The 246,250-nt window shown below is 42.5% G+C and overlaps 6 protein-coding genes across 13 annotated transcripts; 3 read left to right on the forward strand and 3 right to left on the reverse strand.

Annotated features, from left to right (window-relative positions):
- Positions 1 to 10,490: 10,490 nt before the first annotated feature.
- Positions 10,491 to 35,192, forward strand: mtmr7b (myotubularin related protein 7b). Of its 2 annotated transcripts, none has more exons than XM_041983319.1 (14): positions 10,491 to 10,803; positions 11,485 to 11,610; positions 13,220 to 13,382; positions 13,486 to 13,643; positions 21,139 to 21,267; positions 21,346 to 21,480; positions 21,554 to 21,686; positions 23,198 to 23,307; positions 23,911 to 24,036; positions 25,285 to 25,334; positions 25,761 to 25,961; positions 29,581 to 29,715; positions 29,891 to 30,017; positions 33,881 to 35,192. In XM_041983319.1, the coding sequence occupies exons 1-14, from the start codon at positions 10,780 to 10,782 to the stop codon at positions 34,205 to 34,207; spliced, it is 1,944 nt and encodes a 647-aa protein (XP_041839253.1). In that variant the 5' UTR covers positions 10,491 to 10,779; the 3' UTR covers positions 34,208 to 35,192. The 2 variants fall into 2 exon arrangements, with proteins under 2 accessions (XP_041839253.1, XP_041839254.1); XM_041983320.1 differs by having other exon boundaries at positions 29,891 to 30,063; positions 33,881 to 34,089.
- A 3,367-nt stretch (positions 35,193 to 38,559) lies between these two features.
- On the reverse strand, positions 38,560 to 43,872 carry pmm2 (phosphomannomutase 2). Its single transcript, XM_041983355.1, has 8 exons — positions 43,591 to 43,872; positions 41,644 to 41,755; positions 41,491 to 41,567; positions 41,290 to 41,381; positions 41,093 to 41,192; positions 39,968 to 40,043; positions 39,668 to 39,783; positions 38,560 to 38,979 (listed from the first exon to the last, which is right to left on the reverse strand). Exons 1-8 carry the CDS (start codon positions 43,663 to 43,665, stop codon positions 38,875 to 38,877), a joined length of 753 nt encoding a protein of 250 aa, XP_041839289.1. The 5' UTR covers positions 43,666 to 43,872; the 3' UTR covers positions 38,560 to 38,874.
- A 3,925-nt stretch (positions 43,873 to 47,797) lies between these two features.
- Positions 47,798 to 50,182, forward strand: LOC121638510 (high mobility group protein B2-like). Of its 2 annotated transcripts, none has more exons than XM_041983356.1 (5): positions 47,798 to 47,918; positions 48,703 to 48,858; positions 49,010 to 49,158; positions 49,241 to 49,415; positions 49,502 to 50,182. In XM_041983356.1, exons 2-5 carry the CDS (start codon positions 48,712 to 48,714, stop codon positions 49,670 to 49,672), a joined length of 642 nt encoding a protein of 213 aa, XP_041839290.1. In that variant the 5' UTR covers positions 47,798 to 47,918; positions 48,703 to 48,711; the 3' UTR covers positions 49,673 to 50,182. The 2 variants fall into 2 exon arrangements, with proteins under 2 accessions (XP_041839290.1, XP_041839291.1); XM_041983357.1 differs by lacking the exon at positions 47,798 to 47,918 and adding an exon at positions 48,351 to 48,375.
- Positions 50,183 to 53,377: 3,195 nt separating this feature from the next.
- wdr17 (WD repeat domain 17) lies at positions 53,378 to 127,323 on the forward strand. 4 transcript variants are annotated; one of them, XM_041983299.1, is made up of 32 exons: positions 53,379 to 53,479; positions 57,014 to 57,142; positions 58,320 to 58,503; positions 58,585 to 58,815; positions 58,895 to 59,005; positions 60,489 to 60,629; positions 60,779 to 60,901; positions 66,928 to 67,115; positions 67,193 to 67,361; positions 82,174 to 82,265; positions 82,419 to 82,501; positions 82,585 to 82,671; positions 86,655 to 86,819; positions 87,033 to 87,148; positions 88,773 to 88,859; positions 89,336 to 89,485; positions 89,559 to 89,689; positions 92,571 to 92,696; positions 92,859 to 93,014; positions 94,868 to 94,932; positions 99,770 to 99,902; positions 99,979 to 100,067; positions 101,108 to 101,207; positions 101,284 to 101,423; positions 103,229 to 103,340; positions 103,415 to 103,556; positions 103,786 to 103,888; positions 104,002 to 104,103; positions 106,923 to 107,021; positions 125,504 to 125,571; positions 125,679 to 125,776; positions 126,847 to 127,323. In XM_041983299.1, exons 2-32 carry the CDS (start codon positions 57,020 to 57,022, stop codon positions 126,964 to 126,966), a joined length of 3,834 nt encoding a protein of 1,277 aa, XP_041839233.1. In that variant the 5' UTR covers positions 53,379 to 53,479; positions 57,014 to 57,019; the 3' UTR covers positions 126,967 to 127,323. The 4 variants fall into 4 exon arrangements, with proteins under 4 accessions (XP_041839237.1, XP_041839233.1, XP_041839234.1 ...); XM_041983300.1 differs by having other exon boundaries at positions 125,682 to 125,776; XM_041983301.1 differs by lacking the exon at positions 92,859 to 93,014.
- Positions 127,324 to 133,219: 5,896 nt separating this feature from the next.
- On the reverse strand, positions 133,220 to 153,319 carry hpgd (15-hydroxyprostaglandin dehydrogenase). Its single transcript, XM_041983354.1, has 7 exons — positions 153,096 to 153,319; positions 152,554 to 152,677; positions 146,335 to 146,441; positions 143,629 to 143,725; positions 135,920 to 135,996; positions 135,672 to 135,835; positions 133,220 to 134,209 (listed from the first exon to the last, which is right to left on the reverse strand). Exons 1-7 carry the CDS (start codon positions 153,186 to 153,188, stop codon positions 134,086 to 134,088), a joined length of 786 nt encoding a protein of 261 aa, XP_041839288.1. The 5' UTR covers positions 153,189 to 153,319; the 3' UTR covers positions 133,220 to 134,085.
- Positions 153,320 to 168,128: 14,809 nt separating this feature from the next.
- glra3 (glycine receptor, alpha 3) lies at positions 168,129 to 239,926 on the reverse strand. 3 transcript variants are annotated; one of them, XM_041983325.1, is made up of 11 exons: positions 239,602 to 239,629; positions 225,946 to 226,148; positions 213,362 to 213,492; positions 210,964 to 211,031; positions 190,788 to 191,011; positions 188,890 to 188,972; positions 183,343 to 183,480; positions 181,442 to 181,656; positions 176,739 to 176,888; positions 171,613 to 171,744; positions 168,129 to 168,873 (listed from the first exon to the last, which is right to left on the reverse strand). In XM_041983325.1, exons 3-11 carry the CDS (start codon positions 213,471 to 213,473, stop codon positions 168,544 to 168,546), a joined length of 1,452 nt encoding a protein of 483 aa, XP_041839259.1. In that variant the 5' UTR covers positions 213,474 to 213,492; positions 225,946 to 226,148; positions 239,602 to 239,629; the 3' UTR covers positions 168,129 to 168,543. The 3 variants fall into 3 exon arrangements, with proteins under 3 accessions (XP_041839259.1, XP_041839258.1, XP_041839260.1); XM_041983324.1 differs by lacking the exon at positions 225,946 to 226,148 and having other exon boundaries at positions 239,602 to 239,926; XM_041983326.1 differs by lacking the exons at positions 171,613 to 171,744; positions 225,946 to 226,148 and having other exon boundaries at positions 239,602 to 239,926.
- Between the last annotated feature and the right edge of the window lie 6,324 nt (positions 239,927 to 246,250).

Genomic DNA, 246,250 nt, shown 5'->3' on the forward strand with positions numbered 1-246,250 from the left:
TGACTCACAACAAGGTTTCTGTTTAGGTTTGCTGGCTGAACAGAATCCAGAATTATTTTACTAAATGATTTCTGTAATTTTATGAGCCGAAGACATCTGACGGTATATTGTCCAGAGAAGAAAACGGTTTGCACCGCGATGCATTCAACAAAACCACAGAAATGTTCTTTAATCACAAGAAAACCACGACTATCAGCCTAATGAAACCCCAAAGGAAAATAGGACCATTAACAGATAGTTACACACAGAGAAAAACTACTGATACTCAGAACATCATCATCTTTACACCTGTAATCATTTGGGAAAAGAAAATCTCTCTGATCACATTGCAGCTGCATAGAACTTGTGATGGTAGAAGTAATCATCATTTTCACATCATTATTTTTTCATTTTATTTAATAACATGTTAAAATGATCATTTTCATTTTGTTGGAGGAATCTGTGCCAAACCAAAATGTCTTTTAAAGTCTGTAGAATCTTATATGAAGGTCAGATAAACAATTCAGTGTAAAATATTATGACTTTGATGACATTTAAATGAATTCTTGTATCACTAGTGGCTTAAACTTTTCCATTGTCTCACTCCCCCCGATGTTCCCCTTTCTTTTCTTTGCTCCTGAAGTTCTGACTAAAGACATGACCACCATCAGCTCCTCTCAGCTGGATTTATTTGTTTGTTTGTTTGTTTGTTTGTTTACTGTGTACTGTCTTTGTCCTGCATCATCTGGCTGCCCAGATGAACCACTTCATGTGTCACACTGCCATCTAGAGGGCAAAAGAAGAAGCTTATATTTTGTGTATTTTTGCTGCTAATATAACAGTCTTATAACATCTTGGAGCAGTGTTGATGTGTCTTTTTACATGTTATATAATAAACTCCGTACACTTGAATTAAGTGGCTTAACTTAAAGCAAAAAATAAAGTTTTTATTAACATGAGTGATTGAGTAAAATAACTAAAATGGTTTAGTTTGTCAAACTTTTATGAGTAAGTCGTATTTTGCTGTAAGTGAATGAGGTTGTGGAATCTAACTTCATGTGATGATTTCCACTTGCTTTTATTTTCAGCACACCTGATGGTTTCCAGCTCACCTCACATCAAGCGATTAATACACTCAAAACAGTTGTTGCTTTTCAGCAGGAAGTTGGCGTGGACATGGGATGAACTGATGTCCCTGAACGCAACAAGAAGTTGGCGTGGACATGGGATGAACTGATGTCCCTGAACGCAGCAGGAAGTTGCCGTTAACTTGGGATGAACTAATGTACCTGGTCCATGGTCCGGACCACTGTAATGAGTGGTCCCTGCCACTAGGAGACATTTAAATCAGTGGTAGCTACATACTATACATTTCAGATATCAATATAAGAAAGGCTCATTTTATTATTATTTTTCTGCTTTTTTTTTTTTTTTTTACATTTTTAATGGAAGAACAAAATTAATCATGAATAAAAAGAAATTTGGTAAATTAATATGAAAAATGAAGTATTAGTATGAATTACCCTCTCACAGACACGTGAAATTTAAGTCATTCACACATTATACTGAAACCTCTTATACACTATACTGAAATTTCCTCTCACATAACATACTAAAATGCTCTCACATAATATACTAAAATGCTCTCACATAATATACTAAAATGCTCTCACATAATATACTAAAATGCAGCTCCCTGTCTCATCCTTGACTCAGTGTTTGATAAAGGAAGTTCTCAACCCTATGTTACTGTTATTTGAAGTCAAGGAAACACATTTTGAAATGATTGTACTCTATTCTACAGTCATTTAGCAGACACTTTTATCCAAAACGACTTACATTTGAGAGGAAGAACAACACAAGCAAGAATTCAAACAAGATGGACGTCATCATTAAGTGGTCGTCAGACTGCTGGAGTCCAGTTGGACCAGGTGCTGTCATGTAGTGCTAGAGGCAAAGCATATAATTTTATTTTCTTTTTAGTTTTAAATAGTTTTTGTAAGTCATTTTGTTTAAATACAAGATCACAATTTCATCAAACAATATCAACGTGGACATAAGTGCAGCAGCTTCTTCAGTACCTGGTTGAACCAAAGAGCTGGACAAATCTTTCTACCTCATTCTGAGTAGAAGAGTTAAGCTAAGTGTGGAAATGCTCCTTAAACAACTGAGTCTTTAGCTTGCTTTTAAAAGTGGATAAGGACTCTGCGGATCGGACGGAATTTGGTAGATGGTTCCACCACCGGGGAACAACAGAGGAGAAGAGTCTAGCTACTGATGTGGCGCCACCTTGTGGTGGGAGCACTAGGCGTCTTTCACTGGCAGAGCGTAACTGTGGAGAGGGAGTGTAGCTCTGGATTAAGGAGTGGAGGTAGAGGGAGTGTAGTTCTGGATTAAGGAGTGGAGGTAGAGGGAGTGTAGCTCTGGATTAAGGAGTGGAGGTAGAGGGAGTGTAACTCTGGATTAAGGAGTGGAGGTAGAGGGAGTGTAGCTCTGGATTAAGGAGTGGAGGTAGAGGGAGTGTAGCTCTGGATTAAGGAGTGGAGGTAGAGGGAGTGTAGCTCTGGATTAAGGAGTGGAGGTAGAGGGAGTGTAGCTCTGGATTAAGGAGTGGAGGTTGAGGGAGTGTAACTCTGGATTAAGGAGTGGAGGTAGAGGGAGTGTAACTCTGGATTAAGGAGTGGAGGTAGAGGGAGTGTAACTCTGGATTAAGGAGTGGAGGTAGAGGGAGTGTAGCTCTGGATTAAGGAGTGGAGGTAGAGGGAGTGTAGCTCTGGATTAAGGAGTGGAGGTTGAGGGAGTGTAGCTCTGGATTAAGGAGTGGAGGTAGAGGGAGTGTAGCTCTGGATTAAGGAGTGGAGGTAGAGGGAGTGTAGCTCTGGATTAAGGAGTGGAGGTAGAGGGAGTGTAACTCTGGATTAAGGAGTGGAGGTAGAGGGAGTGTAGCTCTGGATTAAGGAGTGGAGGTAGAGGGAGTGTAACTCTGGATTAAGGAGTGGAGGTAGAGGGAGTGTAGCTCTGGATTAAGGAGTGGAGGTAGAGGGAGTGTAACTCTGGATTAAGGAGTGGAGGTTGAGGGAGTGTAACTCTGGATTAAGGAGTGGAGGTAGAGGGAGTGTAGCTCTGGATTAAGGAGTGGAGGTAGAGGGAGTGTAACTCTGGATTAAGGAGTGGAGGTAGAGGGAGTGTAGCTCTGGATTAAGGAGTGGAGGTAGAGGGAGTGTAGCTCTGGATTAAGGAGTGGAGGTAGAGTGAGTGTAACTCTGGATTAAGGAGTGGAGGTAGAGGGAGTGTAGCTCTGGATTAAGGAGTGGAGGTAGAGGGAGTGTAACTCTGGATTAAGGAGTGGAGGTAGAGGGAGTGTAGCTCTGGATTAAGGAGTGGAGGTTGAGGGAGTGTAACTCTGGATTAAGGAGTGGAGGTTGAGGGAGTGTAACTCTGGATTAAGGAGTGGAGGTAGAGGGAGTGTAACTCTGGATTAAGGAGTGGAGGTAGAGGGAGTGTAGCTCTGGATTAAGGAGTGGAGGTAGAGGGAGTGTAGCTCTGGATTAAGGAGTGGAGGTAGAGGGAGTGTAGCTCTGGATTAAGGAGTGGAGGTTGAGGGAGTGTAACTCTGGATTAAGGCGTGGAGGTAGAGGGAGTGTAACTCTGGATTAAGGAGTGGAGGTAGACCGGAGCCGTTTGGGTTATTGTTTTGTAAGCCAGAAGCAGAGCTTTGAATCTGATGCGCTGCAACTGGAAGCCAGTTTTTATAAATAATTATAAATAAAATTATAAATAAAATCTATCCAGTATCAGACATTTTAAAATGTAGATCTAAGTTTAAGGTGAACCATGCTCTTTCTGTAAGGTTGCAATAGAATCCTTACAGCATTTTTTCCTGCACTCTGTCAAACCGTTTCTGGGTTGATATCAGAGGTGGCTGTCCCTAAAGATATACAATATTCCATCCTTTGGGCTTTTGACATTATGCCTACTTCATAGTTAACCTAAATCCAAATTTCTCTGATGTTATCAACATTTTTATTTTAATGGGAATATAGAGAAAAAACAAAGAACTGGGTTGGCTTATCCGGTGCATTCTATACATTTATATAGTGTACTTCCCTCACAAAAGATTATACATATTAGTAGTATTAATAAAGAAAAAATAAAATCTGCTGCACAATCGTTTAAATTGATTTACTGTTTTTAATGTTTGATTATGGCGATTTATATTTTAAATGTATTGCACTTTCATTTTTGTATTTTATTGTAATGCATCTAAGTGTCATGGCACGCGCTTTATTTTATAAATACAATGTCCCTGCCCAGGACCACTGTAATGAATGGTCCCTGCCACTAGTCAGTGGTCCGAACCACTGTCACGAGTGGTCCCTGCCACTAGTCAATGGTCCTGACCACTGTCATGAGTGGTCCCTGCCACTAGTCAGTGGTCCGGACCACTGTCACGAGTGGTCCCTGCTACTAGTCAGTGGTCCTGACCACTGTCATGAGTGGTCCCTGCCACTAGTCAGTGGTCTGGACCACTGTAATGAGTGGTCCCTGCCACTAGTCAGTGGACCGGACCACTGTCACGAGTGGTCCCTGCCACTAGTCAGTGGTCCTGACCACTGTCATGAGTGGTCCCTGCCACTAGTTAGTGGTCCGGACCACTGTCACGAGTGGTCCCTGCCACTAGTCAGTGGTCCTGACCACTGTCATGAGTGGTCCCTGCCACTAGTCAGTGGTCCTGACCACTGTCATGAGTGGTCCCTGCCACTAGTCAGTGGTCCGGACCACTGTCACGAGTGGTCCCTGCTACTAGTCAGTGGTCCTGACCACTGTCATGAGTGGTCCCTGCCACTAGTCAGTGGTCTGGACCACTGTAATGAGTGATCCCTGCCACTAGTCAGTGGTCCGGACCATTGTCACGAGTGGTCCCTGCCACTAGTCAATGGTCCTGACCACTGTCATGAGTGGTCCCTGCCACTAGTTAGTGGTCCGGACCACTGTCACGAGTGGTCCCTGCCACTAGTCAGTGGTCCTGACCACTGTCATGAGTGGTCCCTGCCACTAGTCAGTGGTCCGGACCACTGTCACGAGTGGTCCCTGCCACTAGTCAGTGGTCCTGACCACTGTCATGAGTGGTCCCTGCCACTAGTCAGTGGTCTGGACCACTGTCATGAGTGGTACCTGCCACTGGGTGGAAACTAAATGAGTGGTCCTTCTGTGGTCCTTATACTCATCACCACAGAGCTACTCAGTTCTGATTCAGTCGATGATTTTAATGCCCCAACCACCACCCATGGATTACTCAGCTTTTAAAAAAATGAATTACCATGTTTAATATTTCATTTTAGATGGTTCAAACTCATTTGCATTCCTTATCTTCTAGGCTGCACTTATGTTTTCTGGAACTGATTGACTGCAATTTAGGCCTATTATTTATTATGATGTTATTTTGTTTTAGTCATAGCAGCTTAGTCACCTGTTGTTAAATGGATAAACTGACTGTGTTTTCTTTCTGCCATTTGTGGGTGATTAAATGTGTTTCCTTGACTTTGGGTCTTACAGGCAATTCTGGTATAGTACACAAAATACACAAAAATACACAAAAAAGCACAATAAAATGAAGTAGATAAGTAGAAAAATAGAATAGATACACTTAAGGGCACTTGTGAGATGATAATATAATAATAGTAAAAGTGACAGTGTAATAATAACAGCCTATGATTGTAGCAGCAATGGTATATGATAATAATAATAATAATAATAATAATAATAATATACACATGTAATTTTTTTCCTATATATTTACCATGTTCAACGTATGCAAAGATACATAACTGCAATGTGATGGAAAAGGTGACAGATAGAATTAGACCAGGTGTGTAATAGTAGCGCTGACACAGGTAGAGGAGATGAAACGTATGATTGCAGAAGGTAGGAAGGAAGACTGAAGCTTTATCAGGGAGAAAAGTTTAGAATCTGCTGTTAGTCTGATGTGTTGATTATAATTATGGACTATCTTAGATTTAAACAATGTAGTAATAAATTTAAAAAAATGAAGTCCTCCAACTGCAATTTTTGTTAAACTTGGTTTCAGAAGAGAGTATTGCAAACCATTGTGTAAGACAATAAGCAAGAGTACAGGCATGGTTTGCAAACCTTAATGAATTCTATTTTAGGAAAATAAATAAATTTAGCGGAAAAATGTTGGTAAAATATTTCCATTTATGTTCAGAAAGTCCATTACAAAGACAATGCCCTTTTTATATCAATTCTGTTTAAATATTGGCTTCCTATTAATGGTTATCACTCTATTATTCCATAAAGTGGAAGCATGGGGAGAAAAGTTGTTATTTTAATGGTACCTACAAATGACTCAAAATCTAATTCTCTAATACTTCATTTTTCACGTTATTTGACCAAATGTAAAAAAAAAGGAAAAAGAATAATAAAATGAGCCTTTTTTTATATTGATATCTGAAATGTATAGTATGTAGCTACCACTGATTTAAATGTCTCCTAGTGGCAGGGACCACTCATTACAGTGGTCCGGACCACTGATGTAGTACCCCCTGGTGGCAGGGACCACTCATTACAGTGGTCCGGACCACTGATGTAGTACCCCCTGGTGGCAGGGACCACTCATTACAGTGGTCCGGACCACTGATGTAGTACCCCCTGGTGGCAGGGACCACTCATTACAGTGGTCCGGACCACTGATGTAGTACCCCCTGGTGGCAGGGACCACTCATTACAGTGGTCCGGACCACTGATGTAGCACCCCCTGGTGGCAGGGACCACTCATTACAGTGGTCCTGACCACTGATGTAGCACCCCCTGGTGGCAGGGACCACTCATTACAGTGGTCCGGACCACTGATGTAGCACCCCCTGGTGGCAGGGACCACTCATTACAGTGGTCTGGACCAGACCACTATTTCCGCAACAACCCCTACTGCAATAGGAAGTTGGCGTGGACATGGGATGAACTGATGTCCCTGAATGCAGCAGGAAGTTGGCATGGACGTGGTTTAGCTGAAATAAAGTCAGACCACCGACCTCTCTGCTACACTACAGCAGCTGACTGGATAACTGGTTTGAAACACTGGGATGAACTGGAGAGCAGTCACATGACAACAACATTCTTTATAGATCCTTTATCTTCATCATCGTTCTAACAGCTTAATTGTCTAGATCAGGGTTATTCAGTTCAGTCCTACGAGATCCGCAATCCAGCAGGTTTTACATGTGTCCCTGCTTCAACACACCTGCATCAAATTAATTATTCATTGTGCAGAACCTGATTGGCTGTTAGAGCCATTTAATTTGATCAGGTGTGCTGAAGAAAAAAGAAACCTAAAACTAAACTAGAGATCATAAGAGATGAGAGATGGATGGATGGATGGATGGATGGATGGATGGATGGATGATGGATGGATGGATGGATGATGGATGATGGATGATGGGTGGATGATGGATGGATGGATGGATGGATGGATGGATGGATGGATGGATGATGGATGGATGGATGGATGGATGGATGGATGGATGGATGATGGATGGATGGATGGATGGATGGATGGATGGATGATGGATGATGAATGGATGGATGATGGATGGATGGATGGATGGATGGATGATGGATGGATGGATGATGGATGATGGATGGATGGATGGATGGATGGATGGATGGATGATGGATGGATGATGGATGATGGATGGATGATGGATGATGGATGGATGGATGGATGGATGGATGATGGATGATGGATGGATGATGGATGGATGGATGATGGATGATGGATGATGGGTGGATGATGGATGGATGGATGGATGATGGATGGATGATGGATGGATGATGGATGATGGATGGATGATGGATGGAGGGATGGATGGATGATGGATGGAGGGATGGATGGATGGATGGATGGATGATGGATGGAGGGATGGGTGGATGGATGGATGGATGGATGGATGGATGGGTGGATGGATGGATGGATGGATGGATGGAGGGATGGATGGATGGATGGATGATGGATGGAGGGATGGAGGGATGGGTGGATGGATGGATGGATGGATGGATGGATGGATGGATGGATGGAGGGATGGATGGATGATGGATGGATGGATGGATGGATGGATGGATGGAGGGATGGATGGATGGATGGATGGATGGATGATGGATGGAGGGATGGGTGGATGGAGGGATGGATGGATGGATGGATGATGGATGGATGGATGGATGGATGGATGGATGGATGATGGATGGAGGGATGGATGGATGGATGGATGGATGGATGGATGGATGGATGATGGATGGATGGATGGATGATGGATGGAGGGATGGATGGATGGATGATGGATGGAGGGATGGGTGGATGAATGGATGGATGGATGGATGGATGGATGGATGGATGGATGGATGGATGGATGGATGATGGATGGAGGGATGGATGGATGGATGGATGGATGGATGGATGGATGGATGGATGATGGATGGATGGATGGATGATGGATGGAGGGATGGATGGATGGATGATGGATGGAGGGATGGGTGGATGGATGGATGGATGGGTGGATGGATGGATGGATGGATGGATGGATGGATGGATGGATGGATGGAGGGATGGATGGATGGATGATGGATGGAGGGATGGGTGGATGGAGGGATGGATGGATGGATGGATGGATGGATGGATGATGGATGGAGGGATGGATGGATGGATGGATGGATGGATGATGGATGGATGGATGGATGATGGATGGAGGGATGGATGGATGGATGATGGATGGAGGGATGGGTGGATGGATGGATGGATGGATGGATGGATGGATGGATGGATGGATGGATGGATGGATGGATGGACTGATTTTATTCTTTGTGCTTTTAGTCTTCTGTGCAGCGTTTTGGTCCTCTGGTTGTTTTTAAAGTGCTTCATACTTAAAGTTGGATAAGATTGGATTCAAAGACAGAAAGAAAGAAAAAAGAAAAAAATCGTATTAAAATTTGAATAATTCAGATTAATAAATCATTAACTGGCTTGTAAAAGACTTTTTTGTCGGGGTAAAGATGTCTTCTGACTTTATCTGGATAGAATCACATAGAGTAATAAATAAGATGATTAATTCTCCAGTTTTTCTGCTTTCATCCTCCCTGAAATCTTCTTCAGTTATAGTGTTTGGCTCTTATTCCTCTTTTTCAGGCTCCTGGTACATGTGTGTGTGTGTGTGTGTGTGTGTGTGTGTGTGTGTGTGTGTGTGTGTGTTAAGACACTGCATTACTAAACACTTCTCATGTAACTTCCACTTGCTCCTGTGTACAACACTCGTGACAGGAAACTGCAACCTGACAATGAAAACACTTCATGTACAGGCAGAAATAAGCAGGTCGATGTTTTAAAACTAAAGTTTTAAAACCAGTAGGAGAAGGAGGTGAAACCGGAGGTGAAACTGGAGGTGAACCAGTATCTGAGGGAGGTGAATTCAGTATGCGGATGGGATGAACTGGTAATGAATGCTGTGATGGAAGTAAAAATGGCTGCAGAACTTTATCAAGTTAACTTCCTGTTGAGATGCGACTTTGATCCATTAAAGCTGTTTTTAAACTTGTCATTTTGTCACAGGCAGGTTGGAAACATAATTTCCCTCCAGGTAACAAAGTCCTTTAGAGGAAATCCTCATACCCCAGAGCCTGGGAGGAAAAAGGAGTTTGGGCCGTTGTTCATTAAAAGATACTAATGGTGATATTTAAGTTGATGAGATTTTAAAAGCAGATTTCATTTAGACAGTTTCTGTTTGTATTGATTCCAGTGGCTCTATTAAATCTGGATAGAGGAACATTTTCATGTTCCTCAACACCTGTTTCCAGCTCTGTGTATTGACTGATACAACTTTATGGATCTTAAATACAAAACAAAATGTTAAGAGAACAAACTGTTTTTTCCTCTGTCAGAAAACAACATGTCATTTAGGATGTTCTCAGAGTAAAGTTAGAACCAGACTTTTCTCATTTCCTTTGAACGAGGTTCACTTTAAAATGATAAATATCTGAGTGCTGAACTTTTCAGGTTAAGGTTGGACAGTGATGAAAACACAGTCAGGAACATCTCTTCTACAGCTGCAGTGTTGTTAAATCCTTTTGGGACAAGATTTAGGAGGGGTCTTCAAATAAGGTTGGACCTGTATTTGATTAGAATGAAGTTAAACCAGGTGTTACTTGTCAAAACAAAGATGTTGAATTTTAGTGTGATAATTTTTAGATTATCTGGAAAACAAGTGAAGATTCCTCAAGGTTTCTCCAAACTTTCTGGCATTTAAGATTGATTTTAAACATTTCTATGCATCTGTTAAGGTATTGGAAAAAGAAATGCTTTAAGGCTTTCCGGAATATTAGCCCCACACATGTCATGACTTTCAAAATAAAATCGTATTCCTGATTAAACATGACTCTGCTTTGATTTCATAATCAGCTTTATTCTGACAGTCCTGACCGGATGTTCCACGTGTAACGTTTGCTAACGTGACAGGTTTGTAGGACGCAGTAACGCAGCCGTTATCAGCGTCGCTATCTGTCGGTGCGGGGACCGAGGCAGCGGTTTCACGGGAGGAATTACCGGCTTATAAACGTAGTTAAACCGCGTTGTGGGGGAAGATGGGGGCCGGAGAACATGGAGAATTTATCAGGGCAGCGCTGGAGCAGCAGCCGCGGACTCAGCAGATCCTTTGACGGCTTGAATCGGAGAATCTAACCATTGGCAAAGAAAACAGATCGGCCACTCGTTCTCCATCTCCACCATTTTGGTTGTCAGTGATGGAGCACATCCGGACGCCCAAGGTGAGAACATGAAGCGTTTCACCAGCCGCCGCTCGGCTCTTTCCGGCCGTGTCCGGTTCTCCTTCACGTCTCTTCCTCCGCCGCACGGTAATCTTTATTTATGCGACATCCAGAAATGGCCTCGGTTCTTTTGAAACTGGCAGAGAAAACGTCATCTGATGTCTGTGCATCTGGGCAGCGCGTGTGCGGGCAGGGAACCGCAGCTCATCGTCTTCATGACCTGTGGTACCCACCGAGGTTAGCAGGAAGCGGGGCGGAGGACTGTCCGATAATGGACTCAGCTGGCGAATCCCTCACATGCAACTACTGTATAAACAGCGCATGTTGCTTCTGGGATGCTCGTGCGCTCCTTCTACAACACACAGCCATTCATGTTTTCACAACTGATGCAGTCTGAGCAAATCTGTCCTGCTATGACGCAGCACTGTGCTGGTAACCTCCATTTTCCTCCCTCAGAGCTGCATTGTCTTCAGAAGCACATCATCATGATCCAGTTTTTGCTTGAAGTAGCAGTGTTGAGAGGGTCTGCTCAGATCTGTCAGACATGTTGTTACCAGCTCATTTTCCTGGTAAATAACCTGCTGAGTGTGTGTGCTGCTACGCGCTAACATTGCTTGTGTGTGTGTGTGTGTGTGTGTGTGTGTGTGTGTGTGTGTGTGTGTGTGTGTGTGCATCTCTCAGGTGGAAAATGTGGGACTCCTGGACTGGTCGTCAGGCCAGAGAAAAGCCAGCATCGGGACTCTCTACCTTTCTGCCACACACACCATCTTTGTGGAGAACAATCCCGAGACACGCAAGGAGACGTGGGTAAGCTAACACCTGACTCATGTTTGTGGAAAGGTCAGCCCCTTCAGAGACTCATAGGTGACTTATTTGACTGATTCTCAGTATTTTACGGGGACTACAGAAAGTACTCAGTATGAACTGTGATATGAGCATTGAGACAGCTGCCCTTTAAAACCCACTGGTTATCCATTCCAGTGTTTTCTAGACTGTAGGACAGGGTTCCACCCGGCAACGTCTAGATGCATCACGTCTCCAGCACACCTGAATCGACTGCAGGCCTCGGCAGAGCTGGAGGACCTGCAGATGAGGGAATTCAGCCGTTTGATTCAGGTGTGTTGGAGAAGGGATGCGCCGTCAACCTAAGCTCTCTGATTGGTGGAAAGTCTGACAGGAAGTGGCTTCATCATCATGTCCAGGTCTAAATAGAGGTCTCTTAGCAACATAGTAGTGATGGTGATGTTTTTATGATGAAATGTGATAAATGATGCTGTTATCATGGATCATTGTGGGTTCACCAGCTGGATTGTAAACCTCCTGGATGGGATAGAAATGCTGGAAAACTTCTGTAGATCAGCTAAAGGGTTAAATATCCATCACATTTACCCCACAGAGATACACACCACTGCTCCTGCTGATGGTAGAAGAGGTAGTTTTGAGGATCTAGCAGAGTTTTAAGGGTTAAAGACTTCACATGAAAAGTTATAAGGAACACATGAAAGAAAATGAGTCAAGTCATGTTTCCGTCTCCATTCAGCTGAACTCTTTACATTTTTAGACTCCTTTGAGGACGTTTTTGGCTTTTCAAAAGAAACTTGTGGTTAATGTTGAAACATGGGTATATTCTGTAATGGAGTTTTTGACTGATCACATGACCAGTCAGCTGTTTCCTCTCTGACACGAAGGAATAATGGCAGACGCAGAAAAGAGCTCCATGTTTCTGTCCCTCAGCTTTTTTCCGTTGCAGGTGGAGCCAGTCTCTCTTTTTATCGATTGATGTCACCATTCTAGATTTGTTTGATACGATTATTGTCAGAGAAATAATCACAATTTCACAGTTATCACATTATTTATGTTTAAATACTTTCCCCATCACTATAAATGTGTAAAATCACGTCATTCTAGGTCTGGAAGTTTTTTATTCGTTTAACGTAAGAAAATAACAGAAACAAAGTAAAATCCTTCTAAATCTCTGCTGTGTACAGAGTAAATAAATCCTACATTTTAACTCTGGATCTCTCTCATGGATTTTGCTGTTTGACATAAATAATCCTGGAACAGGAAATAAAGAAACTAGACCACATATCTGGAACTAAAACACTTGCTGCTACCGACCAGTAAAGACTGGCCAGTGAGAGACGTCCCGTCCAGTCACTGATGCTGGGATAAAATTTCACCGTGACCATCACCTGGTCAAGCCTGGGACAAAACTCGCCATCGTGTTTTCTGTTTTTGGTCCTTGAAATATTGTTGATTCATCATTGTTTATTCAGTGCTACGTTCATAAAGTTCATAAATTTGGCTAATCCTGCGATTAATTGTGAAATAAAGTAATCTTGACATCCCGACTCACAAGCATCTGTTGTTACAGTAAAACTGTGTGTGTGTGTGTGTGTGTGTGTGTGTGTTACAGCTGTTGCACAGCATGGTGGGCAGTGTGGAGAGGACTCCCAACCCACCCGCAGGAAGTCAGCTGATCCTGTGTTGTAAGGACTTCCGGGTCTTCCAGATCCTTTTCCCACACGAGAGAGACTGTTTGGACGTCCACGCCTCCTTGGTCCGCCTGTCCCGGCCTGGTGTGTGTGTGTGTGTGTGTGTGTGTGTGTGTGTGTGTGTCACGCTGTACATGTGTGTGTTCTCCATATAAAAGACTAATTCACAGTGTGTTTAATCTCCCAGAGAAGTACAGCGAGCTGTACTGTCTGTTCTTTAACCTCAACATGAACAAAGAGGAGCGAGAGGAGTCGTGGAGCTTCGTCGACCTCGTGGCCGACTACAAGAGGATGGGGGTCCCTAACAACCTGTGGGTCTCTACAGCCGCCAACAGCGAATACAGGGTCAGTCTGCATCTTTACATGGCATCAACACACACACGTAAACGTGTCAGTCCAACCAGATTCAGTCGTCTGAACTTATCAAATACCATGATAATGCAGTTCCAGTAACAGCTAGACTGGAACGGGCCTACCAGGACTCGTTCCACTACAGGCTCGACTGGAATGGGCCTACCGGGACTCCTTTCAGTACCGGCTCGACTGGAACGGGCCTACCGGGACTCGTTCCAGTACCGGCTCGACTGGAATGGGCCTACCGGGACTCGTTCCAGTACCAGCTAGACTGGAGCGGGCCTACCCGGACTCGTTCCAGTAACAGCTGGACTGGACCGGGCCTACCGGGACTCGTTCCAGTACCGGCTCGACTGGAACGGGCCTACCCGGACTCGTTCCAGTAACAGCTAGACTGGATCGGGCCTACCGGGACTCGTTCCAGTACCAGCTAGACTGGAGCGGGCCTACCCGGACTCGTTCCAGTAACAGCTAGACTGGATCGGGCCTACCGGGGCTCGTTCCAGTACCGGCTTGACTGGAACGGGTCTACCGGGACTCGTTCCAGGCCTACCGGGACTCGTTCCAGTACCGGCTCGACTGGAATGGGCCTACCAGGACTCGTTCCAGTAACAGCTAGACTGGATCGGGCCTACCGGGACTCGTTCCAGTACCGGCTCGACTGGAACGGGCCTACCCGGACTCGTTCCAGTAACAGCTAGACTGGATCGGGCCTACCGGGACTCGTTCCAGTACCAGCTAGACTGGAGCGGGCCTACCCGGACTCGTTCCAGTAACAGCTAGACTGGATCAGGCCTACCGGGGCTCGTTCCAGTACCGGCTTGACTGGAATGGGCCTACCAGGACTCGTTCCAGTGACAGCTATGCTGGAACAGGCCTACCGGGGAGGAGAAGACAAGGTCCTTCTTTAACTACATGAAGGGTTAACTTTTATCAGAGTCCTCTCCGATATGTTGTTGTGCAACTTTATATCAGATCAGTGAACGTGATTAAACTCGGATAAGATCTTTGACTTCCTGTCGGCAGTTCTGCTAGCGTGCTCTCCGTGTAGCAGCTCAGCACCTTCACATCACTGCAGCCACGTTTATGTTTGCTGAATATTTTTAGTTCAGTCATCAGAACATTTATGTTCAGTAACTTGAGACGCCAGATTTCTAATCCCTCAAAAATGTCAACTTTTACATTTTCTTCACAAACAGATACGAGTTAACGGTGAAATGCTGCACAGAAACTTGCAGACGTGTCTGCAGTCGTCATGACCGTCTGCCACGTTTTTATCTGCGCGTGCAGCATCAGAGGTTTTCAGCCAGTAAAGGTTTGATGCTTCACTGCACACGCTGCTAGATAGATGCATGTTTGTGAGAAAAACACAGATATCATAAGACATCTAAGAATCATGTAGCCCAGAGAAATCCGCTTGCAGGCCTGCAGTTAAAACCTTCAGCTGGTTGGCAGCGAAATAAATTCGTGGCTAAATAAACTGATTAAACACACCTCACTGTCTGTTATTCTGCTGGTCCTTCTGCGGATTGGTGATTCCAGCCGTCTGGTTTTGGACATTATGCTCAGACAACCAGCAGCACAGAACAATAAAACTGGAAGAACCCGCTGAGTTTTGGTGCTGTTCTTTCTCCACATCTCAACCTGCAAGTAAACCCGGGTTTTACGCCGCCTCTTATCAGAGTTCTGGTTGCAAGGCCGAGAGGAGCCTGAGTGACGCACCCGCTCAGCCACTTCTGTCCCAACAGAAAAACCCTGTTAGCTCTGCCAACAGGAGGCTAAAGGTTGTTCACCCGGCTTTACGAACGTGGGCGTGCTCAGGAGGCGGTATCACGTCTCAGCCCTGCAGACGCCCTGTTGGACAACTTCCAGCCCTCCAACCTGTAGCACGTGCTCTGAGGGGTGTGTTTAACAAATAATAAATAAACCAGGTTGCAGTACAGTGTGTGAGCAGGTTGTTTCTGCAGAGAACTGCAGATTTTAGACAAACATGAGAGTTTGAAAGGTGCAGTCATGCTTGTGTGAGCATCATTTCTTTTCCTGTAGGACTTCCTGTAATTTCTCAGAGGTGTAGCTGTGTCGTTTTCACCCAGTGTAGAGTTCAAAGTGCTTCAAGCAGACTTATAAACCGTTTACAGCCGTTTGACGTCCCAGCTCACAACATAATGATGCTCAAACTGGAATTTTTAAAGGGTTTAAAGTAGGGCTGGGCGATATGAACCAAATCTTATATCTCGTTATTTTTTACCTGAATCACGATATACGATATATATCTTGATATATAAATTTTTGTCGAATAACCACAGAAACAACTCTAATTTACAGCCTTCAGTGCTAAAAACAGTTTTATTGAGGATCAGCAGCACAGCTGACTGAAATTAAAGTACCTTTATATTAAATTAAATGCTCCTAAAACAAAATAAGTTAAAAATACTTTTCAATGACCATAACAAACATACAGCTGTTCAAAATGCAAAAGAAAAGATGCTTTTAACTCAGAACAAACTCTCGATTTAAACGATATTCCCTCCTTCTATATCGCGTCTGATAAAGTCTCGATATATTTGAAAATGTCGATGTATTGCCCAGCCCTAGTTTAAAGTCTGAAAAGATAAAGCTTGACTCAGATTTTAACAATGAACTGTTTTTAAAGTGATTTCGGACAATCGTATCTCTGTTCCCCTGCATGCTGGAGTTTCCAGCCTTTTTCGTCTTCCTAACATCATCTATCATCTGCCGGGAACACGGTGCGTCAGTTTTTCTTTAGGAAACCAAAGCAGCAAGTTTTCCAGCATTTACTGGTTGGACAACAGTAAAACACGATGAGTTTTGTTAGTATCTGTTCATGAAATAACTATTATAGTAGGCTTATGTAGTACCTTTCAGTCCTGCAACTTCCTGTGGCCTCAAAGGTTCAAACAAAGTGTGTAATGATCCTGCAGCTAAAAACTAGTCCCAGCCAATGAATATCAAGTTATTTAAAAGGTATTTATTCACCACAGGCAGGTGTTTTCCCTGGTTCTGTCTCGGTAAAGATGATTTCCTCTGAGCTGTAGTGTGCTGCTGAGTTGTGGTCTGACACAGTGTTATGTGGTAAAAGATCGACCACAGCGTTTCTCCCTCGGCTGTGTCTGTCAGGCAGACATCTGCTGCAGATGTTCAGCAGGGCTCTCTGACAGGCTTGTTCTGTTCCGGCTATTCTGATTACAAACAAATGTGTTTTTAAGGGAAATGACACGGATTACATGCATGTATGGCTGCAGTGTGTGGTTTTTAAAATGCTAAGACCTTTCAATACTTAACCACAACTAAACCTCAACTTAAACACAACCTAACTAGATCAGTGTATGCAGCCAGCAGGAACACTGCAGAGGCTGAATCATCACGCGTCCTCTTTTCGCTTTGTTTGTTCTTTCTAGTGTTTCTACTTAAATAGTTAAATGTTAACCCTTAAAACTCCAAGCCTATTTTAGTCTGTCTGTTTTTATTTTTTTCTGTCTATAAACCAGTATGTAGCAGCGTTTAATCCCAGTATAAACCAGTCTGTAGCAGCTTTTAATCCCAGTATAAACCAGTCTGTATCATCTTTTAATCCCAGTATAAACCAGTCTGTAGCTGCTTTTAAACCCAGTGTAAACCAGTCTGTAGCAGCTTTTAATCCCAGTGTAAACCAGTCTGTATCACCTTTTAATCCCAGTATAAACCAGTCTGTAGCTGCTTTTAATCCCAGTATAAACCAGTCTGTAGCAGCTTTTAATCCCAGTATAAACCAGTCTGTAGCAGCTTTTAATCCCAGTATAAACCAGTCTGTAGCTGCTTTTAATCCCAGTATAAACCAGTCTGTAGCAGCTTTTAATCCCAGTATAAACCAGTCTGTAGCAGCTTTTAATCCCAGTATAAACCAGTCTGTAGCAGCTTTTAATCCCAGTATAAACCAGTCTGTAGCTGCTTTTAATCCCAGTATAAACCAGTCTGTAGCAGCTTTTAATCCCAGTATAAACCAGTCTGTAGCAGCTTTTAATCCCAGTATAAACCAATCTGTAGAAGCTTTTAATCCCAATATAAACCAGTTTGTAGCAGCTCTTAATCCCAGTATAAACCAGTGTGTAGCAGCTTTTAATCCCCGTATAAACCAGTCTGTAACAACTTTTAATCCCAGTATAAACCAGTCTGTAGAAGCTTTTAATCCCAGTATAAACCAGTGTGTAGTAGTTTTTAATTCCAGTATAAACCAGTGTGTAGCAGCTTTTAACCCGAGTATAAACCAGTCTGTAGCAGCTTTTGATCCCAGTATAAACCAGTGTGTAGTAGTTTTTAATTCCAGTATAAACCAGTGTGTAGCAGCTTTTAATCCCAGTATAAACCAGTGTGTAGTAGTTTTTAATTCCAGTATAAACCAGTGTGTAGCAGCTTTTAATCCCAGTATAACCCAGTCTATAGCAGCTTTTAATCCCAGTATAAACCAGTCTGTAGCAGCTTTTAATCCCAGTATAAACCAGTCTGTAGCAGCTTTTAATCCCAGTATAAACCAGTCTGTAGCAGCTTTAATCCCAGTATAAACCAGTCTCTAACAGCTTTTAATCCCAGTATAAACCAGTCTGTAACAGCTTTTAATCCCAGTATAAACCAGTCTGTAACAGCTTTTAATCCCAGTATAAACCAGTCTGTAGCAGCTTTTAATCCCAGTATAAACCAGTCTGTAGCAGCTTTTAATCCCAGTATAAACCAGTCTGTAGCAGCTTTTAATCCCAGTATAAACCAGTCTGTAACAGCTTTTAATCCCAGTATAAACCAGTCTGTAGCAGCTTTTAATCCCAGTATAAACCAGTCTGTAGCAGCTTTTAATCCCAGTATAAACCAGTCTGTAACAGCTTTTAATCCCAGTATAAACCAGTCTGTAACAGCTTTTAATCCCAGTATAAACCAGTCTGTAACAGCTTTTAATCCCAGTATAACCCAGTCTGTAGCAGCTTTTAATCCCAGTATAAACCAGTCTGTAGCAGCTTTTAATCCCAGTATAAACCAGTCTGTAACAGCTTTTAATCCCAGTATAAACCAGTCTGTAGCAGCTTTTAATCCCAGTATAAACCAGTCTGTAGCAGCTTTTAATCCCAGTATAAACTAGTCTGTAACATCTTTTAATCCCAGTATAAACCAGTCTGTAGCAGCTTTTAATCCCAGTATAAACCAGTCTGTAGCAGCTTTTAATCCCAGTATAAACCAGTCTGTAACAGCTTTTAATCCCAGTATAAACCAGTCTGTAACAGCTTTTAATCCCAGTATAAACCAGTCTGTAACAGCTTTTAATCACAGTATAAACCAGTCTGTTGCAGCTTTTAATCCCAGTATAAACCAGTCTGTAGCAGCTTTTAATCCCAGTATAAACCAGTCTGTAGCAGCTTTTAATCCCAGTATAAACCAGTCTGTAACAGCTTTTAATCCCAGTATAAACCAGTCTGTAGCAGCTTTTAATCCCAGTATAAACCAGTCTGTAGCAGCTTTTAATCCCAGTATAAACCAGTCTGTAACAGTTTTTAATCCCAGTATAAACCAGTCTGTAGCAGCTTTTAATCCCAGTATAAACCAGTCTGTAACAGCTTTTAATCCCAGTATAAACCAGTCTGTAGCTGCTTTTAATCCCAGTATAAACCAGTGTGTAGCAGCTTTTAATCCCAGTATAAACCAGTGTGTAGCAGCTTTTAATCCCAGTATAAACCAGTCTGTAACAGCTTTTAATCCCAGTATAAACCAGTCTGTAGCAGCTTTTAATCCCAGTATAAACCAGTGTGTAACAGCTTTTAATCCCAGTATAAACCAGTCTGTAACAGCTTTTAATCCCAGTATAAACCAGTCTGTAGCAGCTTTTAATCCCAGTATAAACCAGTGTGTAGCAGCTTTTAATCCCAGTATAAACCAGTATGTAGCAGCTTTTAATCCCAGTATAAACCAGTCTGTAGCAGCTTTTAATCCCAGCATAAACCAGTCTGTAGCAGCTTTTAATCCCAGCATAAACCAGTCTGTAGCAGCTTTTAATCCCAGTATAAACCAGTCTGTAGCAGCTTTTAATCCCAGTATAAACCAGTCTGTAACAGCTTTTAATCCCAGTATAAACCAGTGTGTAGCAGCTTTTAATCCCAGTATAAACCAGTGTGTAGCATCTTTTAATCCCTGTATAAACCAGTCTGTAGCAGCTTTTAATCCCAGTATAAACCAGTCTGTAGCAGCTTTTAATCCCAGTATAAACCAGTCTGTAGCAGCTTTTAATCCCAGTATAAACCAGTCTGTAACAGCTTTTAATCCCAGTATAAACCAGTGTGTAGCAGCTTTTAATCCCAGTATAAACCAGTGTGTAGCATCTTTTAATCCCTGTATAAACCAGTCTGTAGCAGCTTTTAATCCCAGTATAAACCAGTCTGTAACAGCTTTTAATCCCAGTATAAACCAGTCTGTAACAGCTTTTAATCCCAGTATAAACCAGTGTGTAGCAGCTTTTAATCCCAGTATAAACCAGTCTGTAGCAGCTTTTAATCCCAGTATAAACCAGTCTGTAGCAGCTTTTAATCCCAGTATAAACCAGTGTGTAGCAGCTTTTAATCCCAGTATAAACCAGTGTGTAGCATCTTTTAATCCCTGTATAAACCAGTCTGTAGCAGCTTTTAATCCCAGTATAAACCAGTCTGTAGCAGCTTTTAATCCCATTATAAACCAGTCTGTAGCAGCTTTTAATCCCAGTATAAACCAGTCTGTAGCAGCTTTTAATCCCAGTATAAACCAGTCTGTAGCAGCTTTTAATCCCAGTATAAACCAGTCTGTAACAGCTTTTAATCCCAGTATAAACCAGTCTGTAACAGCTTTTAATCCCAGTATAAACCAGTGTGTAACAGCTTTTAATCCCAGTGTAATTTATTTTTCTTCTTTTCACACACACATAGAACTTTCTGCTCACTGGTTGATCTTTGGCTGCTCCTGATTGGACGTTACCATCAATCTAAGCTCTCTGATTGGTGGAAAGTCTGACAGGAAGTGGCTTCATCATCATGTCCAGGTCTAAATAGAGGTCTCTTAGCAACATAGTAGTGATGGTGATGTTTTTAGATGGTTTTAGAGCGGTAGGGAGGGGAACGTTGGGAGCAGAGAACATCACTGTGAGAAACTTCCTGTTTAGCCGTGAATGTTTTGCTAGCAACTCTCTCCGTCCTATGGCTAACTGCTCATCATCATGTAGTAACGGTCGCTACACCCACCGCTGCATACAGTTTGGTCATATACCCTCCTCCGGGATGGACATGATTCTCTCTGACATTCCTGATGATGGCATGTTGCTCCACAGATGGGAGATCTTCAGTGTAACTCTTGATTCGTTCCACAGGCTGTGGAAGTCAGGAAATCTGTGTTTTGTATCTTCACCGTTGCTATGATGTCGTCACGCAGCATGAGAACATTTATTTGTTGGTAAATGTGCCGTCCTGTGTTTGTGTGTATGTAGGTGTGTGAGACTTACCCCTCTGAGCTGTTTGTCCCTAAATCGGCCACGCCGGCCACCATCGTGGGCAGCTCCAGGTTCCGGAGCAGAGGACGCTTTCCTGCTCTCTCCTACTTTCACCAGGACACACTGGTAAGTGTCAGACACACACACACAGTTGCACAGGATGATGATGATGGTGATGATGATGAGTGTTTTGTTGCCCTGTAGGCGGCCGTGTGCCGGTGCAGTCAGCCGCTGTCGGGCTTCAGCGGCCGCTGTCAGGAGGACGAGATGATGCTGCAAGCTGTGATGAAGTCCAACCCCGGCAGTGAATTCATCTACGTGGTGGACACCCGGCCCAAGGTAACGCGTCAGCACACACACAGGCGGAGGTTCGGCCACAGTTTCTGATCTATGTGTGTGTGTGTGTGTCCAGCTGAACGCCATGGCCAACCGAGCTGCAGGTAAAGGCTACGAGAACGAGAACCACTACACCAACATCAAGCTGCAGTTCATCGGCATCGAGAACATCCACGTGATGCGGAGCAGCCAGCAGAAGATCATCGATGGTCGGTACAGGAAATGTGTGTGTGTGTGTTTTAGGGATGTAACGATTATTTAACTTTACAGTTAATCGTTAATAATAACTATAATACATCATAATGTGTACATATATATATCAGCCCGAGCGGGACGCTACTAGCAGGGTGCTACTAGCTACGTTGCTACTAGCAGGGTGCTACTAGCAGGGTGCTACTAGCAGAGTGCTACTAGCAGGTTGCTACTAGCTAGGTTGCTACTAGCAGGGTGCTACTAGCAGGTTGCTACTAGCTAGGTTGCTACTAGCAGGGTGCTACTAGCTAGGTTGCTACTAGCAGGGTGCTACTAGCAGGTTTCTACTAGCCGGTTGCTACTAGCTAGGTTGCTACTAGCAGGGTGCTACTAGCAGGGTGCTACTAGCAGGTTGCTACTAGCTAGGTTGCTACTAGCAGGGTGCTACTAGCTAGGTTGCTACTAGCAGGGTGCTACTAGCTAGGTTGCTACTACCTAGGTTGCTACTAGCAGGGTGCTACTAGCAGGGTGCTACTAGCTAGGTTGCTACCAGCAGGGTGCTACTAGCTAGGTTGCTACTAGCTAGGTTGCTACTAGCTAGGTTGCTACTAGCTAGGTTGCTACTAGCAGGGTGCTACTAGCTAGGTTGCTACTAGCTAGGTTGCTACTAGCAGGGTGCTACTAGCTAGGTTGCTACTAGCTAGGTTGCTACTAGCAGGGTGCTACTAGCAGGGTGCTACTAGCAGGTTGCTACTAGCTAGGTTGCTACTAGCAGGGTGCTACTAGCTAGGTTGCTACTAGCTAGGTTGCTACTAGCAGGTTGCTACTAGCTAGGTTGCTACTAGCAGGGTGCTACTAGCTAGGTTGCTACTAGCTAGGTTGCTACTAGCAGGGTGCTACTAGCAGGGTGCTACTAGCAGGGTGCTACGGCACTAAAAGTTTTCCCTTCTTTTTATTTTGGTTTTGGGTTGAAGAAGAAAGAGGAGGAGGTGTGACTGTGGAGGACTGCTCACCAGCCTGTAAAAGGTTGCAGAGAAAGGAGGAAACGTGATGCGTTGAACGTTACGTTAAACTGATGAGAAAAATGAACTAAATGCGTCTTTTGTGACGGATAGTTTCACGTTTTAAACATAATCGACCCAACATGAGTAGAAACAGCGTCTAGTTCCAGATATACGTCGGATTTATTTTCACTATTTAGTTTGATTTATGTCCCAAACCAACAACAGCTATTCTGCTGAAGGACAGAAGTCAGGGCTAGCTGGATGCTTTTCTGGGTTTATAATGTTCTACTTGGGTTGAAAAGAAATGTTCAAAACCAGTTTTATAAGGTGGTTTACAGGAAGAAGCCTCCCACGTCCAGACAGAGGACCTGCAGCCTTTTAATCTGAGAGAAATCCAGAGTTAATGTGTAATAATCGTAAAATCGTGAATATTTCTTAGACAATAATCGTACCAAGAAAATGTCTAATCATGACATCCCTAGTGTGTGTGTGTGTGTGTGTAACCTCCCTCCATCTCCTCACAGTGGGAGAGATGCGCTCTGCGTCCGTGACCGACTTCCTGTGGGGGCTGGAGGACTCTGGTTGGCTCAAACACATTAAAGCCATTCTGGACGCCGGAGTCTTCATCGCCAGGGTGTGTACACATTCACAGGGACACGAAACACACACACACAGCCGCCACATGTGAACATCACAGCTTCATGTGAGGATGATGAACGGATCTAATGACCCCACAGGGAAGATAAACTTCTGATTTATTAACACTAGAAACGTCAAAGGGGCCTTTTTTTTTTTTTACCCCTTCTGCATTTTCAACTTCATGTAAGCCCCATTCATCATCATCATCATCATCATTATCATCATCATCAGTTGTTTTTGTCATAGAGTGAAATTTGAGGTCTGTGATACTACATATGAGGATTATTATACCCAGAATCCACAAGGAGGGTCATTTTGACCCTGAAGAAAACATTTTAAAACACTTTGATTGGCCGTGGCCACTGGGTCAGCATTGCTAGGCAACCAGGTTGCGGTGGTAATAAATGAGAGACTGTCGGCTGTTTACGCTGCCTTGTCTGAACCCAAGAGCCCAAACTGAAACCTGGCTCTGGTCGCTGGAGATCCTGCTCTTTTAGAACCTTTAGAACCAAAGTAAACAGTCTGTTCTGGATTTTAAAAACCTCCAGCAGCTCGACAGCTTCCGTGTTTTTAACACAAACCGACTGTGTGTGTCCAGGCCGTGGCCGATGAAGGTGTCAGTGTTCTGGTTCACTGCTCGGACGGCTGGGACAGAACCGCCCAGGCCTGCTCTGTGGCCAGCATACTGCTGGCCCCGTTCTACAGGACCATCAGAGGACTCATGGTAACACACACACACACACACACACACACACACACACACAGAGTGTGTTACCTTTTCCTACAAACTGCTCATCCTGATATCTTTACCTCCTCTTCCTCTCGTTAGAGTTATCGTTAGAGCCGACATTATATCCGTGGCTAGCCGGTGCTTGAAATGTGGGTGAACGTGGGACCGAGGCGGTGCGGTTTGGTCGGTCAGCCTCTGTCCCAGTAGCTACAAAACAGCTGCGCATGTGCTGATTGTTTTATGAGCGTTTACTCTGCAACATGAACCACGTATTAACCCCTTCTGTCTGCCAGATTGAGGACTTTTTGTATTTGTAATGTCCTTTAGCTCCTTTTCCTATCTTTTGTCACCTTTTAACTTCTGTAAGCAGGGATGTGTTTGTTTCTCTAAAAGCTCGTTTTCAGTTTCATCCGTCATCAGTTACCTGTAATTTGGTCTGTTTTCAGGGAGCTTAGCTATCCATCCCTTGACGCAGCAAATGGAGCAATAACCACCAGAAACCACGGGGGCAGCGCTGAGCAGAACAGCTGACATGTGACCAGGGAGAGGACCAAACCAGAGAAGAAGAAGAGAATCAGGAAGGGAACAAAAAAGCAGAAGAAGAGGTCAACGAGGTCAACAACATGCCAGCTTTTGAATAAAAACATGTGTTTAGGGCGTGTTGGATGATGGGAAACAACGTTATAGCAACGCATTAGCGCTGCTAAACGGTGTCTAAAACTCCGAACTCAGCCCTGCCCCCTACTGGACGAACTGACTTAACAACCATGGCAACGTAAAACATGGATGGAAGCATGAGGACGGCGACGCATGACAGCATTTCAAAGGGACGTTATGTACGATAGATGGAGAGAAATACTGGACAGATTCCGGTGAAACTGGATCAGGTTTGAACACCGAAGTAAAACCAGAAACCAGACGCAGAAACTTATTGCGGCTCCATTGTTTACGTGCAGTGAAGAAGCAGCCAATCATTGAGCTGTATTTTCTTCTTCGTTCTTCTTGGTCAGCGGTCATTGCGGAGAATATCGCCCCCCAGCGAGCGGCTGCTGTGACTTTTTCAGGTGGTTTGTTTCGCTTGAGTCAAGCTCAGTGTGAAAACAAACCAAAGGAAGGTTTGAAAATCCTCGGCGTTCCCTGCCTATTCGAGCCGAGTCCTCTGGACTTTCCTGATGTAAAAGAGCCCGAAATGACTTCTTTCTCCTCACTTCCCGTTTTATTCTTCCTCCTCCTCTCTTCCAGGTGTTGATCGAGAGAGACTGGGTTTCCTTCGGACACAAGTTCTCCCACCGGTCAGTACCAGAACATGATCCCACACAGCAGTGGAACATGAATTTCAGCCTCTCGGAGGTAGAAAAACGTTTTAATTTCTGGAGGAAACTTGTTTCTGTGATTTATTGCTTCTCATTAGTTATGTCGTGTTCATTTTACAAAGTTATGCTATAGAAACATCTTTTCATCTAGTTCAGAGAAGCTAGCACTTTTTTTTAAACATTCATCCTTCAAATACAAAGACTTTCCTCATTCTGTTCACAATAATATCAGTAATCACTTGAAAGGGGAAATGAATGGAAAGCAGTCCTGAAAATGAAGTTAGCTCATGAATTTTGTTTTTGCTGCAGCCAAATTTAAAAGTTAGATGCACCAGTTCAACCAGTTCAACCAGTGCAGAAGGTCGGTCCAGAGCCCCGCCTCATGTGTCTGTCTCTCCTCCACAGGTACGCTCACCTGAACGGAGATCCCAAAGAGGTGTCTCCGGTTATCGACCAGTTCCTGGAGTGTGTGTGGCAGCTTTCGGAGCAGTTTCCATGTGCCTTCGAGTTCAACGAGAACTTCCTCATCGCCGTGCACACACACGTGTACTCCTGCCAGTACGGGACCTTCCTGGGAAACTGTGAGAAGGAACGCCGGGACCTGAGGTACGTAAGACCTCTCTGGTAGAGGCGACGACAGAAGGTCACATTAAAGATGGTTCAGGGTCTTAGTAAAGACATCTCAAGCCGGGTTTTATTCCCTCTGTCTTTCACACAGTTCTGTGTTCATGTCGATGGTTTCTCTTTACATAACAAAGTCCAGCGACATCAGAACAACACGCTCACGTGTTCATCTGCTTTACGAGGTGTTCATGGTTTAACAGGTAGACAAAAGAACATCACTTCTGTTTTCTTTAACGTTTTAGAGGCTGAAATGAACAGTTATTGCTTTTGTTAAAACACTGATTATAAATGTTTAAACCTCCATCAGATCTCCCCGAGCTCCACCTCCTCCACCACCAGGAGCGGTGGTGTGTAGCTCTGTGGGGTAAATGTGATGGATAGCTACCTCTTAAGATGATCTACAGAAGTTTTCCAGACATTTCTATCCCGTCCAGGAGGTTTACAATCCAGCCACTAAATGTAGTTTTATTCAGAGACTCTATCTGGTAAATCCACAATGATCCATGATAACAGCATTATTTATCACATTTCACCATAAAAACATCACCATCACTACTATGTTGCTAAGAGACCTCTATTTAGACCTGGACATGATGATGAAGCCACTTCCTGTCAGACTTTCCACCAATCAGAGAGCTTAGATTGACGGTAACGTCCAATCAGGAGCAGCCAAAGATCAACCAGTGAGCAGAAAGTTCTATGTGTGTGTGAAAAGAAGAAAAATAATGCTCCTCTATGGCTGGAATAAAGCCAAGAAGACGTTTCTGATGCACGGTGGTGCCACAAAGCAGCTGAGCTGGAGTTGGTTTAGTGAGGATAGCAGGTAAATAGTAGCAGGAATAACTGGAAATGAGGAAAAAGTGGAAACATGGAAATAGTTTCTGTTGTGTGTTTGTTTCAATAACAATATTTTTTCTCCTGAAAGACTTGAGAGAACGATGAGATGAGAAAAGGTTTGGTCACTGTTGATCTGTGTGTTATTTCTACAAAGTTCTGTTAGTAATAAATTCTGCTTTCTTCTTCTGGTCGACCTTTATGCTGCTACATCTATTCATACATTCATTTTACATCATTTTACCTCCCAGTCTGACAGCTGCTACACACTGGTTTATACTGGGATTAAAAGCTGCTACAGACTGGTTTATACTGGGATTAAAAGCTGTTACAGACTGGTTTATAGTGGGAATAAAAGCTGTTACACACTGGTTTATACTGGGATTAAAAGCTGTTACAGACTGGTTTATACTGGGATTAAAAGCTGTTACACACTGGTTTATACTGGGATTAAAAGCTGCTACAGACTGGTTTATAGTGGGAATAAAAGCTGCTACAGACTGGTTTATACTGGGATTAAAAGCTGCTACAGACTGGTTTATACTGGGATTAAAAGCTGTTACACACTGGTTTATACTGGGATTAAAAGCTGCTACAGACTGGTTTATACTGGGATTAAAAGCTGTTACACACTGGTTTATACTGGGATTAAAAGCTGTTACAGACTGGTTTATACTGGGATTAAAAGCTGCTACACACTGGTTTATACTGGGATTAAAAGCTGTTACACACTGGTTTATACTGGGATTAAAAGCTGCTACAGACTGGTTTATACTGGGATTAAAAGCTGTTACACACTGGTTTATACTGGGATTAAAAGCTGCTACAGACTGGTTTATACTGGGATTAAAAGCTGCTACAGACTGGTTTATACTGGGATTAAAAGCTGCTACAGACTGGTTTATACTGGGATTAAAAGCCGCTACAGACTGGTTTATACTGGGATTAAAAGCCGCTACAGACTGGTTTATACTGGGATTAAAATCTGCTACAGACTGGTTTATACTGGGATTAAAAGCTGTTACACACTGGTTTATACTGGGATTAAAAGCTGCTACAGACTGGTTTATACTGGGATTAAAAGCTGCTACAGACTGGTTTATACTGGGATTAAAAGCCGCTACAGACTGGTTTATACTGGGATTAAAAGCTGTTACAGACTGGTTTATACTGGGATTAAAAGCTGTTACACACTGGTTTATACTGGGATTAAAAGCTGCTACAGACTGGTTTATACTGGGATTAAAAGCTGCTACAGACTGGTTTATATTGGGATTAAAAGCTGCTACAGACTGGTTTATACTGGGATTAAAAGCTGTTACACACTGGTTTATACTGGGATTAAAAGCTGCTACAGACTGGTTTATACTGGGATTAAAAGCTGCTACAGACTGGTTTATATTGGGATTAAAAGCTGCTACAGACTGGTTTATACTGGGATTAAAAACTGTTACAGACTGGTTTATACTGGGATTAAAAGCTGCTACAGACTGGTTTATACTGGGATTAATAGCTGCTACAGACTGGTTTATACTGGGATTAAAAGCTGTTACAGACTGGTTTATACTGGGATTAAAAGCTGTTACACACTGGTTTATACTGGGATTAAAAGCTGCTACAGACTGGTTTATACTGGGATTAAAAGCTGCTACAGACTGGTTTATACTGGGATTAAAAGCCGCTACAGACTGGTTTATACTGGGATTAAAAGCTGTTACAGACTGGTTTATACTGGGATTAAAAGCTGTTACAGACTGGTTTATACTGGGATTAAAAGCTGTTACAGACTGGTTTATACTGGGATTAAAAGCTGCTACAGACTGGTTTATACAGGGATTAAAAGCTGCTACAGACTGGTTTATACTGGGATTAAAAGCTGTTACAGGCTGGTTTATACTGGGATTAAAAGCTGTTACAGACTGGTTTATACTGGGATTAAAAGCTGCTACAGACTGGTTTATACTGGGATTAAAAGCTGCTACAGGCTGGTTTATACTGGGATTAAAAGCTGCTACAGACTGGTTTATACTGGGATTAAAAGCTGCTACAGACTGGTTTATACTGGTATTAACAGCTGCTACAGACTGGTTTATACTGGGATTAAAAGCTGTTACAGACTGGTTTATACTGGGATTAAAAGCTGTTACAGACTGGTTTATACTGGGATTAAAAGCTGTTACAGACTGGTTTATACTGGGATTAAAAGCTGTTACAGACTGGTTTATACTGGGATAAAAAGCTGTTACAGACTGGTTTATACTGGGATTAAAAGCTGTTACAGACTGGTTTATACTGGGATTAAAAGCTGCTACAGACTGGTTTATACTGGGATTTAAAGCTGTTACAGACTGGTTTATACTGGGATTTAAAGCTGTTACAGACTGGTTTATACTGGGATTAAAAGCTGTTACAGACTGGTTTATACTGGGATTAAAAGCTGCTACAGACTGGTTTATACTGGGATTAAAAGGTGTTAGAGACTGGTTTATACTGGGATTAAAAGCTGCTACAGACTGGTTTATACTGGGATTAAAAGGTGTTAGAGACTGGTTTATACTGGGATTAAAAGCTGTTACAGACTGGCTTGGAGTTTTAAGGGTTAAACTGTCTCTAGTATGCATACTGTACCATCACCATCACAGATGGTTTTTCTAGTGAAAAATCTACAATGAGACACTTTTCGTGTTGTTACAACACAAAGAGAAGGAAGTTCCTGCAGGTTTTCTCAGACCGGTGTGTGTATTTGTGTGTGTGTGTGCGGTTGCAGGTTTCGTGAGCGCAGTCAGTCGGTGTGGCCTGAGCTGTGGAAGGAACGAGCCCAGTACACCAACCCACTGCACAACGCCGAGCTCAGCCAGAGCCAGGGCATCCTGAGACCCAACACCTCCCCCTACTGCTTCAAGTGAGTCACAGCAGTGTGTTTGCCGTCAGCTCAGGGCTGGAAAGGTCGGAGCCAACAGACGTTATGAGCAGAAATAAACCAGAATGATCCCGAATGACTGTTTTTATTTCATGTATATGAAATAAAAGGTGTGGAGAGAAGGAGAAATGTATTTGAAAAGGTTTATTTTCTGCAGAATGTGGAAGGGTCTCTACAACCACGCAGCCAAGTCCACGCTTCCTCGCCAGTCACCTGTCGACTACCTGTCTGCTGTGAGGGAGGAATCCCAGCAGCTGGAGGAGGAGCTGACCAACCACCAGGAGGTACCGCCCGGAGGACCCGCCCACCACCACCCGGGCTCCAGACAAGGCATACAACACACAAACACACCCCCCTCTGACCCCCACACACACTAAAGCTGGATTTATACCTGCGTGGCGTCAGCATGAGGTCGGCTACGGCATCACCACCATATGCTTGCATAGGTTCGCGTGGCTCGAAGCGCACCTCTACCAGACCTCACGTGCACCCTGACGTGCACCCTGCCTGCAGCGTGGTTACGTGGAAGTACTCCCTTGTGTCGGTCGGTTTGTGCTTAGGTGTTTCTGGATTTCTGGAGCTTCTTGCTGAATTTGTGTGGTTACAGCCGAAGAGCAACACAACAATTCTAAAGACACATTTCACCGGCGCCGGCTGGCCGACCCTACCGTACGCAGACGCCACGCCAGTATAAATCCAGCCTTCACCTCCCGCCTGCAGAGAAGCAGCCGTCCGTAGTTAAGAAAACGGTCATGGTGGTGTTTGTCCAGCAGGGGGCGCCATTACATTTTCTCTGATTTTCACCAGAAACTTTAATCCAGTGTGACTTTGTTCCATCTACAGAGAAAAGTAGAACTGTGTGTGTGTGTGTGTTAACCCTCTGGACTTATTGGCTGTTTTTGACTTCTTATAATTTTCCCCTTATATTTCAGTTTTAAACCGGTTTACCGCCTTGTTTGGTTTTTCATTTTGGCCTCCTGTATTAACACACCGGACCTAAAAATTACACCAAAAACATAAAACCCCTGTAGAAAAGAAGGAAGTTTTTTAGTGTGAAAAACACGTTAAAAAAAACATTTGCACAAATAGAAATATTTCATTTAAAAAACTAATGTACATATTCTTTACATCAAAATGCAGCAAATGTCTCCGGAGTTTTTGGTACAACTGTTTACAAAAAAATCCATTTTCACCATAAGATGCCTCATAAATTATTAAAAAAACAACAGAAAAAAAAAAAAAAAAAAAAAAACAGTTCCTGTCCAGGTAGAGACAGAGAGGACGTCATAGGCTGGACATGTCCATGGTGTATTAGTCCTCCTGTCCACCAGGAGGCAGCACTTCAATCTGCATTTGGTGAATTTTGGTCATCATCACTCCCACAGCTTCCTCCTCTTCCTCAGCAACCAGCTGCGTCACGTTGTCATATAATTTCTGAGGCTGATGTGAACTTTTTCCACCAATAGGAAAAGAGTTGGTATGGTGTGTGTTTTCCTTGCCTGAGAGCACTTTCCCTAGACTCAGCCATTTTTACCATTTCTTCTTGCACCATAGGCAGCAGTAATGTACGGGAAAGCATAAATCATTCCTCCGGTTTGACGTGGCTCATCAGCAGTTCCTACTCCAGCTTCTTTCTGCTACGTCATGTTAAATCGGTTGTGCAACTTGGTGCGTAGACTCCAGAGAGTTAAAGGCTCCGTCCGTTTCTACTGGAATCAACTCACTTTACTAAAATAACTGTTATAGTTTCTTTCTCTTTGGAATGAGTCATTTCTATCGACTTGCCATGGGTCCACATTAAACCCGTTTCCACCAACAGGTCCCTAACGGGACAGAAACTGGGAAGGTGCCAGATTATCTGATCCAACCCATCCTAGACTTTGTGACCCTTTTAGCCTCGTTTCCACCAACGGGTGCGGTTCTGGACGGGATGTTTGGGTGCAGACATGGTTTGTAAACTGTAATCTGGTTGCGTTTCCACAGCAACCATAACCTTACCTGAGAGGCGGAGTATCAGCCAGATAGCGATCGCCGCATGACTCCATCGCAGCATATCTCCATCGCAGCATGTCGCCATCGCAGCATGTCGCCATCGCCGCATGTCGCCATCGCAGCATGACGCCATCGCATCATGTCTCCATCGCAGCATGACGCCATCGCAGCATGTCTCCATCGCAGCATGTCGCCATCGCAGCATGTCGCCATCGCCGCATGTCGCCATCGCAGCATGACGCCATCGCATCATGTCTCCATCGCAGCATGACGCCATCGCAGCATGTCTCCATCGCAGCATGTCGCCATCGCAGCATGTCTCCATCGCAGCATGTCGCCATCGCAGCATGTCGCCATCGCAGCATGTCTCCATCGCAGCATGTCTCCATCGCAGCATGTCGCCATCGCAGCATGTCTCCATCGCAGCATGTCGCCATCGCAGCATGACGCCATCGCAGCATGTCGCCATCGCAGCATGTCGCCATCGCCGCATGACGCCATCGCAGCATGACGCCATCGCAGCATGTCGCCATCGCCGCATGACGCCATCGCCGCATGACGCCATCGCAGCATGACGCCATCGCAGCATGTCGCCATCGCCGCATGACGCCATCGCAGCATGTCGCCATCGCAGCATGTCGCCATCGCAGCATGACGCCATCGCAGCATGACGCCATCGCCGCATGACGCCATCGCAGCATGACGCCATCGCAGCATGTCGCCATCGCCGCATGACGCCATCGCAGCATGTCGCCATCGCAGCATGTCGCCATCGCAGCATGACGCCATCGCAGCATGACGCCATCGCAGCATGTCGCCATCGCCGCATGACGCCATCGCAGCATGTCGCCATCGCCGCATGACGCCATCGCAGCATGTCGCCATCGCCGCATGACTCCATCGCAGCATGTCGCCATCGCCGCATGACGCCATCGCCGCATGACGCCATCGCAGCTCCTTCCTTAGAGTAGAACCAGAACACTACTCAAACTATGGAGGAGGATGGAGGTCATCCACCAGTTTGCATTCAGCTTCTATGCTCCACATGTCTGGAACAAACTCCCAGAAAGCCTCAGATCAGTTGAAACACAGTTTATTTAGATCCAGGTTAAAGACCCACCTGTTCTCTGCTGCATGGACTAGTTTTTATTTACAGTCCAGATCTGGATCTGGTTCTTTCCCCACACTGGAAGTTTATTTCTTGCATTTTATGTATTTTATTTTAGCCTTTTCTTTCTGTTTTTGTTAATTTAATTAATTTTAATCTTTGTTTTTTAATGTACTCGTGTTGTTTTCTGCACCTGCTGGAATGTTTAATGTGAAGCACTTTGAATTGTCTTGTACGTGAAATGTGCTTTACAAATACATTTGCTTTGCCTTTCTTCTTGGCATTGCTTCATGACGCCATTTTAAACAAAGATTTAATCAACAAAAAGGTGTTGCTCTGAACAAGGAGCCGTTCCTGCTTTGTTTCTAAGCCAGGTCGCACTGGGGGCGACTTTTTTCCTCCACCAATCAGCAGATTGCAGTGTGTCAAACTCCACCACTGCAGGTCAGATTGGTTAGATTGGTACCCCAACGGAAGGGTCCCAACAAAGTAGGTTGGGTTGGATTTTAAGAAATTCTTCCCAGTTTTCACGTGTGGAAACAACTCTCAATAGGAACAAAGCAGGAGCAGCTCCATGTTTAAATATCCAGAAGATTTATTAGGCCACATGAGAGGAAAGAAGACAACCTGCTGGATGTCCACCTTTCTCCGCCTTTCGTTCTGGGTCGCTCGTCGCCTTCGTCCTTAGAATTCAAGGAAACACAAGAGATCAGGGTTTACCAAAGCATCCCGCCCTGACTCACACCTCCTGGGGAAACAGGGCTATATGAGGCATATTGTGCCACCATTTTACTACGGTGTCTCTGATTGGACAAACAACTCTCTGTGTGAATCTTTAAAAACTAGAGGACCGGCTCTGTTAGTGCAAGAGAACAGTTTGGGACCCATAACGCCTTAAAAGGCACCAAAAGGCCGCTGACGGCCACCATACATTTACCACTAGATGTCAGTAATTCTTACACACTGTACGTTTTAAGGTGTGTGGTTCTGGTTGGTGACTAGTCCTCTGGTGGTTGACATGTCTCACGTGTCTCGTTGTCTCTGCAGAGGATTGCAGCTCTGACAGGGACGCCAATCACATGGGAGAAGATCGAGGTTCCGAGGAGGAGAATTAGCCCCCTGCAGCAGGGACACAGCGGGCCGGACCCGCCCTCCACTCCTGCTGACCCAATCACCAGCCCCGCACATGAGAACACTCGCTCACGCTCCTCAGAACCAGCCAATCAGAAGGCTGGGACCCAGGACCACGCCCTCTCCGTGCAGCTGGACCCCGAGGATTTCTCCGTCTGCAGCGACCTGGAGTCGGGCGTGGCCGACCTCAGTAGCCGCTCGTCCAGCGGCGGGGATGACGGCAAGGACCCAGACCTGGAGTGAAGCTGTCTGTGCTGCTGCCTGACTGGAAGAAAGGGAATCTACAAGTATTTATTCAAACAGCTGAGAGACGGACGGACGGGCAGGTGCAGTTATCTTTAGTTTACTGGTAACGATGAACGACTGGTGAACGAGGGGGAACCTCAGCAACTTCTTCACTGTTTGACATGTGACGTTGATCTTTAATTTATTATTTGTTGCACTGGACCAGACCAGCTGCTTTGTTTTGTATATGTAAATGCTGTTTTTACTGTCTTTCTGAATGCACTAATTACCACAGTGAGACGGACAAAGAGGGCGTGGCCTGCAGGACGATGGGAGGTTGTTCAGGACAGGTTTCATCCAGTCTTCCAGACAGAAGCAGGTCGAGGTTCAGCCCCCTCATCAGATGGTAGCAGCCGACGTAGAATCACTTTACTTCACATGGAAATCTTTCCTGTTGCTCTTTGATCCGTGTGGACGAGACCCGGAAGCCGGAGGCAGAGCTGACTGGGACACCAGTATGGAGTCCCATCGTACCAGTTAAACTTTATACCAGTTAAACATTCATTTAAAATGTAAAAAGTATTTGTTTCCACTTCCATCTGGTTCCTTTCCCAGTTCTACATCCAGATTTTTACCGACTTCGGTCGTGTTTGTGTCTAAAATGACTCCAAGGAGCTGGTCCCACGTCGTCATGGAGACCAGGTTTCCAGAACGTCATGAAGCGGATCTTTTAAAGCAGGCAGACCGCGTCACTGCGTTTTATGGTTATGGATGTAATTTATGGTTATGGAGGGTAGATTTCAGTCTGACCCGGTTCTTCAGAAGCACGAAGACTCGGTGAAGGAGCGCGTTCGGTGGGGAACGACATCCTGAGCGCGTCCGGATCGCCGAGCAGCTTGACCTGATTCACACGACTCGTCTGAATTCTCGTCTTTCTTTAAAAAAGGCAGCTTAAAATGTGGAGAAGCCGATAAAGCCGAACACGCTGGGACAGATTCAACCTCGAAGAATAAAATCAACACAAACAAATGTGAATTTTTACAACAAAAGCTCGATATAAGTTCGATTTGTTTTAACTTTCTTATGTGTTTTTATGTTTTGTAAGACCAGATTATAAATTTTAATTTCCTCATCACGATGGAGACGAATCCTTCCGGTGAGGCTGTAACTGCAGCGCAGCAGCGTGGACACATGAAGCTTTTACTGAACCATGGAAACGGGTTGGGTTCTTACAAATAATAAATATTTATTAAACGCACGAACATCAGAATTCTGCACAAAACTTTTAAACTGACTAATCTTATAGTTTCTAGTTAAAATCTATTTAATTTGTGCAGAACATTTAAAAAGAAGCAAACAAAACATTCGTAAAACCAGATTTTCTCTCACACACCTGCAACGTTTCAGACGTTCCTCCGGGACGAGCAGCAGCAGGACGGGTGCTTTTAAAGCAACACACACTTCTGCTCCCCGTCAGGATGTAAACGAAGTTCCCCACCCAGTTCTCAGCCTCCTCTTCCTCCTAACTTGTGCTTTGTACCTTGTAACCTGTGGTGTTTGTACAGTAGGTGTGTGAGTGAGAGTGTGTGTGTGTCATGTATCCACTGATGTAAATGATCAATAAATACACTGTTAAAGGGAAGTGATGGCAGCTCTTCTTTTCTGACAGTCGCTGGAAGCGGCCATGCTTGAACCACAGCAACCAGCTGCACACGTTCTGCAAGCCTTGGTGCATCATCTCCACTACAAAGGACACCTTATTATATGCACGGATGTGGAGCCACTTCATTGGACAATAGTCTAACAGTACACCCCCACTCACTGTAGAATAAATTAATATAAAACATATATTTACAGAACTTTGTAATTACTGTGTTTGCCTCAGTGATGAACAGAAATGGAAAATAATGCCGCTGTTTGAATAAAATACATATGACAGTATTTTATAAACGTTTTTTACAGAATAGCTAAAGAATAAAAAGCTAAATAATATTAATAAATAAAAGCATGACTGTATGTCTATAAAAGCAAAATGAATGTGAATTTTTAAATCATGCATGAGAGGATCTTCGTTTAGTCCTCAGACTGGTTTACTGGTTTTGAAGTCAGCGTGAACACCATAAACTAGACGTATAAAAGCAACGCGTAAGGAAAGTTTAGTCAGCTTTATATTTTACAAAGAAAATAAACTATTTCTGTTAAATATCAAGCAGGTTCCTGCAGCAGCTAGTCAGAGTCATGATGAGAGGTTTATACAGATGATGAAACCAGGATTTAATCATTGTTTCTTAAGCAAACAAACTGCAGTTTGTGGACCTGAATTAATACATTTTTATTCTTAATTGATTAAAAACCTACAGATAAACCTCCTAACTAGTTCCACTGAGCCAGACCTTTTTAACCCTGGTGTGATAGATGAAGCAGGTGGTGGAAACCTTCCTCAGAGGTTTTCTCCATATTAACATGACAGCATCACACAGTTGCTGCAGGTTTGTCGGCTGCATCCATGATGAGAATCTCTCGTTCCACCACATCCCAAAGCTGCTCTACTGGACTGAGATCTGGTGGCTGTGGAGGCCGTTGGAGTCCAGTGAACTCATCGTCATGTTCTAGAAAGCAGGTGGAGATGATCTGAGCTTTGTGACATGGTGCATTATCCTGCTGGAAGTAGCATCAGAAGATGCTCCACTGTGGTCATAAAGGGATGGACATGGTCAGCAACAATACTCAGGTAGGCTGTGCTGGTTAAACCAGGACACGTTGGTACTAAGGGGCCCAAAATGGACCAAGAAAATCTCCCCCCACCATCACACCAGCAGCAGCCTGAAGCGTTGATCCAAGGCAGGATGGGTCCATGTTTTCATGATGTTTCCAGCAGATTCTGAGCCGAGCATCTGAATGTGGAGCTGAAATGGAGACTCATCTTTTCAGTAGAGACACAATCTTTTCAGACATTTTCAATATGTCACTGCTCCAGTCTGTAGTCCCCACATGCTTCAAGAAGACCATCATTGTCCCTGTCCCCAAGAGAACCAAAATCCTTTCCTGAATGACTACCGCCCAGCAGCCCTCACTTCCACCATCATGAAGCGCTTTGAGCGGTTAGTCTGATTAGTAAATCATTCATCGCTTCCTCCGTCCCGGACTCATTAGACCCTCTTCAGTTTGCCTACAGGCCCAACAAGGTCAACTGAAGATGCCATCGCCTTCACCCTCCACACTGCCCTTTCCCATCTGGACCAGATGGACAGAATGCTGTTTACTGACTGCAGCTCAGCCTTTAACACCACTGTGTCCTCCAAACTTGTCACCAAGCTCAGAGACCTCGGCTCAACAGCGCCCTCTGACTGGATCCTGAACTTCTTGACAGGGTGGTGAAAGTTGCTCAGTACATCACTGGGACGGTCCTGCCTTCCATGGAGGACCTCTACACCCAGCGGTGTAGGAGGAAGGCCCCCAGCCACCCCAGTCACTGTTTCATCTGCTACCGTCTGGCTGACGGTTTGGCAGCATTCAAGCCCGTCCCACCAGCTCAGGGACGGCTTCATACCGCAGGACATAAGACTTCTAAATGCTGTCAGCAGCAACAGCACCTTTAAATAACATCTTATTATTTATTTTACTGTACAACTTATTTTAGTATTCTAGCTTTTTGTGTTTGACTATTTTCATGTGGTTTATATTCTTTTTAGCTTTGTTAGGAGAACCTGGGATCTAAGAATTTCACTGCCAATGATTACTGATCTATTTGTTGTCCAATGACAATAAATTCATTCATCAGACCAGCAACGTTTCTCCATCTTCTATTGTCCAGTGTTGGTGAGTGTGTGTGAATTGTAGCCTCAGCTTCCTGTTCTTAGCTGACAGGAGGCACCCGGTGTGTCTTCTGCTGCTGTAATCCATCTGCTTCCAGGCTGGACGTGTTGTGTGTTCAGAGATATTCTGCAGGCCTTGGTTGGAACCAGTGCTGGTTTCTATCATCTCCACCCAGTATCTCCTCTGACTTATCTCCTACAACAGCTCTACAAGCTCCAGATGGAGAGAATTAGGCTGGAAAAATCTATTAATCCCTCCTCAAATTAAACTGAAGCTCAGTTTGAACTCCAGCTTTAATAAAGGGGTCCTAGGATTGTTTAATAAAGTGTTTTTCCAGAGAACTCAAACATCCAGACGAGAGTCGATGAGCTTCACAGTCCCACCATGATAAGAAAGAACGCAGCATTGATCCCTTTATTTCCTACAGTTCACATCTTCTACAGTAGAAATTTTCACTTTGTAACATGATCAGCCAGGATCATCATCACCTTCACCAGCTTCCTCCAGCACAAAATAACGAGCTCATGTTCAGGTTCTTCATTATCCATCACACTCCTCATGTCACGTGTGGCGTGGATTCATGGTCCCTGGTTGGTCAGACCGGATAGCGACCGGTCAGAGGAGAAAAAGATGAAAAAGTCTCCATCGCTCAAGCAGAGGAAGATGTGAGCCGCCGTCCGAGTCATTTAAAGACAGATGAACTCAGCAGGACGGACAGAGACATTTCAGAACATGAACAGATCCCAACAATCAGAAACACAAAAACCCACATGAATGAGACGTTCTCCTGCAGCTCTTCGCTCTCCTTCATCATGACGCTCTGCGCTCCTCCAGAGCAGACGCCTCCCATCAGTCCCAGAAAAGCAGCTTCAGGAGAAGAAGAGCTGCTGGCAGAGCCGCTGGGTGTCCTCAGGACACGTCACCTCATGGCCGACGGTCCGCGGGTCGCTGTAGATCTCGTAGTCGTTTCCTCCCTGAAACACCAGAAGCACAAACACTGAGATGAGCTCAACTTCCAAAGAAAACAGACGTTTTATCTTTCATGGAGTTCTGGATCTCCATGATCGCCATCAGACTCAGGCAGCGAGTGGAACTCATCAGGTCTGGACGTCCCACCACCCGCTGCTCCACCTCCATCTGCAGCAGACGGGTTTCTGGTCCAGCAGGAGGCCCAGGAAGCTCACGCTACCAGAACCCGGTGGTAGAAGTCAGACGGTAGAAACGTTCCCACCGAGATGCTTTCAGGAGAAATGTTCTGACCAGGACCGATCCGGTCTCATTCGCTTTGCTCCACCGACACGAGAAACAAGAACCTTCATTAATATTCTAATTTTATAAACTTTTTAAAAAATAATTATGTAAAATATTTCTTTATTTAAAAATCAGTCTTAAACTACAAATAACTGATTTTTAAATTTTACATTTACAAATGTTTTTATTTTTATTATAAATATGTATCAGATCATTTAGATATAATTAATCAAGTAACAAAGAATAAATAAAATGAAAAATATGTCATTACAAATACAAACAAACAGCAGACGGACAAAAGTCTGCCAATGATTCCTAATTTCCTCCTGACTGGTGGTTTCCTTCTATTGGTATTCCAGCACAGCTGGAGGTCACATGCGGCGATTAGCATCCGATCGTTAGCATACTCACAGGTTTGGTTTTGTCTCCAAAGAAGTGGATGGTGGAGTAGTGGTCCTTCTCTACGATGGCCAGACAGTACCTCTTGTCCCAGCCGTTGGGGAAGACGTCGAAGCTGATCTGGCCTCCTGCAGACCAACAAAGAAACAGCAGGACTGAAACCCTCAGTTTGACGGGCGTTCCTGATCGTCATGCCAGGTCCTCCCTGAGCCTCCAGGCTCCGGTCACACTTTACAAACCGCCCTGCCTCATCCCAGACATTATTTACAAAGTTTATTCATCCAAGAAGAGATCATGAATGCAGCGACTCACCTATTGAAAAAGACAATCCTTTCCCTCTGAATTCCTCCTTCAGCACAGAAACAAACTTTTCTCTGATTTTTTCTCTCTGAAAACAGAAAACCAGGAAATCTCAGCTGATGCAGAAAATCCTCCTGAAGGCAGCAGAACTGTTCTGGTCTATGGGGGTATTTTCCTGTCTTTAATCAACAGCGTAATTGTTTGCTTTGAGAGCAAGACTTCTGGTTTTCACGCTCAAATATCATCTAGCTCTCTCTTGAAAGGAAGGACGATATATTTGAAAGCAAGAGAGACTTTCTGAGTGTGAGAGCAGAGTTTTGAGAAAGAGAACGATGATATTTGAGCGTGAAAACCAGAAATTTTGCTCTCGAAGCAAACAATTACGCTGTTAATTAAAGACAGGAAAATACCCCATACATGTCTCCCAAACCAGTCTAAAGCTCCTCTTTTTTACCTGGATTTTATTTCCTTTTTATTTAATTTGTTATTAATACAAATGATATTTTAAAATGACTCATTTTTATTTATTTTTGTCTTATATTTTATGATTTTATTTTATTGTAGGTTCTCTCTTTTTCATATCATTTGAATTGATATTTTAGCTGCCAGATTAAACTTTCACCACAGACGCTTTTACCTCGTCTGCAAGGCTTTTTGCTCTTTTATCGTTTTAATTTAGATTTTTCACATGATTTTATAGTTTATCTTGATTTTTCACACCCTGTTAATTATGCCTTAACATGATTTTAATTGTCTCCATTTCTCTGTATACATGTTATTATGTGAAGCACATTTAACTGCTTTTTTGTATAAAAAATGCACCGTATAAATAAACTTTTACCTTGTTTTATGTACTTTTTAATGCTCCTTCTGCAGCCTGCTGTAAGCACTGAGGAATCTACAAAAAAACATGCCATCTCTGATTTTATGTTTTAATTTTTACTTTATTTACCTCATCTCTAGTTTTTCCTAACTGAGTTTAGTTTTATACTGAGGACTCAGATCAGAGGATTTCTGTGTTATGAAACAGTATGAAAAGTGCTGTATAAAGTCTGACTGACTGGTTCTCACCTTTTTGTTGCAATTTAACTTTTTAACTATTTATCTGCAGCTGGAAGTTCGACGAGTGGGACCCACCTGATCCAGCTCGTAGAACTCCTTCCTTTCTTCTTGTGTGCAGCTGCGTCCAATAGGTGAGATGTTCAACATGCCGTTACGAAACTCCACAAACGTCCCCCTGAGAAATGACACGCCTCCAGATAACTGAGATCATTTCTTTTTAAGTCTGTTTTCAGCGTCCCAGCTCACCTCCTCACCTCTAGTCAACAACTCACCTCTTCTTGGGGAGTTTGATCTTGGCCATGTAGTTGAGACAGAAGTTGATGAAATCCTGCAGCAGCTCTTCTCCCATGTGGGCCTGGATGGACTGACAGCAGCGAGCAGACAGGTCAACTTCCTGTGGCCTTTCACACGAGCTACGGACCACACATCGGGTAGGAAAATAGTCTGACAGGTAAAGAAAAGCTTGGACACACCTGAACCGAGTGCAGCTGTCCGTTCTTATAGGCCACCAGTCCGTTCTCAGCAAACACGTAGTCCACTTTCTGGATCACTGCACACAAACCAGCAGAAACACTGAGACGCTCATCCTGACACCACACGGGCGTCTTACTGCTCCGCTGGCTCACCGTCATCTCCCAGCTGCTCCTTGATCTTACTGAGGTCTGAACCTCCGACAACTCCGACTCGAACTCGAGTCCTCAACTTGTCCAGGAACTGTGCCATGTCTGGAGTCACACACTGAAAACACACACACACCGTGAGTCTAGTTTATTTGCAGACGTCACCATATGCTTCACAGGAGGGAAAACATTAAACAATGGACATGAAAACCAGTTTCTCTGAATTCGCTGTGCAGTGGCTGAACGTTAAGTTACACATTATGTCTGTTGCACAAGAACACACTCTTATTAAACCTCCATCTAAACATTGTGACCTCCACTGGTCACAATGTCCTCGTGTCCTTGCACAATCATTATGCAAACAATGACAGGACACACTTCTCAGATGGCACACACTAGTGGGCGATGCAATCATCCACAGTCCAGGACTGCTTGTCTTCAGTCAGCTGAGCTGCGGTGGATTACGTTCGGCTTTACTGGACGGAAATCCCATTTCCTTCAGTTCCCTCACAAACACGACTCCTCTTTCTCTCCATTTATTCTTCATTTCTTTGCAGGACATTTTAAAGTTTCAGTCATGTTGCTTTGAGTCTCCTGATGCGTTGACATCTTCCTTGGTCTAACAGTATGTTTTCTTTTTTGTTTTGACTTGTTCCGACTCAGCTGACAGGGAACAACCAACATCTTTCAAAAAAAGAGGGGCGCGGCCTTCCTGTGTGGAGTCTGCATGTTCTCCCCATGTATGTGTGGGTTCCCTCCGGGTTCTCCGGTTTCCTCCCACCATCCAAAGACATGCATGTTAGGTTAACTGGTCACTCTAAATTCTCCCTAGGAGTGAGTGTGAGTGATTGTCTCTCTGTTTTGGCCCTGCGATGGACTGGTTACCTGTCCAGGTGTACCCGCCTCTCACCTGCTAAATGCTGGGTTAGGCTCCCGCAACGAACAAAGCAGTACAGATAACGAATGAATAAATAATTTAGAAAAATGGTAAAAACCAAGCAACCTAATAATAAATAAATTATAATCATTATTAATATTAATCGATTCTATGTATTCATTTATTTAATATCCTAATATGTAAAACCTCACAAATGAAGAAGGATACTGAAAAGATAAAAGATGCTTGTCTTCAATGTTAAAAGCACAGTGTATAAGAATGACTGATTTCTTGTAATAAAAATAGGAATGGAAATTACTACAAATACTATGTACAGTTGTTAATGTACGGTATCCATCAGTGGCCAAAATTCTTCCAGACATAAACACGTTTCCATCTGCAAGAGGCTCCAGCGGCTTCAGGCGCAGCGATAACTGCAGTTTAGTGTCATGTATTTATTTTAAAGGACAATGCACAATAATTAACTACAGTTCTTCCAGTCGGACAGGATTTACAGGCGGGGCAGGTGATGCTAGCGAGATTGGAAGGGAAACGTTATTAGCATCAGCGTAGTTTGAGTCAACTGTTTGATTTCTGGCAGCGGAAGTTAGGTTTTTACGCTTTAAATGAAACATTAAGCCCAATATAAACGATCTAATCAAACAGTTGTTGTTATTAAGAATAAATATTTCAGCTAAAATAATGTAAATCTTTATAAACTACAAGTGTTTCCGTTCTTTTTCTTCCGTCAAGCACTTCCTGTCAGAATCAGACCATGACATTTTTATGGTCTAAGCTACGTTAACAAAATGACTAATTATTCCAGAGTGATAAATAGTCTATAAATGATCAATATTATATTTCTAATCATTCCACTAGTGACAGTATGACCGTAATGGTTAATCTTGAAGATGGAACCCCCCCCCCCCCAAACGGAGGATATTATTGTTCCGGATGAGTACTACAACGCCTACGTGGAGTCGGAAGTTGCTCCATCAGAAAATGCAGTCATATGTTTGCATGAATGAAGTTTAGTCTTGGAATTAATTTTACACACACAAGCATACATTCATTACCTGTCTCGCGGCCGTGAGCGTGCCATCGACATCAAAGAGGCAGAGCGTGCTCGTGTCCACAGCAGCTTCACTCATCTCGTTTCTCAGCTGTCACAAAAATGGGAGAAATGCTCCTTGTTGTGGACACACTCCTCTTCCGTGGTCGGTGTGTAACCGCTGCGTTTTCCGGTTCGCTCGCGGTACTTTTCCTCACCTCGGTCCAGTACAGCGGCAGAACTGTTCAGAACTACAACTCCAGCCCGAGAGAGCAGCTTCGTTCTTTCTGTCTCCACCAGACAAGAGAAACGAGGCGCATGTCGCCACCTGCTGGTCCGGAGGGCGAAGTCAAATTAAACTGACCCTCCTCCGCGTGCAAAGCTGTGTCACATGAGAGTGAATGGAACTTTGGGACTCTATTTAAAGCTGTTTACAGATGGAGCATGTAAGAGGGTCATGGGACTGCTCTCTGAGCGGCCTACAGTTGGTCTGTATCCCACCATTAGGTAAGAATTCCTAACAAATCGGTTTACAGATAATTTAATTCCACTGTCTCTCAGTTTCCCCCCCTTTTCAGTCATCCGTTTCCTCCAGTTCAGGAGGTATCTTGGTTTCAGAATCACTGTCTTTAGAGTCCCAGTTACTGGACACTAGCCATTCTTTCCTAAGAGTGGTTGAATATGACTAAACTATGCAACAGGTACCAAACAAATCTTGGCCTGATTGTGGCAAAATTCAAAATCTTCTAAACTCAGCCTTATGTCCACCACATATAGTACAAAGCTGCATTTTCTTTGAGCTTACCCGGCCCTTTAATGGCCACTGTGACCTAAATCAGACTGGATTATCATATTTTGGCAACATCTGGCCCATGTAACACACCAGTGCCACAAATGAGTCACGAGTGCCAAATTTAACCCAGATTTGGCCCACATTTGTCTATTATATTATATATTACCTATTATATGACTCCCTGGAAGTATTACTCTTTCCTTTTCATTTCAGTTTATCTGCTGATGACCACAGAGGATTGATCATTATTTGTAGAGTCAAAATGATTTTTTTGAGATGACTCGTGGATGTAACTTTCCAATGCAGCCCAGTATGTGGCAGATGTAGTGGAAGGGGAAATCTTTGTCTTGCAGTGTAGTAGTTACAGGTGATGTTGCTCAATTGACCAGTAAAAACTGATAGTTGCCTTGTTACTTATTAATTTACCCATTGAACAGGTAACCTTCACAACAAAATGATTTCAATCAGCTTTGGTATTTAATATTGTAATTAGGTTAATCTTTACTAAACATGGACAGGCTGCTTCAGCAAAGCAACTCAAAATGTATCGCAGCCTACGTGTTATTATACTTAAATAAATATGAAGCATAACTGTAGGTTATGTCAATGCAACACATTGACAATAATTTCACAATCCTCTAAAATCTGGATTTGCTTCATTCAAAGACCCACAATACAATCACTTATTGGTGCGTTCCTACCTTTAACGGGGGCGGCGTGGATCCGTGGGTAGAGTGGTCGTCTTGTAGTCTGAGGGTTGCCGGTTCGATCTTCTCGATCAGTGACAAAGACAAATACTGCAAGATCTTCTATCCTTGTCATCGTCATGTCAGTGAACTTGTCCAACTTAGCTACGCTGCTTTTACAGTCCACCCCGACAACTTAGCTACGCTGCTTTTACAGTCCACCCCGACAACTTAGCTACGCTGCTTTTACAGTCCACCCCGACAACTTAGCTACGCTGCTTTTACAGTCCACCCCAACAACTCACAAAGTTCTCGCCTGACCATGGAGTCAGACCATAGATAGATGCAGTCTATCCCAGTAGGCCGATCTCCTTTCAAGCCTGTTAATGAGCCATTTACTTCATTCAGGTGTTTTAAAGTAGGGTTTCCTCTAAAAAATCCAGAGTAGAGAGTCCTGAGGAGCTGGATTGAAAAACGCTGCTTTACACAACACAGTGAAATAACAATGAGTGTGTTCAGTCAGAGGCTTCTTCAGGTCTGCTGTAACACAGAAAAGTAGGTCATTCCTGCCAGTAGCCATCACTGTCTAGAACAAGACTGGGACTCTCCATTAATTACTTACTCTGTAATGACATTGATCATTTCACTGAGGAGATAAAGTATTTCTAATTTGATTTCTCTTCTCTTGATTTTGATTTTCTCTTAACAAGAGTTAAATACGGATGGAAATATGGCATGGATTTTGGTTGTAGGTCAAGTTTGTATTTAAGTTTTCTCTTTACTCCATCCACCTTAAATGTTTGTTCATCAAACTTCCTCCCCTGTCAGCAATCATTCAGACCTGGTATGAGCATGTTCTCTGGTGGAGCTGATCCTTCAGAACAGCTGTAAACCCACTCAGGACACCAGATGGTTACTGGTGTCCTGATGTCCGCTTCTCACACTGTAAACTTAACTAATATTTGTCTATTTATATGTGACAAGTTTCTCTGAATATCAGAAGTAAATTTCTCTTTGTACCGCCGAAGATCTGGATAGTATATTGGTGCATTTGATTTGACTCGGAGGTCAGAAGATAGATCTGGGAATTAGCAGCCATCTTTAATGGGTGAAGTCGGAGCTAATGAGTTCTCCCCGACTTTCCGAGTCAGATATCCGACTTCAGGGGGCTTTCTTGTTGCATTTCTGATTGGGAACTCGGAAAATTCAACTTATGAGTAGAAATCGAAAGCATCATATGGATCCTGACACCGCATTATGGGTTCTGAATAAGGGTTTAGATGTAGGGACAGATAGATGTTCATAACTAGAAAAAAAGCTTCAAACAAACAGAATTTTATATGGACCTACTGTTCTTAGGAGCACATATTTGCATTCACAGCTGTCCTGGTATATGAAGTTCTAGCTGCACACAGGAGCTTTTGATCTCTCTACACATAATCAGCTTCTGGTTGGTGGCCTGTGATGGTCACCAGAGGCTTTATCTATGTATTTTGGAGAGATTTTAGGGTGTGCTTTAAGTAAATTCCCTGTTTTCAGGCTATTTCCACATGGCGCCAAAGCTGGTTCAGATGTGAAAATGGTTGCAAAAACTAGGAGAAAGGCTTCACCAGCCCCATGAAACCGCTTTAGTACATACTATAAGGCTGAACTCATTGAATATTTAGAAGAAACCTTTCTCTGTGCACTGTTTCCTGTACTGCTACCAGCCACAAAGAATAACTTCACCTGCATGCTAAACACTAAATATCAGCACAAATGATAAAAAAATAAAACAATAAAAGTCTTATTTTCTCTTTGGCGATGTAAACCAAGTTGGGGATGCATTCACAGCGGTTAATTAGTGATAGATTAGCAAGAAATTATTTGTTCCAACAAAAGGGAGAAAGCTGTGCTGAGATTTTTCTTTTTTGACTACATCATCTTCATTTACCCGATCATCCTCGCCCCACTAAAACTGCTTACCATAAATTATCACATGGGAAAATATTGACAGCTTTGGTCACGGACACCAGATTACTGATTTGCACACAAGATAAGTTTTCTAAGATGTACCCATTGCTTTGTAGTAGCTGAATATATTGTACATGAAATCCTTTGCTATTAACTGATGAAGAAATGTCCAAATATTTCCCTTTCTGTAAAGGGGGACAAAAATATAGATACCTCGCTCTTTTATGGCATCATTGCTTTGTGTAAACAAAAATGTGCCACTATTTATCTACTAAGATAGCCTAATGTAACCAATATATGATTTATAGTCTATTAAAATACAAGTGGCAAACGTTTATATTAAGTTATGTGATTTTGCACTTATAAAAACGACCGCCATAGACTGTTTTTTAAAAGCGCTGAAGGAGCTACACCCGGAAGTGTAGATTTTATGTTATGTATTGATTTTTCTTATGAAGCAGTGACCTCTGCTCTAATAAGCGTTTTCATTTTTTTACTTTCTCCAAACAAAAAGCCTTATTCCGCTCGTCACAGTGCGGGTTTACGACTGTTTTGCCGCTGTCGGAAAACAAACGGTTAAACTGAACTGGTCGGACCTCTTTCTGCACAGACACGGATGACCATATTTTGACTGCGGCAAACAATGGACTCTTTTCGCGCCATTGGTTTAAAAGTCCAGCGCAACCAATCAGCGTGCAGCAGACGCACACAAACTTAGGAGTTCAAACGCACTAACGACAGCCAATCATAATGAATAATCTATGTCAAGTCCTGTGTTTAAATTTAAATGCTTGATTTCAACCAATCCGGTGAGGGCAGGGAGGAGTTGCGAATCAAGTTAGGTCAGCCTCGCAGACGCTGACAAAACAGTTGCGCGTTCTTCCTCATTCACTCGTTTACAGCTTGTGTTGCTGAGAACAGGTAAGCTGTCGATGTTTCCTCTTAGAAAATGCATATTTGTCCTTTTCGTCGCTCAAAACTGTTGCTGTTGATTTGTTAAATCTCTTACTGCGTGCCAATACGCAAGTTTCGTTTTTAAATAAGCTATATCGCTTTTAGGGAACTTTTAAGTGGTTTTCAGCGGTTGTGTTAAATCACAGCGTTTGCGAAATTATCTCCGAGAAGAGAACTGTTCTTATTAACATAAATAACAGCATGAAATAATGTATAGCTTGTAGTCTTCCGGTGCGGTTAAACGGGCTTTGTGGCCTGTTTGTGTGTGGCAAGTGAGTGCGCAACATGCAGCTGAAACGCCATTTGGTCTAGTAGCTTGGCGGCTACACAGCGGAAGCTCGCGCTTGTAAAGTTTGAATGAAGTCGGGGTTTCGTTCCGACCCACGCTCGGTACTGGCTGCGGTGGAGCTGAAGTCGGAACGGGGTCAGCGGTTGTGTGGAAACAGAAGCGTTTTGTTTTGAGATACTTTGTTGGGGAAGTTTTTGGCGCAGTTGGTTTAGGCGGGAAGGTACAAAATGGAGTCGTGTCTTTTTGTCCCAGAGAGGCAGAAATCCGATTAGAGTCTGAAAACACTCCGGGGCGTCTACTTGCCCTGTTTGTGCCACATTAGCGCGACACGACGGCCTATATTTGTTAGCTTCATGCTGTTTTATTTCAAAGTTTTCGTTTTGGTAGATTTGTAGTGAGTACCTGAGTTTGCTGGAGTTAAATGTAAACTTGCTAAAATTTATTTGGCCATTGTATCTTTAGATTGCAGCCATGACAAAAGACCCCAATAAGCCCAGAGGGAAGACCTCAGCTTATGCCTTCTTTGTGGCGACCTGCCGCGAGGAGCACAAGAAGAAGCACCCTGGGACCAGCGTCAACTTCGCGGAGTTCTCTAAGAAATGCTCCGAGAGATGGAAGGTGGGTCTCACTCCACAAATCCCCCCATTTAATGTCTGTATTAACAAATTAAAGTGTGTGGGGGAAGAGTGGTTTTAACTTTAAGGGTTTTTGTAATTATAGTCATTTTGGCAGTTTTAGCATTATAGCTTTTTTTTTTTCCTCCTTTAAGACCATGTCTGCTAAGGAAAAGGTTAAGTTTGATGAGATGGCCAAGAATGACAAGGTCCGATACGACCGAGAGATGAAGTCGTACGTCCCACCTAAAGGTGCCAAGAAGGGCAAGAAGAAGAAGGACCCCAACGCCCCCAAAAGGCCACCGTAAGTTGGAAAAATGTTTGCACTGTTTTTGTTGTAAGCCCTTTTTTTGGTTAAATTTTTATTTAATGTTTGTCTTCTCCAGATCTGCGTTCTTCGTCTTCTGCTCAGACCACCGCCCCCGCATCAAGGAGGAGAACCCCGGCATCTCCATCGGTGACATCGCCAAGAAGCTGGGTGAGCTGTGGGCCACGCAGAGCTCCAAGGACAAGGCTCCGTACGAGGCCAAGGCCGCCAAACTGAAGGAGAAATACGAGAAGGTATCTGCGCGTTGCTTACTGTCATGATGATGATGATTATGATGATGAGGAGGAGCAGCAGAATATTTAGATGTTTTCTTGTTCAGGACGTCGCTGCCTACAGAGCCAAGGGAGGTTCAGGAAAGAGCGACGCCGGGAAGAAGAGTGGTCCCGGCAGGCCCTCCGCAAAGAAGGCCGAGCCAGTTGATGATGATGACGACGATGAGGAGGATGACGATGAGGAGGATGACGACGATGAGGATGAGGATGATGACTAAGCAGTTTCTATGATAAAGGATGTGAAGTTTGTGATGCATTGTTCAGCTTAATTACTGTTTTGTTTTTGTTTTTTGTTTTTTTGTTTTTTTCTTCGAGTGGATGGTTGCAGCTCTAAAGTCTGCTGTCCCTGTTGGTCTGCCGGACCTGTACCCCTCTATCCAAACCCCCTCCAGTTCAGGGATTTAGTTTTATCTTAGGTTGCTTCTGTTGTGTTTGAGCCCGGGTTTGTTTCCATAGATCCATGTTGCTATTTAAAGGCAGATGAAATGGACTGAAGCTCCTGCGCGACGGCGGGATCAAGTCTTTTCTTATCGTTTCTGAAAGCACTGCTTCTGTTGCTGTTGTAGTGGTGCCGTTTCTTCACTGTCATTTTACTACAAGATTTATCTGTAGTTGGAATAAAATGTTGGCAGACATTTTTAATGTGGAACTTGAAAACTTGTAGATTTTCTTTGTTTTTTTTTTTTTTGTTTGTTTTTTTTTTTTAAATAAAAGTTTTTTGTATATTATCTGTACCGACTTGTGAATATTTGGCCAGTGACGTGTGTGTGTGTGTGTGTGTGTGTGTGTGATGTAAAACGGCACATCTCCATCTAAAGTTGTTTTTATGTTACACAAATTTAATTATTTCAGCTCTAGTAAACGATGAAACGGGAACTAGTTTTCTAAAAGGCTTTTCCAGTTCTGGTTCTGGACCAGTTCCAGAGGGACATAACTGAGCTCAGAATCCTTCAGGCAGGAAAAGCCTGACTCGGGAGTTGTCAACAGGCAACTTGGCAAAGAACCAGTTGAAACTGGATCTGTCTTTGGTGTCTTGTGAAAACCAGTAAGGACCAGACAGGAAACTGTATTTTACCTGCAAGGTGATTCCCAAAGAGCTGTTAGCGGGAAACTCGGCGTGGTGGAGGACGAAGAGCTGCAGCAGATGAACGCCGTCCCAGATGCATCGATGGGACTGCAAATGACAGGTTGGTTAAAGAGTGAAACTGGTGGAAGCTTCTCCCATCACAGATGGATGGGTTGTTTCCAGTTTGGTACGGGAGGTGTTGGTCATGATGGATGTCCAGGAGATGGGGCTGGTCCTCACCAGCCTGTCCCACCTCCCAATGGACCCCACCGTGGAAGATGGCTGAAACAGGAACAAATCCAGCAGACCTGAGAGATGCATCTGGACCTGGTCTCCATGGAAACATGGCTGTCAAGAATATTTACAGTTTCAAACACAAGGTTTGCAACTCAAAGTGTTTCCAGCAAAGAATAAAAACATGACGAATAAAACTGCTTCTAACGGCATGATTCTAAAAAGATTATCTTCTGAGGACCTGCAGGCTCAGAAATGACAAAGAAGACAAATACTTACAATAAAAACTTTTAAGAGCCTCAAAAACAAATGAAATCGCTATAAAATCCCTTAGGAAGCACACAGGAAGCAATGCAGAGACTTTATAAAACTGGGTTTCTGGTCTTCACAGAGTCGTTCTGAGAACATGGAAGCCGTCCTGCTACTGGTAAAATAAACACGAACCATCAGATTTAAAGTCATATTTATGAGACGCGGTCATTATTCTGAGATTAAACTTCATCGTTTTAAATTCATAATGATGAGATAGAAATGAATCTCATCTAATTATGAGACACTGTCAGTATTTTTAGTTTACAAGCGGTGGGAACGAGTTTCCAACATGTCAAAGATCAGTCCAAAGTCCCTGGACCTGGACCAGTTTACAAGTCTGCAGCACATCTGTCGTCTTCTTCCACCTTTCATCTGAAAACCACATCAGCACCGTCCCAGAGCCGCCTCACAACATGGCCGGCCCCTGGAACCCCGATCCTTCACCGCCTCAGCACCAAAAGGTCCGGTGGAGGGACAGAACCTCCCCAAAACCCGGCCCTCCAAAGGTCCGGTGGAGGGACAGAACCTCCCCAAAACCCGGCCCTCCAAAGGTCCGGTGGAGGGACAGAACCTCCCCAAAACCCGGCCCTCCAAAGGTCCGGTGGAGGGAAGGAACCTCCCCAAAACCCGGCCCTCCAAAGGTCCGGTGGAGGGAAGGAACCTCCCCAAAACCCGGCCCTCCAAAGGTCCGGTGGAGGGAAGGAACCTCCCCAAAACCCGGCCCTCCAAAGGTCCGGTGGAGGGAAGGAACCTTCCCGGAACCCGGCCCTCCACATTACTGAAGCAGGGGATCATCTGGACAGAGAACAGAATAAAAGGCAGAAACATCCAAAGAAGAGTTTTGGAAAGTCCTTCAAGGATCCTTGAAAACTCTCCTTGAAGATGGCTTAACCCCTTAACATCTGGATTTATTTGCAATTATGTAAAAACAAAATAAATACAGGAAAAAAGAAGATATACAATTTAAAATTAAATTAACAATATAAAATAATTAATAAAGAAAAATTATAAAGAAATATTGTAAAATAAACAGAAAATTATGAGTGAATAAAGGTAAATAAAATAATTAAGTAAAATAAATGAGTTGGATTAAAAAATAAAAAAAGACCAGAAGTGGTTTGTTGGAAATTGACACCATAAGGTGTCAATGACAGAAATTTTCTCTAAACCAATCCAACTTTATTTATAAAGAACCTCATAACAGCCACGTTGGACCAAAGTGCTGAACAGCAGAATAAATTCACAGTGAATAAAATGAACCGAAAGCATTTAGAAACAACGAAATCTAAGAAATAAAACAAGTTATTCTCAAGAGAATTAAAAACGAGATTAAAAACCAAAGAGGACGGAGCTTAAGGATGTAAAGTTGTTCCAAACAACTATTTATGGTAAAGATATAAATATAAGGATATGATAATAAATATATAATAGTAATGTAAATATCCACATGGGGGAATCTGGAAATACAGACCGAAAACTTTTGCACTGTTGTTTGTTACTGAGAAACGTTTTGTGTTTTTTCTAATTATGTTGCTTTTAAAAGATTTTATTCCATTTAATTAATGTAGTTGTTAGATGTTAGTTGTTAGTGTGCTGTCCGCGATCTCATGAGAACATCTGGCGTTTTTGTTTTAACTACACATGCGTGGATTTATCAGAAACTGGATGTTTTATGTGAAATATTTCGGTAAGACTAATTTTAACTCTTCCTCAGTTTGAACATGATTTCCTATGAATCTAAATTATAATTACTGAAAAATAAAAAAGTAAAACAGAAAAAAGAAACATGCCAGGAGGTGTTATTTCTATAATTTACAGACTGAGCTTCATCAGAACAAGAAAAATAAAGTTCTGTTAACATTTAAAGTGTAAACAACAACAACAAGGAGGTCTGGTTAAAAGTCCAGGTGACTGTAAATACCCAGATTTTACTCCATTTTAAAAGTGACCATTAAAATGACAAACAACAGTTTAGTGTTTAAAAATCCTGCATTTGTGGATTAAATGTTTAGCAAATATAATCAGTTTATACATGACTTCAAAGACTGTCATGAGTTTCTTTGGGTTTTAGTAAAACTGGGAGAGAAAGGTGCCCAAATTCCTTCATTCATTCCTTTTTTGGGCCAGTGAAGTGAAAGCATAGTTTTATTTTATTTTATTTTATTTTATTTTATTTTATTTTATTTTATTTTATTTTATTTTATTTTATTTCATTTTATTTTATTACAACACTACTTCCGGATCTTCGACTGACGCTCCAAGCAGCCAATAGCTGAAGAGAACGCGCCAACCTCTTGGACCAATCACCGCTGCCGTCTTAGCCCCGCCCCGCGCGGACGTTGGTGAGCTGCAGCAGGACACATTTCAGCACCTGGGAGCTGTCCGCTGCGCACGAGCCTGCTCGCGACTGAAGGTAAGAGAAAAAAAATGGAGACCCATCTGGCTGCAGGTTAGCATCAACACCACGGATCAGAAACCGACCGCAGGTGTGTCCGCGCGCCGCGATCCGCCGCCACGCGCGAGCACGTCAGCATCACGCAGGTGCCTCCGTAACGTTTCTGTTGGATTAGTTTGTGCTGCTGAAACCTGTTGATGGTCTGTACATGTTCCCGAGATGTGTGCGTGCGCGCGTCTGAGTGATTTGGTTTTCCTGCTGCTGTGTTTGGACCGTGAACGTCCCGGTTCCGGTGCTAATCTGCATGTGGGAATCTGTTCCTGACAGCAAACCTGACAGCAGCCGACACGCGCGTCACATGTAATGTCTCTGAGTGTCCCCCCCACAACATTTCACCGACAGCAGGTGACACGCCGGGCTGAGCGCGAGGACAGGAGGTCACTTCCACTCAGAACCGGGCCTTGTCCTCTCGCGGAGTCGGTTCGCTGCGTGTTTGTGTGTTGTGGGAACAAATTTAGTTTGAGTGGAGATTTGTCACGGCAGACATCTTGAAACACAACAAACCAGGAAAGGTTAAAACCATCAATAAAGAAGTGCCCCCCCCCCTCCAGGAGGGTTGGTTCCGGTTCTGATGGCTCACCTGATGGAACAGAACCATCCTTATATCTTAATCTGAGAAGGAAGAAGCCGACATCCAGTTTTACGTCTCAGACCTGCCTTCCAGGAAAAGTTGGTTCCTGCAAGTCGAGAGAGACTCTGGGAGGAAAGAGGAAAAACTAAAGTTCTACGTTTTTGTAGAAAGATCCTCCTTCCTGAAGACTTTGGGTGGACCCACAACTCCAAGAGCTGGCGTCATAGCAACCACAGAGTCGTGTCTCCACCAGAACCAGTCTGAGGGTCTGAGGAAGGACCAGATGAAGGTCATCTTACCCCCTAGTCAACTTTTAACAGAGCATGTATATGAAGAGAAGAAACCTTAAAAGTGAATAAAAGCATGACGAGTAAAAACGTACGTACGTATGTAAAAAGTGTAATATAGTAACAATAAATACAATTTATAAATGAATAAAGTACAGGAAGTAATTATAATATTATATATAGAGCATAATAAGTCAAATTTCTTCCACACCATTAACAGGTCTGCAGGTGTCCAGCTCTACAGGGTCCAGGTTGTCTCAGACCACAGCGTATATGGTCATTTTTCATTGATACAGATACCCAGGGCTGTTTCTACTTTCTAGCTATGTGGGGGCCCTGAGCAAGGGGCCCCTAGTTTTCCCAACTGTGATGGCAAAATGCCTGTTTCTCAAGGTGATCCACAGATATTTCATTTTATTACAGGTCACGAGCTAAACAGGCCATTCTCAGAGATAATCAGCAATAGAACCCATTTTTATTAATAGATGAGCAGTAACACACTTTTACTGATCATGATCCTAAAGTCATGTTATGAGTCAGTCAGGAGGGCTTTAACTTTTTATTTATTTATTTTTATTTTATTATCAGCAGTTAATGTGGATCATAGATTCACAAAGTTACCGGCCAATCAGAATTCTCAAAAACAAAAACAAAACAAAACAAAAAAAAACCAAAACACAGCTGACTGCATTTAACTATAAGATTTCTCGCTGAAAACTAACCGGTTACTAACCAGCCTGGTTTTTCCCCGCCCAACCAGACCTTGACAGATCCCTGATGAAAAAGGTTTCCTTGCAGACAAACTGGAGATGCTCTGTCCATCTTCGTCCTCGAGCCGTTCAGAGATGCTGGGACGTGTTTCTGAAAAGTCAAATCTGGATGTGAACTGACTGGTTTTGATCCTCCGTCGTCGCCTCATCTTGCAGTGATTTGAGCCATTTTCTGGACTCGAGCTGCTTCCTGTAGGCGTCTGTGAACTCATCCTGAGACAAGCTGAGCTAAGACTGAAACATGCTGCCTGCTTTCTGCTTGCCCTAATAAAAGCTTCTCTTTAGCAGAAGCATTTATATTATTTTATCATTAGAACCAAACATTCTCACAGAACCTCCAGATTTAAAACGGTGGTTCCACAAAGTTATTCCTGGTGCAGGTCCCATAAATGAGCCTTTGATGGTGCTGCTTGGGCTGTAGAGTCGGATAAAATACGTTTTCTGTGCTGTAGCAGGTTTTACTCACTGTACGGAGAGCTGGGAGTTCAGTCCGATCAGCGCTGGACTTTTCTTCCGCCATGTCTTTTCTTGTTTTGTTTGTTTGTTTTGCTGGAAACCCCAGGACAACGTTTACATCTTCACTGTGTGCAGTTCAAAGCTGTGGAACCGTGTGGGATTCTTTAGCATCCACTGTTACGAAGCTGCATTCAGGACATGCAATGAGAGTGTAAAGTTAGAGCGACCCGCATGGTTTATCTGACAGCCTGGAGCGTTTCTCCATCAAAGTTCAGTCACTGAGATCATCCTCCTGTTATCTGGTTAAAAAGAGAAGATGACAGATTTACATGTAAATCAGCCTATTTGCACCTTACAGGGCGAGGTCACGGGGCAACGGCTCAACCGGGCGTTGATGATCACCTTTGATGGCGAATCCACCTTCATGATGTTCACACAACCTGTTTTATTCATGCAAACCTTTATTCACACACATGTGGGTCTTTATTAAATTAAATTAAATTAAATTAAATTAAATTAAATTAAATTAAATTAAATTAAATTAAATTAAATTCCTGGAATTATTTACAATAAAATAAAGCAAAATTATTACAGTGAAAAGAAATAGACATGAATAAATGAAACTACAATTAGATTTAAAATAGAGTAACAATAAATAAATGACAATAAATAATCAATAAATAATGTAAAAATAAGTACATAAAAAGTAAATTAACATAATATATAAATTGATGAATTCCATTAAATTAAAGAAACAAAATAAAAAAATACAGAAACTGGATGGTTTCAAATTTGTTTGTTAATTTCAGAGTAAAAAACATAAAAACAAAACAAACTGTACCAACGTCTCCACTATTTGATTTAATTTAATTTAATTTAATTTAATTTAATTTAATTTAATTTAATTTAATTTCATTTCATTTCATTTTATTTTAATTTATTTTATTTTATTTTATTTTATTTTATTTTATTTTATTTTATTTTATTTTATTTTATTTTCATGAAATGTGCAAACAATGAATGCATTTAATAAATAGAGTAAATGTAAGGGACACAGAGGATTTCCAGGAGCACAGAAAAAAGTTTTGGAGATTTATTTGTGTCGAAGTTGCAGAGAAAGAAGCTGCATTTCCTGCAGGTGTGTGACGATCAATGTGAGGATATGTGTGTGTGAGGATGTGTGCCGCTCCTACTGATAAGTGTCAGCCAATCACGGCCCAGATTAAGTCAATCCTGCCGTTAATCACGTTGCCCTTTTCATCCTGTGGATGGACGCAGCAGAAACGTCTCCTGCAGGTGGAACTGTTAACACCTCACATTATCTGTATGGCAGCACAGCTGGACAGAAAACAGGAACATGTGACTGAAAACTCACGCAGGTGTGTCTGAACATGTTGTGTGTCTGCAGGTGAGGATGGCCAAAGTGAAGCAGGTGGGTCTGCTAGCAGCGGGCTGTCAGCCCTGGAATAAAGACGTGTGTGCAGCGAGTGGAGACCGCTTCGCCTACTGCGCTACTTTGGCCATATACATCTACCAGGTGACCATCTGTGTGTGTGTGTGTGTGTGTGTGTAGGGGGGGGGGGGGGGGTGCTGCTGGAGGTTGCTTATCAGCTCCACCTGTTCTACCTCCTGTTAACACGAATATCCAACCAGCCAATCACATGGCAGCATGTAACCATGGTGAAGGCAACCTGCTGAAGTTCAAACTGAGCATCAGAAGGAGGCAGAAAGGGGGTTTCCTTCTCTGAACCGGGCTGGTTGTTGGTCAGATGCCCGGCTCAGAATCTGCTGGAAACATTATGGTGTCATGGTGGGGGGAGATTTTCTTGGCCCACTTTGGGCTCCTTAGTACCACCGGGGCCTGGTTTAACCCTTAAAACTCCACCAGATCTCTTCTACCATCAGCAGCGTCTCAGGAGCGGTGGTGTGTAGCTCTGTGGGGTAAATGTGATGGATATTTAACCCTTAGATGATCTACGGAAGTTTTCCAGCATTTCTATCCCGTCCAGGAGGTTTACAATCCAGCCACTAAATGTAGTTTTATTCAGAGACTCTATCTGGTAAATCCACAATGATCCATGATAACAGCATTATTTACCACATTTCATCATAAAAACATCACCATCACTACTATGTTGCTAAGAGACCTCTATTTAGACCTGGACATGATGATGAAGCCACTTCCTGTCAGACTTTCCACCAATCAGAGAACTTAGATTGACGGTAACGTCCAATCAGGAGCAGCCAAAGATCAACCAGTGAGCAGAAAGTTCTATGTGTGTGTGAAAAGAAGAAAAATAATGCTCCTCTATGGCTGGAATAAAGCCAAGAAGACGTTTCTGATGCACGGTGGCGCCACAAAGCAGCTGAGCTGGAGTTGGTTTAGTGAGGATAGCAGGTAAATAGTAGAAGGAATAACTGGAAATGAGGAAAAAGTGGAAACATGGAAATAGTTTCCATGGACGTACAATCATGTCAATATGGAGCAAAAGGATTAACTTTATGTTTGTCTCTTCACTTCTTCCTGGAATGTATCACCATGGCAACCCCGCCTGCTTGTTATCTGATGGTTTTTCTTTCCCCTGCTGGTCTGATAAATTCAGTTTTTATTCTGGTTCTGATTCCAGACCCGAGAGCGTCTCAGATGTCATATTAGGTGAAAGGTTCAGCGTTTACCTGGATGACATCTGTTTTCGCTCTTCTTCCTGCTGCAGTTGGACCAGCAGTACAATGAATTCAAGTTGAGGTCCATCATGTCAGAGCACAAGAAGACCATCACAGCCATCAGCTGGTGTCCTGACAACCTGGATCTGTTTGCGTCTGCCTCTGCAGATAACCTGCTCATCATCTGGAACGTAGCAGAAAAAAAGGCCGTAGCCAGACTGGACAACACTAAAGGTGAGAGGATGCTCCCCAGCGGCGGGATTTACTCCGTTCTTCTGTCTACTGAGTGTCATGGCTTTCTCTCGTCTTCCTCAGGCGTCCCCGTGTCCGTCAGCTGGTGCTGGAACTCAGCTGATGGAGTGGCGTTCGTCTCCCAACGTGGTCCCCTTTACATCTGGGTCTATCGAGGTCCTGACCCGGGCATCACCGTGCATAAAGAAGCCCACTCCTTCCTCTCTGATATCTGTCTCTTCAGGTGGCATCCCACTAAGAAGGGCAAGCTGGTGTTTGGACACACGGATGGGAGTTTGTCTGTTTTTCAGCCAGGTACCGGCCCACATGTTCGCTCCCGAAGGTGACAGGTGTCACTTCTCTGAGCTTCTCTGACTTCTGCTCTCCTGTTCAGGAAGTAAAAGCCAGAAGCACGTGTTGCGTCCGGAGTCTCTAGAAGGGACGGATGAGGAGGATCCAGTCAGCGCTCTGGAGTGGGACCCTTTGTCCACTGACTATATACTAGGTTGGACTAATATTTAATCTGTATTTAGAGAAATTCCCATGATGTGTGTGTTTGTTGTGTTTTTGTGTCACATCGAAACCACGATCTGATAACAGGGTTGGCCCGGAGCCTGAACAGCCTGAAGCAGAGTTTGATGTAAAATTAAGGGGGAGTGGGTTCCTGGGCTGGTAAACCCTCAACCCCCGACTGCTCTCTGTCCACTGGCCTAGCAACTAGGATGGGATTAATAAAGTATAATAATAATAATAAAAGAAAAAGATGATGTAGCCATGAAGTCTCCATCCCAACGTCAGTGCAGTTTCTCTGCTCTCGGTATCTGACAACCCGCTGAGGTGATTGTCTGCGGTAGGAGGAAGAAGCCGACAAACCCTTGAAAGCCCGACCCAAGAATAAAGAAATAGGGAGAAAAGTTTATTTTTAAAATCTGAAATCTTTATTTTCCCCTTTAACAAAGTGTAAAAAAATAAAAAATAAAAAATTGTTGTAGATTTACTGTTTGTTACACTATTGTCAAAATAATAGTTGTGCAAATAGTTTGTCCACCAGGGGGCAGAAGACCGGTATCAGCAGGGTTTTGATCAAAGTTTTTACCATAAAGTGAAGCAGAAGGTCTCAGAAACTGTATGAATCACATATGATGCATATGGCATGAAAACAACAGTCCAGTCTGTAATGTTCTGTAAGGGGAAGCTTAAATAGTTTCTTTATCTCTTGTGACAAATTATGCTTAATTTTTTATTTAAAATGTTGAGTTTCTTACAATGAAGTTCAGATGTTCTAAGACAAGGACATTAGAATGACACTGCAAATCAAAACAATTAAAAACAAGTAGAGTTTCCTTCCTTTCATGTCTTTATCCATGAGCTAGCATGCTATTACAGCACAAATGATGTGTTACTGAGACAGAAGCCACTTGATTCCTGCACAAACATGGCCATGGTCTTGCAGAAAATATCTGATGCATAACGAATGTTTACTTGCAGACTTCTTGGGAAAAACTTCCAGCCTTCATTTTAGCTGCAGTAGACTTTTAGTTATTTTTCATGGTTCAGCTCCGAGGCAGCTGATCACCGAGACACAGGGGACAAATATCCTGAAATCACCTTCTCATTTCAAAGAAAGATGGTTTGTTTAGTTAAATTTCCTTTTTTAAAGTGTAAAAGCTTTTCAGGCTCTAACTTGTTGCTTATATTTTCTACAGCAGTGCAGTATTTGGTGAATAAAACCTCAATATCTGATGGATGTTAGTTTTTATTAGTTTTATCTTTTCGCGATACTTAAGCCCACAAAGCCAGTTAGTGGCCACATGGGTGTTTAACCCAAGTCAACCATCAGCCATGAAGTTTTATGGCCTTACTAGGAGATCAGGTGTCATCATAGATCATTTTTAATGAGCTTGTGTTCCAGCCGCTGTCAGTCAACCACATCAGAAGGTGTCGTCCACAACAGCAGTGTTTCTAACGATGACGCTGTCCTCCCACAGTGTCTAACCTCCATAACGGGATCCGGCTGGTAGACAGCGAGGCCTTGGTTTGCATCACGTCCTTCTGCTTCCCCTCAGCTGCTGCATCAGTTCAGTGCCTGGCCTGGGTCCCATCTGCACCGGGCATGTTCATCACTGGAGGTAAAGCCTGCATGTTCCCACAGCAGCCAGCTGGTGTGTGGGACACGTCATTTCTGCATTTAGAAACATTTTTATTTGCATTTTAATGAGAACTGTCTCATTTTCGGAGGGTGTGAGATGACTGATGGAGGTTTGTTTCTGTCTGTCAGACTCGCAGGTCGGCGTGTTGAGAGTTTGGAACGTGTCTCGCTCCACCCCTCTGGACAGCTTTAAGCTGAAAAAGACTGGATTTCATGCTCTGCATGTCCTAAACTCTCCTCTTGCAAAGAAAGGTAACATCATGTAGTTTAAATGAAGCATAAAACATAAACTAAAAACACATCAGAGGTTTTAGACCCCATCACCAAACACGCTATGCAAACATGTTTCTTTTATTTGTTTTTAGATGGGACAATGCATATCCATGAACATACAATGTTTTATTGTAAATATAGTAGTCTCGCTGTTAACAGAAATTTAAAAATAATAATAATAATAATAATAATAATAATGCTCTATTCCAAGCACGTTTTAGGTACATTATATTAGGAGTGGGACTCAGATTAAAAAAATAATCTAATTAATTAGAGCTTTGTAATTAAGTAATCTTGATTAATTGCATTTTAATTGCATAAGAATATGTGCCCCAAAAAGCAATTTTGTTTATTTACATGTATTTTAGTGGACAGCTGAATCAAATAATAGACAAAAACATTAATATTGTAAACTAAAGCTCTACTATTATCTGGGAAATGCATTTAATTGCATTTCAATTTAAAGCAGTAGAAACAGAAATAGAAAACCTCCCTGGCCCAAACTGAACAGACCCAAAGTTAAAAGTGTTGTTTTAAGTCCTTTAACCAGCAGCTCCAGCTGTTCTCTGATGAAGAGTCTACATGTTACAGAAATTTAACTTTCTACATATTTTCCTCCACACGCTTCATTAATAGGCATTAATATCTGAAGGGAAGCCAGGACGGGATCAGCCAGCAGCAGCTTCCAGTCTGGTTCTGGAGCAGAGGGGAACGTCTCCTACTCTGGTGCTTGAAGCTGGGACTGATGCTGGGAGCTAGGACTGATACTGAAAACTGGACCTGATACTGAAAGCTGGACCTGATGCTGGGAGCTGAGACTGATGCTCGGAGCTGGGACTGGGAGTTGAGACTGATGCTGGGAGCTGGGACTGAGAGCTGAGACTGATGCTGGGAGCTGGGACTGGGAGCTGGGACTGATCCTGAAAGCTGGAACTGATGCTGGGAGCTGGGACTGGGAGTTGAGACTGATGCTGGGAGCTGGGACTGAGAGCTGAGACTGATGCTGGGAGCTGGGACTGGGAGCTGGGACTGATCCTGAAAGCTGGAACTGATGCTGGGAGCTGGGACTGGGAGCTGAGACTAATTCTGGGAGCTGGGACTAGGAGCTGGGACTGATGCTGGGAGCTGAGACTGATGCTGGGAGCTAGGACTGATGTTGAAAGCTGGAACTGATGCTGGGGGCTGGGACTGATGCTGGGAGCTAGGACTGATGCTGGGAGCTAGGACTGATGTTGAAAGCTGGAACTGATGCTGGGAGCTGGGACTGATGCTGGGGGCTGAGACTGATGCTGGGAGCTAGGACTGATGTTGAAAGCTGGAACTGATGCTGGGAGCTGGGACTGATGCTGGGAGCTAGGACTGATGTTGAAAGCTGGAACTGATGCTGGGAGCTGGGACTGATGCTGGGAGCTAGGACTGATGCTGGGAGCTGGGACTGATGCTGGGAGCTGAGACTGATGCTGGGAGCTAGGACTGATGTTGAAAGCTGGAACTGATGCTGGGAGCTGGGACTGATGCTGGGAGCTAGGACTGATGTTGAAAGCTGGAACTGATGCTGGGAGCTGAGACTGATGCTGGGAGCTAGGACTGATGTTGAAAGCTGGAACTGATGCTGGGAGCTGAGACTGATGCTGGGAGCTAGGACTGATGTTGAAAGCTGGAACTGATGCTGGGAGCTAGGACTGATGCTGGGAGCTAGGACTGATGTTGAAAGCTGGAACTGATGCTGGGAGCTGAGACTGATGCTGGGAGCTAGGACTGATGTTGAAAGCTGGAACTGATGCTGGGAGCTGGGACTGATGCTGGGAGCTCAGACTGATGCTGGGAGCTAGGACTGATGTTGAAAGCTGGAACTGATGTTGGGAACTGGGACTGATGCTGGGAGCTGAGACTGATGCTGGGAGCTAGGACTGATGTTGAAAGCTGGAACTGATGCTGGGAGCTCAGACTGATGCTGGGAGCTAGGACTGATGTTGAAAGCTGGAACTGATGCTGGGAGCTGAGACTAATGCTGGGAGCTGAGACTGATGCTGGGAGCTGAGACTGATGCTGGGAGCTAGGACTGATGCTGGGAGCTAGGACTGATGTTGAAAGCTGGAACTGATGCTGGGAGCTGAGACTGATGCTGGGAGCTAGGACTGATGTTGAAAGCTGGAACTGATGCTGGGAGCTGAGACTGATGCTGGGAGCTGAGACTGATGCTGGGAGCTAGGACTGATGTTGAAAGCTGGAACTGATGCTGGGAGCTGGGACTGATGCTGGGAGCTCAGACTGATGCTGGGAGCTAGGACTGATGTTGAAAGCTGGAACTGATGCTGGGAGCTGGGACTGATGCTGGGAGCTGAGACTGATGCTGGGAGCTGAGACTGATGCTGGGAGCTAGGACTGATGTTGAAAGCTGGAACTGATGCTGGGAGCTGGGACTGATGCTGGGAGCTGAGACTGATGCTGGGAGCTGAGACTGATGCTGGGAGGTAGGACTGATGTTGAAAGCTGGAACTGATGCTGGGAGCTGGGACTGATGCTGGGAGCTCAGACTGATGCTGGGAGCTAGGACTGATGTTGAAAGCTGGAACTGATGTTGGGAGCTGGGACTGATGCTGGGAGCTGGGACTGATGCTGGGAGCTGAGACTGATGCTGGGAGCTAGGACTGATGTTGAAAGCTGGAACTGATGCTGGGAGCTGGGACTGATGCTGGGAGCTAGGACTGATGTTGAAAGCTGGAACTGATGCTGGGAGCTAGGACTGATGCTGGGAGCTAGGACTGATGTTGAAAGCTGGAACTGATGCTGGGAGCTGAGACTGATGCTGGGAGCTAGGACTGATGCTGGGAGCTAGGACTGATGTTGAAAGCTGGAACTGATGCTGGGAGCTAGGACTGATGTTGAAAGCTGGAACTGATGCTGGGAGCTGAGACTGATGCTGGGAGCTAGGACTGATGTTGGGAGCTAGGACTGATGCTGGGAGCTAGGACTGATGTTGAAAGCTGGAACTGATGCTGGGAGCTGAGACTGATGCTGGGAGCTAGGACTGATGTTAAAAGCTGGAACTGATGCTGGGAGCTGAGACTGATGCTGGGAGCTGAGACTGATGCTGGGAGCTAGGACTGATGTTGAAAGCTGGAACTGATGCTGGGAGCTGGGACTGATGCTGGGAGCTGAGACTGATGCTGGGAGCTGAGACTGATGCTGGGAGCTAGGACTGATGTTGAAAGCTGGAACTGATGCTGGGAGCTGGGACTGATGCTGGGAGCTCAGACTGATGCTGGGAGGTAGGACTGATGTTGAAAGCTGGAACTGATGTTGGGAGCTGGGACTGATGCTGGGAGCTGGGACTGATGCTGGGAGCTGAGACTGATGCTGGGAGCTAGGACTGATGTTGAAAGCTGGAACTGATGCTGGGAGCTGGGACTGATGCTGGGAGCTAGGACTGATGTTGAAAGCTGGAACTGATGCTGGGAGCTAGGACTGATGCTGGGAGCTAGGACTGATGTTGAAAGCTGGAACTGATGCTGGGAGCTGAGACTGATGCTGGGAGCTAGGACTGATGCTGGGAGCTAGGACTGATGTTGAAAGCTGGAACTGATGCTGGGTGCTAGGACTGATGTTGAAAGCTGGAACTGATGCTGGGAGCTGAGACTGATGCTGGGAGCTAGGACTGATGTTGGAAGCTGGAACTGATGCTGGGAGCTGAGACTGATGCTGGGAGCTAGGACTGATGCTGGGAGCTGGGACTGATGCTGGGAGCTGGGACTGATGTTGAAAGCTGGGACTGATGCTGGGAGGTGGGACTGATGCTGGGAGCTAGGACTGATGTTGAAAGCTGGAACTAATGCTGGGGGCTGGGACTGATGTTGAAAGCTGGAACTGATGCTGGGAGCTGGAACTGATGCTGGGAGCTCAGACTGATGCTGGGAGCTGGGACTGATGTGTAAAGCTGGAACTAATGCTGGGAGCTGGGACTGATGCTGGGAGCTAGGACTGATGTTGAAAGCTGGGACTGATGCTGGGAGCTCAGACTGATGCTGGGAGGTGGGACTGATGTTGAAAGCTGGAACTAATGCTGGGAGCTGGGACTGATGCTGGGAGCTGAGACTGATGTTGAAAGCTGGAACTAATGCTGGGGGCTGGGACTGATGTTGAAAGCTGGAACTGATGCTGGGAGCTGGGACTGATGCTGGGAGCTCAGACTGATGCTGAGAGCTGGGACTGATGCTGGGAGCTAGGACTGATGTTGAAAGCTGGGACTGATGCTGGGAGCTGGGACTGATGCTGGGAGCTGAGACTGATGCTGGGAGCTGGGACTGATGCTGGGAGCTGAGACTGATGCTGGGAGCTAGGACTGATGTTGAAAGCTGGAACTGATGCTGGGAGCTGGGACTGATGCTGGGAGCTAGGACTGATGTTGAAAGCTGGAACTGATGCTGGGAGCTAGGACTGATGCTGGGAGCTAGGACTGATGTTGAAAGCTGGAACTGATGCTGGGAGCTGAGACTGATGCTGGGAGCTAGGACTGATGCTGGGAGCTAGGACTGATGTTGAAAGCTGGAACTGATGCTGGGAGCTAGGACTGATGTTGAAAGCTGGAACTGATGCTGGGAGCTGAGACTGATGCTGGGAGCTAGGACTGATGTTGGAAGCTGGAACTGATGCTGGGAGCTGAGACTGATGCTGGGAGCTAGGACTGATGCTGGGAGCTGGGACTGATGCTGGGAGCTGGGACTGATGTTGAAAGCTGGGACTGATGCTGGGAGCTGGGACTGATGCTGGGAGCTAGGACTGATGTTGAAAGCTGGAACTAATGCTGGGGGCTGGGACTGATGTTGAAAGCTGGAACTGATGCTGGGAGCTGGAACTGATGCTGGGAGCTCAGACTGATGCTGGGAGCTGGGACTGATGTGTAAAGCTGGAACTAATGCTGGGAGCTGGGACTGATGCTGGGAGCTAGGACTGATGTTGAAAGCTGGGACTGATGCTGGGAGCTCAGACTGATGCTGGGAGCTGGGACTGATGTTGAAAGCTGGAACTAATGCTGGGAGCTGGGACTGATGCTGGGAGCTAGGACTGATGTTGAAAGCTGGAACTAATGCTGGGGGCTGGGACTGATGTTGAAAGCTGGAACTGATGCTGGGAGCTGGGACTGATGCTGGGAGCTCAGACTGATGCTGAGAGCTGGGACTGATGCTGGGAGCTAGGACTGATGTTGAAAGCTGGGACTGATGCTGGGAGCTGGGACTGATGCTGTCAGTCAGAGGGACCGAAGCTGCTGAGTGCTTTTGGAAGGGGGAGGGGCCTGAGTCAGCACCGCTGCTCTTTGAGAAGAGTAAGCGTTGCGTGCTTTAACATCAGTCTCTAATATGACCAGAAAACGTCTCTAGATATTTTGCTAGTTGCTTTTTTAAAAATAAAATCGCTACAAGGGTCTGAAAACCGGCTAAATATAGCACCCAAGCGCTGATGTGTGTGTCACTGTAATCGTACTGGAAATGGTCTCCGCGTTGTTTGGAATTCAAACTACAATTAAATGCGTTCATTTTTTAACACGTTATTTTCTTCTGTAATTAATTAATCATAATTAAGGCTTTAAAGTCATCCTCTTCTTAGGTTGAATTACATTGTAATGAAGTAATTATTTGTGCTTGTTTATATTTATTGTTTCATTTATTCATTAATTGTTTTATTGCGCTGCTGCTTGTGCTGTGATGTGTTGTGATGACTTGTGGATGAAAATTTGCTCTGGCTTATTTTACATATACAGTGTATAATAATGCACATTATCCCATTTAAAAATAAATCAGTCAAAGCCATTATAATTTATCACAGTAAGAAGGTTTCTGGAGGGAACCTGAGTAGAGTTCACCAGGTGTATATGTGGATTTTTCATATTTGTTTTTATTGGGGTTCATTGCATTTTTTTTAAAAACTTTGTTCTACGTTCATTTTTTTTTTAATAATGAAAAGTTCTTAACTGATTGACTGATTAAGCTTCGACCTTCTCTCTGTAGCCCAGAGCTCCAGTTCTCCCAGTAAAAATCAACACACCAGCTCCACTAGTGAGGCGGTTCCTCCTCCAACCCTGTCTCAGAACCGGTCCTTCTCTCTGCCCCCTGGTCATGCGGTCTGCTGCTTCATGGATGGAGGTGTTGGACTCTATGACATGGGTGCCAAGAAGTGGGACTTCCTACGAGACCTGGTACCCTGCAGGAGACCTGCACACACTCAGGAGCTCTCGTTGCTATTGTTGTTTTACATCTCCTCTTCTGTTTTTAGGGTCATGTAGAAACTATCTTCGACTGCAAGTTTAAACCAGATGATCCAAACCTGTTAGCTACGGCTAGTTTCGATGGAACCATCAAAATCTGGGACACAAACACATTAACAGCTGTTTATACGTCTCCTGGCAACGAGGGAGTTGTCTACTCCCTGTCCTGGGCTCCAGGTAAGTCACCTACATCTATAAACATACAGTGCATTAAAAATAAAACTACCCATGCAATCACAGTCCAGCAGGGTTAAATCAGTCCTGGTGCAGCAGTATTATAGTAATTATTAGTCAATAAATGACAAGAATCTAGAACTGGTGAAAACTATGGACTAGGGCAATGTTTCCCAATCCTGGTTTTCGGGGACCACTGCCTGGCATGTTGTAGAGCAGAGGTCACTAACAAGCGGACCCTGGTCCGGATCCCGACCCAGAACCTATCCCACATGGACCTGGAGTTAAAATATAAAATGTGACCAGGTGCTTTCATTTTAACTGGCGCAACTTTTACAGTCTTTACGGTAGTGGTCAGGAAACACGCAGACCAATTACACGTCAGGGAAGCCACCCCACGGGGTTTACTTAGCCAATCAGTGTGTGAGGCTCCCAGCGCGGCGGCAAACTGCCCATAGATGAAAAAACAAGTCAGGGCTAAAGACGACTGCTCCAGAGAAAGAGTTGCTAAATCTACCTGTTGTCAGCGACTTTGGGCTGGTTTTTATTTTAAGTCTTGCAAATATTGTCAGTTGCTGGTTTTTGGGCTTGTTTTTTCTGAGTGTAATTGCTTATTTGCTCTGGTCCTGCTCCTGCTATGAAACCCCTCTTTATTCACTCACAGCTGTCCACAATATAGGATATGATGTTAGAGTCCAGACTATAAGAGGGGGGATCTAGGTCACAATTTCTGATGGCCATCAGAATGTGTACCTGCACTATAATGAACTTAAATACAAGTTTTCAAAATTTTACTCGTTTTCAAAGATGTAAATGCAGAGAAATGAATGCTAGCGCCACCCCAGACATGCACGTTCAACTTCACTTGACAGAGCAGCAGTGACAGTGCCCACGAATAGATGTGTAGTAGACAAGAGAGTGTATTGGAGGGCCCATCCTGTAGCCCCTCAAAAAAACCTACTTATCCATGAGGCACAAATCAGTTTCAGACTGTATATATATATATATATATATATATATATATATATATATATATATATATACTACCGTTCAAAACTTTGGGGTCACTTTGCCATGGGATTCAATAGGGAAGTGACCCCAAACTTTTGAACGGTAGTGTATATATATATATATATATATATATATATATATATATATATATATCGCGGAAGCTGACTGAAATTATCTGCCTTATTTCAAACTCCCAGGGAGGAACAAAGTGAAAGCAGAAATCAAATGTGTAGTAGACTGGCATTATGGTCATAAATCACATGAGATGGTATGATATTGATTTAGTGGGCAACATTTTGATGTTTTCAAAGATCACAAATTATTCTATGACAACAGTTTCGATTGACTGGATTCAGGATTCAGAGGTTGATAATAAACAATGTCACATGCTGCATTAATACAACAATTTCTCTTCATGTTAAATCACAAGAAGCAAGTAAAAATGAAAATGAAAATTTGTTCATTTATATATATATATAATGTGTTCTTGAATCATATTCTGGATGTTGAGATTTAAAATGTGTAAACCTTCCTTCTATTCAGTCCAAAACTCAATATTTTTACAACATAGTTCTAATAACCAGGTTAAAATGAACTTTGTTTCTAATAGCTAAGTTAGTACAGTCTGACTCTATCGTAGTTAAACTTTGTTTCTAATAACCAGGTTAGTACAGTCTGACTCTATCGTAGCTAAACTTTGTTTCTAATAACCAGGTTAGTACAGTCTGACTCTATCGTAGCTAAACTTTGTTTCTAATTGCCAGGTTAGTACAGTCTGACTCTATCGTAGTTAAACTTTGTTTCTAATAACCAGGTTAGTACAGTCTGACTCTATCGTAGCTAAACTTTGTTTCTAATAACCAGGTTAGTACAGTCTGACTCTATCGTAGCTAAACTTTGTTTCTAATAACCAGGTTAGTACAATCTGACTCTATCGTAGTTAAACTTTGTTTCTAATAACCAGGTTAGTACAGTCTGACTCTATCGTAGCTAAACTTTGTTTCTAATAACCAGGTTAGTACAGTCTGACTCTATCGTAGCTAAACTTTGTTTCTAATAGCTAAGTTAGTACAGTCTGACTCTATCGTAGTTAAACTTTGTTTCTAATAACCAGGTTAGTACAGTCTGACTCTATCGTAGCTAAACTTTGTTTCTAATAACCAGGTTAGTACAGTCTGACTCTATCGTAGCTAAACTTTGTTTCTAATTGCCAGGTTAGTACAGTCTGACTCTATCGTAGTTAAACTTTGTTTCTAATAACCAGGTTAGTACAGTCTGACTCTATCGTAGCTAAACTTTGTTTCTAATAACCAGGTTAGTACAGTCTGACTCTATCGTAGCTAAACTTTGTTTCTAATTGCCAGGTTAGTACAGTCTGACTCTATCGTAGCTAAACTTTGTTTCTAATTGCCAGGTTAGTACAATCTGACTCTATCGTAGTTAAACTTTGTTTCTAATAACCAGGTTAGTACAGTCTGATTCTATCGTAGCTAAACTTTGTTTCTAATAACCAGGTTAGTACAGTCTGACTCTATCGTAGCTAAACTTTGCTTCTAATTGCCAGGTTAGTACAGTCCGACAGTCTGACTCTATCGTAGTTAAACTTTGTTTCTAATAACCAGGTTAGTACAGTCTGACTCTATCGTAGTTAAACTTTGTTTCTAATAACCAGGTTAGTACAGTCTGACTCTATCGTAGTTAAACTTTGTTTCTAATAACCAGGTTAGTACAGTCTGACTCTATCGTAGCTAAACTTTGTTTCTAATTGCCAGGTTAGTACAGTCCGACAGTCTGACTCTATCGTAGTTAAACTTTGTTTCTAATAACCAGGTTAGTACAGTCTGACTCTATCGTAGTTAAACTTTGTTTCTAATAACCAGGTTAGTACAGTCTGACTCTATCGTAGCTAAACTTTGTTTCTAATTGCCAGGTTAGTACAGTCCGACAGTCTGACTCTATCGTAGTTAAACTTAGTTTCTAATAACCAGGTTAGTACAGTCTGACTCTATCGTAGTTAAACTTTGTTTCTAATAACCAGGTTAGTACAGTCTGACTCTATCGTAGTTAAACTTAGTTTCTAATAACCAGGTTAGTACAGTCTGACTCTATCGTAGTTAAACTTTGTTTCTAATAACCAGGTTAGTACAGTCTGACTCTATCGTAGTTAAACTTTGTTTCTAATAACCAGGTTAGTACAGTCTGACTCTATCGTAGTTAAACTTTGTTTCTAATAACCAGGTTAGTACAGTCTGACTCCATCGTAGTTAAACTTTGTTTCTAATAACCAGGTTAGTACAGTCTGACTCTATTGTAGTTAAACTTTGTTTCTAATTGCCAGGTTAGTACAGTCCGACAGTCTGACTCTATCGTAGTTAAACTTAGTTTCTAATAACCAGGTTAGTACAGTCTGACTCTATCGTAGTTAAACTTTGTTTCTAATTGCCAGGTTAGTACAGTCTGACTCTATCGTAGTTAAACTTTGTTTCTAATAACCAGGTTAGTACAGTCTGACTCTATCGTAGCTAAACTTTGTTTCTAATTGCCAGGTTAGTACAATCTGACTCTATCGTAGTTAAACTTTGTTTCTAATAACCAGGTTAGTACAGTCTGACTCTATCGTAGCTAAACTTTGTTTCTAATAACCAGGTTAGTACAGTCTGACTCTATCGAAGTTAAACTTTGTTTCTAATAACCAGGTTAGTACAGTCTGACTCCATCGTAGTTAAACTTTGTTTCTAATAACCAGGTTAGTACAGTCTGACTCTATTGTAGTTAAACTTTGTTTCTAATTGCCAGGTTAGTACAGTCCGACAGTCTGACTCTATCGTAGTTAAACTTAGTTTCTAATAACCAGGTTAGTACAGTCTGACTCTATCGTAGTTAAACTTTGTTTCTAATTGCCAGGTTAGTACAGTCTGACTCTATCGTAGTTAAACTTTGTTTCTAATAACCAGGTTAGTACAGTCTGACTCTATCGTAGCTAAACTTTGTTTCTAATTGCCAGGTTAGTACAATCTGACTCTATCGTAGTTAAACTTTGTTTCTAATAACCAGGTTAGTACAGTCTGACTCTATCGTAGCTAAACTTTGTTTCTAATAACCAGGTTAGTACAGTCTGACTCTATCGTAGCTAAACTTTGCTTCTAATTGCCAGGTTAGTACAGTCTGACTCTATCGTAGGTAAACTTTGTTTCTAATAACCAGGTTAGTACAGTCTGACTCTATCGTAGCTAAACTTTGTTTCTAATTGCCAGGTTAGTACAGTCCGACAGTCTGACTCTATCGTAGTTAAACTTTGTTTCTAATAACCAGGTTAGTACAGTCTGACTCTATCGTAGTTAAACTTAGTTTCTAATAACCAGGTTAGTACAGTCTGACTCTATCGTAGCTAAACTTTGTTTCTAATTGCCAGGTTAGTACAGTCCGACAGTCTGACTCTATCGTAGTTAAACTTTGTTTCTAATAACCAGGTTAGTACAGTCTGACTCTATCGTAGTTAAGCTTTGTTTCTAATAACCAGGTTAGTACAGTCTGACTCTATCGTAGTTAAACTTTGTTTCTAATAACCAGGTTAGTACAGTCTGACTCTATCGTAGCTAAACTTTGTTTCTAATTGCCAGGTTAGTACAGTCCGACAGTCTGACTCTATCGTAGTTAAACTTTGTTTCTAATAACCAGGTTAGTACAGTCTGACTCTATCGTAGTTAAACTTTGTTTCTAATAACCAGGTTAGTACAGTCTGACTCTATCGTAGCTAAACTTTGTTTCTAATTGCCAGGTTAGTACAGTCCGACAGTCTGACTCTATCGTAGTTAAACTTAGTTTCTAATAACCAGGTTAGTACAGTCTGACTCTATCGTAGTTAAACTTTGTTTCTAATAACCAGGTTAGTACAGTCTGACTCTATCGTAGTTAAACTTAGTTTCTAATCACCAGGTTAGTACAGTCTGACTCTATCGTAGTTAAACTTTGTTTCTAATAACCAGGTTAGTACAGTCTGACTCCATCGTAGTTAAACTTTGTTTCTAATAACCAGGTTAGTACAGTCTGACTCTATTGTAGTTAAACTTTGTTTCTAATTGCCAGGTTAGTACAGTCCGACAGTCTGACTCTATCGTAGTTAAACTTAGTTTCTAATAACCAGGTTAGTACAGTCTGACTCTATCGTAGTTAAACTTAGTTTCTAATAACCAGGTTAGTACAGTCTGACTCTATCGTAGTTAAACTTTGTTTCTAATAACCAGGTTAGTACAGTCTGACTCTATCATAGTTAAACTTTGTTTCTAATTGCCAGGTTAGTACAGTCTGACAGTCTGACTCTATCGTAGTTAAACTTAGTTTCTAATAACCAGGTTAGTACAGTCTGACTCTATCATAGTTAAACTTTGTTTCTAATAACCAGGTTAGTACAGTCTGACTCTATCGTAGTTAAACTTAGTTTCTAATAACCAGGTTAGTACAGTCTGACTCTATCGTAGTTAAACTTAGTTTCTAATAACCAGGTTAGTACAGTCTGATTCTATCGTAGTTAAACTTAGTTTCTAATAGCCAGGTTAGTACAGTCTGACTCTATCGTAGTTAAACTTAGTTTCTAATAGCCAGGTTAGTACAGTCTGACTCTATCGTATTTAAACTTAGTTTCTAATAACCAGGTTAGTACAGTCTGACTCTATCGTAGTTAAACTTAGTTTCTAATAACCAGGTTAGTACAGTCTGACTCCATCGTAGTTAAACTTAGTTTCTAATAGCCAGGTTAGTACAGTCTGACTCTGTCGTAGTTAAACTTTGTTTCTAATAGCCATGTTAGTACAGTCTGACTCTGTCGTAGTTAAACTTTGTTTCTAATAACCAGGTTAGTACAGTCTGACTCTGTCGTAGATAAACTTAGTTTCTAATAACCAGGTTAGTACAGTCTGACTCTATCGTAGTTAAACTTTGTTTCTAATAACCAGGTTAGTACAGTCTGACTCTATCGTAGTTAAACTTTGTTTCTAATAGCCAAGTTAGTACAGTCTGACTCTATCGTAGTTAAACTTTGTTTCTAATAGCCAAGTTAGTACAGTCTGACTCTATCGTAGTTAAACTTTGTTTCTAATAACCAGGTTAGTACAGTCTGACTCTATCGTAGCTAAACTTTGTTTCTAATAACCAGGTTAGTACAGTCTGACTCTATCGTAGCTAAACTTTGTTTCTAATTGCCAGGTTAGTACAGTCTGACTCTATCGTAGTTAAACTTTGTTTCTAATAACCAGGTTAGTACAGTCTGACTCTATCGTAGCTAAACTTTGTTTCTAATAACCAGGTTAGTACAGTCTGACTCTATCGTAGCTAAACTTTGTTTCTAATAACCAGGTTAGTACAATCTGACTCTATCGTAGTTAAACTTTGTTTCTAATAACCAGGTTAGTACAGTCTGACTCTATCGTAGCTAAACTTTGTTTCTAATAACCAGGTTAGTACAGTCTGACTCTATCGTAGCTAAACTTTGTTTCTAATAGCTAAGTTAGTACAGTCTGACTCTATCGTAGTTAAACTTTGTTTCTAATAACCAGGTTAGTACAGTCTGACTCTATCGTAGCTAAACTTTGTTTCTAATAACCAGGTTAGTACAGTCTGACTCTATCGTAGCTAAACTTTGTTTCTAATTGCCAGGTTAGTACAGTCTGACTCTATCGTAGTTAAACTTTGTTTCTAATAACCAGGTTAGTACAGTCTGACTCTATCGTAGCTAAACTTTGTTTCTAATTGCCAGGTTAGTACAATCTGACTCTATCGTAGTTAAACTTTGTTTCTAATAACCAGGTTAGTACAGTCTGACTCTATCGTAGCTAAACTTTGTTTCTAATAACCAGGTTAGTACAGTCTGACTCTATCGTAGCTAAACTTTGCTTCTAATTGCCAGGTTAGTACAGTCTGACTCTATCGTAGTTAAACTTTGTTTCTAATAACCAGGTTAGTACAGTCTGACTCTATCGTAGCTAAACTTTGTTTCTAATTGCCAGGTTAGTACAGTCCGACAGTCTGACTCTATCGTAGTTAAACTTTGTTTCTAATAACCAGGTTAGTACAGTCTGACTCTATCGTAGTTAAACTTAGTTTCTAATAACCAGGTTAGTACAGTCTGACTCTATCGTAGCTAAACTTTGTTTCTAATTGCCAGGTTAGTACAGTCCGACAGTCTGACTCTATCGTAGTTAAACTTTGTTTCTAATAACCAGGTTAGTACAGTCTGACTCTATCGTAGTTAAACTTTGTTTCTAATAACCAGGTTAGTACAGTCTGACTCTATCGTAGTTAAACTTTGTTTCTAATAACCAGGTTAGTACAGTCTGACTCTATCGTAGCTAAACTTTGTTTCTAATTGCCAGGTTAGTACAGTCCGACAGTCTGACTCTATCGTAGTTAAACTTTGTTTCTAATAACCAGGTTAGTACAGTCTGACTCTATCGTAGTTAAACTTTGTTTCTAATAACCAGGTTAGTACAGTCTGACTCTATCGTAGCTAAACTTTGTTTCTAATTGCCAGGTTAGTACAGTCCGACAGTCTGACTCTATCGTAGTTAAACTTAGTTTCTAATAACCAGGTTAGTACAGTCTGACTCTATCGTAGTTAAACTTTGTTTCTAATAACCAGGTTAGTACAGTCTGACTCTATCGTAGTTAAACTTAGTTTCTAATAACCAGGTTAGTACAGTCTGACTCTATCGTAGTTAAACTTTGTTTCTAATAACCAGGTTAGTACAGTCTGACTCCATCGTAGTTAAACTTTGTTTCTAATAACCAGGTTAGTACAGTCTGACTCTATCGTAGTTAAACTTTGTTTCTAATTGCCAGGTTAGTACAGTCCGACAGTCTGACTCTATCGTAGTTAAACTTAGTTTCTAATAACCAGGTTAGTACAGTCTGACTCTATCATAGTTAAACTTAGTTTCTAATAACCAGGTTAGTACAGTCTGACTCTATCATAGTTAAACTTTGTTTCTAATAACCAGGTTAGTACAGTCTGACTCTATCATAGTTAAACTTTGTTTCTAATTGCCAGGTTAGTACAGTCTGACAGTCTGACTCTATCGTAGTTAAACTTAGTTTCTAATAACCAGGTTAGTACAGTCTGACTCTGTCATAGTTAAACTTTGTTTCTAATAACCAGGTTAGTACAGTCTGACTCTATCGTAGTTAAACTTTGTTTCTAATAACCAGGTTAGTACAGTCTGACTCTATCGTAGTTAAACTTAGTTTCTAATAACCAGGTTAGTACAGTCTGACTCTATCGTAGTTAAACTTAGTTTCTAATAACCAGGTTAGTACAGTCAGATTCTATCGTAGTTAAACTTAGTTTCTAATAGCCAGGTTAGTACAGTCTGACTCTATCGTATTTAAACTTAGTTTCTAATAACCAGGTTAGTACAGTCTGACTCTATCGTAGTTAAACTTAGTTTCTAATAACCAGGTTAGTACAGTCTGACTCTATCGTAGTTAAACTTAGTTTCTAATAACCAGGTTAGTACAGTCTGACTCCATCGTAGTTAAACTTAGTTTCTAATAACCAGGTTAGTACAGTCTGACTCCGTCGTAGTTAAACTTAGTTTCTAATAACCAGGTTAGTACAGTCTGACTCTGTCGTAGTTAAACTTTGTTTCTAATAGCCATGTTAGTACAGTCTGACTCTGTTGTAGTTAAACTTTGTTTCTAATAACCAGGTTAGTACAGTCTGACTCTGTCGTAGTTAAACTTAGTTTCTAATAACCAGGTTAGTACAGTCTGACTCTGTCGTAGATAAACTTAGTTTCTAATAACCAGGTTAGTACAGTCTGACTCTGTCGTAGTTAAACTTTGTTTCTAATAACCAGGTTAGTACAGTCTGACTCTATCGTAGTTAAACTTTGTTTCTAATAGCCAAGTTAGTACAGTCTGACTCTGTCGTAGTTAAACTTTGTTTCTAATAACCAGGTTAGTACAGTCTGACTCTGTCGTAGTTAAACTTTGTTTCTAATAACCAGGTTAGTACAGTCTGACTCTATCGTAGTTAAACTTTGTTTCTAATAGCCAGGTTAGTACAGTCTGACTCTATCGTAGTTAAACTTTGTTTCTAATAACCAGGTTAGTACAATCTGACTCTATCATAGTTAAACTTTGTTTCTAATAACCAGGTTAGTACAGTCTGACTCTATCGTAGTTAAACTTTGTTTCTAATAACCAGGTTAGTACAGTCTGACTCTATTGTAGTTAAACTTTGTTTCTAATAGCCAAGTTAGTACAGTCTGACTCTGTCGTAGTTAAACTTTGTTTCTAATAACCAGGTTAGTACAGTCTGACTCTGTCGTAGTTAAACTTTGTTTCTAATAACCAGGTTAGTACAGTCTGACTCTATCGTAGTTAAACTTTGTTTCTAATAACCAGGTTAGTACAGTCTGACTCTATCGTAGTTAAACTTTGTTTCTAATAACCAGGTTAGTACAGTCTGACTCTATCGTAGTTAAACTTTGTTTCTAATTGCCAGGTTAGTACAGTCCGACAGTCTGACTCTATCGTAGTTAAACTTTGTTTCTAATAACCAGGTTAGTACAGTCTGACTCTATCGTAGTTAAACTTAGTTTCTAATAACCAGGTTAGTACAGTCTGACTCTATCGTAGTTAAACTTAGTTTCTAATAGCCAGGTTAGTACAGTCTGATTCTATCGTAGTTAAACTTAGTTTCTAATAGCCAGGTTAGTACAGTCTGACTCTATCGTATTTAAACTTAGTTTCTAATAACCAGGTTAGTACAGTCTGACTCTATCGTAGTTAAACTTAGTTTCTAATAACCAGGTTAGTACAGTCTGACTCCATCGTAGTTAAACTTAGTTTCTAATAACCAGGTTAGTACAGTCTGACTCTATCGTAGTTAAACTTTGTTTCTAATAGCCATGTTAGTACAGTCTGACTCTGTCGTAGTTAAACTTTGTTTCTAATAACCAGGTTAGTACAGTCTGACTCTGTCGTAGATAAACTTAGTTTCTAATAACCAGGTTAGTACAGTCTGACTCTGTCGTAGTTAAACTTTGTTTCTAATAACCAGGTTAGTACAGTCTGACTCTATCGTAGTTCAACTTTGTTTCTAATAACCAGGTTAGTACAGTCTGACTCTATCGTAGTTAAACTTTGTTTCTAATAGCCAAGTTAGTACAGTCTGACTCTATCGTAGTTAAACTTAGTTTCTAATAACCAGGTTAGTACAGTCTGACTCTATCGTAGCTAAACTTTGTTTCTAATAACCAGGTTAGTACAGTCTGACTCTATCGTAGCTAAACTTTGTTTCTAATTGCCAGGTTAGTACAGTCTGACTCTATCGTAGTTAAACTTTGTTTCTAATAACCAGGTTAGTACAGTCTGACTCTATCGTAGCTAAACTTTGTTTCTAATAACCAGGTTAGTACAGTCTGACTCTATCGTAGCTAAACTTTGTTTCTAATAACCAGGTTAGTACAATCTGACTCTATCGTAGTTAAACTTTGTTTCTAATAACCAGGTTAGTACAGTCTGACTCTATCGTAGCTAAACTTTGTTTCTAATAACCAGGTTAGTACAGTCTGACTCTATCGTAGCTAAACTTTGTTTCTAATAGCTAAGTTAGTACAGTCTGACTCTGTCGTAGTTAAACTTTGTTTCTAACAACCAGGTTAGTACAGTCTGACTCTATCGTAGCTAAACTTTGTTTCTAATAACCAGGTTAGTACAGTCTGACTCTATCGTAGCTAAACTTTGTTTCTAATTGCCAGGTTAGTACAGTCTGACTCTATCGTAGTTAAACTTTGTTTCTAATAACCAGGTTAGTACAGTCTGACTCTATCGTAGCTAAACTTTGTTTCTAATTGCCAGGTTAGTACAATCTGACTCTATCGTAGTTAAACTTTGTTTCTAATAACCAGGTTAGTACAGTCTGACTCTATCGTAGCTAAACTTTGTTTCTAATAACCAGGTTAGTACAGTCTGACTCTATCGTAGCTAAACTTTGCTTCTAATTGCCAGGTTAGTACAGTCTGACTCTATCGTAGTTAAACTTTGTTTCTAATAACCAGGTTAGTACAGTCTGACTCTATCGTAGCTAAACTTTGTTTCTAATTGCCAGGTTAGTACAGTCCGACAGTCTGACTCTATCGTAGTTAAACTTTGTTTCTAATAACCAGGTTAGTACAGTCTGACTCTATCGTAGTTAAACTTAGTTTCTAATAACCAGGTTAGTACAGTCTGACTCTATCGTAGCTAAACTTTGTTTCTAATTGCCAGGTTAGTACAGTCCGACAGTCTGACTCTATCGTAGTTAAACTTTGTTTCTAATAACCAGGTTAGTACAGTCTGACTCTATCGTAGTTAAACTTTGTTTCTAATAACCAGGTTAGTACAGTCTGACTCTATCGTAGGTAAACTTTGTTTCTAATAACCAGGTTAGTACAGTCTGACTCTATCGTAGCTAAACTTTGTTTCTAATTGCCAGGTTAGTACAGTCCGACAGTCTGACTCTATCGTAGTTAAACTTTGTTTCTAATAACCAGGTTAGTACAGTCTGACTCTATCGTAGTTAAACTTTGTTTCTAATAACCAGGTTAGTACAGTCTGACTCTATCGTAGCTAAACTTTGTTTCTAATTGCCAGGTTAGTACAGTCCGACAGTCTGACTCTATCGTAGTTAAACTTAGTTTCTAATAACCAGGTTAGTACAGTCTGACTCTATCGTAGTTAAACTTTGTTTCTAATAACCAGGTTAGTACAGTCTGACTCTATCGTAGTTAAACTTAGTTTCTAATAACCAGGTTAGTACAGTCTGACTCTATCGTAGTTAAACTTTGTTTCTAATAACCAGGTTAGTACAGTCTGACTCCATCGTAGTTAAACTTTGTTTCTAATAACCAGGTTAGTACAGTCTGACTCTATTGTAGTTAAACTTTGTTTCTAATTGCCAGGTTAGTACAGTCCGACAGTCTGACTCTATCGTAGTTAAACTTAGTTTCTAATAACCAGGTTAGTACAGTCTGACTCTATCGTAGTTAAACTTAGTTTCTAATAACCAGGTTAGTACAGTCTGACTCTATCATAGTTAAACTTTGTTTCTAATAACCAGGTTAGTACAGTCTGACTCTATCATAGTTAAACTTTGTTTCTAATTGCCAGGTTAGTACAGTCTGACAGTCTGACTCTATCGTAGTTAAACTTAGTTTCTAATAACCAGGTTAGTACAGTCTGACTCTATCATAGTTAAACTTTGTTTCTAATAACCAGGTTAGTACAGTCTGACTCTATCGTAGTTAAACTTTGTTTCTAATAACCAGGTTAGTACAGTCTGACTCTATCGTAGGTAAACTTTGTTTCTAATAACCAGGTTAGTACAGTCTGACTCTATCGTAGCTAAACTTTGTTTCTAATTGCCAGGTTAGTACAGTCCGACAGTCTGACTCTATCGTAGTTAAACTTTGTTTCTAATAACCAGGTTAGTACAGTCTGACTCTATCGTAGTTAAACTTTGTTTCTAATAACCAGGTTAGTACAGTCTGACTCTATCGTAGCTAAACTTTGTTTCTAATTGCCAGGTTAGTACAGTCCGACAGTCTGACTCTATCGTAGTTAAACTTAGTTTCTAATAACCAGGTTAGTACAGTCTGACTCTATCGTAGTTAAACTTTGTTTCTAATAACCAGGTTAGTACAGTCTGACTCTATCGTAGTTAAACTTAGTTTCTAATAACCAGGTTAGTACAGTCTGACTCTATCGTAGTTAAACTTTGTTTCTAATAACCAGGTTAGTACAGTCTGACTCCATCGTAGTTAAACTTTGTTTCTAATAACCAGGTTAGTACAGTCTGACTCTATTGTAGTTAAACTTTGTTTCTAATTGCCAGGTTAGTACAGTCCGACAGTCTGACTCTATCGTAGTTAAACTTAGTTTCTAATAACCAGGTTAGTACAGTCTGACTCTATCGTAGTTAAACTTAGTTTCTAATAACCAGGTTAGTACAGTCTGACTCTATCATAGTTAAGCTTTGTTTCTAATAACCAGGTTAGTACAGTCTGACTCTATCATAGTTAAACTTTGTTTCTAATTGCCAGGTTAGTACAGTCTGACAGTCTGACTCTATCGTAGTTAAACTTAGTTTCTAATAACCAGGTTAGTACAGTCTGACTCTATCATAGTTAAACTTTGTTTCTAATAACCAGGTTAGTACAGTCTGACTCTATCGTAGTTAAACTTTGTTTCTAATAACCAGGTTAGTACAGTCTGACTCTATCGTAGTTAAACTTAGTTTCTAATAACCAGGTTAGTACAGTCTGACTCTATCGTAGTTAAACTTAGTTTCTAATAGCCAGGTTAGTACAGTCTGATTCTATCGTAGTTAAACTTAGTTTCTAATAGCCAGGTTAGTACAGTCTGACTCTATCGTATTTAAACTTAGTTTCTAATAACCAGGTTAGGACAGTCTGACTCTATCGTAGTTAAACTTAGTTTCTAATAACCAGGTTAGTACAGTCTGACTCCATCGTAGTTAAACTTAGTTTCTAATAACCAGGTTAGTACAGTCTGACTCCATCGTAGTTAAACTTAGTTTCTAATAACCAGGTTAGTACAGTCTGACTCTATCGTAGTTAAACTTTGTTTCTAATAGCCATGTTAGTACAGTCTGACTCTGTCGTAGTTAAACTTTGTTTCTAATAACCAGGTTAGTACAGTCTGACTCTGTCGTAGATAAACTTAGTTTCTAATAACCAGGTTAGTACAGTCTGACTCTGTCGTAGTTAAACTTTGTTTCTAATAACCAGGTTAGTACAGTCTGACTCTATCGTAGTTAAACTTTGTTTCTAATAACCAGGTTAGTACAGTCTGACTCTATCGTAGTTAAACTTTGTTTCTAATAGCCAAGTTAGTACAGTCTGACTCTGTCGTAGTTAAACTTTGTTTCTAATAACCAGGTTAGTACAGTCTGACTCTGTCGTAGTTAAACTTTGTTTCTAATAACCAGGTTAGTACAGTCTGACTCTATCGTAGTTAAACTTTGTTTCTAATAGCCAGGTTAGTACAGTCTGACTCTATCGTAGTTAAACTTTGTTTCTAACAACCAGGTTAGTACAATCTGACTCTATCATAGTTAAACTTTGTTTCTAATAACCAGGTTAGTACAGTCTGACTCTATCGTAGTTAAACTTTGTTTCTAATAACCAGGTTAGTACAGTCTGACTCTATTGTAGTTAAACTTTGTTTCTAATAGCCAAGTTAGTACAGTCTGACTCTGTCGTAGTTAAACTTTGTTTCTAATAACCAGGTTAGTACAGTCTGACTCTGTCGTAGTTAAACTTTGTTTCTAATAACCAGGTTAGTACAGTCTGACTCTATCGTAGTTAAACTTTGTTTCTAATAACCAGGTTAGTACAGTCTGACTCTATCGTAGTTAAACTTTGTTTCTAATAACCAGGTTAGTACAGTCTGACTCTATCGTAGTTAAACTTTGTTTCTAATAACCAGGTTAGTACAGTCTGACTCTATCGTAGTTAAACTTTGTTTCTAATAGCCAAGTTAGTACAGTCTGACTCTGTCGTAGTTAAACTTTGTTTCTAATAACCAGGTTAGTACAGTCTGACTCTGTCGTAGTTAAACTTTGTTTCTAATAACCAGGTTAGTACAGTCTGACTCTATCGTAGTTAAACTTTGTTTCTAATAATCAGGTTAGTACAGTCTGACTCTGTCGTAGTTAAACTTTGCTTCGACTGTGTTTGTGTCGGTCCGTACTGCTGTTTGTGTTGTGACATGAAAGTTGTTGACTTTTCTTGGTATTTTGAAGGAGACCTGAACTGTATCGCAGGAGCGACGTCTCGTAATGGAGCGTTCATCTGGGACGTGAGGAAAGGAAAAATCATCACTCGCTTTAATGAGGTTCCTTAAAAATGCTGTTAAATTTTAAACTAGTTATTATTAATTTGGGAAAATCACATGATTAACAGCCTACAATGTGGCCGACTTCTCTGAATTTTGTTAAAATTTTTGTTTATGATGGTGTCTGCACTGATGACGTCTGCTTTCCTCCAGCATGGTAAGAACGGTATCTTCTGTATATCGTGGAGCCATAAAGACTCAAAGAGGATCGCTACCTGCAGCGGAGACGGGTTCTGGTGAGTCCACATCTGCTCAGACAGCTGCTTTGAGTTTGTGGTACATAAAGATTCACTGTGTTTTATCTATGTTCACACAACAGCATCATCCGAACCATCGATGGTAAAATCCTGCATAAATATAAACATCCTGCTGCAGTGTTTGGCTGCGACTGGAGTCAGAACAACAAGTAAGACCTCCATCCTCCTCACAGCATGCACACCATTTCACCTGGCATCCATTATAACCGTCCTGGTCATTTTTATAACCATTGTTGTTGTATAAGCCTAATATGTTAATGATACACATCAAGCCATCACCAAGACTTTAAAGCTAGATGTACGTGCAAATTCTTTGTACATAGCTAAAAGAGCAAAAGCTTGTAAACACAATTAACATTAAAAAATAAAGATAAAGAATTAAACAATAAAAAAGTATTTTGCTGCTATAAAAATTAAAAGGAACACTTAAACAACACAGTGTAACTCCAAGTCAGTCACACTTGTGTAAAATCAAACTGTCCACTTAGGAAACAACACTGATCAGTTCCACATGCTGTAAATGGAACAGACAACAGGTGGAAATTATAGGCAAAGCAAGGCAGTTTATTTGTACAGCACATTTCATATACAGGACAATTCAAAGTGCTTTACATAAAACAAAGACATTACAGATATTTAGAAACAGTAAAAGGCATCAACACATAATCACAATAAAATAATAAATTACATTAAAATGATTAAAAGCAAGATAAGTTAAAAAGTTACCGTGCAGATTTCATGCATAGGCGCATGAGAAAAGAAATGTTTTTAACCTGGATTTAAAAATGTCTACATTTGGTGGAAGTTTAATCTCCTCTCGCAGTTTGTTCCATTTGTTTGCAGCATAACAGCTAAATGCTGCTTCATGTTTAGTCTGGACTCTGGTTTGGTCTCTGGTTTGGACTAGTTGACCAGAGTCTTTGGATCTAAGAGCTCTGCTAGGTTTATATTCTCTGAACATATCACAGATGTATTCTGGGCCTAAACAATTCTGGGATTTGTAAACAAGCAGAAGGGTTTTAAAACCTATTCTGTGACTGACTGGAAGCCAGTGTAAAAATTTCAAAACTGGTGTGATGTGTTCAGATCTCTTAGTCCTGGTTAAAACTCTAGCAGCAGCGTTTTGGATGAGCTGCAGATGTTTAATGCTCTTTTTAGGAAGTCCTGTTAAAAGACCATTACAGTAATCCAGCCTACTGGAGATGAATGCATGGATGAGTTTCTCTTGGTCTTTCTGGGAGACTAGACTTTTAATTCTGTTGATGTTTCTGAGCTGGTAAAAAGCTTCTTAGTGAAGCTTTGATGTGGCTGCTGAAAGTCAGGTCTGAGTCTATCACCACTCCCAGGTTACGAACTTGGTTGGTGATTTTAAGAGCCCGAGTCTCCAGGTGTTTGCCAATGCTGACCCTCTTCTCTTTGCTACCAAACAGAATAATCTCAGTTTTGTCTTCATTTAATTGTAGAAAATTCTCCTTCATCCAGGTGTTTATTTGTTACAGACACTGACACAATAAGTCTATTGGACTGCAGTCATCTGGTGACAGAGACACATAAAGTTGTGTATCATCTGCATAACTTTGATAATTAATGCTATAGTTCTGTAATATTTACCCAAAGGGAGCATATACAAGTTGAACAGAAGAGGTCCAAGGACTGACCCCTGGGGGACTCCACAAGTCATGGCCACTCGCTCAGATTCATAGCTGCCGATCGTAACAAAATAACTCCGGCCTTCTAAATAGGACCTGAACCAGTTAAGGACCGCTCCAGAAAGTCCAACCCAGTTTTCCAGCCTATGTAACAGGATTCTGTGATCTACAGTGTCAAATGCAGCACTGAGATCCAACAGAACCAGGACTGATACTAGACCAGAACCAGTATTCAACCTAATGTCATTTAACACTTTGACCAGAGCTGTTTCAGGGCTGTGATGAGGTCGGAAGCCGGACTGAAATTTATCAAGATTTCCACTTTAATTTAAAAAGTCATGAAGCTGGTGAAATACAACTTTTTCAATAATCTTGGAAATAAAAGAAGGGTTAGAGACGGTCTATAGTTGTTCATTATAGAGGCGTCTAGAGTCCTTTTCTTTAGGAGTGGCTTAATCCTGTCGTTAGTGACTATAGGCAGTTATAAAGACACCCCCAATAAAGGAGGTTCTGCAGGTGGTGACCACAGACCACTTCTCAGTTCCTGCTTTCTGGCTGATGTTTTGGTCACTTTTAAATGCTGGCGGTGCTTTCACTCTAGTGGTAGCATGAGACGGAGTCTACAACCCACACAAGTGGCTCAGGTAGTGCAGCCAAAACAGGCCTCACGACAAAGTTCAGGGGGCGACCCGGAGGCCGAGCAGACAAGAGTTCAGTTCTGGAGGCTGGCCTCGGTGCCGGACAGACCAGGGCACATGGAGGCCATACACACTACTGAGCCTCATTCTGACTTGTTTTAAGGGCATTACATCAAAGCTGGATAGGCCTGTAGTGTGTTTTTCCACTTTAATTTGGAGTGTGACTCCAAATCCAGACCTCCATGCGTTAATACATTTGATTTCCATTGATAATTTGTGTTCATTCATTCAGATCTAGGATGTGTTATTTTAGTGCTCCCTTTATTATTTTGAGCAGTTTGAGCAGTTTATATATATATAAATGAAACATCACCTGGAGCCCTTTGCTCGGGCCGCCCTGGATGGTGCCTGGCAGGGCTGGCGGCTGCTGATCTTGGCCTGTGTCCCGTGACCGCGAAGGGCTCTGGCTGGTGCTCTCCTCTCCCTCTGGGTGGGACTGGGGTGTTTGTGGTGGAGTTGCTTGGGTTCGTGCTTCACCGTTGCTGCTGATTGCCTGGGTCTCTGGCCCTAGTCTGCCTCTAGCCATCGTAGAGGCGTGGTCGCATTTGCAGGATGACACTCATCTCTCCCCATCACTGATCGCTCCTCATCCTCTACATGACAGTCACTGAGTTGTCCAGTGGGTTTATACACTAAGAGATACTTTTGTTTTTGCTCTGTTAGTGTGTATGTGGTACTTCAGTTGTTGTTGTTATATGTTGGTAATGTGTTTTTTTTATTTGGTCATTATTTAGGAACTCTTGATCACTGGCAGCTCTGTTTTTATTGTAAAAGCTGCAGGAAACTGTGTGGTGTAGAAGGTGGTTGTCTGGTGATAGTTTGGATTGCAAATTTGTTTGGCACAATACAGCAACCAGACCATCATTCTGTTTGGAAAGAAAGAAAGAAAGAAAGAAAGAAAGAAAGAAAGAAAGAAAGAAAGAAAGAAAGAAAGAAAGAAAAACTTAACTGGAGGCAAAACTGACGTGGCAGAATGCAACCAAACAGAAGACGTACACCAAATAAAGTCGATTTTTAAAAACCAGACTTGACGGGACAATGTTCCTATCTCCACGGCAACTCTGACCCAGGTGTACAAGAGTGATGAATAGCCACCATGTGGGCGGGGCAAGGCGTTCGCTCACGTGCGCCCGCTTTAGAGTTGATTCTGATTTATGAACGGAAACAGGTGTGGGACATCCGTGCGCACGCTTTGATAAATCAGAAAGTAGAATTGCGCAGCATTTCCTTTTTGTAGTTTGCTTTGCTTCGCATAGGTTGAAAAATGAGGCTCCTGGAGAGCAGGAATGAGCAGGAAACAAAAAGCAACACAGAAGGGAAGGAGCTACCAAAACAAAACAGGGAACAGAACTAAACGTGACTAAACCAAGAACATAAACCATGACCACATGCTGCAGTGTCATAGGGGTGTTTGGAGATTTATTTTGAGGTTTAGGTTGGTGCAAAATGTAGTAGCCATTTTGTTTCTCCCCTTTGTGTTTACTCTTGGCTGAGCTAAACTGGTATTTAACTTCCCCTGTTTGATTGTTCAAGGGGTCATTCATTCATTCATTTCTTAGCTGAACTTTTGAATTGGTAACGTTTCAATATTTAGGGTAAATAAAAAAAATAATAAAATGTCCTGCTGCCTTACTGCTTAGTTCCTGGCATGCCCTCATTCTGAAGCTCAGTTTAAACTGAGATGTTAGCACGAGCCAGACAAACACAAATCAGGTTGAAATTACCTACAGAAATGATTTAAAGCAGTACAAGTCTGGTATTTTTTCCCCTCCTGTCTTTTTGTAGGGACATGATAGCAACAGGCTGCGAGGATAAGAACGTCCGTGTCTACTACCTGGCCACCAGCTCAGACCAGCCGCTCAAGGTCTTCACCGGACACCTGGCCAAGGTTTTCCATGTTCGGTGGTCTCCGCTCAGAGAAGGAATACTTTGCTCTGGCTCAGATGATGGGTGAGTGCAGAAACAAACAGCGAAAGCTAATAAACACAAATATGTCTAAATATGACATCAGGAAAACCAGGAGCAGGAATATGAGGAATGTAATAAAACATCATGCTAACTCCATGCTAACACTAGTTAGCATGGAGGAGTTACACTGATAAATGGGAAGGATCATTTGAGATGAATTCACAGAGAAACCAGCAGTTTTGTCTGTGTGTGCAGCACGGTTCGTATTTGGGATTACACTCAGGACGCATGCATCAACGTGCTGAGTGGACACACTGCTCCGGTCAGAGGCCTGATGTGGAACACTGAGGTTCCTTACCTCCTCATCTCAGGTAAGTCACTACGACCACAGAGCTGGTTTCAGTGTGTCGAAAAGATCCACAGGAACATGGGTTCATTCATCTGTAGGATGGATGGATGGATGGATGGATGGTTGGATAGATGGATGGACGATGGATGGATGGATGGATGGACGATGGATGGATGGATGATGATGGATGGATGGACGGATGGATGGACGATGGATGGATGGATGGACGGATGGATGGACGATAGATGGATGGATGGATGGATGATGGATGAATGGATGGATGGATGGATGGACGATGGAAGGATGGATGGATGGATGGATGGATGGATGATGGATGGATGGATGGATGGATGGATGGATAAATGGATGGATAAATGATAGATGGATGGATGGATGGATGGATGGTTGGATGGATGGATGGATGGATGGAGGGATGGATGGATGATGGATGTTGGATGGATGGATGGATGGAGGGTTGGATGGATGGATGGATGGATGGATGGAAGGATGAATGATGGATGGATGGATGGATGGATGGTTGGATAGATGGATGGACGATGGATGGATGGATGGATGGATGGATGGATGGTTGGATAGATGGATGGACGATGGATGGATGGATGGATGGATGGATGGACGATGGATGGATGGATGGGTGGGTGGATGATGGATGGATGGATGGATGGATGGATGAATGATGGATGGATGGATGGATGGATGATGGATGGATGGATGGATGGATGGATGGATGGACGGACGGACGGACGGATGGATGGATGTATAAATGGATGGATGGATGGATGGATGATGGATGGATGGATGGATGGATGGATGGACGGACGGACGGACGGACGGATGATGGATGGATGGATGGATGGACGGACGGACGGACGGATGATGGATGGATGGATGATGGATGGATGGATGGACGGATGGATGGATGGATGTATAAATGGATGGATGGATGGATGGATGATGGATGGATGGATGGATGGACGGACGGACGGACGGATGATGGATGGATGGATGCTGGATGGATGGATGGATGGATGTATAAATGGATGGATGGATGGATGGATGATGGATGGATGGATGGATGGATGGATGGACAGACGGACGGATGGATGATGGATGGATGGATGGATGGATGGATGGACGGACGGACGGACGGACGGACGGACGGACGGATGATGGATGGATGGATGATGGATGATGGATGGATGGATGATGGATGGATGGATGGATGGATGATGGATGGATGGATGGATGGATGGATGGATGGATGGATGGACGGACGGACGGACGGACGGATGGATGATGGATGGATGGATGGATGATGGATGGATGGATGGATGGATGGATGGATGGACGGACGGATGGATGATGGATGGATGGATGGATGATGGATGGATGATGGATGGATGGATGATGGATGGATGGATGGACGGATGGATGATGGATGGATGGATGGATGATGGATGGATGGATGGATGGATGTATAAATGGATGGATGGATGGATGGATGATGGATGATGGATGGATGGATGGATGGATGGATGGATGGATGGATGGATGCTGCTGTATTTATATTGCTCATTTTAAAGATGTGTAAATTTGTTGAGTTTAAACCATAAACTGCTTTGTAGGTTCTTGGGATTATACCATCAGAGTGTGGGACACCAGGGACGGCACATGTTTGGATACAGTCTATGACCATGGAGCTGATGTCTATGGTGAGAACGTCACATGTTAAGAACAAAATTATACAAAATTGCAACAGATAATTACTCTTTCATCTTTACAACTTGTTCTCATAGCGTTTTCTAATGGACGACCTAATTTAGTCGAATTTGGTCTCATCCGTTTTGGCCCTGCGATTGCCTGGCGACCTGTCCAGGTGTTCCTGCCTTCTGCCTGCTAATTGCTGGGATAGTCTCCAGCTTCCCCTCGACCCTTAATAAAGTGAATGAATGAATGAATTGTCTAATATATATATATCCGTCTGTCCCTCTGGGTGTTCATCCGTCTGCATCGAGCATAGGTAGGCTTTTAGTCAGCCTGGCTTCAGAGCTGAAGAGAACTGGCTGCCTTTGTGAGTCTGGTACAGACAGTTGCAGTTTAAATAAAGTTGAGGCTGATCGATTATTGCGAGTGTGGATGTTGAGTGTTGATCGTCCTGACCTTGTCGTGTGTTTTCCTGTGTGTGAAGGTTTGACGTGCCATCAGAACCGTCCCTTCACCATGGCCAGCTGCAGCAGAGACAGCACCGTGAGGCTGTGGTCCCTCACCCCCCTCATCTCTCCTCTGCTGCTCAACGTCCTCAGCGAGCAGCCGTGGGAGAAGATCATCGGAAACACAGGTGAGAGCAGATCCCACATCCGAAGTGGGATTCTGTAAGCAATGGTGTGACCGAGCAGCTCGTGTCTCTGCAGACACGGCGATGGTTCCTGGCTCGCCGCCGCTGCTCTGCGGGAAGGTTTCCAGAGACATCAAGCAGGAGCTGGACAAGCTGAGTGGAGACGTCCGGGCCAAGAAGCTGCGCTGGTTCTCTGAGTGCTTCTCGGTAAGATGTTCAGACTGTCTAGTCTTCCAGAGTCAGTCAACAGACGCACAGTGGCAGGTGAATATTGCTTCCCTGGATGACGGGCAGCACAGGGTTGGACAACAAGTTTACCCTCAGCGCTATATTAGCCTGTGCAACGTACATATCAGGTTTTTGTGTTGATGTTCGAACAGCAGGAGTTCCCCTCGTTCTAAAGACTAGTGCATCCTGTTTTGTTATGTACAGCATTAAATATGAAAATTATGAAAAAAGAAAAGGCTGCAGTAAATATCTGTATGAGTTCAGCTTGGAGTGAAATGTGTGGCTGAGATCAGCTCACATCAGTTCTAGATGCAGTCAGTCAGGATGCTGCAGAGGCTGGGGTTCAGGGATCAGCCAAGGGTTTCTAGACCGGGAAGGGAAAGGCAGAGCGTCCATCCGTATCCAAACAAGATGACCGAGGTGATCGAGGTGAGCGAGGTGAGCGAGGTGAGCGAGGTGATCGAGGTGACCGAGGTGAGCGAGGTGATCGAGGTGAGCGAGGTGAGCGAGGTGACCGAGGTGATCGAGGTGAGCGAGGTGAGCGAGGTGACCGCACTGACCGAGGTGAGCGAGGTGAGCGAGGTGAGCGAGGTGATCGAGGTGACCGAGGTGAGCGAGGTGATCGAGGTGAGCGAGGTGAGCGAGGTGACCGAGGTGATCGAGGTGAGCGAGGTGAGCGAGGTGAGCGAGGTGACCGCACTGACCGAGGTGAGCGAGGTGAGCGAGGTGACCGAGGTGAGCGAGGTGAGCGAGGTGACCGAGGTGACCGAGGTGATCGAGGTGAGCGAGGTGACCGAGGTGACCGAGGTGATCGAGGTGAGCGAGGTGACCGAGGTGATCGAGGTGAGCGAGGTGAGCGAGGTGATCGAGGTGAGCGAGGTGACCGAGGTGATCGAGGTGATCGAGGTGAGCGAGGTGAGCGAGGTGACCGAGGTGATCGAGGTGATCGAGGTGATCGAGGTGAGCGAGGTGACCGAGGTGACCGAGGTGATCGAGGTGAGCGAGGTGAGCGAGGTGAGCGAGGTCATCGAGGTGAGCGAGGTGAGCGAGGTGATCGAGGTGAGCGAGGTGAGCGACGGCGAGTGATCCAGTAGCTGTTGTATAAGAAGGCAGGATGGTGATTGGCAGCAGGTGTGGGTAGTTAATACTCAGGGGAACAGCTTTGGTGGAGCGTGGCAGGATCTGGTGCGGGTGTGACAGTAAAACAGACATTGTAGGGTTTTAAAAATAAAAATACGGATGAAAAATATTTAATAAGGTAGAAAAACACTGACTGATGGTAACTAAATATTTTAATACGCATTATTATATATTTATTTATGGATTTTACTGGTAATTTCAATTTGAGCCACAAAGTATTCTATAAAAATTGTAGTAACTCTTCCTTTCCCCTTAGCGAATCGGATCAGTATCACCGATACTGGCTAGTATTTTACTTGGTATTAGATCGGAAAGAAAATTATCATCAGCCTGTGATGTCCTCTCTGTCGTTTAGTGGACACGAGGACTAGGACCAGGTCCTAGAAGGAAGTAAAGTCATCCTAGGACTACTTCATTATTATTATTATTAATATTATTATTATTATTATTAATAATAATAATAATAATATCAATAATAAAACAAATAAATAAGAGATTGTGATTGAGGTTGGTTGTCGGGCAGTTTACTTTAAAATCTAGTTTACTAGAGGATGGCTAGTGAAGACCAGGTAAGGTTCTGAGTTGTGGAGGTGTGATGCTTCAACGGTTGCTATGGTGTTCTTTGATTTTCAGCTCATCAGGATCTTTTTCTTGGTGACAGCTCGGCTAATAAGTAATCTGCTGTTTGTCTCATTCAGACTGGGAGTGGAGAGGTGGGATGGAGGGTGGTGCAGTGACCTCGTCTCAGAAATGTTTAACAGGTGTGCAGTTCCAGGTAACGTGAACTAATGTGGACGGATTTGTGATGCGAACGCCACTTTAAGCACCCTTTTCCCCGTGTAGTGAGTTCTGTGGGGAACTTTATGTCGTATGAGTTGCAGACTGGCTTCTTTGGACATGAATAAATATTTTTGCAGATCTGTTGGATAGATCTTTTTCCATTTCACAGATGGTATCGAGAGTGTCTGGCCGGATTTTACATTAGCCTAGTTTCTTTGATGTGTCATGCACATCAGCCTACATCTGCAGGTGGAGGATGTCCCGACATCCCCGCTCCTGAGGCACTGGTTCTGAGTCAGAAAATGTTGGCCTACCTCCCTACAGGTGGAGAGAGAGAGATTTCAGGTGTGGAGCAGAGCTGCTGTCTCTGTGGGCTGCATCCTGGACAGGGTCTCTAAAAACATCTGATCTACTTTAACTGATGCCTCCACGACTTATTTCTGGATAAGAAAAGGTTAATATCAACAAGCTTTACAGCCCTGACACACCTTAAAAATGTCCAGATTCAGTTTTGCTGCTGCCTTTGAAGCTGTGAGTCTTTCAGAGGAAGATGAACTGTTATCAGGCTCCTTAGCTGGAAAAGCAGCTTTGTTGCTTCTGCATGAAGCTCATCTAAACTGTGAGTCAGCAAAAAGCTTCTCCCTCCACCGCTCCCTGAATTTAATGTTCACTGACAAGAAATGCAGCTCAAACAGAGATATTAGGAAAGAAAAAGACATTAATATGTCTTCTCTGCACCAAGAAGACGTGTCAATGGAATGAAAAGAAATCAGTTTTTTTAGTAACTTCTCTTTGTTTTGTGTGTTTACGTAAAGCTTAACGCTGCAGTCTCAGGAAGACCAGAAGAAAAGGAAAGATGTGTGTCATAAAAACGAGAGAACTGAGTTTGTTTTTCCACTGATGTGTGTTGGTTTCTGAACGTGTGTGTTCTGCTGTGCAGCCTCCAGGGGGCAGCAGCAACCTGTGGGACCTGGTCTCCGTCATCAGCGGCCAGGACGACTCGCTGCTGCCGGCCAGCTACAGCAAAGGAGTGATGCACATGAAACACCTGCTCAAGTTTAAAACCGTAAGTCAGTCTGACACAAGGTCTGAAACTGGTGTAAGCCCGCCCCCAATTAGGCAGACAGCCAATCAAATGCATTGCCTATCCGCTGGGATTAGTTTTCCCAGCAGATAGGATGAGAATCAGGGAATTATTTGAGCTCTTTCACTCATCTTGTTGTTTCAGTCTGAAGCTCAGGAGCTGACCATTGTAAAGATGTCTAAATTTGGAGGAGGCATCGGAGCTCCAAGCAAAGAGGAGAGGCTGAAAGAAGCAGCAGATATCCACCTGAGACTGGGACAGATCCAGAGATACTGTGAGCTGATGGTGGAGCTGGGACAGGTGTGTATCTGCATGTATGTGATCCATAGCATGTGATCTGACTCTGGTGAGCTGATCATTGTCTCCTAGAAACTACAAGATGCAGAGGAGGAGGAGCTGTAGATGGTAAACATGACCTCTGACCCAGCCCCTAGCTTGTGGCTTGTTAGGTGTTAACCCTGAAATTGCAGCCTCAACAAATGTGTGCTTGACGTTGAGAAGCTTCAGAGAGAATAAAACTCTGCTTTGTCAAATGATAGCTTTTTTTAATTTCTCTTCTCGTTAAAAGGGGCGACAGGTTTTCCGGATTCTTCCATCCTGCTCGGGTCACAGTCAGACATTATGTAGATGCAGTCATAGACAAATATGTAGATGCCACTATATTTAACCTTCAGTTTAATAATGTTGAAAGAATAAGCTGTCAGTTGAAGGATTTTTGATCATGTGAACAGTCGAGGTGCCTCGTTTATTAAACACACGGATGAGCAGCACTGTGCCAAGATGGCCGCCCAATTGGCATGTTTATATCGCAGTAATTAATGTGGTGTATAGATTAATGCAATAACTTCTTCTGATTGTTTTCTTGGTGGTGTGCACGCAGTGGTTTGTTGCTTTACTGCCACCAGCTGGTAAGGAGAGTGGACCAGAACTTCAGATGAGACGACTGACTGGTTAACTGTGTGATATGTCAGATGGGCCCGGGGCAGCCGCTGCTTCATCCGGCCGCGTCCAGCCCTGACAGCAGCTCCCCGTGGCTGGAAGTTCATCATCTCCGTGGCTTCCTGGCTTTGAAGGAATGTAGAGTGTAATTCTGCATGGACAGATTAAGCAGCGTTCGTTGCCATCAATGCTAGCTTACCGATATGTTTGATTTGTGCCCAGAAATTAGCAAGCAATGAAAAGTGTCGGTTTGCAGCAACTGCTGCTCCAGTAAAATCTGTTTATCATGTTCACTTCCGCACCATCATCCATCTACTGGCCTTTAAGAGCTTGCAGCGGTGCAGAAGGACAGGAAGCTGTCTGCTCTTTGATTGGACAGGTTGACAGGTCATCATCCAATCAGAGAGAAGTGCATCTGCAACTTTAGAGTCTTGCAGGTGGGTTTTTGCTTTGCATCCCTGAACAGATGTTTGCAGAAGAACTTCTAGTTTTCTTTTCAAATACAAACTTGTTTTAAAGTCTTGCAGATCCTTTCACTAACTGGAATTTCTCAGACAGGGAGACAGAACTTGGTTTACTAACACAACACACATTCATTTCCAACCACAAAATCCTTTATGGCTTCATATTTAGCCCATACACCTACATGCCCAAAATAAGCTTCTCTCCCAGAGATAATGCCTAATTCAGATTTTTAATATAGATAATTGGTAATAATAGTCTGGTTAAAACTGGAAGATGGTGTCATCTTCCCTCCACCTAAAGCTCCATCTCGCTGCTCCACCTCTTCGCTGCAGGTGCATGTTTGGATTTGTTTTTTCTAGAATAACGTGTCTCTTTCTGTCTGTGGTTCTTCCTGAATAAATCCTCACTGTTTCAGGCATTGTGTGAAAGGATATCCTCCCATTATGCAACAGGCAGGTTGTGACAGCTGATCAGACATTTATAAAACACAGGCACAAACACACAAGCTCCAACTCCGGCTACAGCAGCTCTGAATTCATCCGATCTCAGGTTCAGTTTAAGGTTCTAAGGTTCAGGTTCAGGGTCTGAGATGTGGGGCAGCAGTGGCTCGGGTGGTAGAGCGGGTCGTCCAATGATCGCATTTTGAATCCGGTCTCTTGGTCAATCTGCAAGAAGCTTCATGCTCAATGTGGTTCTGCTATCAGAAAATAAAAGCTGGATCTTGACAGTGCGACTTGTGTCTGTTTCAGTGGGAGAAAGCTTTATCTGTGGCACCAGGAGTCTCCATGAAGTACTGGAAGAAACTCATGCAGAGGTAAACCATCCTCAGGTTTTCATCCAGAACAAACACATACATATATATCTGTGTGTGTGTGTTTATATATATATGCATATATATATATAAAATATATATATTATTATATAGTCCTAAGAATATTTTTTTAAGATTATACATAATATAATACTATATATTTTTAAATACTATATAATATAAAATTTAAATATTTCATTTAATTTTCTAATTCATTTATTTCTTAAAGTCTATCATTTTTTAAACATATATATTCTATTAAAAATGTTTCTTATAATGGGCAGCTGTGAGGACCCAGAAATTCAGCCACACACAGGAATAGTAATAAAAAACAGGTTTATTGTAAACGAGGATACTGAAGAGATGAATACCGCTAGGCAGGTAAATGGTCAGAACACTGGGAGGCAGCCAATAGTCGAGGCTCGGGATCCAAAAGCAAAGTGGACGTGGACAGGTAGGCGGAATGCTGGACTAGACAAGGAGCTGCTGGCAGAGAGGCTGGAGAGTTTCTGTAGTGCAGTGAATCATGAACATGGGAAAATCTAGGTGGACTGAATCAGACTGATGAGGCAGAGCAGGAAACCGTTTCTACTAATATTTCAAACCTTATTTTCATTTATTAAATATATTGATCAGGGATATTCATATTGAATGCTTTGAATAAATAAACAAATGTTTTTATTACAATATTATTCATATTATTAATTTGAATAATTAATCATTTTTATTACTTGTTATTTCTTCATTACTTAATTTTTTTAGCCATAAATCCTCAAGTAAGGAGTTTATTTATTGATCAACAATCAATAAATAGTTAATAGATTAATGAGCCTGTGAATAAATAAATATGAATTTGTACTTCATATTTATGTTGTTAAATAGATAAATATTTTCATTCAGAAATTATATTTACTTGTCTGTTGGCTCCTCCCTGAGCCACCACCTTATCGTGGTGGAGGAGTTTGTGCATCCTGATGATCCTAGCGGCTATGTTGTTGGGGCCTTCATGCCCCCGGTAGGGTCACCCATGGCAAACAGGTGTCTAGGGGAGGGACCAGACAAATTGTGGCTCAAATCACCCCTATGATGATGTGAAAGCAAAGGACCAAGGTTTCCCTTGCCCGGACGTGGGTCACCCCTTTGGAGCCAGGCCTGGAGGTGGGGCACGGAGGTGAGCGCCCCGAAAGGGTGACATGGGCCTCTCCTCCCGTGGGCTCACCACCTGCAGGAGGGGCCATAGGGGTGCATTGTTAGCTGGGCGGCTGCCAGAGGCGGGGACCCTGGCGGTCTGATCCTCGGCTGCAGAAGCTAGCTCTAGGGATGTGGAATGTCACCTCTCTGGCAGGGAAGGAGCTTGAGCCGGTGCACAAGGTTGAGCGGTTCTGGCTAGATATAGTTGGACTCACCTCGATGCACGTCTTGGGCTCTGGAACCACTTTCCTTGAGAGGGGCTGGACCCTCTTCCATTCTGGAGTTGCTCCCGGTGAGAGGCGCCAAGCAGGTGTGGGCATGCTCATTGCCCCCCGACTTGGCGCCTGTATGTTGGGGTTTACCCCGGTGGACGAAAGGGTAGCCTCCCTCTGCCTTCGGGTGGGGGGATGGGTCCTGACTGTTGTTTGTGCTTATGCACCAAATAGCAGTTCAGAGTACCCATCCTTTTTAGAGTCCTTGGAGGGGGTGTTGGAGAGCACTCCTTCTGGGGACTCCCTCGTTCTGCTGGGGGACTTCAATGCTCACGTGGGCAATGACAGCGAGACCTGGAGGGGTGTGATCGGGAGGAACGGCCCCCATAATCTAAATCCGAGTGGTGTTTTGTTGTTGGACTTCTGTGCTCGTTATGGTCTGTCCATAACGAACACCTTGTTCAGACATAAGAGTGTCCACATGTGCACTTGGCACCAGGACACTCTAGGCCACAGATCGATGATCAACTTTGTAGTTGTGTTATCGGACTTGCGGCCACTTGTCCTGGACACTCGGGTGAAGAGAGGGGTGGAGCTGTCAACTGATCACCACCTGGTGGTGAGTTGGCTCAGATGGTGGGGGAGGATGCCGGTCAGGCCTGGCAGACCCAAGCATGTTGTGAGGGTCTGCTGGGAACGTCTGGCAGAGTCCCTTGTCAGAAAGAGTTTCAACTCCCATTTCTGACAGAGCTTCAACCATGTCCCGGGTGAGGCGGGGGACATTGAGTCCGAATGGGCTGTGTTCTGTGCCTCTATTGTCGAGGCAGCCAGCCGCAGCTGTGGCCGTAAGGTCGTTGGTGCCTGTCGTGGCGGTAACCCCCAAACTCGTTGGTGGACACCGACAGTAAGGGCTGCCGTCAAGCTAAAGAAGGAGTCCTATTGGGCCTTTTTGGCCTGTGGGACTCCAGAGGCAGCTGATTGGTATCGGGGGGCTAAGCGGAGCGCAGCTTCGGCAGTCGCTAAGGCAAAAACTTGGGCATGGAGGAGTTTGGAGAGGCCATGGAGAATGACTTCCGGACAGCTTCGAGGAGATTTTGTTCTACCATCCGGCGGCTCTGGAGGGGAAAACAGTGCTCCGTCAACACTGTGTACAGTGGGGATGGGGGGCTGCTGACCTCGACTCGGGACATTGTGAGGCGGTGGAAGGAATACTTCGAAGACCTTCTCAATCCCACCAACACGTCTTCCGATGAGGAAGCAGAGTCTGGGGTAGCTGGTGCTGGCTCGCCTATCTCTGGGGCTGAGGTCGCTGAGGTGGTTATAAAGCCCCTCGGTGGCAAGGCCCCGGGGGTGGATGAGGTCCGCCCAGAGTTCCTTAAGGCTCTAGATGCTGTAGGGCTGTCTTGGCTGACACGCCTCTGCAGCATCGCTTGGACATTGGGGACAGTTCCCGTGGACTGGCAGACTGGGGTAGTGGTCCCCCTCTTCAAAAAGGGAGACTGGAGGGTGTGCTCCAACTACAGGGGGATCACACTCCTCAGCCTCCCTGGTAAGGTCTATTCAGGGGTGCTTGAGAAGAGGGTCCGTTGGATAGTCGAACCTTGGATTGAGGAGAAGCAGTGTGGTTTTCGGCCTGGTCGTGGAACAGTGGACCAGCACTATACCCACTTCAGGGTCTTTGAGGGGGTATGGGAGTTTGCCCAAACAATCTCCATGTGCTGTGTGGACTTGGAGAAGGCATTCGACCGTGTCCCCCTTGGGACTCCTGTGGGGGGTACTCCGGGAGTATGGAGTGCCGGACTCGCTTGTACGAGCTGTCTGGTCCCTGTACGACCGATGTCAGAGCTTGGTCCGCATTGCTGGCAGTAAATCAGAGTTGTTTCCAGTGCGGGTTGGACTCCGCTAAGGCTGCCCTTTGTCACCGATTCTGTTCATAACCTTTATGAACAGAATATCTAGGTGCAGCCGAGGCATTGAGGGGATCCAGTTCGGTGGCCTTAGGATTGGGTCTCTGCTCTTTGCGGATGATGTGGTTCTGTTGGCTTCATCGGGACGTGATCTTCAGCTCTCACTGGAGACCAAGTGTGAAGCGGCTGGGATGAGAATCAGCACCTCCAAATCCGAGACCATGGTCCTCAGCTGGAAAAGGGTGGAGTGCTCTCTCTGGGTCTGCAATGGGGTCCTGCCCCAAGTGGAGGAGTTCACGTATCTCGGGGTCTTGTTCTCGAGTGAGGGAAGGATGGAGAGGGAGATCGACAGCAGATCGGTGCAGCGTCTGCAGTGATGCGGACTCTGCATCGGTCTGTCGTGGTGAAGAAGGAGCTGAGCCAAAAGGCAAAGCTCTCTATTTACCGGTCGATCTACGTTCCTACCCTCACCTATGGTCACAAGCTGTGGGTAGTGACCGAAAGAACGAGGTCGCGAATACAAGCGGCCGAAATGAGTTTTCTCCACAGGGTGGCCGGGCTCTCCCTTAGAGATAGGGTGAGAAGCTTGGTGATCCGGGAGGGGCTCAGAGTAGAGCCGCTGCTCTTCCACATCGAGAGGAGCCAGATGAGGTGGCTCGGGCATCTGGCTAGGATGCCTCCTGGACGCCTCCCTGGTGAGGTGTTCCGGGCACATACCACCGGAAAGAGGCCCCGCGGAAGACCTAGGACCCGTTGGACGGACTACATCTCTCGGCTGGCCTGGGAACGCCTTGGGATCCCTCCGGATGAGCTGGTGAATGTGGCCGGGGAAAGGGAAGTCTGGGTTTCCCTGCTTAGGCAGCTGCCCCCGTGACCCGACTCCGGATAAGTGGCAGAAAATGGATGGATAGATGTTGGAACTTTTATTTTTCTTATTAATTTCCATCTCTTACGTCCAAATGAACGGAATCAAATGCTGCAGCAGCAGTTGCCATGGTTACGCTAGATAACTTTAGGATCGGACCTGCAGGATATGCATCAGTGCATTAGTTTGAACTGTTATGCCACAGTTTTGTTTGTAGAAAACAAAAAGAGAAACAACTGGCGACAGGTGAGGGTGTCAGGAATGGGTATAAAAGCAACATCTGCCAACATGGATGGATCGAGGCTCACCGCTCTGGTCTAAACTTCCAAAGTTCAGCAAATATTTCTCAGTGACAGATTGTAAAGAACTTTGGTCTTTTAGCTTCTGCAGATCACAGTGCAGGGAAAAGGTTCAGGAAGTCTGGAAAATCTCAGAGCGGAAGGGACCGGAGCCACTGGTGGACGTCACCTCCTCCCAGATGTTTTTTCTTTTAGTGTTTTTATTTTTGTTGGTCACTTCAAATTTATTTGGATTTCTTTTTGTTAAATAAAGTTTAAACACACTTTTTTGTGTTTTAAGAAAGTTTTCTGGAAATGGAACTGACTGATGAATCATCCATCCATCCATTCATCCATCCATCATCTATCTGTATTCTGGTGTTCCAGGCGAGCCGACCAGCTGATGGCGGAGGACAATGATGACGCCATCCCGTACTGCATCGCCACTGGAGACGTTAAAAAGCTGGTGACCTTCTTCAGTGGCAGAGGGCAGCTCCTGGAGGCCTTGTTGATTGCACAGGTCCTGAGACGGGAGATGGGAAGGGCAGGAAATATTGATCAGAGTTGATAATAATCAATAATTCTGTTGTTTTCAGGGAGCATGTGAAGGGAACATCCGACCGCCACAAAGTTCTTCAGTCAACCACACAACTAATGACGTGGACAACAGACAGCAGTACCAGAGGTAGCACACGACTGTCAGCCGACTCGGAAAGCTGTCGGTTTGTTCTGTTAATGAAGAGAAATAGGATGACGTGATGAGTGGGATTAAACCCCTGAAACAGCTCTGCAGGATGTTCAGTCCTAACAACAAACTTCATGTCGGTTTCCATCATTTTGCAGAAGATTCTTTTCTTTTTTTTTTGTTTTTTTTCTTCTGGTGCAGGAAAGCGCTACCATTTAGTTCTACACAGTTATAATAATAACAACAACAACAACAACAATACTACCACTACTACTACTACTACTAATAATAATAGTAGTAGTAGTAGTAGTAGCATGTAGGAGGATAAATATGACGCCCAGGGATGGGTTTAGTGCTACAGTCAGGTGAGGAGCCGAGTCTGCAGTGTGTAGAGGTGAAACAAGCCTGTTCCTGGCATTGAATGTAGAACAAGATTTATTTAAAAGAAGAATTTAGTACACACACCTGCACACACACACACACACACACACACACACACACACACACACACACACACACACACACACACACACACACACACACACACACATCCTAGCTGCTGGTGTGTTTGTTGCTGTTCATGGTTTTTACAGTTTTTCTTCCTGCAGGTGCTCCTGATGATTGTCTGTTGTGTTCTCTATAACCTGCTTCTTTCAGGTGCAGCAGCTGGTTAGTTTCTCTGTTTAGCTTTGATGTCAGCTGCTGTGGTTTGTTTTCTACCTTTTGTTTTCTTCTCCCTTTTTTCTCTTAAAAAGCAATAGCAATAGCAACACAGATATTTATAGGTCACAAATTCAGTGGATGTTGCTTGTACAGATGTTATAGAAGGGAAACAGCTGGTACCTTCTTTCTGTTTGCGACCAGCATTCAGTAAATAAGGAGGTGACGTCGTCTAGAAGACTTTTTAAAGCCCTGACAGAGACATACCGGTGTAACATGAGATGTGTGTCCGGCTTTAGCACATGATACAGAAATCTAACGTTACACCTTCCTGTTACTGCTGTTTATTTCATGGTTGTGTTTCCTCTCGTCCTCCGCAGCCTCCTCCATAAGGTCTGTAAGGAACTGGCTGAGTGGTACTTCCAGGACGGATGCTCTGTCCTGGCTGCTTGCTGCCACCTGGCCGTGGACAACATCCAGGTAACTTCCTGTCTGTCCGCTCACACCTCACTGGCCGTAACTGAGCCATGGATGAACGTGTGTGGTGTGTTTCCAGTTAGCCCTGTCCAGTCTGATCCGAGGGAATGAGCTGGAACTGGCGGCATGTGTGGGACTGGTCCTCGGAGAGGCAGCCAATCAGAGCACAGCTTACTGCCTCGAGCTGCTGGCTAGGAAGTACATGACCACCGCTACATGGTACCACTCCACAAACCACTGAGTATAAATTCCTATTAAAAAAGGTTTTTAACCTTGTTAACCTCATCAGACGGTGTTTATATGTCACAAGTCAGATTATGAGCAAAAGGGTTCCACCTCTGACCTGCAGCACACAAACCTGCAGGGTGGAGCTCACCTGTCATTTAACATGATAAGCCCTCTGAGCTAACATAGGGAATGTAAGAGCTCATATTATCTGCATGCCTTTGGAGTCTCTACAACTGTTTCCTCCACTTCCTGCTGTTTTGGTGTACTTTTGTGTGTGTTTTGTTGTCCTAGCTCAAGGTTCTCAGTGCAAACAACAAACCGAACCAACCAAAGAAGACACAAGCTGCCTCATCAGCTCTTGTGAAAGACCCGTCACATCCGTTTCTGTGCAGCATCCTGATGTACGAAGTCTTCACTGAAAGAAGAAAATGGAATAGATGGGAATGGTGGAGTGGTGTTGTGTTTGGGAGCTTTTGAAGGTCCGCTGCTGCAGGTCCGATCCGCTGCAGGTCCGATCCGCTGCAGGTCCGATATGCTGCAGGTCCGATATGCTGCAGGTCCGATCCGCTGCAGGTCCGATCCGCTGCAGGTCCGATATGCTGCAGGTCCGATCCGCTGCAGGTCCGATCCGCTGCAGGTCCGATATGCTGCAGATCCGATATGCTGCAGGTCCGATATGCTGCAGGTCCGATCCGCTGCAGGTCCGATCCGCTGCAGATCCGATATGCTGCAGGTCCGATATGCTGCAGATCCGATATGCTGCAGGTCCGATCCGCTGCAGGTCCGATATGCTGCAGGTCCGATCCGCTGCAGGTCCGATATGCTGCAGGTCCGATCCGCTGCAGATCCGATATGCTGTGAGACTGATCTGGTTTCACTTCCGAATCCCTTATCTCTTCTGACTGATGCATATCCAGCGGTTTCATCCAGATGAGCCTTTTTTCTTGTCATTACCATGACGATCAGCTCCTGGTGCTTCCACCCGTTTTGTTTCCGTGTGCTCTCATTGGCTGCGATCAGACATCCTGAATTGTTCCAGAGATAATTCTGTCTTAGAGCCAATGATGTCCTTTGTGATTGTGACTTTTATCATTTAAATGTTCCCGACTGAGTCGAGTCCCGACTGAACTGCTAGTTTTCCGCCTGTACTGCTGGGAACGCCTTACAGCCTGATCTGAAAACGTTGCGGCTCATTTCGTTTTCTGGACAGAAACACTCTTTTGAGCAACACTTGTGTTTCTGTTGCTGAACTTAAATACTTGCCCCTTAATCATCAAACTACTACTGTTTAATAGTAAATGTGTGAGATGACACAACTGTAACATTTGCCCTGGACTCTGTGGAGGATTTTAGGAAATATTGTGTGGCTATTTCAGCCTTTGTGAGTGTGCTGGATTGGTGCGTTTTCATGCAGGACTTATTGTCACAGTGAGGAGCCTCGTCTCTTCTTCTCATGCTGGAACAGATTTCTGCATCACCTGCTGCCTCCTGTGAGCTGTTACTCATCTGCTCCTCTTCCCTTGCTCCTCCGATCGGAAATGCAACGGAGACTCCTGTTTAAATGTGTTTGGAAAAAGACAAAAAAGTCCAGATTTTCTCCAGAAAATGTCCAGTGTTCACATTTCTGAAGACTGAACCATGACTCCTCTTCCATCAGCTGGTTTTAAAGCATCCTGGGGCATGCGTCCATCCTCAGCTTAACTGAAGCTGCTTATTTATAGTCCTACTCTGAATTCTGTCTGTAATGATCCGTTTCTCCTCCAGGCTTCATATCCGATCTGTTTATTTCCATGCAGGGAGCTTTCAGCTGACCTGCTGCAGATGATTCCTGACAACCACCTCCTGCTGGTGAAGCTGTGTGCATTTTACCCAGGAACTGCTGCAGAGATCAACCAGCTTCATCAGAGGGTGAGTCACTTAAAGTTCGGAGATGTGTGGAAAGGTTGTGTGATGATGTTAACGTCCGTTGTTTGCCTTTAAAGTGCGGCCTCCCCTCGCTGGAGGAGTGTAAAGACTTGGCCGAAGCAGCCGTGAGTGATGGAGACTTGTTTTCTGCTGTTAAATTCCACCTGCTGAGCGCCGAGCCGGAAAACGCTCTGCAGATGGGGATAAATCACGTTAAAGGTACTGAAAACATCTAATTGTTAAATGTTTCTTTAGATCTCCAGAATGTTTGTTATCAGTGTAAAATGATGACGTCAGTAATAATTCTCTGTATTTATGTAGTCATGATGCAACGATCACTTTCAAATCCAGTCATGAATAAAATCTGTTAGATCTTTAATCATGAATCCGTTCTGATGGATGAAAATCTGCAGTGAAGCTACAGCAACGTTTTCTGTTGTCTCACTAGAACAGCTGTCTGGATCTGATTGGACGGTGGACAGCGTCCACCCGATCCTGGATCTGATGAGCTACATCCGGACGGAGCGCCTCGTCCTGGCCAAGCTGACTGAGTGAGAACATTATCACTGCTACATTAGTTATTATTACATATGAGAGAGAAGCTTCCACCTGTAGCGTTAAAGTTAATGAACATCCAGGTGTGTGTCTGTGTGTGTGTGTTCAGAGCACGCAGTGAGCTGCTGATCCTGTGTGGTTATATCGGAGGACTGTTGGCTATCAGAAGGAACTACTCCAGCATCGTACCTGCGCTCTATGAATACACCAGGTAGGCTGGTGTTTGCTGAAGAACTGGAACAGCAGATCTGAAGGGGAGATCAGCTCATGTGGATCTGCTCGGATTCAGATCCATGTGGCAGATTTTACTCTTCCACAAAGAAAAAGTTTAATATTCCATTTCCTCTGACATTAACTTAAACAATATTTCATCTTTTATCTCATTAGTTTTATTTATTTTGTTTTATCCATTTTTCAAACACAAAGCTGAAACATTCAGAAAAAGTTGGTTCAGTGAATCTTTTCCCGCCTTGTGACGTTCCCATTTCCTCTCCCAACACCTCTCAGGGTTGTTTCTGAATTCTCCAAACCTGGCGGCATGGCTAAAAGCACAGCTTATTAATTAGTACAAAACCTTTACCATTTACTCTCTATCGGGGGCCGGTCAGGACTGCAGCCAGTCCAGAACCCTCCTCCTCACTGCAGCCTAACGTGGTTCTTTATGGTCTTGTTGAAAACTGGATGGACGTCCCAGGAAAGATGAAGACAGCAAATGTTCTCTGATCTGACCCCATACCATCACATAACCCCGATCTGACCCCATACCATCACAGAACCCCGATCTGACCCCATACCATCACAGAACCCCGATCTGACCCCATACCATCACATAACCCCGATCTGACCCCATACCATCACAGAACCCCGATCTGACCCCATACCATCACAGAACCCCGATCTGACCCCATACCATCACATAACCCCGATCTGACCCCATACCATCACATAACCCCGATCTGACCCCATACCATCACAGAACCCCGATCTGACCCCATACCATCACATAACCCCGATCTGACCCCATACCATCACATAACCCCGATCTGACCCCATACCATCACATAACCCCGATCTGACCCCATACCATCACATAACCCCTATCTGACCCCATACCATCACATAACCCCGATCTGACCCCATACCATCACATAACCCCGATCTGACCCCATACCATCACATAACCCCGATCTGACCCCATACCATCACATAACCCCGATCTGACCCCATACCATCACAGAACCCCGATCTGACCCCATACCATCAGAACCCCGATCTGACCCCATACCATCACAGAACCCCGATCTGACCCCATACCATCAGAACCCCGATCTGACCCCATACCATCAGAACCCGATCTGACCCCATACCATCACATAACCCCGATCTGACCCCATACCATCACAAAACCCCGATCTGACCCCATACCATCACAGAACCCCGATCTGACCCCATACCATCACATAACTCCGATCTGACCCCATACCATCACAGAACCCCGATCTGACCCCATACCATCACATAACCCCGATCTGACCCCATACCATCACAGAACCCCGATCTGACCCCATACCATCACAGAACCCTGATCTGACCCCATACCATCACATAACCCCGATCTGACCCCATACCATCACAGAACCCCGATCTGACCCCATACCATCACATAACCCCGATCTGACCCCATACCATCACAGAACCCCGATCTGACCCCATACCATCACAGAACCCCGATCTGACCCCATACCATCAGAACCCCGATCTGACCCCATACCATCACAGAATCCCGATCTGACCCCATACCATCACATAACCCCGATCTGACCCCATACCATCACATAACCCCGATCTGACCCCATACCATCAGAACCCCGATCTGACCCCATACCATCACAGAACCCCGATCTGACCCCATACCATCAGAACCCCGATCTGACCCCATACCATCACAGAACCCCGATCTGACCCCATACCATCACAGAACCCCGATCTGACCCCATACCATCAGAACCCGATCTGACCCCATACCATCACAGAACCCCGATCTGACCCCTACCATCAGAACCCCGATCTGACCCCATACCTTCACTTGTTTCTGACAACAGTTTGGAGGCTCTTTTGCTCTATTTCCTCCAACAAAGGTTTGGAATACTGGTTGGATGGACCAGAATCCAGGTCTCCACTGTGTGATGGTCCATCCCAGACTCCTCAGAGTCCAGAGAATTCTGGAACTCTGGTCCAGGTTAACATGCAGCTTCTTCTTCTCTGCTCAGTAAAAGTCTGAATGTAACTCTGTACTGTAGAGCTGATGAAGGTTTCCATGGTAACCCTTGTTCATGTGATTCTATCAGCTGTTGATGGTTCTGGATGCAGGTCCATCTAAGGGATCAGGGATCCTCGTGTCCAGCTTTGACCTGCTCCCTTGTCCTTCACACACTGAAATTCCTCTGGATTGATTGAATGGGTTAACAACATTCTGACTGTAGAGGAGAAATATGGAAACCCTTTGGTCTTTCTTTGAGAAACGTGGTTTTTAAGCACTTTGAAACTGATTAATGATTTTCTCACATGTCCTTTGAACATCTTTGAACCTCTGAGACATTCATTGATGCTGATTTTGAACCCAGTCATATAGTATGAAATAACATCCCTAGTTTAAATCTAACTTCCTCTCATCCCAACAGATGTGGGACTGTGTTGGATATAAAAATGGATGTACAGTAACCAGTTAATTTAAGTCAACATAAAACATTATCTATCTCGACTTTATTCTGTCTGTTATGACACAGAAGTCAAAGAAAGTGTTGTTATCTGCAGGTCCTTCTCTTCTGTCCTGCAGAAGTAATGGATGGAAATACCTCCTCTTCTCCTTTGGCCTGTTTCTGATGTTTCTTTCTCCAGAATCTTTGATTTAACTTGTGATCTGTGATATGTTTATTTCAGGAGAATAATTTAGTTAATCCTCTCAGACGATCGACCCACTCTGGGTGGAATTGATGGGTGTGTGTGAAGGTTTTTCTGTCTGTTTTTCAGTCAGCTGTTGAAGAGGAGGGAGGTGTGTGTTCCGCCGAAGATCGAGCAGTTGTCTCTAGAGCTGGACACCTGGAGGTCCTGCACACAAACCAACAGCATGTAAGTCACAAACAAACACAACTAACCCTTAAAACTCCAAATCATTTTATACCACTTTTGGCCCGTCTGGTTGTTTTTTGTAAACCAGTCTGTGGCATCTTTTAATCCCAGTATAAACCAGTGTGTAGCAGCTTTTAATCCCAGTATAAACCAGTCTGTAGCAGCTTTTAATCCCAGTATAAACCAGTCTGTAGCAGCTTTTAATCCCAGTATAAACCAGTCTGTAGCAGCTTTTAATCCCAGTATAAACCAGTCTGTAGCAGCTTTTAATCCCAGTATAAACCAGTGTGTAGCAGCTTTTAATCCCAGTATAAACCAGTATGTAGCAGCTTTTAATCCCAGTATAAACCAGTCTGTAGCAGCTTTTAATCCCAGCATAAACCAGTCTGTAGCAGCTTTTAATCCCAGCATAAACCAGTCTGTAGCAGCTTTTAATCCCAGTATAAACCAGTCTGTAGCAGCTTTTAATCCCAGTATAAACCAGTCTGTAGCAGCTTTTAATCCCAGTATAAACCAGTCTGTAGCAGCTTTTAATCCCAGTATAAACCAGTGTGTAGTAGTTTTTAATCCCAGTATAAACCAGCCTGTAGCAGCTTTTAATCCCAGTATAAACCAGTGTGTAGCAGCTTTTAATCCCAGTATAAACCAGTGTGTAGCAGCTTTTAATCCCAGTATAAACCAGTGTGTAGCAGCTTTTAATCCCAGTATAAACCAGTGTGTAGTAGTTTTTAATCCCAGTATAAACCAGTCTGTAGCAGCTTTTAATCCCAGTGTAAACCAGTCTGTAGCAGCTTTTAATCCCAGTATAAACCAGTGTGTAGCAGCTTTTAATCCCAGTATAAACCAGTGTGTAGCAGCTATTAATCCCAGTATAAACCAGTCTGTAACAGCTTTTAATCCCAGTATAAACCAGACTGTAGCAGCTTTTAATCCCAGTATAAACCATTCTGTAGCAGCTATTAATCCCAGTATAAACCAGTCTGTAGCAGCTTTTAATCCCAGTATAAACCAGTGTGTAGCAGCTATTAATCCCAGTATAAACCAGTCTGTAACAGCTTTTAATCCCAGTATAAACCATTCTGTAGCAGCTTTTAATCCCAGTATAAACCAGTCTGTAGCAGCTTTTAATCCCAGTATAAACCAGTCTGTAGCAGCTTTTAATCCCAGTATAAACCAGTGTGTAGCAGCTTTTAATCCCAGTATAAACCAGTGTGTAGCAGCTTTTAATCCCAGTATAAACCAGTGTGTAGCAGCTATTAATCCCAGTATAAACCAGTGTGTAACAGCTTTTAATCCCAGTATAAACCAGTCTGTAGCAGCTTTTAATCCCAGTATAAACCAGTCTGTAGCAGCTTTTAACCCCAGTATAAACCAGTCTGTAGCAGCTATTAATCCCAGTATAAACCAGTCTGTAGCAGCTATTAATCCCAGTATAAACCAGTCTGTAACAGCTTTTAATCCCAGTATAAACCAGTGTGTAGCAGCTGTGAGACTGGGAGGTAAAATGATGTAAAATGAATGTATGAATAGATTTAGCAGCATAAAGGTCGACCAGAAGAAGAAAGCAGAATTTATTACTAACAGAACTTTGTAGAAATAACACACAGATCAACAGTGACCAAACCTTTTCTCATCTCATCGTTCTCTCAAGTCTTGGCTTTCAGGAGAAAAATATTGTTATTGAAACAAACACACAACAGAAACTATTTCCATGTTTCCACTTTTTCCTCATTTCCAGTTATTCCTGCTATTATTTACCTGCTATCCTCACTAAACCAACTCCAGCTCAGCTGCTTTGTGGCGCCACCGTGCATCAGAAACGTCTTCTTGGCTTTATTCCAGCCATAGAGGAGCATTATTTTTCTTCTTTTCACACACACATAGAACTTTCTGCTCACTGGTTGATCTTTGGCTGCTCCTGATTGGACGTTACCATCAATCTAAGCTCTCTGATTGGTGGAAAGTCTGACAGGAAGCTGCTTCATCATCATGTCCAGGTCTAAATAGAGGTCTCTTAGCAACATAGTAGTGATGGTGATGTTTTTATGGTGAAATGTGATAAATAATGCTGTTATCATGGATCATTGTGGATTTACCAGATAGAGTCTCTGAATAAAACTACATTTAGTGGCTGGATTGTGAACCTCCTGGACCCAATAGAAATGCCTGGAAAACTTCCGTAGATCATCTTAAGAGGTAGCTATCCATCACATTTACCCCACAGAGCTACACACCACCGCTCCTGGTGGTGGAGGTAGACCTTGGGGAGATCTGCTGGAGTGTTAAGCGTTAATAACCCAAAGAAGTTCATAAAAACACAGAAATTACCAAGCCACATCATTCTGTCCACGGCGAAGTTGATGCTCCTGAGGTTCCTCCTTGACTCACCACTGGAAGTGATGCTGTGACGATGACAAGCTGGATACTAAAGAGGAACTATTATGAGGTCAGTTACCATGGAAACTATGAAAAGCAGCTTCTTTGGGACGTGTTGCCCTGACTGATGATAAAGAGGGCTGTGATGGATTGGAAGAGATTTGATGACTGAAGATCAGTCTGGAGGACTTCCAGATGAGGAGACACTGGATGGATGGCAGGCAGCGAGGAGACACTACAGACAAGATGACCACTTTAAAATAAAAATGTTGATGTTTGATGGTGCATTTAACCTCATTTTGACAAAGCTTTTCTTTTTCCCTGTCTGGAACAATAACCCAAAATAAATTAAGTATATCTTCACAACTGCCAGGGCTGTATATATAATCATCATTTCTACACAAAGCTAAGACATGTGAGATTACTACAGAAGAGTCAGAATCAAGATATGTGTTACTGTGTCAGAGAAAATTCACCTGGAACAAGGTAGAACATGTAAATGTTATCTCCTCCTTAAAGAAAACCACATTACTTTCATTAAAAACCAGACGATAGCAGCCCACTTCATCTAGGAATGAGTAAAGTAATCCTAGGAATGAGTAAAGTAATCCAAGGAAAGAGTAAAGTAATCCTGGGACTGAGTAAATTAATCCTAGGAATGAGTAAAGTAATCCAAGGAATGAGTAAAGTAATCCAATGAATGAATGAAGTAATCCTAGGAATGAGTAAAGTAGTCCTAGGAATGAGTAAAGTAATCCTAGGAATGAGTAAAGTAATCCTAGGAATGAGTAAAGTAGTCCTAGGAATGAGTAAAGTAATCCTAGGAATGAGTAAAGTAATCCAAGGAATGAGTAAAGTAATCCAATGAATGAATGAAGTAATCCTAGGAATGAGTAAAGTAGTCCTAGGAATGAGTAAAGTAATCCTAGGAATGCGTAAAGTAATCCTAGGAATGAGTAAAGTAGTCATAGGAATGAGTAAAGTAATCCTAGGAATGAGTAAAGTAATCCTAGGAATGAGTAAAGTAATCCAAGGAATGAGTAAAGTAATCCTAGGACTGAGTAAAGTAATCCAATGACTGAATAAAGTAATCCTAGGAATGAGTAAATTAATCCAAGGAATGAGTAAAGTAATCCTAGGAATGAGTAAAGTAATCTTAGGAATGAGTAAAGTAATCCTAGGAAAGAGTAAAGTAGTCCTAGGAATGCGTAAAGTAATCTTAGGAATGAGTAAAGTAATCCCAGGAATGAGTAAAGTAGTCCTATGCATGAGTAAAGTAGTCCTAGGAATGAGTAAAGTAATCCTAGGAATGAGTAAAGTAATCCAAGGACTGAGTAAAGTAATCCTAGGACTGAGTAAATAAATCCTAGGAATGATTAAAGTAATCCTAGGAATGAGTAATGTAATCCTAGGAATGGGTAAAGTAGTCCATGGAATAAATAAAGTAATCCAATGAATGAATAAAGTAATCCTAGGAATGAGTAAAGTAATCCTAGGAATGAGTAAATTAGTCCAAGGAAGAAATAAAGTAATCCTATGAATGAATAAAGTAATCCAGTGAATGAATAAAGTAATCCTAGGAATGAGGAAAGTAATCCAAGGAATGAGTAAAGTAGTCATAGGAATGAGTAAAGTAATCCTAGGAATGAGTAAAGTAATCCTAGGACTGAGTAAAGTAATCCTAGGAATGAGTAAAGTAATCCAAGGAATGAGTAAAGTAATCCTAGCACTGAGTAAATTAATTCTAGGAATGATTAAAGTAATCCTAGGAATGAGTAAAGTAATCCAAGGAATGAGTAAAGTAATCCTGGGACTGAGTAAATTAATTCTAGGAATGATTAAAGTAATCCTTGGAATGAGTAAAGTAATCCAATGAATGAATAAAGTAATCCTAGGAATGAGTAAAGTAATCCAAGGAATGAGTAAAGTAGTACTAGGAATGAGTAAAGTAGACGTAGGAATGAGTGAAGTAATCCTAGGAATGAGTAAAGTAGTCCTAGGAATGAGTAAAGTAGTCCAAGGAATAAATAAAGTAATCCTAGGAATGAATAAAGTAATCCAATGAATGAGTAAAGTAATCCTAGGAATTAATAAAGTAATCCAAGGAATGAGTAAAGTAGTCCTAGGAATGAATAAAGTAATCCAAGGAATGAGTAAAGTAGTCATAGGAATTAGTAAAGTAGTCCTAGGAATGAGTAAAGTAATCCTTGGAATGAGTAAAGTAATCCAAGGAATGAGTAAAGTAGTCATAGGAATGAGTAAAGTAATCCAAGGAATGAGTAAAGTAGTCCTAGAAATGAGTAAAGTAGTCCTAGCAATGAGTAAAGTAATCCTAGGAATGAGTAAAGTAATCATAGGAATGAGTAAAGTAATCCTATGAAGGAATAAAGTAATCCTAGGAATGAATAAAGTAATCCTAGCAATGCATAAAGTAGTCCTAGGAATGAGTAAAGTAATGTTAGGAATGAGTAAAGTAATCCTAGGAATGAGTAAAGTAATCCTAGGAATGAGTAAAGTAATCCCAGGAATGAGTAAAGTAAGCATAGGAATGAGTAATGTAATCCTAGGAATGGGTAAAGTAGTTTAAGGAATAAATAAAGTAATCCTATGAATGAATAAAGTAATCCTAGGAATGAGTAAAGTAATCCTAGGAATGAGTAAAGTAATCCAAGGAATGAGTAAAGTAGTCCTAGGAATGAGTAAAGTAGTCCTAGGAATGAGTAAAGTAATCCAAGGAATGAGTAAAGTAATCCAATGAATGAATGAAGTAATCCTAGGAATGAGTAAAGTAGTCCCAGGAATGAGTAAAGTAATACTAGGAATGAGTAAAGTAATCCTAGGAATGAGTAAAGTAGTCCTAGGAATGAGTAAAGTAATCCTAGGAATGAGTAAAGTAATCCAAGGAATGAGTAAAGTAATCCTAGGACTGAGTAAATTAATCCTAGCAATGAGTAAAGTAATCCTAGGAATGAGTAAAGTAGTCCTAGGAATGAGTAAAGTAGTCCAAGGAATAAATAAAGTAATCCTATGAATGCATAAAGTAATCCAGTGAATGAATAAAGTAATCCTAGGAATGAGTAAAGTAATCTAAGGAGAGAGTGAAGTAGTCCTAGGAATGAGTAAAGTAGTCCTAGGAATGAGAAAGTAATCCTAGGAATGAGTAAAGTAATCCTAGGACTGAGTAAATTAATCCTAGGAATGAGTACAGTATTCCAAGGAATGAGTAAAGTAATCCAATGACTGAATAAAGTAATCCTAGGAATGAGTAAATTAATCCTAGGAATGAGTAAAGTAATCCTAGGAATGAGTAAAGTAATCTTAGGAATGAGTAAAGTAATCCTAGGAATGAGTAAATTAGTCCAAGGAAGAAATAAAGTAATCCTATGAATGAATAAAGTAATCCAGTGAATGAATAAAGTAATCCTAGGAATGAGGAAAGTAATCCAAGGAATGAGTAAAGTAGTCATAGGAATGAGTAAAGTAATCCTAGGAATGAGTAAAGTAATCCTAGGACTGAGTAAAGTAATCCTAGGAATGAGTAAAGTAATCCAAGGAATGAGTAAAGTAATCCTATTACTGAGTAAATTAATTCTAGGAATGATTAAAGTAATCCTAGGAATGAGTAACGTAATCCAAGGAATGAGTAAAGTAATCCTGGGACTGAGTAAATTAATTCTAGGAATGATTAAAGTAATCCTTGGAATGAGTAAAGTAATCCACTGAATGAATAAAGTAATCCTAGGAATGAGTAAATTAATCCTAGGAATGAGTAAAGTAATCCTAGGAATGAGTAAAGTAATCTTAGGAATGAGTAAAGTAATCCTAGGAATGAGTAAAGTAGTCCTAGGAATGCGCAACGTAATCTTAGGAATGAGTAAAGTAATCCCAGGAATGAGTAAAGTAGTCCTATGCATGAGTAAAGTAGTCCTAGGAATGAGTAAAGTAATCCTAGGAATGAGTAAAGTAATCCAAGGACTGAGTAAAGTAATCCTAGGACTGAGTAAATTAATCCTAGGAATGATTAAAGTAATCCTAGGAATGAGTAATGTAATCCTAGGAGTGGGTAAAATAGTCCATGGAATAAATAAAGTAATCCAATGAATGAATAAAGTAATTCTAGGAATGAGTAAAGTAATCCTAGGAATGAGTGAAGTAATCCTAGGAATGAGTAAAGTAATCTTAGGAATGAGTAAAGTAATCCTAGGAATGAGTAAATTAGTCCAAGGAAGAAATAAAGTAATCCTATGAATGAATAAAGTAATCCAGTGAATGAATAAAGTAATCCAAGGAAGAAATAAAGTAATCCTATGAATGAATAAAGTAATCCAGTGAATGAATAAAGTAATCATAGGAATGAGGAAAGTAATCCAAGGAATGAGTAAAGTAGTCATAGGAATGAGTAAAGTAATCCTAGGAATGAGTAAAGTAATCCTAGGACTGAGTAAAGTAATCCTAGGAATGAGTAAAGTAATCCAAGGAATGAGTAAAGTAATCCTAGCACTGAGTAAATTAATTCTAGGAATGATTAAAGTAATCCTAGGAATGAGTAAAGTAATCCAAGGAATGAGTAAAGTAATCCTGGGACTGAGTAAATTAATTCTAGGAATGATTAAAGTAATCCTTGGAATGAGTAAAGTAATCCAATGAATGAATAAAGTAATCCTAGGAATGAGTAAAGTAATCCAAGCAATGAGTAAAGTAGTACTAGGAATGAGTAAAGTAGACCTAGGAATGAGTGAAGTAATCATAGGAATGAGTAAAGTAGTCCTAGGAATGAGTAAAGTAGTCCAAGGAATAAATAAAGTAATCCTAGGAATGAATAAAGTAATCCAATGAATGAGTAAAGTAATCCTAGGAATTAATAAAGTAATCCAAGGAATGAGTAAAGTAGTCATAGGAATGAGTAAAGTAATCCAAGGAATGAGTAAAGTAGTCCTAGGAATGAGTAAAGTAGTCCTAGCAATGAGTAAAGTAATCCTAGGAATGAGTAAAATAATCCTAGGAATGGGTAAAGTAATCCTATGAATGAATAAAGTAATCCTAGGAATGAATAAAGTAATCCTAGCAATGCATAAAGTAGTCCTAGGAATGAGTAAAGTAATGTTAGGAATGAGTAAAGTAATCCTAGGAATGAGTAAAGTAATCCAAGGAATGAGTAAAGTAGTCCTAGGAATGATTAAAGTAGTCCTAGGAATGAGTAAAGTAATCCAAGGAATGAGTAAAGTAATCCAATGAATGAATAAAGTAATCCTAGGAATGAGTAAAGTAGTCCTAGGAATGAGTAAAGTAATACTAGGAATGAGTAAAGTAATCCTAGGAATGAGCAAACTAGTCCTAGGAATGAGTAAAGTAATCCTAGGAATGAGTAAAGTAATCCTAGGAATGAGTAAAGTAATCCAAGGAATGAGTAAAGTAATCCTAGGACTGAGTAAATTAATCCTAGCAATGAGTAAAGTAATCCTAGGAATGAGTAAAGTAGTCCTAGGAATGAGTAAAGTAGTCCAAGGAATAAATAAAGTAATCCTATGAATGCATAAAGTAATCCAGTGAATGAATAAAGTAATCCTAGGAATGAGTAAAGTAATCTAAGGAATGAGTAAAGTAGTCCTAGGAATGAGTAAAGTAGTCCTAGGAATGAGAAAGTAATCCTAGGAATGAGTAAAGTAATCCTAGGACTGAGTAAATTAATCCTAGGAATGAGTAAAGTATTCCAAGGAATGAGTAAAGTAATCCAATGACTGAATAAAGTAATCCTAGGAATGAGTAAATTAATCTTAGGAATGAGTAAAGTAATCCTAGGAATGAGTAAAGTAGTCCTTGGAATGCGCAACGTAATCTTAGGAATGAGTAAAGTAATCCCAGGAATGAGTAAAGTAGTCCTATGCATGAGTAAAGTAATCCTAGGAATGAGTAAAGTAATCCAAGGACTGAGTAAAGTAATCCTAGGACTGAGTAAATTAATCCTAGGAATGATTAAAGTAATCCTAGGAATGAGTAATGTAATCCTAGGAATGGGTAAAATAGTCCATGGAATAAATAAAGTAATCCAATGAATGAATAAAGTAATCCTAGGAATGAGTAAAGTAATCCTAGGAATGAGTAAAGTAATCCTAGGAATGAGTAAATTAGTCCAAGGAAGAAATAAAGTAATCCTATGAATGAATAAAGTAATCCAGTGAATGAATAAAGTAATCCTAGGAATGAGGAAAGTAATCCAAGGAATGAGTGAAGTAGTCCTAGGAATGAGTAAAGTAATCCTAGGAATGAGTAAAGTAATCCTAGGGCTGAGTAAAGTAATCCTAGGAATGAGTAAAGTAATCCAAGGAATGAGTAAAGTAATCCTAGCACTGAGTAAATTAATTCTAGGAATGATTAAAGTAATCCTAGGAATGAGTAAAGTAATCTTAGGAATGAGTAAAGTAATCCTAGGAATGAGTAAAGTAGTTCTAGGAATGAAGAAAGTAGTCCAAGGAATAAATAAAGTAATCCTATGAATGAATAAAGTAATCCAGTGAATGAATACAGTAATCCTAGGAATGAGTAAAGTAATCCTAGGAATGAGTAAAGTAATCCAAGGAATGCGTAAAGTAATACTAGGAATGAGTAAAGTAATCCTAGGAATGAGCAAACTAGTCCTAGGAATGAGTAAAGTAATCCTAGGAATGAGTAAAGTAATCCTAGGAATGAGTAAAGTAATCCAAGGAATGAGTAAAGTAATCCTAGGACTGAGTAAATTAATCCTAGCAATGAGTAAAGTAATCCTAGGAATGAGTAAAGTAGTCCTAGGAATGAGTAAAGTAGTCCAAGGAATAAATAAAGTAATCCTATGAATGCATAAAGTAATCCAGTGAATGAATAAAGTAATCCTAGGAATGAGTAAAGTAATCTAAGGAATGAGTAAAGTAGTCCTAGGAATGAGTAAAGTAGTCCTAGGAATGAGAAAGTAATCCTAGGAATGAGTAAAGTAATCCTAGGACTGAGTAAATTAATCCTAGGAATGAGTAAAGTATTCCAAGGAATGAGTAAAGTAATCCAATGACTGAATAAAGTAATCCTAGGAATGAGTAAATTAATCTTAGGAATGAGTAAAGTAATCCTAGGAATGAGTAAAGTAGTCCTTGGAATGCGCAACGTAATCTTAGGAATGAGTAAAGTAATCCCAGGAATGAGTAAAGTAGTCCTATGCATGAGTAAAGTAATCCTAGGAATGAGTAAAGTAATCCAAGGACTGAGTAAAGTAATCCTAGGACTGAGTAAATTAATCCTAGGAATGATTAAAGTAATCCTAGGAATGAGTAATGTAATCCTAGGAATGGGTAAAATAGTCCATGGAATAAATAAAGTAATCCAATGAATGAATAAAGTAATCCTAGGAATGAGTAAAGTAATCCTAGGAATGAGTAAAGTAATCCTAGGAATGAGTAAATTAGTCCAAGGAAGAAATAAAGTAATCCTATGAATGAATAAAGTAATCCAGTGAATGAATAAAGTAATCCTAGGAATGAGGAAAGTAATCCAAGGAATGAGTGAAGTAGTCCTAGGAATGAGTAAAGTAATCCTAGGAATGAGTAAAGTAATCCTAGGGCTGAGTAAAGTAATCCTAGGAATGAGTAAAGTAATCCAAGGAATGAGTAAAGTAATCCTAGCACTGAGTAAATTAATTCTAGGAATGATTAAAGTAATCCTAGGAATGAGTAAAGTAATCTTAGGAATGAGTAAAGTAATCCTAGGAATGAGTAAAGTAGTTCTAGGAATGAAGAAAGTAGTCCAAGGAATAAATAAAGTAATCCTATGAATGAATAAAGTAATCCAGTGAATGAATACAGTAATCCTAGGAATGAGTAAAGTAATCCTAGGAATGAGTAAAGTAATCCAAGGAATGCGTAAAGTAGTCCTAGGAATGAGTAAAGTAGTCCTAGGAATGAGAAAGTAATCCAAGGAATGAGTAAAGTAATCCTAGGAATGAGTAAAGTAGTCCTAGGAATGAGAAAGTAATCCTAGGAATGAGTAAAGTAATCCTAGCACTGAGTAAATTAATTCTAGGAATGAATAAAGCAATCCTAGGAATGAGTAAAGTAATCTTAGGAATGAGTAAAGTAATCCTAGGAATGAGTAAAGTAGTCCTAGGAATGAGTAAAGTAATCCAAGGAATGAGTAAAGTAATCCTATTACTGAGTAAATTAATTCTAGGAATGATTAAAGTAATCCTAGGAATGAGTAAAGTAATCCAAGGAATGAGTAAAGTAATCCTGGGACTGAGTAAATTAATTCTAGGAATGATTAAAGTAATCCTTGGAATGAGTAAAGTAATCCAATGAATGAATAAAGTAATCCTAGGAATGAGTAAAGTAATCCAAGGAATGAGTAAAGTAGTACTAGGAATGAGTAAAGTAGACCTAGGAATGAGTGAAGTAATCCTAGGAATGAGTAAAGTAGTCCTAGGAATGAGTAAAGTAGTCCAAGGAATAAATAAAGTAATCCTAGGAATGAATAAAGTAATCCAATGAATGAGTAAAGTAATCCTAGGAATTAATAAAGTAATCCAAGGAATGAGTAAAGTAGTCCTAGGAATGAATAAAGTAATCCAAGGAATGAGTAAAGTAGTCATAGGAATGAGTAAAGTAGTCCTAGGAATGAGTAAAGTAATCCTTGGAATGAGTAAAGTAATCCAAGGAATGAGTAAAGTAGTCATAGGAATGAGTAAAGTAATCCAAGGAATGAGTAAAGTAGTCCTAGGAATGAGTAAAGTAGTCCTAGCAATGAGTAAAGTAATCCTAGGAATGAGTAAAGTAATCCTAGGAATGAGTAAAGTAATCCTATGAATGAATAAAGTAATCCTAGGAATGAATAAAGTAATCCTACAATGCATAAAGTAGTCCTAGGAATGAGTAAAGTAATGTTAGGAATGAGTAAAGTAATCTAAGGAATGAGTAAACTAATCCTAGGAATAAGTAAAGTAATCCCAGGAATGGGTAAAGTAGTTTAAGGAATAAATAAAGTAATCCTATGAATGAATAAAGTAATCCTAGGAATGAGTAAAGTAATCTTAGGAATGAGTAAAGTAATCCTAGGAATGAATAAAGTAATACTAGGAATGAGTAAAGTAATCCAAGGAATGAGTAAAGTAGTCCTAGGAATGAGTGAAGTAGTCCTAGGAATGAGAAAGTAATCCAAGGAATGAGTAAAGTAGTCCTAGCAATGAGTAAAGTAGTCCTAGGAATGAGAAAGTAATCCTAGGAATGAGTAAAGTAATCCTAGGAATGAATAAAGTAATACTAGGAATGAGTAAAGTAATCCAAGGAATGAGTAAAGTAGTCCTAGGAATGAGTGAAGTAGTCCTAGGAATGAGAAAGTAATCCAAGGAATGAGTAAAGTAATCCTAGGAATGGGTAAAGTAATCCTAGGAATGAGTGAAGTAGTCCTAGGAATGAGTAAAGTAGTCCAAGGAATAAATAAAGTAATCCTAGGAATGAATAAAGTAATCCAATTAATGAGTAAAGTTATCCTAGGAATGAAAAAAGTAATCCAAGGAATGAGTAAAGTAGTCCTAGGAATGAGTAAAGTAGCCTTAGGAATGAGTAAAGTAATCCTAGAAATGAGTAAAGTTATCCTAGGAATGTGTAAAGTAATCCTATAAATGAGTAAAGTAATCCTAGGAATGAGTAAATTAATCGTAGGAATGAGTAAAGTAATCCCAGGAATGAGTAAAGTAATCATAGAAATGAGTAATGTAATCCTAGGAATGGGTAAAGTAGTCGAAGGAATAAATAAAGTAATCCTATGAATGAATAAAGTAATCCTAGGAATGAGCAATGTAATACTAGGAATGGGTAAAGTATTCCAAGGAATAAATAAAGTAATCCAATGATTGAATTAAGTAATCCTAGGAATGAGTAATGTAATCCTAGGAATGGGTAAAATAGTCCATGAAATAAATAAAGTAATCCAATGAATGAATAAAGTAATCCTAGGAATGAGTAAAGTAATCCGAGGAATGAGTAAAGTAATCCAAGGAATGAGTAAAGTAATCTTAGGAATGAGTAAAGTAATCCTAGGAATGAGTAAATTAGTCCAAGGAAGAAATAAAGTAATCCTATGAATGAATAAAGTAATCCAGTGAATGAATAAAGTAATCCTAGGAATGAGGAAAGTAATCCAAGGAATGAGTGAAGTAGTCCTAGGAATGAGTAAAGTAATCCTAGGAATGAGTAAAGTAATCCTAGGACTGAGTAAAGTAATCCTAGGAATGAGTAAAGTAATCTAAGGAATGAGTAAAGTAATCCTAGCACTGAGTAAATTAATTCTAGGAATGATTAAAGTAATCCTAGGAATGAGTAAAGTAATCTTAGGAATGAGTAAAGTAATCCTAGGAATGAGTAAAGTAGTTCTAGGAATGAGTAAAGTAGTCCAAGAAATAAATAAAGTAATCCTATGAATGAATAAAGTAATCCAGTGAATGAATACAGTAATCCTAGGAATGAGTAAAGTAATCCTAGGAATGAGTAAAGTAATCCAAGGAATGCGTAAAGTAGTCCTAGGAATGAGTAAAGTAGTCCTAGGAATGAGAAAGTAATCCAAGGAATGGGTAAAGTAATCCTAGGAATGAGTAAAGTAGTCCTAGGAATGAGTAATGTAATCCTAGGAATGAGTAAATTAATTCTAGGAATGAATAAAGTAATCCTAGGAATGAGTAAAGTAATCTTAGGAATGAGTAAAGTAATCCTAGGAATGAGTAAAGTAGTCCTAGGAATGAGTAAAGTAGTCCAAAGAATAAATAAAGTAATCCTATGAATGAATAAAGTTATCTTAGGAATGAGTAAAGTAATCCTAGCACTGAGTAAATTAATTCTAGGAATGATTAAAGTAATCCTTGGAATGAGTAAAGTAATCCAATGAATGAATAAAGTAATCCTAGGAATGAGTAAAGTAATCCAAGGAATGAGTAAAGTAGTCCTAGGAATGAGTCAAGTAGACCTAGGAATGAGTAAAGTAGTCCTAGGAATGAGTAAAGTAATCCTAGGAATGAGTAAATTAGTCCAAGGAAGAAATAAAGTAATCCTATGAATGAATAAAGTAATCCAGTGAATGAATAAAGTAGTCCTAGGAATGACTAAAGTAATCCAAGGAATGAGTAAAGTAGTCCTGGGAATGAGTAAAGTAATCCTAGGACTGAGTAAATCGATCCAATGAATGAATGAAGTAATCCTAGGAATGAGTAAGGAAGTCCTAGCAATGAGTAAAGTAGTCCAAGGAATAAATAAAGTATTCCTATGAATGAAAAAGTAATCCTAGGAATGAGTAAAGTAATCCAAGGAATGAGTAAAGTAGTCCTAGGAATGAGAAAGTAATCCTAGGAATGAGTAAAGTAATGCTAGGAATGAGTAAAGTAATCCAATGAATGAATAAAGTAATCCAATGAATGAGTAAAGTAGTCCTAGGAATGAAAAAGTAATCCTAGGAATGAGTAAAGTAATCCTAGGACTGAGTAAATTAATCCTAGGAATGAGCAAAGTAATCCAAGGAATGAGTAAAGTAGTCCTAGGAATGAGTAAAGTAGTCCTAGGAATAAGTAAAGTAATCCTAGATATGAGTAAAGTAATCCTAGGAATGGGTAAAGTAATCCTAGGAATGAGTAAGGTAGTCCTAGGAATGAGGGAAGCAGTCCAAGGAATAAATAAATTATTCCTATGAATGAATAAAGTAATCAAATGAATGAGTAAAGTAATCCTAGGAATGAACAAAGTAATCCTAGGAATGCGTAAAGTAGTCCTAGGAATGAGTAAAGTAATCCTAGGAATGAATAAAGTAATCCAAGGAATGAGTAAAGTAGTCCTAGGAATGAGTAAAGTAGTCCTAGGAATGAGTAAAGTAATCCTAGGAATGAGTAAAGTAATCCTAGGAATGTGTAAAGTAATCTTAGGAATGAGTAAAGTAATCCTAGGAATGAGTAAAGTAATCCTAGGAATGAGTAAAGTAATCTTAGGAATGAGTGAAGTAATCCTAGGAATGAGTAAATTAGTCCAAGGAAGAAATAAAGTAATCCTATGAATGAATAAAGTAATCCAGTGAATGAATAAAGTAATCCTAGGAATGACTAAAGTAATCCAAGGAATGAGTAAAGTAGTCCTAGGAATGATTAAAGTAATCCTAGGACTGAGTAAATCGATCCAATGAATGAATGAAGTAATCCTAGGAATGAGTAAGGAAGTCCTAGCAATGAGTAAAGTAGTCCAAGGAATAAATAAAGTATTCCTATGAATGAAAAAGTAATCCTAGGAATGAGTAAAGTAATCCAAGGAATGAGTAAAGTAGTCCTAGGAATGAGAAAGTAATCCTAGGAATGAGTAAAGTAATTCTAGGACTGAGTAAATTAATCCTAGGAATGAGTAAAGTAATCCAAGGAATGAGTAAAGTAATCCAATGAATGAATAAAGTAATGCTAGGAATGAGTAAAGTAGTCCTAGGAATGAAAAAGTAATCCTAGGAATGAGTAAAGTAATCCTAGGACTGAGTAAATTAATCCTAGGAATGAGCAAAGTAATCCAAGGAATGAGTAAAGTAATCCAATGAATGAATAACGTAATCCTAGGAATGAGTAAAGTAGTCCCAGGAATGAGCAAAGTAGTGCAAGGAATAAATAAAGTAATCCTATGAATGAGGAAAGTAATCCTTGGAATGAGTAAAGTAGTCCTAGGAATGAGTAAAGTAGTCCTAGGAATAAGTAAAGTAATCCTAGATATGAGTAAAGTAATCCTAGGAATGGGTAAAGTAATCCTTGGAATGAGTAAGGTAGTCCTAGGAATGAGTAAAGCAGTCCAAGGAATAAATAAATTATTTCTATGAATGAATAAAGTAATCAAATGAATGAGTAAAGTAATCCTAGGAATGAACAAAGTAATCCTCGGAATGCGTAAAGTAGTCCTAGGAATGAGTAAAGTAATCCTAGGAATGAACAAAGTAATCCTAGGAATGCGTAAAGTAGTCCTAGGAATGAGTAAAGTAATCTTAGGAATGAGTAAAGTAATCCTTGGAATGAGTAAAGTAGTCCTAGGAATGAGTAAAGTAGTCCTAAGAATGAGAAAGTAATCCTATGAATGACTAAAGTAATCCTAGGACTGAGTAAATTAATCCTAGGAATGAGTAAAGTAATCCAAGGAATGAGTAAAGTAATCCAATGAATGAATAAAGTAATCCTAGGAATGAGTAAAGTAGTCCTAGGAATGAGAAAGTAATCCTAGGAATGAGTAAAGTAGTCTAAGGAATAAATAAAGTAATCCTATGAATGAATAAAGTAATCTTAGGAATGAGTGAAGTAATCCTAGGAATGAATAAAGTAATCTTAGGAATAAGTAAAGTAATCCTAGGAATGAGTAAAGTAATCCTAGGAATGAGTAATGTAATCCTAGGAATGGGTAAAGTAGTCCAAGGAATAAATAAAGTAATCCTAGGACTGAGTAAAGTAATCTTAAGAATCGGTAAAGTAATCCTAGGAATGAGTAAAGTAATCCCAGGAATAAGTAAAGTAATCCTATGAATGGGTAAAGTAATCCTATGAATAAATAAAGTAATCCTAGGAATGAATAAATTAATCCTAGGAATGCGTAAAGTAATCCTAGGAATGAGTAAAGTAATCTTAGGAATGAGTCAAGTAATCCTAGGAATGAGTAAATTAATCTTAGGAATAAGTAAAGTAATCCTAGGAATTAGTAATGTAATCCTAGGAATGGGTAAAGTAGTCCAAGGAATAAATAAAGTAATCCTATGAATGAATAAAGTAATCTTAGGAATGAGTGAAGTAATCCTAGGAATGAATAAAGTAATCTTAGGAATAAGTAAAGTAATCCTAGGAATGAGTAAAGTAATCCTAGGAATGAGTAATGTAATCCTAGGAATGGGTAAAGTAGTCCAAGGAATAAATAAAGTAATCCTAGGACTGAGTAAAGTAATCCCAGGAATAAGTAAAGTAATCCTATGAATGGGTAAAGTAATCCTATGAATAAATAAAGTAATCCTAGGAATGAATAAAGTAATCCTAGGAATGCGTAAAGTAATCCTAGGAATGAGTAAAGTAATCTTAGGAATGAGTAAAGTAATCCTAGGAATGAGTAAATTAATCTTAGGAATAAGTAAAGTAATCCTAGGAATGAGTAAAGTAATCCTAGGAATGAGTAATGTAATCCTAGGAATGGGTAAAGTAGTCCAAGGAATAAATAAAGTAATCCTATGAATGAATAAAGTAATCTTAGGAATGAGTGAAGTAATCCAAGGAATGAATAAAGTAATCTTAGGAATAAGTAAAGTAATCCTAGGAATGAGTAAAGTAATCCTAGGAATGAGTAATGTAATCCTAGGAATGGGTAAAGTAGTCCAAGGAATAAATAAAGTAATCCTAGGACTGAGTAAAGTAATCTTAAGAATCGGTAAAGTAATCCTAGGAATGAGTAAAGTAATCCCAGGAATAAGTAAAGTAATCCTATGAATGGGTAAAGTAATCCTATGAATGAATAAAGTAATCCTAGGAATGAATAAAGTAATCCTAGGAATGCGTAAAGTAATCCTAGGAATGAGTAAAGTAATCTTAGGAATGAGTAAAGTAATCCTAGGAATGAGTAAATTAATCTTAGGAATAAGTAAAGTAATCCTAGGAATGAGTAAAGTAATCCTAGGAATGAGTAATGTAATCCTAGGAATGGGTAAAGTAGTCCAAGGAATAAATAAAGTAATCCTATGAATGAATAAAGTAATCTTAGGAATGAGTGAAGTAATCCAAGGAATGAATAAAGTAATCTTAGGAATAAGTAAAGTAATCCTAGGAATGAGTAAAGTAATCCTAGGAATGAGTAATGTAATCCTAGGAATGGGTAAAGTAGTCCAAGGAATAAATAAAGTAATCCTAGGACTGAGTAAAGTAATCTTAAGAATCGGTAAAGTAATCCTAGGAATGAGCAAAGTAATCCCAGGAATAAGTAAAGTAATCCTATGAATGGGTAAAGTAATCCTATGAATGAATAAAGTAATCCTAGGAATGAATAAAGTAATCCTAGGAATGCGTAAAGTAATCCTAGGAATGAGTAAAGTAATCTTAGGAATGAGTAAAGTAATCCTAGGAATGAGTAAATTAATCTTAGGAATAAGTAAAGTAATCCTAGGAATGAGTAAAGTAATCCTAGGAATGAGTAATGTAATCCTAGGAATGGGTAAAGTAGTCCAAGGAATAAATAAAGTAATCCTATGAATGAATAAAGTAATCCTAGGAATGAGTAAAGTAATCCTAGGAATGAGTAAAGTAGTCCTAGGAATGAGTAATGTAGTCCAAGGAATAAATAAAGTAATCCTACGAATGAATAAAGTAATCCAATGAATGAGTAAAGTAATCCTATGAATGAATAAAGTAATCCAAGGAATGAGTAAAGTAGTCCTAGGAATGAGTAATGTAGTCCAAGGAATAAGTAAAGTAATCTTAGGAATGAGTAAAGTAATCCTAGGAATGAGTAAAGTAATCCTAGGAATGAGTAAAGTAATCCTAGGAATGTGGGAAGCAATCTCAGAAATGAGTCAATCTGTTGTTTTCCAATAAGATCGGTGGATCTTCCAGTGTCCTTGGTCAAGACACCGAACCTCATGTTGCTTCCCGATGTGCCAATCGGTGTATGAGTGTGGGTGAATGTGACAGTTGGTCAGGCTGACTGGAAAAGTCCTGTATAATTTCAGTCCATGTATCATTTTAAATGCTGTAGAAGTTAAGTCTTTTTTAAAGATTCAAGATTCAAAGTGTTTCTTGTCATTTGCCCAGTAAGGAAACAAGTTTCCCTGAACAATGAATTTCTTCCTTTGTCGTCCGCACTGAATGCTTTAAAAGAGTATAAAGAAAGTACAAGAAGGCTGTTTATTCTGTCCTCACTTCCTGCTGGCAGGACGTGCTCAGAACATAGAAGCAAGTCATGAAAACAGATAAATCCTCCAGTCGGGCGTGGATGCTTTTTCTGAGCTGGGAACAAGCCGAGCACCTTGCTGGGACGCTGTGTGACCGGTTTTCTCGCCAGTGAGTTGAAGCTTGCTGTGAACGTGATCCCGATCACAGCATCACAGGTGTCTCTTTCCAACAGAACTCCATCAGAGGGTCAGAGAGAGGAGTTCAGCTGCCTCCAGAGGAGAATCCAGCCGCCCGACCCAGGTAGGAGCTCTGGATTCGTCAGAGTCCAGCTTATAAAGTCTCAGAGGGACAGCTAATGTCTGAGCTGCTGGTTCAGCCGATGAGGGATCTTTTCCTTCCTCTCTCAGCAGCGTTAGTCCTGTGTGGCGCCGACTACGTGACGGGCTCCAACCTGCCGAGCCACTCGGACCTCCAGCTGTCCTGTTTCACCGGACACAGAATACAGGTCTTTCTTTAAGCAACACTCATCATCTTAGAAGTCTTTCTGATCTCGTTCTGAGAGAAACTCTGAAAGAGCCGCATGTGTTTCGTTATTAATCATTCCTTTTATTTCTCATTTACTTATTTTACATATGTAAACAGATAAATGATCTCACGGAAACTCAGAGATCATATTCTATCTTTGGCACTCAGTTTTAGCTGTAAAAACTTGTTTCAGGACCAGTTCACCAGAGGGAAAAACACTGGGTAAGATTTCCTGAACTCAGAAACCATTTCTACATTTTAACCCTTTAATGCCGTATGTACCATATCTGATCCAGTTTCTGAGACCTTTTGCATCATTTTATTGTAAAAACTTTGCTTAAAACCTTGTTAAACACAATCTGATGCTTGTCTTCTGCCCCCTGGTGGACACCATCCGTACTACAATAATTTTGACACCACAGTAATAAACTGTAAATATACATAAATTATTTTAATAACTTTTTAAAACATTTTGTTAAAGGGATAAATAAAGACTTTAGTTAAAAAAATAAACTTCTTTCCTCATTTCTTCCTGGGCCAGTCTTTAAAAGGTTAGACAGAGTTAGAAATATTCTAAAAGTGGTGAAACGCTGATTTTAAGTCAGTAAAAACAGAAGAAACGACCTGTTGATGCTTGTTTCAGAGTTTCTGTCTCACTCTGACAGAAAAGAAGCCGAAACGAGAAACTAAATGAGAATTCCAGAGCTGGTAGCGTGGCAGGGAACACGTAGCTGGTGGCTCAGGTAGTAGCACAGGTTGTCCAGCAAGGTTGGTGGTTCAATTCCCACTTCATCCAGGCCTTTGGTAAAAGCACCTCACCTACCTCCACTCAGTATGTTTGGTGGTTTGAGAGGCTGTTAAAGTCTAGATATGTTTCCTTACTTCAGGAAATCTTACGGGTGTAATTATCTCCCTGCACGGTGTTATAGTCCCAAACTTCTCAGTTTATGTATTTTTACTCATGTTTTGGCAGCTCGTTGGGTTTCATTGGATTCTGGTTTTGGACTAAAACCTCCTCTGTGTGACTTTCTTTTGTTTCTTTGCTTTTAGGGTCCAGTGTTTTTGTTGGAGGACAATAAATCAGCAATTTCCCTCAACGATGCTCTGATGTGGGCCAAAGTCAACCCGTTCTCTCCGCTGGGAACCGGACTCCGTATCAACCCTTTCTAACACAAAGAGGAGGGGGAAATTACAACCAAAACTCAGAAATGAGACAGGAAAATTCAAATTTAAAAGAAAAAGCAGCGACTCTTACATTTATTCCCACGTCAGTTTAATTCCAGACAATATGAGCTCAACTTCATTTGAGAAAAATTATTGGTGCAGTTTAACAAGTTTAGAAATGAACAAAACGTTTATTTCAAACAGGAAATGAAATCCTTGTTTGGTCCAGAATCAACATCCATGAAAGTCTCTGAGGATCGAAGATGTTCAGAGGAGGAATGGGAACGTTATAAAGCAGGAAAAGATTCCCATCCATCCATCCATTTTCTACCGCTTATCCAGAGTTGGGTCGTGGGGGCAGCTGCCTAAGCAGGGAAACCCAGACTTTCCTCTCCCCGGCCACATTCACCAGCTCATCCGGAGGGATCCTGAGGCGTTCCCAGGCCAGCTGAGAGATGTAGTCTGTCCTGGGTGTCCTGGGTCTGCCCCGGGGCCTCTTTCCGGTGGGACGTGCCCGGAACACCTCACCAGGGAGGCGTCCCAAAGCCACATCATGTGGATAACACGCGTAACACACGGTTTTTCTGTAAAGGTTCATTCTGTCTGCAATTAAATGAAAGTAAAAGGACGTTTAGGAATCGCTGCTTAAAAACAAACAAACAAACAAACATGGTGGCGGCTCCGTCTGGCTCTGGGTTGTAAAACTGGCCTGAAAAGAACATTTATTGCTCAACACGAAGTGACCAACAGTGTTTTCTGAGAAGTATGTGGCTTTTGTAGACTTCTGTTTTAGCCTTGGTGTGAGGAGAACTCGACATGTGTGACTTCTTTAGTAGGATTTCTGCTCCTCAAAGTATTAGCATGTACATACAGGGTATAAAGCAGAATTCCTCTATTGTAAAAAAACAAACAAACAAACAAACATTAAAATAAAGTGAACACTGCACATTTATGTGAGATTTCTTCTTTTGAGACACAGATTTTTTTAAGAAGGAACTGTAGGTTCTGGTCAGGATCAGGTCAGAACTTGAGAAAATTCCGATTATAATCAAGTGAAATAACAGTAAGATGAATAAACTTGTCAGATGTCCTGAAATAAGAAAACATTGTTGGGCTTAAAGGTCAGAATATTTTGTGGTGTGAACTTTCTGACACTAAAACTCTGCTTCCGACTCGATTTGATGACGTCTGAGTCATTAAGTGCGAACGCCAGCAACTGGATATCACCATGCTGTCCGTTTGAAAGCATGGCTGATTCAGCATTGAAACCCAAGAGCACATCATCAGAGGAAGAGAGGAAGATGAAACAAGTCTATATTATTTAGTCTATTAGTCAGTTTAATAGGGGCAGTGCAGTGAACATCTATAAGCAACAGATGTAAGCAGGCCAGATTATAGCTAACAGTCCCATAGGCAGGTAAAGAAAGAAAACACAAAAAACCAATGAAATTTGTTATTTACAGAATTTAAATGTTTTTAATAAAAGAATGATACATGAAATATGACATTAAGATGTAATAATGTTTACTTGTTGCCGGGGTGTTTTTAGACGGTGTTCAGGCTGGAAATGTTGGACGTTCTCTTAGTGAGGGTGGTAGAGTGTTCCAGAATTTACTACCCACCACGGAAAATGACATTGGGCTGACTTTTACTGACTGGAGAGAGCTCAGATAAGAGACAGGATGAAGGGGGGGCTTCAGGGCCTTTGGGGTCCTGGGCCCTTCGCTCTGGCCGCCCTGGATGGCCAGTGCCTGAACATCATTCTGCCACCACCATGCTGGACAGGACAAGGTAGAAAGAAAAGAGAAGAAGCACGATCACCCCTGAGTTTTTTTTTGCTCTATTGTAAACACAAACAACATCGGATCAGCTGACCTGAGGGAGTGAGAAGGGATGCAGGGCTGCAATAGTTAGACAAATAACTAGGAGCGTGGGCATTAAAAGAGTTATAAACAAAAGTCTGGCTAACTCCGGCCAAAAGCCCGTTGCAATAATCCAAACAGGTTGTAATAAAAACATGAATCACAGTTTGAGTATTATGCTTGGACAGAACAGGCGCCTGAGATGGAAAATAGTGCATTTATATGTTTATCCAGCTTGAGATCAGCATCAGTTTCTCTTCTCACAGCGACACTGTGAGACCTGCAAATGCTACTGGGTCCACAGAAGATGCTACACCGTGGTCATAAAGGAACGGACATGGTCAGCAGCAGGCAGGCTGTGCTGTTAAACCAGTCACGTAAATCCTCTTCCTCACTCTGATGCTCAGGTTGAACTTCAGCAAGTCGTCTTCATCACGTCTACATGAGTACATGCTGCCGTGTGATTGGCTGATAAATTGCATGCTTCCCTCTGAGCTGTGCTCACACTTTCCTGTTGTTATAGTGTGTGAAGTTAAACAGTCACAGAAGGTGAAACCAAGTGGAAAAACTTCATTTTGTAGCTTTTTGTTCTGGGACTCTTTTAAAGAAACTGTCGATCATGTAGCTGGAAGGAAGAAAGAACCCTGCTGGTAACCTGTTTAAGTAGACCTTCACCCAGGATCCTGGATGAGGTCCAGGTTTGGAAAAGGACTAACATGACGAGCTGGTTTATAGGCTAAAGATTTCTGAGGAATGTCAGGCTGGCATCAAATCAGCTGAGATGATGTTTGCTGCTCTCATCTGTTCGCTGTGGTGACGGCAGCAGAGGCTGAAACCAGAAATCCAGCATCTGCCTTTTTGTTCCACAACCATCATGTTTAACTGGGAGGAAACACTGGAAGTGTAATATTTGTACGAGCTGCAGGCATTGTGGTGTGTTTAAGAGCACACCCAAACAGGAAGAACACTGGAGTTTACATTAGAGAAGCAGGGTGACCTTCGAGTTCAGCTGAGAGATGATGAATGTACTCGTGGCTAAACATCTAACAGCGATCGGTGACCCAGGATAGAGACCCATGTCTGTCTCATATTCATTTTATTTGTTCAAACAACTCAAAAAAAGGTCTCATAATGCAATGATTTCCAGAATCTCATCAGGTCATATTTTATTCCCAGTAGCGGATCACCAACATGTCAGATGGTGAAACTGAGACGTTTCACCATGTGATGAAAATATGAGCTCAGTGAATCTGATGCAGCAACACGTCTGGAAAAAGTTGGAACAGGAGCAACAAAAGGCTGGAAAAGTACCTGGTACAAACCACAAACACCTGGAGGAGCATTGGACAACTAATCAGGTTACCTGGCAACAGGTCAGTAACATGACTTGGTATAAAAGGAGCATTTCAGAGAGGCAGAGTCTCTCAGATGGAAAGATGGACAGAGCTTCACCAATCTGAGATAAACTGGATCTAAACATCAACTATGAAGAAGCCTGTCTGTTCACTGGGAAACCCACTAATGCAGGTTAAAGCTCCATCATGCAGAGAAGAAGCCAGATGTGAACAGGATCCAGAACCAGCTTCTTCCATCTTCTCTGGACCAAAGATCATTTAAAATGGTCTGAGGCAAAGTGGAAACCTGGATGAAGATGTGAACTAGTTTGTGGAAAGCATGGACGGCTTGTCCTGCAGACTAAAGAGGAGAGGGAGCATCCAGCTTGTTATCAGTGGACAGGTGAAAAGCTGCATCTCTGATGGGATGGGGCTGCATTAGTGCCTATGGCGTGGGCAGCTTCCACATCTGTGAAGCTCCATCAATGCTGAAAAGCACATGGAGGTTTTAGAGCAACATCTGCTCCATCCAGACAACGTCTCTTTCAGGGAAGGTCTTGCAGATTTCAGCAAGACGATGCTGAACCACATCCTGCATCCATCACAGCAGCATGGCTTCACAGGAGAAGAGTCCGGCTGCTGATCTGGCCTGCCTGCAGTCCAGACCTTTCACCAGTACACAACATCTGGAGCATCATGGAAGCAGAAAGAAATCCAGCAACCAAGGTCCAGGACTGTAGAGCAGCTAGAATCCTGCACTGGGACCTTGTCAGGCCCCATTTACTGGGGAACGTGCCCCAGTATAAATGCTATGATCAATTTTTGACAATAAATATTTATCACACGTTAATTCAAATAATTCAGACGGGAGAAGATTTATATTTGAACTCAAATGTGTAGCAAGAGCGTTAACTCCAAATAGAGGATCCAGCTCAGGGACACATTCTGTCTCTGCATGTCACCGTGCGCGAGCAGCAGGTGAACCACACACACATCACGCAGCTCTCCGTGTGTCAGGTGAGCGCATGGCGCAGTTTGAGGTCTCGTAACGTCACAAAAACAATCAATTTTAGATTTTGATACAGTTGATCACAACATTTTACTAGACAGACTGAGAAGTCTGGTGGGCCTCTCAGGTACTGTTCTTAAATGGTTTTACTCCTATCTCACAGATCGCCAATTTTATGTAAGTATGGATACATGCTCCTCAAGAATCCATAAAATCCAATGTGGGGTTCCCCAAGGATCAATTTTAGGCCCGATACTTTTTAATTTGTATATGTTGCCGCTTGGGGATGCCATCAGGAGACATGGCATTGATTATCACAGCTATGCTGATGATACTCAGCTTTACATCGCTGTTTCTCCTGACGACCTGGAGCCAGTTAATGTCCTTTTAAACTGTCTTTTAGATATAAAGTCATGGATGGCAGAGAACTTCTTACAGCTCAATCAGGACAAAACAGAAGTTTTAATTATCGGTCCTGAGGGCAAGAGAGAGATCATTTTACCAAAACTACATCATTTTAATCCCTCTGTGTGTGAGAAACCTGGGCGTTCTTTTCGACTGTGAGCTGAATTTTACTCCACACATCAGATATATAACAAAAACTGGATTTTATCATCTTAAAAACATCCCCAGAGTCCACCCATTTCTCTCCCTTGCCAGCACGGAAGTGCTGATGCTTTTCTTTCTAGTAGATTAGATTACTGTTATGCCCTGCTCTCTGAACTTCAGAACTCGGCGGCACAAGTTCTGACGAGGACCAGAAGGCGGGAACACATTACACCAGTCTTACAATCACTGCATTGGCTCCCTGTGCATTTCAGGATTGATTTTAAGGTTCTTTTAGTAGTTTATAAATGTCTTAATGGTCTTGGGCCCTCTTATTTATCCGACTTGCTTTTAAATTATGAACCTTTGCGGACCCTGAGGTCCTCTGGTAGCGGTCTATTAGCTGTTCCAAGGGTGAGGACCAGGACATACGGTGAGGCCTCTTTCCATTGTTACGGCCCTCGACTGTGGAACGGTCTGCCAGAGGACCTCAGGGCTGCAGAGACCGTTGATGTTTTTGGTTTTGATGTTGGTTTTAATATGCATGAATTCTTTTTTTTTTTTTTTTTGTGAAGCACTTTGTATTGCCTTTGGCATGAAAAGGGCTTTAAAAAGAAAGTTTGATTGAAGTTTGATTATTTTTAAAAGTAAACCAAATGAGATGAGAAAGAGGGAGGTCAGACCGCGGTGAAATCAGTTGTAGGTTGGATATTCAACATTTGCACCTGAGTGACCAGCATCTCGTTTAGGGACCATCAACAAATGACAGGCTTTCCATGAAACAGAAATTCTCATAAAGGACATAAAACAATATTTTCATACTAAAGAAAAGTGGACTTCTGACGTCAACAGAGAGAAATAACACGTATTTTTGGTTTTCACGCAGGGTGCCAAATCTTTTGAATTGCTTTAAATTTTAATTGAGATTTTAATAATAATAATTTCTTAAGAGAGAGAAAAAAAACCCAGTAGCTTCTAAACCAGGTGACCCAGTCACTTCCAACCAAACCTAAATTGAAGCCGATGATCATCCAAACGAGACACAACTCTTCCTGACTTTCTTAAAGCTGAGTCACAGTCAATGATCGACCACTTTGTGGAACTGAAAAATAGGCAGAACGCTTTAATGTTCAAAAATGAAAATGTTCAGAATGAGTTGAACCATCACCCTGAAAACCAGGTACCAACCATCACTGTGGAGTGTGTATGAAGAGTTCTGACATCATTTGTTATGGTGTTTATGCTTTTACTGCCATGTTTGTTAAATATGTTCTTACACTCATTTATATCTCAATTAGTATTTCCATAGGAATGCGTCAGTGGCACAGAGCAGTGTGTGTGTGTGTGTGTGTATGGGAGACAGGGAATATGTGGTAGGGGGCCTGTGCCCCAGCAGAGCTTTATGCCTATTAACGCCCCTGCATCAGAGCAGAATGGGACAGCATTCCTCTCCTAGAACTAAACATCGAGGTTGTATCTGACTTGTACACCAACTATTAATGCAAAACAGTTTTTTAAATATATCTTTTATTTATTAGTATGAAACACAAATCCACATTTTGTTTCATATAAAACAGAATGTGACATTTGTCCAATAAATCACTTCCACAGAAATATAAATCTTTATAATCTTTGGATAAAATGAGTGAACAAAAACATCCAAAACATAAATTAAACTCTTTATGAGTTTTATTATCAGCACTTTAAGGCTCTGAATGAGATCTGTCAAAGGGTGGACATGTTGTCCTGGTTCAGGTGGATTTCAGTCTTCATGACGCAGCATCGATCTGATAAATGAACTAATTTATTCCAGCGTCACAGTCAGCTGAGGTTGAACAGATCACCCACACGCGTGTTAGCATGTTGCTTTCTGACATATTTCCCTGAGCTGCAGGGGCGGAGCCGAGTCAGTGTGGATGGAAAAGCTGCCATCGTGAACCTGTCAGATGATGTCTCCTTCAGCAGAAGTTCAGCTGTTCTCATGTTCGGGGTTCATATCTAGACATGATTTTTAAGTTTTGGTTTAAGACCAAGCTGTGATGAGGAAAATCAGGCTTCCCAGCATAATCTTTATTATTCCGTTTTGTTTTCATTCATCCTTTTGGCATTCTGTCAGTTTCCCTCCTCGATACAAATAATTTCATGGTCAACGAACATGTTTGTGAATCTGATGGAGGGTTTTCGTATAAAACTCGTATAAAAAGGCCAGATTTAAGAAGATGTTGGCGAGCGAGGCCCATCATCACTCAGAAACCTGCAGGTGCTGAAACTGAAGACATGAAACAAACAATGATTCATTTTAAACAGAAAAAAAGTTGCTCAGATTCAGTTCTGAGCCGACTTCCTGGTGACCTGGTCTCCGGACTCCAGCAGCTCAGGCAGACATGGGCTCATAGGTGTGGAAGTGGATTCCCTTGGAGCAGGTAATCTTCATCACAGCTCCGTTCAGACTGCTGTCCGTGATCAGCCTCATCATGCCCTCGGCTATCAGCGACGGCCTGCAGAGAAACACAGTTTCAGAGGACACATCCAGTCTGGAAGTAAACCCTGAAAACCAGGGAATTTTTCCCTGAAAGAAGTTGCAACACTCCGAAAACATGAGACATCCACACATCTGCTAGTAATTTCCTCTGGCTCTAAGTACTTCCCTCCTGCTGCGGAGCTGGAACCTCCACAGTCCGTCCTGATGAAAGATATCATTCAGCAATCGTTTTCATTGTGAAACTGCAGCAGTTTAGAAAAACTGGAAGCAGAAATCAAACTTCCTCCAGCTGACAGACATACTGAGCTACATTTGCTCAATAAATCTGTCCAAATTTTCACTGGACTGAATAAAAAAAAAACAAACATTCGGCGTAAAAGCCTTCAGTTGTTCCACTTTCTCCTCAGAAAGACTCTGCAGGTTTTGTCCATGTTTCTGCAGCCAGGAAGGGGAACTAAAGATCTGGCTTGTTCAGACCAAAGAAGAAGATCTACTGTGAAACACGGTGGTGGCTGTGTTATGATCTGGATCTCCATCTCTGTACCCTGATCCTTTGGACCAGGATCTGTCCTTGGACTCAAGTATTAAACAGGTTTCCAGGACCACCTTCTTCCTACGTAACATTCCCAGAATGAGGAGCCTCCTGTCTCAGAGTGAAGCAGGAAAACTGGTCCATGGATTTCTTCCTTCCAGACTGGACGACTGTAATTCCTGATTACTGGTCTGAAAAGTCTTCATCTGATCCAGGATGCTGCAGCGAGGGTTCTGATGAGGATCATCATCAGAGGTCATGTTTCCCCAGTTTTATCTTCATCATCTTCCAGTTAAATCCAGGATAGAATTTAAATTCATATAAAACTGTTAGAGACCAAGATCCACTGGACCTTAAAGATCTCAGAGTTCCAGATTTTCCCATCAGAGCTTCACGCTCAGACTGCAGGTCTACTGGTTCCTAGAAGTCCCATGATGCAACGGGCTCCTCTCTGCTGGGAGACGTCCCATGATGCACCGGGCTCCTCTCTGCTGGGAGACGTCCCATGATGCACCGGGCTCCTCTCTGCTGGGAGACGTCCCATGATGCACCGGACTCCTCTCTGCTGGGGGACGTCCCATGATGCACCGGGCTCCTCTCTGCTGGGGGACGTCCCATGATGCAACGGGCTCCTCTCTGCTGGGGGACGTCCCATGATGCAGCGGGCTCCTCTCTGCTGGGAGACGTCCCATGATGCACCGGGCTCCTCTGCTCTCTTTACTCTCCATGTAGAAACACCTGACGTTGCTGTCATTTATGTGTCAATCAATCAAATTCTATTTATAAAGAACTTTACAACAACCCGAGTTGATCAAAGTGCTGGACAGACATTTTCGTGATGTTGGATGAATAGATGGTCTGAAAGGTCACTCATCCGATTTCTGGAATTTGTGAGACCATTGTTTCATATTTCTGCTCTGTGTACTGAGACGTAGCTCGAACTTACTGTAAAACTCCAAACTTGCTCATACTTCGTTTGAAGTCATCCTTGAACTTGACGAACTTTCCCATGTTGTCTTCATGCTCCACAGAGTGCAGCAGCGGCGTATCCACGAAGGCCGGACACAGAGCGTTGATCCGGACGCCGTAGTCGCCCTGAACTGATGCATCCTGCAACCATGACAGGAAGAACTGCTGAACTCAACACTTTTCCAACACGACAGACTCTGTGTGTTTTCAACATTTGCGTCTCACCGCCATCGCTCTGGTGAAGCCGATGACGCCATGTTTTGTGGCGGTGTAGACGGGCTGATGAGGGGAATGCAGGAAGGCTGAAATATACCACAGAAGAAGAAACATGCAGGTTAACAGAGTTTTATTCTGAAAGAACTTCAAGTCTGCTCCAGAACAACAAATTCAAGAGGCTCAGATGATCCAGTTTTTCACTGAAGGTGATAATCTGAAGGCTTCACATGGATGGGATCACTTAAGGAATCACTTAAATCCCTTCCTTCCAGATTCTAAAGTTATGAGTCTCTTCTTGACAAGAATTTATATATATATATATATATATATATATATATATATATAGGCAAGGCAGTTTATTTGTATAGCACATTTAATGTACAGGACAATTCAAAGTGCTCTACAGAAAACAAAATAGAGATGGGATTTTTGGCTCTTTGAAGGGAGCCGGATCTTGAGGAGCCGTTCCTTTCAAAGAGCCATTCAAAAGACTGGCTCGTTCTCACAATATCTTACAAAATTTCACAATATATGAATGACAAACAATAAAAATATGTACCTGTATAAAATCTACTATACAAGATTAAAAAATTATAGGAAAAATATAGATAAAAAAGGATAAACCTGAGCAGTCAGTGCAAATTCTAGTAAATGTTTTTAATAGAACTCACAGTATTTGTTTCCAAATAATTCTCTCTGCCCATCGATGCTTCACATGAATGGAGCTTGTTGGACATCAGACATGTCACAAATGTTAGTTATTTTATTTTCATGTTACTCAACTGTACGACTTCTTATTACTTATTTATTCATTCAGTCATTGTTAGCTGTAAGGGGGGTGGGGGTGGGGGGGGGTTGGGCTTGATGTGTGTGTCTATATGTGTGTGCGTGTGACAGTGTGAAAGATTTCATTGAGTGTTTTTATTCTTATGTTTTTAATCATGTAAAGAACTTTGTGTTGCATATAGCATGAAAAGCGCTTTATAAATAAAGTTTGATTTGATTTCATTTGATGAAGGCAGTGTAAAAAAATTGTATATAAAAAGAATGACTCACAAATGAACGGCTCACAGTTGTGAATCGATTCCCATCATTCATTTAAAAGAGTCGTTCAAAAGAATTGATTTGTTCATGAACGTCACATCTCTAAAACAAAAGCATTACAGATATTTATAAATAGTAAAAGGCAGCAACACATAATCACAATAAAATAATAAATTACATTAAAATGATTAAAAGCAAGATAAGTTAAAAAAGTTTCCGTGCAGATTTCATGCATAGACACATGAGAACAGAAATGTTTTAACCTGGATTTAAAAATGTCTACATTTGGTGAAAGTTTAATCTCCACTGGCAGTTTGTTCCACTAATTTGCAGCATAACAGCTAAATGCTGCTTCTCCATGTTTGGTCTGGACTCTGGTCTGGACTAGTTGACCAGAGTCTTTGGATCTAAGAGCTCTGCTAGGTTTATATTCTCTGAACATATCACAGATGTATTCTGGGCCTAAACTGGTTGGTGAGATGATGATATATATGGATTCTGAATACACACAGACACACACACACGTTTTTTTTCCTTAAAAAAATAAGTAGCCTGAAAACTCTACATCAGTACAGAAGAAAATATTTGTACTTAATAACTTTTATTCTTTGAACGGCAGATTATTGCCAGCGATAAATAGATGATCACCTCCAGGATCTCCTTTGTTCCGGTCTCTCCGCCTCTCAGTTAAATGTTACAGATGTTTTGGACCACAAACTAAAAATGTGACAGAAACTATTAAAATCAGCTCCAGCCTGATGAAGTGCTGGACAGCTGAAAACATTCAGGACTCATGAAGAATCTGTAAATGGACAGGATCTAAACACTCACATTCTTCCCCCAAAACAATATGCTGTAGGCAGCTGAGCTGACCATGTTTGGACAAGTCCTGGTGGGTGGAAGACTGGAGAGTATGGTATGTTCATGCACATTTTCCACATACTGATGTTATCCGACAAGCTAGATAGAAAAACACTACAGACGACGTTAGAGGAAGCTCAGCTGTCCATCAACAGGAACATCCTCTGGAGTAACTGGTTCCACATGAAGAACACACAGCGTCTGTGGTTTCAGTGAAACACCCTCGTCATGGATTGGTAACTGGAAATGAAACCAAAACACATCAAGATGTCTGGATGATCAGCTGAAAGGAATCTGTACGCACAGACCAAGGGAAACCAAAGCGGTGACACGGGATGAAACACTTTCATGCAGATTATTCAAACTGAACTCAAACCAAAGTTTTCTTTCACAGGAAAAGACTTTTCAATCAAATCAAATTGTATTTATAAAGCACTTTTCATACAAGTAGCGCGAAGTGCTTTTCAGTGAAAAACAAGTTGAAAACCAAAAGCCATCACACACACACACACACACAAAATCATACGTTTTATGTATCTCACACACACTAAGCATGCATGAAACCCACCCCCACCTCCACCCCCAGTCTAATCAACAGGTTTGTGTCTTGGCGCCAATGAACCAGGGGAGGAAACTATATCTCAGGAATCCATCCACATTGAGAGCTAACCTGTCCATGACCACACAGAGGTAATCGCCATGGAAACCGCCCAGGTCAGAGCAGACGGGGGCCCAGGCAGCAAAAATAAAACTGGATTTTATACTGGTGCAGCAGACGGTAGCGTAGCTGATGCTGCTGAAATGTGCTCTCGCACTCGAGCATAGGGTGACAGCATCGTGCTGCAATTTATCTTCTGCAGTTATCGCACAAATTCAGCGAGAAGCTTCAGAAATCCATAAACACATATTCACAAACCGACCAATCACAAGGGAGAACTGGGGAATTGCACTGCAAGCAGGGTTGTGCGTCAGGTCTGGAAGAGGCGTGCGTTAAGCTTTCACAGGCCTACGCAGAGCGTATGGGGGTGACGTAACCGACCTTTCACAGATGCTGCGCAAATCTAAATCCAACCTAAGGCTGCAGTGCAGGGCCCCCAGCCACCCAGACAAGGATGCTCACCACGGCAACGACCTCACAGGCACAGCAGGCCTGGCTTCCATGGTGGAGGACCATTAAGAAAACATTGGTAAACCTTAAAAGATAAACAACAGTAAAATAATAGTGTATAAAAATACAGATAAAAGAATTCATAGAGATGCGCTGGGGTAAAATAGATAAAAAAAAAACAGAGTAGAAAAATCTACATAAATAAGTATTAATTAAACTGAATAAATAAATAATTAAGTAAGAACGAATTAGTTTAAAAATAACTAAATAAGATAAAAAAAATGAATAAAAAGCTAAACTATAAGGTCTTGAACCTCTTTCAAAAACATCAACAGTCTCTCCCAGAAACTGGATAGTGTTGTGGATAAATGACTGGGATTGTTGGGAGCAGTGAAACTCAAAGAAAAAGATGCCATCTAGAAGTAAAGATGTGTAGCAAGTTTGGATGCTAAAGACTTTTTATGTCTGAGGTTGTTAGGCCTAAATGTCTCAGAGCGAGCTGTGGGCGGATTTTTTTCTTTTCTCATCTGAACGTCACCAAAGATGGTCCAAGGTTAAGTTTTATTTCTTGCATTTTATCTTATTTTACTTTATTTTACTTAATTTATCTTTAAAGTTAGTTTTAATGTACTTTTTAATGCTTCTTCTGCTGCCCTCTGTAATGCTTTTAATGTTTTATGTGAAGCACTTTGAAGTGCAGTGTGAGCCAGTATCACTACATCTTTATGCCGATGACACATCTGTTTATGACTGTGTGAACATTGCTGCTTTGTGATCATGTGCATTTGATACTATTCAGTTGCTTTAGTCTTATTTTAAATTCCTACTAAACGCTGACTGAACCCGAAATATGCTGTTTTCCAGAGGTGAACTTTGAGCCAGTTCTTGAGAAGCACAAACTTGCACTGCTGTTCAAAAAAAAGAGGGAACCAGTTGTATTCCCTCTTATAAAAGTTAAACAGACCAGGACTTTGTAGCTTCTTATAAAAACAGATGCATCCTAAAAGATTAAAATATCTCTTTTACATTCCTTTTAGAACATCTTTCAAATACATTTGAACTAAAGTCGTGTTTTTTCTTCAGGGATAAATAAGATTTTTTACTCCACACCAGGTGCTGCCTCTTTTTATTTGAACGTCTTATTGATTATGGCAACATCATCTACCTCTGCTAACAGACTGCTAATCCCTCACCCACTTTTATACTTTCTCTGTTTAGATCAACTACACTTTTTATATCACTATATTTATCTAACAATGATTAAATGGAGAAAGTGTGAAATAAGTCTCTGGTTCATGTTTGTGGAGGCGGACTATGACCACCAGGCCATACCAGCTCTAGGTGCTCCGTGTTGAGATTGAGTGAGGTCACATGACATTCAGCTTCCACAGGTTTCAAACCTACACCGAGTCGACAGCATCTGCAAACATGAAAGCTAACGTGTGTTTTCTAGCAGAGCAGCAGATCTCCTATCTACTCATCTGCTGTTTGTTGACTTTCTTAAATAAAGAATAACTCCTGGGGATGTTTTTAGCTGCAGCATATGTTCATGACTCATCAGGATTGGTCATTTCATGATGCAATGTTGTTTTGTTGAGCTTAATAAAAAAGATTACAGCTTTTTTAAGGCTTGGATTGCATAACATGGCTCAGTCATGGAAATGTTAAGTAATAAATGAGCAATATTTACGCATGAAACGTGTTTTAGAAGAGCAGAATGATCCAGATTATTTTTAGGTTAGAGAGGATACCTGCCAACATGTCTGGCTTGATTTCTGTCTCATTACACACACACAGTGAAAAAGGATTGTTTTCACAAGCTCAGCCTTATAAACTGGTCAGAAACCACGATGAGGAGAGCGTTTCAGACGAGACGGCCTGCAGCCTCCGTCTCTGCAGACTGGATCTTTCTGTGCTGACGGACTGATTCAGCTTCTGAAACATGAAGTACTTTAACTTCAAGCTGCCTGCTTCAAGTTAAAAAGTGAGTTTCCAGTTTCCTTCCCACCCTCCAGTGAGGTCAGTCCTCAGAGTCAGTCTGCCATGTTTTTCTCCCTCAGAAATTTGAGGAGTTACATAATCTAACAGCAGAGGCCTGTGCGTGCGTGTGCATGTTGATGCGTTTGGTCTTTGCATCTTCTGATAAGCCACTTGTAGACCTGCAGATTTTCTCTCACAGCAGAGGTGGTGGGGAAGTCTTCAGGCGAATGATAAATAGTGTGTATTTATACAGCGCTTTCTGTACCTAGAATGATACCCAAAGCGCTTTACATCACACACCCATTACACACACTGATGGCAAGGCTAACCATGAATTTGTGGTTCCGTGTCTTGCCCAAGGACACCTCAACATGAACTTAACTTAGCTGAGGATCGAACTGGCAACCCCCAGGTTACAAGACGCTGCCCCAAGCTGATGGTTGTGTTTTTTCCAGCTGAAAAGAGATCCAGCCGTCACATCTGAGAAGTGGACAAAGTGGTTTTCAGGGCTGCAGTGTGTGCGCGGTATGCAGATAGATGACGATCTGACCAAGGAAATAAATAAGCCGTGAGTCAAACAAGAGGACACCTTTGCTCTGCACAGGACTCAGTCATTCTACAGCCAGTCATCACACAGACTATTAAAACCTGGTTTAATGAAGCTGAAGATGCTCTGAGAGGTGCTTTGAAGCCACAGGAATGTCCTCTGTGGACCACATGGAGAGGAAATCAATGTCATGACTGAGTGACAGATTAAATCATCTCCTGTAAAAACAGTGAGATGCTGCGTTTTTCATGGTTTTTATCATTTTTCTTCCTACAGGTGCTCCTGATGATGGTCTGCTGTGTTTCTTAGAGGCCTAAAGATGTTTCAGCTGCAGCAGCTCGTCTGGTTTTTCTGTTCTGTTTTTGTTTTCTACCTTTCGTGTTTCCATCTGGTCAGGGTGTGTTAAATAAAAGCTGGGAGGATGATGTTAAAGCAGATAAAAAGGATGGTGCAAGGTCGTTGTAAAAGCTGGAAATCAATCCTAAATCTGACTGAGAGCCAGTGGAGACAAATGTCTTCAACAGCAAAGGAACTCAGGTGAATCCAGCAAAGCTGATCTGAGCAGAGTGGATGTGGGACAGGAAAGCTGTGGGAGGGGGCGTGGCCTGTTGGGCTGGAGGCAGGGGGGACCTGAACCTAATGAAGACCTCCGTCCAGGCCTGCATCAGTCGGATTCCTCTTCTGTTTTATGAACCGGATCCCACGTCGCTCCTGTCGTTCTGCTGGAGCGGCTTTCTAACTTTCTTCTTGTCCTTCTTTCACTTCATCTTTAAGTTGTTATTGTGTTGTCTTCAGTAACTCTCTGGCTCCATCCCTGAAGGTTATTTTTGATGTTGAGCAGCCTTTTCATGTCACAGGTGATCCAGGGTTTGTTTCTGGGGAAGCGTCCAGCATGTGGTGGTCCGGCTCCCCTTGAACCTTAGATGTTGTTACTTGTTGTTATTTATTTTTTTATATGTTTATTGCTATAATTTGCACATAACCGCTGGACTGGACCAGAGTAAGAAGGAGGAGGACGGACAGAGGAGACATGGTGTGACCAAGCTGATGTGTTAAGACAGACTTTATTCATCCCAGCTTCAGGTTCAATGTTTACCACAAACTCCTCATCCTCCTGAAGTCTGAACTTAAGATGTATTTATTTATGATTGCTTCAAATAGCCGGGATTGTGGTGACATTTTGATTTCATTTTGTTTTATTCTGCTTGTTGTTCTGCTTTCTATTCCTACTTGTTACTTTTTCACCTCACTCCAGACTAAACTATGTGCACAGCTAATGTTTTCCATCTGTAAACAGCCATTTTTTTCAAATTTACTTATCTTAATGACTTTTCCTCCTTTATTTGATCCAGAGTATTACTGCCTGTGTGCCTTTAACTGCCCCTCTGGGACAAATAAAGTATTTTGAATTTGGATTTTTATGTTTGAATTTCCCTTTGGGATTAATAAAGTATTTTTCATTTCATTCATTCATTCATTCATTATTTTTAGTGTTTTCTTGCTTTTAATCGTTTACATTTCTGGATTTGTTACTGTAATTGCTTGGATCTGGTATGTTTTAGTCATGTTTTATATTTTGCAAAGAACTATATAAATAAGGTATTATTATTATTATTATTATTATTAAATAATGATAATTTAGGTGGTACAGAAGGGAACAAAACACAGTTTACATTCTGGGAGAAAAGGTGGTGGAGGAATATTTGTTCTCATTTTTATTTTATCTTTGTTTGTACTGGTTAATTATTTCTGTCCAAACTAAAAGTACTTTTCATTGTGAAGATGAGAAAATAGTTTATATTATACTGGACTTATTATTAAGGTTAAAAAGAGTTTGCATTAGCTCCCACCTGCTCAGAAATATGGTGCATTGGACCATTAATTAATCAAAGGTTGTGATTATGTGGACGAACATTACTGCCACAGTCAGTGCTTCAGCATCAGGAGGCCCCTTCAAAGCTTCCTCACATAAAGCTCCATCATCATAAACACCCTGAACTTCCATATTTCCTCAACACGTCTGAGCCAGTGTTGCTTGGCTCTGACTTTGTGTCTGTTCCTCGAAGCTTTTCCTCCTGGCAGGTATCAACAGAGGTGGAGCTGAATCTTTGTGTAAAACTCTACCCCGCGTCAGTGTGTGCGCACACACGCATGTCTGTCTGTGAGTGCAAGTATTACCTGCCATAGATGATACGTTAATGATGGTGCCTCCTTCTTTGTTGTACTCTTTACTCATGTGCTCCAGTGCCAAGTAGGTTCCCTTTATCACAGAAGTCTGAAGATAAAAATAAACCAGAACAGAAACTGAAAAGATCATTAACAGAACAGCTTGTAATAATGAAGTGAGAAAAAATGCGGAACACCTCTGATAAGGGAACATGTTTACAGGAAATTCTTGCTGACAAAAATAGTCTAAACCTGAGTTTTTCTTGCACAGAAACCATCCAGGCATGCAACAAGACATGTCTCAGTAAATATGCACCTCTTCACAGCTCAGTGATACCTGATAGAAACAGCCAGCCGGCCTGCAGCCAGCGTGCAGTCAGCGGCCTGCAGCCAATGGCCTGCAGCTAGCATGCAGCTAGCATGCAGCCAGCGCGCAGCAAGCGTGCAGCAAGCGTGCAGCAAGCGGCCTTCAGCCAGCATGCAGGCAGCGTGCAGCCAACGGGCAGCCAGCGAGTAGCCAGCGGCCTGCAGCCAGCATGCAGCCAGCGTGCAGCCAGCATGCAGCCAGCTGGCAGCCAGCGGCCTGCAGCCAGCATGCAGCCAGCGGCCTGCAGCCAGCATGCAGCCAGCGGGCAGCCAGTGGCCTGCAGCCAGCATGCAGCCAGCGGCCTGCAGCTAGCGTGCAGCCAGCGGGCAGCCAGCGGGCAGCCAGCGTGCAGCAAGCGTGCAGCAAGCGTGCAGCAAGCGGCCTTCAGCCAGCATGCAGGCAGCGTGCAGCCAACGGGCAGCCAGCGAGTAGCCAGCGGCCTGCAGCCAGCATGCAGCCAGCGTGCAGCCAGCATGCAGCCAGCTGGCAGCCAGCGGCCTGCAGCCAGCATGCAGCCAGCGGCCTGCAGCCAGCATGCAGCCAGCGGCCTGCAGCTAGCGTGCAGCCAGCGGGCAGCCAGCGGGCAGCCAGCAGGCAGCCAGCAGGCAGCCAGCATGCAGCCAGCATGCAGCCAGCGGCCTGCAGCCAGTGGCCTGTAGCCAGCGTGCAGCCAGCGTACAACCAGCGTGCAGCCAGCGCGCAGCCAGCGGGTAGCCAGCAGGCAGCCTCTTCATGTAGTCTCTTCTACATCCTGAGACTAAAGCACAATTCAGTTGAGAATTGATTAAATAACCTAGAAATATACTTTAACCAACTCATATCTGCGTTTGCAGACAACTGGAACAAAGATGTTTAGAATAATAATAATGTTTCTGATACTTTTAGCTTCACTTTGATAGAATTTAAATACAGATAGGACAATCAAACTTCTTCTGGGTCTTATTGAAATCACGTAAATTTAAAGTCACTAAATAAATTAAACAACAAAAACACATTAAACTGGCATTTCAACCTCACCATTTTTATCTTAACATTTTTGAGCTAAAGGATAGCCTTGTTTCTCCAACACTGTAAACTGTTTAAGTTTGGATCCATCTGGGCCTGTTTGAGCAAAGGATAACCAGAAACCACCAGTTTCCATTTATGTTCACAGACCTGCAATCAAATCATTTTTCAGTCAAAACAAAGAAAGAAAACCTTGTTAAACCGTCTCTTCCTTGGAGCTTTCCATTGTGCTGTTTGTGCCTCTAATGAAACAGTGGAAGTGTCCATGGGATGGGTTTAATATTTAAATCTTTCCAGCTCGACTGAACTTATTAAGTTTTTCTGCAAAGTAAAATCATTTTTAAAAAATGGTTCTGTAATAATTTACATTTAATTAAACATTTTGTTCTTTATAGGCATTTTTTTAACAATAGAGATTCTAGAGCTGATGTGTCCTTTGGCATTTTGTTCACATGTTTTGTCTGGAAGAGGCTGCATGTGTGTCTCATGCCATATCGGAGAATGTAAATGAGGATTTTTAACTATGCATGGTGGCCGAAAGAGTGAGTGTGAACAACAACTGGTGGGATGTCATGCAGAGCCCGGAGGGCCCTGAGGGGCCTGCAGCTTATAAGCTCATTTGAAAGAGAAAAAATCCCCTTTTAAAAACAGTGATAATAACAATAAAGATGTGAAGCAGAAAAGAGGAATGTAAATAGAAAAGCCAATGATGGCTCCTTGGTTGGATGAGTGTCAGACCACTCTAACACCATCCCAAATGTTTTCAATGACTGCAAGTCTCTGTAAGCCCAGAAATTTAGACCGGAAGGCAGGGACCTTTATGTGGACGGACGGACGGACGGACGGACGGACGGACGGACGGACGGACGGACGGACGGACGGACGGACGGACGGACAGACAGACAGACAGACAGACAGACAGACAGACAGACAGACAGACAGACAGACAGACAGACAGACAGATAGATAGATAGATAGATAGATAGATAGATAGATAGATAGATAGATAGATAGATAGATAGATAGATAGATACCACACAGGCAGCATGTTGTGGCAGCAGAAGAATCCAGTAGTTCTACTGAGAGCATGATAATGAAAACACACTGCTGTTTACATGAGAAGGTGTGTTTGGTCGGTTAAGGCAGTGGTTGGTTTCATCATGTTCATAACTGTGAAGTCATTGTGTGCATTCTTGGTATCGGTGTTATCAGGTTTCAGTCAATAACACTGAGAAACAGAATAAGCCACATTGTGTGATCAGTTAATTTGGGTCTGTTTATGGGAACCAGAACCATAATTAACTTTACTATATCCTCAGTTTGGAGTTAGGCTGCTGTTGCCTTACCAGGTTGACTTGTATGGTTTTCTCCCAGTTCTTCTCATTATTGATGCCAGCATTGTTGATGACGATGTCCAGACGGCCAAACTGGTCCACGGTCCTCTGGAAGGCGCCTGTTTCACAGAGACAAAGCTTTAGGGTTAAAGGTTAAACCTAAATCTAAGTAATTAACAAAAACATTTAGTGAAGATTTAGAAGAAACAATGGCGTCTCTTTCAATCTCTCTAAAGAGGAGTTACAGGCCTAAAAAATTAAGAAGTTAATAAAACTGAATGGGAACTTTTCCATTCAGTTTATAGCAGTCTGGCTGTACCGACCCTGATCCAAACCAAAAACCATAACAGAACCCTGATCCAAACCAAAAGCCATCACGGAACCCTGATCCGACCCAAAAACCATAACAGAACCCTGATCCAACCCAAAAACCATAACAGAACCCTGATCCAACCCCAAAACCATAACAGAACCCTGATCCGACCCAAAAACCATAACAGAACCCTGATCCGACCCCGTACCATAACAGAACCCTGATCCGACCCAAAAACCATAACAGAACCCTGAGTTGACCCAAAAACCATAACAGAACCCTGAGTTGACCCAAAAACCATAACAGAACCCTGATCCGACCCAAAAGCCATCACAGAACCCTGATCCGACCCCATACCATCAGAACCCTGATCCGACCCCATACTAACTGTGTGGAGGCTCCTTTTGCTCTTTGGAATACTGGTTGGACGGACCAGAATCCAGGTCTTCATTGTGTGATGGTGCATCCCAGACGCCTCAGAGTCCAGAGAATTCTGGACCAGGTTAACATGCAGCTTCTTTTCTGCTCAGTAAAATCTGAAGTGACATCTGTGAATGTAACTGTACTGTAGAACTGGTGAATGTTTCCATGGTAACCCTTATTCATGTGTTAAATAATAAACACATGAATCTGTAATCAGATCTGCAGCAGTGCAGAAAACCTCTGACATGGTTGTAATCAGAAAAAAATCTTTGTTCTTGACTCCATGTGGAAGGAAACTTCTTGTTGTTCAGTTCTTTTCGATGAAAGAAGAAAAATTCCTGGAGGCTTTATAAAGTTTGTCTCAGTGTTTATGAGGAGAAACTTCCTGCAGACACGTTAGTTGACTGTAAACAGTGAGAATGAGGGTATGTGGAGCTTGTTAAGCTGGTAGGTTGTTTATCTCTTGATAAGATGACAGATGTGTCTGGATGAACAGCTGAAGGCAGAAACCTGAGATGCAAAAACAACCTCCTATTTACACCTGTAGCATTCCACATTTGGAAAACCAGTAATTAAAAAGCACATCTCTTTTAATAGACTTTAACGAGATCCGTTCAGACTCACTCTGTGTCCTAATCCCCAGCAGTGCTATCTGATCCTCAGTAGTGACACCAAACAGCATTCCACAGCCTCTTCCCTGCAGGATTCTAAAATGTCACACAGTGAAACTCCGTTGCTCACTCCAGCTCTGACACACTGAAATTCCCAGCTTCGCCCCCGTTTTCACATTCATGAAGCAACGCTGACACACATCAGCCCTGACGTAGCTGCAGGAAAGCAGAAACAGATAACGGTTGACTCTGTTCAGGAAGATGTTTAATAACGAAACCTTTCAGTCACGAGTTTCTATCGGGTATCCCATTTAGATGCGCTCAGTTTAGATTTTTTGTTTTAGTTATTTGTTTTTTTTCTTGAAACAAAAACAACCAAAACAAATGAAATATCAAAATAAAAGTATAAAAAGGAGCAGAATTAAGACAATTTACTTTTGTTTTCTACATAATTTATCCAAAACAAAAGAACAAAACCCAAAGTAAAAATAAAATAAGGCGGATATGGTCTCTCACTAGTCTGTACCTGCCAAAGCAGAAATAAATCGACCACAAACAGAATATAACTAACTTTTTAAAAAATATGGCTTGATTAACCTCTTCAAATTTTTGTCCAGATTACTCTATAAACTAATCCTTTTTACAAAGATCCATCACTCCATCAGTAGCATCTATGATGGTGGAGGGTTTTCTGGCATTTCCACTACCTTCGTCCAACGGAGTCCCTCAGGGATCCATACTTGGTCCAACCCTCTTCATAATTTATATTAACAATATTACTCATGTTGCAGGAAAAATTCTCACAATCATCTGTATGCAGATGACAGCATTTTGTACATCTCCAGTCCATCTCTGAACACTGCCCTGGCTTTCGTACAGCACAACAGTTTGCAGTCAAAGTTCATGAACCTTCAGCTTCTCTTAAACATGAACAAAAGAATGATTTTCAGTAGAAACTTGCCACAGATAGACTGTCCTCACAAAATCTTCTCAGGGTAGTTCAGATTTTCAGGTCATTAACATTTATAAATACCTTGGTATGTGATTTGACAGTTCCCGCTCCTGTCATGTGCACATCAGCATCATACTTTCCAAAGTCAAATCCGGGTTGGTTTCTTGTACCATAATAAAACATCTTTCACCCACTCTGCAAAGCACCGGATGATGAAAATGTCAGTCCTTCCAGTATTTGATTATGATGCAATTATCCATAGAAATGCTTCTAAAAGTCTTCTCCACATGTCGCAGCAAGCTTTCCGTTCGACACTATCATTTGCATCAGTATTTGCTTGTCAGCTGGCCATCACTTCATTCCCATGGACTGACCCACTGGTACCAGTTTCTTTTTTAAAACTTACGTAAACTGGTAAACGGCTTATCTCAGCTCTTTACTCATTATCAAAACAGTGACTGAAAGTTACACTCCAGAGACTTTATTACCTCATCCATCTTAGAAGCCCCAATATTCGTCGGTCATTTCTCATTCCAGATTATACCTTCTAATGACTGGAACCAGTTACAACTAAATGACTGGAACCAGTTACAACTAAATGACTGGCACCAGTTACAACTAAATGACTGGGACCAGTTACAACTAAATGACTGGAACCAGTTACAACTAAATGACTGGGACCAGTTACAACTAAATGACTGGCACCAGTTACAACTAAATGATTGGAACCAGTTACAACTAAATGACTGGAACCAGTTACAACTAAATGACTGGAACCAGTTACAACTAAATGACTGGCACCAGTTACAACTAAATGACTGGCACCAGTTACAACTAAATGATTGGAACCAGTTACAACTAAATGACTGGAACCAGTTACAACTAAATGACTGGAACCAGTTACAACTAAATGACTGGAACCAGTTACAACTAAATGACTGGTACCAGTTACAACTAAATGATTGGAACCAGTTACAACTAAATGACTGGAACCAGTTACAACTAAATGACTGGCACCAGTTACAACTAAATGACTGGCACCAGTTACAACTAAATGACTGGAACCAGTTACAACTAAATGACTGGAACCAGTTACAACTGAATGACTGGCACCAGTTACAACTAAATGACTGGCACCAGTTACAACTAAATGATTGGAACCAGTTACAACTAAATGACTGGAACCAGTTACAACTAAATGACTGGCACCTGTCATTATTGTGAATGTGAACTGGTTCTAAATTGATTAAATCAAGGTTAAATAAAAGAAATAAAACTGAGTTATAAACCTGTGTTTTTAAAAGATCTGTTTCGTTTTAAGTTATATTTATTCTCTTTTAAATCTTTCTATGTGCTTCGTACATCATTTGTATGATACAATAAACAACTATCTTATAAAACTTTAAAAGCTTTCACTGAATGAAAAATGGATTTGATGGTAATTACTTCTGCACATGACTCTTAAAGCTTTTATAGGTACAAATATTTGCCCAGACTTCAACATAATCGGTCAGATACAGCAGAATCAGTGAGTCATATTTGGTTGGACCTCCTTTATCTCTGATTCCAGCAGCTTCTCTGTGGCATTGTCCCGTGAAGCTTCTGCAATGTCACCACATTTATTTCCATCCAGAGATGCATTAATTTTTCACCAAGGTCTTGTATTGATGATGGAGAGTCTGACCACTGAACAAAGCCTTCTCCAACACATCTCGCAGATCCTCCATGGGGTTCGGGTCTGGACCCTCGGGGGAGGCCGATCCATGTGTGAAAATGATGTCTTCTGTTCCCTGAACCAGTCTTTCACAATCTGAGCCCCATGAATCCTGGCACTGTGTCATCAGGGGAGATGGAATAACCTGCTCATTCAGTATATTCAGGCAGTCAGACCTCATTGTTTGGACACATAATGTTGTAGAGCCTAGACCTGAACCTAGACCTGAACCTGGACCTGACCAACTGCAGCAACCCCAGATCGTAGACTGTCCCCACAGGCTTGTACAGTAGCATGATGGGTACACCCCTTCATCCTCCTCTCTTCTTACCCTGATGCTCCATCACTCTGGAACAGGGTAGATCTGGACTCATCAGGCCACATGACCTTCTTCCATGGCTCCAGAGTCCAGTTTTTATGCTGCCTAGCAACCTGAAGCCTTTTTCTCCAGTTAGCCTCACTGGTTAGTGGTTTTCTTCTGGCTTCTTCAGCTGTTCAGTCCCTTGAGTTCCTTCACATTGTTCATGTGGAAATGTTCTAACTTTCACTATTAAACATCCTACTGAGTTCTACTGCTGTTTTTCTTCCTTCTGGTTCCACCAAACCTTTAACTGATCACCGATCATCATCATTTAGACGATGGTTCCCCACCATTCTTCCAGTGTTTTGATACACCTGGCAGCAGAGAGACTGTTCATGTTTCTCAGCCAGAGGAGCAGCCCCAGCCTCTCGTCCTGCAGCAACACCAGGTGAGCTCCACCCTGAGGAGGATCAACATCAACAAAGACACAGGACCTTACAAGGTATCAGGTTGGGTTCTGAAGCTGTGTGCGCATCAGCTGGCTGGAGTTTTTCTGGACATTTTCAACCTGTCCCTGCAGCTCGCTTCAGTTCCTATGTGTCTCAAGTCCTCCATCATTGTGCCTGTGCTGAAAAAACCTGCTGTCACCTGCCTCAACGACTACCTACGGGGAGAACCGATCAACAGAGGACGCAGTCTCAGCTCTGCACATGGCCCTGACTCACCTGGAGCATCCTAACACCTACGTCAGGATGTTATTTGTGGACTTCAGCTCAGCCTTCAACACTGTGATCCTGGACAAGCTGACGTTGAAACTCCACAACCTGGGACTGCCTGCCTCTCTGTGCTTCTGGATCAGAGACTTTCTCACCAACAGACCCCAAGTGGTGAGAATTGGGGACTCCACATCATCCACACTGATCCTGAGCAGGGGTGTGTGCTCATCCCGGCCCTCTTCACTCTGTTCACACATGACTGTTCTGCTACTCATTCCACAAACATGATTTTGAAGTTTGCAGATGACACCACCGTAGTGGGTCTCATATCGGACAATGATGAGACTCACTACAGAGAGGAGATCCAGCACCTGACAGGATGGTGTTCAGAGAACCTCTCCCACAGCTCGACTCAATATACAACAGCCGGGTCCAAAGGAGGGCTGGTCGTATAGCTGCAGACCTCACCCACCCAGGACACGAACTGTTTGTGCCTCTTCCCTCTGGAAAGAGGTACAGGAACATCAGAACCCACACCAACAGACTGAGACACAGCTTCTTCCCCAGAGCTTTGAAGTCCATCACCCCACCCCCTCACACATCCGCCCCCATCCACCCAAAGACTGAGCATTAAACTCCTGCAGGCAGACATTCCCACTGCACTGCAATTTAATACTGTGCAATATGTGTAATATATTCATCCCGGTCACTTTAAAGATTTGATCTGCACTGTTACTTTTATTCTTTTATTCTGTTTATTCTATTTTTATACTTTTATATTTTTTATTTATATGTGTCTTACTGTGTGCCTTAAGCCAAGAGCTGCTGAACAAAATTTCATTGTACCTTGCATAATGACAATAAAGATTCTTGATTCTTGATTCTTTATTGATGTGATGGACAGTTCTCAACCCAGTTTTAGTAGTTTCTGCATCTCCTTAGATGTTTTCTCTGCTTGATGCAGATGATCTGACCCTTCTTAAGCAGACTAACGTCTTTCCACATGGTTGTTTAAGAAATGAGAAGCTGCTCGTTGCATCAGTTGTAGCAGCAGAAAGATGGTCACCCTGCAGGAATCATCTGATAGGAGGCTCCTAGCTATTTGCTTAGTTAAATTCAGGTGATGACTTCTTTTTGGGCCGGGCAGTGTAAAACATAATGCATGTGAGGGGGGGGACACCCCTCCATCCTCTCAGTTTACCTGTCAGTGTAACACTGTTGGACACGTCACACTGGATGAAGATACAGTGCCCCTCTCCGAACTCAGCAGCCAGCTGTGTTTCGCACTCCTCGCCGGAGGTCTTGTTCATGTCCACCACGGCCACCTGGAGGACAGAGGAGACATGCTACAGAGGTTAGGCTTCCTCTCTGCAGCTGCATGCACACATGGCTGATTTCTGGTCTGTGGTTTGACAGCTCTGATAAAAAAAAGTGTTAGAACACACTCATTTTAGAGCTGAATCATAATGAGGTGAAAGAGCCTGCCTCTGAAACACACTTCTGTCTGCTAAACAACACTTCCTGTCTTATTCAAACCAAATCTACCAAATGATAAGTTAAAAACAGTAAATGGATTCTTATGTCAGATTAATTTGAGCCGAGTGAACAGCTGTAAGAGAATCAGCTGATGTGTGTGAGAAGGAGACATCAGATGTGGCGATCTGAACCAGATCCAAGAACATAAACAACAGAGAAAAAGCAGAAAAGTTCTGCTTTCTGTGCTGCAGACTGAGCAGAACTGACCTTAGCTGAGCTCTGCAGCAGCGAATGGACCGCTGCCCTGCCGATGCCCTGAGCCCCTCCGGTCACCAGAGCCACCTTCCCCGTCAGACACATGATCCCGGCTTCACCTTGTCTTCCTCCTCCCTCTGCTTCCTCTCTTTCTTCTAGTCCTCCTCTGTGTTCACCTTTCTGCTGCCTGCAGCACAATCAGGGCTTTTTCTCGCTCTGCTGTGGTTCCCTTCCTCCTCCTCCCTCTCTCCTCCCTCCCTCTCTTTCTCTCTCGTATTTATCAGTCTATACAAACACTGAAAGTGTGTCACACACAGAGGGAGTTCAAGTAAACAGCAGTATAATAATTACAGGTTTTATCCAGCTAGTTGTGGCCTCCATTCTCCTCTTCCTCCTCCTCTCCATGGACCTCCTCTTCTTCTTCTCTTTCACTCCTCCTCCTGTTGGACCTGCACACCTGAGCTCGTCACACAGTTTGTATAAGAACTCCCACCATCAGAGTTTGACAGCAGCTTTTGTAAAGAGTGTGCATTCCTCCTCCACCACATGTGTGTGTCCTGGCTGTAAATGCTGTTAGACAGCACACATGGCAGCACGTCAGCCTTCAGGTCTCTGCATGTCGGCTGTCTCGCTCAGCTCAAACGCATGGTAACGGCTAACCGTTAAGCTCACATGCTATCAAACCTGTTTACTTCACACAGATGTTCCCACTGAAGAACACTCAACAAAGCTGAGAGCATTTCTGAACATTAATACACTCCTTTATCTATAATTATGTACAAACTCAGCTCCAGAAAAACTAGGTGCTGTGTAGGGAGAACAGGGCTGGTTGTCACACTTTTTTACTTTAATTTCACTTCTCAAAAATGGTTAGCCTCAGCTGATTTTATTGTAATAAAAGCCTAAAATTTCACTCCTCAAAAGATGTGGACTGCCAACTACCACTTGTGCTTTAGTGACAGTAAAGCAAGGCAAGTTTATTTGTAACCCAATTCAACAACAGGGTGACTCAAAGTGCTCTGCAGAATACAAGAAAGCACCATTTTACATTAAAAATAAAAGAAAAAAGAAAGAATATTGGATAAAATGGTGGCTTTATCTTTGTTTCTTTTACATGTTATAAGTGTTTCGTTATGGACAGCTGTAGCTCAGTAGGAAGAGCAGTCGTCTACCGGAAAGTCAGTGGATCAATTCCAGGCTTCCCCTGCATGCTGAAGGTCGAAAGGCGAGTCCCTGAACCCCATGTTCCCTGCCCACATGTCTATACACATCAAACATGTATGAACATGTTCGATGTGTTCAAAGCACTTAGCATAATGACATTAGAAGTGCTGTATGAGTGTGTGTGTGAATGTGACATGTAGTATAAAAGCACTTTGAGTGGTCAACATGACTAGAAAAGTGCTGTATGAGTACAGTATAAACCCATTATGTAAAAAACTTAGAAGAGGAACATAGAAAATGTCAAAGGTTATGTTTTGATGTTAAAAAAGTAGCATATAGATAATCTGTGATCACTTTTTTGGAAATTTCTGCACCAACATATTTTAACAAAGCCCTCTAAGATCATCCTCCCCTGCAGTGGTGGAACTAGCTTTTACTAAGAAAGCACACAGAGATTCCTCCTGATTCTGAGACTCCTGATGATATTCTACACTGTAGATGGAGGATCTTCAACATCTGAGGAACATTTTTATGAAATTGTTCCACAGTTTTAGATCCAGTTTGTCTCAGATTGGTGAACCACTGTCCAGCTTTCCATCTGAGACTCTGCCTCTCTGAAATGCTCCTTTTATACCAGTCATGTTACTGACCTGTTCCCAGCTAACCTGATTAGTTGTCCAATGCTCCTCCAGGTGTTTCCTACCCTTCATGTTTGAACATGTTCCTCAGGTCACCAGGAGTTCGAGGCCCCGTACAGGCTCTTGGTAAATGTATGGAGATTAATGACTGGATGTGTCTGAACTTTCTTCACTTAAACAAACTAAAGTGAGGTGATGGTTTTTGGAGCCAAAGAGAAACGATTAAAGGTCACCACAGAGCTTCAGTCTATACACCTAAAAACCACCAACCAGGCCAGAAATCTGGGTCTAATGATGGACTCAGACCTAAAAACCACCAACCAGGCCAGAAATCTGGGTCTAATGATGGACTCAGACCTAAAAACCACCATCCAGGCCAGAAATCTGGGTCTAATGATGGACTCAGACCTAAAAACCACCATCCAGGCCAGAAATCTGGGTCTAATGATGGACTCAGACCTAAAAACCACCAACCAGGCCAGAAATCTGGGTCTAATGATGGACTCAGACCTAAAAACCACCAACCAGGCCAGAAATCTGGGTCTAATGATGGACTCAGACCTAAAAACCACCAACCAGGCCAGAAATCTGGGTCTAATGATGGACTCAGACCTAAAAACCACCATCCAGGCCAGAAATCTGGGTCTAATGATGGACTCAGACCTAAAAACCACCAACCAGGCCAGAAATCTGGGTCTAATGATGGACTCAGACCTAAACTTTGAGAACCACATGAAGGGATCCACAAAATCAGCCTACTATCAACTTAAGAACATATGAAGGGTAAAGATGTGATGTCTCAGCAGGACCTGGAAAAACTAGTCCAGCTTCCATCTTTAGTCGGCTTGATTATTGTAACAGTGTTTTTACAGGTTCTACCTAAAACATCAGTCAGACACCTGCAGCTGATCCAGAACTCTGCTGCTCCAGTCCTCACTAAGACCAAGAAAGTGGACCACATCAGTCCAGCTCTGAGGTCTTTACACTGGCTGCCGGTCCGTCAGAGGATAGACTTTAAAGTTCTGCTGTTGGTCTAAAAAGCTCTGAATGGTTTAGGACCAACATACATCAGAGACCTCTTGACCCAGTATGAACCTACCAGAACCCTCAGGTCATCTGGATCCAGTTTCTTTCCAGTTCCCAGAGTCAGAACCAGACATGGAGAAGCTGCATTCAGCTTCTATGCTCCACATGTCTGGAACAAACTCCCAGAAACCCTCAGAGCAGCTGAAACACTCAGTTTATTTAGATCCAGGTTAAAGACCCACCTGTTCTCTGCTGCGTGGAGTAGTTTTTATTTAGAGTCCAGATCTGGATCTGGTTTTTTAAGCTGGAATCATGTTTTAATATTGTCTTTTCCCACACTGGAACTTTATTTCTTGCATTTTATTTATTATATTTTAGCATCTTCGTTGTTTTATTTCATGAATTTAATTTCTTTCAATCTTTGTTTTTTATGCTCTTGTGTTGTTTTCTGCTCCTGCTGAAATGTTTTTGTGAAGCACTTTGAATTGTCTTGTACATGAAATGTGCTGTACAAATAAATTTGCCTCAAATGGTTATCAGCTGAAACCCACTTTGACAATAACCATGAAACAGAATTGTTGTCTCTGTTTCAGCTTTCAGGGTTTGCAGAATATTATATTCCGCTTCAGAAAGACCCCTACGCTTCCCTCTTTTTCCTGCCTGCACTTCCTTGCCTCCTTCAGCCTTCTTATCAAACACCCTTCCTACATGTACTGAGCCGAGATCTGAAGATGGCTGAGCTTCAGCACCGGAGGCTACGGAGCAGGATCCAGCTACGAACGAACTTCCTGAACCTGCTGAGGCTGAACTCTGCTGCTCTTCAGTAAAGTTTCTTCTCTTTGTCTCTTCGGAGGAAGTTCATGAATTTTAACCAATGAAGAACACCGAAGCAACATGTGTTTGCACCCATGTCCACATTCAGAAGGAAAATACATTAATTAAAACAAAAAACAAAACAAAAACTTTGGGTTACGATGATTTTAGATTGATGTAAGTCTGATTTAAAGACATGGAAAGTCAACTCTGTCAACGCACTTCTGGACCAAACAGCCCAAACAGATTTTTGTAGGCAGGTACAAGTCTGGTTTAATAAAAGCAAAATATGTATTAAAAACTGAATATATGTCAAAATAAAAACAGTAACAGCAAAAAACCAAATTATTAAGGAAGAGCAAAAAACCAGGAGCCATCCAGTGTGTATGAATGAACCAGAAAACAACAGGAGTGTGAATCAGCTGCAGATATCTGGAAAATAAAGCAAAACAAACAAACAAACAAACAAACAAAAAAAAAAAAAACCCAAAAAACAAAACAAAACAAAACAACAAAGCAGGTGATTTAAATCAACAGAAGTCATAAACGAAGACCAAAGGTTCCACTGAGGAGCTACAGAAGCTCCTCCCATCATCTTCTACTTGTTGAAAAATGTCTGAAATTTATAAAAGATTGTTGGAGAACAGCCTGTTGCTCCAGGAATCTGACCGGACTGACGGAGCTGCAGCTCTGAATCTGCAAGTCACAAAAAGTCTTTTTACATTCTGAACTGATCACAGAGAGAAGCTGTAAATATACAGTAATGTGTGTGTGTGTATGAGGGGAGTGCGTCTCATCTTCCTGGTAAATGCTGCCCCCCAGTGGTGACAGTTAGAGTTTCAGCTTTGAAGAAACTTGAAGAAACACCAGCAGCCTCAGGTGCACTGCACTACAGGTAACTACAGGTGTACTGTCTTCTTTTATGGTGCTTTTAAGGCGTTACTTAACCCAAACAGAGCCCTAGCTCCTACCAAACAAAGCCGCTACTGCAGCTTTAAAAGCTTCACACACAGAGTTGTTTGTCCTTTCAGAGATGCCGTAGTGAAAATGGTGTCAGCTGCTGTGTATGTGAACCCACACAAGTAATTAAGAGTTGTTTTAGTAAAGTGATTAGATACCAATAGAAACACAGTTTTTAATGACAGATTACATTTTCCTGTTATTAATGAACAAACTGTCTCTAACTAAGAAAAACAAGAGTCTGGGCACAATGACCTCCATCCACATCAGGAGCCACCCCACCCACACGAAGCTCAACCACATCCTCCGGGTTAAACATGGCGTCGGCCCGCTCTGCTTCTGCTCCTCTAAACAGCCTTCCTGTAGATGTGAGGTCCGGACGAGAAGGTCTGGCACTGCTGCACAATAGCTCAATAAAATCAGTAAAATCAATAAACAAGACAGATCCTAGACAAAATAACAGAAACAGATAAAGTCTGTCTCCAAAACTAAACAAAATCTAACTTTTAAAAAGAAAACTGGCCTCAGTCCTTCACAGCATGGCGATGTTTGCTTCACTGGAACAAATGAATGTTTGTAGACGTGTTTGGAGGACCCTGCACCGCCTCCCTGACCGCAGGCCAGGACAGAAGAGTTTACATCACGGATCTGAGCTTCATGACTCTGGCTCAGCTCGTTTGCTTCACACTCCTCCACGTGACCCCCCCAGCCCTCATTTATGCTACAGACTGGTTTATACTGGGATCGAAAAGACCATCACTGTTAAGAAGTGGAAACCAACTTTATTGAAACAAACAGAATTCAATCAGAACAATGTAAAATATGCACATCTTATTTTACAAAAAGCACGTGCACGCTCACCTGAGCCACATGACAGGGTTTGGTCGTGTAGCTTTTCACCGTCAGATCTCCCGGGATCATGGATCAATACATCACACAGCGTGAACACAGCTGTCACCACATTTCTATCACGGTGCAAACGAACACGTCCAAAACTGGTGTTTTTCTTTTCTGTTATTAAACTGTGAAATCATGAAGGACACACATGAGACTGGAAACTTGGCGAGGGAACTCCTGGCTGCACATCTGTTTCCCTTTGGGCTGAAAAGTTGCAGCCAAGCAGACAGAAGCAGAACAGAAGGCATAAAAAGCTGCTTCTTTCCAGCAGAACCAACCAAACACGGGACTAAAGTGCAGCTTTGGGACGGTGCAGATGCACAACAGCTGAAATGATAAAGACATGTTGAAAATGAATCAGTGGTGCTAGACATCAACAGAAAGCTGATCCAGAGCTGAAACTGATCCAGATTCAGATCCTGCTGCAGGGCGGCTTTGCTGTGAGGTGGTGAAGAGGACTGAAGTGGACACCCGCCCACACAGAGGCGGGATGCTGGGAACCACCGCCTTTCCACACCACTCCAGAACGAAGCATCTATCCTGTCTGACAGGAGGCGGTTCAGCGGAATACCAGCCTCCGGCTTTCCATAGCTAGGCATCATTTCTGGAAAGTTTCCCAAATGTCAGTTACTTTGTGTTCACTAAAAGCTGCAGGTCTGCATTATGTCTGGTGTGAGAGATCATGGAAGCTGAGAACCTTTTCTGCACAAACAGCCAGCAAGACGGTGACGGTGTTAAAGAGAAAAACATCAGCAGCGTCTCAGGCGCGGTGGTGTGTAGCTCTGTGGGGTAAATGTGATGGATATTTAACCCTTTAGCTGATCTACAAAGTTTTCCAGGCATTTCTATCCGTCCAGGACGTTTACAATCCAGCCACTAAATGTAGTTTTATTCAGAGACTCTATCTGGTAAATCCACAATGATCCATGATAACAGCATTATTTATCACATTTCACCATAAAAACATCACCATCACTACTATGTTGCTAAGAGACCTCTATTTAGACCTGGACATGATGATGAAGCCACTTCCTGTCAGACTTTCCACCAATCAGAGAGCTTAGATTGACGGTAACGTCCAATCAGGAGCAGCCAAAGATCAACCAGTGAGCAGAAAGTTCTGTGTGTGTGTGAAAAGAAGAAAAATAATGCTCCTCTATGGCTGGAATAAAGCCAAGAAGACGTTTCTGATGCACGGTGGCGCCACAAAGCAGCTGAGCTGGAGTTGGTTTAGTGAGGATAGCAGGTAAATAGTAGCAGGAATAACTGGAAATGAGGAAAAAGTGGAAACATGGAAATAGTTTCTGTTGTGTGTTTGTTTCAATAACAATATTTTTTCTCCTGAAAGACTTGAGAGAACGATGAGATGAGAAAAGGTTTGGTCACTGTTGATCTGTGTGTTATTTCTACAAAGTTCTGTTAGTAATAAATTCTGCTTTCTTCTTCTGGTCGACCTTTATGCTGCTACATCTATTCATACATTCATTTTACATCATTTTACCTCCCAGTCTGACAGCTGCTACACACTGGTTTATACTGGGATTAAAAGCTGGTACAGACTGGTTTATACTGGGATTAAAAGCTGCTACAGACTGGTTTATAATGGGATTAAAAGTTGCTACAGACTGGTTTATACTGGGATTAAAAGCTGCTACAGACTGGTTTATACTGGGATTAAAAGCTGCTACAGACTGGTTTATAATGGGATTAAAAGTTGCTACAGACTGGTTTATACTGGGATTAAAAGCTGCTACAGACTGGTTTATAATGGGATTAAAAGTTGCTACAGACTGGTTTATACTGGGATTAAAAGCTGCTACAGACTGGTTTATACTGGGATTAAAAGCTGCTACAGACTGGTTTATAATGGGATTAAAAGTTGCTACAGACTGGTTTATACTGGGATTAAAAGCTGCTACAGACTGGTTTATAATGGGATTAAAAGTTGCTACAGACTGGTTTATACTGGGATTAAAAGCTGCTACAGACTGGTTTATACTGGGATTAAAAGCTGCTACAGACTGGTTTATACTGGGATTAAAAGTTGCTACAGACTGGTTTATACTGGGATTAAAAGCTGCTACAGACTGGTTTATAATGGGATTAAAAGTTGCTACAGACTGGTTTATACTGGGATTAAAAGCTGCTACAGACTGGTTTATAATGGGATTAAAAGTTGCTACAGACTGGTTTATACTGGGATTAAAAGCTGCTACAGACTGGTTTATAATGGGATTAAAAGTTGCTACAGACTGGTTTATACTGGGATTAAAAGCTGTTACAGACTGGTTTATACTGGGATTAAAAGCTGCTACAGACTGGTTTATAATGGGATTAAAAGTTGCTACAGACTGGTTTATACTGGGATTAAAAGCTGCTACAGACTGGTTTATACTGGGATTAAAAGCTGCTACAGACTGGTTTATAATGGGATTAAAAGTTGCTACAGACTGGTTTATACTGGGATTAAAAGCTGCTACAGACTGGTTTATAATGGGATTAAAAGTTGCTACAGACTGGTTTATACTGGGATTAAAAGCTGTTACAGACTGGTTTATACTGGGATTAAAAGCTGCTACAGACTGGTTTATACTGGGATTAAAAGCTGCTACAGACTGGTTTATAATGGGATTAAAAGTTGCTACAGACTGGTTTATACTGGCATTAAAAGCTGCTACAGACTGGTTTATACTGGGATTAAAAGCTGCTACAGACTGGTTTATACTGGCATTAAAAGCTGCTACAGACTGGTTTATACTGGGATTAAAAGCTGCTACAGACCGGTTTATACTGGGATTAAAAGCTGTTACAGACTGGTTTATACTGGGATTAAAAGCTGTTACAGACTGGTTTATACTGGGATTAAAAGCTGCTACAGACTGGTTTATAATGGGATTAAAAGTTGCTACAGACTGGTTTATACTGGCATTAAAAGCTGCTACAGACTGGTTTATACTGGGATTAAAAGCTGCTACAGACTGGTTTATAATGGGATTAAAAGTTGCTACAGACTGGTTTATACTGGGATTAAAAGCTGTTACAGACTGGTTTATACTGGGATTAAAAGCTGCTACACACTGGTTTATACTGGGATTAAAAGCTGTTACAGACTGGTTTATACTGGGATTAAAAGCTGCTACAGACTGGTTTATAATGGGATTAAAAGTTGCTACAGACTGGTTTATACTGGGATTAAAAGCTGTTACACACTGGTTTATACTGGGATTAAAAGCTGCTACAGACTGGTTTATAATGGGATTAAAAGTTGCTACAGACTGGTTTATACTGGGATTAAAAGCTGCTACAGACTGGTTTATAATGGGATTAAAAGTTGCTACAGACTGGTTTATACTGGGATTAAAAGCTGTTACAGACTGGTTTATACTGGGATTAAAAGCTGCTACAGACTGGTTTATAATGGAATTAAAAGTTGCTACAGACTGGTTTATACTGGGATTAAAAGCTGTTACAGACAGGTTTATACTGGGATTAAAAGCTGCTACAGACTGGTTTATACTGGGATTAAAAGCTGCTACAGACTGGTTTATACTGGGATTAAAAGCTGCTACAGACTGGTTTACACTGGGATTAAAAGCTGCTACAGACTGGTTTATACTGGGATTAAAAGCTGCTACAGACTGGTTCATACTGGGATTAAAAGCTGCTACAGACTGGTTTATACTGGGATTAAAAGCTGCTACAGACTGGTTTATACTGGGATTAAAAGCTGCTACAGACTGGTTTATACTGGGATTAAAAGCTGCTACAGACTGGTTTACACTGGGATTAAAAGCTGCTACAGACTGGTTTATACTGGGATTAAAAGCTGCTACAGACTGGTTCATACTGGGATTAAAAGTTGCTACAGACTGGTTTATACTGGGATTAAAAGCTGCTACAGACTGGTTTACACTGGGATTAAAAGCTGCTGCAGACTGGTTTATAATGGGATTAAAAGCTGCTACAGACTGGTTTATACTGGGATTAAAAGTTGCTACAGACTGGTTTATAATGGGATTAAAAGTTGCTACAGACTGGTTTATATTGGGATTAAAAGCTGCTAGAGACTGGTTTATATTGGGATTAAAAGCTGCTAGAGACTGGTTTATACTGGGATTAAAAGCTGCTACAGACTGGTTTACACTGGGATTAAAAGCTGCTACAGACTGGTTTATAGTGGGATTAAAATATGCTACAGACTGGTTTATACTGGGATTAAAAGCTGCTACAGACTGGTTTATACTGGGATTAAAAGCTGCTACAGACTGGTTCATAATGGGATTAAAAGCTGCTACAGACTGGTTTATACTGGGATTAAAAGCTGCTACAGACTGGTTTATACTGGGATTAAAAGTTGCTACAGACTGGTTTATACTGGGATTAAAAGTTGCTACAGACTGGATTATATTGGGATTAAAAGCTGCTACAGACTGGTTTATAATGGGATTAAAAGTTGCTACAGACTGGTTTATACTGGGATTAAAAGCTGCTACAGACTGGTTTACACTGGGATTAAAAGCTGCTGCAGACTGGTTTATACTGGGATTAAAAGTTGCTACAGACTGGTTTACAATGGGATTAAAAGTTGCTACAGACTGGTTCATATTGGGATTAAAAGCTGCTACAGACTGGTTTATAATGGGATTAAAAGTTGCTACAGACTGGTTTATACTGGGATTAAAAGCTGCTACAGACTGGTTTATACTGGGATTAAAAGCTGTTACAGACTGGTTTATACTGGGATTAAAAGTTGCTACAGACTTGTTTATATTGGGATTAAAAGCTGCTACAGACTGGTTTATAATGGGATTAAAAGTTGCTACAGACTGGTTTATATTGGGATTAAAAGCTGCTACAGACTGGTTTATACTGGGATTAAAAGCTGTTACAGACTGGTTTATACTGGGATTAAAAGTTGCTACAGACTTGTTTATATTGGGATTAAAAGCTGCTACAGACTGGTTTATAATGGGATTAAAAGTTGCTACAGACTGGTTTATACTGGGATTAAAAGTTGCTACAGACTGGTTTACACTGGGAATAAAAGCTGCTACAGACTGGTTTATAATGGGATTAAAAGTTGCTACAGACTGGTTTATATTGGGATTAAAAGCTGCTACAGACTGGTTTATAATGGGATTAAAAGTTGCTACAGACTGGTTTATAATGGGATTAAAAGTTGCTACAGACTGGTTTATACTGGGATTAAAAGCTGTTACAGACTGGTTTATACTGGGATTAAAAGCTGCTACAGACTGGTTTATAATGGGATTAAAAGTTGCTACAGACTGGTTTATACTGGGATTAAAAGCTGTTACAGACTGGTTTATACTGGGATTAAAAGCTGCTACAGACTGGTTTATAATGGGATTAAAAGTTGCTACAGACTGGTTTATACTGGGATTAAAAGCTGCTACAGACTGGTTTATACTGGGATTAAAAGCTGCTACAGACTGGTTTATACTGGGATTACAAGCTGCTACAGACTGGTTTATACTGGGATTAAAAGTTGCTACAGACTGGTTTATACTGGGATTAAAAGCTGCTACAGACTGGTTTATACTGGGATTAAAAGCTGCTACAGGCTGGTTTATAGTGGGATTAAAAGTTGCTACAGACTGGTTTATACTGGGATTAAAAGTTGCTACAGACTGGTTTATACTGGGATTAAAAGCTGCTACAGACTGGTGTATAATGGGATTAAAAGCTGCTACAGACTGGTTTATAATGGGATTAAAAGTTGCTACAGACTGGTTTATACTGGGATTAAAAGCTGCTACAGACTGGTGTATAATGGGATTAAAAGTTGCTACAGACTGGTTTATACTGGGATTAAAAGCTGCTACAGACTGGTTTATACTGGGATTAAAAGCTGCTACAGACTGGTTTATACTGGGATTAAAAGTTGCTACAGACTGGTTTATACTGGGATTAAAAGCTGCTACAGACTGGTTTATACTGGGATTAAAAGCTGCTACAGACTGGTTTATAATGGGATTAAAAGTTGCTACAGACTGGTTTATACTGGGATTAAAAGCTGCTACAGACTAGTTTATACTGGGATTAAAAGCTGCTACAGACTGGTTTATACTGGGATTAAAAGCTGCTACAGACTGGTTTATACTGGGATTAAAAGCTGCTACAGACTAGTTTATACTGGGATTAAAAGCTGCTACAGACTGGTTTATACTGGGATTAAAAGCTGCTACAGACTGGTTTATACTGGGATTAAAAGCTGCTACAGACTGGTTTATAATGGGATTAAAAGTTGCTACAGACTGGTTTATATTGGGATTAAAATCTGCTAGAGACTGGTTTATACTGGGATTAAAAGCTGCTACAGACTGGTTTATACTGGGATTAAAAGCTGCTACAGACTGGTTTATACTGGGATTAAAAGCTGCTACAGACTGGTTTATACTGGGATTAAAAGCTGCTACAGACTGGTTTATGTAAAAACAAGTGGAGAAAAAATGTAAAATGTTTTGGAGTTTTGGGGTTAAAACCAGCCATCGGATGTTAAATCTAAATTCAAACCTTAATTAAACAATTTTACAGGTTTTCTTTGTTTACATGAACTGAAAGTTTGAGACGAAGTGTGGTCACGATGGAATAAACAGGAAGTCAGAAACATCTTGATGCAGTTTACTTTAGATTTTCCACAAATCCCAGCCCACATCAGGATCTGGCTGCTGCACAACAGGAAAGTCTCACCAGGTCGTTTCTGGTGAGGAAGCGGGAACGGGCCCCGGACAGGAAGGCTTCATGTTAACAAGCCAGCGGTGCCTCTTTCCAGGAAACATTTCAGTGTGTGAATGTGGGAAAGCTGATTCTCTCACTGCACGCATGGTCATCGCTTGTTTGCATAGACGGTTGTAAATGATCAGCTTCATCGGACATTCATCCTCCATCGTGCAGATCCTGGCTCAGCTGGGCTCAAGGAAGCTGACTTTAACTCATCTAACAGGGACGTTCCTGCATGTTTTAGCCCACTGGATGTTTTACATGAAATGACAAGCAGCTGTTTGAAAATCACTGTGTTGACCTCAAACTGACCAACAGTCAGGTCTGAAAACCTGAAACCGAAGCTCTGAGAAACATCTGCAGACAGTCAGAAATCATCCTGCAGCCTTTTTCAGACGGCTCCGGTTTCAAACACAAGAGTCGGATTGTTGCAGCATCAGCTGATGTTTGCAGCTGACAGGAAGTAGGCTTGGAGCTGAGCCCTTTCCTAGAAAACCTCATCTAGTCTCAGAGTCTACTCAGAGTCAAACCGACGTGACCGACTCAAAGTAACAGAGGAGCAGCTTCCGTTCACATCTGACCTCATAAACAAAGATGCTCAGGATGCCCGCGGAGACAACCGCAGCCAGATCCAGCAGCAACGTCACAGACTGTGAGAGTCCTGATGCAACACGAGAGATCTGAGCACGAAACACATCACCGCCCTGCTGGCTCACTCAGAACATGCTGGGATGGTTTAACCCGAGACCGGACCAAAGCCAGATGTTTCATGTTCTGTCTCAGCTTCATTTCTCAGTGTTTACATTTCAGGCTGCAACACATTCTGCTGGAGGGGCTGAAAACGCCGAGTCAGATGCAATATTTGGTCCAACAAAAAGTGTCTGAGCACTGAAGAGCTCCAGTTTACCACCAAATGCATGAGCAGCACCAGGCTGCTGAGAAAGATTCACAGAAGCAGCTTTTTCTGAATGTGTTGCAGGTCGAAGTGTAAAAAGCTCATGAAGGCACACACTTCCTGGTGGGTGAAAACTTTTCAGGTTAAATATCCTGATGTTTGACAGTAAAACTTCAGGAAACCACAGAGTGAGTTACAGTGATCAGTTTCCCACTCGAACATCCACTTTCACACACAAGCAGGTGGAAACAGCGAGTTGGTGCCGACGCTCAGAGCTGAGTGTGTGTGGTGTGGCGTTCGAGGTCGGGCTGAAAGAGGAGGCAAACACAACGCTGGCAGCTGAGCTGTAAGACACGAGTGGGTGAAACAGTGAGTGAGTGTGTGTTCATTCGGTTCTTGTCAGCACAGCGGCTGCAGCCTGGAACTACAAAAATAAAAAAATCCTCCATGTTTGTAGTCTTTTAGGTGTGCAGCTCAGTGTTGGTGTTCCAGGCTTTTCTTGGTCTCTGTCACCGTGTTGAGGAGGGAGGCCGGTAGGCTACACCTGGTTTAGATGTGCCTCTGACGGGGTGTGATGGGAATACTGAGCAGGAAACACATCATTTGCCGTTGAAGCCGAATGGTTTCTGGACCTTTTGCTGTCCTGCAGGTTCTGATCTATAAAAGACGTCCAGCCCTGCAAGAATCTCATACTTACTACATTTAAAGTCATAATTATGAGATTTACAGTTACTATGAGATAAAATTTACTTTCTTTTAAAATCTCATAATTAGTATAATCTCATAACTATGAGCTACTTGGGCTTCCGTACTGATCGGAGCGTGGACGAGCTTCACGTCTCGCCGCCGCCCGTCCACGAGCCGGGGATCACGCAGGAAACAGTTTCCTGCATGAACGTGTTCGTTTTCACAGAAAGACGAGGCTTAAATCCAAACTGCTGCTTAGAGAGAAGCGATGAAATCTGCTGGAAAACTGCATTAATGCATTTGTTGCACCTGTTGGCAGGTGTTTCAGTTTCCTCAGGTACGACACCTGAAGGCAACGTGAGCGCCAGCAGCACACCTGCAGTTGACCCATCACCTGTGGGGTCTTTCTGAGGGGTTTCTGAGACAGTGAAGCAGGGGCCTGGACTACCGAGCCCTTACCTGGTGCAGGTGGAGCAGCTTCTTTCTGGAGGATTTTAGAGGTGAAGCAGTAACAAAGCAGAAAACAATAAATTAATTTGATGAATAAACCTAAAAGTAAAATCTGTTTAAATAATACCGAATTTAAAAATTTACACTATAATGAATAATTTAATAGAAACCTTAAAAAAAAAATTGGAATAACTAAAAAACGTTAAATTTCAAGAATAATTTACTAAAAAATTTAGTATTTTTAATAATTTCTTTGAATTCTGTTAAATTAAATTTAAAATATTGTATTGAAATATTTCAAAATATAAAATGATCTAATAAAATACTTTATTAAAATATATCTTTTCATTAAATATTTTAATATTTAATATTATTAAGAAACCAATAAAATAATCCACTTTCTACTTTGATATCTTTCTGGAAATAAATATCAATAACTAATTGACTTCTTGAAGTAAAATTAACGTTATATAAACAATTTATTTAAATTTAAATACATTTTCAGCTAATTTAATTTAAAACATTTTTAATATTTTTCTTTTACTTTTTGATATTAAAAATTACATTTAAATTATTTTTTAAATAATGTTTTAGCAATCAATTTATTTAAATATTTTAAAATATTAAATATAATAAAATTATTTATTTAATTAAGTAAACTTCTTAAAGTTATATTTCAATAATTATAATTTATTGTACTTTTTTAAATTAAAATATATATTAAAATGAATAAATTCCATAAAGATTAAAATTTGTTATTAAAAATAATAAAAATAAAGGAGATAAATGTGAGATTAAGAGGAAGTTGTGAAATGAAACCCAGACGAGGAGCACACGTCAGACCGCTGCAGAACCCGGATCATCTGTTAATGTTTGGGTTCCCAGTCAGTCATGGGAAGACCTTCATCAGCACCCTGATCTTCTTCTTCATCACTGTTTCTGCCTCAGACATGAATCACGAGTCCGATCAGATTTTTTACTAAATTATAGAAATTATAGATTATATTCTGAATTTATTAAAGATATTTTAAACTAAAACATGTAAACTTAAAAATCACGGAAGACGTTTTAACAGGAAACTAAATAATAATAATAATAATAATTATTATTGGGGGGGGGGGCTGGTCAGGTGTTTTCACAGGAAGTTGGTGCGTGAAGGTGGAACCTTCTGGAACCTTCTGGTCCCTCATTGCTTATGGAAGTCTTCGTGTCGCAGGATCTTGTAAAGAACCCAGTAGAAGATGTTGAAGAAGAGGAAGGCCAGAGGGAAGCCGGCCCGCGACACTGTGTCGATCTTCTTGGCTCGGTCGATGAACAGCTTCCTCATCTCCTCCGTGGTTTTGCCCCCGCCGCTCACTGCTGCTCCAGGTGGATTCTGGGTAGTGTTAGCTGTGGCTCCTGGAGTGCTGAGGGCGACCACAGCGTTGTTGGTGGTGACTTTGGAGTCCTTCCTGATGCAGGGGGTGGACGTCACGGCGGCCGTGGGGGTCAGCCTGCTCTCATGGACCTCCCCCTCCTGTTGGAGAGACGAAGAAGAGGAGGAGGTCACACATCAGACCACTTTACGGTGTACATTTTAGGACATTCTCATAGTCAGAGTCAGGTGTCAGGTGTCAGGACAAAAGTCATCAGGTATCAGGAAAAAGTTGTCAGATGTCAGAGTCGGAGTGTGTCTCAAACCGCGCACTTCTATACTTCGAAGTTATTTAATCATAATTCTAATATAAACTGCAGCATGCTTTTTATCTCTTCAATCCCCAATGACAGTTATGGATCTGATCATTTGTTGGAGGCTGCAGTAGAGTTAGCAACGTAAATGTTAGCAGTTTTATAGCCGAATTTGCGGATGTAGATGGGCTATAAGTGTTAAAAATAATTAATGCTATAGGTTCCGTATGTTTATTCTCGATTGTTGAACCTCCAGATGAAGCACTGCGGGGTCTCTGGTGTAAACGAAATGGTCCTTGATCTGAAAACTGGTTAGGAAACATCGCTGGTTTAGAGAACCGTCCGGTTTCCATGGTACCTCTGACTAAGCCATCGCTGATTGTACATCACTTTAGATAAGCATCTGCAAAGTACCCATAAAGTACATATATATATATTAATGTTTGCTTTTATATAAACTGCCATTGTGTGTTCACCGTAGAACACTGTGGCATCAAACTAAGCCAGCAGTGGCACTGAGGCGCCTGAGGGCTTGGACGTTGCTGTGGAGAAGAGGAGGCGGCAAAATTTTAAATAAAATGTTTTCTGCATTCCTGTTTTAGCGTCTTCATTACTGCATTTCATATTTTAAATGATGGTTTCTAGTAAAATCGGTTTCCTGTTGCAGACGTGAAGGTATCAGTGTAAACACCAATAAAACACATGTATAATGTAAAGTACTTTAATTCAGTGAAGATTTCTTTGCATATTTAAAAGCTGTTTTATTAGTGTTTTAAATTGCACTTTAGGTATGGGGGAGACATGCAAAGACACATGAACGTGTGCTGATGGTTTCTATTGTTATCTATTGAGATAGATTAATACAGTGGAGGCCACCGTTCTTTGTTTCACAAATGAGGCCTTTTAAAAGGCATTTAATAGCATAAAAGTATGATGACATGCAAACACGTATGTTAACGTGATTTTAGATTTTGGAAGAACTTGGACGGATTGTCCTAAAAAAAGTTCATTAACGGAGCGGCGCTGCTATTAGGCAGCATGTAGGAGGTCATGTACCTTAAAATAAATAAGCATACGTTCTAATTCATGTGCAGCCTGAGGAGGATCCTGCGATCCTGTACGTCACTACTGGTAAGTGCAAAACGTTAGTGCTCACTTTGGATCAGCACTTAACCACGATAGTGTGCACTACAGAAAGTAGTGCTTAGTGCGTACTACACACTACCTTCCAGTGCACTCATGTAAGTGCACGGTTTGAGACACACTTCGAGTCTGACAACTTTTTTTCTGACGACTTTTTTTCTGACTCTGACATCTGACAACTTTTTCCTGATACCTGATGACTTTTGCCCTGACACCTGACACCTGACTCTGACTACGAGGATGTCCTAAAATGTACACCGTACCACTTACTCTTCTCCTCCTCACCCTGAAGTAAAAACTATTAATTTAAGTTTTTTAAATCTGGAATCAGATAAACAAGACGGCATTTTTCTCATCAAACGTCCCACCAAGTCTCACGCTGACCATCAAGCTGCAGCTACGTTTCTTCTGCAGGAGGAAACTAAACATCAGCACACATAAAAAATAAAGACAAAGAAAACTTTAGAAGCCTCTTTAAGATGCTTCAAGTTAGAAATCAGTTGATGCAAAGAGGAAATATCCAGTCAGATAAAATCACATTTTAAATTAAACCAAAAGAAATAAAAGAAAAGAAAAAAATAACAGTGACAATAAAATTATTATAAAATTATATCAAATAAAACTAGACTGAAATAAAAAAAAATCTTAAAATAAAATAAACTTAAATAAAATAAAAGAAAAAATGAAATAATAATAATAATGTAGATAAAAACAAATAAACTTGAAAGAAAATTAAAACAAACCTTAGAGGTTAAATAAACACATTGAAATTATATAATATTTAAATTATATAATAAAAAATCCAATCAAAATAATAAAAACACTAAAGTAAAATAAAATGGTAATAATCTAGAGCAAAGAAATAACTCAGAGAAAGTCTCTCAGAAGTTTTTCATCCTGCCCATGGGACCAGGTCACATCTGGCTGCAGTGTGAATGTAATTCCACCAGAGAGCAGCAGAGAGACGATGGTTTAACCCAGGACGGGGGGATTCTGCTACATCCAGACGGGTTTAACACTGAGCCGGAGTTAATGTCGCGTCTTTAGGTCCAGATGAAGAAAAAGTCATTCTAGTAACAATAAAAACAGACGCAGCATCTTCACTTCTTACTGCTGCTTTAAGGCTACAGATGTTTAAATGTTACGCGCTAAAAGCCGTGAAGAAGAAATAACGGACGCAGCAGGAAGCAGGACAGGTCTGTGCGGTAAAGCTCGAGGTGTTTTTCTGCAGGAATGAACGGCTTCGTTTCCTGTTTCTACCTGCAGAAGTTTCCTTTCATGACTTCATTTTTCTCCTGATTCTCAGCTCCAGCTACCATCTTCATCTCCGTTCAACCATCGGTGTGTCTGAGCTGCTCTCCGGCAGATCATGGATGATAAATGTGTGACAAACCCATGCAGACATGCGCACACACACACACACACACATGCACAGTGCCTTTACCCTGCTGTGGTGGTCGGTGTAGAGGCTGCTCATAGATCCGTACAGAGGTTTTGAAGGTTGGAGGCCGTTGTCAGTGTTAACACGACGCAGGGACTCAGCTAGCTCCTCTGGATCAACTGCACCTCCACTGTTCTACCGGCCGACAACATGCACATACGTGATCAACACACAGAAACCAAAAGGAAAACAGAACATCCAAAAACAGGGCCGGACCGGTCCGGATCGCGCAGTCATTCAGTCAACAGGAACTCCAGGAATGTCCTCCTGTGGCGATGATCAGCCATGTGAGGAACATCTTAAACAAACGTCCCTAAAATGATCTAAAGTAAAGATGATGAAGCTTCATTTAAACAAGCACGTTCAGAACGTTTTAAACTAAAACTTTTCTTTATGCTGTTTTGTGGATATTTTGAAAGGTGCTGCTCACTTTTTCCCTTTGGTAGCAAAAACAAAATTCCAAAGAGTTTTTACTTTTATCCAAATGTTTAAAACGGATCAACGCACCATCAGGAGGACATCAGAGGTCACTGGTCTGGAAAAATCTGAAGTTTGTACTCTAGTTCTTGGTTGCTAAAACTTCAGAGACTCATTTTAAAACCATTTAGTTATCCCTAGACGGGATTTTTATGACCTCCATTTTAACTATGAAGAACCCTGGAGTAATCTTAGACCACAGCTTAATTAAAGTCACACATCTGCCTTTGACACTGATATTTGGATCAACATGCTCCGTGATGTGGTTGGTATGTCTGACCTGGCCGTAAAATACCTCCTTTCATACATTTGTGACAGAGGCTTCAGTGTTTTTCAAAATCAGATCATGTCAAAAGTTTCTAACCTGACATCTGGGTTTACCAAGGTTCAGTCCTACAATATATTCTTTTCCTTTTAGACATTCTTCCTCTAGCTGGATAACCCAGCAGTTTCCTGACATTTCGCATCATTTCTATGCTGATGATGGACAGCTGTATTCTTAATAATGACCAGGGGTCTCATTTATAAAACTGTGCGTAGGATTCTTACTAAAAGTGTACTTACGCCCAAAACCGGAAGTTGGCGTACGCCATAAAATATTCTGATTTATAAAACCGTGCGTACGCACAGGTGCAAGCAATTTCCCCTTTATAAATCACACTCGTCCTTGAAGTTTGCGCAGGTGAATTTGGCTCATGTTCCGCCCACTACACACCCACTTTCCACCATAAATGGTCAATGCAAAGTACCTCAGCGTGTATTAAAATGAGCCAGCTGATCCATGTTGTGATCCATGAACAACGGCAACCGCAGGGAAGCGAACCAAAAAACGCAACTTCACAGAGGCAGAAATCGATGCATTAGTGAGTGAGGTGGAGAGTCGAAAAATTATTTTGTTTGGTAGCCACAGTAGTGGCGTGACAAATAAGAGTAAGTGTCGTGAGTGGCAACACATAGTTACCTCAGTTAACTCTGTGAGCGGGACAGAGCGGACCATGGCGAGATCAAAAAGAAACCATCAATGAACTGAAGGAAATCAGAACAACACTGCATAATTTGTGTGACATTATGTTCGACATTTCAAACACATTAAAAGAGCTTGTGAAAAAGTGAACCTTATTGTCTGCTTAATCGCTGCATGACCTCCTCACGGAGCCGTGCCCCGTGTTGGAACTCCCTGTGTCTGGGAGGGGGCTGTGGGTGAGGGTCGGCATTCCGAGGAGGGGGGAGGCCAGGAGGTAGTTTGATGCCGTGCCTCAGTGCCAGGTTGTGCAGCACGCCACACGCCCTCACGATCCTGCGCACCTTTTGGGGATGGTACAATAATCTACCCCCTGACGCATCCAGACACCGCCACCGGCATTTTAAAAGGCCGATGGCGCGCTCTACAGTTGAGCGCGCACGGGAGTGAGCGGTATTGAACAGGGTCTCCTCTGCGCTCTGGGGGTTTGGGAAGGGGGTCAGGAGCCAGCGCCGGAGGGGGTAGCCACTGTCCCCTGCATTTCAATGAAACAGTGCATCAGTGGTCTGCATCTGGCTAAGCTGGTTGTCAATATAAAGTTATTGTCTTACCAAGAAGCCAGCCATCACGTACAGCGCCTGCCTGCAGTCTCTTCCCTACACTGCTTTGCGCTAGGATGTAAGAGTCACGTGTAGAGCCAGGCCATCGTGCAACTACATTTGTCAACATCATGTTGGATTGACATATGACTTGAACATTGATAGTATGCACATGCTTCCTATTGACATACATGAATTCATCGACATATGGGGCCCTTATAGCAATATGAGTGCAGTCAATTGCGCCGATTACATTAGGAAAACCGGACATTGCTGCAAATTGCCTTTTAATGTCGGCCTGTTCTCCTGCAATATAGGGAAATTGGATGTGGAAGAGTGTAGCAGGACGCATAGACAGCGGAGACGGGTTATGAACTCTTGCCGGGTTGAAGTCATGCACGCTGACCAGTGAGCCGAAATCACATCTGCGGTCATACAGCCAGAGCGCAAAATTAATTGGAGACATGGTGACAGGACCCCACACTGCCACAAGAGGACTCTGGATGCAGTGTGTTGTTAATTCCCCACCTCTCCATCTGTGTCGCCAATTCCCCCAGCCTCCAAAACCAGCGTACGCATGGGTCAGAGCTGCCGTGAAAGACCGCACATTTTCACCTCAAGTTTGTTTTTTATAAATCACAACCTTTGCGTGAAAAGAGGCGTACGCCAGTTTCAGGCCCCATTTTGTGCGTACGCAACGGTTATAAATGAGACCCCAGATGTTTCATAAGTATCGAACAGTGACTATGTAACAACTATTTAGGGATGTCACAATTATTTATTATTATTATTATTTTTATTATTATTATTATTATATCAGCAGATCAGCTGAACTTCCGCATGGAGTAAAAACAGTGTTCCAACACTTCTGCATGTTTCCTATTGTGTTGCTTTGTTTTGGTCTGTAAGGGCTGCAGAAGCCTGAGTAGGACGCTACGGCAGCCTGAATGGGATGATATGGCAAAGGAAGAGCTTTTCCCTCCAAACTGATGGATTAAGACATGTTTGTTAGATTTTCTTTTTGTTTTGTTTTTGGGTTGAAGAAGAAAGATGAGCGAGGTGTAAAAGGTTGCAGAGAAAGGAGGAAATACATTCATTTCACCACCTGCAGGATAACCTGCAGCTTTTCATGCTACAGCAAAGCTAAAAGCTCGATAGTTTGGATAAATTCTGCTAATATTTATCTTTACGTGGCATTAAAATTAAATGAAATGTTTTCGTGTCATTTGCTTTTTTGTAATTATGTCTGACTCGGGTTGGTCTTACAGCAACGTGATGCGTTCACTGAACGTTACGTTATACAGGCGAGAAAAATAAACTAAATGTGACGGATAGTTTCAAGTTTCAAACATAATCGATTCGACATGAGTAGAAACAAACAATAACATAATAAAGATAATAATAAAGAAACAATATTCCAGATATACGTCGGATTTATTTTCACTATTTAGTTTGATTTATGTCCCAAACCAACAACAGCTATTCTGCTGAAGGACAGAAGTCAGGGCTAGCTGGATGTTTTTCTGGGTTTATAATGTTCTACTCGGGTTGAAAAGAAACGTTCAAAACCAGTTTTATAAGGTGGTTTACAGGAAGAAGCCTCCCACGTCCAGACAGTGGACCTGCAGCCTTTTACTCGGAGAGAAATCCAGAGTTAATGTGTAGGATTTATTTATTCTTTACACAGCAGAGGAGATTCAGCTGGAGTCAGACCTTTTAGTTACTTTACTTTGTTGTTTTATACGTCAATTATTTCAGCATTGAAAAACAGAAATAAATAAAACCAGTAGACATATAAAGAGTGTTCAGGTGATTTTACTCATTATAGTGCCAAGAAACTGATTTAAGCACAATAATCATAATATTCGTAAAATCGTGAATATTTCTTAAACAATCGTACCAAGAAAATTTGTGACATCCCTACAACTATTTACAACTAAATGCAGATAAAAATCCTAACTGTCAGTTGCATCCCTGACATACAGGAACACCTCTGAATTAGGCTCGTCTGTCCAGCCAAGCCTCAGAAACCTTGGTGTTATCTTTGACTCAGCACCGTTCAGTAGAACTAAATGCTTCTATCAGTTGAGAAATTTCTCCAAACTACAGAGACTGCAGCCTAAAACAGAACTGGAAATGACTATTCATCCTTTAATTTCATCTCATTTAGACTAAGTCCAGCTAGTCCCATTTAGACGAGTCGACTGCTTTGCTGCCTTCAAAAGCAGCTTAAAGACCCGCCTGCTCCATGCTGACAGACAGGCTGCCTCTTTAGTTCTTAACTGTACTCTGATTTTATTCTTATTTTAGAACCGTTTTAATCTTGACTATTTTAAAACTATTGTTTAACCTTGTTCATCTTGGAACTGTGAAGCACCTCGCGATCTCGTAAGATTTTAAACGTTGCTATACAAATAAAATGTGTTATTTATTATCATTATTATAAACCGGGAAGCAGAACTTTTAGTTTCCAGGTTTCTGTGGAACAGCTGCAGGTTCTGGGTGCAAAACAGTCGCTCTGTCTTTAAAAACTTAAACAGAAACTCTTTCAAAGAGGAAAGTTTAACTCATCAGATTCTGTCATTTGTCTTTTAACATCTCAAAATAATTTTCTTGAATTTTCCTTTATAACTCATTTTTGTGATCATTTTAATTTTTTGCTTGTGTTTTTATTTTTTTGTTGTTGATCACTGAGTTGAAAAAGTGACAAAAAATAAAGAATGACTGATTTTACTGACTGTATCTCCATCAGGAAATGTCTGCATCAATATGACTGATGATGGATAATAATAATTTATAGATAAAAGCCAAATGGTTTTCCTGTGTCCTTGCTCAGTGGACTGAATGCTGAGTGGATCCTTTCCCGACCGCTCCTCATGCTCTGTGTGGATGGCCTGAAGTCATGGATGCATCCACAGTCATGCCGCCTCATGCACTGATTCGTGTCAGAAAACATGCAAAGATAACATAAGAAACATGTTTCTAACTTCTGATGCAATGACAGCATGTGTCCACAAGGTGGCAGTTTAAACCCAAACACTCTGTGTGTGACCTGGTCATTTCTTAGTGCTTGCTGCAGGAGTTTTCTGTACCTTGCTCTTGTTCTTGGGTTGCCGCCTGAATCTCAGCAGCTCTTTATGTTGCCTGGACACAAAGTTGACAGCAGCGTACTCCAACAGAGCTGAGAAGACGAAGAGGAGGCACACTGCCATCCAGATGTCAATGGCCTTCACGTAGGACACCTGAAATCAAACACTTTCAGTGAGACACATTTTTCTTCCATACAGGCTTCATTCCTCTGCAGAGACCAGAACAGAGGCGGAGATTCATAAAACTTGGAGGCACATCGAGCAAACAAAGAGTCCTGTAAACTGCTGCTGCTTGTTTTTCCACCTAAAAGTTAACTCAGGCTTCAGAAAGCTGCAGCGTCACAGATTAGTATTTTCCTGCAGTAATTACTGATCACATCTGAGACTGAGCTACCGACGGCCGTGGTGTCAAAAAGATGTAACCTCATTCCTGCCTGAAATAATGACTTATTCAGACACATGTAACATACTGGAGTGCAAAGCCCTGTTAAAGACCAGAAACACGAGAAACCTCCTAACCTCTAAACACACACACACACAGGCCCAGTTAAAGTGTGGTGTGTACCGTGCTTAGCCGGGTTATGTAACACAGCGCTCCATGTCAGATTTTTTCTCATGCATACGAGATACCAGAACAAGACAGAGGGCTCGTTCTCACTCACGCTCCAGCACATCCACGATGTGTGTGATCAACACACGCTCGTGCTCGCCCGTGCACAATATCCGTTGGTATAATGAATGAAGAAGAAAAGGAGGCGTTTCAGGTCTGGTCTCATAGGACAGTAAATCAGATCTGCCACAGTTTCTGCTCGCCATGATGTCTGAACTTCTGTCTGCTTCCGAATATTCAGGGATGAGATTGAGGTGTGTGCGTGTGCTACCTGGAATAAATCTGATGATTAATTCTGGATTCAGACACTCTGAACGTGGCGACATTTAACCTCTTCTTAAAGGTGGGTAGGGTAGGAGATGTTTTCCAGAAGCATTTGTTATTATATTGCTTAAAATCTCCTTCACAGCCCGACTGCAGCCAATTAATTAAATACTTGAACACAAAAATAAAAAATTAGACACCTGTGGAACAGACAGGACTGAAAAACCCCAACCAATCATTTTAACGGCCCGTTCTAAACGACTGGTTGGTGATATGTGTGTCGAACTGCCTTCCAGTCTGGCTTCCGTCCTTTTCACAGCACAGAATCTGCTCTGTTAAAAATCACCAACGACCTGCTGATGGCGGCTGACTCCGGTCTTCTCACAATCCTCATCCTCTTAGATCTCAGTGCAGCATTTGACACCATCTCACACAGCATCCTCCTAAATAGACTGGCAACCCTTGGTGTTTCTCATACTCCTCTCACTTGGTTCTCCTCGTATCTCTCTAACCACACACAGTTTATTCAACTCAAGGTCCACACTTCAGAGTCACTCCCTGTCTCGGCCGGTGTACCCCAGGGATCAGTCCTGGGCCCCTTCTGTTCATAACATATCTTCTCCCCCTTGGCTACATTTTCCGTAAACATAATATCAACTTCCACTCCTACGCAGATGACACCCAGCTCTACATCTCCTCCAAACCGTACTCTTCTCTTCCACCTTCCTCTCTCTCCGACTGCCTCCAGGAAATCAAACCATGGTTCTCCTCCAATTTTCTCAAACTCAACAGCAGTAAAACTGAGGTTCTACTTGTCGGTACTCCCTCCACTCTAACCAAGTCTCACAGTTTCTCCATCAACATTGACAAGGAAGGAAGAGGTTTGGACTTTAGAATCGTGCATTTTCAAGAAAGTAGCTTGCTCAAACCGTTTTCCAGGATCTCCTACTCTACCTTTAATAAGAGTTATTTTTTCTACCTCCTGTCTGGAACAGCCGCAAACAAATGAAGTATTAAATAGTCTCTACAGAAAACCGAGACATGTGAGATTACTACACAAGTGTATGGATCAACAAACATGTTACTGTGTCCGAGTAAATTCACCTGAAACACAGTAGAAAGTGTAAATGTTATCTCCTCCTGAAAGAAAACCACAGGTGAACCAGGTGAAAAGTGATTGCTAGCTCCAGAGTTTCTGTGATGAGACAGACTTGCTACATGTTAGCGTTGCTTCTTCTTGCCGTCTGCGAACTGGACTCTAGGATCTCATGTTGCCTCCTGGATAGTGGAGCCTAGTCATGAAGAGGCAGTATGGGCCCATCAGTTCTGCTCTGCCTGCTAACCGGCCTGTAGTACAGGTGCTGCTGCGTCCATCAATGGACAAGAAGATGGACAACAGCTCGGTTAAATTTGATGTTATCTATGTAGAAAAAAGTGGCTTTTTACATGATTGTGTACTTTATAGAAAAACTGTTTGGCCCTCAAGTGTCCTTCTGTCCATCTAAGAGACTCTGCCTCTCTGAAATGCTCCTTTTATACCAGTCATGTTACTGACATGTTGCCAGGTAACCTGATTAGTTGTCCAATGCTCCTCCAGGTGTTTCTGGTTTGTACCACTTTTCCAACTTTTTCCAGACGTGTTGCTGCATCAGATTCACTATCAGCTCATATTTTCATCACATGGTGAAACGTCTGTTTTATCATCTGAGATGATGTTTATCTTCTACTGGGAATAAAATATGTTGAGTGTAAAAACCATTGCATTCTGTTTTTATTTACATTTTATTTATTTATTTTTTTTTTATTAACATTTTAAACAGTGTCCCCACTTTTTGTGAATCATGGTTGTACCAGATTGGAAGGAAATCATCTAAGTTGATGATTGCTGTTTAAAAAATAGACTATATATTGCATATGACTTAAAACTTTACATAGGTGTGAATTATTTGTGCATAATATAATTCCAAACTGTATCTTTATAATAGCATAAATTAGCTGAAACATAAAACCAAGTCTGAAAATGGTGATGGAATCTTTAGTTTGCTGAAAGTAGCTGACGTTGCCTGGTTATGTGAGCATAGATGGACGGTTAAAAATGTCTTTGTATTTAATAGTTGACATTTTACTGGCTCTAACTGGTTTTCCATGCCACTTGTGTATTTGTTGTGGCTGTTAACATAGTTTATGTTGTATCAGACTGGCTGGCATGCATGTCATTGTCATGTTCTGTGTTCAAAATCAGTTCAGCTGAGATAAATTTATGTTCTACTGCCATTTACAGAGTGTCATTAAACATCACCAAACCTGTCAATCAATGGAGTGAATGGTGACACATCTTATTTAGGTCCTGAGACTGTAATGCTGCTGCTGGGGGACGTCCCATGATGCACCGGGCTCCTCTCCGCTGGGGGACGTCCCATGATGCACTGGGCTCCTCTCTGCGCTCTTTACTCTCCATGTAGAATTATCTGGCGTTGTTGTCATTGATTTGTGTTTCTTTCTCAGCAGGTAATGGTTGAGGTGGGGGTCCTGGTCTGCCCTAATCTGTGCAGTTCCTGTGGTGACGCCCTCTGTGGCTCCTGGTGTAGACGAATCCCTTTGATATTGTTTCTTCACCTCAGCATAAAGCTGGATGTTTGTGTTCAGATGTTTATATCTAGTTATATTTTATTATATTTTAATATTGATGTGATGAGAAGGTCTATCATAAGGCGAGCCATGATGTTTTCCTGAACCAGGAGTTATGATTACTGGAAGGTGGAAAATGAAATTGGACTAATACTCTGAATCTGAGGGAAGGTGCAGGAGAAAAGTGACTGGAAAGAGTTTGTGAATTAGAGCAGACAGAGCGGAAGCATCCTGGGACCACCAGAACACCCCGACACGAAGCATGTCCTCTAACTCAACTCATAGCTGTGACTCCACGTTTACTTGTATCTGCAGAGTCTCTGTAGCTGCGTTTCCATCTCCCCAAGAATTCCACAAACCTAAATATCGCAATAAAAACTGCTAATGAAAACACCAGCATTTAAAAAAACCTCTGAAATATGGCTAAAAGTTTTCTATCCCTCATGAGGTGGTTATTCAGATGTGTGGATATTGAACAGTTCATTTCAAGTAAAGATAGTGCAGTATGAGTAATGCAGGAGGAGATAGAAATATTTTTATAAATAATGAAAAAAAAATATAACCTGCATCCTCGATAGCACACAAGAGCGAAATGCATAGTTTTACAAAGAATTAGAAATCTCCCTCCTCCTCAAAATGGAGTCGAGATTTTACAAGAATAATGGCTAATGCACTAAACACCATTCAATAGAAACACCTGCAAATCGCAATTCTACTTTGTAGAAATTTTTGAAAATATCGCATTTATTTAGCAAAAAACTGTAATGGAAACACAGTAAGGTGAAATCTGGGTCTCAGACCATGTTTAGGTCTGGTTCAAAAGAAAGGAGGAAAACCAAAGTCATGACCTTCCTCTTTATTGACATCCTTTCTTCTCCTTTTTATTATTATTGATATCTCTGACAGCACTCGGACATTCCAGTCTCATAAATAAAGTCCCTCCTTCAGCTTCTGTCCATCTACGTCAAAGCCAACATTGCTTACCTTTGTTTACCATCCATGATCTGCAGCTGGTCCTCCAGCCTTATTTATTTCTTTTCTTCTTTTACAATAAATTTATAGTTTTCTAGAAAAAAATATCTCCAAAATCTGTTTAGAGAAAGCTTGCAGAAATTAATCTGAACATTGGGCTGCTGGAGCAAACTGATGAAGAGGAGAAGGAAAACCTAGACACACAGGCGTTTAAATACAAACACATGCAGACCTTTGGCAGTGAAGTCCTAGAGCCGGAGCTCTGTGTTGTCATGGTGAGGACGGTGGTGATGCCCAGCGCCACTCTGGCCGGGGCGGCGTCCATGTTGATCCAGAAAGAGACCCAGGAGAGGATGACGATGAGGAGGGAGGGGATGTACATCTGAATCAGGTAGTAACCCATCTGACGCTCCAGGTGGAAGCGCACCTCGATGCAGGTAAATTTACCTGAAACAACCATGAAACCGGTGAAAAGTGCACAAGCATGTTTTCAGTTTGCAGAGGCTGGAATGAAATCTGCATGAGGAGGCAACGACGCTGGATTAGACAAAAATCCAGAAATCGTTTGCAAATTTCAGGGAGAAGATTTATAACAGAATTATTTTTTCTCTACAGAAAAAAGTCTGATTTATTACTTCAGAATGCGATGGCCCTTTAAAGAATTTTTATTAGTCCTTCCAGATTAATGTCACGTAAATACATGAAATCAATAGCAAATGTCAGCAGATGAACTCATTTTTGTTGTGATCAGAGGCCTTGCTGACTTGGAGGTGTTACAGCAGCTCAGTAGCTTCCTCTGCTCCATGTTTACACTTACACTCCCCATTTTGAAGGTCTAAGCTGCACAATCTGTAAAGATAAACCAGATAAACTGGACACACGAGTCCAGTTTAAATCAAGTCCTGATCTATTTTAATGTGAAACATTAATATGGGGGGGCTGAAACATATCCAGGCCAGCCCAGAGACATAGTCCCTCCAGCGTGTCCTGGGTCTTCCCTGGTCTCCTCCCAGTAGGACATGTCTAGAACACCTCACCAGGGAGGCGTCCAGGAGGCATCCCGACCAGATGCCTGAGCCACTTCATCTGGTTCCTCTGGATGTGGAGGAGCAGCAGCTCTCCTCCCGGATGTCTGTTTTTCTCATCCTATTGCTAAGTGAGAGTTCAGACACCCTGCAGAGGCATCTCATTTTGGCCACGTGTACTTGTGATGTTTTTTTTGGTCACAACCCAGAGCTGGTGACTGTAGGTGAGGCTAGGAACGTAGATGGACTGGTCAGTCCAGAGTTTCTCTTTTCAGCTCAGCTCCCTCTTCACCACGACAGACCGATGCAGAGTCTGCATCACTGCACACGCTGCTCCATCCTCCCCTCACTCCTGAACAAGATCCCAGGATACTTTAACTCCTCCACCTGGGGCAGGACTCATTCTCGGTCCCAAAGCACCCACAACAGGTGGTGCTTTGGGACCTTTCGGGATTTCAGGATTTAAAAAAACCACATTGCTCTTCTTCAATCCGGCGGCCCTCTCCTCTCCAGGACCCCTGAAAAGACCTAACCAGGGAGGCGGAGGAGTGTGACCCGAAAACATGGACAAGAGAAAAACAGGAAGTGTGATTTTTCTCAGAAGGAAGTCACAGATGAAGAACAAACATCTGTTTTCTCCTCCACAGTTCGGTTGAACCCGTTTGCTGTTACACTGGCTGGACTTTGATGGCGGTTGTCTCCAGCTTCTCCACTGGATGTCAGTCACTCTTCCTTTCAGCTCGTTCGATAACATTTTTAATAAAATTAGCACATTTGATAAATCTAGTAAAAATCATGGTTGAAGCTCTGACTGCAGAGATTTTTGTGTCTTCCAGCTTGAAGTTTCCAGGAAAACAAACTTTGTGTCAGAGCTGGTGGTGCTGTTGGAAATCCCCGCTCTCGGAAACCCTCCTCACCCTCGGCTCACTCTCAGGTTTATGTAAGAAAAACATCCAGAGACAAAGTCCTGAAGGTCCAAACCAACTTGCTGTCTGTGGTCAGATCTCGTTTATGAACCTGACCATCTGATCTTGGACATAAGCCTCCAGCAGCAAACACCACTGATGAGGCGTGACAAGCTTTCTCCCCTGGTGTGTGTGTGTGTTACCTGTGTTGTAGTGCTTGGTGCAGTATCTGAGGTCTGACTCGTCTTTGAGGATGAACTGTGGGAGCGTGAGGCCATCGGCCACCTGAACCGGTCCATTCTCCTGCCACTCGAAGATCAGGTCGTTCATGGTGTAACCGACTGGAAAAGCAGAAAGATCCCTTAACCAACTATTTACACACACACACACACACACACACACAGCTGATTATTCCAGGTTTCCCTGCAGGAAACTTAATTGAACCCATTGAAGTAAATCATTTAAGTTGGAGCTATTCTCTTATTTCAGCATTGGTAATGCAAAATTCCAAGTTATTTAGAAATAAATAAAATAAAATAATTATTTTAAAAATTGGCGTTGCTCAAATTACTTTTCACAGTAAGAATAAATTAAAACTTAATCACAAATGAAAATGAATTAAAGATCCCAAACATTTCTTTTTTTCTTTTCACATCTGTCTGTGATTCATTTCCTCAGATGCAACACTGACGTAAAACACAAGCACAGATGCACACACACGTGCAAACAATAAAAACCATGTCAGCCCTGCTGAGCTGTGGCTGCTCCTCCTTTCAGTCTAACTTTTGGGTATTAAAACTTCACAAAGGATGTTAATTTTATGTACAAAACATGACTAATGGACACACGTCAGCATTAAACTGCATAAACTTAACATAAACTTGTTTATATTGTTTTATTTAACTTTTCTTATTGTTATTTATTGTATTCTATTTGTGCTTTTCTTGCACCTTGTTGCCTCTATTTTGCTTTGTACTTGTATATATTGTGTCTTGTGCTTGTCCTGCTTTACTGTTGGTGTTGTGTTGCTGCTGGTACCCAAATTTCCCTGAGGACTCTCCAAAGGGATTAAGAAAGTATTTCTATTCTATTCTATTCTATTCTATTCTATTCTATTCTATATTAATGTGAACTTAACATGATGTGTCTGGGAAAACTGCTTGAAATGTCACAGGGATTTGTGGTCGGCTGTGGAAAGGATTTGATTGGAGATTCTTTAGGACCCCTCTCAGTCACTCTTACAGTTTAAATAACTCTAATAAATGTTGGAGAAACTGTGACATGGTTGGCAACCATACCCACATTTTCTGTTTTCTGGGACCAAAATTAAAAACATTTTGGACACGCATCAGGAAGAAATGGGAAAAATCCTGAGGTAGGACATACCTTTAGACTCCCTACCGTTAATTAAACCAGAACAACTCTCCACTGGCCAGAAATGTCCTGCATGTCCTCCTGATGGTGGTGAGGAATTCCACCAACATCAGCTGGATGAAACCAATGATGTCAGATGCAGAAGTTAAACCTGATCTGAGTTTCCAACTATAAAATCTATCTTTTTGTTTTTTCCAGGATCAAATAAAATTACAACTTTTACAGCTGTTTTATCCACTTCCATGTTTTCATTCATTAAATTATTGTTATGTGATATCTCTTCATAGATATTCAGTTTGTGTTTCGGCCTCAGACTGTGACGACTGAAATCCAGGACACAAACACAAACAACAGAAACGAGTGCAGTCGCTGCATTAAGGGGCTTTTTGGTGGAAGCAGTGAGTGACTGGTGCAGGCTGGTACAAGCCTGCAGACACAAACAAAAGATTCACTTCATCCTCATTCTTAGGTTTGGTCTTTAAGTGAAAAGTGTGTGTGCACGTTGAGACAAACAACAACGCACACACAGATGTGACAGAGCCTCCAGCGCTCTGCTTCTGCTTTGGATGTTTCCACATCTCACCATCGCCTCAAGCACTAAGAAAGATTCTGACTCAGAACATGTCTGAGATCTGCAGGTCTCTCTGAGCACATCCTCTGAAAACACTGCAGGTTAAAGAAATAATTCATCATATGAATTAGAGTCAATGTGTCATCGTCACAGTCTCTTACATAAACCTGTTTATCTCCACATCCCTCAGCATGAAACTCTGTTAATTTAGAAAATCACCCTTTTTCCTCCAGAACTGCCTTCATCCCTGGTGTGATAGATGAAGCAGGTGGTGGAAACCTTCCTCAGAGGTTTTCTCCGTATTAACATGACAGCATCACACAGTTGCTGCAGGTTTGTCGGCTGCATCCATGATGAGAATCTCCCGTTCCACCACATCCCAAAGCTGCTCTACTGGACTGAGATCTGGTGGCTGTGGAGGCCGTTGGAGTCCAGTGAACTCATCGTCATGTTCTAGAAAGCAGGTGGAGATGATCTGAGCTTTGTGACATGGTGCATTATCCTGCTGGAAGTAGCATCAGAAGATGCTCCACTGTGGTCATAAAGGGATGGACATGGTCAGCAACAATACTCAGGTAGGCTGTGCTGGTTAAACCAGGCCACGTTGGTACTAAGGGACTGTGATGGAATCATTTTACCAAGAGTCTTGATTAGAAGGATCCACTTGTGAGTTTTTATAAAAAATCTTATGCATAAGGAGACTCACCTCTGACGAGGTGGGACGAGGGGAAAATCAAAACTTCTGTGCTCAAGTTTGCTGTTATCTTTGTACAAAGCAGGTGTTGTCTGAACATTTCAGTGCAAACGTATGAGAAATAATTTCCCTGGTGTAGAAGTCAAAATGTTTCTTCACTGCATACAAACCAGTTGCACGTAGACGTCCACACTTATACAATTCTGAATTATAAATACAGTTTCCATCACAGGGCCTAAAGTGGGCCAAGAAAGCAGCCTGAAGCTTTGATTCAAGGTAGGATGGATCCATGCTTTCATGTTTCCACCAAACTATATCCCTGACATTCTTAGAAAAAAAAAGTACCTAATGTACCTTTAGGGTATAGAGGCGTGTCACTAGGTTGGTAGCCTCAAATATTCCTCTTTTATACCCTAAAAAAGTACTAATACCCCATATTGGGTCTCTGGTGAAGTTTTGTACCCTAATGTACATGAAGAAAAATAATCGCATCAAACCTCAAAAGGAAGATAAAGATTTTTCTCTATCCCACAATTAATGTGCAAAGGAACACATCAGAGACGATGTGGGGTTCAGTAGGAAACGTCAGCACGTGGGGGGAGGGGACACCTGGGCTCAAAACACCAACCTTGAGATGGGTAGACGAACACTCTGCCTCCTGAGCGACAGACAGGATCAACTCTACACACCCATAAAGCCGTGATGTACAAGAGAACTGTAAACGTCCACCCATGAGTCAAGCTTGTTTAACCGTTTCTCTTTCTTTTGCTTCTTCAACACAGACTAACTCCTGATGTTGTACCTAAATATTTAGAAGAAATAGTACAAATATGCACCATTTACTACTTGAGAGCATAAATCTACCTTTCAAGACCTCACCTTGCCATACATCCTTCCCTTTGGTTTGGCCCATATTTACATCCACCAGAGGGCAGTGCAGAGTTCACCGAGTTCTGATGTCATTTTCAGACAATAACAAACATGGTGAAGATGGAGATCATGATGATGTTCATTCTCAGAGCACGTTAAATACATGGTGGCTTCTTCTTCTTTGCTCTTTTTGGAGGTCACACATCAGCTGTACTGGTAAACACCGCCCCGACGGTTTCCGGTGGAAACGCATTCGCAAGGCCCCCCAAAAATGGAACAAATTATGCACGTACAGGATGCAGAAGACGGACAAAATGCTTCATATTGGTCCTCAGCATAGAGCATAAATGGGCCTTTGGACTTGGGTATACCACCCTCTTACTTTTGTATTGCTGCTGGTTTGCATCTGAGCATGCTCAATGCCCTACACTCAGTTTTGGGTGTATTTCTGTGGCAGCGCTGCAGCGTCACTTACAGGCCTGATGCTGATCCAGTATTTTACCTGGAATTGTGAGGACGTGCACTATTCTGGAAAATCGTTTGTCTGTATGAAAAACATGTTTTCATCTGACAACATTCACTGCTTAGTTAGGATCTGATTCTTTCAGGTACTAACTTCCTGTCCATGCAGGTGCTCAGACTTCCCAACGGGGAATCCGAACAGCATGCTAATTATTCAGCAGCCTGCCTGACTGATTCCCTGTGGGAATACAGACAGATTGAAGCCAGTGAGGTAAGGAATTTATGTACATTCTGCATGAACAGGGTGAATAATAAACCACAGTGGCGGTACAGGAACTCATGAATCACCAAAGTGTGGCTGATGTTGTTAAATCATACACCACTAATGGGAGAAAATCTATTTATAAATGTACTCATTAAATACAGATCACAGGTAGCAAACCCAGAAAGGTGACTCCGCTTTGTTCAGGAACGGATGAATAATAAACCACAGCAGGAGGAAATGGATCAGCCGGAGTCACAGGTTTTATTATTTATTTTTTTTCTATTTCTAAATTAAAATAAACTATTTTTACTGGAATCAGTCAAATGCCAGATTTAAGGAAACAACATCCTTTGATGGGAAAACAGAATAAAACCAAATAAAATTTTATTAAAATAGAAAAGATGCATATTAATCCATTACAAATTTTTACTAAACTAAACTGGCATTGAGCCTGTTTACAGGACCATCAAAATGTGATAACTGGAGTAACTGGGAGGGAGTGGTAGTCTGGTGATCAGACAGGAGGCTTTTCCTGTTATTTTGAAAACATGTTAAACACATGTTAAACACGGTCTTAGCATTAGCTAATAACGTGGAAGCTAATAAGCTTTACTTTGTTTATGCCCTGACTTCCTGCCGCTGCATGCCGTCGTGTTTTTATTTTGTGTTCCGCTCACAGTTAAAAAGTTAAAAAGATGGAACTGACGCAGTGTTTTACACACTCACAGACATAAAAAATAAATAGATCAGATGTACGCGGCTACATGCATGAAAACATCGAAGTACTGGGGAGAAATCTATAATCTGATTTCTCATAAACTCAGCCTGTTTACATAGACACAAGAATCTGATCATCATCTGATTTCTGGATTTATCAGATCATTAAAACCATCATGAATATCCTTTATCAAATAACTGCCATCATCTGATTATGAGAAATGGGATAAACACACCTAGATTTCTCCGCAATACTCAGATGTCTTCGTCCACGTAGACCCGTATATCTGATTTATTTAGTGGTTTTACATCTTTACTTCCTTCTTTTCAATTTTTTTCCATTTAAAGACGAAGAGAAACCATCACAACTTGAGGGGAACACAAGAATGACCAAAGGTTGGTGTGAAGCACCAGGAAGTCGGAGTGTAAATGAAGTAAAACATTATTTACAGCTTTTTAGCTTCCACATTAGCAGCTAACGCTAAAACCGCTAGCGCCGCCATGTTCAACAAAGACCAGGAACAGGAAGTTACGTCACTATGACTACAAGTGTAGATCAGGGTTTTTCAAATAATCTGACAGAAATCAGGTAATGATCAGATGTTTGGTGGTCATGGAAACGGGCTCTGTAATCACAGAATGTGGCCCCTCCTCCTCCCTCTCTGCTGTGCTTCAGCTCTGCCTCCCGATGCAACCACCTGCTGGTTACCATACCATACCACAACATTAAAACCACAGCTACTTCTGGTCTTTCTGTCGTTCATCTCCAGCAATCCATTCAGCTCCGCGGTACTTACAGCTCTCCAGCTGCATGATGCAGGTCTGAACATCCATTGGGAAGTTTTTTAGATCCATGGGACACGACAGAGTTAATGTTAGTCTGAAAACAAAGAGAAGTGAGAGCGGGTTTAAAGGTAGAGCTCTTAGACTCGTGTACAGATGTAAATGTGATGTTACTGTGTTTGTTTGGGCTGGTTGGTTGGGATGGGAGGCTGCTGAAGCTGCTGTGAACAGAACCAGGAGCCGACTGTGAAAGCTGAACTTTCACACTTTATTATTTCAGTTGGTTTAATTTTTTTTTCAATCTTATTTTGTAATTTATTTGATTTTTTGTATTTTATGTGAATAATCGTCCTAAATCACGTCATTGTGTGAGAATCTGTGTGCAGGTGGATCTTTAGATGGATTTTATTTTGTTCTTGTGGATCAGAACTAGATCGGATCACTGCAGAGACCTTGTGGTTCTGTGATCCTTCTGGATTTAATTATGTTTAATCTTTTTTACCTCACCTGCTGTTCTGCTTAGGAGTTTGGTTCTTAAACATGTTCTCTGCACAGATACTTGTCTGTCAGAAAAAAATATTAAAAAACATGGATTTTTTTCTGCAAGCACAGATTTGGTCTCATATTTAACAAACTAAAAAACAAACTGGTTTATTTGATGTTCTACCAGAACTTGTTGAAGTTCTATCAACACTCTGTTCGGTGTTCTACTAGCAGGTTGATAGATGTTCTACATTTTCTTTTTTAATGATCTACCAGATTCCTTTGATGTCTTTCTAGAACTCTGACTGATGTTCTACAGGAAATTCCTCTTCTTCTAGAAGAACTCTGTTTGATGCTCTAAATTATTTTTTTCTTAATATTTTATCTTCAAGCTGATGTTCTGCCAGAACTTATAGTTACGTTCTACCAGATCTTGAATAAGTGATGGAAGGTTTTCTTGGTCAGGTTTCTGTGAAATGAAAAAGGAGGAAAGTTGTTCCTAATCCGAGCTCCAAACCAGAGAATCCATTTTGTTCTTGGTATTTTTTTTAGAATATTATGTATTTGACACTTAGATTTTGGAAATTCCATTTACTTTGAACGCAGCATCAGTAACGCAGCAGCACAATAGAAATTCGACATAATTCTCTGGAACGAACTGGAACAGGGTGATGGTGAAGTCCAGAGTTTCTCTGAGTGACTTCTCATAAGACCGCCGGCTCTGATTGAGAACTTTTATTCAGACCTCCTGTAAAAAGTAGGCAGTAAACGTCTCCTTTAACATAAATGCAGAATTAAAGTCAAAGATCTGGGAGAGAAAACACAGACATCATCTGACACATGAAGTCCTTCCTGGGAAGGCTTTTCCTTTATTGCGTGGGAAGGGAAGGATGGACTTATTTGTTCCGATTCTTAGATTTTTAACATATTTTTTATTTCACTTCTTATGCTTCAACCAAGTGTAGTCTTGGGTGACTAATCTGCTCCACATTACTCTGGCTCACACGGGTCATTGTGCATCATGTTGAAGTAATCATGCATGTTGATGCCTCCACTGTACAATAAAAAAAATATACATGTTCTTAATTTGCAAAACAATGTTGTGTGTGAGCAAATGAAGAATATGTTTCCCATTTTTTTCAGCCATAAAATGAGACTTATCCTGATGGTGCGAGATCATGTTAGACACAGAAGTCCAGTTTGCAGCAGAGCTTTGGGCTGGATGTTCGCCTCCAGGCATGAAAACTCCAACATGGATGCACACTGCTCCTTGATTCATGAGTAAAGACCCTGTTCCAGTTTGGATCAAAGTAATCAGAGCAAAAGTATGTTCAGAGATTTTCATTAGCGGTCACATGGTTCCAGCACATGTATGTCGGAACATTTAACATCACAGAGGGAATTTATTTTTCCCGATTTGCCATCGTACCTTATAGAGTACAAAACATTCCCGTTCTTAAATATCCGGAGGAGTTTGTTGTCCGTGGTGACCTCATGAAAGTGGGCTCCCTTCTCGTTGGCAAAGAACAGATCTGGTTTCCATATGGAATCCAACATGGACGGGTCGAGGTCCAGAGAGTCATCAGGGTACTCTGCGTAGGCGAGCCTCGGGTCATTCCACTGCTGACGAAGGAAGATGTTCACACGGTAGTCCTGCGAAAAACACACATGATAAACATGTCATCATTTCATATCCGAGCTGCTCAGTCATTCTTCCTTCAGGAAGGTGTGAAGGGAAAAGGCCGCGTCAGGAAGTCATTCCAGAGCCTCGGCTTTCCGGTCATTACAGAGATTAGAGACAGGAACATGTTAGGACATGTTCAGTACACTCAGGCAGGAAATCCTGACTCTACAGAATGTTTAAATCATCATGAGAAATTTACTACCTGAACTTGCTGTGGTTACCATGGAGAACATGCAAGTATGGGCGGATCGACCGGGCTCACATCCCAGCTCACATCCCAGCTATGACCACTTCTGCCACCTTAGCTGTCATTTGAGCTGCCATCCATGCTGTGGGTCAGTGGTGTTTTGCAGTTTTCTATGCAACGCATGTACCTTAACCACAGGTTTGCCAAACCATCAGGACACCAGAATACCAGGAGGCAGCAACAGGGAAGGCAAGACAAAATAACTAATCAACTACTTCACAGAAAGAAATGGAATAACAAAAGATAAGTTATGTATTAATCCCAAGGGGAATTAAATGTGGTCTGCAGCTATTTCACCCCACGCAGTCATTCCTCTACAAAGAAAAACGACTATTAGCTTGGTGCTGAAAATTTATTTTAATTCTTCTCCTGTACAAGTTACAGCAGGTCTGTGTAAAGCTAATATCAATTACAAGTTTTTCAAGGGAAACATTGTGGAGTTACGTATATTTTACAGAAATGAAAAGGAAATGCATCAACAGCTTTGCTGTACACATTTAAAGAGACATTTAGATCTCTTCAAATCAATATTTTTATTCCTCTTTATGTTTGCTTTAATATGAATGATTGATCATTTTCTGAGTAAGAGGAGATGCGAAAAGAGTTTGTTTTTATGCACATTGCTCAGGTTAAATTCCAAAATCAAACAGATTCACCCAAAAATTCCCATTTACGCCACAACATGGGATGCTGTGCATGTCTACACAGCCTGATGGGTAATCAATCAAAGACCAAGAGAAGCTACTGCAACAAAACCAGCCCATGGTGGGACAACTCGCTGACTGGATGTGTTTATCGCTGGTGAGCCTTTAAGATTCTAAAACGATAACCTGATACGTGTAGAAGTGATGTACAGTGTTTTGCTTTCAAAAATGTTTGTAATTATTTAAACTACTGAGGAAAGAAGGAGAACATGCGTTCTTATCATGAAACATTTATTTCCACACAATGCATTTATGCACACTTCAGCATCACAGGCACGTCTTTATTCAGTAGTTTATTTTTGCTGCTTCCAATGCTGCAGAAAACATATTCCTCTGTCATTAAAACGTCATATACTTCTGCCATATGCTGCCACCCCTGAAAAATTCCTGTCCCTCTTTTGCCACCACAAATATTTTTCTGGATCTGCCACCAGATAAATAATGGAAGTGTTCCAGGCATTTCTATCCGTCCAGGAGGTTTACAATCCAGCCACTAAATGTAGTTTTATTCAGAGACTCTATCTGGTAAATCCACAATGATCCATGATAACAGCATTATTTATCACATTTCACCATAAAAACATCACCATCACTACTATGTTGCTAAGAGACCTCTATTTAGACCTGGACATGATGATGAAGCCACTTCCTGTCAGACTTTCCACCAATCAGAGAGCTTAGATTGACGGTAACATCCAATCAGGAGCAGCCAAAGATCAACCAGTGAGCAGAAAGTTCTATGTGTGTGTGAAAAGAAGAAAAATAATGCTCCTCTATGGCTGGAATAAAGCCAAGAAGACGTTTCTGATGCACGGTGGCGCCACAAAGCAGCTGAGCTGGAGTTGGTTTAGTGAGGATAGCAGGTAAATAGTAGCAGGAATAACTGGAAATGAGGAAAAAGTGGAAACATGGAAATAGTTTCTGTTGTGTGTTTGTTTCAATAACAATATTTTTTCTCCTGAAAGCCAAGACTTGAGAGAACGATGAGATGAGAAAAGGTTTGGTCACTGTTGATCTGTGTGTTATTTCTACAAAGTTCTGTTAGTAATAAATTCTGCTTTCTTCTTCTGGTCGACCTTTATGCTGCTACATCTATTCATACATTCATGTTACATCATTTACCTCCCAGTCTGACAGCTGCTACACACTGGTTTATACTGGGATTAAAAGCTGTTACAGACTGGTTTATACTGGGATTAAAAGCTGTTACAGACTGGTTTATACTGGAATTAAAAGCTGTTACAGACTGGTTTATACTGGGATTAAAAGCTGTTACAGACTGGTTTATACTGGGATTAAAAGCTGCTACACACTGGTTTATACTGGGATTAAAAGCTGCTACACACTGGTTTATACTGGGATTAAAAGCTGCTACAGACTGGTTTATACTGGGATTAAAAGCTGCTACACACTGGTTTATACTGGGATTAAAAGCTGCTACAGACTGGTTTATAATGGGATTAAAAGCTGCTACACACTGGTTTATACTGGGATTAAAAGCTGCTACACACTGGTTTATACTGGGATTAAAAGCTGCTACAGACTGGTTTATACTGGGATTAAAAGCTGCTACAGACTGGTTTATACTGGGATTAAAAGCTGCTACAGACTGGTTTATATTGGGATTAAAAGCCGCTACACACTGGTTTATACTGGGGTTAAAAGCTGTTACAGACTGGTTTATACTGGGATTAAAAGTTGTTACAGACTGGTTTATACTGGGATTAAAAGCTGCTACAGACTGGTTTATACTGGGATTAAAAGCTGTTACAGACTGGTTTATACTGGGATTAAAAGCTGTTACAGACTGGTTTATACTGGGGTTAAAAGCTGTTACAGACTGGTTTATACTGGGATTAAAAGCTGCTACAGACTGGTTTATACTGGGATTAAAAGCTGCTACTGACTGGTTTATATTGGGATTAAAAGCCGCTAGAGACTGGTTTATACTCGGATTAAAAGCTGCTACAGACTGGTTTATACTGGGATTAAAAGCTGTTACAGACTGGTTTATACTGGGATTAAAAGATGCTACAGACTGGTTTATACTGGGATTAAAAGCTGCTACAGACTGGTTTATACTGGAATTAAAAGCTGCTACAGACTGGTTTATACTGGGATAAAAGCCGCTACAGACTGGTTTATACTGGGATTAAAAGCTGTTACAGACTGGTTTATACTGGGATTAAAAGCTGTTACACACTGGTTTATACTGGGATTAAAAGCTGTTACAGACTGGTTTATACTGGGATTAAAAGCTGCTACAGACTGGTTTATACTGGGATTAAAAGATGCTACAGACTGGTTTATACTGGGATTAAAAGCTGCTACAGACTGGTTTATACTGGGATTAAAAGCTGCTACACAGTGGTTTATACTGGGATTAAAAGCTGTTACACACTGGTTTATACTGGGATTAAAAACTGCTACAGACTGGTTTATACAGGGATTAAAAGCTGCTACAGACTGGTTTATACTGGGATTAAAAGCTGCTACACACTGGTTTATACTGGGATTAAAAGCTGTTACAGACTGGTTTATACTGGGATTAAAAGCTGCTACACACTGGTTTATACTGGGATTAAAAGCTGCTACACACTGGTTTATACTGGGATTAAAAGCTGCTACACACTGGTTTATACTGGGATTAAAAGCTGCTACACACTGGTTTATACTGGGATTAAAAGCTGCTACAGACTGGTTTATACTGGGATTAAAAGCTGTTACACACTGGTTTATACTGGGATTAAAAGCTGCTACAGACTGGTTTATACTGGGATTAAAAGCTGCTACACACTGGTTTATACTGGGATTAAAAGCTGCTACAGACTGGTTTATACTGGGATTAAAAGCTGCTACACACTGGTTTATACTGGGATTAAAAGCTGCTACACACTGGTTTACACTGGGATTAAAAGCTGCTACAGACTGGTTTATACTGGGATTAAAAGCTGCTACAGACTGGTTTATACTGGGATTAAAAGCTGCTACAGACTGGTTTATATTGGGATTAAAAGCCGCTACACACTGGTTTATACTGGGGTTAAAAGCTGTTACAGACTGGTTTATACTGGGATTAAAAGTTGTTACAGACTGGTTTATACTGGGATTAAAAGCTGCTACAGACTGGTTTATACTGGGATTAAAAGCTGTTACAGACTGGTCTATACTGGGATTAAAAGCTGTTACAGACTGGTTTATACTGGGATTAAAAGCTGTTACAGACTGGTTTATACTGGGATTAAAAGCTGTTACAGACTGGTTTATACTGGGATTAAAAGCTGCTACAGACTGGTTTATACTGGGATTAAAAGCTGCTACTGACTGGTTTATATTGGGATTAAAAGCCGCTAGAGACTGGTTTATACTCGGATTAAAAGCTGCTACAGACTGGTTTATACTGGGATTAAAAGCTGTTACAGACTGGTTTATACTGGGATTAAAAGATGCTACAGACTGGTTTATACTGGGATTAAAAGCTGCTACAGACTGGTTTATACTGGGATTAAAAGCTGCTACAGACTGGTTTATACTGGGATAAAAGCCGCTACAGACTGGTTTATACTGGGATTAAAAGCTGTTACAGACTGGTTTATACTGGGATTAAAAGCTGTTACACACTGGTTTATACTGGGATTAAAAGCTGTTACAGACTGGTTTATACTGGGATTAAAAGCTGCTACAGACTGGTTTATACTGGGATTAAAAGATGCTACAGACTGGTTTATACTGGGATTAAAAGCTGCTACAGACTGGTTTATACTGGGATTAAAAGCTGCTACACAGTGGTTTATACTGGGATTAAAAGCTGTTACACACTGGTTTATACTGGGATTAAAAACTGCTACAGACTGGTTTATACAGGGATTAAAAGCTGCTACAGACTGGTTTATACTGGGATTAAAAGCTGCTACACACTGGTTTATACTGGGATTAAAAGCTGTTACAGACTGGTTTATACTGGGATTAAAAGCTGCTACACACTGGTTTATACTGGGATTAAAAGCTGCTACACACTGGTTTATACTGGGATTAAAAGCTGCTACAGACTGGTTTATACTGGGATTAAAAGCTGCTACACACTGGTTTATACTGGGATTAAAAGCTGCTACACACTGGTTTATACTGGGATTAAAAGCTGCTACAGACTGGTTTATACTGGGATTAAAAGCTGCTACACACTGGTTTATACTGGGATTAAAAGCTGCTACACACTGGTTTACACTGGGATTAAAAGCTGCTACAGACTGGTTTATACTGGGATTAAAAGCTGCTACAGACTGGTTTATACTGGGATTAAAAGCTGTTACAGACTGGTTTATATTGGGATTAAAAGCCGCTACACACTGGTTTATACTGGGGTTAAAAGCTGTTACAGACTGGTTTATACTGGGATTAAAAGTTGTTACAGACTGGTTTATACTGGGATTAAAAGCTGCTACAGACTGGTTTATACTGGGATTAAAAGCTGTTACAGACTGGTCTATACTGGGATTAAAAGCTGTTACAGACTGGTTTATACTGGGATTAAAAGCTGTTACAGACTGGTTTATACTGGGGTTAAAAGCTGTTACAGACTGGTTTATACTGGGATTAAAAGCTGCTACAGACTGGTTTATACTGGGATTAAAAGCTGCTACTGACTGGTTTATATTGGGATTAAAAGCCGCTAGAGACTGGTTTATACTCGGATTAAAAGCTGCTACAGACTGGTTTATACTGGGATTAAAAGCTGTTACAGACTGGTTTATACTGGGATTAAAAGATGCTACAGACTGGTTTATACTGGGATTAAAAGCTGCTACAGACTGGTTTATACTGGGATTAAAAGCTGCTACAGACTGGTTTATACTGGGATAAAAGCCGCTACAGACTGGTTTATACTGGGATTAAAAGCTGTTACAGACTGGTTTATACTGGGATTAAAAGCTGTTACACACTGGTTTATACTGGGATTAAAAGCTGTTACAGACTGGTTTATACTGGGATTAAAAGCTGCTACAGACTGGTTTATACTGGGATTAAAAGATGCTACAGACTGGTTTATACTGGGATTAAAAGCTGCTACAGACTGGTTTATACTGGGATTAAAAGCTGCTACACAGTGGTTTATACTGGGATTAAAAGCTGTTACACACTGGTTTATACTGGGATTAAAAACTGCTACAGACTGGTTTATACAGGGATTAAAAGCTGCTACAGACTGGTTTATACTGGGATTAAAAGCTGCTACACACTGGTTTATACTGGGATTAAAAGCTGTTACAGACTGGTTTATACTGGGATTAAAAGCTGCTACACACTGGTTTATACTGGGATTAAAAGCTGCTACACACTGGTTTATACTGGGATTAAAAGCTGCTACACACTGGTTTATACTGGGATTAAAAGCTGCTACACACTGGTTTATACTGGGATTAAAAGCTGCTACAGACTGGTTTATACTGGGATTAAAAGCTGTTACACACTGGTTTATACTGGGATTAAAAGCTGCTACAGACTGGTTTATACTGGGATTAAAAGCTGCTACACACTGGTTTATACTGGGATTAAAAGCTGCTACAGACTGGTTTATACTGGGATTAAAAGCTGCTACACACTGGTTTATACTGGGATTAAAAGCTGCTACACACTGGTTTACACTGGGATTAAAAGCTGCTACAGACTGGTTTATACTGGGATTAAAAGCTGCTACAGACTGGTTTATACTGGGATTAAAAGCTGCTACAGACTGGTTTATATTGGGATTAAAAGCCGCTACACACTGGTTTATACTGGGGTTAAAAGCTGTTACAGACTGGTTTATACTGGGATTAAAAGTTGTTACAGACTGGTTTATACTGGGATTAAAAGCTGCTACAGACTGGTTTATACTGGGATTAAAAGCTGTTACAGACTGGTCTATACTGGGATTAAAAGCTGTTACAGACTGGTTTATACTGGGATTAAAAGCTGTTACAGACTGGTTTATACTGGGGTTAAAAGCTGTTACAGACTGGTTTATACTGGGATTAAAAGCTGCTACAGACTGGTTTATACTCGGATTAAAAGCTGCTACAGACTGGTTTATACTGGGATTAAAAGCTGTTACAGACTGGTTTATACTGGGATTAAAAGCTGCTACAGACTAGTTTATACTGGGATTAAAAGATGCTACAGACTGGTTTATACTGGGATTAAAAGCTGCTACAGACTGGTTTATACTGGGATTAAAAGCTGCTACAGACTGGTTTATATTGGGATAAAAGCCGCTACAGACTGGTTTATACTGGGATTAAAAGCTGCTACACACTGGTTTATACTGGGATTAAAAGCTGCTACACACTGGTTTATACTGGGATTAAAAGCTGCTACAGACTGGTTTATACTGGGATTAAAAGCTGCTACATACTGGTTTATACTGGGATTAAAAGCTGCTACAGACTGGTTTATACTGGGATTAAAAGCTGCTACAGACTGGTTTATACTGGGATAAAAAGCTGCTACAGACTGGTTTATACTGGGATTAAAAGCTGCTACACACTGGTTTATACTGGGATTAAAAGCTGCTACAGACTGGTTTATACTGGGATTAAAAGCTGCTACAGACTGGTTTATACTGGGATTAAAAGCTGCTACACACTGGTTTATACTGGGATTAAAAGCTGCTACAGACTGGTTCATACTGGGATTAAAAGCTGCTACAGACTGGTTTATACTGGGATTAAAAGCTGCTACACACTGGTTTATACTGGGATTAAAAGCTGCTACAGACTGGTTTATACTGGGATTAAAAGCTGCTACAGACGGGTTTACACTGGGATTAAAAGCTGTTACAGACTGGTTCATACTGGGATTAAAAGCTGCTACAGACTGGTTTATACTGGGATTAAAAGCTGCTACACACTGGTTTATACTGGGATTAAAAGCTGCTACAGACTGGTTTATACTGGGATTAAAAGCTGCTACAGACGGGTTTACACTGGGATTAAAAGCTGCTACACACTGGTTTATACTGGGATTAAAAGCTGCTACAGACTGGTTTATACTGAGATTAAAAGCTGCTACAGACTAGTTTATACTGGGATTAAAAGCTGCTACAGACTGGTTTATACTGGGATTAAAAGCTGCTACATACTGGTTTATACTGGGATTAAAAGCTGCTACAGACTGGTTTATACTGGGATTAAAAGCTGCTACAGACTGGTTTATACTGGGATAAAAAGCTGCTACAGACTGGTTTATACTGGGATTAAAAGCTGCTACACACTGGTTTATACTGGGATTAAAAGCTGCTACAGACTGGTTTATACTGGGATTAAAAGCTGCTACAGACTGGTTTATACTGGGATTAAAAGCTGCTACACACTGGTTTATACTGGGATTAAAAGCTGCTACAGACTGGTTTATACTGGGATTAAAAGCTGCTACAGACTGGTTTATACTGGGATTAAAAGCTGTTACAGACTGGTTTATACTGGGATTAAAAGCTGCTACAGACTGGTTTATACTGGGATTAAAAGCTGCTACACACTGGTTTATACTGGGATTAAAAGCTGCTACAGACTGGTTTATACTGGGATTAAAAGCTGCTACAGACGGGTTTACACTGGGATTAAAAGCTGCTACACACTGGTTTATACTGGGATTAAAAGCTGCTACAGACTGGTTTATACTGAGATTAAAAGCTGCTACAGACTGGTTTATACTGGGATTAAAAGCTGCTACAGACTGGTTTATACTGGGATTAAAAGCTGCTACAGACGGGTTTATACTCGGATTAAAAGCTGCTACGCACTGGTTTATACTGGGATGAAAAGCTGCTACAGACTGGTTTATACTGGGATTAAAAGCTGTTACAGACGGGTTTATACTGGGATTAAAAGCTGCTACACACTGGTTTATACTGGGATTAAAAGCTGTTACAGACTGGTTTATACTGGGATTAAAAGCTGCTACACACTGGTTTATACTGGGATTAAAAGCTGCTACAGACTGGTTTATACTGGGATTAAAAGCTGTTACAGACTGGTTGATACTGGGATTAAAAGCTGTTACAGACTGGTTTATACTGGGATTAAAAGCTGCTACAGACGGGTTTATATTCGGATTAAAAGCTGCTACACACTGGTTTATACTGGGATTAAAAGCTGCTACAGACTGGTTTATACTGGGATTAAAAGCTGTTACAGACTGGTTGATACTGGGATTAAAAGCTGTTACACACTGGTTTATACTGGGATTAAAAGATGCTACAGACTGGTTCATACTGGGATTAAAAGCCTCTACACACTGGTTTATACTGGGATTAAAAGCTGCTACAGACTGGTTTATACTGGGATTAAAAGCTGTTACAGACTGGTTGATACTGGGATTAAAAGCTGTTACAGACTGGTTTATACTGGGATTAAAAGCTGCTACAGACGGGTTTACATTTGGATTAAAAGATGCTACACACTGGTTTATACTGGGATTAAAAGATGCTACAGACTGGTTTATACTGGGATTAAAAGATGCTACAGACTGGTTTATACTGGGATTAAAAGCTGTTACAGACTGGTTTATACTGGGATTAAAAGCTGCTACAGACTGGTTTATACTGGGATTAAAAGCTGTTACAGACTGGTTTATACTGGGATTAAAAGCTGTTACAGACTGGTTTATACTGGGATTAAAAGCTGCTACAGACGGGTTTATATTCGGATTAAAAGCTGCTACACACTGGTTTATACTGGGATTAAAAGATGCTACAGACTGGTTTATACTGGGATTAAAAGCCTCTACACACTGGTTTATACTGGGATTAAAAGCTGCTACAGACTGGTTTATACTGGGATTAAAAGCTGTTACAGACTGGTTGATACTGGGATTAAAAGCTCTTACAGACTGGTTTATACTGGGATTAAAAGCTGCTACAGACGGGTTTATATTCGGATTAAAAGATGCTACACACTGGTTTATACTGGGATTAAAAGATGCTACAGACTGGTTTATACTGGGATTAAAAGCTGTTACAGACTGGTTTATACTGGGATTAAAAGCTGCTACAGACTGGTTTATACTGGGATTAAAAGCTGTTACAGACTGGTTTATACTGGGATTAAAAGCTGTTACAGACTGGTTTATACTGGGATTAAAAGCTGCTACAGACGGGTTTATACTGGGATTAAAAGCTGCTACACAGTGGTTTATACTGGGATTAAAAGCTGCTACACACTGGTTTATACTGGGATTAAAAGCTGCTACAGACTGGTTTATACTGGGATTAAAAGCTGCTACACACTGGTTTATACTGGGATCAAAAGCTGCTACAGACTGGTTTATACTGGGATTAAAAACTGTTACAGACTGGTTTATACTGGGATTAAAAGCTGCTACAGACTGGTTTATACTGGGATTAAAAGCTGCTACAGACTGGTTTATACTGGGATTAAAATCTGTTACAGACTGGTTTATACTGGGATTAAAAGCTGCTACAGACTGGTTTATACTGGGATTAAAATCTGTTACAGACTGGTTTATACTCGGATTAAAAGCTGCTACAGACTGGTTTATACTGGGATTAAAAGCTTCAGCTGCTACCTAAAAAAAACTCTTCCCTCACCCAGCCTCCCATCTCTCCTGGGTAGGCTGGGTAACTGTTCATCTCCAACTTCTACCAGAGTCCTGGGAGCTTGAAGGTCCAGTATCTTAGCTGTTCCTAGAACTGCTCTCTTCTAGATGGTGATGTCTGGTGGTTCTCCAGGTATCTGGTGGAGCCCCTTCTCCAGCATGGGGGACACGGTCCTCAGTGCTCCGATGACCACTGGTACTACTGTTGCCTTCACCTTCCAGGCTTTCTCCAGTTCTTCCTTGAGTCCTTGGTATTTCTCCAGGTTCTCGTGTTCCTTCTTCCTGATATTTTTTCAGTGGGGATGCTACATCTATCACGACAGCTTTCCTTTGCTGCTTATCCATCATCACAATGTCCGGTTGGTTGGCCACCACCATTTTGTCGGTCTGTATCTGGAAGTCCCAAAGGATCTTAGCCCTCTCATTCTCCACCACCTTGGGAGGTGTTTCCCATTGTGACCTAGGCTTCTCTAGTCCATCATCTGTGCAGATGTCTCAGTACACTACGCCGGCTACTTGGTTATGGTAGATCTGGGGTCCTGCCTGCCGTGGTAGATCTGGGGTCCTGCCTGGTGCGGTAGAGCTGGGGTCCTGCCTGGTGCGGTAGAGCTGGGGTCCTGCCTGGCGTGGTAGAGCTGGGGTCCTGCCTGGTGCGGTAGAGCTGGGGTCCTGCCTGGCGTGGTAGAGCTGGGGTCCTGCATGGTGCGGTAGATCTGGGGTCCTGCCTGCCATGGTAGATCTGGGGTCCTGCCTGGTGCGGTAGATCTGGGGTCCTGCCTGCCGTGGTAGAGCTGGGGTCCTGCCTGGTGCGGTAGAGCTGGGGTCCTGCCTGGCGTGGTAGAGCTGGGGTCCTGCCTGGTGCGGTAGATCTGGGGTCCTGCCTGCTGTGGTAGGGCTCGGGTCCTGCCTGGTGCGGTAGATCTGGGGTCCTGCCTGCCGTAGTAGAGCTGGGGTCTGGCATGGTGAGGTAGATCTGGGGTCCTGCCTGGCGTGGTAGAGCTGGGGTCCTGCCTGCCGTGGTAGATCTGGGGTCCTGCCTGCCGTGGTAGAGCTGGGGTCCTGCCTGGTGCGGTAGATCTGGGGTCCTGCCTGCCGTGGTAGAGCTGGGGTCCTGCCTGGTGCGGTAGATCTGGGGTCCTGCCTGGCGTGGTAGAGCTGGGGTCCTGCCTGGTGCGGTAGATCTGGGGTCCTGCCTGGCGTGGTAGAGCTGGGGTCCTGCCTGGTGCGGTAGAGCTGGGGTCCTGCATGGTGTGGTAGAGCTGGGGTCCTGCATGGTGTGGTAGATCTGGGGTGGAACCCTCCAGGCAAGGTGAACAGCTTCCGTGTTTAAACATCTGTGGTCTGAACTTCCTCCATTGGCCAGCTTATTATCCCAGCAGGTATCTGATCTCTGGCAGGGCATAGCTGTTAATTGCCCAGATCTTGATCTTGCCATTGAGCTGACTTCTCAAGTCTTGCCTTACTCGTTGCAGGTATGTGGCTGTGGCAGCTTTCCTTGTGGCTTCTTCATGGTTGTCATTTGCTTGCAGTATGCTGACGTACTTGTAGCTCTCCTCAACATCGGTTATTCTGCCCTCTGGGAGTGCAGTGCCCTCTTTATGAACTACCTTCCCTCTCTTTGTTAGCATCCGGCCACATTTCTCCAGTCCCAATGACATTCCGATGTCCTTGCTGTAGATCCCAGTGGTGTGGCTCAGTAAGTCCATGTCTTGCTCACTCTTAGCGTACAGCCTGATGTCATTCCTGAGTTGATAGCCAACTCGGGCGAGAGCTCTATAAACAAGCAGCTTAGGGTTAATATTCCAACAGTGCCTTGTTCGCATCTCATGTCCAATTTCCGTGGTCTATTTCTCGCCATAAAACGCTGGTTCCTCAGTACCTGATGCAGACTTTGTTTGACCGGGCGACATCTGAACCAGTATGTTTCTCTGTACGACTGCACTCATGATGAGGTGGTTAGGCAGTAGCATTAAGGGTCTTGCCTAAGGACCCAACTGGAAGGTGTTATATATGTCCCTTGTGGGATTCAAACTCTGGTCTACCATGCCCTGCCAACTGAGCTTTCCAGCCACACATATATATATAGTAAATATGTCTTGGAGTTTTAAGGGTTAAATTAGCACTGTCAGAAATTATCAGATGTTTGCTTTAAAGAGGAAATTCAGGACTTTTTTTTTTATCTTAGGGTTAGGGAAATGGTTTGTGATAAAAAAAAAAAAGCATCTGGTAGGAGAGTCGGACTCTGTCCCTCGACAGTAAACCGAGCATCCACGTGCCAATATCACTCCATGGCTCTGCAAGCTCTGCTGAAGATATCCAGAATGCACTGTAAAAGGCATCTCTGCTCGCCATGCTCACTCACTGGAAGTGACATCACTACTCTTCCACCTCACTGACCTTCCAGCAGAGCTAGAGTCAGAACTCACAGCTGTGGCTGATGTAACTGCATAAACTGCTGCGTGAGTCAAACCTGAGTTTATTGCGAAAAACTGGGACTGATGATGACTCCCTGAACTGGAGGGAAAGTTCTGGAATTAACCCTCTCTCTGCTCAACGATGGTTGTGAATATCTTTCTGTTCCTGTAGCACCGTTTCTACTAAACACAAGAAATGTTATCGTTGCTCTGCAGGAGTCCTGCAGCTTGTTCGTCAGGGTCTTGCTGTTCATTGATGCAGAAACCTCATCAGTGGTAGAAATACATTTGGCTGCCTGCCCGTGGTGATCCTCGCCGTCCATGCAGATGTGATCTCTGCTGGCAGGTGGAGAGGCCGATGTTTCTGCAGCTCAACAACCAAACATCACAGGTCTTACAACGTTCTGCAAGTAGAGGGACGTCCCAGCATCCCGGCTGTGGATTACAACGTCACTCAGTCATGGTGAACTCTGTGGTATTGTGAAAATATAAGAAAATATGTGATGTCAAATATCAGGCCTGAGCAGTCAGAAGCCCTCTCTGAACCCTGATCTGAAAACTATAATACAACAAATGTCACAAAAAATTGAGACATAAAACAATGGAGAGATGGAACATAAAGAGCCAAATTTACATACAGAACAGCCAAAAGGAACAATATGAGATGTAAAAATTAAAAAGAGTCCACAAAGAGACAGAAAATTACTACAGAGAGACAGGAAATGGCCCAAACGAGACAGAAAACAGATGCAATGATCAGTCATAACAATAATCCACAGAGAGATGACGCAAAACACAGCAGAGATGTACAAAAACTAAAAAGAGACTAATACAACAAATAAAGACAAACAAACATGAAATAATGAGTGCGATGAAACGATCACAGATGCAAAGAGCCAGTGTGACATAGTTACGATGATCTGATGCAAAACATCTGCTTGCTTCACATCTGGAGACAACATACAACCACAGATTACTTCTGCTTGGTTTGTGGTTCTTTAGCTCTCGTCTGGGTTCTTACATCTCAGCAGGAGAGATGGGGGACCTTTTAAAACATGTCCCCGAGCCAGTGTTTCATAGCCTGTCCATGCATAACATAAAATTAAGACTCCCCCCTTATAGTGGTCGCTAGGCCTCCCACCGAGCAGAGGCCTACCACACCACACACAGACACTCTGCTCTCCTCTTGCTGTTTGGTTCTAATGAAACATCTCTGCATATTAACACTGTGGTTTCCTGTAAAAAGCAGTGTGAGAAGTGGGCGGAGCCAGCTCTACGTTTATGTGTAAACATTGTTTGGATGTTTCAGGTCAGCAGCTGGTGATTCGCATATTATAACTCTGCAGCCCTGGGGTGGGATGCTGGGGGCTGCATGATTGCTTGCTTCACCTGCTCCCTGATCCCACCCAGTAGCAGAGCTAGACTTCTTTTACATTTACAACATATTTACAACAAGTTGGAAAAAGTCCATAGAAGGTAAGCTGGTGGCGTTGGGGGCAGTATGTGGATCCTGATGTGGTAGTATGGTGATCAGTTCTGGTGGAGCCATAAGAAAACCACTAACCAGTGAGGCTAACTGGATAAAAAGGCTTCAGGTTGCCAGGAAGCATAAAGACTGGACTCTGGAGCCATGGAAGAAGGTCGTGTGGTCTAATGAGTCCATATCTACCCTGGTCCAGAGTGATGGAGCAGCAGGGTAAGAAGAGAGGAGGATGAAGTGAAGCAGCCATCATGCCGAGTGCTACTGTATAAGCTTGTGGGGGCAGTCTATGATCTGGGGTTGCTGCACCTGGTCAGGTCTAGGCTCAGGTCTAGGCTCAGGTCTAGGTTCAGCAACACTGTGTCCAAAAGAATGAGGTCAGCTGATACCTGAATATACTGAATGAGCAGGTCATTCTATCTTCCCTGATGGCTCAATGCCAGGATTCATGGCTGTGAAAAAGTGGTTCAGGGAACAGGAGACATCATTTTCACACATGGAGTCCAGACCTGAACCCCATGGAGAATCTTTGGGATGTGCTAAAGAAGGCTTTGTACAGTGGTCGGACTCTCCATCATCAATACAAGATCTGGGTGAAAAACTCTGGATGGAAATAAATCATGTGACGTTGCAGAAGCTTAACGAAACAACGCCACAGAGAAGCTGCCGGAATTAAAGCTGAAGGAGGTCCACCAAATATTAGAGTGTGTGACCTTTTGTAATGGTGGCTTCCTCCTCTTTTTGGCCAGGCAGGGCATAAAAACTATAAACTAATCTGTTGTATCATAAGTTTAAGCACAATCAGCACCATCACTAAGCTTTTCAGCATGTTTCAGGGATTTTAACACAACACAAACATGCTGACGTCCTCTGTCTGCAGACGTGTCAGCTTCAACAACACTAAACCTAAACAGCAGAACGGTTCTGACCCGGGTTCAACTTCAAATGGTTTCAGCGAGGACAAACCTGTGGCATTATCTTCTTCGCTGTGCAGCCATATCAGCGAATCACTGCTCACACACACAGACAGGGTGGATTAAGTGGGATGGAGAGATTGAGTGTAAACGGTGGTAAATCTGTTTATGTAGATGGCATGTAGCATGGAGCAACCTGGCTCTGAGCCCTTACTGGTGATGTAATGGGAACACGTTTCAAAACAATCAGCTCCTGTTTTCAGGTACTTTAAACCAGCTGATTCTGGGCAGGTACTGGGCACATCATGTCCATCATGTGGTTCACCATCTCCATGTCAGCTGACGTTCCAGCCTCTTCCAGTTCCACGTCCTTCCACGGTGGTGAAGTGTGTGACCGAGTGGAGGTTTCTGTTCCAAGAGGGGGGTGCAAATGAGAAGACAGATGGCGAGGAGGGAGAAAGGTCTTAATCCTGCTGCGACATATGGCTGTGGGTAACGTATCTGTCAGTCCCTCTCTCAGCGTGACCTCTGAACCGAGCCCAGATGACCTCTGACCCCAGCTCTGCTCAGTTCACCCACGCACCATCAGCTGACTTTAACCAGCTCTCGGTTCAAATCAATAGATTAGACACGAGCTGGGAAAGGACGGGCTCAGATCTTTGTCCAGCTCTCCATGTTTGTGAACCTGTGATATCTGATACTCTGATTACTCTGCAGCTGTGGGGAGTATCAGTGAAGCTGAGTACAGAGAGCTGGTCAGTCAGTTTGTGTGATGGAGCAGAAACGATCACCTGATCTACATGACATGATTGTTCTAAAATAATAATAATAATCATAATAATAATACATTTTATTTGTGTTGCACTTTAAATTACAGGGAATCTCAAAGTGCCACAGAAAACAGGAATAAAAAAAATCTATAAAATTCTATTTAGCAGGAAAAAAGCAAAGTCTTCAGGTAAAACAACAGATCCGACTCTACTTCTGGAAGAAGCTGGAATCCTTCAATGTCTGAGCCAACGTGTTTCACTTCTTCTGTCAGTCCGCTGCAGCACACAAACACATACAAACAGTGTTTGTGTCAGAAGGACACCCAGCGTAGCAGGCAGCACTTAGACACTGTCACGTCAATCATCCATCTACCCACCCATCCATCCGCCCATCCATCCATCCGCCCATCCATCCATCCATCCACCTCCAGGCCCAACCCTTTGCATTCGGCTCTGTTCTGCTAATATAACAGCCACAGACAGCGAGGCGTTGTTACAGACATCTCTGCATCTCCACCCGTCAGTCAGAGGCGTCACATCTGAGAAAACTCATCAGTCTGTAGTATCAAACAAGAGGAGCTTCATTTCCTCCTGTTTACAGTCTGATTATTTATTTATTCATTTATTTAAAATAATTGTTTATTTACATAACATTGCTGGACCTGTCCAGAGGGGACAAAAAAGGATAAAGAATAAACAGAAATGAAAAGGAGAGTGGAGAGAAAAAAGAGGAGATAAAAGGTCAGAAAGAAGCTTCAACCTAACAGCAGACAAGCAGCTGCTACACCTGTACAGAAACACAGCAGAGCATTTCCTACAGCTTTCACAGGTAAACTCAGCTGACAATCATCAGGAGCTCAACAACAACAAAAAAGAAACACAAAAAACAAAAACAAACATGTATCACAACAACGTACCAGAAAAGTACCAGAACACACACGTAACACCAACCTGACCTGAACCAAAGCATCTCTTAGTGTATAAGCCCACTGGACGACTCCGACTGTCAGCACGCACTTCTTCCACTTACCCACCCTCTCCCTCCACTCCCTTACCCCATAACTCCTCACCCACAGCCTCCCCTGCACTGACTGACTGACTGACTGGCTGGCTGGCTGGCTGGCTGGCTGGCTGGCTGGCTGGCTGGCTGGCTGGCTGGCTGGCTGGATGGCTGGATGGCTGGATGGCTGGATGGATGGATGGATGGATGGCTGGCTGGATGGATGGATGGATGGATGGATGGATGGATGGGTGTGTGTGTGTGTGAGATATATTGTAGGAATAAGTGTGTGCAGGCCGGACCGACTTCATGTCAGTTTGGAATATTTGCTGTCAGAGTCGGTAAACATCTGCAGCACATCTGCTATTCCTGTCTGCTCGTCTGTCTCCTCAGATCTCCGTCTCCATCTGCCTCCCTCCGTCATCGTCTCTGCACATCGCTGACGAGTCCTCTCTCAACACGTAGTTTTTAGCTTTATTTTTAGCTTTTTTCTTCTCTTTACAAAGGAAAGATAAAAGACTCCTAGAGCTGCGTCTTCTACTAGAACGATTTAGGATGAAAGTCGTGTTTTATTTACAACAGACATGAACCTGCGGCTGTTTCAGCCTGAACGATATTAAATTGAATCACCGTTTTTTCTGAATAATATTGTGATTTAATCTTTTTAATTCCAGCTTCTTTTCAGAAATCCGTTTCTAACATGAGGTGGAGGATTATCACGTGAGCTGACATGTAAACAGCTCTATATTCTAATCAGGACGTAAAGTTAAGACGTGAACGGTTTAGTTTACCCACCACATGATGCACCCTGTGGCTACAACACTGAATTTTCAGGTTTCTACTTTGTCCAAACAGTCTGATGTTATTAATCTGAATTCCACCACAGCTCCTCGTTTCTTTCTACATGTTCCTGCATCATCCAGGTGATCCCACTCCCACCATGTGAAACGCGTGTCTTCATCCAGCTGGAAATCAGACAGAAATCCTGGTTTTACTGAGGACTTCATGTCCTTCATGAAATAAGAACAGCTGGGAGTTTCATACATGTAACGTATTAGCCATTGAAAACCTTAACATCAGTAATGTCATCATATTTGACCACCCATAACGTGATAATGAAAAATTAATTTGACTGGAACACTTAGCAGAGAAGTTACATCACACTGTCAAACCTGTTACCGGCTAATTTTACATACCTGACTGAAATGCTGCCAAACAACACCATCTCTAAGAATTCCTGAAGTTCAGATCTCAGAATATGTGTTGCCATTTTAAAACTACATGGATTCTACACGTGATCCAACGCAGTAGATTCTGCTTGCTTAGCTGTGTGTTCATGTGACAGGCGTGCAATTCTCAGCACAACACCGGCTGTGGGGGAGGACGACAAAAACCGAGGGTGGGAAGCAGTTCTTTAACTTTAAAAAGAGGGCGTTTGGTCACTCTGCCGTCGGACAGACGGACCGACGGACAGACAGACTACAGACCACCATTCAGATCAGCTGACTGAGGTTGATCAATCAATAGAGTCATGTTGCTGCATTGTTCTGTTGCCTGGCAACCACTTTAAACATCAGTAGGAAATTTATAGACGCTGGCATCGACATCCCAGTGAAACTGACTTGTCGTCTGCATAAAGTTTATTCTTTGAAAGCGTCGGTTATAACGGATGTAACCATCAACTTTCAGGACCACACCACCAACGTGCTCATGTTTACTTCCACTTTGTTCTGGTTAAACTGGTGTGAACGAGGACCAGTTCACCAGAGAACACTGAGGTTCTGAGACTCCAGAGCAGAACTGTTCCGGCCTCGGGATGTGATGAACTGACTGTGTTACGGCCCATGGCCTTTGGATATGTTAATCTGACTGTATGATCCAGCTGAGATGATGGGACAGCTATCTGGATCCACCCCTGTGCCCTCCTGTGCCGTTCCTTGCCTGCAATTGGCTGGCTGTGGCATCTCCAAACCAGGATTAGCTGCTTCCTCTTCCTCCCCAGCTGGTCCTGGCTCATCAGCCCTATTTAAGGAGCAGGCTTATGATGACTCAGGTCAGCTGTGTGTATTCACCACAGTTTGCTTCACTTTGGTTTTGCCCGTCTACTCTATACTCTTTTGAGAACTTTGAGACCCTTTTGTTTAGTTATCGACTTTTGGGTTTCATTGAGACCTATTGTTTTATTCCACTTCATGTTGTCAACCTGTAAATAAATGCTTTTGTTTGTGGTTTTATGTTCACAGCCTCTTTTCCCTAACAAGCTGGGGGTTTGCAACAGGAACCAGAACAGTGTTTGTCTGAAATGAAAAACACTGTTTGGGATGTTTACTTTCCTTCCTATCAGATACACGCCCGGCCATGCTCTTTATGATCAAAGCTCAGACAGTTGGGGGTGAAGCATCAGTGAAGCCTGTCAGAGAGGTCATCAGAGCTTCAAGGCAGCAGGTATTTCTCCTCCTCATGTCTTAGCATCTGAATCAGAGGAAGACCTTCCAGACCCCAACACCGCCCCGAGTTCACATCCTGAGTTAATGTGGTCTGATCCGACAGCAGCCCATCTCTGCATCGAGGTGACCCGAAGCATTCAGCACTCCACATTAAACCTCCAGATTTATTCACGTCCTGTCAAGGACAAATGTGTTCGGAAACAAGCTGCAGAATACAGGAAGCCTTTCAGGGCTCAGATATAAAATGCATCTAACATCTCCATGTTTAATGTCTCACCAATGACCCATTCATCTTTCATCGTGTCCTAAATCATTAACATGCTGGAAGAAACAACTGCAGCTGGTTGAACTCACCATGGTGGTCTCTGCGATGGAGCCGAAGCTGTTGATGAAGATGTTACAGGAGACGTTGACTGGAGGACCTGCAGGAGCAGACAGGTGATAAATATTATAGCGAACAGAAGCAGATCGAGGCTTTTTGCTTCCAGGTTGGACTTTCTGTCCTCTAGCAGCTCCAACTTAAAGCCTCGGGCGACACGAGAACAATTTAACATGCATCCAGTTAGTGTCGCCTCAATCTTTAATCCTACTGCAGTGCAGGCAAAACAGGGCATTTTCCACCAGGGAAACGTTAATTTAAATTGAATTTTTCTCATATTCTCCTTGAAAAAAGCAAATAAATTATTTCATTAAAGTCAGAAGGAGCTGCAAGAAGACTTTCTAAAACCATAAAAACAAACTGCTTAAATCTAAAGAAATGTACTTAATGTGATTGGTAACTGGAACACGGAGCCATTTCTGCAGACAAGGACATTAAATTAACTTACTATTTATAAACCAACTAAAGCAGACTGAGCCAGGGCAGGAACAAAGCTGGGACACCGAGGATATCTGTACACCCCATAAAAACGGAAAGTCCCGACTTCTGGATGAAACTCCCCCACTTTGTTTTTGACTCTGATAGACAAATAAAACATTAAAACATGTGATCGCGTGTATTCCACATGTGATCGAGTGTATTCCACATGTGATCGTGTGTATTCCACATGTGATCGCGTGTATTCCACATGTAATCAAATGTATTCCACATGTAATTAAATGTATTCCACATGTGATCACGCCTATTCCACATGTGATCGAGTTTATTCCACATGTAATCAAATGTATTCCACATGTAATCAAATGTATTCCACATGTGATCACGTCTATTCCACATGTAATCAAATGTATTCCACATGCGATTAAATGTATTCCACATGTGATTAAATGTATTCCACATGTGATTAAATGTATTCCACATGTGATCGAGTGTATTTCGCATGTAATCAAACGTATTCCACATGTAATTCAATTTATTCCACATGTGATCACGTCTATTTCACATGTGATCAAGTGTATTCCACATGCGATCAAATGTATTCCACATGTGATCGCATCTATTCCACATGCGATCGCGTGTATTCTACATGTGATCACGTCTATTCCACATGTAATCAAATGTATTCCAATTGTGATCAAATGTATTCCACATGTAATCAAATGTATTCCACATGTGATCACGGCTATTCCACATGTGATCGCGTCTATTCCACATGTGACCAAATGTATTCCACATGTAATTAAATGTATTCCACATGTGATCACGTCTATTCCACATGTGATCACGTCTATCCCACATGTGATCGCGTGTATTCCACATGTGATCACATCTATCCCACATGTGATCGAGTGTATTCCACATGTAATCAAATGTATTCCACATGTAATTAAATGTATTCCACATGTGATCACATCTATCCCACATGTAATCAAATGTATTCCACATGTAATCAAATGTATTCCGCATGTAATCAAATGTATTCCACATGTGATCGCGTGTATTCCATCTGTAATTCAAATTATTCCACATGTGATCACGTCTATTCCACATGTGATCACGTCTATTCCACATGTGATCGCGTGTATTCCACATGTGATCACATCTATCCCACATGTGATCGAGTGTATTCCACATGTAATCAAATGTATTCCACATGTAATTAAATGTATTCCACATGTGATCACATCTATTCCACATGTGATCACGTGTATTCCACATGTGATCACGTCTATTCCACATGTAATCATGTTTATTCCATGTAAACTGTGCTTTACATGTGTTGTTTCAGTAGGGAGGAATAAGGTGAGGTTTGCTTTGACTTGTTTTGATTTGACGGGAATGGAAGCAACTGTGTTAAACAAGTCTTATCTGAATTGAACTGAAGTCAACTGAATTGATCATATTGTGATCATTTTTATCATTGAAACCTCTAGTGTGCCATGTTTTTACATTGTGCTGCGCCCCCTTCTGGTAGGCTCTGGTAACAGGCCAGTATGTGAACATGATGGAGCTGGATAAGCTTAAAGAGCTCACCCACATCTCTCTTTTCTCCTGATCCAGTTCATCCTCCCACTGATGAACTGGATCCCGTCAGGATATCTGGAAACAGTTCAGACTGCAGACATCTTCCAGAAGCTACTTTAACAGACTCTTTCACTCTTTTAAAAGTCCTCTTTGGTCAACTATAAGCAACAAAAAGAAAAATATCTTTGGCTTAAAATGCTTTAAACATAAACCATATAATACATTTTTATTTGTTCTTTGGCTCCCCCTTCAGTTACAGGCTGGAACTACGGTTGTTAAACAAATTTCTGCTGAAGGCCATACGTGTGAATTTATCTACATCTTATTCTGAACTAACTCGATAAGTACCTTTAAAGTTTGGTCGTATCCGGGCATCGTATCCAGACGTCCTCCCCATCAGTTTGTCCAGGAAGTCGGACGGAGACATCGGTGCATGTCGCGCCCTCGCAGAGCTGTCCATCTCCTTACTCTGACTCACACTGTCAACAACAAACAACAGACGTTTCATCACCATGGCGCTGTTTAACACAGCTGTTTTTATTTAAAACCCCTAATTTCACACCAGAGGCTGAAATATAAACTAATAACTCTTGACCGGTCCACTGTAGAGCTCCGATTGACCCTTCTGGGCTTCAGTAGCAGCATCTTGCTGCAACGTGACAGTCAATCTCAAACCCATAAACCTTTGTCTTGGAAGGATCCTACACTCATGATAGACGGAGGAAGACAATGTTTACTGGAATGGCATCGCAGCAGGAACGATGCACCATCTTTGGCTGTAAAGCCAACAACTCTTCTTTTTATGATTTCTGCTCCTGGAAGTAAAACACCAAGGACAGCTGTGAATGTACGGTGGCCAACAGTAGCCAAACCTCTTCCAGACATGAAGATGTTTTCATGTGTGAGTGGATCCAGTGGCCTCAGGTGCAGCGATGACTGCTCTACAGGTAACTACATGTGTACTGTCTTCTTCTATGGTGCATTTAAGGCATTACTTAAGAACCAAATGCATGTCTGGGATAAAGGAGACACATATAGAGCTTTTGGTTCATTGGTAAAACCTCTGTTAGGAATCTTGGTATAACCTTGGTTTAACCTTGGAAGCACATGTCAAGTCTGATTTGTTCTTGTTTTTATCTTATGAGAAATTTTGCCAGATTTAGCTCCAATGTGTTGCATCCTGAACTGACAGCACGGAGTGATGGGCTATGTGGGAAGACGGGACGTCACCTGCCTGCTGTGGTTTTAGCCTCCTCCAGGGCTGCTGCTGGGGCAGGAACAGGACGCTCTATCCCGAGGTATGCTTACAAGCAGCTATTCACGCTATTCATGCTTAGGTTTCATCTTGACTGGATTATTTTGCAATGCACTACACCTGTTTTAGCAAAACCTCCTTCCAACGGTCGCAAGTTGTTCTAAATGATGCTGGCAGGCTTCTGACAAAAAGTTTTCTCATGTAACTTCGATCTGGATGCAGCTGCACCTGCTTCTGCTTTATCTAAGAATCTTTTACTGATTTAAATCTTCAAAGGAACTTTATAAATGAAGTTTTACTTCTTTATTCCAAACGGTGCTCTAGCTCTTATCAAACAAAGCCAGTGCTGCAGTTTTAAAGCTTCACACAGTTGTTTGTCTATTCAGAGACACCGTAGTAAACATGATGATCCAGCCCATGATGTTTAACTTCTTGTTGGGTTTAGTTTTCTATCCTCAGTTCACCTGCAGCAGCTGCCATGATGAATTATTCTGGTATTCTTCTTTTAGTTTGGATATTTATTAATGCTGGAGTCAGTGTGTGTGTGCGTGTGTATGTTTCTGTGTGTGTTGGTGCGTGCATGTGTGTGTTGTTGTGTACAAACTGCTGCTCCAGCTGTGGCCGTCTTGGCCCAAACTCTCATAAAAATGTATAATTTCTCTGGAAGTTGCTCAGATGTTTGTTTGCACGTTTTTTTGGGTCCATGAGAACAAACTTCCTGAGTCGGCTCAGCTGAGAACCCGCGAGTCCGACTTCCATCAGCTGGGACGCTGGACCCCTGCTGTCTGAAGACATGAGTACACAGATCTGTCCTTCCACCCTCAAACTTTCCTCTGTGACTTCTGTTGGTCAGACAGCCTCACCAAGGACTGGGCTGAGGAGTCTCCACGTCTGCAGCTCATCAGTTGGAAGCCGGCAGTTTGATGCTGCACCACTAGAGAAATCCGGAATGCTCCATGGATTCCTGCAGGATCACAGTGTTGCATCACAAACTGGTTGCATGGCACCAAAGATCTGGATTCAGATCTGATTAAAGACATCAACACTGAGTAGAACTGGACAAGATTTCCAGCTTCTTCATGAAGAAGCGAGAACAGGAGGAGGAGTGACCCGGGAACAGGATGCAGAATGCTCAGGATGTAGTTTATGAAGAACAACTCAGCTGACGTTCCACGTTCTGGATCACCTCTACATCTGAAACTAAAGGAAACATCTTCAGACCCACAAGGAGTCACATGACTTTGGTTCTAACGTTTACAGTGAAACTGAGCCGACACCAGCATCTCCGGTGGATGCAGAGAGGCAACACACACACTCATGATGCTGAGCATGACTCACACACTCCTGCCAGACACATCTTCACCAGCCAGACTCACACAGACAATGTGGCATAGTTGCTGGTCTGAGTATTTACTGGGATTTCCACCCACAACCATCTCCAGGGTTTCCAGAGATGGTCTGAAGAAGAGAAAACATCCAGAGCAGCAGTTGTCTGGACCAGGTTGCAGCAGAAGACACACCGGGTTCCTCCTGCCAGCTAAGAACAGGAAACTGAGGCTACAATTCACACAGCGACGTGGCCACTAGAACCTGATGCAGCTCCATGTTTTAACACAAGTATTAACCTGCTTTAACCAATAGATGAACCAGTTTTCTTCTTCGCTGGTTGTCTCGTCTTCTTCATTAATTCCAGATGCAGCGCCTCCTGTGGTGAAGAGAAGCTAAAGAAGCACTTTCAGAGTTCTAGATGTAGAGCCAAATGCAGACACCGGTGTTATATGTGCTTTCTTTCTGGTGTGGGTCAGAACCCGTGCAGCTTGTTCTGAGCCAGCAAGTCAGCAAACAGGCTGCAGGAAACACTTGTTTAATTGTCTCTTCAAATATTTTTATTGTGAAGCACATATAAAGTTACATGTTGTCTCATGGACTGCCATGGATTCAATTTTATACAAGCCCAAAAACAATACATGAAACATAACAGAACACAAAGGTAAAAGGCAAAAACCTTCCCATCCCATGTCCTCCCCTCATCCCCAAGGGTGCTGTCTCGTAGTGAAGCCTAAAGGATCATGACTACATAGTGCTGTTCATCGGTTCACAGTTTCCAGATATGACGTCAGCGGTTTCCATATTCGACTCAAATTGTCGAAGATGAGATCTTACATAGTTTCTTTTTTGAAGGTATCTAAAAAAATCACAAGCTAATCGACTGTACTTCTCTTTAAGCTGTTGAAATGAAGCGAAAGCTCCGTACAGATATAGATGTCCCACACTGAGCAACCCCATTTCCTTCCAGGGACCAAATGTTCCATCTATAATTAAGGGTGTAAATGAAGGTTTTGCAGCAATGGGCATAGCAAAGGACAGGGCCTTAAGTTTGTACTCCTTAACTATCTGTCTCCAAATTTGGACGGTGCTATGAATAACTGGATTGGAGCTGTAGTGTGTTTTCTTGAGACGAATGGGGGACAGTGCAATCGCACCAAGAGAATAGGGTATACAATCTTCCAGCTCAATATCCAGCCAGGTTCCTAGTATGGCCGTATCATCTAGCCAATAAGCAATATGTTGTATAGTTGTTGCAAAGTAGTATCTCTTAAACTCTGGCAAAGCAAGGCCTCCATGTATTTTCTGTTTAGAAAGATGATTCTTTTTTATCCTGTGACTCTTGTAATTCCAAATAAAATTGTCTTGTGATGATCAGAATTAATCCTGAAGCCTGCAAGAAATGTAAAAAACAGGATAATAATTATATAAAATGTTGTTTTGTTTAGACACCTCAGGGCCACCGTGGTTTGGGCCTGCCGGTGAACTCCCTCTGACTTTCGTCTTCCTGTCGTTCTGGTGTCTGCCGGCATCTTCAGAGGAGGTCAAATAAAAGATTAAAGTGTTTACTGAGCACGCTCAGTTCATCACCACTGTATGAAGTTCCTCACTGTTAGTGGTAGCCGCCTCCAAATGCCAACATAAGGGTTGGTGATCCTGAAAAGGGTTAGTGTGTGTGTGTGTGTGTGTGTGTGTGTGTGTGTGTGTGTGTGTAGTTATTTTGGGAAATGTTCTCTTTTATCCCAGCTGACACACACACACACAGATAAGTGTTGTTTAAGGATCATCAGGCTTCGCTTTGGCATTTAGAGGCAACTACTCAGACGCACACACGCACACACACACACACACACACAAGCACACACACGCACACACACACACACACACACAGTTGTGGCTCGTGAGCTGCATAAATGCCAGTGATGATGAGTGTAATGTGATTAACCTGATGATATTACAGTGTGTGATCAGAGATGAGTTGTTAATGAAGCTGAACGTGGCATTAATGCTGATACACTGGAACGCACACACACATACGTGGACACGTACATGCACATGCACGTGGACAGCGTAGCTGAGATCAGAGTCTAGAACGTCAACTAACTCTGGAGTGCATTACGATGCCAGTTAGGAACAAATATTTAGAGTTTCTTCTAGAAAGGCTGAATTTTTTCTGTAAATGGAGGAAAATGTGGAAATTCTGAGTAAATGAGACAGAATCACTGTAATGGTCAACTATGTTCTACAGAACATGATGTTACTGCACCAACATCTTTGTTCAGTGATAAAGATCAGAACAACATCATCTGATTTCAACACTAAATAACCCTAAAAACACAATATTTGCTGCAGCCATTTGAACTAGTTTCCATTATTTAATTAGCAAATGACTTGCATTAACCTAGAAAAAATAAAGTTCTGCTTCCCATGTACTAGAAACATGTTTTTCCAGACAGAAAAATCAGGAAACTGGATGCATTTGACCCGTTCTGTGGAGCAACTAGTTATGTTGTTTCAGTAGGGCTTCCTGAGACTGAAAAACCAGGGTGACATGCAGCGAAGCGTAACAGGAGCGTAGATGTATCCATCTCATGACACTAATATCGATCAATACCAGCGCTGGTATTAATGTCATCAGTATTCAGATCCACCCAGAACCAGAGGAGGATGGTGGACATCCAGCAGGTTGTTCTTCTCATCACGGGACTTTAAAAAACTCTGTATATTTAAACATGGAGCTTCCTGCTTTGTTCTTTATGCTGAGTCACATAGGAATCGATGATTCTTTCCACCAATCAGTGGATTGCAGCATGTCAAGCTCCACCCTTTGAAGGTCAGATCGGTAAGTAGGATGGCTTGGATCAGGTATGCTGGTCTCTTTCACAGTTTTATTCTGTGGCAACGTAAAGAATGCATACCGACCCAACCCGTAGGCGACCCGACTCGTAGAGAGCCGACCCGTCGCGACCCGACCCGTAAGCAGAGCCTGAACAGCAGCGAGTCTGACCTGTAGTGAGCCAACCCGTAGAGAGCCGACCCATAGCGACCCGACTCGTAGAGAGCCGACCCGTAGCGACCCGACCCGTAGAGAGCCGGCCCATAGCGACCCGACCCGTAGCGAGCCCTGAATCCACAGCGAGTCTGACCTGTTATGAGCCAACCCGTAGAGAGCCGACCCATAGCGACCCGACTCGTAGAGAGCCGACCCGTAGCGACCCGACCCGTAGAGAGCCGGCCCATAGCGACCCGACCCGTAGCGAGCCTGAACCACAGCGAGTCTGACCTGTAGTGAGCCAACCTGTAGAGAGCCGACCCGTAGCGACCCGACTCGTAGAGAGCCGACCCGTAGCGACCCGACCCGTAGAGAGCCGGCCCATAGCGACCTGACCCGTAGCGAGCCTGAACCACAGCGAGTCTGACTGTAGTGAGCCAACCCGTAGAGGACCCGACTCGTAGAGAGCCGACCCTTAGCGAGCCTGAACTGCAGCGAGTCTGACCCGTAGCAACCTGACCTGTAGCAACCCGACCCGTAGTGAGCCTGAACTGCAGCGAGTCTGACCTGTAGCGAGCCAACCCGTAGCACCCCGGACGGACCCGACCCGTAGTGAGCCTGACCTGTAGCGAGCCTGACCCGTAGCGAGCCTGACCCGTAGTGAGCCTGACCTGTAGCGAGACTGAACCATAGCGAGCCTGAACCGTAGCGAGTCTGAACCGTAGCGACCTGACCCGTAGCGAGCCAACCCGTAGCGACCCGACCCGTAGGGAGCCTGACCCGTAGCGAGCCTGACCCGACGCAACGCGACCCGACCCGTAGCGAGCCTGACCCGACGCGACCCGATCTGTAGCGAGCCAACCCGTTGGTGGGAACGGGTCCAACGTGGCTTTCTCGCCGTGCACACGCATTTCTGATTCCAGCATCCGTTTAAACTGGGCTTCAGATTGCTGCTGCATGTCGCTGAAGTGCTGCAGGTAGGGGAGGGGCAGAGCGGTTTTTTCAGCTGTTTCAGTGAGCTGTACATCACATTATCTTTTTTAACGTACTTGAGTCACAGAAAATGAACTAGTCTGTCTCTTCTTAAAGTTTAGGCTTGGTTTTGTGGACACTGAATACACAGGTCTGAGGCCATGTTTCACAACCAGGTAAGGGTAGGATGCTACGTCCCGGTTGGGAATGAGTCTTTGCCAGCAGTGGAGTTTAAATATCTCTGCATCTTGTTCAGGAGTGAAGGTAGGATGGATAGATGACAGAGGGTTAGCCGAAGCTCCCTTTCTAGATAGGCTGGATAGCTCAGTAGGCAGAGCATCAGCCTCACATGGAGGAGACCAGCGTTCGATTCCCCCACGGGACGAGCAATAACACCTTCCAGTTGGGTCCTTAGGCAAGACCTTTAACACTACTGCCTAACCACTGTAAGTCGCTTTGGATAAAAAGTGTCTGAGTCCTGTCAGGAGACTTGGACAGTGACTGAAAGAATGAGATCATGGATATAAGCAGAAGAAATGAGCTTGTCACCTCCACTTGGAAGTTTTCCTGGGCATGTCCTACTGGGGGGAGACCCCGGGGTAGACACAGGACATGCTAGAGGGATTATATAATCCCTTGTGGCTTGGGAATGCCTTGAGTTCTCCCAGGAGGAGCAAGGGATAGGGTGTCTGGGTTCCCTTCCTGAACTTGTTGGCTCTAAAACCTGACCTTGGACGAAAAGAAAATGGATGGATCTCCACTTTGGTCTGGTCTGTTTCAGAGCCGGGCTGCCATGTTCTTTTATTCTCCTGCAACCCTGCCAGACAAGCCATACTGGTTCAGTCTTTTTCTAACTGGACCGTCATGAACTTTAACATTTAACCTGCTAACTGGGGCCTGGAGAGTCTGACGTAGAGCTTCTTAGGGTTTTTTAGTTTCTCTGAGCATTGCATGGTCTGATTTTGGACTGAACTTGCTGGGACGTCCACTCCTGGTAACACTGGCCTCTATCATGTGAATGACCTTTCTCTCTGTAGAATGACGGACTCCGGATGGTTTGGAATGACCTTCTAACCCTTCCCAGACTGATGGGCAGCGGCAGTTGCTTCTGTAAGGTCACTGCTGATGTCTGAAGCCTGTTAATCAGTGTATTGATCAGCAGCTTCTGGCTGGTACCGACTGTTTATTCCTCTGGAAGCAGCAAAGGTTGATGTAGTTTATCACCCACTGATTCCTTGTCTTTCTTCAGTAAATAAAGACGTGGTGTGATCTTCCAGGCTGATCATCTGAGTTGGATTTTAAGACCTGATCAAGGACCAGGGGTCTCATTTATAACCGTTGCGTAACGCACAAAATGGGGCCTGAAACTGGCGTACGCCTCTTTTTCACGCAAAGGTTGTGATTTATAAAAAACAAACTTGAGGTGAAAATGTGCGGTCTTTCACGGCAGCTCTGACCCATGCATACGCTGGTTTTGGAGGCTGGGGGAATTGGCGACACAGATGGAGAGGTGGGGAATTAACAACACACTGCATCCAGAGTCCTCTTGTGGCAGTGTGGGGTCCTGTCACCATGTCTCCAATTAATTTTGCGCTCTGGCTGTATGACCGCAGATGTGATTTCGGCTCACTGGTCAGCGTAGCATGACTTCAACCCGGCAAAGGAGTTCATAACCCGTCTCCGCTGTCTATGCGTCCTGCTACACTCTTCCAACATCCAATTTCCCTATATTGCAGGAGAACAGGCCGACATTAAAAGGCAATTTGCAGCAATGTCCGTTTTTCCTAATGTAATCGGCGCAATTGACTGCACTCATATTGCTATAAACGGCCCCATATGTCGATGACTTCATGTATGTCAATAGGAAGCATGTGCATACTATCAGTGTTCAAGTCATATGTCAATCCGCAACAGACTGTTGACAATAGTAGTTGCACGATGGCCTGGCTCTACACATGACTCTTACATCCTAGCGCAAAGCAGTGTAGAGAAGAGACTGCAGGCAGGCGCTGTAACGTGATGGCTTGCTTCTTGGTAAGACAATAACTTTATATTGACAACCAGCTTAGCCAGATGCAGACCACTGATGCACTGTTCATTGAAATGCAGGGGACGTGGCTACCCCCTCCGGCGCGGGCTCTGACCCCCTTCCCAAACCCCAGAGCGCAGAGGAGACCCTGTTCAATACCGCTCACTCCCGTGCGCGCTCAACTGTAGAGCGCGCCATCGGCCTTTTAAATGCCGGTGGGCGGTGTCTGGATGCGTCAGGGGGTAGATTATTGTACCATCCCCAAAAGGTGCGCAGATCGTGAGGGCGTGTGGCGTGCTGCACAACCTCGGACACTGGCAACTACCTACCTGGCCTCCCCCCTCCTCGGAATGCCGACCTCACACACAGCCCCCTCCCAGACACAGGGAGTTCCAACACGGGCACGGATCCGTGAGGAGGTCATGCAGCGATTAAGCAGACAATAAGGTTCACTTTTTCACAAGCTCTTTTAATGTGGTTTGGAAAGGTCGAACATAATGTCACACAAATTATGCAGTGTTGTTCTGATTTCCTTCAGTTCATTGATGGTTTCTTTTGATCTCGCCATGGTCCGCTCTGTCCCGCTCACAGAGTTAACTGAGGTAACTATGTGTTGCCACTCACGACACTTACTCTTATTTGTCACGCCACTACTGTGGCTACCAAACAAAATAATTTTTTTTCGACTCTCCACCTCACTCACTAATGCATCGATTTCTTCCTCTGTGAAGTTGCGTTTTTTGGTTCGCTTCCCTGCGGTTGCCATTGTTCATGGATCACAACATGGATCAGCTGGCTCATTTTAATACACGCTGAGGTACTTTGCATTGACCATTTATGGTGGAAAGTGGGTGTGTAGTGGGCGGAACATGAGCCAAATTCACCTGCGCAAACTTCAAGGACGAGTGTGATTTATAAAGGGGAAATTGCTTGCACCTGTGCGTACGCACGGTTTTATAATTCAGAATATTTTATGGCGTACGCCAAATTCCGGTTTTTGGGCGTAAGTACACTTTTAGTAAGAATCCTACGCACAGTTTTTATAAATGAGACCCCAGATGTTTTGGATTTTTTTTTGGTCCAGGCAGATAACTGAAAGCTTCCACATGATCAGATAGGACCAGGACTAATCACAGATGAGTGGAATTACAACTCACATCTTCACATTTAATCCCAAAGAAAAGAAGGAGAGGATTAATTTTAGATGCACTCCACCTTGTTTCCTGAATGATAAGTAATCCAAACATTGAAGTTTACTCGGAGTGAAACCCTTTCATCTCATTATTTCATTTATGCAGGACTAGGCTGCTTCTGACAGAGATTTTCCATGCAGTTGTCATCTTACAGCGCCTTTAATGACTAAGCTGCTTCTCATCCTTGATAGGACTACCTCTCCATCTCTTTTCCCTCAATGACCTTTCCTTTCCTTTTTTAAACATAGCGAGAACATAAGAAGCGACAGAAAGTGACATGGCATAGCATCCAGTCCTCATCAATAATGGAGGAGCTCCTTGTATGGAACTGTAGCTTCTCAGAGACGCATGGAAGCTTAAGAGAAAGCGGAATATGTTTAATTCATGTTTTATTTCCTGTTACACTCTCCCGCCATCAATAGTATTACCTCTACTACCCGCTGTACCCTTACATCCATAACAATGATGGACACACTGCTGGTTTCCCAGTAACAAGGTGAAGGTTTCATTCACACACACGAGCAAACCGCCATGTTCTGCAGGAACAACATCACCATGCAGTTAGAAGCACATGAGGAGGCCTCGGACAGCAAAGAACATCCTGCCTTAGATCAACGCTCCAGGCTACTCCTGGTGTCATGGTGAGGTACCAACGTGGTTTAACCACCACATCCTACTGGTAAAAAGGAAGACCCCGGTACTAGAAGGCCAGTCCTGATGAAGAGGACGACCCGGTACTAGAAGGAGGTCCTGATGAAGAGGACGACCCGGTACTAGAAGGCAGTCCTGATGAAGAGGACGACCCGGTACTAGAAGGCGGGTCCTGATGAAGAGGACGACCCCGGTACTAGAAGGCGGTCCTGATAAAGAGGACGACCCGGTACTAGAAGGTGGACCTGATAAAGAGGACGACCCGGTACTAGAAGGCGGTCCTGATGAAGAGGACGACCCGATTTCCAGAAGGCGGTCCTGATGAAGAGGATGACCCGGTACTAGAAGGCGGTCCTGATGAAGAGGACGACCCAGTACTAGAAGGCGGTCCTGATGAAGAGGACGACCCGATTTCCAGAAGGCGGTCCTGATGAAGAGGATGACCCGGTACTAGAAGGCGGACCCGATGAAGAGGACGACCCGGTACTAGAAGGCGGTCCTGATGAAGAGAACGACCCAGTACTAGAAGGCGGTCCTGATGAAAAGGAGGACCCAGTACTAGAAGGCGGTCCTGATGAAGAGGACGACCCCGGTACTAGAAGGTTGGTCCTGATGAAGAGGACAACCCAGTACTAGAAGGCGGTCCTGATGAAGAGGACGACCCGGTACTAGAAGGCACTAGAAGGTGGACCTGATGAAGAGGACGACCCCGGTACTAGAAGGTGGTCCTGATGAAGAGGACGACCCGGTACTAGAAGGCACTAGAAGGTGGTCCTGATGAAGAGGACGACCCCGGTACTAGAAGGTGGTCCTGATGAAGAGGACGACCCGGTACTAGAAGGTGGTCCTGATGAAGAGGACGACCCAGTACTAGAAGGCGGTCCTGATGAAGATGGACGACCCGGTACTAGAAGGCACTAGAAGGTGGACCTGATGAAGAGGACGACCCTGGGTACTAGAAGGTGGTCCTGATGAAGAGGACGACCCAGTACTAGAAGGCGGTCCTGATGAAGAGGACGGACCCGGTACTAGAAGGTGGTCCTGATGAAGAGGACGACCCGGTACTAGAAGGCACTAGAAGGTGGACCTGATGAAGAGGACGACCCGGTACTAGAAGGCACTAGAAGGTGGACCTGATGAAGAGGACGACCCGGTACTAGAAGGTGGTCCTGATGAAGAGGACGACCCAGTACTAGAAGGCGGTCCTGATGAAGAGGACGACCCGGTGCTAGAAGGCGGTCCTGATGAAGAGGACGACCCGGTACTAGAAGGTGGACCTGATGAAGAGGACGACCCGGTGCTAGAAGGTGGACCCGATGAAGAGGACGACCCGGTACTAGAAGGTGGACCTGATGAAGAGGACGACCCGGTGCTAGAAGGTGGACCCGATGAAGAGGACGACCCGGTGCTAGAAGGCGGTCCTGATGAAGAGGACGACCCGGGTACTAGAAGGTGGACCTGATGAAGAGGACGACCCGGTACTAGAAGGTGGACCTGATGAAGAGGACGATCCGGTACTAGAAGGCGGTCCTGATGAAGAGGACGACCCGGTACTAGAAGGTGGACCTGATGAAGAGGACGACCCGGTACTAGAAGGTGGACCTGATGAAGAGGACGATCCCGGTACTAGAAGGTGGACCTGATGAAGAGGACGACCCGGTACTAGAAGGTGGACCTGATGAAGAGGACGATCCCGGTACTAGAAGGTGGACCTGATGAAGAGGACGACCCGGTACTGGAAGGTGACCAAACACAGCTCACAGCAAGAAGGTCGGTGGTTCGAGCCTCGGCGAGGGGAGGTTCAAACGTGGACTTTCTGCGTAGAGTTAGCGTGTTCTCCCCGTGTGTGTGTTACTCCGGCTTCCTCCCACCAAACACGTGATGCTGGGTTACACTGGTCAGAGCTGTAGTTTACTGGGTGCGATTAGATGCTTCGTCCTGAACGGTGTGTGTTTTTCTCTTTATTCATTTCCAGTTGGCTTTAGATTTATTAATATGTCTCAATCAATCAATCAATCAATCAATCAATCAATCAATCAATCAATCAATCAAATCATTTTCTCACAGCATCTGCTGACGTTACAAACAATTTCAAAGAAAAGACAATACAGAGACAACAAACAAAACAACAAACAAACAAACAACAAACAGACAAACAGACAAACAGACCAAACAGCAGCTTAGTTTCTGACTTTCGCTGTTGTAAAGTTAAAATACCTCCAGCTTTGATTCCAGCTGTGATTCCAGCTGTGATCTCAGCTGCGGCTCCCAAACACGTCAGATAAATCTGTCAGGGTTTTAGATTGATCCAGAGTCCTATTATGACCGTACTGATTTGATCTGGTGTTTTGCTAATCAGATGAAGGAGATTACAGAGACCAGCAGGAACATGGTGGATTATATGAGAAACCCCAAAACACAGCAGCAGGATCAGGATTCATATCCACATCACCTGCTCTTTAACTAAGATGTAAAAAATAAATAATAGGAGCTGGAAGAATTATTTATACCTACTCTGATTATGCAAGAAAACAGCTCAGTGAAGCCGACATGAGGAGACAGACGAAGAGGCCTTGTTTATCCAGCATTATGTACACATCCGTCCCCATCAGCACCACATGCAACGCTCGCTCTACGCTGGAAAAGATCCCGCTATCCCAGAGTGTGATCCGAGGACATTCGTGGGACGGCTCACCAGCAGGATCCTCGTCATCAACCTTTTAATAGAAACCAAAGTTCATCTTCTGAATAAAAAAAAAACATCGGTATTATTTATCAGGCAGGAACGGGTCAGCCGTGCTCCCAGCAGGAAGAAGGAGCTGCTGATGAATCCCACATGTTCACACATTAGGATTAATATTATTTTAATAAACTATCAGAGAGAAAGGAGAGCAGCTAGTGCGAGAGATCGCTGTCATGAAATAAAAAGGTTTTAATATAACCAGACCAGGCTCGGTGCTCGGGGGTCCAGTGGGCTAATCAGCCGCTCCCATCCCGGAATAGCCTTTTGGCTTCAATTTATAGACTTTTATATATAATTTCATTTGTAATTACTTAACAGTTATGTTTTTGTGGGACTAAATCATCAAAAAGAATCAATTTTGTGTTTTTCAGCTCTGAGGAAACTAGCTGTAAGCTGTGTGTGTGTCTGTGGATTTAATCTATGCAATCTCTACAGTAACACAGAGTATTCTTTAAGGTTATCGCGATAGCAACCAATAACAACAGTATAAGTTTTAGAATGTATTTTCCTGGATGATTAGCATCTGTAATCCAGCAAAATACCAGAAGTCGATCCTCCACCTTCGCTGCTCTTTGCTGCCATCTGAGCGAGTTTTCAGGCCCCTTCCGCAACTTTAATTTTTTTTAAAAAGCACACTATTGACAAATCCAGTGACTTTTTCAGGTGTTTTATTTGGAGGCTGGCGTGACCAATATGGAGCAGCAGTGCTGCCATGGCTCCTCCCCCCCTCCCGAAGCAGTCACGGGAGGCTGAAAGTAAGGTAGGGGGTGCTTATTTCGCCTCAACACCAGCCCTCCCAGCCAGAGTCAGAGTGAGAGATGATCCATCCACTTATCCACCCAGGCTTACATTCGAATATTAATCATGTAGACCACAGGTGTCAAACTCTGGTCCTCGAGGGCCGGTATCCTGCCAGGTCATCATTGTTTCCCTGATCTAAACACACCTGACTGAAATTAATGGGTTATTGTGAGAAGTGGACAAGAAGCTGATGGCTCCATTTGATTTTATTCAGGTGTGTTAAATCAGGGAAACAATGAAACCGGCAGGCTACCGGCCTCCGAGGACCGGAGTCTGACACCCCTGATTACTGTAACATGACTGTAACATGTGATAAAACACAGGTGTTGCCAGGACCTGGTGTCTCGGTTGAGCTTTTACATGTTTTTTTTATATAAAAAAAATCAGCGTGGACCAAAAGAAGCTTGATGTTTAAGGTTAAACAGCAGAACACAATCAGGTCATCTAGACGTGTTTTCAGTCTGTTGTGTGTCAGCTGACAGCGGAAAACTGCCAGCAGCTCGTCTCATCCATGTCCTCGTCCTTCTTTTGATCAACCTGAAGCCGAACTGATGCTGCCGTTAACGCTTCGCTCCAAGCTCACACAGTTGTTGCAGTTCTACAGATTATTCAGCCCAAACTCTGCTGATGTGTCAGGCTGCTTTTCCAAACACCAAAAATCAATTTCACATCCTTCCTGAGGTTGGAAAAGTGTTTCTTGTGTAATGTTGGAGGATGCAGCAGACAAGCCACGGAAAACATCTCTTCTGCTCGGATGATCTCTCTCCACGTTCATCTCTGGCCAAAAGAACAAAACAAACTGGGACTCGTCTTTGCGTTCAACTTGAAATATGAATGCGTGCCTGCCTTCCTTCCAGCAAAGCATATGTTAATTATGGCTGTTGCCCAGTGGCTTATCATTGCACTTCCTCTGTTTGAACACAATGACAGGCTAGCGCAGGAAGCAGTCATCAGCTGTCTGACAAGCACGATCTGCCAGCCGCTGCAGTATCTGGACTGATGATCAGCTGCTGCAGGGCTCCTGCCAGTTACCCTCCAACACAGGCCGGCCCGCTGGTTAGAGCCACAACTGCATAATGCATCGGTGCATAGCACAGCACAGCAGGAGGATTTCTGCTGGCAAGAGCTTCAGACATGCAAACAAGAAGACTGGCTGACTGCAAGCTTTCAAATCTCCATATGCAAAAAATAAAAAAAAAAAATTTACACCCAGTCAGCTAACGAATCTGACCACCATGAAACATGTGAGGAATCTGTCATGTCAGCACTTTTGAACACGTTTAATAACTAGAACAGAAAAAAAGCTCAAATGATCAGTGATGGAAAGCTGTTCAGAGCTGATACACGAAAGCAGGATAAATTCCCTGGTTTTCTCCATCCAGCCTGATTTTTTCAGCAATAAGCACAGCAAAGGGGACAAAACTTTGTAAACATACATGATTTCTTAGCCTGTGCTGCTCATATGTGCAACATATAAAAAATGAAAAAACTAAATCTGTGTTTTTGCTTGTACAGATGATCATTTTATGAGCCGAAATCCGTTCAGCAGGTCTGAACCTCCGAGTCATTAACGGGACTTCAGGTGTTAGTGATGAGAGGACCGGATCTTTTCATAGGTTTAGCTCCTTTAAAACCGCTTTCCATTGGCTCTTCATCACTTACAGCTTCTACTCAGCCTAATTTAGCAACAATTGAAAGGTAACCAAAGCATTTTCATAACAGCCTTCCTATTTCTGTATTTAAATCTGTTTAACTGTCTCTAAACTCAGAGAGGGGACTGGAGGGTGTGCTCCAGCTACTGGGGGATCACCCTCCTCAGCCTCCTGGTACGGTCTGTCCAGGGGTCCTGGAGAGGAGGGTCTGTCAGGTAGTCGACCTGAGGAGGAGCAGTGGGTTTTGTCTCGGTCGTGAAAAAATGGACAAGCTCTACACACTCTTCAAGGTCTTGGAGGAGGTATGGGAGTTTGCTCAACCAGTCTACATGTGCTTTGTGGACTTGGAGAAGGCGTTTACTCTGGGAGTATGGAGTGCTGGACCCCCTTGTACAAGCTGTCCGGTCCCTGTACGATTGATGCCAGTGAGGGTTGGACCTTTATAGACAGAATTTCTAGGCGCAGCCGTGGTGTTGAGGGGATCCAGTTTGGTAGCCTCAGGATTGGGTCTCTGCTCTTTGCGGATGATGTGGTTCTGTTGGCTTCATCGGGCCGTGATCTTCAGCTCTTACTGGAGCGAATTCGCAGCCGAGTGTGAAGCGGCTGGGATGAGAATCAGCACCTCCAAGTCAGAGACCATGGTCCTCAGCCGATAAAGGGTGGAGTGCTCTCTCCGGGTCAGCAATAGGGTCCTGCCCCAAGTGGAGAAGTTCAAGTATCTCGGGGTCTTGTTCTCGAGTGAGGGAAGGATGGAGCGGGAGATCGACAGGCGGATCGGTGCAGCGTCTGCAGTGATGTGGACTCTGCATCGGTCTGTCGTGGTGAAGAAGGAGCTGAGCCAAAAGGCAAAGCTCTCAATTTACCGGTTGATCTACCTTCCTACCCTCACCTATGGTCATGAGCTGTGGGTAGTGACCGAAAGAACGAGATCGTGAGTACAAGCAGCCGAAATGAGTTTTCTCCGCAGGGTGGCCGGGCTCTCCCTTAGAGATAGGGTGAGAAGCTCGGTGATCCGGGAGGGACTCAGAGTAGAGCCGCTGCTCCTCCACATCGAGAGGAGCCAGATGAGGTGGCTCAGGCATCTGGTTAGGATGCCTCCTGGACGCCTCTCTGGTGAGGTGTTTCGGGCATGTCCCACCGAAAAGAGGTCCCGGGGAAGATCCAGGACACGCTGGACGTACTACATCTCTCGGCTGGCTGGCTGGCTGGCTGGCTGGCTGGCTGGCTGGCTGGCTGGATGGATGTCTTTTGAGAAAAGTTCAGCCCAGATGATGTTTTAAAAAAAAACTGTAGGAACAACATCTTTTCTGGGAGAGAGATCATTTCTGAGTCAGTATCTCCGTTCAAGGTTGGGAACAAAGATGCTCTGCACTAGGGCTGCAACTAATGACTATTCTGATGGTCGATTAGTCACCGACTATTAAAACGACTAGTCGACCAATCGGATTATGTATCTCATGATTATTATAAATGGATCTTATTTCACTTTCAGCTTTGAAATCTTGCATGAGGTTGTTAAGTAAATCCGACGTTCCTCCTCTTTAAATGTTCGAGCATTGCAGACGTACTTCCGTGGTACACAAGGTCCGCTTTACAAATCTCACATGTATTTAATTAATTTTGTACTAGTACCGGGTCGTCCTCTTCATCAGGTCCACCTTCTAGTACCAGGTCGTCCTCTTCATCAGGCCCGCCTTCTAGTACCGGGTCGTCCTCTTCATCAGGCCCGCCTTCTAGTACCGGGTCGTCCTCTTCATCAGGTCCGCCTTCTAGTTACCGGGTCGTCCTCTTCATCAGGACCGCCTTCTAGTACCGGGTCGTCCTCTTCATCAGGTCCGCCTTCTAGTACCGGGTCGTCCTCTTCATCAGGACCACCTTCTAGTACCGGGTCGTCCTCTTCATCAGGACCACCTTCTAGTACCGGGTCGGACCTTTTTAATCCTGGTGTGATAGATGAAGCAGGTGGTGGAAACCTTCCTCAGAGGTTTTCTCCATATTAACATGACAGCATCACACAGTTGCTGCAGGTTTGTCGGCTGCATCCATGATGAGAATCTCCCGTTCCACCACATCCCAAAGCTGCTCTACTGGACTGAGATCTGGTGGCTGTGGAGGCCGTGGGAGTCCAGTGAACTCATCGTCATGTTCTAGAAAGCAGGTGGAGATGATCTGAGCTTTGTGACATGGTGCATTATCCTGCTGGAAGTAGCATCAGAAGATGCTCCACTGTGGTCATAAAGGGATGGACATGGTCAGCAACAATACTCAGGTAGGCTGTGCTGGTTAAACCAGGCCACGTTGGTACTAAGGGGCCCAAAGTGGGCCAAGAAAATCTCCCCCCACCATGACACCAGCAGCAGCCTGAAGCGTTGATCCAAGGCAGGATGGATCCATGTTTTCATGATGTTTCCAGCAGATTCTGAGCCGAGCATCTGAATGTGGAGCTGAAATGGAGACTCATCAGACCAGCAACGTTTCTCCATCTTCTATTGTCCAGTGTTGGTGAGTGTGTGTGAATTGTAGCCTCAGTTTCCTGTTCTTAGCTGGCAGGAGGCACCCGGTGTGTCTTCTGCTGCATCCTGGTCCAAACAACTGCTGCTCTGGATGTTTTCTCTTCTTCAGAACATTCTCTGGAAACCCTAGAGATGGTTGTGGGTGAAAATCCCAGTAAATACTCAGACCAACAACCATGCCACGTTCAAAGCCTCTTAAATCCTCTTTCTTCTCATTCTGATGCTCAGTTTGAACTCCAGCAGGTCATCTTCACCACGTCTCCATGACTACATGCTGCCGTGTGATTGGCTGGTTAGATATTAGTGTTAACAGGAAGTAGAACAGTTGGAGCTGGTAAAAGTCGTAGAGGTCGTTGACTGTAACTGACATGGTTCATAAGGTATGATTAAATTAAAAAATTTTAAATTCAAATTAAATGAGAATTTAACTCGTTCTTTGTTATATGCTCGTGCATCTTTGTGAGACTTGGCTGTAACTGCAAAAATCAACATGCATAAAAAGTCTGGCACGACCACCAGGAGAACTGAATCATGTTTACTCACATGCTGAGTCACGTGACTTGTGTTTTCTCTCTCTTCAGAGCCATTTGGCTGCAGACACCATGGGGTGGAAACAGTTCAGCCTCCCTTTGTTTGTGTTAACCTTCTGTTTTCAGCTGTAGTTTTTCTTTCATGTTTATTAGTTGCTGGATCAACACAAAACATCAAAAACACTACACTTCCCAGCAACTCCTGGCGTTTGTCTGGCATCACATCCCAGGATAGACCAGGGCAGTGACAGGGACAGGGTCGGCTACCGCCTTCAGCCAAATGTTCACTTAGTGTGGAGACTACTGACCCCCCCTTCCCCACCTCCCACCACCACACACACAACCAGCCAGGCCAAGAACCACTTAACTAAGCTTCCCAGCAGGAACAAGTCCTCTTTTGGTCAAATTTGTCATGCAACATAACGACAAAAGCAGCGACACACACACACACACACACACACACACACACAGAGCTGTTTTAAGACTTATGTGTGAACATGCCTTTAAGCTGTGGTGGAACCTGTGGACTGCCTTCACACTGAGGCATAGCTGCAGACTATCCATGCACACAGAGCAGGTAAAGCCTTTCATGTCACCCTGCAGAGTGTTTGCAGCAGTTTCAGCTTCCACCTGTAGTTCAGACTGAGGAATAAAAGCTCCAGTTTCCAGGTAAAATCAAGCAAAAGAGTCATATAGGTAATATCTTTAAAAAAAATGATTCACCATATGATTAGACAAATCCCCTCCAGTAAAACATGAGGTTACAGAGTAAAACGGAATTCAAGAGAAAAGAAACACAGAATTTAGGGGAAAAAATGGATTTCATGGAGGCCTACACATGAGCTGGGTAACAACTCCTCATGAAGGGCTCCATCTCTGAACACACTGCAGCACCAAAACACTACATTTCCTCGGTAAATGTATATTTATATATAGCTTGCTGCTGAGAATTGTTAAGCTAACATTTCTGTACATCTCGGCTAAAGACCCATTTCTGCTCCTTGATTAGCAACGTCTGTTTCAAACGTCATGCGTCGCCGTCCTCATACTTCCATGCATGTTTTGTGTTGCCATGGTTGTTAAGTCAGTTCCTCCACTAGGGGGCAGTGCTGAGTTCAGAGTTCACTTCCACAAACCGACATTTCAGACACCGTTTAGCTGCGGTAACGTGTCGCTATGAAGTTGTTTCCAACCACCCAACACGCCCTAAACACTCACATATAGTCTTTATTCAAAAGCTCGCACAGTTTCTACAGTTGTTGTCGTCCTACCTACTTCTTCTGCTTTGTTTTTCTTCTGTTTCCTCTTCTTTGTTTCACTGGTCACATGTCAGCTATTCTGTCAGCACTGCCCCCACGATTTCCGGTGGTATCGCTCCGTTTTCTGAGTCAAGCGACAGATAGCTAAGCTCCCTGAAAACAGACGAATTACGAATTACATTAATGTCGTAAACTCAAGCACTAGTAATGTCTGGAAAAGTGCATTTAATTGTATTTCAATTCAGAACAGTAGAAAAAGAAAAAAGATCCCTTCCCAAAAATGAACAGACCAAATGTATATAGATGACACAAATGCTGAGTTCTCCTGAGGGTTCGCAGGTATGAAAATACGATGATTTTCATGAACGCCACAATCTTTGTAAAAAGTTTACAAGTAGGACTTAAGAACAAATTTGTTCATTCGAACGGTTTGTATTTGAGGTTCAATGTTAGCAACATGGTGTTAGCTAACACCGAGCACATGTCGGGGGAATTCCAAAATGGCCGTCAAGTTGTATTTTTGTTTGTAATGTCTGTCCTCAGCTGAGAGACGCCACGAGGTGACAAAAAGAGGTACATCTGGTGAAAAAAACTTGGTCTGTTTCTCTCAGGCAGAAGATGAAATGCTGGCAAAACTCAGTCAAAAATCTAGAAAGTATTTCTAAATAAAAGGAGCAAACATCAGAGAACAGCTAGACGAGGAAGAATAAGACGAGTTCAAACACAGAGAGAAAAACAGCTTTGTCAAAGGGCAGGAAGAAATAAAAAAGCTGAAACAGGTGAGGACAAAAAAAACACCTACAATGTGGGATTATTTCCCGTTAACACGCCCCGATGCTGGAACGATCTCCACAAAGGACAGCTGAGCATCCTCAGATAGCAGGAGGAGCAGGACAGAGATGGTCTGAGTAATCCATCAGTACCGTCTGGAATGTATCAACGGAGGGAAAAGCGTTTGTGCCAAGCGTCACTGTAAGCTTCTAAACTTCCACATCTTAATGCTTAATGCAGGATGAACATGAGGAAACCCTGCAGTAGTTTTCAGGTTGTGTCAGGAAGCAAACAGAAGGGATGAAACGTGCTCCTGTTTCTCAGTCTGTTACCTTCACTCTTGGGGGGGGGATTGTCCCTTAGTTATGCTGCCATAGGCTTAGACTGCGGAGGGACGGACGTCCCATGATGCACTGGGCTCTTCCGTTTCATCCCTCTGCTCCACATCTTCCCTGTAGAAACATGCAACAGTACCGGCATCATTAACGTATTCCTGCTCTCTCAGCAGGTCTTCCTGGATAAAGCTGCAGAGCCTGTTGGTCTCTCTTTGCTGTCCTGTCCACCTCAACCGGTCCAGCCAGATGGCCGCCCTCCCTGAGCGGGGTTTCGGTTCTGGTTTTCCTTCCTGGTTCTGGTTCAGGTGGAGGTTTTCCTTCCTGTTAAAGAGAGTATTTTTTTCTTTTCAACTGTCGCCTCGTGTACCTCAGGAAAATCGAGATTAGATGTAATCTCTGTTTTTTTCCTTAACTAAGCTGCTATTTATTATAAACTGGCTTCTATAAAACAGGACTAATGTGGATTTGTTTTAATTGGATCACATCCACCCGTCCATCTGTCCGTCCACCCGTCCATCTGTCCATCCATCCATCTGTCCATCCGTCCATCCATCCATCCACCCGTTCATCCATCCATCCATCCATCCACCAATCCATCCGTCCATCTGTCCATCCGTCCGTCCACCCGTCCATCTGTCCATCCATCCATCTGTCCATCCGTCCATCCATCCATCCATCTGTCCATCCATCCGTCCATCCATCCACCCGTCCATCCATCTCGAGGCGTTGCCAGGCCAGTCGAGAGACTTTTGCTGAGATCTGATTTTTTTCTTTTATTTCCTGGTTAAAAATTACCTCCATCTAGATTCTGCAGTCCTGAAGGGATGCGCATGTGAAGAAGACGTCGCACAAAGCACGCTCTGCTCATGGAAGTAAACATGGATGCTACACGTGTCAGCGTGTGCCTGCATCAGTTTTGAAGCTGTTGTGCAATCAGAGTTGACAAGATTATGATCTAATATTTAGTTTAGTTCATTGTTTACATTGTCCCGCCTCCTCCGGTGCAGACTGGGACATCTGTCTCTCTTCAGTGACGTAAAGGTGGGATGATCGCATAGACTGAGGTCACTGAAAACATCAGCTATGGATCTGATTTAGGATGAGACTGGATCTGATGTAGAAAAATCCAATTTGTGCTGTTTAGACAAAAAGGAATTAGATCTCGGTAACATATCAGCATGTGAATGTTTTTAAGTGTCTTCCTAGAATAATGTAGATTATTATAAAAAATCCTGCAGTGAAACTAAAATCATGTGAATAGAAACGTCTATATGAAAATTGCATCAGGTCTTATTAACAAACAGCATCACTGGTCATCCTCACTGATGCTACATGAATCACACTAAGTTAGTCTGAGAACACGACATCCGCTCTACCAGAGGAGTCAAACATAACTACATGTGCGGATCTTGGATTGCGTCCAGAGGACATGGCTGATCCCGAAGCGTGCAGAACAGAAAATCTGTGTTTGCTGAGAAGAACTAATCTTAGCATGTAGCATGCCTAAATGACCTGAAGAAACTTGGCTACAAGCCTCTACTGAGCATTACAACCCAAACAAAACACAATTATACCCACGAAACCTTTTTAAAAAATCATTAAGTCTGTTTTAGCTTGTCTGTATGGTGGTCAAAACTTTCCAGGAGAAAAATACGCTGCTAAAGGCTGCATGTCGATGCTTTGGCACGATGATGAACAGAATCCACAAAAACAAAACAACAAAAAAAAACAAAACACTTTATCCTCTTTATGATGATTCTAACGGTTTCAAGCCTTACGTTTAGAATACTTATCCTCGAGTATCAGAAACAAAGCTATGCTATTTTGAAATATCTGCGTTTGAGCCTTTAAACTCTATTTGAAGATACAGCTGTGAAATAATCCTCCAAAAACCACTTAATCCTTCTTATTAACGAAGGACTGTGACAGTTTTCCAGCCTTACATTTAGAGGACGACCCATCTGATATTCCAGCTACTCAGTCGTCACATCTCTTTTTCATTAGTACTCAGATTGGTACTCAGTATGTACTCAAATGTAAATACTTGTACTCGGTTTAAAAAAATGGTAAATGGTCTGTATTTATATAGTGCTTTACTGTACTGGAATGACACCCAGGCGCTTTACATCATATTATATTTTTAAGAAATAACAGGAACTTGTGGACTGATTTTAGCTGCTCTCCCTTTTGAGAATCATGAGCTGTTTTTATCTTCCTTTTTCACACCAAGGCATAGAATCCGTTTCTGCCTCTGTGGAAAAAGCTGCACATCTTTTTACCCTTTAAATTCCTCCACAGAGACGTGAGGTTTTTCTGGTTGGTTCTGCAGCTCAGACATTGTTCAGGCAGGAACACCACTCACCGCACACACTACTAAAAATTCATCGCTGAAGAAACTGAGGCCAGAGCGACGAGCATCCACTGGCATGTAACGGAGAGAAGAGAAGCAAGTACTAAAACATTAAGACAAACAATCTGTGTGCACATATATTGCATAATGCAAAAAAACTGGAGGAAATTAAATAAAATAGTCCCCTTAGACCCCTGAAGGAGGCATTTTTTCCAGCAGGATCCATCGAGCCAGTCAGGCAGACAAACAGACGGGACAAGAGGAAGAAAGAAAGTCTTTGGGTTTTATTCAGGGATGGAAAGCCAGCGGTCCAGCTCCGCAGAATGACTGACGTAAGCCTGTTAAATTTGTCTCTGAATCCATCCATGACCCTGTAAGAAGATTTACAGAGGCTTTATCTGTTCGGCTGCATTTTGTGTTTAAGCTCAATCCAACCTTTCAAAGAAACCACACTTTTCAGTTAAAACTCTAAAATGAAACCAGTCAAGTCTGTTATTGTTGAAAGCAGCAGAATTCCTGTAAAGGTTTGTGTTTTACAGCAATAAAGAATGAGGAGCCACATGACGGGATCGTGGGACACTTCAGGGTTCAAAAGGAAAAACGGTGATGCTAAAGAGTCGCGTCATCTGAGGACGAAGAGTCCAGCAGACTTTATTCCCTTTTATCCCAGTAGAAGCTCCTGCTATGTTCATCCACAGACACTGAGAAGCATTTTTTCCTGAAGTTCAAACTGAGAATCAGAATGAGGAAGAAAGAGGATTTAAGAGACTTTGAACGTGGTGCTGGTCTGAGTATTTAACTGGGATTTTCACCCACAACCATCTCTAGGGTTTCCAGAGAATGTTCTGAAGCTAAGAGAAAACATCCAGAGCAGCAGTTGTTTGACCAGGATGCAGCAGAAGGGACACACCGGGTGCCTCCTGCCAGCTAAGAACAGGAAACTGAGGCTACAATTCACACACACTCACCAACACTGGACAATAGAAGATGGAGAAACGTTGCTGGTCTGATGAGTCTCCATTTCAGCCTCCACATTCAGATGCTCTGCTCAGAATCTGCTGGAAACATCATGAAAACATGGATCCATCCTGCCTTGGATCAACGCTCAGGCTGTGCTGGTGTAATGGTGGGGGAGGTTTTCTTGGTCCACTTTGGGCCCCTTAGTACCAACGTGTCTGGTTTAACCAGCACAGCCTACCTGAGTATTGTTGCTGACCATGTCCATCCCTTTATGACCACAGTGGAGCATCTTCTGATGCTACTTCCAGCAGGATAATGCACCATGTCACAAAAGCTCAGATCATCTCCACCTGCTTTCTAGAACATGACGATGAGTTCACTGGACTCCAACGGCCTCCACAGCCACCAGATCTCAGTCCAGTAGAGCAGCTTTGGGATGTGGTGGAACGGGAGATTCTCATCATGGATGCAGCCGACAAACCTGCAGCAACTGTGTGATGCTGTCATGTTAATATGGAGAAAACCTCTGAGGAAGGTTTCACCCACCTGCTCATCGATCACACCAGGATTAAGCAGTTCTTAAAAAACGGTGGTGGACAGCTGTTCGTCCTCTTCATATGTTCATAGCACTTCTGTAAAAAACCTGCACTCTGGCCAGTTTGAGTCTCAGTCTTCTGATTTATCTTGTCCATTTGCACCGTTCTCTCATCCACCCTTTTGTATTTTTTCCTTGTATTTGTCTTAAAACTCTATTCTTTTTATTTCTTTAAACAACTGTTTATATATCTGCTGTTGTGTACCGGTGCTTTCAGTTTCATGTATCAAGAAAAATTCTTTGCATGTGCAAACAGACTTAGCAGTAAAACCCTTTTTCCTTAAAACATCGAAGTTTGCAGTCGGACTAACTCTACCTTCTCATCCATTCATTCACACATCATACGTGAACATCTGACCGGCTTTCCAGGACATGTTTGCTTCACCAAACTCAAGCAGTTTGATTTAAAAGAAAAAGTCTGTCATGAGGGTGTGAGCTGTTATTCTGTTAGGCTGTTTCACTGATTCCATACAGACCACATCAAGCACCGACCATGTGGTCAGTAACCCATCAAAAACCACAGAGAAGACATTCAGACATGAGGAAGTTTAGAACTTTCCAGTACGTGTCATTTTAACAAAGTAAAGATGCTGATATTCAGTTTCATAGCAGCTGATGTGTGAAACCAACTCCTGGAGGATCAGACTTATTACATAACGGAAGAACAGACGAGCGGAGTTAGAAACAGACCTCACCAGAGAGGAGAAACATGACGGGGGGTGAAGAGGAAGAACAAAGATGCAGTTGTCGTTAGAGGCTGGATGATGTTTGATGGCTGCTTTCTCAAACTTCACCACTAGAAGTCGGTAACTGTTTTTCCCTTTTCTTTCATATTATCCTATTCTTCACCTTCATGTTGTCCTGCCTCCTGTCTTCAATAATTAACCCAAAACTAATTAAGTATAGTCTCATAACTACAAGAGCTGAATGTATAATCTGGTCTCCAGAGAAAGCTGAGACATGTGAGACTAAGTAAAGAGTAAAGTAGTCCTAGGAATGAATAAAGTAATATCTGATGAGGAACACTGTGCTACAGTACAAGGTTTTACAACTAAAAATTTTTACATTTCAGCACATTTATGAATAAAAGACCAGTTTAGGAAAGACCAAAGCAAGTCACTAAACCTGCCAGTCCAGAAAACCTGGAAGCTGAAGATGTAGGAAAAACTGGACACCATCCAAACCAAATACCCATGGAAGATCTTCAGGAGACGTTGGCAATTTTTCATTTTACATAATTTTAGCCTCATAATCTGAAAACTGATGCTGTCCTGAAAACAAGCAGTTTACAGAGAAACCAGATGGGCCAAAAGTAGTGAAAAATGCCCGGAGCTTTAAGGGTTAACGTTGAGGCTGGTTCCTCTTCACAGAAAATGAAGGAATAAATAAATAAACAAACACTTCTCACCTGGATGTATTTTGACAAAACTCTGAGAAGCCACTCTGGTAAGTGACCTCCCTAAACCATCAAACCTTTTTCCATCTGCATGTGAAAACCATCATTACTGAAGCAACACCTGACACCCATCACCAGGTACAGGTTCAGCACCCCCTATAGATCCCCCAAATCCCTCAACCCCACCTGAGCAGCAGGTGTAATGAAGCTTCGCCTCTCACCTGATGAAGCTCCGCCTCTCACCTGATGAACCTCCACCTCTCACCTGAGGAGCAGCAGCAGCTTCCAGGCGAGCAGAGATCCCGCCGCAGAGACCTTCCTCCTCCTCCTCATCTCTGCCCGGACGCCCGGAATGAAATCAACCTCCCGCGCGCTTCTCCTGGCAGCTCTGGATGTTTTCAGCCCCGCACACAGCGCTCGCGCTCTGCCTGCTGTGGTCAAACGGCGCGCGGGGACCCGCTCAGAAACATGCCGCCGCGGCTGCAGGAAGTCAGGGTGTGCTGTTAATTCCCATCACGGACAAGAACGGACACACGGGCACGCGACAAGCTGTCGGACTGCACTCTGGGCTCGTTCCTGTGCCCTCATGAGCGCACGGGGCGCAGAGACCCGCCCACAGTCCTGATAGGAATGGACTGACAGGCGCCGGAGCCAATCAGCGGCGGCGTTGTTTATTCTTCCAGCTGAACCGAAGCCCAGCGATCCGGATCAAATGTACACCCACCCATGCATTATTACGCGTTAACCCGCGCGCGTGTGTACAGGAATGTAAACATCTCCTCCTCCTTTTCTTCTCCATTTTCCCCGCTTGTTTCTCCATCTGTCTCTGCTCCAGTTTCAGCTCTGATGGGCAGCATCACACAGAGACGCATGTGGTTCTGATTCTCCGGCTCTGAAGGAGCCCAAGTACGGGACAGCCTGCCATATGTGGCTAAAGGAAGGAGGGAGGCAAGGAGGGTGATGCTGATTAAAGTTAAGATTTCCATAAAGAGCTCCAGGGCAGCAGGGATGGGATGCTGCACTTTGGTTTGCAAATGAAACAGTTTGAAGTGATGGAAAGAGGCTGGAAGGATGTTTACATGCTGAGCTGAGTGGTTCTGACCCAGTTAGACCAGTGTGATGAGAAGGAAAAAATACTCTGGAGGTAGAGATAAAAAGTCAGAATTTTTTCAGCTATTAAGTCATAGTTTTGACTTTAAGAATAATTTTGTTCTTTTATCACATATTTAATCAAAAAGTCTGGATCATATTGAAAAACTCATCTGATTTGTGTTTTATCAGGTTTTTTTTCTAGTACTGGACTTAAAACTGATTAAATATTTCCAGGGTCTTGAATTTGAATTTCTGTCTTGAATATCCTGATGGATCAGTAAAGCCCTTCTCAGCAGAAGATTTTTGGGGGCGACTGACAAGTGAGGAGCTGCAGTGGTAGCATGTGAACACCTCAGATGATTGACAGGTTACTGGAGGAGGACAGAAGCGTCTTTCCAGACCTGCTGGATCACCAGCATTGACATCTGGCTGCACTTTTCTAGAAGAGATGTAGTTCCTCTCTAAGTACAACTACTGATGTTATGAAAGGCTATTAATCTGATGTTAGCATGAAGCTATGTAGCAGTGCTAATCTAGTTCTATGCTAGCACTAGATTAGTTTTAAGCTGCTGTGGGTAAACCAGGTCAAATTTAGTTTCCAGTGAGTATTTAGGGACTACACATCAACTCAATCCATCAAGATTTTAACATTGGATTTGAAAATAAACTATAAAGATGCTCAAACTGAAGCTCAGTATCCACGTTACTTAGCGCTGACTAAGCTAGCTCTTAGTTACAGGAGACTAGCAAGGTTGCTAGCTAGTTTTAAACTAGATACAGCATAAAAATGTGGAGAAATAGATCCTGGAACCAGTCTGGTTTAGTAGAATGAAGAGAAAGGAAGATATTTCTGACTTTTCTGATCCAGTCTACCACCAGACAGTAGACCAGACGTGATCCTCTTACTACCACATCAGTATCTAGTCTACCACCAGGCAGTAGACCAGACCTGATCCTCTTACTACCACATCAGTATCTAGTCTACCACCAGGCAGTAGACCAGACCTGATCCTCTTACTACCACATCAGTATCTAGTCTACCACCAGGCAGTAGACCAGACCTGATCCTCTTAATACCACATCAGGATCTAGTCTACCACCAGGCAGTAGACCAGACCTGATCCTCTTACTACCACATCAGTATCTAGTCTACCACCAGGCAGTAGACCAGACCAGATCCTCCTACTACCACATCAGGATCTAGTCTACCACCAGGCAGTAGACCAGACCAGATCCTCCTACTACCACATCAGGATCTGTGGTAGTAGGAGGATCACATCAGAAACAGAAACAAGACAACAGCGTTAGAGAGACGACCCCTAACCCCTTTTTTTCTTTTTTTTTCTTTTACATTGGTGTGTATAAAAACCCTTCCAGCTCCTCTCAGAGTCTTTGGGTTAATTTTTGGATATCTGAGCACCCACTCTGTGGACTGTGACCACATCTGTGTACCACTGTGATGTGTTCAAGGAGACAAGCCATGCCGGAGTTGCCTGCACTCTTCACTTCTGTCAGTAGACCTTCATCCCTCATCCTTATCACTAAAGTGCTAGCTATGAATTAGACATCAGGTTCTGGGTGTTTTTGAAACAGCTGTGTGGAGCTTTAAATGTATTCCTGTCATCTGTCCTGCTGCAAAATGATGGCAGTCTCCTCTGAGCATGGCCGGCTCTTTCAGGTGTTCCTTTACATTAATGTGCTGCTTTTCTGTTCTGGCGGACCACATGCATACAGCACACAGAGCAGTTAATGACACACACAGCTCATTTTCCAGCTTAAATTCCAGGGTATTTTACTAAATTAAACCCTTTCTTTTTTCTAATACATCTAATCTTCTCTTCCCGGTGTGTCTTCTGCTGCATCCTGGTCCAGACAACTGCTGCTCTGGATGTTTTCTCTTCTTCAGACCATCTCTGGAAACCCTGGAGATGGTTGTGGGTGAAAATCCCAGTAAATACTCAGACCAACAACCATGCCACGTTCAAAGTCTCTGAAATCCCCTTTCTTCTCATTCTGATGCTCAGTTTGTACTTCAGCAAGTCGTCTTCACCACGTCTCCATGACTACATGCTGCCGTGTGATTGGCTAGTTGGATATTAGTGTTAATAGGAAGCAGAGGTGATACAGTGGACATAATGTTTATATTTCATTCTTTAGAACTGCAGCCTAAAATCTGAGTTAACAAACTAAACTGAAATCTACGTAAGATGAAACATCTTAGATGCTTCCAGGTCATATTTGCTTTTTTTTTTCCTGGTAAGGTATTTCTCCTCACTCAGTTGTTTTTATGTTAAAGAACTGAAAGTGTTTTGGTCCTTAATTATCTCAATAAAATATTCTTCCTGCTTGTTACTGAGATTTTATTACCTGTGAGTTTATGCATGAAACTAGAATACTGACAAACCAACTTTACTCTAAGTGTAAAATTCTTTCCCAAAATAATCATTTCTAATTTCAAGCAGAATGAGAAAATAAGTCTCATATATTGTATTTGTATTAGTAAAATAGACTTATTATTAGTGAGAAAACACTCATTTTGAGGTATTTGTGGGTTCATTGAGGTTAGATATTGTCACATTTTTGTTATTTTAAGCAACATATACCCAATATTAGTTCTTCGTTTCATGTTTTTAAAAGCTGACTTTTTGCAGTAGGTGGTTGTGTGTTCGGTGGTCGGTGACACTGATGTCGTCTGAATCCAGAATGACTGGAGTCTCATCTGGATGAACTGAAGATCTGTTTAATTGCAGCCCTGAAGGCATCAGAAACCTGAAGAATGTCCTGCGACAACCAGAGGTGGGAGGTGGAGAGCAGTCATCCAGAACTGACTGCAGGACTTTGCTGTTCCAAACATATGAATGAGGAAATTTACTCCATCACAAGCTTGCAGGTCTTTGATGAGGTCAGGGTTAAACAGGAAGACTGTGCATCCTCAGATTTCTCTTCAAGCCTATTGATCACATCTAAAGGACAGCAGTTCCAACGGATCCTCCTAAATCTCTGTCCACGTGTCTCTAAAATAAAAGTCATGAATCTGGTGGTGTTACCTGTACAATCACTGTGTGCATGCCACCCTCCGCTTGGCTACCCAGAATTCTGCCTTCAGTTCGTCGGGCTGATATTTTCCATCACCCTGAACTTTTTATAGCATCGCTTGGAGCCCAGTAAAAGTCAAACCAGTGAGGGGGAGTTGGCCCCTGCAGACCTCTTCATAGTAAACATCCTGCAGGACATGCAGAGCAGCATGCATGCAGAGAAAGGGTTCATGCTCCAACAGCGTCGCTCAGCCTCTTAAGGTCACGGCTGGACTCCGAGGAGCAGGGGTCTGCTTGTTGAAGTAAACAAGAATGAAACAAGGAGCCTCAGGAAACAGAGCACACAGAGGACACGTCACTGCTCCCCACCCAGCAAATTACTCTGACGCCAGATGTTTCCTCCCTTATAGAAAATCACAATGATTGTTGGGAAAAGATGTTTTCATGCCTTTCTTTCTTTATCTGGGCGCTACAGTAACTGATAATTCATCAAACCTTTTTCTGGGAGTTCTGATGTGACGAATGGGAAACGTCAGCACCTCTGCAGTGATGCTCAGTGGAGCTTTGTGGTCTATTTGCAGCCATTCAGCTAACACCTCCCAACCTCAACCTCTTCTTCCTGCAGACATGTTTTTATTAACTATTTATTCTCCCTGTTCTTTTTATTTTTTCACCAACTTGTAAAATTTCAGCAGAAGAACGTTGAAGACGAAGATAATTCACTATGTAATCCCGTACTCGCCTCTGCCTCGTAGGGTTTGCTGCTTGCTTTGTAAATGTGTCTGAAATGTTGGATGAGGGAAGAAAAATGGATTTTATTCAGGTTTTTAATGCATGTTTAAGTTCATTCAAGTTTATTTAAAATGTACTTTTAACTATTTAAATTTTTTTTTTTAAATAGATGTTGACAATGTAAAAACCACAAAATAAACACATAGCACCACAAATGCCAGAAAACATCACAAAGGCCAAAATGTAAATGAATTAATAGCCAAGGAATAAAACTGGGTCTTAAATTGAGTTCTAAACATGTCCCGATGTGGAGGGGCGGAAACCAGAAAAAGCCTGGACCTGTGGACAACCACAAACATCCCCTTACAGAAAAACCACACGACCACATGTAAAAAACATATGAACCACATGTACATGTACATGTGTTCCACATGTACATGTACATGTGGAACACATGTGCAGCACATGGGAGTGCTGATGGAGGGTTTCCTTCCTGGTTCTGGTCCTGATGGAGGGTTTCCTTCCTGGTTCTGGTCCTGATGGAGGGTTTCCTTCCTGATTCTGGTCCTGATGGAGGGTTTCCTTCCTGATTCTGGTCCTGATGGAGGGTTTCCTTCCTGGTTCTGGTCGAGATGGAGGGTTTCCTTCCTGGTTCTGGTCCTGATGGAGGGTTTCCTTCCTGGTTCTGGTCGAGATGGAGGGTTTCCTTCCTGGTTCTGGTCCTGATGGAGGGTTTCCTTCCTGGTTCTGGTCGAGATGGAGGGTTTCCTTCCTGGTTCTGGTCCTGATGGAGGGTTTCCTTCCTGGTTCTGGTCCTGATGGAGGGTTTCCTTCCTGGTTCTGGTCCTGATGGAGGGTTTCCTTCCTGGTTCTGGTCGAGATGGAGGGTTTCCTTCCTAGTTCTGGTCCTGATGGAGGGTTTCCTTCCTGGTTCTGGTCCTGATTGAGGGTTTCCTTCCTGGTTCTGGTCTTGATGGCGGGTTTCCTTCCTGGTTCTGGTCCTGATGGAGGGTTTCCTTCCTGGTTCTGGTCGAGATGGAGGGTTTCCTTCCTAGTTCTGGTCCTGATGGAGGGTTTCCTTCCTGGTTCTGGTCCTGATTGAGGGTTTCCTTCCTGGTTCTGGTCTTGATGGAGGGTTTCCTTCCTGGTTCTGGTCCTGATGGAGGGTTTCCTTCCTGGTTCTGGTCGAGATGGAGGGTTTCCTTCCTGGTTCTGGTCCTGATGGAGGGTTTCCTTCCTGGTTCTGGTCCTGATGGAGGGTTTCCTTCCTGGTTCTGGTCCTGATGGAGGGTTTCCTTCCTGGTTCTGGTCGAGATGGAGGGTTTCCTTCCTAGTTCTGGTCCTGATGGAGGGTTTCCTTCCTGGTTCTGGTCCTGATTGAGGGTTTCCTTCCTGGTTCTGGTCTTGATGGCGGGTTTCCTTCCTGGTTCTGGTCCTGATGGAGGGTTTCCTTCCTGGTTCTGGTCCTGATGGAGGGTTTCCTTCCTGGTTCTGGTCCTGATGGAGGGTTTCCTTCCTGGTTCTGGTCCTGATGGAGGGTTTCCTTCCTGGTTCTGGTCCTGATGGAGGGTTTCCTTCCTGGTTCTGGTCCTGATGCAGGTTTTTCTCTCCACTGTCTGCTCGTGCAGCTCAGGATTGATGCTGCTGTATTTCTGTTCCAGTTGGTTCCATGTAGGCTGGATCTTCTTGCATGTGACACGAAACATGATGAAGTTTGGTGTCGTTGGTACCGCTTCGTGTAACATCTCCACCGTGCACGTTTGGCATGTTCATCTTCAAAACACACCACCAAAACCAGGAGAACTTCTATCCTACAGCTTCTATCATCCCTTCTCCTACACACCTGAATCAGATGCAGGCCTCTGCAGAGCTGAAGGACGCGTTAGGAGCTACTCCATCATGAGTTGACAGTATAGAAATAAATGAGCTGAATGTTCCTCAGATCTAGCTTGTAGTTGTGATAAATCAACTGTGTGTGTGTGTTTTCCTTCATTAACAAAGTCAGTATTTATTTAATGAACAGAAACAATGCAGCTCAGTAAAAAAAGAAAAATG

Source organism: Melanotaenia boesemani, chromosome 4 (assembly GCF_017639745.1).
Source record: "Melanotaenia boesemani isolate fMelBoe1 chromosome 4, fMelBoe1.pri, whole genome shotgun sequence".
Classification (NCBI taxonomy): domain Eukaryota; kingdom Metazoa; phylum Chordata; class Actinopteri; order Atheriniformes; family Melanotaeniidae; genus Melanotaenia; species Melanotaenia boesemani.

Coding starts and splice junctions, on each gene's coding strand:
- pmm2 (XM_041983355.1), bottom strand. CDS start 43,665: ATGAGTGAAGCTGCTGTGGACACGAGCACGCTCTGCCTCTTTGATGTC. Junction 41,756..43,590: donor CGCTCACGGCCGCGAGACAG/GTAATGAATGTA, acceptor GTGTGTTTTCAG/TGTGTGACTCCAGACATGGC. Junction 41,382..41,490: donor GACAGCTGCACTCGGTTCAG/GTGTGTCCAAGC, acceptor CGCTGCTGTCAG/TCCATCCAGGCCCACATGGG.
- mtmr7b (XM_041983319.1), top strand. CDS start 10,780: ATGGAGCACATCCGGACGCCCAAG. Junction 11,611..13,219: donor AGACACGCAAGGAGACGTGG/GTAAGCTAACAC, acceptor TGTGTGTTACAG/CTGTTGCACAGCATGGTGGG. Junction 21,481..21,553: donor TGGTGGACACCCGGCCCAAG/GTAACGCGTCAG, acceptor GTGTGTGTCCAG/CTGAACGCCATGGCCAACCG.
- wdr17 (XM_041983299.1), top strand. CDS start 57,020: ATGGCCAAAGTGAAGCAGGTGGGTCTGCTAGCAGCGGGCTGTCAGCCC. Junction 101,424..103,228: donor TACATGACCACCGCTACATG/GTACCACTCCAC, acceptor ATTTCCATGCAG/GGAGCTTTCAGCTGACCTGC. Junction 103,889..104,001: donor GTCCTGGCCAAGCTGACTGA/GTGAGAACATTA, acceptor GTGTGTGTTCAG/AGCACGCAGTGAGCTGCTGA.
- glra3 (XM_041983324.1), bottom strand. CDS start 239,669: ATGAGGAGGAGGAGGAAGGTCTCTGCGGCGGGATCTCTGCTCGCCTGG. Junction 183,481..188,889: donor CATCATGCAGCTGGAGAGCT/GTAAGTACCGCG, acceptor CTGCTTTTCCAG/TCGGTTACACCATGAACGAC. Junction 171,745..176,738: donor AACCCAAGAACAAGAGCAAG/GTACAGAAAACT, acceptor GTCGGCCGGTAG/AACAGTGGAGGTGCAGTTGA.
- hpgd (XM_041983354.1), bottom strand. CDS start 153,188: ATGTGTCTGACGGGGAAGGTGGCTCTGGTGACCGGAGGGGCTCAGGGC. Junction 146,442..152,553: donor CAACAGTGTTACACTGACAG/GTAAACTGAGAG, acceptor TCTGTGAAACAG/GCGCCTTCCAGAGGACCGTG. Junction 143,726..146,334: donor AAACCATACAAGTCAACCTG/GTAAGGCAACAG, acceptor TTTTATCTTCAG/ACTTCTGTGATAAAGGGAAC.
- LOC121638510 (XM_041983356.1), top strand. CDS start 48,712: ATGACAAAAGACCCCAATAAGCCCAGAGGGAAGACCTCAGCTTATGCC. Junction 48,859..49,009: donor AATGCTCCGAGAGATGGAAG/GTGGGTCTCACT, acceptor TCCTCCTTTAAG/ACCATGTCTGCTAAGGAAAA. Junction 49,416..49,501: donor TGAAGGAGAAATACGAGAAG/GTATCTGCGCGT, acceptor TTTCTTGTTCAG/GACGTCGCTGCCTACAGAGC.